The sequence below is a fragment of the Drosophila nasuta genome, chromosome 2L (assembly GCF_023558535.2).
Source record: "Drosophila nasuta strain 15112-1781.00 chromosome 2L, ASM2355853v1, whole genome shotgun sequence".
Lineage (NCBI taxonomy): Eukaryota > Metazoa > Arthropoda > Insecta > Diptera > Drosophilidae > Drosophila > Drosophila nasuta.
The window spans coordinates 801,479-1,028,597 of record NC_083455.1 but is presented as its reverse complement, the minus strand read 5'-3'; the positions used below and the strand labels follow the sequence as shown (position 1 = coordinate 1,028,597).

Here is a 227,119-nt window from a genome sequence, read left to right as displayed (position 1 = left end):
CATAGAGCACAACAGAGTTGCGTTAACTTTACAGCCTATATCTGGAGTCTTAAGAGTAAGTGTTTCTCATTATAATACTCCAAAATTTTTAATAGAGCGATTTGAAGTTTGATTGGATTATTCAAGGCTTTGCTGAGTGGTTGTTTGTTTTCTATTATTATATTCGTTGGCTGGTTTAGCAATAATCGCAATGAGATAACAATTTTTAAAGTTCAAGAAACAATTTGATATGACAAAAATCGACTGCAGCTATCAGGACTTAATTGCTTTGATCAACAATTTCGTATATTTTGTATACCAAAAAATAATTCACGATTAATAAGATGACCCTCTTATTTTTAAAATCACCCAATATCGCTCAATTGGGCGAAACTCTATTAATGATCAGTGTCAACAGCCAAGACGATCTAGCCATGTGCGTCTGTCGGTCTGTCCGTATGAAACACTGGATCTCAGAGACTATAAGAGATAGAGCTATAATTATTTTCCAACAGCATTTGTTATGTTTGCATGCAGATCACTTCCGCAACCGCAAATTGACAAACATCGAATAAAGATGTAGTCGAATTTTGGTATATACAATAATAACTTTAGTTATTGTGATTCCTGAAAATTTGGTTGCGGTCAGATAAAAATTGTTCAAGTTATTAAAGAAATACTTTTGTATGGGTAAAAACGCCTACTTACTGGGGGTCTAAGTTGCTTTGGCTGACAATCTGGTATAATGTGCCGTCTATGGTATATTTTGAATGTGAAACCACTAACCATACAATACATATGTACTTTTGAAACAGAAACGTATCATTCGTAATGTACCAAATTCACCTTTGAAATATTTCACTGAAATATATCACTGTCGAGCACACTTGACTCTAGATTTCTTACTTGTTACGCCTTAGATGTGTGGTAGTAAGAAACTGAATTTTTACTATACTCATATTCTTTTTTCTTTTGGGTAATAATTATCGTAACCACTAACGCTTGTTAGTCCTTTGAAAACTCTACCGAAAAGGGTTTTCGGTTAAATTAAATTAACCGGCCTTGATATTAAAATGCGTTCCGCTTTTTTTGTAGCGAACTGGTAGATTTGAGCATAAGCGTCATTTCCCATTCACGTCATTATTAGGTCTATTCATATACATATGTACATAGTTTATACATGGATCTCTGTTGTATCGGTACAGTATATGATCGTGGTATGTTCTCGAGCACGACCATGTTGTTTAAAGTTGGGATTGAGATAATTAAAAGGTGGATATATAGATAATATGTTAGGTTCTAATTTGGGTCTAGTAATTGGCAATTAATAGTTTGAAATTAAAATTGTATACAGTGAAAAAAATACTAATTTCTAAAATCAAGAACACTCATCTAAAAAATGTTGTTCTTAGAAAAGACCCCTTTAAGAACAAATTTTTAAAACGAAAATTAGTCTGAAAATGACAATTTTCCAGATTTATTTTACAAAAATGTGTAATCCGTCGAAATTCCAATAAAGTTTTCATCTAGCTTTGAGTGTTTTCGTTTTCTCTATTGCACTATGGGCAAAAAGTCCCGAATTGCGGCATTTTTACCATTTTTGAAGATAGAAACATGAAACTTTGTACAAATACCTAAAAAATAAAGATCGAATTTCGGATTTTTCTTTTTTCAATTGGAACACGCCTTCCTTCCCGCCCACCTTACCATGAGGTTATAATTTTCGATTTTTTCTAAAAATTTGTTTTAAAATATTTTAATGTAATATATTTAATAAAATTAACCTAAATTTATTAAATTAATAAATTTTTAGCAAATTCGCATTTTAAATTTAATTTGGATCATAGCAAAATTAAATCAAAAATTTATTAGAGCCCAATATTATGTTTTGTGACTCCATACCTTGGTGCCCAGTTAATAATTTATTTTTCACAAAGCTCTTCATCCAACTCCAGGTAACTCTGCCCGAAAATTTCGAGTTCATTATCTCCGCCTTCTTCTACCTACACATGCCCATGTTATTGGAAGCTCAATATCAGGAGATTCCAAAAGAGCTACAATAACATCTCTTGGTAGGCTTTTTTTATAGTTTAATCTTCGGCGTTCCTTTAGATTTATAGTTGAAAGCAGTGGGTCAGAGGAATCCAATGCTCTATTAAACACATCTGATATAGTATTCAGGCGGCTGTTTTCCTTGCATGAGAAAGCATATCGAGTTTGTACAATTTTTTGCGCTCTTCTGACGCATTTTCACGGAGAGCCCCTAGAAGAAGTACGGAGGTTTCCATAATTTGGTGCCAATGTACCAGTACTTTATGCAAAATTTGAGACATTGGATACCACTTATAAGTATTAACGTATAAGTACATCAAGTACCTACTTTAACTTTTGATGGGCATACCTCAAACTCACATTATGTAGCAATTAAAATTATGTAAACACTTTTCAAAACGTCATGCAACAATAGCATTGACTTTTCTGTTTCATAGACTAGTTTAAATGCTAATTTTCACTTTAACCTTGGTCCTGCCTCAGTAAACGTCAAGCGTTTACGACCAGGCTTTTCGGGTGGAACATCATCTTAAGAAACTCTGTTATGAACGAAGATGCAAGCCATTGCGCAGGCTTTTCTGTTGCATTTTCGTAAATTAGTGTTATTCCATCTGAAAAACTGAATAAGCTCATCTTTTATTAAGATTTGCTGAACATCACTTAATTCATTTTCATCGATATTTTGGCGGTTGTTGTTGCTCCAAAAATCAAGCAACGTTGAATAACAAGACGTAAATACAACATTAAGTTTTGCCGTAAATCGGGCAAAAACGGGCAAAAATGTTAACCACTATTTGATTGTTTACAGTTTGGTTAATAACATATTTAATATTGCCTCGACCGGCTTAGACGCACAAGTTACATTCCACAGAAACACAGATACATTTGTTACCAGGAACCTAAAAACATACCAACAACACCTAGCACGATTGGACAATATATCACATGTACTAAAAATTTAGTGCCAATAATTAAAATTACATACCTTGACAATTAAATTCCATATTCAAGCTTTTTTGTTTGATTTAATATTTGAATATAAAACAGACAGGAAAAATCACAAATTTTCCCGCCAATTTTTTTTTAGAGGGTCCAGACCATAGTCTTTAAATATGGGCGAACAACAAATTACCAACGTCTAAAATTTTTTAAAAATATGTTTCAGTATTCTTGAAGTATTCTAATTCAAAAAATAAAGTCAATTTAATAATACCGAACACTAAAGAAAATGTAAAAATGCCGCACTTTGCGACTTTTTGCCCATAGTGTATTGTAGTCGTCCGACTCATAACCAACTCTGTGTTAACTCATATACGTGTGTACGCAGACTTTTTCTGCTTAGTGTACATATGCATCGGACGTTCTTACAATGATAAAAGTTACTCTTTCTATTCGATTTTTTTCGATTTGCGAAGGTGAAAGTGGCCGCAAAATGTACAACAAACTTAATCTGTGTGCAAAAATAACAAGTGCCGCCGAATAAAGCTCTATCTCTTACGGCTGTTAACGCTGATCAAGAATTTATATAATTTATGGGGTCGGAGATGACTCCTGTCTGTTATATATTATATATTTCCTGCATACACGAAGTTGTAATACCTTATACATACATAGGTAGCGGCAATAAAAAATAATATAATCCATATACATACAATACTAAATTTCGTAAATCTAACTTCAAAACAGTCAAAAATCAGAATAATAGCTAAAAAGCTATGTATAATAACACCAAAATAAATTTAATTTATTTTTTTTTTCCAGAGAGGATGCCGCCATCTACTTCGCAGCTTGACAACTTCGCTACTTAACTTAATCTTCTAGCGACATTAAAACAAATCTGAAACAAACAAAATGTATATCCTATCAATTAAAGTCTCTGAAATCTATGAGTTAACATGACAGACGGTATAAATAAGAATGTACAAACTCTGTGGGGTTAAAAATGCCTCTATTTCCTATTTCTGTTGTCGAAGTGTTCAAAGAAAACTATTCAAGGGAGTCCTCAGATCAGTATTTTGCCAAGGTGCTCATTCAACATCTGTTCTATCCAAACAAAAATGTATTTCCACTAAATGTGTCATTATTTTCTCTATAATTATAAATTATAAATGGTAATAAGGGCAAAACACTTCCAATATGAAGATTGAGCTATATGTTGAAAACAGTGGTAAGTTTATAAAACGACTGCCATTGACCGAAACGAATTTCTGAAAGTAAATCACAAATCCATTAATTGCATTGATTCATCATAAATTTAACTAAAACAAAATATAGAGCATTTTAATAATCATACATGAATATATTTTAGTTTTAATAAAATCTAATGTATCGATAACTCTGTAACGATATTTCTGTCACTTATATTTTAGATTGCAAAATTCAAACCGCTCATCACTAATTCATATAATTACAATGCGATATTTGTCATATCAACGTCAGCGCAAATTCATTGTAAGTGCATTGTATCATCTTGGAACTGCAAGTAAACGTAAGTTATAGTTTTTTTGCACATTTAATTTAGTTTTCATAATTAATCTTTATTCATATATATCACAATACCTTTAGATACTTTAAGCGTAAATACCGGCATGTCGGAAAAGACTGAAAAGGTTGCTACCGAAACTTTTGTATATCCTCAAGCTCGTAAGGATATTACAATTGAAGATAACTTTCACGGCACGAAAGTAAAAGACGTCTATCGTTGGCTTGAGGATCCTGACGCAGTAGAGACTCAGGATTATGTTGATAGTCAAAATAAGATCAGTCAACCGTTTCTTGAAGATTGCGAGCAATGGAAAAAAGTAAATAGTAAACTTACCAAATTGTGGAACTATCCGAAATATGGATGTCCAATGCAATACGGAAAATATTATTATTATTTCATGAATACTGGCTTGCAAAACCAGAGGTAATTTAATTAAGAAAATAGCGTTAAGCCACATCATCCACTTCAATAATATTTTTTTTTTAAGTGTTATGTATCAACAAGACTCTATAGATGGAGAGAGCAAAGTATTCCTCGATCCCAACAACTTGTCTGAGGATGGCACAATTGCATTGTCTCAAAAATCTTTCTCTGATAATGGTGAATTTATGGCTTATGGGCTTAGTGAGAGTGGCTCCGACTGGATTAAAATACGTATTCGTAATGCTGAAACCGGAAAAGACTTTGACGAAATACTTGAAAAGGTTAAATTCTCTGAGATTTCGTGGACCAAGGACAACAAGGGTTTCTTTTACGGAGTAAGTCGATTTAATATCGAAAACTTAATTATATATTTAATGCAATTAACTACGATTCACAGAGGTATCCAGACCAAGACGGCAAAACGGATGGATCCGAAACGAAACAAAACCAAAACCAAAAACTTTATTATCATCGCATTGGAGAAAGTCAGGATAAAGATGTCTTGGTTGTTCAAATTCCCAATGAACCATCTTGGCGTTTGTATGACGATTGATTTGTAAAACTTGACAATTCTGTTCCGGTACCTATATTATAGACAATGCGATAAAGTATTGGCTGTATCTTTGAAGAATTTTCAGTTAATGCCGACTGATTTGCATAATGTCCCCTAATACTGGTACCGGGTAACACAAAGTTCATCAAACTTGATTAGGACTTCTATAAATTATTATAGCATGATCTATACACTTTTTTCTTCTTAGCCAATCTGTTGTATCTGATTGTGGAAAATATTTGATATTAGCGATTGTTAAAGATTGCCGGGACAATATTGTATACTACGCTGATTTAATACCCGGAGAAGATATCAATTCGGAGCTGGAAGTGAAAACCATTATAGATAAATTTGAATCAGATTACGACGTAAGTATATGCTTTAATTTTTTCAAATATCACAAAAATTTGCGTTTGAATTAATATACTAACAAACCGTAGTGCTAATAAAAATTGTTTTTTTCCCATAAACAGTACATAACAAATGAGGGCTCAAAGGTATATTTCCGTACAAACAAAAATGCTCCAAACTACCGCGTCATATGCATTGACTTTGACAATCCATCTGAAGAAAATTGGGAAACTTTAATACCAGTAAGTAATGTCTTCTGAAAAGTGAATATTACAAACCAGATGTTTATAAAATCGTATTTTAAAGGAACACGAAAAGGATGTATTGGACTGGGCTAAATGTGTCAACGAAGATAAAATTCTTCTCAGTTATATAAGAGATGTTAAGGTAAATCCTTTCATACTGAAGTAAAAATCTTGCACAGTACTAACATTATAATACAAATAGACAATTTTGCAAGCCAATTCGCTGCATACTGGAAAACTCATTCGCGAATTTGATTTGGATATTGGTACTATTGTTGGAACTACTGGAAAGAAGAAGTATTCGGAGATATTCTATAATTTTTCATCTTTCCTAAATCCTGGAACAATTTACCATTACGATTTTAAGTCGCCGGATGAGGCCCCAAAGGTGTTTCGAGAAATTAAACTTAACTTGGAAGGATTCAATCGCAATGATTACACAGTTGAGCAAATTTTTTTACTCCAGCACAGATGGTACCAAGGTACCAATGTTTATAATCCGGAAAAAGCGAGATACTATTGAACCACGACCATGTTTGCTTTATGGTTATGGGGGATTTAATATTAGCATGCTGCCATCATTTGGACTTACTGGGTAAATATTTATTTGTTCATCTTGAAATATTTCACATTGTTTTCATTCGCAAATCAGTCTTATGTTTGTGGACACATTCGATGGCGTATTGGCGTATCCCAATATCCGTGGGGGTGGCGAATACGGTGAAAAATGGCACAATGGCGGACGATTGCTTAATAAGCAAAATGTTTTTGATGACTTCCAGTCGGCTGCTGAATATTTGGTTAAAAACAATTATACGTCGAAAGACCGATTGGCAATTCAAGGAGGATCCAATGGTGGTCTTTTAGTCGGTGCTTGTATCAATCAGCGCCCAGATTTGTTTGGTGCAGCTGTTGCTCAAGTTGGGTTAGTATAACGAAAAATGTTATGTTTCCGAGTCATATAGAATTATTTAATTTGTTACAGTGTAATGGACATGTTACGTTTCCATAAGTTTACTATTGGTCATGCTTGGTGTTCAGACTATGGAAATCCCTCTGAAAAAAGAACACTTCGATAATCTATACAAGTTTTCGCCCTTGCACAATGTTCATACACCACAAATTAAAAGTAAAGAGTATCCAGCTACACTAATTTTAACAGCTGATCACGACGACCGGGTTAGTCCGCTGCACTCGTTGAAGTTTGCCGCAGCATTGCAAGAAGCTGTGCGCGATTCTGATATCCAAAAGAATCCTGTACTACTGCGCGTATACAAAAAAGCAGGTCACGGCGCTGGAAAGCCAACATCAAAGAGAATTGAGGAGGCCACCGACATTGTTACATTAATGATAAAGAGTCTTAATGTCGACGTGATTAACCTTTAATTTTTATATTCAAATATTTATATACTTATCCGAAAACTTGATTTGTGTCCATTTAAATCTAAATTATGTACAACTGATGGGCCAATAATAATAAAATGCATTTACATTGAAGAAAGTTCAAATTTTTCCGGAATACTAACATATGGGCATTTTTAGAAAAAGATCCACCGAACCAAAAAAGTTAATTATATTAAATTTAAATATACTTGTATGTATATAAACATACATTTAATTAAATGTTCAGCAGTAAGCGCTATACAAGGTGCGTTCCAAAGTAAACAGGACTTTTTGAATCTAGCGCCATCTAGAGGCACCATCTATATGTAGTGCCTAACGCACTACATCTGCTATCCTTTATCGACTTCCAGTAAAAATTTCATGACATTTCATCTATTGGAAGTGAAGTTATTGCGTTTTAAGTGCGAAAATGAGCTTCGAACAAAGAGCCAACATTAAATTTTGTTTTAAAACTTACCGAAACGTTTCAATTGATGAAAAAAGTTTATGGCGATGGTTGCCTATCCCGTAGCAGAGTGCACGAGTGGTTTCAACGTTTTCAAAGTGATCGTGAGGACATAAATGACGATGAACATGTGGGCCAACCAAAATCCGTGATCACCGAAAATTCCATCGAAACTGTGCGTGAATTCATAAAAAAATCAGCCGAAATCATCATTGAAATTCATGGAAATAGAATTGAAAATCTCCAAAACATCGATTTATCGCATTTTGACCGAACATTTGGGCTTTCAAAAGGTGGGTGCACGGTTTGTTCCGCACAAATTGACTGACGTCCAAAAATTGCTCAGAATTCAACATTCGAAGGACCGACTATTTGACCAAAAATCACATTTTAACCATCAACCACTCCCCGTATTCACCTGATATTGCACCGTGCGACTTCTACTTTTTCGGAAAAAAGCATTTGCCGATGAAAGGAAAGCGTTATGCAGACGTCGAGGCCATACAAAAGGCTTGCACCGGCATACTGGAGGCCATCCCGGGCAACGAGCTAAAACATTCGTTCGACATGCTTTTGGACCGTGCAAAAAGCTGTATTAAAGCAGAAGGAGACTATTTTGAATAATATAAATTGATTTGCCGAAAAAACTATTTGTTCTGTCTTTCTGTTAAAAGTCCTGTTTACTTTGGAACGCACCTTGTAGTACAAAATATAAAGAAAATTATTTGTTGGCAGAGAGCATGCTTTTTACAAGATTTTGGCTTCTTCATTTCTTTGTGGATATTTCATCTAGAATATAGTATTGTATCTAATCAAATTTTTAAAGAAATATGAAGTTAATCATGAAAAAAACATGAGGTACATAAAAATCAAAATAGTTGTAAGTTAGCGACCGATTCTTAATCTAAACAAAAGAAATGAATTTTTTTGTGTACATACTCGATACAAAGATACATCAACCCTCTCGAAAAATACATAAATTAAAATATTTTCGTACACTCACAGATGAAAACAAGTAGCGCAGAGCTAGTAAAATATACCGAAGGGCAAAAAAAATGCGACCCTAGGAAATCCCTATAAAAATAGAATTAGCTGTTTGGTAGAAATCTGCTTACTCCTTATGTTAATTATAGATTTAATTTCAAATTACTAAAATCGAAATTAACATCGTGGATTGTAGTGGGTGTTACTATATGTATCCTCCAGTTAAATTACTGGTCAACAAGAAAAGTTTAGTAAAAGTAGATATTTCCATAAGGTAGATACTTTTCCTAAAATTGGATTACAAAATATTTGAGTGTATGAAAACAGAAATTGGTTTTATGTTACCGATTCTGCATTGAGTCTTATTTATTAATATAGACTTCGCTATTGATGCTGATCAGGAATATGATTACTTTGCAGAGTCCGCTCCATTAATATTAAGAAATCAGGATTGTTATAATTATTTGAAGTTTATATCCAATAAGCAACAGAAGTAGAAATTTTAATATCTATAAAATCATTTCTAAATTTGTGAACCCTTTTCTCTTCATTTTTGGGAGGCAAGTAATTTGACGTAGATAAGGTTTAAAAATTTAATATTCAACCAACATTTACAACAAAATAAATATACACAAAATGTTAGTTATCAATGCATTTTATTGATTGAATGACACTGTTCTAATTGATGCCTCACTAAATGCGTCGTCCTATTACTTTTCTTCTGGTTTGCTGAACACAAAAGTCAAGTTGCATTTGCCGCAGTAATGACGATCCTCATGAGCAGCCATAAAGACTCCAGCACCACAATTCTCTCCGGGACATTCACGTCGCAGACGATGGATTTTGCCATTCTCATCAACCTATGAAAATCAAGGAAAAACCGTACAGAAAATATATATTAATAATTGTTACTTATATCCGAATGGCCAAACACTTCCAAACCTAACAGCAATTAAGTCAACAAGCACAAGACCAAGACTCAAGAATTCCAAGAACAGATCAAGTAACTAATCTCTGTTTAGGTGGTTTGTGGATGCATGGATCGATGATATACCTTGTAGTATTTCAAGACAGCTAGCTTGACCTTCTTCCTCTTGTGCTTGATTTTCTTGGGGGTGGAGTAATTCTTCTTCTTGCGTTTCTTGGCACCACCGCGAAGGCGGAGCACCAAGTGCAATGTAGACTCTTTTTGGATATTGTAATCGGAAAGAGTGCGCCCATCTTCCAATTGCTTGCCGGCAAAGATCAAACGCTGTTGATCTGGAGGAATTCCTTCTTTGTCCTGAATCTTGGCTTTGACATTTTCGATGGTATCCGACGGTTCGACCTCAAGAGTGATGGTCTTACCCGTGAGGGTTTTAACGAAGATTTGCATCGTCGTACACTACAGCCAACTGAAAAATAGAAAAAGGAAACATGAATTTTAACGAAATCAATAAAGACATAAAATTTGTGTTGTACAATTATAAAAAACACTTCATCTTCATTTATGGAATATGTATTTTTTATTTCTGATTTGAGTTGAATACAAGCCGTTTGTTGTTATTAGTCACGAAATTACTTATTATATAATTACACAAGTAGGACAGCATTAATAACCCCATCGTTCTCAGGATTATTAGTGACTTGTGCATATTTTCCCCAAACAACTTTACCGGTTTGTGTCACCAAACCAAGCTCGGAGATGTTTACTTCTATCACTGTACCCTTGGTGATAACACCCAAAGACGTGAACATGGGAGAACTCGGATTCTTCTTCACCCCAATGATAGGTAAATGGAAAGTTGCTTTTAATTCTGGATGCGTAACGTGTGCCTTTTTCATGCGAAGCGCCATCGGCCGAATGAAACGCTCAAATTTAGGTGGCTTGCGTGTGAAATTTTCACCAACGAATGTTACTTTGGTCACCATACGCTTCCAAGCCTTTCGTTTGGTTTTGCCTGTTTTGAGCACTTTGAAGACTTCTGCGTCCGATTGAGCGCGCACCTTCGGTATTGGCACATCCCACTTTCCGGCTTTCTCCTTTCGTTTCTGCTTGATCATATTTGAAAGGACCTTTGCACTTGACTGGATTCCTCTGTCCAGAAGATAATGTGGCAGTGCACCATCTTCAACCTTCTCTTCTTGTTTCTTCACCTTCTTCTCTTCATGTGCCTGGATCTTTTTCTTAATCTGAATCTTTTCATTTCGTCGCTCCTTATTGAACAACTTGGCTTTAATACCACGTAACTTGCGTGCTTTTCGTGCACGTTCTTTGGGAAGACGAGCTTCCTTTTTGCGTTTACGCTCCTCATAATCAAGTCGTCTACCGTACAATTTACGGTGACGCTCCATATACTCATTCTGCGGCATGGTGAATGTGTCTTGTCTTCTGCAGACCTGCAACATTCAATGTGTGAGGAGAAAGATATTTTAAATTGGAAGAATATGAGCACTATGTGAATTATCAAAAGTACATACATATATACGTACATAGCAATTGCATTCTGCACACTAAATTGTTTACTTTTGACGATCCACAAGTGACATATTGATCGTAACTCCATCACTCACCTTTACATCATAATAAACATTGCAAATGTACTACAGCTGCACAAATTGAATGTATGTACATATGTATATATTTAAAACCAAAAGTAACACAACCAATACGTGTACATACATGCTATTGCTTACTTACATAGCAAGTATGTACACCTAAAAATAAGCACATCAGATGCATGTAGTCATGTGAGCACAACCCGAAAATGCACAAATAGAGAACAAATTCTCAACAAAAATATGCATTTTTTTTTATATTACGCTTAATTACTTTACTTATTGATATTTTATCAAGTAACCATAAAGTTTTAAAAATATCATACATCAATTATCTAACAAAGAAAAATGAACCCACCTTAGTCCGGCAAAAGTACGATAGGAAAGAGTGTATTACACGCGGAGCAAACAGGAAATGGAACTATTCAAAATCAGGGTTGCTTAAAAGCACTCATCAATGAGAAAGTAAAATGAATGTCACGAAAGAAACGAGTCATAATATTGAGAACAGCTGAATGAAACATAAAAGTCATTTTCCAACACTCTTACAATAAATTCACTCTATTATAGAAAGCGAAAATCTACTTCATACAGTTCTCTTTTATTTAATTATGTTCCTTTGAAAATTTTAGTATTTCTACATACATATCAGAAAATTCAAAATGAAAAAAAAAAAATTGTTTTGTTTAGAGATTACATCCACGCTATAAATTGGTTTTGATTTGTGATCTCTTTTATGTTATAGAAGAGTTTTTTTTTTTTTAGCATTTTTCCACTGCACCAAAAACCTCGGTTTTTTCCCGTTCAGGTCGAATGTTACCTTCGCCCCATGTAATACCCATAAGAAAAAAAGTCGGATTTTCTACGTTCGCGAGCTACGTAGAAATGGCGAACGCACTTTTTGGGTAATCACGCGATATTTTATCGATATGACAACGAAAAAGAGCTCACCACTTAACAAGCAGCTGACATTTAAGTTGTTCGAGTTATGGGAGGAGAAATATAGTGTCTTTTTTTGGCCAATTCACAAAGGCGCTCCACAAGGACGCCAAACTTTTCCCTATTAATTTGAAAATTATTTTCAAAAATAGATTTGCTGTTTCCAGGAATATTGCGCTCCCAAAAACACCTATGCCGTTGTTAAAAAGTAAATGTATTTATGTAAATATTACATTACTACCAGCAATTCGACTTACATAGGCCCAACATTTTCCATTTTAAAAATGTGCGTGCTCTTTTTTGAATTGTTCGCCAACTCGTGTTTACATTTGAACAGCTGACATTTCCGAGCGGGCATATTGAGAAATTTACCGTTGTCCATACTTTTCGGTTCGTGCCAATGGAAACACCAAAACGGGACTTATACAAACGTAAAAAAATTGAGTGCAGTAGAAATAGGCTATTAAGAAAAACAAAATATGGAATTAGATAAAATAGTTATATTTGTACTCTTTTGTATTTTTTTATTAATCTTCGATCGCTAAATTAATGCGTTTAAGTAGACATAGGTCGAATTAACCAGTCCTCGTTCTATTATTTACATTAGGTGCTCTTCCCAGATGGGCTAAATTGTGCACTTGCAGAAAAGCAATTTATTTCGCAAGTTCCACAAATTTTAGAGTGGAACGGCAATCAGCTGTTTTCCACAAAAAGGGGGTGCCACCTTTTTAACCGATTTCATTCCGGTGATTTCCACAATTTTTTTTATGCAATTTTAGCATTCAATTAATTAAATTAAACAAATTAATTTTTTTAATTACCCAACTTCATCAAATATAATGCCATCCGTTTCATTATACAATTATTTTTAAATTGCTTTTTCCACTAAAAGTATGACAGCTTAGGAGATCACTCATGGTGACGGACTTATCGGTCGCTCACCAAAACGAAAATTGTCGACAGCAAAATTTTATTTCCAAATTTGAGGTGGGGTCAGAAATTAATTGTTTTACATGCTTAATTGATCATCTGGTGGTCCTAAAAGAACGTTAATAAACGAATGAGTCAACTATTTTTTCACCTTTTGCAAATAAGATCGGATTTAATGTAGAAAAGGGCATTTATTTTTCGGCAAGTCCAACTTTCTCGTTTTGCAAATCAAAAGAATCTTATGGAAGTCAAAACGGGAGCACCAACGAATAAAATCGTTTTCGTTTTGAAAAGTGAAAGAAGTGAATGCAAAAACCGGAGCCCCACTATTAGTCTTGCGACTCCACAATATTATTTATTATTATTTCTCTTCCCGATATAATATCTCAGGCGCTTTCTTTAATTTTATTTTTTTAAGTATCCATCTAGATGTTCCTTTTCACTTTGCCGTTATGGGTGAGGAAGAATAGGCTGTCAATTGTTCGCGTGTGGAAACTGCTGATTTAATATCCATTTACATGTGCGGAACCGCGAAACGAAATGTCATCGCAAAAATGTTGCACTTCCGTTTTTTATATGGAGTTGCGCGGAAAAAATACGATTTCGTGCATATGGAAACAGCGGTTTACATGAAATCGCACACAAAAATTGATTTTGCAACAAGGCTTTTTCTTATATTCCGCTTCGCTTTTAAGTTGAAGGACAAATCTAAAAGTAATGAACTGAATTGCGTACATTCTTATACATAATTTAAAAAATTTGATAATTTTTTTCGGTTTTACAGTTTCAATCTAGCTTATATAGTGCGTATTTACATAAGTGAAAACCGTTTTGTGTTGGAGTAAAGTTAAAATCTAACATTATTACTTTCCTCCCTCTTAGTTTTCAATGTTACGACAAAATCTAAAGCTCTAAAATGCGTAGATTCTCACATGAACTATACAAAGTTTGATATTTTTCGGTTTCAAAAAATACAAACTACCTCGTTTCATTTAATTGCAGTTAACTTCGTCTAAACCTATAGGATAGCTTTTTGCCGATCTCTTTTTGATATTTTTATCTTTCCACATCACTCTAAATGTTCATTTTCATTTTCAAGATTACATTTTATTAAAATAATTATTTTAAAAGTAGTTTCTTAATTTCGTCTTTTTCTGCTACTTCAACATAGCTTTGTCCGTCTGGAGTAGCTCCATCTTTATCCGCACCCTTTAAAAATAAAATGCATTAATTTATTAAAAAAAAAAAGGAAATTATAGATTTTTCTTTGCACATCAATACCTTTTCTAATAGATACTCAACGCAATTGGTGTGTCCTTCCCAGACGGCGGCCAAAAGTGGAGTAATTCCATGCTTGTCTTTTTTCTTTAAACAAAAATTGAGAAAAAGATACATAAGATTCGGAACATAAGCCAACATTTACAATAATATTACGTAGAACGTTAGAACGAAATTACATCTTAACACTTAACCAGGAGTACAAATAGATAATAAGTATTGTGATAAATATTCCGTTTTAGTAAGTTTATGTGCACATTATTTGGAATATTTTATATTTACTTACAAGTGTGCAAGTTAATGTATTCAATTGTAATTATGTATGCATGGATAACTTATTATTATTATTGTATGTATGTTAATTTCCTTTAAAGTGTAGATATGAGTAACATTAAATATCTGTGTATACCTTTCTACGCACATATGTACATATGTGCATATGTATTTAATGTTTCGATAAGGAATAAATCACATACTTACATTAACATCAGCTCCTAATTTAATCAGAAACTTAAGAACGCTTAATTGACCGAAATCAGCGGCATAATGTATTGGAAATCGTCCTTTGATCTCGTCGTTTACTTTCTGAGTCTATTAAGAAATATTTATTACTCAGCCATAAATACATATAGGTATGTTTCATATCAAGCTCACATCGTTGCTAAATGTTGTTTGTACTGCCTCCAGCTCTCCATTTTTTATGGTCCAAATAACTTTTTCATTGTTATCTTCGCTCATATTTTGATAATATTTAACAAAATTTCTTTATTCCTTCTCAAATAAGAAAATAAAAACTTCAATGATTGTTGATGTTATATCGATGTCGCCGATATATTTTTAATCGATTTGATAACTGAAAAAATTGTAATTTTACAAAGCAACCTTAATACTAACCTTACGACTTACGGCAAAATGTATTTACATGATGCTATGTGTTGTAGCAGAGTACAAAATAAACTATTATTTGATTTTTATCTATTTTGGGTTACTAGTTTACGAAGACTTATGCCCCGTTTCCACCGCACCAAAAAACACGGTTAGTTTGGGTTATTTTTCGTCTAGTTCGAGCGTTACGTTTACCCCATGTAAAAACCCATAAGAAAATACCCCAATTTTTCTATGTTCGCGAGCAACATTAACGTGTCGATAATGAAATCCCGCGATATTTTATCGGTGTGACAACAAAAAAGAGCTCAGCATTCAACAAATAGCTGACAATTAAGTGCGCCAAAGTATGAAAATAGAAATAAAAAAATGTATTTAACATTCACGAAGAAATGTTGTTTAAGTTGTGGGAGGAAAACTTGACGACATTGAGGTCTGCCTAAAAAACTCACATCAGGCATGCTCCGGAATTCACTTTTCGTTTTCGTTTTGGGACCAAAACCGAGATTTTCGTTTTTAGGTGCTCCGATCTTCACAAGTTTTTGATCATCGTTTTGCTATCGGAACGTTACATTTTTTTTTACTGTTGATACAGCTGACTAGTGTTTTGGTCAGAAGTTAACAACGCGAAAGAATGCCTTTCGCATGTCCAATTTCCTGCGGGGATAGAACTCTCATAAGGATAATTTTATCCTGCATAGTTTATTTATGCTTCCCCTGAATGAAATATATTTGCCTTTAGTCTTTTTTGCAAATAAAGATTTAAACCTTTCATTAAAAAAACAGTTGAACGGCAAACAGCTGTTTCCCACAAATAAAGGAGATGCCAACTTTTTAATGGATTTCATTCCGGTGATTTCAACAATTTTTTTCTTTTTATAAAATTTAGCACTTAAGTAATTAAATTAAATAAATTAATTTTTAAAACATATTTTATCCAACTCCAACAAAATTAATGCCATCCGTTTCATTATACAAGTATTTTTAACTTGCTTTTTGTTGTTGCCGACGGCAAAATTTTATTTTTAAATTTGAGGTGGTGTCAGAAATTAGTCGTTTTAAAAAAGAAAAATTTGAGGTGGGGTCAGAAATTAGTAGTTTTAAAAATAATTGCAAGAATTAAATTAAAAGAACGACAATAAACCAATGAGTCAACTATTTTTTTCCTTTTGCAAATAAGATCCGATTTAATGTAGAAAAAGGCATTTACTTCTCATTACGGCAAGAAAAAATTTCTCGTTTTGCAGTTCGAAGGAATCTTGTGAAAGTGAAAACGGGAGCACCAATTTTGAAATGAATACCGGAGCATACCTGCATATATCAATATGTGAGAAGTAAAAAGTATGTGTATTTATGTAAATATTATATAGCTGCCAGCAATTCTACTTAAAAATGACATTTTTTAAATAAAATCTTCCTCATTTTGTCCAAATATTTGTCAAGATATTGAAATTTAAAAAAGTTTTCCATTTTACAGTTTTTTAAATTGTTCGCCAACTCTTGTTTACATTTGAACAGCTGGCAATAAGAAATTTACCGTTGCCCATACTTTTCGGTTCATGGCGGTGGAAGCACCAGCACAAGACTTGGACGAACCGAAGAGAACTGAATGGCAGTGGAAACGGGAAATCAAGTGCATGTGTTTAATGATGTAAGTGTTTACAAAAAAACTGCATCACGCATAAAGCTATTTAGAGATGAAAAAGTAAACAAACTCAGGCAGGAAAAAAAAAAAAATATCATAAGAAATAGAAACTAATCAACAAAAATTACCAATTTTATAAATTATGCATCACTGAGGGCATTCAAAAAGTATAAATATATAAATTTTATTTTTTATTCATCAATTGACTTTACTTATTTCCGTTTTACATCATTATTGATTATTGAAGTACACATCAGACTTGCAGTTTTGCAGGAGTTAGTATTGCGCCAGCTCGCGTCCCACTGAAGTCTAGAGCGCACTTCAATCTCTCTGCCTAGAGCTCTCAGGGATATCGGAACATTGCACATGTTGCCGACATTGCCAATGGCAAAGACTTCCGCCTGGAAGATGCTGCAATAGTCAGCGAGTTTATAGGCGTGTTTGGAAACCGTGGATTATACGGCCGCACCGACTCCTTCGTCCATCTTCGACCCGTCGGTAAAGAGTTTGAGGGCTTCGGGAATGCATAACCCTTCCCGCCGGCAGCCCGGTTCCACGTATATAGTGTTTATGTGGTCATTGCAGGTAAGGGGGATAGTATAGTCCAAGTTTGTACTAGTCTCCCTAGCAGCAATCCTAAGGGTTGATTTTGCGGCTATGGCAAATTTCCTCCTATTTCCTATTTGGGTGGGGATCACGCAGGTATCTTATACCTTTTCGTGAAGAGGATAAGGACCGTTTTGTCCGCGTTAATGCTGAGCCCGGTTGCTATAGCCTATGCCTTAACTTCCCTCAAAGTAAATTCCTTTATGGAACTCAGGGTTCCCAGTTATCAGAATGCTTATGTCATCGGCATTGGGAGCCCGTCTGTTCAGGACTCTCCACTCTCCTGTCGCTAGAGATGGGACCTATATAACTAGATTCCTCACCTCTGTTGGCTGGACTCAGCTTATAGTTATGGATAAAATCAAGTAATGACTCACCCCTTTCATTGATCAGACTTCCGTGGGCGTTGGCGTCCGTGTCGATTATAAGTTGTTTGTTGGAGGAGCAGTCCATGTCCACCAATCTCCACAGCTCTTCTGGTGGAGCAGATTCGTCGCAGCTCTCCAGCACCACCACGGTTAGATCGTCTGTGCTAAAATTAGGTAGTAGATAAGCATTTAACCCCTTTCTTACCAATGTCGGGACGTATAAGTTGTAATTAGGCGACTTCAGCTACCGAGTCGCCCGACGCTATCGACGGTTCCTGGACCAAAGCCGCGTAGGCGGACCCTTCCTCTAGTGCGAGGAGGAGCTCCGCCGAAGCCGTTTTTGATTTATGGAGCTGCAGCACACCCATTAGAGGGTTGCAGACTCCCGGGGGCCCGTCTGCATGGATAGTTCCTCCCCCACCTCGTCCGTCAAGTTGGGAGTGTCGTCGGTCATGCTCTCTAGACCGAGATCTGCCTCTACCTCCCTTGACCTCAACATGTGAGTGTCCTTGTCCTTCGAATGGCGTTTTTTGAGGCGAAGGTACACGCTCCCTAAGCCCCACGCCATCTTCCCATTGAATGATCACGTGCTGCCCACTACTGGGTAAAGGTTCATAAACCTTCAGCACCGACCAATCACTCGTTGGAATGGCCGGGTTCTGCTTTTTAAGCAGCTGAAGCGCCCGCTCGCCCTGCACTGCTATAGGGAACAGGATCTTCGCCCTCAGCATGGACGGAATATTATTTCTGTCCTCCACGTTCACCTTGGCCCCCTCCCATAGTCCTTCCAGTTTGGGTACGGTCGCTTTCAACCAAAGCAATGTTGGGTCGTCCTTGCATGTCAGCATCTTGTCACCATTCATCCAGCCAGTACCTTCAAAAGTAGGCATTGGACAGTCTGGGGTATTCTCCATCCATGCTCGCAACCTCACTAGAGCCCCTTGCTTGGGACTCTCAGCGGACCGTTGGCGCTTGTTTGCCGTGAACTCCACCTTCTTGTTGGCTGGGCCAGTAGAACCGGTCTGCACCTTATTGCTTTTTGGGAGGGGACTAAATTGGTTTTCTCGCATCCACACATTAGCCCAGGCAAGCATTTCCTTCTCCTGGACAGACAAGTTTGCTACGCCACTGAGCTTAACGTGAATGCGGGTCACCGCCTTATTTTTGGCCTTCTCCTTCAGCCCCCAGTGCCCCGCTGCGCAACCTTGGAGGTGCTGACGATAGGCCGAGGTGACTGAAGAAGACGTTCCTCCTCCACCGTAGAGATTGACACAGCGCTCTCTTCGTCCGAGTCGGTTAGGAAAACGGCACCCGCCCGCATCAACCTTGTTGCTTGTGACAGTATTGTTGCAACTGATTTGACCTGCACCCGCATCAGAGGTGTGACCGCTGCCTACACGCAGAGAGGATCTCTCCACCACCGAACAGAACTGCCAAATTATTCGCAACTTTAAGGGACCCGTGCGTGAGGGCGACATTCTGAGGCTGCGGGAATCTGAACGTGAAGCCAGAAGATTACATTAGTAGCTAATAGTGCTACTCGCTTGGGATTTGTTTATGATAATATCAGGAGTGCGGAGGGAGTATATTACCGCTAAGTTGGAATAACAACACCATCAACATCATAAACGATAATTTAGAATAAATAAAATATATGGGCATCTCTCTGAAAAAAATCAAACACTACCAAAAAAAAAATTAATTTTTTATTTGTTTATACATTTATATCAATACATATACAAATACATAGTGTTGAAGTTTGAAACAACGCAATCATGGTATCAACGCATAAGAGTTTAAAATTAGTTGGATTAACATATGGATTACAACATGAATTTACTGGCGTTTAAATTGTTTGACCTCACAAGCGACATCTGTTTCATATCCCTTGATTATTATTGTTTGAGTTATAATTTGGTTTTTTAACCATTAATCATCATTAATCATTAACCAATAACGAATATTATTTAACACGCAGTGCACTGTGGGCAAAAAGTCCCGAATTTGCATTTATACCATTTTTGAAGATAGAAACCTGAAACTTTGTACATATACCTAAAAAATAAAGATAGAATTTCGGATTATTTCTTTTTTCAATGGGACCACGCCTTCCTTCCCGCCCACCTTACCATGAGGTTATAATTTTCGTTTTTTTTTTTAAATTTGTACTAAAATATTTTAATATAATATATTTAATAAAATTAAACTAAAATTATTAAATTAATATATTTTTAGCAAATTCGCATTTTAAATTTGATTTGGATCCATGCAAAATTAAATAAAAAATTAATTAGAGCCCAACATTATGTTTTGTGACTCCATACCTTGGTGCCCAGTTAATAATTTATTTTTCACAAAGCTCTTCATCCAACTCCAGGTAACTCTGCCCGAGTTCATTATCTCCGCCTTCTTCTCGTCTACACATGCCCATGTTATTGGAAGCTCAATATCAGGAGATTCCAAAAGAGCTACAATAACATCTCTTGGTAGGCTTTTTTTATAGTTTAATCTTCGGCGTTCCTTTAGATTTATAGTTGAAAGCAGCGGGTCAGAGGAATCCAATGCTCTATTAAACACATCTGATATAGTATTCAGGCGGCTGTTTTTCCTTGCATGAGAAAGCATATCGAGTTTGTACAATTTTTTGCGCTCTTCTGACGCATTTTCACAGAGAGCCCCTAGAAGAAGTACGGAAGTTTCCATAATTTGGTGCCAATGTACCAGTACTTTATGCAAAATTGAAGACATTGGATACCACTCATAAGTATTAATGTATAAGTATGTACATGAAGTACCTACTTTAAGTTTTGATGGGCATACCTCAAACTCACATTATGTAGCAATTCAAATTATATAAACACTTTTCAAAAGGCATGCAACAATAGCATTGACTTTTCTGTTTCATAGACTAGTTTAAATGCTAATTTTCACTTTAACCTTGGTCCTGCCTCAGTATACGTCAAGCGTTTACGACCAGGCTTTTCGGGTGGAACATCATCTTAAGAAACTCAGTTATGAACGAGGATGCAAGCCATTGCGCAGGCTTTTCTGTTGCATTTTCGTAAATTAGTGTTATTCAATCCGAAAAACTGAATAAGCTTATCTTTTATTAAGATTTGCTGAACATCACTTAATTCATTTTCATCGATATTTTGGCGGTTGTTGTTGCTCCAAAAATCAAGCAACGTTGAATAACAAGACGTAAATACAACATTAAGTTTTGCCGTAAATCGGGCAAAAACGGGCAAAAATTTTAACCACTATTTGATTGTTTACAGTTTGGTTAATAACATATTTAATATTGCCTCGACCGGCTTAGACGCACAAGTTACACTCCACAGAAACACAGATACATTTGTTACCAGGAACCTAAAAACATACCAACAACACCTAGCACGATTGGACAATATATCACATGTACTAAAAATTTAGTGCCAATAATTAATATTACATACCTTGACGATTTAATTCCATATTCAAGCATTTTTGTTTGATTTAATATTTGAATATAAAACTGACAGGAATAATCACAAATTTTCCCGCCAATTTTATTTTTAGAGGGTCCAGATCATAGTCTTTAAATATGGGCGAATAACAAATTATCAACGAAGTCTAAAATTTTTTAAAAATATGTTTCAGTATTCTTGAAGTATTCTAATTCAAAAAATAAAGTCAATTTAATGATACCGAACACAAAAAAAAAATGTAAAAATGCCGCACTTTGCGACTTATTGCCCATAGTGCAGTAGCAAGGAAAGAGACCCATTCATTTGGCAACTATCAAAATTAAACTAGTATTAATTAATACTAAAACCATGAAAATAAGTCAAATAAACAAAAGAATATTACATCTTTTTAAATTGATCTACTTTCTTATTTAGTTTTAGCCCACAATTTTTACTCCCTCGATTTTTCTCTAGTTACAAGCAAAACAATAATAGTCAAATATGTTTGTATCTACAAATGCATGTATATATGTACATATCTAGTTCTCTTTACTCTGAGAATAATACTAATGCGTTCAAAGATATTATCACTATATTATGTGACTGTTTTAGATTATGATTAAAAACAAATCTGAAATCCAAAGACACTCAGTTTTTCTTTTCTACTTTTATAATTTTAGTATTAATATAACAGCGCTTAACAACATTGCATTACGCATATTATTGAATCGAAAGAGCTGTATTTGTTATGACCAATAGTATCCGATAAGATTAGATAGCACAGTTGGAAGAAATAAGTTGGTTAAGACGAAAAAAGCAAAAAGGGAACAACTTTAGTTGTTAGTCAGTTATTATTCAGCGCACAGCATTGTTTTCAATTACTAGTGAATATATTATTTAATTGCATATTATCATGAAGACAGTATATATATATATGACATTTGTTATATCAATGATTGTATTTCTATTACCTTTGAATTCTGCAACCGAAAAATCAGAAAATGGAACAACAGTACCACCAGAGACAACTCTAAAAGTAAAAATTTGTAATATTTAGTTATTCTAATTATGTGAAGTATATAAATATATACATACGTATGAACTTATAAAAATACATTTATTCCTATCTACATAATGGTTCAGTTACTGACTCATAACTGTTCACACAAATACATATGTATGTACATACACACCATAGTTAAAGATATGATAAGATCATGACAATTTAATAAATTAATCGGTTATTTAGAATATCGCAATACCCTTCCGTCTTGTAAATTTTAATGAATTTTAATATACGAAAATTACAGTTTCGACTTCCTACATGATTTTATTAAAAATTTGTTATGTTATGAATATTTGTTCTGCAAGAAACATTATTAGGAAATATATTGATTTACGAAAAGACAAGTCTTTCCATATGTATATATAAATGTATGTATATATAAATATACGATAATTGAACGAACGAAAATATGTACATATAATATTTTTTCTTCAAATTATGAATACTAACTATATTAACTAACGAATTGTAAATTCTTTGCAGCCAAAAACAGACGTTTTGAAAAGTGATATATGCACAAAGTGTTCATGCGATGCCAAGAACAGTTTGATAGATTGTTCACGAAAATTGGCTAATTGGTTTTCCCCAGAAGAATGGGAGATTCTTCAAAATGGAGACATTACTTTCGAAACTATGAAATTGTCTCATAATAATCTAACCAATATTCCTGCACTGCCAACATATGGGGTCAAGAAATTGTTTTTGGATTACAATAGAATATCCTCGATTACGGTTGGAGCATTCCAAAATTTGACGGAACTTACGAAACTTGACTTATCTAACAATCAACTGACTTCAAAAGCCTTAATACCAGACGTTTTCAAGGGCCCTTATTCCGTTCAAGACTTTGAGCCATTGAAGAATTTAAAATCACTAAATTTAGGATATAACCGTCTACATTTATTAGATGATGATTTATTTGAGCACGTTCCATACCTTGAGGAACTTATTTTGTGCTCAAATAGCTTCCAAGTGATTGATAAACAAACGGAAACTGCGCTTTCAGGATGTTCATCCCTAAAGGTATAGTATATAACCAAAAGCAATTAAATGAATAAAAAATCTACATTTTTAATATTAGGTATTGGATATATCATATATGGAATTAAAAACGTTACCCGAAACCATTTTTCATGGACCACAAGATCTCGATACACTTATTGTTTCTGGAAATCTGTTTGATAAAATACCCAAAGCTTTTGATTATGCGGATAACTTAAAACGATTAGTTCTCGACGAAAATCCAATTGGTAACTTGGAAGGAGATAAGTATGTTTTTAAAACTCATTTTTTATGAGCATAGATTTTTTAAATAAACATTTATTTTAAGTATTTTTCCTGCGATGACAAGCTTACAATACCTTAGTTGCGCATTTATGCCCAACTTATTCAAAATTGGATCTGGTGCACTCAGTGAACTTCAAAGTAAATACATTACTTTTGATGTGTATATTTTATTTTTTATATTCCATATATCATGTTGTTCTTTTAGATCTAACCGAGTTAATTTTGAGTGACAACACCCAGTTAATTGAAATTGACAGCCATGCTATGTGTAAGAATGTAACTGGAGGAGACAATTTCGACTATCCTCCTCTTGAAAAGGTAAAGTAAATTAAAATTAAATTGCTAAACATTTTCTGTTAATCACAGTGTTTTTTTTTATAGTTGTATCTTAATAATTGTAACCTTACAGTGTTACCCAGAGACTTAATTGTTCGCTGGGACAAACTGCATGCACTAGACTTACGGTATAACCCTTGGTTATGCGATATCTCCAACGAATACATGGTAAACTATCTTATACAACATGTGAACAAATCAACGCCAATTTTAGCATCAAATGTTATTTGTGAGAATCCGACTGAACTGAAAGGATTAGAAGTTCTAAATGTCTCAAATAATAAATTACTTGGAGTTTTACCATCAGGAGCAAGTTGGGTCTGGATTGGCTTAATAATCGTATTATTGTCAATATTAGTCACCTTATCCGGGCTACTAGTCTATAGGCGGGGCTATTGCGGCATAGGGAAGAAAAAGGAATCAGCAAGAAGAGCTTTATATAGTCGAACCAGTTTTAACGAAGACTTTCATATATAATCTTGTTGTGAGAGCAATCTGAAGTATTTGGCATTGTGACATAAAATTTTGGAATAATTTTGATTGTTAGGTCATAAATAGTTCATAAAAGCCTCCCTTTTGTACATGTATACCAAGCCTTCATTTGAAATAAATACATATGTGTTTTGTAGCAGCAAATTTGTGTTAAGACAAAATCGGGATGACCATATTTGTAAGTATAAAAGAACGTGAGCACTATTAATGGCAATTCCCAAGGTAATACTGATCTTTAAAAATGGATCATTTCTTGGTAGGCAATTATGATGGCGGCTAAATACAGTAGACAGAGCGTATTTAACCAATGTACATCTTAGTATCTTTATTAATATCTCTCGTTAGTAAATAATTATATTTGTAATAAACTGTATATTTGGTTTTTTTTTTTATGTTGTATACTTTCAAAAAGTAATTACATAATTTGATCGTAAGGTAACAAGCTTTTACTATAACATAATACGAGCAGTTATGAGTTGAAAATATTAAATCGAGCGTTTACAAAATAAAATGTGTATGTATGTAGGTAAACAAAATATCCGACAAAACAAAGATTATTGGCTAAACTTAATGTGCAAAATAAATACATTTTGTAGGTAGGTAACAGCTTTGCAGGTCTTTTAAGTTTCATAGATTTTCAGTTTTTGTTTTTCGATTTCTTTATAATTTCACTACCAATAAAATTAACAACAATTCCAATGCACGTGATAAACATTGATAAATGTGCATTCTCTTATCTCCGATGCAATTAAAAATACTATTTTCTATATTTTCATAAATATATGAATTGCTAATTTGTAAGTTTGACATTGTATATGTATCAAATATGTATATGCAGTGCATATGTAAATTATATACATACATATGTAAAAATATGTATATCATGTTTTAAGTTAATCGATTATTGTATTACCAATCAGTACAAGTGTATTGTTCTTTCCTATGGATGATGCGCTTTTGTTAGTAATCTCTGCGAAAAACATTAAGTCAACGGAAATTCACATGAGACGCATACAAAACGAGTAAATAGTATGTAAAGTAAATTTGTATGTAATATTTATAACAATATCTTGCAACAGTAATGCCGAGTATATTGGTACAGATTTGACTTCGTTGTGCTCTTTTTTTCAATTTTTGTTTAGCTTTTTAGTATATTTTACGGTTTAAGGCATTCCTGATAGGCCAGTTAAGCCGCCACCAGTAAGGTGCTGCTGTTGTTGGTGAATTAAGTTGACGCGCACTCTTTGTTGCTCGAGTCGCTGCACGGTAGCTGTCAAGTGCGAGTTCTCCACATATAAGTCTTTTACAAGTATGTCAGCGTTTTGCAGGCGTTGTGTCTGATCGGTAAGCATAACAGTCTGCGCTTCTATCCGGCCATGTAAATCATTGAGATCCACTTGATGCTGTTGCCAAGATTCTATAATTATAATATTCGTAGAAACATGTTAGATATCTAAAAATATAGCCAATGTATATTTAAAACACTTACGCTGCATCAGGGACTCGGTATACTTTTGTTGCTGCTTGATCACATTTTGCAAATGACGATTACGCAACTCTAGTTGGTTTAGCCTTTGTTGCAGCGTCGGATGCGTGGTTCGCTGCATGACAAATAAAAAAGTTTATAAGTCACACATATCTACACCACAAAGATAAAATAATCTCACCGCATAAGCCTTTTCGAGAACTGGACGTGCCTCCTGCAACTGTTGCAGTTCCATTACTAAACCGTCACGTTGCAGGCTCAAGTCTTTAATCTGCTCTTTTAGAGACAACTCAAAAAACTTGAGGCGTTTTAGTTCTTCCTTTAATAGGCTTGGACTGTTACATTTGTCGTTGCTAAGGCAAGATGTTTTACTAGTTGATACTACACTGTGCGAATCGAAACTCTTGTTCGATGCCGTTGACGAAGTCTCACAGTCAGCAATTTCCCCCTCCGATTGCACTTGCTTGGGCTTACATATAGGGGCAGGCGGGCACACTGCGGACGAGGCATAGGTACTATCCAAGTGTGTGGGCGAGGGCCCCGACGACGAACTATCAAGAGGTGTAGTACTGAAGATGGAGGTCTCGGATGTGGTAAGATTGTTTCTATAAAATTAAAATTGATAAGTAAAGCACACAAAAATACTACGACTATAAGCCTTAATTAAATTTAAACGTAGATAATATGTAGTAAATATACTCAATATGATAAATCCAAAAATGCATATGCATATGAACTTTACAATTTACAGGAATAAAAAAAGATTCACCTGAGATTGTTTGGTAATAAAAATATGTTTTCTTTTATTTATATCGAAGTTAATTAACCGTATATGGAGGTGTATTCATTGATTATGGCTATGTCGACATGGTTGGCGGCCACAAAAACTAATCTGTTGTTTAAATGCTAATTTGGTCTAGGTTTTACTTTCATTATTTATATACTTGTCGATACAATTACAATTGACATTTTACATTTTAAATCGTTTTCATATTCTAAACTCGACTATATGTAACTTCTCTCTTATATGGATTATATGACTAATTGCGTTTAGGTAGGTAGGTTTAACCGGCTGTCCCTAGAAGGAGCGGAGCATAGACCAATAGAGATCCGTAGCCATACCGCTAAATGAAAATAACATATTACTATTCATTTAAATGTGATGCTTTTTTTAATAACCTATAACATGCGTCTATATATATAATTCTCTGATGGAATTTGTCGCGTGCGACCGTCTTTACAGTGAAAAAAAAAAACATAATCTAAAACAATTTTAAAAAATAAGTAAAGGTTATTCTTAAGGCTTTGGATTAGCCCTATATGTAGAGCTAAGGTTCATTTCAGAAACTTGTTCTGTCTTACGATAAAATATATAAATATGTTAATTTTTTGTTTTGCGTACGAATTTGTAAATTTTTGCAATTATCAGAACGAAAAACATAACAATAAAAAATTCCAAAACCATTCTTAGCTCTAATTTAAGTACTAATATAGAACTATAAGAATTATCTTTTCTTATTTTCAAAATCGTTTCAGTATATGTTTTTTCACTTTTTATATAGTATTTATAGTTTTTAATAGGTCAAAAATCTAGCAGTAAATGTAAAATAATCGCAAAAAAAAAATTAAGAAATAGATTTTATTCAATTTAATTTTTAATCTAAATTATTTATTTATTTAACATTGAACATCCACGAATCACGCATATAAATGTACTCACCGGCTAATTACTTTCCGTGAAGGTGATGCAGGAAGCAATGCCAATGTTTTAGTATTACTTTCCTCTGTAGCATCATCAAAGGATTTTAGAGGCTCTTGAATGGTACTTTGGTGCCATAAATAGCTAATGGGGGAACTGGCAGGGCTTTGCCCGACTTGTGCATTTATCTGATGCAGCGATTCCGGATTTATCTCGCTAGCACCAGTTAGAATTTCGACACTCTCACCGAGACGTGTGCGCAGATCTTCAATTTCGCACTGAAGCAAATTAATTTGCTGCGACTTTTCCTCCAGCATTCGGATGGAGTTATTACGCATGGCTGTAGCCTCCTCCTCGAGCTCAATATACTGCTGTTCAAGCGTATCGCGCTCATCAATCGGCGAAAGTCGACCATCCTTGCTAAACTGTTCTTCATACTCGCGAACCTTTTCCATCAACTCAGTAAATTTTTTTGTCACTTTCAATCTGTTCGTCCTCGTAGATCTGCCGTTCCTTGTCGAATAATTGCCTTTCCTCCGTGAGCTTCGATTGCCAATAATCCTCACAATCCTCGTAAGCGCGCTGCATTTGCTCTAGACTGCTTTCCAATTCTTTACAACGAATTTCTGGTGTTGTGGCACGGCTACCACTATCATTATTAACCATGTCAATTGATTTCATCGTCGATGTTTGTAATTCTTGCTGCAACTGAGCCACTTTTCGTCGTAAAGTAGCGAGCTCCTCTTCATGTTTTTTTACAGCATTTAAGTTCGGAGTTAAGCGCCAACCAATCGCCGCTGTTATCGCTTACCTCGCCATCTTCTGAACATTTACGTTGTTTCCCTAGCCTTGGACTTTCTTCAGTTATATGCGTTTTGCTCGGTGAGTCGCCTCTACGCTTGGTTGCCAAACCAACATTCACAGCTTCAAGCTCGTCGAAATCAGACGAGTCGACAGCAGATACTCCACAGGAAGCAGCAACCTGTTTCTTTTTTCTTGATTTTGTACGAGCTAAGTCGACGTACAAGTTCTCAATTTCTATTGTTAGCTCATCGGTTTTATCTCGCAACTGCGCGTTTTCCATTTGCAACGCTGTCATTTTTTCAATTACATGCAACATTTCATCGTCTTCTGAAATCTTATTCTTTTCAGAAGCTAGATCTTGCTTTACAACTGGTTCTAGAATTTCCGAGCTTGCCAGATCTTGGTTCAGTTTGATGTTTTTTTCAAGTAACTCGGTCAGTTGGAGTTGAGAGTTCTGCTGTTCGATCTGCAGTTCAGAGTTTTCATTACGCACCAACTCCAGATCGGTCTTCAACCTAATTTCCTCCTGTTCCAAACTCTTGATCTGTACCTCAAGTTTAGTTATCATGCCTGTCCAGTGATCCCGATCGTTGCTTATCCGCTGCGTAAATTCACGCACCATACTCGCATGTCTCTGTTCAAGTTGAAGCACTTGCTGCTTGCGATTTTCTTCCATTATTGCATGCCGCTCATCCACTTCGGCAGCCAACAATGACACACGCTGATTGGCAGCCTTGTTATCCGATCGAAGCTTTAGATTTTCACCGTGCTGCTGACGGAATGCCTGTCGCAGCGAACCCAGTTCCATCGCTTGTAGCGAAACCAAAGCGCGTAACATATTGGTTTGCGGATCATGATCTAGACTTCGCAATTCCTCTTCCAAAACTTTAGTCAGTTGACTAAGGTTCACCTCCACTTCATCAAAGCCCAAAGCATGCAGCAATCCACTGCTATTTGCGATACTCGACATTTCCCAGGTTTCAATAATACTGTGCGCACTTAAGGTCTCGAGTTGTTGTGGTGTCACAATATCTGTAAATATAAATTAAAAAACTACCAGTTAACTATAGAATTACTAAAATATTACACTGTACACTATGAATTATACTCCAAAATACCAGATGGGATATGTAAACGAAAGCTTATAGTAGAGCTCTAAAAAAGCGTCAATTTGATTGTTAAACATCTAAGTTAAGTTTTGGATCAAATTTAACTTTACTTTAAACCTAGATCACAAATATTTGATATCAACTCAAGATTGGAGATACTACAAGAAAATATCTCACAAAATGATAAAGACAACAAATATTTAACTAGAAATGTCCTCAAAACATACTATTATTATGTGTTTAAGTTTAGTTTTATATATTGATCATCATCCTGATTCTGATTCTAGAGTGCTAAAACTACTTTTAAAGCTTTTTTATTCTTTGTATTTTAGCACTGGAAGTTTTTTTTTTTTAAATTTGTTTTCAGAATAAATTATTTACGGCACAAAAATGCAAATAGCGCAAAGGTTTAAGTTTAATACTTTAAATGATTTAGGCGCAACTGCCGATAGGATAAAATGTTCTTAATGATCCAGAGCCATACATCAAAGTGAAATTTGGGCAACAGAAATGAGTTGGACTTAAGAGTGCAGGACAGAGTGCGGAAATGATTGAGTGGCTTTGGACAGTGAAATCAGTGGATTTGAAGCTAGTGTTGGTACTTTGTTCCCGATAACGGACAAACCTTTGCAACTTAAACGGTATCCGGCGCCGCAGTGCACTAACTGTGTTGTCTGATGATGGCCTGAAGTGTGTAGAACCAACAAGTGATTATTATATTTTTTTGCCACATGACTAATATCTAAATGTGTTGGATATTAAAGATATTTCGTTTACGTCGTTTTCACTTACCTAGTGACTCCACGCTACTACACTCCTGGTTTGGTTCTCTTAGATTACTTCTATTGCTACCACTGCCGACTTGAGTGGCGACCGTCGTGGATGTTGTCGTGGAAGTCAGCATTTTAAATTGAAGATTTTTGCGAGCTGGTAATGAAGCGCAACGCTTCAGCTTACTGCCATTAATGTGGATGGAACGCAGACGCCGGCTGCCTGGTATATCGCTTTGTGACGACGAGCGTTGCACCTGCAAAGTGAATAGAATACAATTTATACTAAAAGCTTTAACTTCAACAACAGATGCAAACATACTTGGGCTATCTGGTCAGTGCAGCCATTGACACTTTGATGCGGATCTTCATCTGTGTTGTCCGAGTCTGTGGCAGATTGCGCATTTATACCAATATCCTGATGCGGTTTTGAACGGCGCCCGTATTTCTTAGTGCCCACAACTAGTTTAGGAGAAACTTCACGATCCGAAGCTTCTCCCTCGGGAGGACTCTCAATATTTGTGTTAGTTGGCTCGTCACTTATCACCAGGGATCGTTCTGGAAAAATAATATATTTTTAGATGTAAAGAGAACTAAGTTGGAAATTGGTGTATATTTTGTTTTATTTCGAGATGAAATGTTTACCAAAGCGAACTGCCAATTTATCAATAATTGGGTCGGAACCCTTTTTCTTCTTATAGTATAGTCGTGTGCCCATCTTGTCACTATTAGCGTCAACTTGAAACTGAACTAATACTCACTTCGTGTCTAATATTTATATGTAAGTTACCGCACTCTACCTGACTATCAGGCCAATTATCAGTTACAGGTAGTCTGGCATTCCCACTCATCCCACCGTAATTAATAATTCAAATTTTATGATCAACAGCTGTCGCTACCTTAACTTTACCTTTTAATCCTGACGTTGTTCCTAATCCCGGTCGCGATGTTGAACCATCGAACTCTGTACCTAAAAAATGAAGCAGGGCCTCTTTAAACTGCTCAAACGAAACGCCAATCTTGGTGCTATTATTCGCGGTAAGACTAGAAATCAGTGCAGATCCTTGATCCCGAAGTTGCAAGAGTTGGCAAAGTCGAGTCAGTGAAGCTTCATCGAGCAAACCATTGTTTCGTTGCTGAGCTGTCTCACAGCTTTGGAACATTTGATATAGTTTTTGCTCATATGGATCGGCTGACACTTCCATTATCTAAACAGTCGCCAATTCAGTATATAGCCGTTGCTAAAACAAAATTCAAGATAGAGAAGTTAATAAAAAATAATGTTTACTAATACATGTAGCTGCAACCAAATCATATCCATTGCCTACAGATTTCAAACTGCACATTGATTGATTACCAAGAACATTGGGAAATTAATGTTTATGTGCTCCTTTCTAACTCATATAAATTTGAAAAGAATCTTGAATTGATCGATCTACCACACACAACTACTTTATATATAAAATAAAGAATTGGGTAACTGGATAGAAATTAAAATACTTATTTGAAATAAATACGTTTTCAGTTAATAGTACAAGTGCGTGCCCTTACCCATTTGCATTTACTATTATGGGTCCGTAAACACATTTGTGTTTCTATTGGCAGTATTTGTCTTGAAGCTGCACGTCTTAGTCTAATATTAATGATAAAGGTAAAAGAATGCATTAGAATCAAAGAAGAATGTTTCATTTATTTTAAGCATTCATAATAATTTTGGAATATTGCTTAACATAATTTAATAAATAGCATGCAATAAAAAACTATTTCTCAACGAATATGGAAATTCACATTTTCTAAATGCGCAAGCAAGACTCACTTAAAGTCCTTATACTATTTATTACAAAATTGATGTGTGTGGGTGTATGTATTGTACATACATATGTTTGTATGGATAGATGTGTACATGCTTAGGCGCATTCGAACATTCATATGTATGTATGTATGTACATGTCAATGCAATTCACTGCAATGTGAACAGCGTAAGAACAGATTAATCATTTTGTTGCGACTCTACAATTATGGATGTGTTGCTAAATTGAATAATTATATAAATAATTAATTGTTTATACTGTGTTTTGGTGAAATCGATAAAGCGACTACGATTGTGTAGTTTTTGTAAATATTCGACTTCAGCTCCTCGGTAGAGAATCAAAATTATTGTTAACAAGAACAGTTGGTAATTTGAAACAATTAGAACCACATAAGACTATAAAATAAACAAAAAAATTGCACAAATTATTTGATTTAACACTATATACGTCAATTTTTAAGGTTTGATAAAAAACATAATATAGTATAGCACTAGAGTGACCATAAGCTGCATTTATTAAAAATACTAATTTTATCGAAACATATAATTTACAAATTTTTCGATAAATATTTTGAAACATGTATGTTAATTTCTTGAAACTCGCCTTTTTCTCTTTGATGTGAGTTTAGGCATTGGAATAACCACTTTCTTCAATAATCAGTTGTCAATATTGTTTACCATAAATCTACTCATTTGCAATATTAATATTCGCAATTTAATACCCCAATTTGATTTGCTAATTTAGTGCGAGATTAGACTTTAATCAGATTAAATTATAAAATTAATCATTAGTAAACAATTCCGATTCAAATCTTTTTAAAGCTTTTAGAAATAACGCTTAATGCAGCTCAGTTTTGATGCTCAATTTTGAAATGAATATTTTGTATATTGTACTCCTCAGTTGTGCGACCAAGTTACAAAGCATTTGGGATAATATCAACGTTGCAATATAAATCGTTTTAAAACTTGCCCAACCCTATAAGTAAAACGGTAAAAGAAAATGACTAACGTGATTATATCACTTAATTGATTGTATCCAATTTAATTTATCTTAGCAGAAAAATATTGTTTTTATTTATGAACTATTTCATTGTAAAATTGTCGGCACCGATTACCGCATATGTGTTCTACAGGAATACCAATATTATTGTCAGTCACGATTAACCCATATTACAGCGTTGCTCTACGTGTAATCGTTAAGCCACCACTAAAACGTAGCGATAGTTTTGCAGCTCCACAGCGACATAAAAAACATAAAAATAAGTCAACATTTTTAAATTGTTAATAGTTATTAAGTGCAAAAGTGTACGGCTATATAATTCAAAAACGCGCATTATCTGATCAGAAGTAAAGTCTTAAATCGTATTTCTAATATTTGTTGTTAACATACATATTGCTCCCACGACTGCCACGGCCTCCTCGGTCAAAGAGCAAATTAAATAATTTTCATTTATTACGAAACTTAGAAATACGCATTCATATGCATTAAAATTCCAACTACGGTCCGGCGACTGCTTGCCAAGCAGCAATATAAAAATGGCCATGCATTCATATATGCGGGCTAACGCAAACCAAAACCAAAATCAAACAAACACAGTGAGCGTGAATTTAAGTCCAGATGAGATGCATAGTTTCCTAAAGGATAAACAGGCTTGGGAACATGCCATATCGCTGTATCAAGGACCAGATCCCCTTGATCATTGGTACAACTATATCTGCTGGTATGAGAATCATGCGCATAGCGATCCAGAGCAAAAGTTTCGAGAGACCCTGGAGCGCTGTCTCACTCTGTACGAGCATAACGATTACTATCGACAAGATGTGCGTCTAGTGCGTCTCTGGCTCAAATACATTGCCATGCAGACAGATCAGCTGCGATTCTACCAAGTGCTGTTTCAGCGTGGCACTGGCCGTCAAGTGGCCGCCTTTTATATAGGCTGGGCCAGCTACTACGAGGCGCGTGAACAGTTCAAGGATGCCGAAGCAGTATTTAATCTTGCCTTCCAAGAGAAGGCACAGGGCAATGCCGAGCTGCAGAATGCGCACACCAAGTTCACATACGTTCGTTCCTTGTTCTATCAACAACAGCAGCAACAGCACCAACAGCATCCGAACCAGCAGCATGTGCAGCATCAGCCGTCACAACTACACCAACCCCCACAGCCACATGAGACAATACCACAGATGACTCCTTATTCTCACGCGCATCATCACCAGCAAGAGCACCCACACCAACATCACCATCATCATCAACATCAACATTCACAGTTACAGCCGCAGTCACACCAGACTTACTCGCAACCCGCTACATCAACGCCTTCTAGGCCTCACCAGCTGCCGCAAGAGAATTTTCAATCATATCAACAGCATCCTGATGAGCTTGCTTACCATCCTCATGCTCATTCTCATCAACAGATCCCGCCGCAAGCACATTTTCAGCATCAAGAACAGGTAATATTTAGAAAGAGAATGCGAAATGCAAGTTTAAATGAGATTCAACAAATTTCAAATCCAACAATTTTTTAAATCTAAATTCTTCATTTACAGGAGCAGTTCCAACATGCAGCTGCTGCAGCTTCACACAATCAAGCGACGCTTGACCATCGTCACTACGCTCCAATAGTTCACCAAAATCATGAAGATCGGGTAAATAAATATTGCATTACAGCACCGTTACACACAGTGCTTACAAATGTCTAATTTTAGCCCGCCTCCCATCCACACTATGAGCCACACTTGCAACAAGTCATGGCCGCCGACGACGCAAATGTGAGTCAAGCGCAACAAGATCCTTTAACTGCCGAATCATCAACGCAAATTGAGGGCATTCGATTGCCGCGGAATTTTCACGCATATGGACGAAACAACCATGAAACCTGGAAACCAGCATTGACACTGGAGGAACCAGACGATCCCTCAAGGATTTGTCACTATGCCAAACAGCTGGTATATCCACCAGGTGCAGGAGTTGAGTACAGTCCTGAGGAGCTGTTAGCACGGAAGTACGCACACATGTTGGAGCAACGTAAACAGCAATCACAGGCACCGTCAGCTGTTCGAAGCAATGAGCCAAGCGAGACACAACATGAGCCACAATTAAAAAAAGAGACTATTTACTCAGTCGAACAGGAACAGCAGCAGCAACAAATTATGTTCGATTCCTATGAGTCACAGAATTCATATTACATGACCGCAATGAATGGTGAAATCTTTACACAAAACGATGACGAAGCTGAAGACGAACATTCAGAAGAGGAGGATGGTGATGTTGAAGATGAAGCCGACCAGGATCAGCAGTCAAATCAATCAGTCGAGGAAGATTCGGAGGAAGCGGACTCCGATCAGCAGGTCGATGACGACAACGAACCAGTCAAGTCATATAGTAATGCTGCTCCGGCGGACATGCTATTTCGAGCGCAGACAACGTTTGAGCATCAAAACCGCTCCATTAAGATGAAGTTCAAAAAAGAACGCACTCTTGAGAGCAGCACCTACAGTGCCTATACCATTGAGAGCATTTACCATCAGCAACAGGAATTGCCTTCGCCTGCACAAATGCCGCAAACGCCCCAAACAGCACAAACTACAATGACAACGCTGCCAGCGTCACCCAAAAATGTACAAGATTATAGTGGAGGGGCTGGGACTGGGACTGGGACTGGGACTGTTCAACGCCAACGAAATCTCGGACATCATTTTCATCCATACATGTTGTGCCAAACGTCGACGCCAAAGAGCATTGGCAATGACAATCGCAGAGCGCGGGTAAAGGCTAGAATTGGAAAGTTTCAAGTGGAGCCGCGTAGTAACAGTAATTCCTCATGTTCAGTTGCGGAACAAGCGATTAATGGCATCGATGCTGTTGCGCTTAGTGCTACTGGGGATGGAACTGATGCCACTGCTGCGATTGCACCAATAGACAATGCTACCTTCAATGACAATGCCAACTTTTCGTTCTCTAGTGCAGGCGGATTGGACAATTCGAATAGTTCATTGGCAATGGCCGTCGATAGACTTCATTTTCGCGATGCCACACATGTGGCAAGTATTAGCAGCAGCAACAACAACAAAACTTTACATCCGCACAATAATAATAACAACTTGACGACAACATCCGCAAGGGGAACTGCATTAAATGACTTTTCCACGTTCCAGGAGAACTCATATTTTGCCACACAGCATGATGCGGAGGCGCAAGAACGTCGTCTTGCAAAGGCCTTAGAGACAATCGCAAGGCATTTGGCTAAGGAGGCAATTGATCCTTTTAATAGCGAACTCTGTCGCGCATTCCTCACAAAAGTCAATTTCCCAGGCGATGATGATGCACACGCTAGCTACAAAGTTGTGCAAACGCCACTGCCAAAAATATCTAACACACGCACATTGAATGTCCTCGATAGCATACAGTTCAACATTGACAAAGAAGTGGGTCGCGGCTCTTATGGATCCGTATACAAAGCGACCGATATTCGCACCGGCCATGTTGTGGCTCTTAAGTACCAGAAGCCGCCAAATACATGGGAGATTTATATTTGTGATCAGGTAAGTGGTAGAAAAAGTACATTCGAGTGCTCATCTTATTTACTATTTCAATATGTGCAGTATTAGCTTATTTTGGTTAGTTATTAAAAATATGATTTTACTGTATATTTTTTTTTTGTACTTTTTGTTGGAAAAATATTTGTTTTTATCGCATCTTAAAACATGTGATAAAGAAAGTAAAAAAGATCCAGTAAAGTTTACTCGACTGTGAAATACCCGCCTTTTCACAAGTGAGAACAAGAAGGGAGAATGATTTGTATTTATATATAGCGAGACGATATAGACATGTCCGTCTGTTTATATGAACACTTAGATCTCAGAGACTACACTTGTTGGTTTAGATTTTTCCACGCTTATTTCCGACTCCGCAAATAAAAAGAAAATCGAATAGCAAATGTAGTTTTGATGCAAGAGTTTGATTTTTATTACGTGCGATATAAACAAAGTTTGTATTTATGATTTCCGAAAATTTTGTAGCAGTTTTTTTTCTCAACAAACGTCAGTGGTGCCAACGTTACACTATACTATGGTACTGTAAAATATTAAAATAATAGTCTTTGGTAAAATTAACTATTTTTGCGCTGTATTAATTTTGTATGTTTTAGGAATAATACCGCACTGTTTTACATTTATTGAAAATGAGTAGTGGGTATCTTACAGCCGAGAACACTTGACATTAGCTTTCTTACTTGTTTGTTACATACAAAAATAACTACAATATTTATGATTCCCGAAAATTTAGTTCCGATCAGACAAAAATTGTTGAAGTAATGAAAGAAATACTTTTGTATAGAAAAATTGGATCAATTACTACGGGTCTTAGTTGATTTCGCTGACAATTCTGTATATTTTGAATGTAGTACTATATCAAAAGGCGAATATACCATTCGGTATATTTTGATTGTTTTTGGGGTAAGAATTGTTTTGCTGTATTAATTTTATTTAAAAAGGGTAGAGTGTGTCTCACAGTCGAGCACACTCGGCTGAAGCTTTCTTACATGTTTTGTCGATCAGAGACATTCTTACAAAACATTTAAAGATATTTTTTCTCAAACACTACTTCATTTTGTTCAGAACGACATTATTTAAAAAATGATCTGCAGTTTGATTTAGTACAATAATCAATCAATTGATCTTTAACAACAGGTCTTGAAGCGTGTTCAGGAACGAGAAGTGCTGCCAGGATTGATGGATATATCGACTGCGGTTATAGCACCAAATGCAAGCTTGATAGCTACTGAATTCTCTCCGTTTGGTTCGTTGCTAGATATTAACAACAAAATTCGGCAGGCCACCACAAAAGTTATGCACGAATCGCTAGTGATGCACTTCTCAGCGCAAATTTGCAATATTGTGGATCATTTGCATCGACAGCACATCATCCATGCAGACATTAAACCGGACAACTTTCTGCTGATGCGCGTGCCAAGTGTCGACAGTGTTGAACCTTCTCTGCGTCTCATCGATTTTGGCTGCGCCATTGACATGTCACTCTTCCCTAACCCTGAGCATACAAAGTTCCGCAAGGTGGTTCAAACCGATGGTTTCACTTGCATCGAAATGCAGGAGGGTCGTCCTTGGTCATATGAAACGGATCTATTCTGTATTGCCAGCACGGTGCACGTCATGCTCTTTGGCGAATACATGCAGCCACAAAAGCGCCCCGCCGGATGGGATATACGTCAAAAACTGCCGCGCTATCTCAAGAAGCATGTCTGGTCTAAGTTCTTCAGTGATCTGCTTAACATGCGTGCTGACAAGTTGCCTCAGCTGCAGTCAATGCGGAAAATATTCGAAGAGGAATGCTATCGCATGGAATCGGAGTTGCAGAAACACATACGTACTTTATCCAACATATTGCATCGACGATAACAACAGCAACAACAAAAATGACATAATCATAGTGTCACTGTTCTTGTCCACCCTGTGCCCCGAATTGGGTATTTAACTAAACTACCAATGCGCTTGATGATCTGCTTAACAGACATACTTAATTCACTACTACATAGTCTGAGACTAAACTCTGCCCGTCTGCGTGAATTGAATAACTTTTAACACTACATTCATATTTACTCTTTCAAGCCCAAATACCCAAAAACATTTGTTCTAATTTCTCCCCTTTAATTAAATGTAACTGAAGTCATTGGAACACTACAGATCGCGATTGTGCTATCTTATGTAAATAATTTAACTAACACGTACAAAAACTTTCATCATCGGCATTATAACGCGAAACAGCAATGTCAAGAAAACAAACCATGTCAAATGAAATGTAATACTTTACTTTTACTTAAGTATATGAAATTCACATCATATTTTCAAAGTCAAAAGAAGAACAATAATATGTTCATATGCCAAAACATATGAACGAGTTAGAATGTCGATAATTACACCGCCATATTTAACACAAAAAAAAATATGGAATTATTTGCAATGTGCAAAAATACTAAATTAAAAATACTAAATTTATATGCAAGGTATTCAATCGTTTGGATTCAGAGCAAATAAACTGAATTTTGCGATTCAATTGTATAAAATGAATTGCAAGTGCAATTATCGCCGTTTCTATAAACTGTATCACATATGAGTTCTAAACTGCACATTTTCAATCCTTGCTTTTTTTTAATGACATTCTAAAGAACCAATTATGTGTATAAAAAAACTTTTGAATTAAACGCTTTTCTTAAGCTTTCGCCCTGAATCGCTAGTCTACTACGTACACTGCATTAAAATGATATATGTAAGTTTGGCATAATTTCACTAACTTCGCAGATATGTGGCAATTATGTTCTTCATTCAAATTTATTAAATTTATACTCATTTGAATGAGCTGATATGGAGTAAGAATTAAACATTTTCTTAACGTATGCATAAGTACGATATACGTAGGCATATTGACCACGATCGTCCCAGCGAAAAAGTGGGCGAAAAATAAGAGAACAAAATTGGTATTTTTCATGTACAGAAAGTCACCTGTGAAGAAACTGGAAAAAGCAAAAACAAAAAATAAGTTGCGATCGTTAAATGTAATGTAAAATACTATAGGTAATCTAAGATTTGCTGTACTATTGAGTAATATAACTTTAAATGATAGAGAATAAAAATTGAGGAAATGTTGAATGAAAAGTACAAAAACAAAAAAAGAGAAAATCATCGTGGTAACCTATTTTCGCGAAGATGAAATGTAAATGCTAGAAAAACGAAATTGCCGCTAGATAATTGTCAAGTAAGTGCTAAAAGCGCTGTGTGCAGCAGGCGGCATGACAGCGTGGCAGCATGCAACAAGTAACAAGAGCAGCAACATAACAACAGCGTATAACAATCATGGACAACAATGCTGCGCTTGACCCACTTTTCCTTTTTGCCAACAGGCAACGGTAAACAATTTCCACCAAGCAAGCGAGTGGAAAAAGTTGCAACTTTTCATGCAACACATCAAGAGACATAGACACACACGCTGCATAGCGCCGCAAAGTCAAAGTCAACGTTGCGGCGCTGCAAGCGTCGACTTCGCTGTCGCCGTCGCTGTCGCTGCTGCGCCGTCACTGTGGAAACGGCTATGCGCGCTTGCAGTTGCAATTGCATTCGCCTTCGACTTCGCTTTGGTTGTGACTCTCGCCAAGTGAAAGTAAAGTGGGGCAAATGTAATTATTGTTGCTTCTAGTAACCGTAACCGAGTTAGAAGCCTCGACTGCAGTTGGAAAGTTGGCAACAAATGACGACGTCGACGCCAACGTCGACTTTTACACAATATTTTATTTAATCAAATTGCAAAGAGAAAATGCTAGCAACATCGACAACAGGCAACAGACAACAACTGCGGCACCGCAATTGCAACAGGCAAATAATGCAACGCGAAACTTTCTATTTTTTGTGTGTCGGTTTTGACGTCAACACTGAATGCAACTGCAGCATTCACGCACACACTGCCATTAGATGTTTGCAGATTGTTGCATGCATGAATTAATGATTGTGGCCCATTTTGGTGTGTATGCAATTGGCCTTAAACGTACCCGTAAATAACCAACAGATTTTGTAGGATGTGTGTTATTAAACATTTTGGAAACATAACAATCTGCAGTATATATAAGAAAAAGGACAGCATGAAACTGATCCTCTTAGGATAATACATATATACACACCTTTTACAATAATTCATAATTTTGTATATATTATAGTATAATATTGTACAGTAATCATAATAATTATTTATGTTTTTAAAATTAATGATTATGATTTTTTAAAAATTTTCTCAAATTTAAAATCTATATTATACAAATTATAATAATCAATGACATAATAATTATTTATGTTTTTATCAAAAATTATGATTATGATTTTTTAAATATTTTCTCAAATTTAAATTCTATATTATAAAAATTATAATAATCAATGACATTTTAAAAACAACATCTTATCATCAATTTAGTAATTACTCATTACTCTATTAAATTGCGTTGTTTTTTAGCTACTAATCAACACTTAAAAATTTTGATTTTTTGTGCTTTTGTCATTTTGTAACTGGCGTCGTTTTTGTGTATAGGGTTTTATATATTCACGAATACATTAAGTTTTAGAACCAAAAGGACAAGAGCAAAATATTAAAATTATCAAATTCTATTTTTATTACAATCTAATTATCAAAATGTACACATGTCACTCAAACAGCCTATTTAACAGTTAGATTTGTAAAATTACAAAATTACTATGTTTATTTGTCAACCACTGAAAAATCAGTCGACTTTTTCTTTAATATTTAACTTATATTAGTTAAAATTGAATTGTAATTATACCAAAACTCTAGATTTAAAATTACGCTGCCTATTTGATTTTTTCGGATTTTCGGGGAAGGAGGAGAGAGAGGAGGCCTCGATCTAAAACAAACTTGTTCTGCGTGAAACATTAACAACTGCTTTCAAAAATTATTTCTCTATACTCTCTGAGATCTATGGTTCATAGGGACGGAAGGACAGACGAACAAACAGATTCCTGTAGATTTCCTGTAGGCTCAAACCTTTAATAACCTTTTACCCTGTGAGTAGCGTGTAAATCAGTTGTTCGCTAAAGGATTTATTAAGACACTTCCATTGTTAATTCTCCATCCGAACTAGATAAAACATCGTTGGTAACACATTCAGATTGGAAAAAGTCACGCACAAAATTCGGAATGTGATCGAATTTATATTTACTTTGCTTACACTTTTCTTATTAACTTCTATATTTCTTTATCACGATCATAGTTTGCTTCATACGATTGGCATTGTGAAAGGACGAAATAGTTGCTGCTCCTTGGAAATTATGGTCACTTGATGATCTTGATGATCAAATGGCAAAAGCTTTTGCTGTTTGTGTACACAAATTGCACGTCCCCAATGCGAAACAATGAAATTAGTTAAGTAATTTACAGTGAAATGCAGATTGCGGGTTGGTGAAATTTGTTTTTGTATTGACTGGAATTACACGTACTCTCATTCGCCTGAGCATTGTGGGAAAGACGTGAGGTTTGTTAAAGTCTAAGTCTACACAGCCTCAGTGCATTTTGGCAAAATGCGCTTCGCTACATGGAGCAGAGTTGTAAGGTAAGGGTATCTAATGCTAGTCAAGCAACACAACCGGTTCTTTTTTTGCTTTCGTTGCCATTGTTGGCTGCATTTGGCACACATAATGTGGCTGCTGCGATCCACATCCGTTAGCAGCCACAGCCGCAGCGGCAGTTGCAGTTGCAGTTGCCGCGCAGTCGCAGCGCAGTTGCAATTTTAGTTGCAGTATTGCATGTGGTACGTTGTGATGTTCGTTGATGCATTAGAAAGTTTCAGCAAAAGTGTGACAGCTTTTCTATTTCCCACCCGCGCATAAAGCCGGATTGAGGTACAACAATTTCAACATGCTGTTAACCTATTTAACATATTTATGTACTTACACATGCATTTATGTCGTTTTGTTTAGTTTTGACATTGAAACTGTTAGAATTTGTCAAGATTTCGCAATTTTAACAATTAATAGAAACCGAAATGTATATATGAATATGTATATATTAATATACATTGATTTTATTAAATAGAAAAAAAATATTATTTTATTGCGCGACATAACATACAAAAGCATCGTATTCGATTTAACGCCAACTACGGCAGACTGGTAGTTTGAATAATAATAAATTCAAATGTATTTACGATATTCCGACAATTTTATTTTATGCAAAATTATTTTTATTAAATAATGTGTTAACATTGCACTAAAATAGCATTTATCATCTTATAGTCTATTTTAAGTTAAAGCGTGCATATTGTTTCTGTTGATGTCCTAATTCGCCATCATTTGTAAATACATAATTCAACATACATACACATTCATTATAATTCCTCAGTCTAAGGCTCAGAACATAACACGGCACGCCACGTTAGACAGAGTCACTAGAGAGCATTGACTGTTGACCGTGCGAGGACCTTGCACTTGAGTGCGATTCTTGCTCCTTCGTGCTCAGCCAAGTCAATGGCCAAAGGAAAAGCCGCAAAGTATCCTACGCAATATACTCGTATTTTGCGATTTGACCGTAGTGTTGTTGCTTTCGTAATGTGGCAGAGAGTTCGACGTCTGCCAAAATTACAAAGCACTTGCGCCACACCAACAAGAGGACACCAGGCGAATCGCCTCGTCTGATGAACCCGCCCCCATTTTTGCCTGCTTCACGCAGCGACAGGGCGACGCTTCCGTCGACCCGCCAATCCCAAAAGTGAAAGGTTATTATAACAATATAAAGCAGATGTTGTGGACATCGATGTCTGGGCTAAGTCTAATAACCTTTCCCTGCTTTGTCCCTTTCTCTTTCGTTGGAGCAGACAACGCGCGCATCCACAAACAATAATAAGGACAACAGCCTCGGCAAGAATGTAAGAGGAAGAGATTGGGCGCCAGACGCTGTCTACGGTTCATCTTCCTGCCATCTTCCAGTCCATATCTATAGACGAGCGCACACACTTTCAGACGCACTCAAAAGATTTCCAGTAAACTAATAAAAAATTGTCAGTCTGCCCTTGCCAATGTGCTTGTGAAAATACACACACACAAGCATACAAGTATGTACGTATATACATTTATATTCTGCATATATGCTTATATGTATTTGTGCAACTACATATTTATGTATGTACATATGTATACTTATATACCTACACACACAAACACACCGTAATGGCGTGCATCCTGAGAATGTGAACGTGAGTAATAACAAGTAGACAGGCACAACCAAAGAGCGAGACAGCGAGATGGAGTTGAACAGTGGTTTAATAGGGCTAAAACACAAAAAACAATAATTTATATTACATTTGCTGACATTTAAGTGGGCTTATCGAACACCTGGTACACACATTCCAGAATATTCAGATATCATTGTTTATAACGAATTTTAGGTTTCGACAATTTTTAACCACAGTGCAATGGTTAAAGCTTCTGTGCCAGACAAATGTCATTGCTCGACGCCAGAAAGGTTAACCTTGAAAGTTTAGCTTCTAAAGAGGCAAAAAAGGACGAGCAACAGTAGACAAAGAGAGAGTGAGGCAGGAAAATAGGGAGATGTTCAATAGAGAATAATCGATGGTGGATGTATGTATGTATGTATGTACATATGTAAATATATACACACATATAGTGTGTGCATACATACATGTTAATTACAATAGAAATGGAAGAATTTAAAACTATTTAATATCGCAGTGGAGCTAGAAATTTGAACTTAATATGCGACCGAATAACCAAACGATAGAATTGGCTTCAAAACATAGCGCAGCATATCAATTGACTTGGCCAAAATAAAAAGAGAAAGCGGGTCTCCGTTAAAGAACACTGAGCACCAACACCAAACAAACACTCAGATGGAAACAACTGACAACGGCAACAACAACAAGACAACAGCAATATAAACTGGCAACATAAAATTACCGCCAGCAAAAAGCAACGGCAACAAATAATAAAACTGGGTCGGCACGCTGCTGCGTCAGTTGCAAACGAACAACGTTGTTGTTGTTCGAACTTGTTTGAGGTTGCGTCAGTCTGACAGTGCATTTTTCGTCCAATTGGATAACGTGCCCATGTCACACATGCATACATTCATATGGATGTATGCATTTACTGTGCATGGTGTATGCATGTATTTATGTGGGTATAGAATTGATCTCAAAAGAGTAGTTCGTCGAACAAAGTTTCAAGACAAGCTGCAGCAGGCTAGTCTAGGCTCTAAACCTTGTTGCCACAACTCTCTCAGAACGCAACCGCATTGTGATCGCAGGAAGCAGCAGTTTCCATTTCATTCCGTCCAAGTCAACGACAGTTCTTGATCGGAGGCTTTTGTATTTGTGTTGTGTAATTTGTGAGCCCCAAAAGAAGAAAAAACGAAAATTGTAAAATATGTAAGTGTGTATATACTTACATTTATGTACAAACATAAAATTTCCACCAAATTCTAAACAAATTCAACTTTAATCAGTATATGAATGTACATATGTACATATGTGTATCAAGTGCACGAATACAATCGACGTCTGCCACGCCTCTTAAATAAGCGGCGAAGGCTCGATCAAAACAAACAACTGAAAAAAAATAAAACAATCAGGTAAGAATATTACTCGTTTACTCAGAAATACAAATACAAATGATTCATATATTAACGTTAGTTAAATGCTTGAATACTTCAATTTCGCGCTCTCTCGCCACATCATTCTCTCTCACACTGAGTCATACTTCTGATGCGGTCACAATTGATGACGCTGTATTTGCTGTTGCTTTATGTGTACCCGGTATTCACAGAATAAACGGGTATAATATATCACTCGGGAATCCGAAGTCCTGTTTGTAAAACACATCTTAAAATGTAGCGTAAAAATCAAATATTTTCAGTGCGACCGTCAAAGCTTATTGAATCATATTTAATTAATTTACTTGGTCATACTCAGTTATTTTTTTGTTTGATAAGAACAAATAACGGGTATGGCACAGTGATACACACTCCATTTACTTATTTGTTCCTCTCCGAATTCGACTTTTGATTTAAATCTGCAACTGCTTTCGTTCATTCATAAACTTTAAAGTTCTTATGGTTCTCAAAATTTGTATTAAACACAAATGTGCCAGTCGACGCAACATCGTCATTTGTATTGCGATTACCCGCAACTCTCACACGCGGAAGTCATTGGACTTGACAACAACAACAACAACCGTATCATGAACGATACAATGTCGCGTTGGTGGCCATCATATTGTAACGGAAAAGTTGCTCCTTTGTTTCGAAACACACTTACATACTTACATATGTATGTACAAGCAAATATATTTACAATGTGGTATGTTAACGTATTTATCTAAATCTATATCCGATTATAGTTTTACATATAAACATTGTACATATAAATACATACACATATCTCGATAAATATCGATAAATTTTAATTCTTCGATTGTAAAATACACTTATGCATGTAGAACATACACATGCAATGTACAATGTACGTGTAATGTATGTATGCATATGTATGTATGTATCTATAAACAAGCGGAGGGAAGGTGGCGACAGAGAGACAGAGAGACAGAGAGAGAGATAAAGATACTTCCAAGGTCTCTTACGTCAGAACATGTGCAATGTTGTGTGGGGTCAGTCAAATTGGAATGTGAATATGAAGTATAAATATTTAAACTCATACACATAAAAGCATACACACTTACTTATGTATATGTGTTTACATATGTATGAATGTATTGTGGGTGTGCAAAAAGTGCAGCGAGCCCAGCACAGTTTAGGCTCCCGTCACAAAGAACAAAATTACCCGACCCTGTTATTGTTTTTAAACTCCCCAGTCAACGTGCGCCTATATATACATACACAGATAAATGCATGCATGTGTGTGTAGCTTTGTCACACAAGCACACACACAGTTACAGTCTCAGTCATTCGCGTCGCAGTGCCTGATCGGCAGTAGGTTCAAGGCCAACGCCTGAAAGGTTCAAAATGCTCACCATGCGATTATGTGAGCGTGCGCAGAGAGCAGTCATCAAGACGAGGAGCGATCAATGGTCAGTGTATGTGTATTTATGTATGTATGTATGTACATATACATACAAGTCCACGCCCACATATATACATGTGTTTGTATGTATGTATAGGCTTATTCATTTAGGATTATTACATATGCAAACATGGATGTATGTATACATAGAAGTTTCTACCGCTTATGTAATACAATCCTGATGGGGGCGCACATACATACATACATACATACATATGCAACTCTGGAACTTTAAAAATTAAAAAAGGAGGCATGCATATATGTATTTACATACATCTGTATGTATGTACACACATAGACACATATACAAATGTATGTATATCGTTTGTACATATGTATGTATGTATGTATAAATAAATTGTATAGGTGTAAAAAGAGCGAAACATTCTAGAATCTAGATTACATAAAGCAGCAAAACAGCCTACAACGAGATCAGACAGCACCACAGACAGACAATAATGCAGCCCGTACAAATATTCGTACTTAGTCGCCCTCTCTTCAACACACAGACACATACACACAGCTTTAGCGAAAAAATGTTGTTTCTTTTTTTTGCAAGCAAGAGCAGCGCAGCCGCCGTCATTGGCTCTGCTGTGTGCGTGTGCATTTGTATGTGTCTCGCACTGTGTGTATTTGTTCGGCCGCAGAGTTAATGCACTCCAGTGAGAAGTTCAAGGCTGAACAAATCAGTCGTTTGTTCAGTTTGCTCATGTTCACGGCGTCAAGCCATATGTATAGGTGTATGCATGTACATATGTATGTTATATATGTATGTTTGCGTACGTACTTGTGCAGGACCGAGCGAGAACATTTCTGTGTAGGATCTATGTATGTATGTACATATGCTTGTTAAATGTAAAAAAAGTATAAAATTATGGATATACATATGTATGTAGATTTAAATATGCAGTTATTACCATTCGTTTATGTATGTGTGTACATTCATGAAATTATTTAATATATGTATAAATGTACATAAATATATATATAGGATACATACATATATAATTGTATATACTATGTATGTAGTTAGGTTTCATAAATTTTATATTCATACATTTGCTTACCTCAAAAGTTAATGCTTATCTTTGCCTTGCTCAACGCAATAACAATCAGCGGTTAGTTGGTGGGTGGGAGAAGCAATAGCATTATGGGTCGTTGCACGATGGCGGCAGTTCATTTAATTTGCACACAAAGTTCATATTTTGGGCGCCACACAAATACACTCATTTATTTATCTTATTCTATTTGATTGTTTGTATTTATTCCCAATGCTCCCGCTGCAACTGCGCAAATTGTTAAACTGAGAGAGCAGAGAACAGAAGATCGTTTCTTATTGAGAGAACTGCCAATAGTGGAAGAGCGAGAGAGTTTTGTTTCTGGTTTATTGAATGACCAATCAACCTACTGCTTGGTGGGGGTTGCGACTGCTCGGCAGTGCAAGACAGATGGAACCGAGAGCTGGGCATTGCTGACCGCGGGCGGGAGGAACTGCCTCTCTGCCCCCTGCCAACCAACTGTTTTTGTTGTTGTTTCCAATTCTAAATTTAGCATTTCTGAAGAATTTGTGTTGAGTGCACGGTGCCTGCGCCGTTGGCATTTTCTTCTATAAAAGGGATAATACGTTGTTACGTCTACTCATTGCTGAATGCCGACATACAAACATGTATGTACATATATACATATGTATGTATATGTTTAATAAAAACATACATACATATGTATGTATGTATGCATATAAATACATTTATACATATGTATGTATACATGTACATGTGTAACTGTCGTTGAGTTCTCTTCTCGCTGCAGTTCGTCATGCTCGTTGTTGTTCTGCGCATTTAATTCTTATTCGTTTATTTCGTAATAATCGCAACATCCGTTGCCGTTCATCGTGTTGAAGGGGGTGGTGAAGAATTGATGGGGGCTTATATTCATTGTTCTTTGTGCATATGTATCTGTATTTGTTGCAAGAGGCATCGTAAGACGATTCTTTGTTGGCTAAATGATTGCATTGCCGATCTTGTTCTTGCGGTTTTTTTCTTCTGCTTATCGCGAGAAGCATTATATAATTATAATTATCACCCTTTCTGTTTATAAAAGTGTATGTACATACATATGTATATATGTGTGTATGTATGTATGTATGTATGTACTTATGTATTTCTACATACATTCATGTACATACATACATACATTAAAAAATGAAGGCACTGTGTAAGTCCAAAACGTTAGTTTTCTATTTGGCAACATTGACAACAGTAATTGCGCAAGCAACAACAATTAGCCAAAAAGCAAGGCATCAACAACAACGAAAACAATTTGGAAAGTTTTGTTGCCGAAATGCATAATTCATACATGTACATATGCACGTACATATGTACATATGTATGTATGTATGCATCTGTGTACAGTTGACACACTAGCGATAGACATACATACATACATACATAATTGCAAATGGCAGCCAAAAGAATGAAGTCGCTGCTGAGGGAAGTGAAAAGCTAAAGTCAAGCGCGAAAGCAACTAACGATCAGCTATAGAAGCGAAGAAGGAGAAGCAGACGAGCGACGAGATCTTGTCAAATGAACAACAAATGAAGCGCATTGTGCAAAACTTTTACTCTGGCCCCGGGTCTTGCTGTGGCTATTGACACCGCTACGGCAAATATACACACATCAATTCACATAAAATATGTTTGTATGTATTCAGGTACATATTTACGTATAGACAACAGTTGACTAGCTTCTACTCGTAAGCGAGTGTGGCAAGAAGAAAAATTAATTAAACAATCAATTGGCGTAACACTTTCTCTTCTTAAGCAATAAAACCGAAACAGAAGATCTTTATAGCGTTGCTATAATGAGCATTGGGCGTGAGTGAACGTTCTAAACCCGTGCCTCTTACTACGATCGACGTATTTTCACCAGGTGGAGAGCTTGAATGTAGAACACACTCACACGTTTACATGTGCATCACATGAACATACAAAACAAGCTCGAGCTTAAAACAACGCAGCATGTTTGAGCCTCAACCTGTATGAAAGCCAAAGCTAAACCGAGCCAATGCCGGGCACTAGGTGAGCGAGTGCAACTCAATCGACAACGAATGACTGGGACAGTGAAAAAAAAAAGAGAGAGAAAGAGAGGGAGAGACTGTTAGACCTCAACCGGTTTCGTGTGCTCTGAATTTGAAATTCGGTTTCTGTGTTGAGCACTGAGCGAAGACGGACAGCAGAAAAGAAGTGAGTGATGACGCAGCTTGAGCTTTGATAAGTTCTTGAATTGATCTTGCCACAGCAGAAGTTTCTTTCAAAGCGCATGTCTATGCCTGTGTGTGTGAGGCACGGCAAATACTCAAATCCGTTACTTGACCCAGTTCTGAACTGGATACGAGAAAGACGAAAAGCTTCAAGTCCAAAAGATTGCAGCGACAGAACGTTAACGTTAAGAGAGAACACTTACACCAGTCTAAAGATTTGACTGTGTGTGTGTAAGAGATGTCTTTATGAATTTGTGTGTGTGCTTGTGTCTTGCGTGAAAGTTTCGTAATTACTCGACGAGTGTGTGTGTGTCTGAGTGTGTTTGTTAATCGTGCTCTGGCGGCCTACTTTTGAGGAGAAAGTAAGAACGAAGCGCTCGCGCTGCTTGGGCTTCGTTTCGATGTTGCTGTAGTTGTAGCCGGACTTTCTTTATTATCATTCTTATTGTAATTGGTTACATAAGACGAAAATCTTGCGGGCTCTTTCTTTTCGTTGCGTTGCTTTGTTAACGTTGCGTTGCCTTGAGTTGCGTTTCATCGTGTTGTGCTGTTTATTGTCTAACCGAAGGCTGAAAGACTAACTGAGCGACCCATTGATCGTCGTTCTGACGATTCTTGTTCTTTCTAACGGTATAATGGACTCGAAATGTGGCTCTAATAATGCCGTTTACCTAATTCTGAAAACTTGTTTGGCATTGTCTTTCGTTGCGCTTATCGGTTATCGCTGTGTGTGTGTTTGTGTTACTGTCTGCTTTGTGTACCATTTTCACCGTTTACCATTTGGCCCAATTACTTATGTACGTATGTATGACAAAGATACAGATTTGGGTACTTTTTCTTAAGGCGTTACATAATTCCGTTAGACATCACAAAATTGAGTTTCTCTTTATCAGTTTTATTTAACTTACTATGTTTATCTTAAAATGTACAAACATATTATTAACTAACAAGTACTAACCTAAGCTTTCGATTCGAATATATATTTTTATCTCTTAACATTGTACTTTTTCTTTACTATCGATTGAGTCAGTAATACCCATTGGGCATGCCTTAATAACACAATCGTGTACCTTTATTATTACCTAGACTTTCTGGTTTACTCAGGCGGACTTCTATAAGTAACACTTCTTTTTTTGGTTTTAATTTCATTACTTCATACCCTTACAAAAGAATCACTAAACAATTTAGTAGGCTTTTATATTATAGAAATGTTGTTGTATTTGTGCAATCACTTAAGCACTTTTTTTTATTATATTGTATAGTATTTTTTTTTTTATTTATTTTTTGTGAGTTACACAGAAAAAAACCATTGATGATCAGAATTTTTGTTTTATTTTTTGATTTTCGCAAATTCTATTGAATTAATTAGAATAAATTATTATTGTTTACAAAATTCATAATAAATTAAAATATAATTATTACCATGTAATTATTATAATATAAAAGTAATGAAGATCTCTGGACCCAGATAAATGCTTGCCATCATGAAAAGATAATAAAATAAACTATGTGAATTTAATTGTGAGTTTTTAGTTAATTTTCTATTCATGTCAGATTTAATCCTATTATAATATCAAGATAACAGCCGGATATTAAATATCTAAGTATCTGTAAATACCTAAAGTATATATATATGAATGAATTAAAATTCTGTTCTCAAAGTATGTCGAAATTGAGCATTCTTTAACAGGGGTTCTTATATAACAGCATAGTTCTTTATAACAAAACAAATGAAACTTAAAATTATGAACTATAAATGTGTAATTCAAGACATAAAGTTAAGCTCGGTTTATATTCTTCAGTATGTGGAAGGAACACTGATTTATTGGTAATTATTTTTATTTGTGTTTTGGAATACTTAATTTATACTTATTGCTGCACACTGTGATTTTAGAGTGCTAAAATATCTGAAGTAAAAAAAAAGAAAGAGAATAAAGAGTAAGCAAAGCTATTTTGTCAATTATAATTAGCAGCTTAGACTTGATTTGCCACAATGGCAGCAAGCAAACACACATTATGTGAAATTCTAATAATAATTTCATTACGAAAAAGAAAGCAACACAATAAACATGTCACGCTCTTTCTGTGGCCATAGCTGTTGTTGATTTGTAGCTTTTGTTGTTGCGGCTCTTGCTGCTGCTGCTGCTGTTATTGTTATTGCTTAAATTGCTGCTGCTTTGCTGAAGTTCGCGTCGCTGCCGCTGCGTGCATTGACTTTCCATTCTTGTGTGCGTGTGAGAGAGTGTGGGGGCGGGAGGGGAGATGTCGATGCAGAAACTTGACTGCGCCATCTCTCTCTCTCTCTCTCTCTCTCTCTCTCTCTCTCTCTATGTATGTGTGTTTGCTTTCGTTATTCTAATTTTTTCCTTTCCGAAATCAAATAACAAAAAACAGCTAAACGAATACATACATACATAGATATACTACATACATATGTGCACACACACATACATACATTTGTATTATCAACATGCAACGACTCAGTATTAAAGAAATATACAAAGTGATAAATGAAATCAAATTGAATAAGCAATATGTATTACACATACAATTATTGTACATTTCACATTCATATGTATGTACATATGTATGTGACAAATTTCTTTTATATGTATGTACAAACATACTTGTTGCTAACAATGCAAGCGCAATAACAACGAAACGCAAAAGTTGCACGATGAAAAGAAAGCAGAAAGCGATGACCGTCCATCCCCCAATTTCATTCTGTCCCTTTGTCGGTCCGATCGTTCGTATGTTTGCTTGTATGCGTGTAGACGTTTCTACGTGTGACGCGTGAGTTCTGCACAACGCAACAGAGCAAGCAGCTCCCATTAGCATTACACTGTCACTCTCTCCGTCTCCGTCTGTGTCTCTGCTTCTGGCTCCCTCTCGCCTGCTCTTCTCTCCTACACGCATGAGCTTTTTTGGCTTTGCAATCGATCATTGAACTTTGGTTGTGAAAAGTAGAGCAAGACCCAAATTTCTTCACTGCTTAGACTCTTTGACAGCGGCTGCTCGCTGCGTATATGATACATATATATACATATGTATGTGTATGCAGTCAGTTTTTTTGTATGTAAATATATAGGTGCTGTGCTTTGGTGTTATCGCTTCCTCTCTCACTCTCTTTATGGTGCTTCTCACTCACTCTCAATATGTAGTTGAGGCAAAAGCGGCTGCTTTCTTTCTTTGTTGTTGCGTCGCGTCGCGTCGCTTCGCTGCGATTGCGATTGCTGCTTATGTCAAATGGTTTCTCAAGTACCCTCCAATTGCGACCGATAAACAGTAAATAAAACGGACAATGTTATTGTTTATGAAACAAAATGCAAAAATGTTTTAATGTAATGATCATATTTATGTATTTAATAATTGCTTAGAATACAAACTAACATCAGTCCACTTAGCGGGGGGCGTGCTCCACCTTCTACCTTCCACCTTTCACATGTGCTGCAAGCGCCAGTTTTCGACTTCTGCGTGAAAGTAACAAGCGAACAGTTTATGTACAAATATGCTTGTGTGTGTGTGTGCCAGTCGAGATATTTGGTTCGGCTCGGTTTGGAAGAGAGTGAGAATGAGCGAGCATGAGAGTATTTGTGTGAATCGCTGGGCTTTTCGTGCGTGTTTGCGGCAAGTTCATTCACATTTGCACTCATTACGCGGCCAACAACGGCAGCCAGTGCTGCTCTTGAAAATTAAACTTCTGTAGTGGGATGCCAAAAACTAAACTGCAATATACATATGTACACACATACATATGTACATACGTAAATGCAGAAACTTGAAAACACAAAGTATGCACTAACTGTTATTAAGAAGCCTTTACATCCTATACGATAAACAAGACCAATCAAAATTTGCATATTGTCAAGAGATAAAACCTTCAAATTCCTATTTCTTTGCAGTTCTGTAGCATTACCATTTAGTAAAATATTCATCAGTCATAAAACAGAAAGTTTTTTACTAGAATATTTGGGTATTCTTTTTTAACAAATTATGATTAGCTATCATCACGTGTACCCCGGTAGGTGCTGGATAGGTGGCAAATAACAATTGCTGCATATTTTTTTCCTTTGTCATGTAACACTTATGAATGTATCATCTCGAACCAAATCCCTACAATCGAACAGTTATAATGTACTATCTGTATATTGCCCACTCCCCCTCATCCGCTTTTTCAGTCTCCTCATCCATTTCCTTTCCATTCCTCTCACCGTTTGTTTGACAACGTGCCAGCGCCATACAATGTAAATTGCTCAATCTATGCATTCATTGCCTTGCGCACCCCCCGAGTGCCATCACCTGTTCAGTAGGCCAGTCCGATATCACATCGAACTTGCCGTCACGTTTGCCGTCTTGGCCTACTCACGTTTTTCCAGCAGCAGCGCAGTCAACAATGCAACGTGTCGGACTTCGAACATGTTGCGAGTGCTAACGTAACGACGCAACGCGACGCGACGCGACGCGACGCGACGCTGAAGTCCAAGAATGTGAAGTTAGGTAAATGGTGGGTGAGGGGAGTTTATATATCTCTACATTGTCGTCGCTCCCCAAACCATTTATTCTCACGTTGCACAGGCGCGCTTTGTGGAAGACTAACAATGACTAACTCTCCCGAAACATCGTTGACTCGTTTTGCAGCACTTTCGAGGTCACATTTGGGGGCGGAGACTTGGTTTGGTTTGTTGACTTTGGGTTAGGAAAGTTTTGAGTTTCCAGTTTATTGTAACTTAGATCAGTCAATTGACACAGACTTTCTAATTCTAAAATTCGGATTCGTTGTCACATCAAGACTTATATTTTTCACTAATATTCCATTTTTAAAAATATAAGAACTTGTAAAGATTACATAATTTGCAGTACCTTGTAGAGGTACAACAAAATAAATACATTGTAAATAAAATTGTTTGCAAGGGGAATATTCTAAAATATTCAAATACTCTGCGTAAAGTAAAGTCTTCTACTTGTACAAGCTCAACAACTATAGCATTCGTAGTGCAGGCTATTTCCGTCATAAAATAATGCAATATCCAGAATAAATGAATATTTATTTGTATATTGCATCACCAAGATATGCCGCGTAATAAACTTGCAATTAGGTATATTCGTTGTATTGAATGTTTATGTTTTTTTTAATACAAAGTGTAATTATTGAAGAACACTTTTACAATTTCCATGTAATATTTTTAAGATAAATATAGCTAATAAAAATGAAGAAAATATTTGATTAGCACTCTTTCAAAGAGTATCTGCGATACGACTCAGTTTGATTTAACCGAACACTGTCGTTATCAGTTACAGAAGCAATCACGTTGCAAGCCGCAACAAAATAATAATAACAAGCTAAACCTATAGCTGAATTACTGTAAGTCTAATACACACCTTATTTCCAAATCTCCCTCATAGTAAAACGAAATGTCGTATTATTTAAGGCAGATAAGAACAACAATAACTAAACCATAACGAATAGTAGTCAGGAGTGGTCGTCAAGATACTCTGGGCTTTTGTTTCAAAATATATATATTGCATATTTGTATATTTTGAACCTTGGCTTTTCCTGTAGAGCTCAACTCTTCAGTAAATTATAAATATGTCGATTTCGCTCTGGTCTCTCATACCCTTCTTTCCACACTCGTCACAGGGTACAAGCAAGCGCAATATGTGAGCAAATCGCTCATTTCCATAACGGACTCAAGTCGCGAACATGTGAGCCCAGCAGCGTTGGAACTTGTCGAGACGCGTCGCGACGCGGGAGCGTTGCACTGCCAGCCGGCTGCACATTTTGCGACACGTGACCAGCGCCAGCGCCCGGCGAGTATCAAGTATAAATAGCTCTCGTTGGGCGTTGCTATAACTTGACATTCGACGGTGTGCTTGAGGAAGGGGGGGCCATAGCGAGAGGGGATATTGCAGTGCGCTAGCTGCGGCCATAGCTTGTATTACGTTGTTGTTGCTTTTTCGCTGCTTCGCTGCTGACTTTGATGCCGACGACGAATACGTTGAAGCTGTTTCGTAACAGTTTGACGTCTTGCTTAGTGTGCGTGTGTGTATGTGTAGGTGTGCACTGAGAGTGTGTGCGTAGAACGTACGTAGTCAGCAAGACTGTTACAGCCGTTTGTTCGTTCCTTTTCGTTCCATTCCCCATTCCCCATTCCCTACTCCCCCACCACAACGTGAATGCTACTCTGGTGCCACGCAAACATCGCCTGCGGTGTATCCAATGAGCGAACCAGCAACTGATTACCTGAGCCATACACCATACTCGCACATTCACATTGGTATACGTGTTTGTGTTCGTGTTCGTGTTCGTATTCGTGTTCGTCTTCATTGCAAAATATTAGTTGAGCTTCGGCATTTGAATGATGCTTATGACGATGATCAGATCGGAACGACAGGGTGCAGCGGAAGTAACGAAACAGCGATTGGCCGGACCACGTGAGTGCTTGGCTCACGTGTAACGGTAGCTGGCTGGACCAGCAGAGTTGACGGCTCGATGGCTCGTCGTAATGATTTTGCAATCATGCGAATTAGTTATCCCACTACAATTAAGTATCAAGTGAGGGGAGCAGCAGCATTCAAGAAATCTTGAATGCTTATTAAGCTATAGCATATGATAATTTCCCCCCTCAGTAATATTCATTCTATATGTTACTTGTAATCTTATATTAATCAAATGAATTTACCCATATTTCTCAAATATTTAAATTGAACATTTATAAATATCAGACTCAGATTCCATTCCTATGGAAATTCATTTAGGCGAAGCAATATTTTTTAATGTGTAACACTTTATTAACATAACACGGTTCATTTGGTGCTTAGGTAAATTTACAAAATAATCAAAGTATTATATAATTCAACTTGTTTGAGGAAGCAATGAAGATATTATTTAATTGTCTAATATGATTTTCTTTCCAATAACGTTTTAAGTACTGTACATTTTTTTGCTACGACAACCGAGATTCCGAAATTTCCCGAGATAACAAATCTTCCTCTCTATTGGTTTTATACTTCCTCTGGTATTTTATATTAGTACTTATCAAGTATATTTTAATTCAGATTCTTACGAATTTCCAAGTAAGCGACTCAGTAAATCCATTTGCCAGTCGTTCGTTCGTTCGTTCCGTCCGTCTTCGGGTCGTTGAGTTAGTCACACTCGGCCATATCAGACATAGTGGAACTTACGTAATATCTCCCGACCTAACTTTAGCTCGTCTGCACATGTACCTGCCCTTGTCTCGGTTTCTACCCTATTCCCATGGCTTTAGGGTATAAGCTCTGTTACTAGCTCTTCATAAAGTGTTATTAGCAAACTTTTGGCTTCTCCTTTATTATTTATCCAAAGGATCAATTTATCTATATCGAATATTGCATATTATGACAAATCACTCGACCTCAGATGCAATACTTGAGTGGTCCAGTGGTCTAGGGTATCTTACGGCCGATCTCTGCGAAAATTACTTTTTATTGTTTTTGTATCTAATCTGCAACGATGTTGTTATTGCCAGTCACAACTGCATCGCTTAGTTGATAAGATAGTCTCCTTTTTTAGGAGAGGAAGTGGTTGTCTGAAAATGTATAAAAATCATACTTGTTTGGGGCGGAATAATTAAGAATTCTCGAATAAGTTCTAATGTACCAAGTACTCATAATATCAACAAAATTCAAATAATAGTAAAATAATAATTAATTAAACAATTATAAAGACTTTATTTCTTGAAATATTATTAAAAATATTAAATATTTATCGTAAATTATTGGTAGAACACATTTATCTTTATCGTATCTCCGTTCACAAGCATGCTGAGTGTATGGTGGAGTTAATTCGCATTGAGCTTTTGCAAATAAACCGAACTAACATATGTTGTATTTTTATTAAATCTCTTGAAAAAGGCTGCATTGAAAGCATAATATAGTTTATAGCTTGAGCAATTTGTATGAGACTTTTGCGTCATCAAGAAGACAACTGAAACTCGAATATACATATACATACATATACATACATATACATACATATATATATATATATATATATATATATGTATGCATGTCTGTCCATACATGTTGGCTGCATTCACATCTATGTACATACTCACATGCAAATAGACTCACGGGGCCAGCAGCGAAGCGCAATGCAACGCAATATTTCAATAAATACAATTTTCCCGTCTTCCCGCATTTGTCAATCGCCCTCGTGCTGTCGTCGCACTGCCTAGCCCTCCCACCCCACTTCATCCACTGGGTGGCGAGCAAGCACACGGCGCAATCACGTTCTACTTTTCAAATATGCAGCTCAAAACGATTTGAGATTGACACTGATTACTCAACAGGCCAGCTGAACAGAACAGAAATGTGATCGGTTGGAGCTCGCAGCGCAACAAGTCCGCAACCTTCTCCAACCAGACAAATTTCACTTTTACCCATGCCACGGCAAGCAAGCTGCTGCTTCAAACATGTTGACCGGTGTTCGATGTTCGATGTGAGTCGCGTGTCGCTACTGCGTGCAGCGGCAACGTGACCAGGCTCCGATTGGACTGTGGCTGTCGAGTGAAATGCTTTTACAAAATTCAATTGCGATTCAGCATTCGGTCGAAACGGTTGTGAATGCGCTCGCGAGCCGCGTAATATATTTTATATTGTGAGTGAATTACAGTCCTCCTCTCAAGTGCTGCTAGTGGGGAGATTGAACACAAATAGTAAAAGCAACATAAACAGACAAAGTATCAGCCAAAACATAGAAAACGCTGATATTTAATTGTGGCATAAAAAACATAAAGCTAGTAAGAACAATTACTTAGTACACATACTAAGTATAGATCGTGACAAAGATCTTCAAAAACAAAAAATAAATATATAAACGTGAGTGTTTGTGTGAGTGTTTTCTGATCATTCGTATCGAAATGCAAATTACAAAATCATATTAACAAATTGCATTTGAAAATTTGTGTTAATACAACAAACGGTGCTCGCGAATGGGATTGAATGCTTAAAACATTATGTCGATTGTGTGCATCTTAGAACAGAAGGTGAATTTTATCAAAGAGGCTGCAACAAGCAAACATATTCTAACACTCAAAAACAGCAATAAGACCAATAGCAACAACTGTGCGGATAACAACAACAGTCGATGTGCAATATCATCATTCGCAGCCAATGACAACAAAGCACAATGTAAGTGCAACAATGAAATAAAACAACAACAACAAGAGGAGTGTATAAATTTGTTTATTAGTTAACAACGCAAAATAAACTCATGCGAAATAGGGAGAATAGATATGAAGAGAGCGACAGCAAAAGAGAGAGAGAAAAGAGAGAGAGCGCAGTAGCAGCGCGCTTAGTCATTTTGTTTTTGTGAATTTCGACTCAGCCAGCAGCGACTGCAGCAGAACAGCACAGCGCGACGTCGTCGTCTGTTGCTTTTACTTGTTGTTCCTTGAGAATGGGGCTGCTGTGCTGCGGCTTTTGGATGTGTAGGAGTCGTAGGGGTTGCCGGCGGCAGCAACGCTGGCAGCGTCTGGCCGCTGACGTGAGTAAGCCAGTTTATGGGAACGAGAATAAGTGTTTGTGCGTGTTGTCTGTATGCGTTTATAATACATACTGTGTGTGTGTGCTATAGCACATTGAACTGCAAATGCCAATTCGATGGTCACGGTGAGGGTGAGACGACAACGGCAGCGACAGAGACGACAACAATAATGAACACAAAGACAGACACTTACACTTGCACACTAGCAAATCTCGTCGTGTGATTTCTTGTTTACGTTGTCGTCGTTGTCATTGCCATGCATGCATGTATATACGAAGGTATACTTGTGTTGGTGCTGTCGTCTAATTCGCTGATTCTTGCATCATTTGCCGTAATCATTGTGTAAATGGCCGCGCTAAAAATGAAAGCAAATGTGCTGCACTCGGGTTTGGGTGAATACATGCATTTGTGTTGGTGTATTTGCTTGTTTGTAAAGGTGTCAGCATGTATTTATATACTTCTACTTTTTTCGGCTAGTATGGCGCATGGGAGGAGGGCAAGGTCAAGGACCAGACAAAGAAACACCGGCCGGACGCCTTTGTACATATGTATCTCTAAGTGTATGTGTGTGAATAGCCCGAAAATATCGCATTAGACAGTGTGGCGTTGTGGACATTGGATGTATTTATTGTTTATTGTGTTAATTGTTATCACATTGCATATTTTCTGATTGCACTCTAATTTAAATTAGAGGAATCGGCTGATACCGATACTTTTTAGACATACATACATCGGAACTTTAGACTACTGCAGCTACTTTAAGCGAGAAAAACGAAACTTTATTAATGGATTTTATTTTTATTTAATTTAACGTCAGGTGTAAATTTTATAAATGGATTTTATTTTTATTTAATTTAGCGTCAGGTGTAAAAATTAGATAAATTATAAACAGTATAAAACGTTCTTGAATATACAATTATATATTGATAATTAATTTAAAATATCTTGAATATATAATTTATTCATATATACTAAAAACAATGGTATTTTTCTTATCGACTAATCTAAGCAATTTTTCCCAATCGTTGCAGTTGAGCTTGCGAACATTAATCTGAAACTGCTGCAGTATAATCGCCAGTATCAGGATCAGAAACAGGAGTACAGCGAGTTCGCTTCTCGTCCACTGTCCCACTCAGTGGTGCTTAAACGGGAGCGGCAGGGAGAAGAGACAGAAGAAGAAGAAGACGACGACGAGCTGCAGGCGACGGCAATACCCGAGGTGCTCACTGCCACGCCCACCCAGAGTCATAACAAAGCTCCCGTCTCTGCCTCCATGATGAGCAGCGTACGCATGACGACTATCTCACCCACGTTGTCCATGAATGGAAGTTCCAACGAAGCCACCAATCGTAAGTACATCAATATAGTCGTTGTCACAATAAATTCCTCTATATCCATATCGTTCTCTTTGCTGCAGTTCATCCATTGTCCATGTATGGCGGTTCAATCAGTCCACAGTCCAATGACAGCGGAATGTCGGAGAGCCACAGCATGGGGAAGTTTGTGCCCGCCGGCGGCTACGGGGATGGTCACAGTCACAGTCACGGTCACGGCCACAATCACGGACACAGTCTCGGCCATGGACATGGTCACAGTCTGATGGGCAAGCCTGCGAGTGGAGGTAGCTCGCCATCCACAATGACGGCCGCACAGAAGGAGCTGTTCTCGCAGCGCAAGCAGCGCGAGTTTACGCCGGACAACAAGAAGGATGAGAGCTACTGGGATCGGCGACGACGCAACAATGAGGCTGCCAAAAGGAGTCGCGAGAAGCGACGCTACAACGACATGGTGCTGGAGCAGCGCGTCATTGAGCTGACAAAGGAGAATCATGTGTTGAAGGCGCAGTTGGATGCCATTCGCGACAAGTTCAACATATCTGGCGAGAATCTGGTGAGCGTGGAGAAGATCCTCGCCTCTCTGCCCACCAGCGAGCAGGTGCTCAGCAATACAAAGCGCGCCAAGATAAGCAGTGGCACCTCCTCCTCCTCGTCCAATGGCTCCTCTCTCGCCTCTTCGGTCTCCTCGCCTGAAGCCAACGCCGGCGACAACTCGCCCCCACCACATGGCCATGGCTATGGTAGTGGCTCCATTGCTCCGCCTCTTTCGCCCATCATCTATGGACCCAACAGCAACAACAACAGCAGCAGCAACAGCAGCCAGCGTGTCAACGATGCGACAGTCAACAAGAATGGCCATCTTGTGGTGCAGCATGCTGGGCCGCCAGCGCCGACGGCATTGCCATTGCCACTGACTGCGCCCCATCCTCAAACGCATGCGCATGCGCATCCACAACCGCATCCTCATCATGCCTATCAACAGCTGCAGCAGCATCAACAACAGCAACAGCAGCAGACACAAGAGGCCGTTGCTCCGCCCTCGCCAAATGATGCACACAACCGCCCGCTGCCGCCCAGCAATGCCATCGCCAATCTGGTGCAACAGGCGCTCCATCGCAACGTCAGGCCCGAGGATTTGGACAGTCTGCGCAAGGTTGTGGCCGTGGGAGCTCTCTACAACGCAGCTGCTGTGGGCGCCACGCCAGCGGCTTACGTCTCCCCAGCTGTGTCAGCGACGACGCCGACTTCTGCTTCCGCCTCCGCTTCCGCCTCAATGTACATGTCCTCGATCAGCAAGGAACAGCTGGAGGCAGCCAACTACCTGCACAGTCACAACCTTAGCCACAACCACAACCACAATCAGAGTCAGAGTCAGAGCCTCGGCCAGAGCGTCGAGGGAGCTGTCAGCAGTAGCGCTGTGGACGCTGTGAGCAGTTCGTGCTCTGGTTCCTCATCGGTGGTCAGTTCAGCGGAAGCCAGCGTTTTGAATCTGTCGCGGCGCGCCTGCTCGCCCAGCTACGAGCACATGCTCTCCTCGACCACCTCGTCGACGCACCATCATCATCTCTCCTCCGCCTCTTCAGCATTATCGTCGTCATCGTCTGCTTCGTCGTCGGGCGCCGTCTCCGGTGACGATGAGCAGGAGCATGACATCGCCGAGGAGCATTTGCATCCGCTTTCGCATACGCATCAGCATGCACTTCAGCATCCCCATCAGCCGCAACACACACTGTCGCTGGGAGCGCACAGCAATGCTGGCAACAACAGCAGTGATGCCAACAACTGTTTGCCTCTCAAGCTGCGGCACAAATCGCATCTAGGCGACAAGGATGCGGCGGCGACGGCGCTGCTTTCGCTGCAGCACATCAAACAGGAGCCCAGCTGCAATCGTGCATCGCCTCCAGCGTGGAACGACGGTGGCGATAACTCCAGCGATGAGCGCGACTCGGGCATCTCAATTGCCAGCAGCGAGTGGACAACGCAATTCCAACGCAAGCTCCTCGCTCCCAAAGAGGCCGCGAACGCCGCCGCCGCTGCCGCCGCGGTCTCTGTGGCCGTTGGCGTAGTGTCCAACGTGGAGCGAGACCAGATGCTAAAGAGTCAGCTGGAGAGGCTGGAATCGGAGGTGGCAAGCATTAAGAGTATGATGATTCTCGCCGAGTAGGAGATGAGAGAGCGAGAGCGAGGAGAGAGAGCGAATAGACAGATTGAAATTGGTTCGAGATACTTTTGAATGCAAATGCAGAATGTGATTGCAACTATATGCGAATTGGATGGGATATGGAGTGGATTGAGAATGGATGTCGATACACACACACACACACACATACACACACACACACTATACGTACTATATATATATATTTTATTGTTGATGCAATTGACTATTTCTGTATTTCTGTGTAGAGTTTGTTCTATAATCATATCTAACAAATATTTATATATGCGATAAACTATATAGATCTCGTCTTAATCGGATTTACGTTCTAGAGTCCGTTCCAATTAATTAACAGAATTTGCACACATACACACATGCAATACATGTACATTAAGTAATCATTTATTGTTATACTGTTATTATCTGATTTTCCTTATTCGCAGAATCATTAACATGTTCGCATACATATTATATATTCACATACATACAGGTACTTTTCTAGTTTTAGATGTTGCTAAGTATTTCCTATTGTTATCACCTTTAAGTTTAAGCTTTAAAGACAACTTTTTCGCGCTAGTAACTATTGCTATTTCCGTCTCATCTGAGTCAGGCGACAAAATCTTATATTATATTTTCACTGTACATACACATACATAAAGTTGTAAGCTTAGTTACGTTTAAGCTCTATACATATACAAAATATATAGACACATGAAGCAACTATAACAATTACATAATGTACGAGATTAAACTATAAAGATTATATTTAATATATACATCGCATACATATTTACATGTAGAACACTTTTTGCAAAGGGTTGGCAATTTACTTTTCGTTAACTCATGATCAACTATAATTAATGATCTTTGTGACACAGGCGACAGACAAGCGCAGATGTCAAATGAAATCCCATTATCTTCTTCCCCTCGATTCCATTGCGATGGATCACTCGTATTTTGTATATCGTGTTGTACTTGTAGAGATCAGTGTGAAAGCTTAAGAAGCGCTGCCTAGGGCAGCACTTAACGTAGTAATTGTGTAAGCTATAAGACGTTTTACTGTTAACTATAATTCGAAATTTTCGATAGGCATCTATAGGCGCCACCATAAAGCTTATACTTACTGTTTTATTTATGACTTGTATTTTAGTTAGCATTAGTTTTGCGAAGATGAAGTGCATATATGTACATAGTACATGTCTGCACATAGTATGTATATACATACACTTATAGATGCATACTATGATATCCATGCCTATATATTTAATGATGTGACACTCTAAATGCATACAGACGCATAACAACTATACACAAATATATAAAACGTTTGTCCTGAATATTAAAATAAAAACTTTAATTTGAATTATCCTAGTGTGTCTTTGTAATTAGGTAAATAATGTTTTCGTTCATAGCTCAGTAATCCGATTTGTCGCAAATTATTCTTCATTGCACAATCTAAGAGAGGAGGTCCTGGATTCTCAAATGCTGCGCGAATCGATGATAAGGATTTCATAAGTAAAGCGACTAACATGCTACTAAAGGCGCTAGTAAACAAACACTGTTATGTTTGAATTAGTTGTCAAAATCAAGAATTATGGCAGCCGAAATAATTAGAATCTGTTTACCGTATATTTTTGTTTTATCCACGACGTTGCTTGTGCACTCTAAATTGTTAGTGAATGGATCAAATATATTACTTGAGCCGAAAAGTGTTGCTGAGGGTATTGAAAAGGGAAATGTCCTCAGTGAGTTCTATGTCTCTGGCAGCATCAGTCATAGGCGTCTTTATGGAATGTTAAGCGGTTTAAAGACCATTATCGAAGAGCATAGCGTCGACAATGATCTTAGATTTGCATCGATTGATTGCAACAAACATAAAAGGTTCTGTGTCGAAAGGAATATCTCAAGTTATCCATCTTTAGGGTTCTTCAGTAAAAGTGATATAATATACAAAGAATTTAACAGCTCTGTTGATCTCTACACATTGCTGAGATTCGTTAAATTGCCCTACAGCGCTATCACAACAATGTGTAGATCGGGACAAGTTCTTCAGTTATCAGCTGAAAGTTTTAGTTCAACGATATTCAAGGGCATGTTCTTTATTAAATTTTACCTAACTAACTGTCAACACTGCATTGCACTGAAACCCGTGTGGAATCAATTAGCAAATGAGTTGAAGAATGAAAACATGTTGTGCATCGCCAAATACAATTGTGACGAGGACAGGTCGATTTGCAAGGATTTCAATATCAAAGTTGTGCCAACATTCTTGTGGTTCGAGGAAGGAAAGAAAGTTCGACAGTACAGGGGAGACTCAAGTGTGGAATCTTTAAAAGAATTTGCTGAAGAAATGATCGCATATAATGGCACTTATAAGTCGGGAAGTTCTTTCTCAGCGAATATGGATAGTGAACTTATTCTACTCGTATGTGGTTTTGCAATTATCAGTCCTTATACACAATTTTAATATAGTTTGAAGATTTAGATCTTGAACTATGAAAAAAGCGAATAACAACAACGTGACTTGCGGATAAGAGTGTAATGTAAATAATGCAAGCGAAAAAATAAAGTATACCACATATTTTAATATTTTCTGTACTGATGTGATAGAAATTTCGGAATATATTTTAAATTTTCCATATATAGTAATCAGTTTTAACTAGATTATAACAAGTAAAAAGCTACAGTCGAATGTGCTCGACTCGGTACGCATTTTGGATGAAAGCAAAGCAGTGCGATATTATTCAAATATTTATAATACCCTTTATGGGTTCCTATGGGTTCATATGGGTATGGTATGGGTATAAAAATCTGAGTAAATGGTCCATCTTAATAGCTGGGACCCTCCTTATGTGCGTTGGATGATGAAGTTATGTTAAGTGATTTCAATTGATTTAGTTTTACATTCGGATTTTAGTGACTAAAAACAAACCCCAAATGCTAATAATACTAAACTTTTAAAAGCCCTAATCAGTTTTTAAAAATAGAGAGCCGAAGTCGAGTGTTGTCTTGGCTCCTCTATTGACAGTCATTTAAGAGTTGTATTAGAGATGTATTTATTATTTTATTTATTAGGTTCACAACGAAAAAGTTAAAAATACTTATATAATTAGAATACTTAATACCATGTATCCCTATTTTAAATTTTGAAATACAATCCAAAATGAGTATATTAGTTTAGTATAATATTTATATTTATATCTCAAACATCACATGAAAAGTTTCTAGTTTTTTAACTTGCGAATTTGTGATCGTTATCCATGTAATATAATTCACAAAAATCCTTTGTTTTTTTTTATATTTTTATCGGTATTAGAGGCCTTGGAAAAAACATCCAGTCCTCAAAAGTTAAAGACGTAGATGAAGACCTGTTTATTAACGTAAGTGCAAATATCTATGTAATAGGTATTTTGTTTCTGAATGTATATATTTATAAAAGGATCACGTAGATCTTGTCGGAAGGAGGGAGGGGGGAATAGGCAATGTGACTAATGAGATCTTCATACATATCTGTGGGTACATAAAGATTCACAAATGTAGTTATATGTATGTGTAGGTTTGTTGGGTCCTTTGCGATCCTTGCGATATTTGTCTAGAGGTTGGTGAGTGCGTTTGTATGTACGCACAATGTAAATATATACACATATATATGTATACATCAATGCTCTTATGTTAATAGCTTGTAAATAAATTATTTAAGTAAAAGTTGTAAGGTGTGACTGTAAATTGTAAGTTCTTAGCACTAACTAATGCCGCATTCCGCAAGTTGCAAGTCGCAATGGCACCTAAAAAGATGCTTGGCATTTGGGCTGTAAATATACTTCGGTTTTTTTTCGATTTTAATGAAAAAAATTCATCAAAATGCATCATTCTAACTACATATACATCTTGTTCTTGTTCCATTTTGGCGTTATCTAAGGGAGGTCGAAAATTGTACGTTTTTGGAAAACGCTAATTTTGGCATTTTTTTAGTAAACGGTAAATTTGGTTGCTTCGGTTGGGTTTCTGTTACAGTTTCGGTTACGATTACGATTCATTTGTGTTCGTTTAAAAGGTACATGAATTAGATTGTTAATCGCATCTTGACGCGATCTTGAGCAAAAACATTTAGTCTGCTTCAGTAGCAGTTGCCAGAGATGTGGAAACAGGCGTTGTAACGAATGTTGCAGTACCTGTTCCGATTCCAGTTCCAGTTCCAGTTGCACTACCACTACCAGTTCCAGTTCCGGTTCGAGCTGTTTGTGTACTTTGTTCGAGGGACCAGGGATGCACCATGTCGTAATACTTGAGGAAGTCGTAATCGAACAGCTCGAAATCGATGCGATATATCTTGAGTAATTGGTCCAATGTTGTGCGATCGAGATCGGCAAAATAGCGTTCCACCAGTGCTTCAGACTTGATGCCACTGCGAGCTAAATTTCCAATTTTGCGCAACTTGCGCCTGGGCAGCTTTCCCAGTAGAAGCGATTCAAGACCCGCCTGCCGTATGATAAACTCGGAGTCCCGTTGAAATGTTTCGGTTTTGCCAATGATGCTGAAATTCACACTACACGGCGTACAGAAGCTGTAAACTGGCGCCCAGTGCTCATCGAAGCGACGTCCGGCCTTGTGCTCCTGGATTAAAAAGCGCACAAATTCTTCAAATGTGGGGCCACAGCGTGGCCAGGGACCTCCCATGCTCCGGCGTCTAAAGCGATGGACAATTTTGGTGCCTAGCGCCTTATAGAAGCTATTTCGATTGCCCTCCAGCTTATTGCGATAAGCGCTAAGGATACGCTCAAAGGGATCGCGTACAAACAAAAAGGATAAAGCACTGGGCAAAAGTTCCAGCAGTTCGGCTAACTCCGGACGAGGGAAACGTTGTCTTGCCAATTCCAGAGGCTGCACCTCAGTTCGTTGTAAATATTTCAGATCGTAACCAGCTGTTGGTAATAGAAAGGTTTTATTAGAACTTAAATTCACTTAGCGATATGATAAAAAAATAGTTATCTACAGCCATACGTGAACGCTCAGATTTGCGCTACCTTTTTTTTACAGAATATAAAATACTCATTCATAGAATGAATGCGACTATACTATACACTTCCTTGGATAATATGGAGTGTATTGACTTTAACGTGTGTACTATATATCTGCATAACCATAGGAAAAATGTGCGTAACAAGCTGAAGAAAGCATCTCCAACCCCATTATGGATCAACGTATTTGCTGAGCCTATATAGCAATGTTCCTCTGTCTGGCTACCATATGAACAACTATAGTTGACCTCAGAGACTGCGAGAAATATTTCGATTTTTTTCTGTTACACACAGATAAACTTCATCTGCTTTGCTTACGAAAATGGAAAAACTTATAGCAAGCGTTATTTTATAGCTAGGGTACATGCAAAAACAACTGTTGTCTTTCCGATTACTAAAAATTTGCTTACGATCAAATTAAAACTAGAATTTATTGTAGGTACGCGTATCTGAAATGATGTCTTATTAGTTTAAATTAATAATTGTGCGCTGTCATCATACTGATGGGTTATGAATATGTTCTTTTAACAGCATTTTAAATGCAATAAGTCCTGCACTGCGTTATGGGGCCAAAGATGTCTCCTTCTGCGTGCTTGAACTTATACATAATATATGTATGTGAGCTACGAGTTATACTTACCCAGTATGTTAAAGTAATACATCCATGTGCTGCTTGCAGCCTTGAAAACATTGCACCACACAAGATTATTGTGGCCGGGCGAGATGAAAAATTCCCATGGATTCGGTGGATACTTTTCCTGCAACTTATATCGCTCGCACACGGTCGCCAAGTGGTCGCGACGTAACTTTAAATCTCGTTCAGTGCGACTGTGAAGCTCCTCAGAGTACTCGTAGACTGGATTAAGCGTGCTCGCTGGAGCTACGGTTGTTTTTCTGGCCATTGATGAGGTGCCGTTAGCACGACTTAAATCCAAGCGTTTCTGATCAAGTAGACGTTGGCGTTGCGATTGTTGTCGCTTCAGCTTGAGCTGTTGCTTTGATGGCTCCGAGTACTCCGCCGCCTCCAATGCCACGGCGGCTGTTGCTCGCTCACGATGCTCGAAAGCATTGAGCGATTCGCGAAAAAAGAAATGCAAAGTAGCAGATGCCGACCAAAACACAGGTGCCTATTTTCAGGTACGCATGTAGGCGCCGTCCTGATCGCAAGCGAATCTGCATTTTGAGGACTCAGATCCTTCTTTTTCAACATCCACTACATGTTCCAGATCTGCAGTTGAAAAAAAATAATAAAAATATATCATCGGGCGTTTAATGGCAAACCCTTTGCAATCACATTCCTAGCAAGCAAAGACCCACAATAACGTGACCTGTAACACACTCCCGTTGCGAACCGACACTTGTTGGTGTGTGTACATACATACGCACATACACGAAAACATACATATGCACGGATACCTCTATACATTAGAGCACAAACACATACACAGCTGGGTGGTTGGCAACGTACGTCACTCTTGAAGTACGCACAGATATATTAAAATATATATGCGCATACATACATACACATTTATTTACTCAGCACTCGAAAAATAGGACACCATCCTTAAGTGTCAACATTTGCTTTTGTTTCTATGAGATTTCTTGTTGTCACTCTCAGTTTGACTAACCACGTCTCCTTCTGTCCACATTTCCACTATTGCTTTATTTATAAAAGTTATATCGCAAATTTTGTTGAGTGTTTAGCAGATACACTTAAGGTTTACGTATCTTTAATTTTCACATTAAAAAATACCTATAGTAATGCGCAGTGTCCGGTTACTGCGAAGCGTTGTATCTGTAAGTCTATACTTAAAATTACCACCTGGGAGTATTGGTATCCTTATTCACGTATGTACATACTGCAAGAGACTGGCAGCTCAGCCGTGCTGCTCCCATCGACTACTCGCACTCAACTGCCGCGTGCCTCTTTGTGGGCCGCTTGTGATACTTTAATCCAAAGTCCAAGTCGCCTCTAGTTTCTGTGCGCAGGCGCATAGAGAGTAATTACTGCGTCTGAGTAAGGGTAAAGAATATATTCTCGCTATTGTCTAGTCGCATCACACCATGTCTTATCGCCCAACATTTTACGTTGGTTGATCTACATATTAATCCTTGAATATTTTCTCTCTCATATAATTTACTTATTATCTTTAGATAGAAAGATTGTAAATAAATAAAGACTAGAAAAAAAATATTTTCTAAGTCATTGTTTGAAAATACCAAACATTTGTAAAGTTGTTTATTCCTACCTTTGGTGAATATTTCAATTCGCGGTCGAGACGATTCAACTGGAAGATCTCTGACATTGCAACATGAAATTAAATTGTTCCCCAGAATGTATACATGCACCACAATAGTTATCAATTCCGAAAGTTTAGTAAAAATCAAAGTATAATTTTTGCATTTTTGTGTATATTAAATCTTTGTATTTTCTTTTTTCTTTCTATAAATAATTGTTTACTTTAAAGTACAAACAAATAATTAATAATAAACTTCTAATACTACGTTTTAAGACACTTTCGTTTTTTTTGTTGTTCATCATCTTGTGTTGTTGTTTAATGCAATTTGTTTTAAAATATATTATTTTTTTGTTGTTTTTATTTATGTGTGGGTGTATGTCTTTGTTGCATGGATTTGTGTGTGTGTATCTTTTTTATTTTTGTATTGTTATATAAAAATTAAATATTCTTTATACAACTGCCTTTAAAGTTCTTGCAATTATTTGTTGTGATAAATTTAAGTTTTTTGTTGCTGTTAATTATTGTTATTGCGCTTGTGTGGAAAATATGTGAAAACGGCAAAATATGCTTCAAGTATGTTGCATTTATTAGTTTTATTGTTTTTTGGGGGGCCTTAGTATGCATAAACGAATTCGCTTTTTATATGTAATCGTGTATACATAAAATTAATATATACATATATCGGTACTATATATGCACGTTATTCTAAGGGGTATGTACGTTTTTTTGTGTTTTCTTTTTCTTTTTTAAAATAAACATGTACAAAGTATCAAAAGACTTATTGAATATAGCAATCATACAATACACATAAGATAATAATGTTGAACAATATATATATATATGTGTGTGAAGAAATTTGTATACACGTACACACGATATATGTACATGTATGTAAATAAATATAATACAAGTATAAATATTTATTTATTCATAGACATACATATATAAATATGTATGTATATATTTAAATGTGTTTGTTTAGCGCTTTTCTTTTGCTGTGCATCTTTGTTTTCCCCTTATTTGTTCAAATAACATTTAGCAAAAATAGAGCCTGCCTTATTTACAATACAATTTTTGCTTTTGTAATTTATTTTCTTCTTTTTGTTTTGTTTAAGCAAAATATATAACTTTATATACGATTTGTGTTTCATCTAATTGTATATAAGTATATACAGATTGTGTTCAATCACTTCACGAAATGACAAACACTTTTCTTAATTTTCTCTCTGGATATCAAGTTTTATATCCCATCTTTTTTCTTGACTAACTTATTACAGAGGTTTTTATGTGCATATATTGATAGTTTATAATATGTATGACTTACAATTTAGCTTTTAGAACTAAAAAACAAATTTTTTCCAAACAACTCAAACTTATATGAGATATATATATGTATATATATGGAATTATATATAAATAAATATATATAATTATATATATACACACATATATAAATATATAAAACTATAGACTATCTGTATCGTGTGCATATATATTATTTATGTATGAAATTATTGAATACAAAAATATTGTAAATATATGGTCTGCTTTTATCTATGTTGGACTTGAATTACCATGCTTAAGATAATATTTTATATATGTTGCATTTATCAGAAATAGGTCTAAAATATATACAAGAGTTGAGATGTGAAAATAAACTACGCATGCGTGCCAGAACAGAACAGGATGATTCGTCTGGATTTATATTATATTTCTGCATATATCTGATTTTCAACTAATTTGTTCAATGTTTTTCCTTTTTTTTTTTTTTGAGCTATACACAAATTGTCTGTTCCACTTGACTAGCAAATTTATTTACCAAGGGAGAATTGATGAAAAGTAGAGCTAAATAAGCAGTGAGTAGTGTCAAATCTAAAATTAAAGGTAAAGGTAAAGGTAAAGAATCCATAATCATCATGCGCGATTAACTAGATGGGCGTATGAGTGTGATGTTGCTCGCTTTAAGATGCAACATTATTGCAACCTTTGGGTATAACTAACTATACAAAATATTCAAAATGTTTATCTCTCTTTTTAACTACAAACGAAAGCGAAAATTCAAGCTTTTGCATGTATATATATAGATGTGTGTAATTACTATTTACAAAGCCTTAGAAAGCAACATTATAAACAATTGTAGATTTAAACGCCACTAGGCCAATTGCGACGAGCTGCTGTTGACGGCACGGTCATCAGTGGTCACACTTGACTCAGTAGTAAACTCCTGGAAGCTTAGCCCAAGACTGTTGTTTAATGGCACTATGCTGGTAATAACATCGCTTACATCTCGCCATTGCTGGTGCTGGTTCTGGTGCGGCTGATGCTTACCAGAATTTGCAATTGGGTCCGTAATGCCGCCATTGACATCGAGCTCAGCGTTGTTATTATCGCTCAGTATGTTGTTCAGGCACATATTAAACTCATCATAGTCCACATAGTTGCCTCCGCATTCTGAAGATGAGGCAACATTGCCCAGTTCTGGCATTAGCAAGCTAACCGCATCGATATTCACATCAGCTTCCGTGTAGCTACTACTTTTAATGTTGTGATAAGTCAGCAACCGCATCTGATCGGGATCGGGATCATCCATTTCCTCGTAACCAAGACCACTTTTATCTGTAGTCTCAATAAGACTCAGGGCTGAAGACAGATCAATGAGATCTTCCTCTAAATCACCAGAGTCGTCATCACCGTTGCTGTTCACCTCCAATTCGCCGTTAAAGTTTTGCGCCTGGACCAAAGGAAAACCAGTACTGATATCAAACCGTTCTGCAACAACGTCCAGGTCAATCAGCTCAATCAAGTCATCCTCGTTAGCATCATTCGAATGGTTCAAACTCTTAGCCAAGGCGCAAAGCTCTGGTCACTTGTAGTCACGCGATGTTCTTCTCCGTCGTCCCTCGGTCAGCATGGATTCTCCAATTACTACAACAAAAGGAATACAATTTAGACAAACGCGTTTCTTGAGTATTAGTATATAAGTCGATAATTAAATTTCTCTTAAGCTATTTTTTTAGTCAATTTGTTACGTAACTCTTTTTTGCATGCAAAAAATATATTATAATTATATATATATATAATATTGCTTGAAGTGAACAGTCCACTGCCGATACATTTACAGATTTTTTCCAATCGACATACTCAACTGGTAGACGGTCACATGACTTCTTATCCCTATAACTAACTTGTCTAATTTTATTGCGAAGCCTACAATTACAATAAACTTTTTATTAGTTTAAAACTGTATTGAAGCTTTTATTTAATTTTACAAAAATTGTATGTACCTGTTAAATTTTAATCTTTCCCTGTTATGTGGAAAAACAATTTGCAATCTTCTCGATTGGGTGTTTCCAAATTGTCCGTTACTCTATAGATTATTACATCTCAACTGAACATCATTATTAGATATATTATCTCATACTCTTAATCTGGATTTGAGAAAACTGAGAGCTTCCACCACCGACCTTTTAGAATTCTCTTCTCTAGTGATCAAAGGTTTTCAAAACAAATTTTAGGCTGACCTCATATACATACATATTAGAGGTGGAGAACTATCGATGGCACTATCGGGACTATCGATGGTTGGCAACTATCGACACGCTCTCGATAGCGGCGCGCACTTTCGATAGTGATTAATCGCTATCGGCGATAGTGGTCGATATTTTTGCAAATATCTTTGTATACCAGCAACCTCCGTAGAGTCGGAGAGGGTCTTCAGCAAAGCGGGACAAATCATTGAAAAAAGGAGTACAAAATTAGTGGTTGAAATAAATATATAAATAGCAGTTAAGGTACACCTACAAAATAAAAAATCATTCTATTCAAATAATTATTATTCAATATTTTCAGATAAAGATTGGAAAACCAATTTTATACTCTCATATTTTAAATAAATATGGATTACTTCAAAAACTAATAAAAATTATTTTCTTTTACTGCAATATCGACAATTATCGACGATAGATTGTCCTTGCTATCGTCGATAGTCGATAGTTTATGGAAATTATCAAGCACTATCGATGGCGCAGACAATCGATAGTTCTCCACCTCTAACTTGACATGCTTCATTTGTCGCATAAGCAACATGCAAAGCCATAAAAAAAAATTAAAGTGTTTCCGCTTAACTTCCTTTTATGGGTATCTTTTGACTATCAATAAAATAACTCAAAAAGTTATTTTATCTAAGTCCGTCTGGTGTTCCTCAGGGTTACCATCTCGGTCCTTTTAATGTTATTGTTATTGTTATTGTATTTGTTATTGTATGTTATTCTAACATGTTAATGCTGATGTGTCAAGATCAACCTGATCTTGATCTCTTCCATAATTTCTAATCATGCTTTTAATTTGTTTCCTCTCATTAGAGTAGACGATAAGATTTATTTATGAATTCTCTTTGCTCTTAGGCTAACATTTGATTAACATATTTCACATATTTTCATTAGGGTTACTCAAGGCCTTGAATTCATCAAACGATGAACAAGATAATTCATAACGAAAAAGCTGTTTTACTGCTGCTTCCCTGTTAAATTTTGGAGTATAATCCTTGCTTTTGGTTACCTCAATACTTGAATCATAAAAATAGATCGTACAAATAATATTTCTTACGTTTGTGCTGAGAGGCTTCAACTGGGTTCCATGAATTGAGTTACTCTCGTAAAATATTTCTTTGCTAATAATTATCGTATTATGGTTAGGTTATGTTTATATTAAAATTATTAAAAGGCAATACTGATTCGTACCAACTTAGTCACATTAAATTGTCTTTCCCAGTGAGTCACACTTATAGTTGTACACCCTCGATTATCGCTTACTCTCTATTCATTCAAATACTGTTTACATGAACCTTTTCTCTCGCTTATCTCCTAACCTCTGTATAACCAACTACTCTAAGCATTTGCATTTTCTAGTCTTCTGTGCTAATTACAACTACTACTGTACTTTTGACGTAGAGGTATCATATTTTAATATACAAAGCTCTGTTGTATCATATTTCACAAAGAATCTATAATTAACATGGTGTGGAAACTGGAACAAGTAACTATCCTTTCATGTAATATTATTGCTTTTTTCTGAGTATCACTTAACTCATGCAGTGAGATTAGATTCCTTTTGTTTAAATACTCCAAGAATTCTTAATTCATAAATTACTGAATTTATACGTTGCAATTGATGATAATTTATTTTAACTATAAGATTCTTAAAGGTTTTTTTTATACCCGCTACCCATAGGATAGAAGGGTATTATAACTTTGTGCCCGCAGGAAATGTATGTAACAGGAGAAGGCTATAAACTATTTATATTCTTGATCAGCATTAATAGCCGAGATGATCTAGCCATGTCCGTATGTCCGTCTGTGTGTCTGTCCGTATGAAACACTGGATCTGAGACTATAGGAGATAGGGCCATAATTTTTTTCGACAGCATTTGTCAAGTTTGTTTCAAAATTTTGCCACGCCTACTTCCGCCCGCGCAAATCAAAAAATCAAATAACAAGCGTAATTTTAAAGCTAGAGCTGTCAATTTTGGTGTATATAATAATAACAATAGTATTTATGATTCCCGAAAATGTGGTGTGCGATCAGATACAAATTGTCGAAGTTATTAAAGAAATACTTTTTTTTATGGGCAAAAACGCCAACTTACTAGGGCCGACAATCTGGTATATTATGCCGTCTATGGTATATTTTGAATGTGACACTATATCGATATACCGAATATAGCACTTAGTATATTTTTAGTATTTTCGGCATACTTTGAAAATAATACCGCAATATTTTGCTTTTATTCAAATTGGGTAGCGGGTATCTCACAGTCGAGCACACTCCACTGTAGCTTTCGGGCTTGTTTTTTTTATATCTACAGCTCATTGTCGACTTTAAATAAATAAATAAAAATAAAAATAAAAAAAATTAACTCACCTGCACTACGTGTTTTACGGCGCGCTTCAGCTACACTTTCGATGATTGCATTTGCTGCATTTGTCGAATTATTCACACCAACCACTCCAGAACCGCTCCCTGCAGTTTTAGCCGGTGTGCCTTTGGGTTCGGCAGCGGCAGCTGCAGCCGCAGCAGCAGCAGCTGCATTGCTGCGACTAAAGATGATCTTGTTGGCAGCCGCACTTGCTCGCACACTCCTTCTCGTTCCAATCTTCTCATCTGTTGGCGAACTGGCATTCACAACATTATTATTGTTTGCTAAATTGTGGCTGCTGTTGTTACTGGTCGCAGCTGCTGCTGTTGCCCCACGTGTTGCATGCACTATACTTGTATTATTATTGGTGCTGCTATGGTTATTGGTGGTAGATGTTACTGCTGTCGACGTAGAATTGTTAACCGTTTGCAATCCACTATTGATTGTGTGAGTTGTAACCTGTGCTTTTACTGTCTTCTGCATCTGAGTGGGGGTAGCATTCAAGTGGATTGCTTCTGAAAAATAAATGCGACTTATGTACTTAAGAATACGAAATCTTATTTATAGTCTAAACTCTGTTTAAGCTTACTTTGCTGTTGTTGTGGTGGATGCACTACATTTCTTCGTGTTACGGTTGTGGTTTTATCCTCTACTTGTGTCTTTGAATTACGCACTTTGCCCGCCACTTCAATGAGCGGTTCGTCTGAGTCGGAAGACTCAATCTCAATCTTCTTCGTTATCATATGATTGACAGCGGTCTCAGTTGTCTCGGTATTGTTATTGTTATTGCTGATTCGTGTACGTTTACTATTGCTGCTAATCGAATCAACGAAGAGTGTAGCATCGTTGACGGCACCATCATTGCTACTGCCGCACTCGGACTCCTGACGCCGCCGCTTGTTATTGTTGTGAATAGGCGTTGGTGTGCCACTCAAGCGGGGACTTGGAATCGATGATAGCCGCGATGTGCTTCTCACCAAAATGGTGGACGACGTTGTTGTGGCCGAAGTTGATGTTGCCGTTGTTGCTGCTATTGTCGTTGGCTGCTGAGTTTCTGGGCTGGTTTTAAGTGCATCTAATGGACTTTCTAAGCGACTGCTCGCGCGTGTTCTTATACGTGATGTCTCCGAATCTGACTGCGCAGGTATTTCAATTGATATAGGCTGTAGTGACTCAGTCTGGGGTTTCTCTTTCTCCTCCTTTTCGAACTCGTTCTCCTTTTTTTTATGTGCAATTGTAGACTTCTCTTCGGTTTTAGATTCTGATTGAGTTGAAACACAAACTTTTGGTTTATTTTCTTCTTCCACTGCAGTTGGCTCTTTCTTAATGGAAAGCAGTGTTGTCGATAGTTCCTCCTGCTTGATCTTCTCTACTTTCGATTTCATTGCAGCTTCACTTTTCGGTTCCGTGTCAGAAGTAACAGGAATTTTCCTGTCCAAAACATCAATATTGTCCGTCAATTTCTTGATGAGATCATCGTCTTCGAGCATATCAATATTCTCGCCATTTAATTTTTCATTCTGAGATGTTATTGTTGTCGACAAGTTATAACCACCACTACCCATGATTGCCGCCGCCGTTTCTTTGAGTACGCTGGCCACAATATTCTCCAAATCATCAGGAAAGTCTCCCTCCATTTTGGCCAGTGCTTTTTCAATCTCATCATCAGCATGTTGCTGTTGCTGTTGAAGTTTACTACTATGGCAGCTGCTTGTTGTTGTTGTATCCATAGCAGCACAAACAGTTGTCGATTGTATTATCGTTGCAGCCGCTGCCCCTCCCGTCGTCACTTTACTGGAAATTTGTTGCTGTTGAAGCTGTATAGGGCTGCTTGAGGTTTGTTGGTGCGGGCTTTTTTCCGAGAGCGCATCCATTGACTCTATTCCACTATCTTCACCACCGCCGCCATTGTTGCCATGACCAGGAGTGCCATTGCTGGCCGGCGAATTTCGTAATGTGTTGACTAAAACAGACGAGGGTGTCGGAGACGCAGTGCTGCTTGGTCCACTAATAGTCACCGCTTGCTGTTGACTCACATGGTTATGTTGCTTGGATTGTGTTGCTGACACTATTGCTGCTACATTGCCCAGCTCATGGCCATTGTTAATCAGGTTGGTGGAGTTCATGGAAAGAGCAACTGCTCCTGGTAGCTTTCTGTCGCCAAGCATGGGCGGTAATGTTGTTGTTGTAGCTGTCGTGGTCGCTGATGTAGAGGATGTGCTAACAGTTATCATAGTTGCTGCATCGACGCTGCTGTTTGACGTCTGTTGTTTAGTTATTTCGACACGCTTCAGCGTCGTCGCACTGGGCAACATTGTTACGGCCGCCGCCAGTTGTTGTTGCTGCTGTTGCTGCTGTTTCTGTAGCTGCAGCTGTTGCACGGCGGTTATGTATGGCGGCGGCTTATGGTTTTTTGTCATCGGCTTGCCACCCAAAATGGGTGTAATCGTCGCTGCTGTCTTGATGGGGTTCTTTAGACTTAAGTTGTTAAGCAAGCGACTGTTGTTACTGGCAATGGCATTGTTGTTACTCGTGCTGTTGTTGCTGTTGCTGTTATTGGTGGTGGCTGGGTTGCTGCTTATTGCGCTAAGTGTAATGCTGCTTGGCAAAGAGGTGGCGATCTTGCTGAGCTGCTGTTGTTGCTGCAATTGTAATGTCGTCGTCGTCGTAGTACCAGAATTTGTAGATCCCACGGTCAACAATTGTCCATCCTGGCCGACCTGCGCCTGTGTTTTGTGCGCCTCAACAATAGCGCTGATAGTTAGACCGTTCTTGCCAGCCACAATTGTTGTAGTCTTCGCATTTGTTGTTGATTGCAGAGGCGGTGGCGGAGGTGGAGGCGCCTGAGTAGTCTTCTGAATTAGAACTCCTGCAGTGCTAGGCAAACCATTGACATGCGTTGCAGGTGTTAGCTTAGTCTGCTTGTTGTCTGAAGCTCCATCCATTAGCAGTATTTGGTGTTGCTGCTGTGCCCCGCCTTGATCACTAAATGTACGTTTCAGCTGTCGCATTTTCTGATCTTCATCGACAACTGTGGTTGTGGCTTTCTTTCTGTCTTTTCGTGTATTTTTCACTACAACTGAATTTTTGCCACGCAGACGAATTTGAAGCGGCGGCACACGAGGCTCATTCATTCCGACAGTAACCGCCTGTTGTTGTCCAGTTTGCTGATGTTGTTGTTGTTGAACATTGATGTAGACTGGATGATGTTGTTGAGGCTGATGTTGTTGCTGTTGTACATTTTGGTGATGCGTCTGAGAAGTTGGCAACGTTAGCAAATGTGTTTGCAATGGCATTGGCTGCTGTTGTTGTTGCACATGATTACCATCCACTATGGCATTCAGTTGAATATGCTGCTGCTGTTGTTGTTGTTGCTGCTCAAAAGCTGCTTGCGTCATTTCGACTTTATCGAGCTTGAGACGCAACTTTATCTTCTCATCGGCAATCGCTGTAGCTGCAGCGGTTGCCACTGTTTTAGATTTTCCATTGCCCTTCGCACGTTCACGCTTTGGTTTTGGAGTTGTCGTTGCTGTTGCGTCCTTTGTTTTGCGTTCCTTAACACCCTGTTGTAGTTTCTCACGCAATAGATTTTGTTTCGTCGTCTTCTTGTTGTTATTACCACCAGGTACGAGAGAATTTGTTGCACCACTTCCAACTATCGGAGAACTGTTTCCAGAACGCTGCGAGTCTGAGGTGATGCCGGTCAAGTGAACCTGTTGTTGTGGAATTTGTTGTGTTTGCACTTGCATGGGATGACATGAGTTGGCGATTTGATGCTTCTGGTTTTGATTCTGCTGACTTTGTACATTGGTATGATTCAGTTTTAGTTGCTGCGGTGCTTTCCTTGAACGGCTAGACGCAGATTTATTAGATGCAAGGGAGTCACGAGAGCGCTCCTGATCGCTGGTAACAGCTGCCGGCAACTGCTGACCACCAGACATTGCTGAGTTTGAATCTTCTTCGGAGAAGAGATTGCTCGGCAGGAGCATGTCATTAGCAGGATTAAACCCAGCGTAGCTGCTGCTGCTCGACATACTCCGAAAATGTAACTGCGTTGTCTCTTGTTCGGCCTCCGTATCGCTATCATCGCTGACCATTGGCTCCATATCGCCGGTGTGCGGATTAATAATGAATTGCTTTTGTTGCACATTTCCGCCAACACGTTGTGGTTGTTGTTGCCCCAATTTCTTTTGAACTACCACTTGTGCATTAGTATGATGTACTTGTTGCTGTTGCACTTGAATTGTTTGCTGTTGTACTCGATGAGAGAGGTGCTGCTGCTGCTGCATCTGAATCTGGCGCTGTAACTGATGTCTTTGCTGTTGTTGTTGTTGCAGTTGGAGTTGTTGCAATTGTGTTAGTTGAGTTCTCTGTTGTTGCTGTTGATGCAAGATTTGCTGTTGTTGATTATAGGGCTGCATTTCGAGTATGTGTGATTGTTGATGCGTCTGCTGATGCTGTTGTTGTTGGAGGGATTGTTGTTGTTCCACCATGCAGCCAGGCGTTTCTTGCAACGTACTAAGTGCATCACCCACATCCATTCCAACTGCCGACAAATTGTCTTCAATCAAATCCAAGTCTAAGTCCTTAGCATCCTGCAGTAACGATTCAAGCTCATTTTTATCCTCGAGGCTAAGCGTTGAGTCGAGATCACAGTTTAGAGTCGGTAGTAAAGCATCCAAATCATTGGTAGTTAAGGCGTCAAGGTCGGACAATGAAATCAAAGGATCATTCAAACTATGGCCAACGTTTGAAGTGTTCGAAACATTTGTTTGAGGTTGTGCTTGCTGTGTCCCCAATTGTTGTTGGGCTGCCATTGACAGTATTTGTTGCTGTTGGTGCTGTTGTTGTTGCTGCCGTTGCCCTCCCGGCACAGATATAATCTCAGCTGCATTCGTTGCCGATTGGGTTGTTGAGCCGTTGGCTGAATGAATTTGCTGCTGCTGCAAGTTGTATTGCAACTGATAACGTGTAAACTCCTGGAAACTGCTCTTAGTAACCGAGTCCATCGGTTTACTAAGTGCAGGCCATCTTGAACTACCCGCCGCCGCAGCCTGGTTGTAATCTGGAGGCGGAGGTAGAGGGATCTGAGCATTGCCCGCGCCCGTTACAGGTACAAGGTGTGGATTTTGCAAATTAGAGATTGAAGACAGCTCTTTTTGCTGCTGTTGCTGTTGTTGATGATGAAGCTGCGCAAGTTGCTGCGGGTGTGGGCTATTGGGTGCTGTCGAAGGCGACAGCAGATTTGCTGGCTGCGTAGGCTGATGATTAGCCATTAACGGACTGTGCATCGAGTGGTGGCTAGAGGCAGGTGAGTGGGCAATCGGCGACGCTCGACCATGAGGCATAAACTGTTGCGGCGTCTGTGGGGAGGATAATGGCATGCTCATAAGGCGCTGTTGCTGCTGTTGCTGATGCGTCGGAGGGGGCAGACCTCCTCGAATTTGCTGTTGTCTCAACTGTTGCTGTGGCTGCTGTAGGCTTAGATTACTGAAGCAATCTATGAAAATATAGAATACTATTAAATTCAACTTTCTGTTTCATGTCTGCTCAATATCTTACCATTTGGCTGTTGTGTAAGAAACTGCTGCTGTTGATGTTGTTGTTGAGGAGGCATAAATCGCGGCTGCATACCCTGCAGCTGATGTTGCCGTTGTTGATGAACCTGCTGCTGTTGTTGGTGACGCAAGGTAGCCACTTGTTGAAAGCGATGTGTTGGCCCACCTGGATACATATTCGCAGTGTTGTTGGGACTGAGGAGGAGCGGTTGCTGCTGATGCTGAATGTTACGCATAACCAAGGGGCCTCCTCCTGTAGGGGATGATGGCACAACGGCATTACTCGGTGCATTCCCGTTGTCAATCGTTGCTGCTGGTGTCATAGCGAAATCGTTTGGAGTCGCCGAGGAGCACCGCATTGGCGAGTTTGAATTTATCATTTGAGCGCTAGGACTCATACTGACAATGGGTGATTGTGGTGTTGTTGGCGCTGACATTTGGGGCGATTTCAATTGATTACTAGTCATCACATTCCCGTCGTTTTGCAACAGATTAACTAACAATGGTGATGATATTGCAATGTTGTTACTGCCTGTTGACGTGGTTGTTGGCGAAGCAGTGGCTGATGATGATGTTGGCATATGATGATAGCTTAGAGTTGCCTTTGTACCCGCACTTGCTGCGACAGCTGTAGCACTACTATTGCTTGATGCTTGATTTAGGCTCGAATTTGAATTCGGTCCCAGACCAGGATATGGCGGTGGCGGATGTATGAACTGAGATTTATTCGAGACTACTGCAGCACCGATTCCCGTCGCCGCCGCAGTCGCCTCGCTGTTCGGCGAAGTTTCATTACCTAACAGCTTGAGAGTAACATTCGGAGGAGGAATCGGTGGTGGACCTAGGCCGCCAATGACAGATGTGCCTGTGGCCGCCGTACCCGTCGTTTCTCTGCCCTGCAAGACACGTGCTTGCCGCATACTTTCGAATGGAAAATCCGTTGGCACATTAAGCGTACCTACAGGCGAAGGCAACAGCGGTACCTTGCCCTCCATGGGACACACTGTGTTCGGCGACTTAAAGATGGGGGGCGTCGTGGCGGCACTGTTATTATTGTACTGCGATGGGAGCGTCTGCGGCGGCGGCAACGGCAGTGTTGGCTGTGCCATTATTTTCTGCTGCTGTTGCTGCGACAATGCATCTCGCCGCTGCTGCTGTTGTTGTTGGCCTAAGATTGCATCGTTTTGCATCGACAGTTGCGTGAGTCGCTGTTGCTGAACATAAGCTGCCTTGCTGGTACTGGGGCCATCAAATGTGGGTACTGCCGATAGTTGCGCCGACCCACTGGCACTAGTAACGCCAACGGTGAGAGCGGCTTTGTTGGAAGACGTGCCAGCCGCCTCAATTGCACCGCCTGCGACATCGCTTAAATTATCTGTCAAGAATTGAGACAAATTCATTTTACAATATAACTATTTGAAAAAAGAAATATCGATATTCTTACCCTTTACTTTAATATCTTGTCCTCCAACTTTTAAAGTTATCACAGAATCGCCTTCAGGCTGCACGGACAGAATACCCAGGGCTCGCAGAGTGGGATTGCCCTCGGCAGCCAGTTGACGCAGTCGAAGTACTGCATCCCATGGGAGAGACACCGATATCCGCACTGACGGTTCAATCTGCTGCAAGTCGTCATCGAATCGAGGGGTTAAAATATACATTTAATTAAGTGAATCAACTAAATAAAAACAAAAATATATTTTCATCGAAAACTCGGCTTTCTTCAAGCATAATAAGGAGGGAAGAAGCAAAATTAGGAGTAAAATTACTAGCAATCTATCGACTTATCGATTACATATCGTCTTGTCTATAGATGATTGCATTTCTTTTTATGCAGCCCTGGGAAACGAAACCAAGTGTAATAATCGTATTTTCCAACTGTTTACAACTAAAATGTATAATCATAAAAACAAAATAATATTATTCACATGTATTCTTTTTCATTTTACAACGATTCACAAACTTTTTTCTGGCATGTTGGACTAAACAAGACAGCGAAAATAAAAACCAATTAAACATTTTGACATTTCTGTTTTGTGCTGCAGCTTCGCTCACCGTGCGAGCGAGATGGTTATATGAACTTCTTGGAAATTCCAACAACAATTAATTTTAACAACAGAAATATAATATGCATTTCAATGCACAATTCATCTAGTCAATGCATTTAAAAAGTAGAAGCTTAGGATTTAAAACTTATTTCTAAGCTGGCCTAATTAAAAAACATCACGCTGTTTATTCGAGGCCACAGGTTGCTCACGTTCTCATTTTGGCCTCTTGTTGTTATCGATACCTCGTCGTCGCCATTTTTCTTCCGACTTGGAAGGGTGTGTGGTGTGTGTGCAAGAGGGAAACGGTAACCAAAATACTGCTCTGTGGCTGTTGGCCACCGTCTTCGTTCGTAAACGGCAAGCAGCGGATCGTGCCTCAATAAAATCCCAAAAAATAGACACACACACATGTATAAATACGTTGAACGCATGACACGTCCAAAAAGATTTTTTTCGTTTTGTTCTGTAAACGAACACTACATGGGTGACGCAAGTGATTAATAAGCAACAGCGACCATTCTCACCACCCGTAACTTCTTTGCAGCAAATGCAATAGCAGATCAGCTGTTATTGCAAACTTGATGGCGGCAAAAAAGAAAGAAAGCTCAGCACTTAACAGGGTGAAAGGCACATATAGGCGACTTTGATTGGACTTATAACTCACCTGTTTAAGTGGCATATCATCACACGGCAATCGCACCCGTCGTAGCAAATTTAATTGGCAATATGATGCACAAATGTTGCATTTAACACAAATCACTCACAATTCTGCTTGCTATTTAGATTTGAATAACGAATGCCTAAGGAAATCATCGTGGCCATCAAATGATTTCCAAATTAGAACTCGTTCACTGTGTTTTTCTCGTCCTTTGTTGCACTTAAGCAATAGCATGTTTGCACTACGCGCATTTTCTACTAAATCTTCAACTCTTCAATAATAATAATGGTACACAAAGCAAATCCAAACTGTTTCTTCATAAATTGCCTAAAATTTTTGTTGTTGCTTCTGTTGTTGTTGTCTTGTGCACGCACACATGCATAAATACAAATATATATATTTATATCCAATTGTTATTTTACTCGACTTAACTTTAACCTCTACAACATCTTTGTTGTTCCCGACGCGTATTTCGGATTAACACAACGTGTGGCAAGGGAGAGGGCGCGGGCGGGCAAAAGCACTGGGCGCTCCTCTGCTGCTTTTTTCTGCTGCGGCCGATTGCGATTTTCGTCAGTTTTTCAACGTTATTAAATGCTGCTAACTGCATACAAACGCGAACGTTGCTATTTACAAATAATAGAATGCACTTTTCACAGCTTTTTAGTACATTTTTGTGGTCATACAATTATCTACTTTATGCATAGAGAATAATAATATTGCTTTTCACTGGCACAGAATCTTTTTTTGTCACGATTTGCGATTCGTATAAAAATTTGTATCGTAAATTAAAACGTTATACGAGCTCTTTTAAAGTTTATAACCACATAAGCATGTAACTGATCATTTAAATCTGATTTTAAGCTTATTGCTATTGGTATAGCGTATTGTTTTTGTTGTTTATTTTGTACAAAAATCTTGTTAATTATTGAAATTCCACGAACAATAACAACCGCCATTTGCATTCGCCTTCTGTGACAGCCATTTTTATTTTCCAGCCAATGTTAACCTACTAAATTTGTACATAATATACTAAATATTACTTAAGTGTTGATTTTCAGGGCTACCATATCAAACAAATAAAAATAAGATGGGTGCGACATGTTTATTATTGAATTTCCTTAACGAAAGAAATGTTAATCATTAAAGAATACGAAAATTGATAAACTATTTTTTTCTCACATTTTCCGTAAAAAAGTATCGATAAATCATATATAAATATAGAAAACATAATATTTCCAAGTTAGGGGCAACAATTAATTAATAGAAATATTAAATTCTTATTCTTATTATTTTTAAAAATACAGTGGTCTAAGTTGATAAATTGTTTTGAATATCCCACTGAACGATGTATTAAAATATAATTTAATATTCTCAGCGTGTGGCAACAGTCTGGCAACATTAATTTAGCATTTATAAAGTCTGGTAACGTCAAAAATTATATATTCTTTGCGAATGTAAGTAATGTGTGATTGAAATTAATTTTATTTGAAAAAAATTGGGTCCAAGTAATAAAATAATTCATTCAAAAAAAGCAAAATTCATTATATACGGCCAAGTTGTTGTACACCGATTGTTGTTTCCATAATTAAACAGCGTCCTATGGCGACTCTTACACAAAAGGTTACATAACAGCTGACTACTGAAAATTTTATTTTCAGCCTCCTTAGTAAGTTGAACATGGCCAACACTCCAGCAGCATCGAGCAGCGCCGGACCTGTTCTGCGTGGTCTACACAATGCCACCATCAAGCGTAACTTGGCTGTGGCACTCGGTCTGACCGCCGTCATTACGGTTGCTTTTAAAATTCTGGTCAATGATCCAAAGAAAGCCGCCTATGCAGAATTCTACCAGTGAGTATTGAATATACAAAAATACATAGCTTTCAACCTACAGTGTTGTCTAAAATATTTTATATGGCTTACAGAAAATATGATGCAAACAAATCCTTTGAGCGCATGAAGGCCGCAGGCCGTTTCCAATCGTGCTAAACGAGCTATGGATTAGTATAAGACATAAAGTGTGTAACTTTGTTGTATTGAAAACTAAATAAGAGTTCAATTCTCAAATTTTCTCTTGTGCGTCTTTGTTAGAATTGTAAAGGAGGAAGAGGACAAGATGTTTTTACCTTTTTACTCAGTCAAGGACGTTGCTGTGTCGGTTTTTAAACCATTTATTTACTGGTCTTTACAATCTTATCAAAATAGTGCACATAACAAACACAAAAACTAGAAATAGAAATATGTATATTTGCCCGCGGACTTAAAATCTAATGGCGAAATCCTTGTAATCTAGTCGATTCAAATTGCTTTGATTTCGCAGCTCGCATCGTTCGATTTGACAGCCCGGCGAACCTTCACTGGATAGCCATTCGATCCTACATTAATATCGGTTGTTATCAGTACTTCAAAAGCTGTGCCAATAAGAGTAAGTTCGGTTTGTTACATACATTTTATCCACCTCCACCTTGGGCCCCTGCATTTTTCCTACTATTGTGCCACGCTTACTGTTTTTCACCCATCCAGTGATTCCTGCCTTGGTGCAACGGTCTCGCGTGTCTTTTGTAAGATTCAAGCCTGTCAATTACACATAAATTTAAGAATTAATTATTGATTTTATAGATGTTGCTTACTAGATAGTACAACAAAGCAAAACCAAGGACATCAATGTAGCTTATTTTTAGCACTGGGAGCGATCAATGTCTGCTCTGGTCACGTAGCTAGCAATGGGTACATCTGATGAGTTTTGTACATTTTGCAAACTACAACTAGCAATTTGCTACTTTTACCTTGAACATGGCCATACACCTCGAACTCCAGAGTGATCAATTGACGAATATCCGGAATGCCCATTGTATCTGGCGTGCAAGAGATTGTGATTATATAAAACGCAGTGTGAATGAAATCACAGGGAACTTTGTAATCCTCTATGTTACGATTGGACTTCTTTTTAATTCGATAAAAGCACGAATCTTTAGACGAGTAGTTATTGAAATTTGTTAACTGTATATTCTGAAAATTATTTTTTAATCGAGAGTCTGCAATTTGGTGGGTATGATTTTTAGCAATGCGACGTTGAATTCAAACTAAAATGCCAATTTTCTTTGTTTCACGCTTTGCTAGCAATATCAATTGCTTTCTATTTTGCGCTTTCGATTTGTATTTACGTATTTATTTTAGCTGCGCATTTTTTCGCCCAGTTTCCTTTTACTTTTTATTTTAAGCAAATTGGCCTTACGGTTCGTGAATGTTTATCACTGGGTACCCTACGACCAGTCTATATACGTAGCACTCTAATGCGAATACGTTGCTCAGTCATTCATTCACTAGCATCGTGAGTGTAATTTTTATATGACCGATTTGGTCGAGAGTCGGGTAGACGACCTTGACCTCCACATTTTATTGTTTTTAATAGTAAATTTCTTAAGTATTAAACATTTTAAGGTCTACAGCTGACCTTTTATAAGGTGTCAGACAAGAAAATAGACCACATATTGCATATTTGTTTTGTATTTACAATTATTTCGATGAATGCACTACATGTGTGTTGAAAGCGAAATCTTAATTTCAATTTACGATATAGTACTTACATATATATAAAATGAAATCGAAACATAAAACAAATTAGAACAAAGGCACATTTCTTTGAACATACATTCACATATCTAACATTATATAGTACGCACTACGGTCTATTCCGAGTATACACGTAGTAATTATTTTGTACAGTACTACTATATATACAAGTTGGAGCTGGTTATGACCCTTGTCTAAATGCTCATAACCCAGGCAAAGGCCAAGCCAGGCCAGACCAGACCTTTAAGTATGCTTGCTCCAGCAAACATTGTTATCGATTCTTGTGTAACAATTAAGTTGATCCTTATAAAATTAGTTTAACAGTTAGTCTCTATTTAGTATAAAGTTTAAACGAGCGTAATTAGTTAAATATGAAGCAATATCATTAGTCATTGACTGAAATTCAGCCTTTAAATGATCTGTGTCGCATTTTGCGGTTTCTCTATAAGATTGTGTTGTGCCTCCTTGTCCTTTTCCAAATGTTTTGCCAGTGTTGCGTGTTCTGACTTCAGGTAATAATCTGGTGGCTCGAAATGGCCAGCGTGACTACTATGGCGATACTGCGCAGACTCTACCTTCTTGCGACGTTCCCGTAGAAAATGCAAGCGAACGTAGTTAATCGGTATAAGGACACAGTCAGCGCCGGATCCCTCAGCATCAATGAACACTCCTCGCACCAGAATGGAGTTGGAACACTTCAGAGCGGCGAGCAGTAAAAATGGAATGACGTGTGTAATCCAGAAGCTCAAAATACGATCGTCTGTATGAAGAAGCGGAATAAGATTAGTATAGAAATGTGAAAGGTGATGCCAATAGTCTCTAATAAAATACCGGGATACAGGTAAACATCAAGCAGATTCCAAATTCCGCGCCAGGCATTAACCGCTCCAAAAAAGATCATTAAATAGTAAATATCGCAAATAATTAACTTGAGAATGCCATTAATACGACGGCAAACGTAGCGCATTAATGGTTGAATAATAAAGGTGATAAAAACAGTTAGGTAACCTATCAGCTACATATAGTGAAAAGAGTGAAATCAAAATTAGTCAGAAGACGAAGATGTGGATATACTTACCAGTGAACCCCAGGCAGACTTCGCTTTGTCCTGCGGAAACAAGGTTAGGTCAAAGATTCCCCAGAGACCTCGCCACGCAATTACTACTAAGGTACCAATTACAAAGACAGAGAATAAGGTGTCTAACAGATAAAGTCCAGGTTGATTGAAACCCTTAACATATAAATAATAATTTGGTTATTCATTTATATTTGCAAATGACTCGCATTATTCATTGTTTCCAAGATAAAAGATTAATTGGTGACTAAATAATTTAATTTACTGAGAGATTGTTTATCTCACCGATATTTTGAACATTGTGTCCACCTCGAAATAGTCGCTTTTGTGATCCATGGTTACTGTGTAGGGAGCTGCGCCTAGATTTCGGAGCGTTCGAGTGCCGACCAAAAAGAGCAGTGCGATTAACGTTACCACTGATATGATGACCAAGGAATCTATGCTTGTCAGCCAGTCGCAGAGCATCCATGACCCGCGCCACATGTTGACACAAATAATACCAAAGACGGCGGTGTAAATCCGCGAGATGGCGTAGTATGTAAGTCGTCGCTTATCCGGATGTATGTGATCCTTGAAAAAGTCCTGAGTGACGATAAATATAAAGTGTCCCAGGCCTCCAATTAGAAAAGAAGCTAGTGCCGATAATGGCAAGCTACTGGGGATGAGAAGGACTCCCATGAGTTCCCAGGTACCCCGCCAGTAGGCGATCACGCAGGGTGCAACGACAAGGCAGGAGAGCAGTACATCCAATATCTCCAGAAGTAGCTCATGTAGATCTCGGCGTGGCGCATCCGCTGAATATTTCCTGATAATTGGAATTGGATGCTTATGGGTCTGATGTACTGAATGAGAATGTGGATGCGAGTGAGCATGTGAATGAGGATGCTGAAGGGGTTGGGAATGACAATGAGAATGTTGTGGTCCTGTGTGCTGTTGCGATAGGTGTATATTATGCTCGGATGCCGTTGTTATAGCATGACATTGAGATTTCGTTGCCCTTGTGCAGCTGCTCACTATGATCGGCATTGGGGAACCTGATGAGCACTTGTCCGTGTTCAACATTTTGTGTCTTCCGTGAATGACAAAATTAATTATTTTCTATGTTGCTGTTTTTGCAAATTACTAATTGTTGTCGCTTGCCGCTGTGTGTGTCGTAATATTCACTAGTCACAACTTGCTCCTGAAATTGTGCGCACCTCAAAGAGAACAGCATTCAACTGTTCGTCTGCGTTGTAATACTGTTTTTGCAGTAATGGCGTTGGATTTGGCGAATCTCAAATGATGACATTGTGGTGTACTCTCCATCTGCCTTCTGCTGCTCCTCTTTGTCTTCCCCTTCGTCACTTCTCCCCCTGCTTCCGCCCTTTAAGTCGGCGTCGTCAATGATCGCTGCACCGTTGCACTGATAATACTTTGGCCTGATAATTATTATAGTAGTTAACTAATAGTCAGATTATGTGCTCTCTCTCAATTCCCAGCCAGACAGCTGTCAGTCGTCTATCTCGGTTGTATAACTCACATCCACATTAACGTCCACCAACATTCACAAATGCTGCCCAGGCCCTGACTGCTGTTGCTGCGCCTGAAAATCCAAAGAACAATCATTAAATGACATTATAGTACTAGGCGTTTACATAGTTTATGACAAACTGTCGAATAGAATGAGCTAACATACAATGCCGAAGTTAAAGGATTGCCTTGTGTTCACTTGTAAAAAAACATAGCAACAGCCAGAATTGCCTCTTACATTTGGCTGTTTAGTGCAGCATTTTATTATGTTACTGATTTTCTGGTAATCAGTTTACTTAAGGCTTAACTTAAAAGTAGAAGTATAGAAGCGTACACTAAATATCACACCCCATATAGCTATACTATCTTATAACAGTGGGACAACCTCATTTAATCTAAATCAGTAGTATAATGATTACTCTGCGGACTGGAGTTTTCATTTTCCCCTAAATATAAATTTATATAATTAAATAAATTTAAATTTAGAGATTTTTATACACTTTTGATCTCAGAAATTTATTAGTGTTAATTCTAAAAATGCGATTTGAGTGATTCGTATGAATTGATTTTATAATCGCTAAAATAATTATATTTTGGGAAATTGCATATTATTTGGAAACATACAGCGCTTTCGAATATTTTCAGTCTATAATTGGTATTTTATTGATATATCTTAGGGATTATATACACATGCCACACGTATGCAGCTTTCATTTAAATTTTCAATCTAATGTTGACATTTTGCATATTACTCACTAAATTAAAAATGTAGTGTGGTAGAGCCCTCAATTTTCAATATACAGAAGTGCCGTATTATTCTTAAAACCAAAGCAACCGAACAGCAGTAGCCGTTTTATAAAAACTTATAAGCTAATCCAACCACATTAAAACTATAATAATACTATAATATACATTAATATGTGAACATAATTAAAAACGATGTTATACAAAATTATTTTTTTAGGAATAATACAGACTATAGCTATTATTTTATGTATTTATGTAAATGAACTGTGGCTTCAAAGTTAAATCGACTTTTTCCGATTTTCAGAGGCTGAATTGAGGGTAGCAAAAAACGAAAGCAAACTTGATCTTCGTAATATTTGGGAGTTCATACGGACAAAAAGTCAGACGGACTCGCTGTTAACGATTATCAAGGATATATAGCATATATTTTATATGGTCGGAGATGCCTCATTAATATAATAATAAGCTATAATTCTCTTCAGCTAGGGCTACCTATAGGAGGTAGCTGGTATATGTTAATTATTGATGTCAGAAGCTCGACAAGCATCTGTTTTTTTAAGATTTTATATTTTTCTGGTGCATGAATAAATTATAATTATTTATTATTTACTATTATATTATTTTCGAATTTTAATTTTTAGTGTTCAACACAATTTGTTGACTAATGTTAAGCATGTCGAACAGCTATTACTTAGATACAATTAAAATAAACTTGTGAGCTTACAGCCTATGCCTTGATAGGATATAATCAATGCGATCACACTTGTCAGTGGGCATAAAAGTGTAGTGTGATGTGTTCACTTAAATATAGCTTCAGTCAAGTACTTAATAGATTCAATTTAAGATGCCATCTAGCAAAAATATAAGTAAAACTGTTCCGTGAAAAAAACGAAAGTATTCCCAGCTCGACAAGGCATTGACAGAGACTCAGATTTGAACTTGTGATTGTACATAGGAGTATATTTGTACATATATACATTTACATATATATATGTACGTATCTTTTTATCTACTTAAGTTCATGTTTTCATATTAGTACCATCATTTGGGGCTTTTGGATGGGGAGGTGCCTATTAGGGCTGGATAATACGAGTACTTGAAATACATATGCTCGAGCAGGTGAATGCGAAAAGATAACCTTTATATGTACATAAATTTACTCATATGGATCATACATTTCCATGACGACGCCAAAGAAGAAAAGCTTAATTTTAATTAGTGGATAATAAAATCCTGACATTTCTTTTTATTAACAACATTTAAAACTGGTGAAAATTATAAAAAGAAGTTGAAGTACATATTCTTTTGAGCGGCCAATTATTCCAAACGAACCAAGAGTATTTTCAATACGTATGCGAGTATACATTAGTATAGGAAATTATGTGTTGTGTGCTAATTAGACAAACCCAAAACACATGGAAAAATTTAAGTGATTTAAGCGGCACAGGATGTTTGTGATTTGCTACTGCGGCAGCGTATGCGCAATAATTAAACATGCTGCCGCAGTCTCCATCTCTGCCTCGCATGGGACCGACTCGAGCTCTTGTCTCTGGCGTTAGCAATGACTAGTTGAAGGTCCAGCTGGATAGATTGGCCGTTGTTGCGAAAGCAACAAAAATAACAGCAATAACAACGTTGCTGCTGAGTTTGGGTCAAGCGCATTCGCATTTAAATCAAAGTGGTGAATTTGCTTTATAAATGGAATGGAAGTCCCGCGGAGAATATCATTAAGGTAGCGGCTGCTCAGCAAGACTTCCTCGAAATATTAGGGGTCGTTTGCCATTGATGCTTATAATGATGCTCGTGATGATGATGATGATGATGATCTGATAAATCCAGCGAACCTCACGCATTTCAAGATCACCAGAGATATTTATTGAGCGGATCCGAAGAGGAAGAGAGACGGAAAACGAAGCGACCTAGCGGGACACCGAGTGGGAGGCACACAGCAAACATTATTCAAGTTCAAATCTAAAAGTAGAACAGACAACACGACTCATCCCAATCATATTGTACTCCAATTACCCCAGCTAATTGACAAGGAACGGGTGACAATACGAATTCCAATTGGACAATGGCAACGTCGATGTCGTCGTGCATAGTGCTTGAAAATTTTGCGAGGCTTATCAGAACAACCCCCAGATCTGCTTAGCTCTAAGCTAATTACATTTGTCAACAGCGATCTGCTGCTGCTGCACTCTTAAATGATATTCCAGTTTAAATTTATGCGAATACCTCGTATGTACATATCTCGCGTAAGTCTCTAATCGAATGTTTACCTTAGTACCTGTATAATACTAGTATAACTGCCTCTATTGCTGAACACTTGTGAATTTTATTACTTTTTACAGCTTTCCCGCGAACTGGAGGCTTTTGTGCAAACAGGTGGAGATTTGCATAAGGCAAGCACAATCACACACTACCTTAGATATACAATTGTTACCATTCCTCTCGCTCTACTTTACTTTCATGATTTGCTTTACCCATTAGCATTGACAGCTTTACATAATTGGTTCTTCCAAAGGCTTTTTATATATGCAAATACATATTATATTATTTTTTTTAAAGTAGTTGAATGCAAGGCAAGTAGTTCTGGGAATATTTTACTCAAAAATATTCCCAGAACTACTTGCCTTGCATTCAAATGACAAAAGAGATTAAGAGAACGATTCTCTTGTAATGCTTATTTCAAAATATCAAATGCAATTGTAAGTGTCTTTCTTAAAATTAAAAGCCTTACGATAATTTCAAATCATCCGTTTAATTGGACATAATATAATATTATATATATATTATGAGGGACATCATCTGAGTAAGTTTTAAAATAATATTTGTACCTATTGGACCATCAAACCATATACAATACCAAGGTTCCACGTTGTACGATTAAGTATCTTTTGGATCTAAATCAAATATTGAACTGGACTAAATAAATTTGATTTGGATGGTGCTGCAGCATCTTCCATTAAGGAATAAAAATTGAAAACTAAGTTTTATATGTTCCTAATCATATATCCAATCTTTTGGTAAACTATGAATCAATTGAATAATAATTTAGATAAAACATATGTGCCGAACAAAGAATTCTCTATTTAATAAAAATCAAAAATTCTTCTACATCGGTGGTAATTGTTTACCGTTGAAATTAAGCAGCGGTTACGAATCTGGTGTGGCGGCGTCTCCGGCGATTGCAATTGGTGAGTGCGTGTGCGGCAAGTGCGAGTGCGAGAGAGCACGACTACGAAAAAGTAATCCCCTATCGCGTGTGTGTCGTATTTATGTACATATGTATACGTAAATATATATTAACGTACTTTTGTATGCACATACATATGTTATGTTGATACTACAAGTAAGTTCATGAGTATGTATGTTCGTATTTTATCTATTGTTATTTGCACTGTTTGTAAGACGCGTGTAAATTTGGAAGCACGCAAATGAGTCCGGTTTCACTACGAATCATACGTTGGTGCCATCATCCTGCACTTCGAAAAAAACTGTGTACCGGAAGTGTAATTACACTGTTTGGAGCAAATGGCGGTCTCGATTGATTTTCGATTTATGATCTTCCGTTAGAATTTGACGTTTATCGAAGAAGTTTGATGTTCGAATGAACATATGCAACTTTTTGGCGCTGCTATATATACTTATAGTCGTACTCATAGAAATGGACATACAAAAACACACACACAGATTTACACCAAGAGTCACACACTCCCACATAAACATTAATGGGCGCACGGCAGAGGAACAGACACGTTCACAAACGCACTCATATATGAACACACACACACGCACACAGTAGTAAATGCAATCTAGTTTATTCGTACGGTTATTTGAACTCGGAGATTTTTGCGCGGCGAGCTTACGATGTTGGATTGGAGGCTGCAACATCCAATGAGCTGATCACTTTACTCGCAGTCTGTCGTCAATGGCAGCGAAAACTGAACTGCGTTTGATGTGAGTTTTGGATTTGAACTGAGTTAGGGTCGTCAGCCATGAATCGGTCCCCAGATTTCGCACTCGTACAAATACTGTCATACTGTCATAAACCCGGTGAGTGAGCTTATCAAAATAGTTCACATCGTTTCGGTCGAATCGGTTGTTTTGGATACGACACACACCCCATCGTCCCATCTCTGAACTATAGCTGCGGCTTAAGCTTCGCAAAAGCTTGTTCATGTTTGACGAATTCGGATTCGAAGTGTAAATGATTAATTTTGTACCCTTGTTCTAGATGGAGCTTATAACGCGTTGCTTAAACTTTCGTTTGGACTATGCGATAACTTCAGATTTGTCGACATTTAAATCTTTGATAAAAAAGTGTGTCTGGTGAAGTGTTTTTTTATTGCATCGTATGTAAGATTGTATCGCTTTTAGCATACAATCTTTGTTATATTACATTTATTTCTTATAATAAAAAGCATAGTTAGAAGTGATAAAATGTAGGCACAAATGAATAAAAGCGATTGAGTTAATATCTGATTATTTGGTAAAAAGCTACAATGTGTTTAATAGAAGAGGGTAGAATTATAAACAGATCGATTGCGCACTGAGACCTAAAGGGCCAATACAACTTTGAAATCATTTGCACTTAATAAACTTATTAGAATACATTATCTACTATTAGTTAATAAATATTCAATTGCATTCTCATGGGAACGTGCAAGTGATATAACTACCTTCTGGTGACCAACTTTCGCATTTACCTCATAGCGTAAATGTATGCGAGAATAGAATGCAATTAAGATAACAAAAAAAAATTCTAAATTTCTAATTAAGTTATAAAACCGCCATTGATACATCGATGATTTATTATTCTACCAAATCTTTGCTAACTGTGATACAGTCATATTTCTCGGATCAATCGCCGAATGCGTTTGTATATTTAATGTTCAAAGCGAATTCGCAGCCTGTTGCATGTTGGAACCTTGAATCATTTATTTCCCACCGGGGGATGCATTCATTTGCTTAAATGTAAAGTAGATATTCATATATATGTATATATTTCGAGTGTAATTTTTGTAAAATTTTAGTGAATTCAGTACAATAAATGTAGTATAATTTAATGGCGATCTAAACCCGTGTAGAATACACACTTTTATTAATTATAATAGTTTTATGACACATGTGATTATGCCTACATCTATGCCTACATCTCTGAGATCGATCCACTGTTACGGATGGACTCGAAACCTACGAGCACAGAAAAACCATTGTAGCAAGAATATGGATATGTATAATATATAAATGTACCCGTTCTATATTGATATTAATATTCTAATTTACTTACTCACTTAAATTCAATGTATTGAGCAAATAACATTTTTCAATTTGAAAGTAATCAGTAAAGATGGGAAATTTCGATCTAGTCACTTTAAAAAAAGTGTTAAGAGAAATTTTTCATAATAATTTCATTGAACCAATTAGAACGTGCTTTATTCTGACGATCTAACTTTGGCGAATTGCATGTGACGACAACAATATGAAGTGATTAATTAACCTATTACATTTGTTAGATTTCCTTGTACTTTTAGTATATTTCATATGTGGTTTAGTGGTCGTATAAGAACGTATTTATTCATTTAAACATGTTCAATAACCGGAGATCGTATTTGGAAATCCATTTTAAAAAAGCCAGACTCCCTATTGTACGCACTTTACAAATTTCGCCCGCTATGACTTTAGGAGGGAGAATCGCTGATTTTAGCAACACTGCTATGACGACTGATTCTTATTGTTCTTACAATTAATTACATTCACGTCTACTAATACTAATAATTTGAAAAGCAAACACAATCGATAGGTACGACATAAACGAAACTATTGATGCTTGTTGCTACCGATATTTATATTTTCTTTTACTATTATTTCCAAAGTGAATAAATGCAGATAAAAAAACAAATAATTTGCATTTGTAAAATATTCGAGACAACATAATACCGGTATAACTGACCTAACGTACTAGTGACTAGTCATATTCAAATTTCATATGACCATCTGACACACATTTTCACTTCGATCGCATTACTGTTTGTTATGTCAAAGTTATTTATTTTTTTAGCAATTACTTATGCAAATAAATTGTTTTCGGTGATAAAATCGATTTTGTATTAAGCTGCTAATTATTAGCTTATTTGTATTAATTAATCTTGGCCACCACAACTTCTATTTACATACTACAAGCAAGTCATTTAAGTCGGACGCGTGTTTTTTCGTAAACTGAAAAGTTGACAAATTTTTGGGCAAAAATGTATTTCCAAATTCAATTCAACCCAAGCCAGACGCTGGCTGTGCTTATCAGCACTGATAAGAATAATTGAGAGGATTGCGCACTCACACCTATTAGAATGTGTTTACGTGAATACGAGTATGGGTGTCATTGTGCTCCTTTTCTACTCTGATTACAATCCGAATCATATATATATTGTATTCTACATATTTTGGGGTCATCACCAAAGAATTGTTAAAAACAAAAATTTAAGTTCCCTGTCATGATAACTATTCAACCCGACTTAAATGAACCCTGAATTGATGGAAGCCGTATTAAAGAATTAAAGCATACTTTTAGGGATTCTTAGTTCTAAAAATCAATAAACCTTACTATACTTTCGATTATATTCTGGATATTTTAATTCACACTGAACTATACACAATATTGATATGTGTATAGAGTATATGAATGGTCTGCAATTAAAAAAACCAAGCAATAAAGCCTGGGCAACGTCTGCTTATCAATTGCTTATCAACAGCCAGTCCACAAACCAGAATAAGAGTCTGTTCAGCTGATTTTAATGTTTTCTATTATGTTTATACTCCGTAATACAGTTATATATGATTTTTTAAAGGTTTTCTTTAATTCAGATTTGCTTACGTAAATCAAGTCGACTAGCTATAAATGATAGCATATGTTGCTAATGCTAGTTCACAAAAAAAAGGGAAAGCTAAAAGTCGACTCCACTTCGAGATACAAATTATTTTTATTGATTTATGAGTCCCTGTTATCAAAATTTTCGGGTAGCACTGGAAATAAACCAAACATTCTAAGAACTTTAAAATGTTGTATGAAATTTGTTTATTTTTTTGCGAATTGTAAAATAAATAATATGCACAGTCAGATATGGCTATTTCTATTGCATGATTTTACTATCTAAGAACCAAACCGATACGTATGCTGAATGTTTATTTTCTATCCGGTACGCTATATATAAAACCGTATAAGTCTTTCAACTCTACAAAGTGAGAAAGGTACAGTCAAATGAGCTCGACTACGGAATATCGTTTAACTTTCTCGAAAATACCAAATTTGTAGATCACTAACGGCTATCAAAAAAGTATATTGTAGTGTATAGTGTGTATATATAATATATACTTTCATATGCATCTGATTTTTACCCTATATAATGCTGAAACTTTTTTATTTAATCGTAATAAAATTTATGGAGATAACTTAGATTACGTAACTATTATCCGTGCCCTATAGCTTAGACATGCCCTTAGCCGGACAATAATTGCGTGACGGTGTGAAGGGAAAATCTAAAAGTCACGTTAACGTCCACAAATGTGCTTATGGCTGAATAAAAAACTTGGAAGGTTTTCAAGTTCTCAGTTTTTTGGTTTACCTTTTATTGTATGTATGATGGTTAGAGTATAAAAAGAAAAAAACAATTTATTTATTAGTGTATATGCATTTTATTTATATCCAATAATTATGAGTGATATTTTATACATCAAAATAATAAAGAGGTTTTGGCTTTTGTTAATTGTATGGATTAAGAAATGAAATTCATTCTTTGCCACACTGCAAAATTCTGTTAACTTATTTTAATTAAAATTAAAGAATGCGATCGATGTGCACATATTTAAAGCATATACGTAAATATACATATTTATATATATAGATATATTTGGTAAGTTGGGACGTCTAGCGCGTAGCTATAGCTCTTAAGGAATGTATAATGAAGTTTGGTATACTAAAAGAACTGCCAGGAATCACAGAGCAAGTAGGCATACATTTTGGACCTTGGCCCACTAGCCCTGCAAGACGGCAGTTCTAATTGGTGATTTATGATGATGATGTATATATGTGGATTTAGCATTACATTCATTGTAGCTCGTTAATATAAATTCATTTACTAAATGTGCTAGCTAGAGTTGTTTTTAAGATCAAGCTGTGCATTTTCCCCTATAATAAAGGGTAGAGAGCGAAAATTCGCGGTGTAACTTCCATTGGAACATAGGTTAGATAGAACATGAGTATTCTTTATGTTAATGTGCGTGTGCTTTATGAAACTATGCAGCTAAGGTAACTAGTTGAATAATCGCTCCAGTATACTCTGAATTGTTACTAGCGATTGATCCTCTAAAAGGAATGTGCGATGGTTGCCCTCGACTGTGTGCACTTCAACGGGTCTTGTGCAAACCTTAAAAAAAAAGAAACAAATGATTAAAACTAAGAAAATTTTATATTTTTAAAAAAGTACCTCTTTTAAGCGATAGTCCTCGTCCAGTTTGGCTGAGTTATCTGTTGGTTTGACCAATGTAACCTTTGACTTCAGCTTCAACTTTGGCTTGTAGTTATCAGCCAACTCCAACTTCCTGTAAAAGACTTTGGCAGCCATGCGAATCTAAACAGAAGACGAAATGAGTTGATAAATTAGTTTCTAATTTTTGTATAAGCCGTCGAGTGTCTCTTACAGTTTCTACGGGTTGTGTAATTTCTACACTAATTATCTCGGCAAACTTTTCTAATTTCTCCTCCCATGTAGGTATCACCAGTAGCAAGCGAACCAGCTGAAAAAGAACAGTATATGTTAATTATGAGTTTCAAAAATATCGAGAAATATAATTATTTAGTAACTTACCGCCTTGTAATCAATGTTGGCAAGCACAATTCCAAAGTAAGCCAGGCCATAGCTCTGCTTACTGTTATCATCATCGACGGTGTATCGTTGCTTAAAGCTGCTCGTAAACCAATTGACATAGGTGGGGGCTCCATCCAACATGATGATGCTGGCGATTTCATTTGTTTCCTCGAGCAGGCCCGCCATCACATAGGTAAGTAGGCATCCAAAGGAGTAGCCGGCCAATTTGTAGGGACCCTTTGGTTGCACGGTGCGCAATTGTTTAATGTAAAATTTCGCAGCAGCTTCGATGGATTCAAGAGGAACATTTTGTGTAAATTGCAGGCCATATGCAGGTACTTCTAGTCTCTTAGCAAGTGGTTGAAGCGCTGTTGTAAAGCCCTCAATGGGTGATATGAAGAAGATGGGAATCTGCTTGCTGCTTTTTGCAGCGAGAGTCTCAAGACGCACTATTTCTTCGGTCGGTATAAGAGCTGTGGTAAACACAACTTGGGTGCCATCACCCAATGGACTGGCAGTTCTTGATGAATGTACTGATGTTTTGGCAACTGCAGGCTCAGCCGCAATAGCTGGAGCAGCAACACTTGTTGCATTGGTTGCAGGCTTAACTTCGGCGCCACCATCCATTTGCTTGAGAGCTCCGAAAGTTAGCTGTCGAATTTCCTGTGTAGACAACACAATGTCAAAGTTACGTTCTAAGGTTTGTTTGATCTCGGCGCCCATCAGCGAATCCATGCCCAGATCGGCAAGTGAAGAGGCGTCCTGAATATTCTTGGTGTCACGCAGTCCCAAAATATTCGATATAGTGGCAATCAGACTGACACCAGCCGAAGAATCAGATTTGCGCTTCTCAGCAACAACCATTGAGGCGAGCACGGGATGAGGCTGTTGCAAGAACAAATCGATTGTCTGCAGGCATGAGGGCATACGTTGGGGCAATGTGCCTCCAATGACCGTATCATTGTCACCGAGATTTTCCAGCACCAAGCCAGTGTCACCAATGGCACCCCATTGAATTGCTGTTCCAGGAAAGCCGCTGCTCTGGCGCTGCTCACAAATACGTTCCATGGCTGAGTTGGCTAGACCATAATTGGATTGTCCAATATTACCACGGCCGCAGGAGACACTCGAGAAGCAGATGAAGTAATCCAACTCAGTGCAAATAGTGCGCGAGTACTGGTCCAAAAATTTGGTAGCTGTCACCTTGGGGTCAGCAACCGTCTTAAAATCCTTGGCCGTTTGATCTTCGATCAAAGCATCGCGTAGCACTGCAGCTAGGTTAAAGATGCCACCAACTAAGGCCAGTTTGTTGCTGCTTTCCAGCAACTTCTTCGCTCCAGCTGCTGTTGTCACATCATTGGTATCAATCACAACTTTCACACCACGTTCTTGCCAACGGCGTATCATGAGTCCCTGGTATCCAGTCTTCACACCCGACCTTGAGGTAAGCACAATGTATCGAGCACCACGCGACACCATCCAGTTGGTTAGCTCCAATCCAAAACCACCAAGGCCTCCAACAAGTATGTAACTTTTTTCAGGATGCATATAGGTGCGAGGGATTGCATTGATTAGACGAGATTTAGGTAACAAGGTCTTCTTTCCATCCTCTTCGTCACGCACTTTAATGACCACCTTACCAATGTGTTTGCCTGATGCCATGAAACGGAAGGCCTGCTCCACTTGCCTATCATTGAACACCGATGTTGGTAATGGGACAACAGCACCACTCTTGATTCCTTCGGCCACGAGCGACACTACTTGATTTTGCATTTCTTCCTCACCTTCCATAACACTGTCAAGAAGAATGCCATGGAAGGAGGTATTCTTCAAGAAAACGGACATACCCAATGGACTATTATTGCTTAAATCGAATTTTCCGATCTCCAGGAAGCGACCGTTGAGTCCCAAGCAACGGATGGATGCCTGCAGTTTTTCCTCCGACAATGAGTTAAGCACAAGGTCAACGCCTTTACCATTGGTTTCGACCATTATCAGCTGTTCGAAGGATGTGTCTCGCGAATTGCCAATGTTTCGGGCCTGCAACTTGGGGAAGCGCTTCAGCAGGAATTCCCGTTTTTCTTTACTACCGACTGTGGTGAAGACCGTCAGGCCATGATGTAATGCCACAGAGATGGCAGCCTGACCCACACCACCAGAGCCGGCATGAATAAGAATGCGTTCGCCTTTCTTCATTTGTCCGCGCACAACCAAGGCATAGTAGACGGTAGCATAGACACAAGGAACCGTGGAGGCTTCTTCCATAGTCCACTTATCAGGGATTTGCCACATCATGCGCTTGCTGGCCAGACAGGTGGTGGCGAGCGACTTAGCTGGCACCATGGCCATCACACGGCGACCGGTACTGTCACGTCCAGCAAACTCCAGACCAAGAACGCAATCTTGCTCTGCCAAATCGCCGGGCAGCGCATCAGCAGCCAGTTTGCCTGAAGATAACATCACGTCACGGAAATTAACAGGCGCATAGTAAACCGTACAGGTTTCCAGATCCTTCTTGGTTGTAGAATCGTCGACCTTGGCACCCTCAATCCATTTGAGCGAAGCCAAGTCACCCTTGACGAGGGCGTTCACGTAGGCATGTTCTACTTGTAGGGTCGCCTGCTGCGTCTCCAGTTTCAGATGACGGAAAGTGCCCCAATTGCCGTTCTTAAGTACATTCGAAATTAGATCTTTTTCCAGCTGCTTCTGATAAATAGGCGCTGTCAGTGAGAATTTCTCAGAAATTTTATCTTGAACAAAGACGAGGCGCACCAGCTTGCCACCGTTCTCATTCTTGACGCAAGTCATCAAGCCAACAGCACCGAAAAGCTCTTCATTCTGGCAAACAATATAAACATACTGCTCCTCTGTGGCCGCCACGCTGAGTGATTTCTTTAGTTCATCTACCCAGGTGAAGTTTTGTTCTGTCAACTGAACAATGGCAAACTTGCGAGTCTTCAAGTCAACCTTGCGACGAGACAGGACCAGAACACGGGTTCCTCCTAGGGTTTGCTCTTGCACAGGAACAAAATCAAACTTTTCCAAAAGGGCACGTCCTGTTTTGGTATAAGTGGCGACACTCTCTTCCAGAATGAGAAAGCCGGTGTCGCGTATACTGGCTATGCTATTCTCAAGGGTTTTTGTATCCGGCCGGGAGAGGACATCAATGCCGAAGACAAAGTGACAGTTCTGTTCTACGGGTTCTTTCAATACATCCTTGGACACAACGCGTACACCAGAGTCACCCAAAGAGGCGGCAATCGTTTCTTCATTGTTATTCGATGTGACCACTGCTACATCGCCAGTAAGCACAGGTTCACCCTCAATGATCTGCAGTAGATGATTGGCCACAAGCACGTCAGGATTGCGACCATTGGCCAGCTCAACACCCTTTAGTTTGACGGCACCGCTCGAGTTCTCAATTATCAGCTGAATGGCCACATCTAATGCATGCAAACGAGCTTTTTCTGTATTCTCATTCAACTCCGTTGTATTGTTATTCGCAACGAAAGTGTACCGCTCCAAAGTTGGAGGATTCTGTGTGCCGGGGCGACGCTGAGCCAGCGAGGCTTTCAGTCCACGCAACTCTACTCCACCGCTTTTGATTACATTGATTCTGTCGTACCAAGAGACAGGGAGGCCAACATCCGATTGGGACTCTTTGCTTAGTCCGTTTATCAGTTCCAAATGCTTCAGAGGATTGATGACAGCCTTTTCAATGCGTGTGGGCAAATACAGTTCACGCAAGTTCTTGCTGAGAATACTGAACTGTAACATCGTATCCATGAAACTAACCCAGTTATCCACCCATTGCAGATGTCCGGCTGAAGCAAATGTGTCCGAGTTGATGATGCCACGGAAAATGCCAGAATAATCGTATCCACGAAGACGCAGCTCCTTGTAGACATCATTGGTAACCAGCTGCTTGGCGACGGTACTAGGCGTTTGGGGCTCCAAAGGCAGTTCCTCGTTGCTAATGCTTTCTGGAATGCTAATCTTGCCGGAGACTGCCAAACTACCACTTTCGCATATCTCAAAGTTACCAGTACCATCGAAGAAATTAATTCCGAACTTGACGACAGCGTTCTTATTCAGAATAGTGGCTCGATGGAACACAAGATTCTCCATCACGACCGGCGTCTTGTGAAATTCACCACCACGCATTTTAGCAAAAGTCATCCAAGCGAGAGTCATATAGCCGGTGGCAGGGAACAGAATTCGACCATCAATGGTATGGCCAGCCAAGAAGGCATCCTCCTCCTTCGATAGATCCACTTCGACAATGGTTTCCCCCGACGTCGTTTCCTTGCCAAATTTGGCCACCAACCACTTCTGCGTGTGATCCCAACCAACCATAGAATTCAACATTGGTGTGCCCCTTCCAACTGGATAGGTAATGGGGCGCACCAAGCTAAGCACCTGCGGTTGCGCTCCGGCGGCAAAGAGTTTTCCTACGTTGCTGAGGAAGAACTCCACGTTATTTTCATGGCCGCGCTTTACTAAGCTCAAGTTGGTAGCATCTGGTCCTAAGGCACGCTTCAGAATGGCCTGTAACAGACCATGAGGTGCTATCTCAATGGAAATTGCGTTTTTGGGCACATGCTGGAGTGCCTCATGGAAGAGAACCGGAGAAAGCAGATTGTTCACGTGATAGGCAGCTGATGATTGCATGGCAATGGGAGTGCCCCAAGCGGATTCCGGAATGCTTGTGCTCACCCAACGTGCAGTGCGATTTTTGGCATTGGGAATAATCTTTTCGAGACTCTTGCGCAGTTTGGGTCCAGCATCTGCAATATATTTGCTGTGGAACGCGTAGCCGCTACTGTTTACTGCCTTGGCGAATATTTCTTGACCATTCAATTTAGCTACGAGTGCTTCGATGGAGGCATCTGGACCAGAGATCGTGCAGTTGTCCTCACTATTATGACATACGGGGAAGCAGTCACTGGGCACGCGCTTGTGAGCTTCATCCCAGCTTAGACCAACAGCTGCCATCTTGCCCTTCGGCAACTGAGTATCCAGAATGCTCTTGCCACGCCAATACGCAGCCAGCACCGTCTGCTCGGGAGTGAAGCAGCCATCGGCATAGGCACAACCCAGTTCGCCAACCGAATGGCCAACAATGCCATCGGGATGAATGTTCAGGGAACTCAACAGATCGGTCAAAGCCACTTGCATGGCAGCAATAGAGATGAATGAGTTGAGAATGTTCTCAAAGCTCTTATCTGTAGAACGGGTGAGTACATCAATCAAATCGATACCTTCCGGTTTTAGAACGTCGGCGCAACGCTGTATCGTCTTGGAAAATACATCAATCTGCATCAGATCTTTGGCCATGCTAGCCCACTGACTGCCCATACCGGAGTAGATGTACCACACTGGACGCTTCTCATCGCTAAAGTCCAGCACTTCACGTTGCAGTGATCCTTTGTTGCTCACCACGCTGTAGCCGCGGAAATAGTGTAATGGAATAGGTTTGGAGTGGATGTCATTGATCAGCTGCAAGTACTCATCGTCATTGGAGTGATTGGCTGTTGATTCCAGTAGGGTTTGTACCGCCTCAAAAGTGCGGCCAGAGGCGACAACTAACTTAGGCGAACTGTTGAGAGGTGTAACGGTCTTTGGTTTGGGATTCGATTTAAGGATCACGTGAGCATTGGCACCTCCAAAACCAAAGGAATTGAGGCCGATGATGCCTCCGTTCCAGGGCAAATTTTTGTCAACCACCTTCAGACGACCATCCAGAAGACCATATAAATCAGGATTAGGTTTGTTGTAGTGCAGATTGGCGGGAATGATGCCCTCTTCCATAGCTATTAAAATTTTCGCCACCGAGCAAACACCAGAAGCGGGTTCCGAGTGACCCATGTTCGATTTAACGGAGCCAATCAACAGTGGTGTAGTACGATTCTTGCAGAAGAAATCAGTAATGGAATTAACTTCTTGAGGATCGCCAACCTTGGTGCCTGTGCCGTGAGCTTCCACATAAACTACTTCATTGGGATTAAGACCAATTTCCTCATAGGTTTCGCGTATCAAACGGTTCTGCATACTTCCAATGGGATACGTGATGCCCTGTTCCTTGTAGCCATCTGTATTAGTGCGAACGTTGAGAATAGACGCATATACACGCTTGGCAGCCGAAGTTCTTTGAAGCAGCAAGACCACACAGCCATCGGAGCGAACATAACCGTTGCCAGACTCATCGAAAGCTTTGCAGCTACCATCCGGACTTAACATGTTCAGTCTCTTGAACTGTAACGACATGGTCGGCTTGAGAATAAGACCAGCACCGGCGACCAATGCATTATCGATCTTGCCCTCCTTCATGTCAGAAAAAGCCTGCTCCAGAGCATATAGCGAGCTGGAGCATGCGGTATCAATGCTGTAACTGGGTCCTTTAAAATCGAATGTGAATGAGATGCGATTGGCGAACATGGCACGAGCACAGCCGGTTAACCCATAGCCATTCACACGATCTGGATCACAGCACCAATGCTGCTCCGTTTCGGAAGTCGATACGCCAATGTACACACCAGTGCGAGATCCGCGCAAGTCCGTTGGATTTAGGCCGGCATCAATGATTGCTTCATGCGTCAATTCAAGCATCATGCGAAGCAAGGGATCCATGCACTCGGCCTGCTTCTGGTGCACGCCAAAGAATTGTTGATCAAAGTTCTCCAGATCAGTCTGCTTGATCTTTCCCATTCTGTCCGGCAGTCCATATAGACCTGTTGCAATGAAGTCAGACCTTTAGATTGTGCTAATGGCAATGGCAATAGATAGTAAGTGCTACACTTACCACGCTCCCAGCGTCTGGGATCATCGTTAACCATATCAACGCCCTCGAATAGATTCTTTTTAAATTCATCAATGGTGGAGCTCTCGGGCAATCGGCCAGAGAAGCCAGTAATAGCAATTTCATCATTTAACAGCTGCTGCTGCTGACGAGGAGCCGCATAGTGACCGCCGCCCAGGTCCAATTGAGCGGCAGTACGCGTCGCTGGCTCAGCTGTGATGACGTCATCGACAAAACGGGCCGGCATTTTGATATTGTCTATCGGTTCGTGAAAATTGGAGGTACTTGCTGTTATCTGGCTTTGTGGCTCCGCAACGGAGTCAGGTTGGTGCGAATTTTGTTGGTTTTTATTTCGACGCCGTCGCCGACGCAGTGCCCTTGCACTTTTAACTTTACTTTCTGCAGTCTGCGTGCTATTGTTACCACTGCGCTTGACAGAATCAGCTTGCTGGTCCACGACTTTCAACAGTTTTCAGCGACTGCAAAAACAAAACAAAAATCACCTATAGACGAAAGTTTTTGATAAAGTATCTTTTGTAACTTTAAATGTTATTAAATTTCTAGTCTGGATGCAAATATTAAAAATAACCTGTAGTATCTCAATCATCAGTTGGTTCTATGTCTTGCTATATTGGGCACTTTAAGCTGACAAAATTAAAAAAAAAAGAAAATTAAATTCTCAAAATTGATTTATGGTAAGTCAATTTTTTAGATCGGTGTATTTTTCCGGAAATGCCCATCGGAAATTTTTTGTTAAGTGTTCTTGTTGTTGACAAACAACAAGTGCTACAAGAGTATATAGTTACATAAAATTGCTAAGCAGTTCTATTTTAATGGGTAACAGCACTGTAAAATTTTCAAAAAATCCATTTTCTTCTGTTTTTGTTTAAAAGATAGTTTAACTAATCTAGAATACAGTTAAACAATAAATTTGGGGGAAAAACTTTTTTTGATCCTAAATTTGAGTTTTTTTCAAAGGAACCGTCACATGTAATGTAATGGCATATCAAAACTTTGAACGCATTTTACTCAAAACATGGTTTTTGAAATTGACACGCGGTATAACTCGAATAATTTTCAACATTTTTGCGTAACTTATTGACCATGTGTTTAGGTCGCGAATACACAGGAAATATCGTACCGATTTTTTAAAATTGACTGAACAATTTTTAGTTGGCGAAAAACTACCGAAATTATAAATGGAGTTTAGACTTTTTTGTAATAACGTTTACCATAATCACAAAATCAATATTATCAAAAATCCTTACGGTATTCTTTAGATAAATCGATTTAAATTAAGTTATTTTTTCCCCGACCGGTAGGTTCAAATTTACACCACTTGTGCTGCGTGTCGTGGAGGTCTTCCAGCGAAACACGTCTCAGTGCGTGGGCAATATCGCCGCCATTTTGTCTCTTTTGTTATATGAAAATAATTTTTTTGTACTTTTAAATATATGTTTCACAACATACCCAAATTTTCCCTCTAGTCAAAAAAACTTAAAAAAAAACGCTCGAAAGACAAGGGTTGCTGTGGTATTAATACTATTTTATAGTTTGTTAATTTTATTTAAAATTAACCAAAACCTAAATTTTATTACTTTTTACGTTTATGCATTAATTTTTTATTTTAAACAAAATTGATTTGGGTAACTAATATCTACACTGGTGGCAATATTAATAGGCGCGTCACTTTTCTGTTAATATACAGTTCTGCTGTTAATTTGATTGCCTCTCACAAAAAGCTTTTTAACGTATTGCTCTCTAAAGCTTAGCACCAGCCCGGCCGGTCATTGTGGAAAGTTAGTAGTGATTGAAAATCAGGTGATTTCTGGAGAAGCTGGACGGGCGTGCAACGACGGCTGCTTGTGGCGTGATTAGTGAATGCGCAACACTACCGGTATACGTATGTATATACATATATAGAAAACATACTGCCCTTAGAAAGCATAACAGTGTAACGTAAAACATGTTAGCATTGGGAAGTACCTAGGGTTTTGCATCAGGCTGCTACCAGCAGCAGCTGGTAGCTCACTCACACTTATACATCGAGTGCGCTGCTTTCTTATTCGCCGACAAAACTCGTACGATGTGCAGAATGAGAACGGCACAACAAAAAGAAAAAGAGAATTAGGCAGTTAAAGTTGAACCGGTGGTTGGCAAGTAGTATAGCGAATGAGGCAAACATTGAACAGTTCTATCTTACTTGTGTGAATATGTACATATGTACATTAGTTTGCACACATACATATGTACATACATAAGTTGTAGCTGGATAAGTGTTTGGCAACAGTTAAACGATAACAGAAAGCTTTCTCTATATGTACGCTAAACTTATAAAGAAAACAAAACAATAATTGTGTTGCGTAGGTTATGTACATATTGGTTTTTATAAGCATGATTATTTTAAGCATAAATTTAGTTAGTTGCTTTTAATCTTTTTATCTCTAACCAAACAAATCACATACACATTTATCAAGCGTGTTTGTGTATGCCGGCTAAACATATTTACGTACATACAATAGTGTTTATGTTTACAATACAGTGAGAATGAGACAACCGAGACAGAGAGAGAGGGTATCAACGAGAAAACATTGCGATAGCAACAAAAGAGAGACTGGACTCGGCATCACTTTGCAAGCCAGCCGGCAACACATACATATGTACATTTCAACGCACACAGGCATACGCACGCATTGACATGAGCATGACGCCTGTTCATGAGCAATTTGTAGAGTGAGATAAGGTGGCGTGATTTCCCCAAGTTCATTGAAGTAGTATTTATACATTTTTGTTAGTTTTGAGTCGCATCATCATCTCATTTGCTTTGCGTTCGATTTTTGTTCTTGATTTTCATGGCTTGTAGTGCATTTGAATACAATCAGACAGTCCAATATCCTTTTAGATTAATTGCTTACGTACTGTACAAGATAAATATCTATACGGATTGTGGGAGAATTCTAAAATTGCGTCATCCGATACCCAAATGTGTAAACAAAAGAGTCTACACCAGTATTGGCTCTTAGCCTTACAACCCCAAACACCCATCACAACCCATTTACTCATTATATATTTATGCACTTAGTTCTTTTTCCACAATTATCGATTATAGGGGCATTTGCACCTGGTGCTAGAATTCCGAGTCCCAGCTACGCATCCAGACCACTGTGGTATGAGGCGTGCGCCTCAAGTTCATTGTCAATGACAAGCGGAAAATTAAATGGGGCGATTACTTAAATAAATATACATATACGTACATATATACTAAGTAAAGTGATACTGCGATCTCAAGTTATGTTCTATATGTATATACATATATACATAGACGGTTTTCTCTGGTGCTCTTAGGCAATTAAAGTTGAAATAATTAATGATTGATTTGGTGGCTGTTGCTTGGCTCGTTCCTTGGGTCTAATAGAAATCGTATAAATGGAGATACTTTCAATTAGCAGATGAAACCCTATTAAGTCAAGATAACACTGACAGTGAAGCCCATAAATGTACATTCTAGTTTAGGTTCTCTAACTTTGGGGAATTTGGACCCTAGGTATTAACAAATATATTTGTTATGCAAATTATTAAGATATGGGAGTCTTTTCACGCTTTGCTATTTGTAATAATATTAAATATAAGCACAGGCTTCGGTATGTCAAAGATTGCGCAGCTGTTGTAAAATGAGATAAAGTTAAAATTTGAACCTCTATTCAGTCTGCTAATTTGCTGATCACTTTTAGTAACAAAATATTCGATTTCAGACTTGTTTCAAATACAGTACACCTTAATTGTTATTAAATGTCCATTTTGTTGTTAAATTTAGGATGTCAATGTGTTTAATAAACTCGCATCGTTTCAATAGTATTTTCACTTATAATTTTTTTTTCACTATTTCTTCTCTTTTTTTAGATTCATTCACTCCACTGTTTTCAGAAACAGAAATCCATATACATGCAGACGTAAATTTCCATTTGTGTGTGTGCCAACCGAATACATACCTAAAAATCAGGCGATTCCTCGACAGCTGTTTTTGTGAGTCAAAAGCAACTTGCACGGGTTCTTTTGACTGGTGATGGGAGCGCTAAAAGTCGATGAGCAGTTTTTGGGCAGTCGGTCCTTACTGTTTTCCAAAAACGTACGACAGAAAGCTATAAGTTGCAATATAAATTATGCAGTTTTAACCAAAACTATTACTTCGTTTTTCGTCGAACACTTTAAAGAACTTTGCGGTTTCGAAATATTTATGTTTTGTTTTTATAGCTCTAGCCAGAACAAACTTTTGCGATAGACTTGAATGTAATTGATGCGAAACACTTGTAAAAGGGGTAACGGCTAATGGCAAACCTACCGGGTTATTTTGCGCGATCTAACGACAAAATATGAATTACGAATAGTCGAGGCATCAGGTGAGCGCTGGGCTTATATACGACAGCAGTGACTTCAGCGACGCTTGTGAAAGCTTCTCTTTTGCTGTGCGCAGTGAGAGCAAGAGAGTCGACATTTGCAGAAACGCCAACGGAGGCAAGCGAGATAAGCATAAAAAGCTCATATTTTGCTGTTAACATTTTCCATTATAGGGCTGCTCATTTACAGCCGCTGTTATTTATGCCCTTCGTAACATATTATGTTGAGTAATATTATCAGAATTTAACAGCAATAATAGTTAACAGCCGTTACTTGCGTTTGATGCGTGATACTTTGGAAATCGCAGACATCAGAATCAGACCACATTTTTTAAATTTATAAATACAATCACATACACACATTTAAATACAAACATGTGCAAACACAGTAAGTGTGTACATATATATGTATGTATGTACTGAAAAATTTTATATGAAGTGATAGACAAAACCATAAACATTAGTGGGCTGATTAATAGTCGTCCCATAGATGAATGGTGCTGATAAAAAGTACTTGTACTATGAATGTGTTTAAAAAGTGTGTTTTTTTTTAAAGTTTTGCTTATCAGAAATATTCTTATGAATTTTCCTAATGAATCATCGGTAGAACAATAACATGCAAGGTCATAACAGAAAAAAAAAACAATTTTTACTTTAATTAAATTTAATAAGAAACTTAACAATCTAATGTATTGTGGCTTTTTTTTGGGGCATACGTGCTAAGCTAAAACTATTATGTCAATAAAAGTAAACGCAATTAATGGCACTATTTGTGTAAAACCCTCTCGACGATCTGGAATGTTTTGACCGCCTTTAGGAAGGTTCGGTGTGTTCCTTCTACCACATGCATATCAATTTGGGCACTGCAAATCTATGGAAATAAATTAGTTTTTATATTTTCAATTGTTTGTAGTTGCATCGCTTACCTCTTTAAGACCATAGTCATCTTGCGACATTATAGCATTATTTTCCGCCGATTTAATAAGTACCACATCGCTGTTAAATTGCTGCACTCCTTGGTAGCTCTCAGATAACAGAAGTTTCTGCTTGAACATACAAGCAGCTTTTTTGATCTATGAAAATAGTTGACATAAGAAATTAGGTTAACATTAATTAATAGAAAAATACTAAGTATTCAAGTGTTCTTTAAATACAAACTATGTTTAGGTTTCTTCCATACAATTGTAATTGTGTATGGACCAAATGCAATGCACTTACCACATCTTTTGATTGTTGAGTGTATGTTGCTAAGGTATCCGCTAGTTTATCTAACTTCAAGGTCCACGTCTTGTGTCCGTCAAGGATCTGAAGAAGCTGTAATAGATTTATATTTTCGAAATATTTCAATGTAGTTAAAAACTTGATGTTTATTAGAAAACAAGTCATTAAAAAAAAAGAAAAATGTTTGTAATTTAATTTTACGAAAGACTTAGCTCTATGTAATAATTACTAAAAACGGTTTTATAAAAAGCTCAAACCCAACTTAAATTTTTCGCCAATCACACAGACCTTATTGTTTGATTGTAACATTTAAACTGATCTGTAAATGTGCATTACATTCCGGGAATATATATTACAAAATAATTAGAAGCATTTTAATTTATTTATTATTATTATTTTTTTTTATAATTTAACGTATAAACATAATATTACTCTATTTTGAAAAATCCCATGAGTAAACTAATATTCCAAACAGAATTAGAATTTTAATAAAAGTGAGACGGCATTATTTGGATGGGCATTATATGGACTTATAATACATATAATTGGTATCTGCTAAGAATGAAATCAACTTACCTGATTGTAGTCGACATCGGCAAGTAGTGCTCCAAAGTAAGCTAGTGTCATGGATTGCTGCCTATTTAAATCATCAGTCTGCTTCTTGGCCTCCTGAACATATCCACTCGCCATAGTGGGGGCACCGTCTAGCATAATGACTTTCACGTTAAATCTTAGCTGTTCCAAAGCCACACCAATTGCATGGGCCAGGAGACAACCATAAGAGTAGCCCACAATGTTATAAGGGCCTCTTGGTTGTATTTTCTGGATTTGTTGCAAGTAATACGCGGCACAAGCTTCTATCGAGTCCAAAGGCACCTGTTCTGTGCACTGGAGTCCATAGGCTGGACAGCTAAGCGAAACAGCAAGTGCCTCAACCGCTATTGTGAAGCCCTCGATTGGTGCAAGGAAAAATACGGCTGGTTTACTAGACTCTTTCGTCGCCATGGAATGCAGTCGCACAAGTACGTTTTGGGGTAATACTTCCTTGGCGAATACGTTGCGGGTTTCATCACTTTGGTCGTCAATGGTCGTCGCATTTGAATGATTAGTAGCAATCACATCTGCAATTGTCGATGTGGCTGTAAGTTGTTCTTGTGCCGCAGATGAATCAATGTGTCTCAAGGCACTGAATGTCAACTGACGGATTTCCTGAGCTGACAGAACCAAATCGAAGTTTCGCTCAAGTGTTTGCTTTATCTCTGTGCTCATTAACGAATCCATGCCCAAGTCAAAGAGTGTCGTCTTGTCCTGAATACTATTCACATCGCGCAAACCCATTATTTTGGCGATTGTTGCGATGAGACTTTGACGGCTTGATCCTTCCGCTTTACGTTTTTCGGCTAGCACCATGGATGCCAGCACAGGATGTGGTTGTTGCATAAAGATATCTAAGGTGTGGAGGCAGCTGCTCATTCGTTGGGGTAAGGTTCCCCCAATGACAGTATCGTTATTGCCCATGTGCTCAATAATAAGCCCTGTATCACCAATCGCTCCCCATTGTATGGCTGTACCTGGATACCCCTCCACCTGACGCTTCTCACAAATACGCTCCATAGCTGAATTCGCCATGCCATAGTTTGTTTGACCCGGATTTCCACGCCCAGCTGCCAAACTTGAGAAACAAATAAAGTGCTCGAGAGCCGGACACATGCTGCGTGAGTAATGATCAAGGTGTTTGGTTATGGATATTTTGGGTGCTGCAACTACCTCAAAGTTTTTCATGGTTTGATCATCAAACATTGAGTCTCTAAGAATTGCAGCCAAATTGAAAATACCCCCCACCATCGCGATTTTGTTGCTGCTCTCGAGCAGTTTCCTACATCCCGCATCTGTGCAGACATCATTTGTATCTATAACCACTTTAACACCGCGTTCATGCCAGCGTTTAATCATGAGGGCTTGATATCCGGTTTTCAAACCAGAATGAGAGTTCAAAATAATAAAACGCGCCCCTCGATTTACCAACCAGTTGGATAACTCCAAGCCGAAGCCGCCTAATCCTCCGACTAGTATGTAGCTTTTTTCGGGATGCATATAGGTACGAGGAATAGCGTTGATTAGTCGCGGCTTAGGGAGTGAAAGTTGCTGCTCCTCGTTGCGAACCTTAACGACAACTTTGCCAATATGTTTGCCCGATGCCATGAAGCGGAATGCCTTCTCAATCTCCTGATCGGTGAATAGCGTAATGGGTAAAGGTAAAACAGCTCCGTTCTGAATTCCATTTTGCACAAGCGAGACAATATGCTTCTGAATTTCTTCATCACCGTCCATGACACTGTCTAGCAAAATGCCATGGAACGACGTATTCTTTAAGAACACAGACATACCCAATGGACTATTATTACTCAGATCAAATTTTCCAATCTCCAAGAAACGACCATTTAAACCTAAGCAGCGAACCGATGCTTGTAGTTTATCGTCAGACAGTGAGTTTAGGACCAACTCTACACCTTCACCTGAAGTTTCGTTCATTATCAACTGTTCAAAGGATGTGTCTCGCGAGTTTCCAATATTCCGTGCCTGCAGCTTGGGGAATCGTTTCAGCAGAAATTCTCGCTTCTCTTTGCTGCCGACTGTGGTAAAGACCGTCAGTCCATGATGTAAGGCCACGGAGATGGCAGCCTGACCCACACCACCAGATCCAGCATGAATAAGGATGCGTTCGCCCTTCTTCATTTGTCCACGCACTACCAAAGCATAATAGACGGTAGCATAGACACAGGGCACTGTAGAAGCTTCTTCCATTGTCCAATTGTCCGGTATGTTCCAAAGAAGATTTTTGTTGGCCATGCAATTCGTAGCTAAGGACTTGGCGGTAACCATGGCCATGATCCGTTGGCCATGCGAGTCACGACCTGCAAATTCCAGGCCCAACACACAATCCTGATGAGCCAAGTCTCCTGGCAGTGCATCGACTCCTAACTTTCCAGATGCCAACATTATGTCTCGAAAGTTAAGAGGAGCGTAATATACTGTACAAGGTTCCCATTTACTTTGATTTTGGATTTGATTTATAGTACGGGGACTTTCGATCCAATTAAGTGAGGAAAGGTCACCTTTAATTAATGTGTTGACATAGGCTTGCTCTACAGTTAGCAGTGGTTGATGAGCCTCCATAGGAAGATGACGGTAGCTACCCCAATTTCCGTTTTGGTGAATGTTTATCGATAAATCCTTATCTAACTGATCCTGATAAAAAGGATCTGTAAGTGCAAACGGCGGTAATCCAGAATCTGGGAGCATGTACAATCGTATCTTTTTTCCAGGATGCTCACGTTTCAGACAGTTTACAAATCCTAGAGCTCCTGTACTAGGTTCTCCATGAGCAACTAAGTAGATACGTTGATCTGCTTGGGTTTTCGTCAACAAGCTCTTGAGATCGGCCATCCACTTAAAATGATCATTTGTAAAATGGACAACTGTGCATTGAGAGTGATCTTTAGCGATAAATCTTTTAGCAAGGACCACGACACGATCGTTGTCATATGCGTGCTCTAGGACAGGCAACATCTGCAAGCGTTGTAACCGTTCCCGTCCAGAGATTTTATAAATACTTGCATTTTCCTCTAGCAGAATGAAGCCATTTTCCAGCTTAATGCTTTCCATTAAATGTTGTAAATGGATATCCCCCATTGAAGTTGTAGACAACAAATTGAGAACATAGACAAAATCACATTGTCGCTCCACTGTCGACACAGCGAGATCCGCCGTAATGACGCGAACTCCAGATTCCTGCAATACTGTACGCAGTTCTGATTCATTATTACTGTCTGGTGTTGCCACAATTATTTCGGCAACCATTATTGGTTCACGCTCTATAATATCCAAAAGCTTGGGACCAATGAGTGTCTCTGGATTACTCCGTGCGTTGACAATTTCGACGCCCTTTATTTTGGAGGCACCTCCGCTGTTCTCAATTATCATCTGCATCGCTACAGTCAACGCTATAAGCTTGGCACGTTGTTGATCCCCTCGAGGAGCTGTTGCCTGATTGTATGGTGTAAAGGTGTATCTCTCTAAGCTCGCTAGACTTTGATTGCCGGAGCGACGTTGTGTTTGTGCCGTCTTTACGTTGTGTATCTCAACTCCGCCACTCTTGATCACGGATATGTTGCGATACCACGAGACGGGCGGCTTTTGCTGATGGTGTTTCATTATCTCGAAATGTTTGAGCGGATCGATTAGAATGCGCTCAATTGACGTGGGTACGTGTAGTTCTCTTAAATCGTTGCTGAGTATACGGAATTGCAGCATGGTGTCCATGAAGCTAATCCAGTTATCCATCCACAAAAGGTGACCGGACACCGCCTGAACGTCAGTGTCTATGATGCCTTGGAAGAGTCCACTGTAATCGTATCCACGAAGGCGTAGCTCCTTATAGATATCCTTTGTGCAGAGCTTAATCACACTGGCACTACCAGGTAAGTCTGGCAGATTGAGCTGTTGTTGCAGTGGGCTAACTATCAGCTGAATTTTTCCTGATGCAACAAGAGTTGTACCCTCACTGACCTCAAAGTCACCTTTCCCGTGGAAGATGTTGATGGTTAACTTTACTGCTGAAGCGGCACTCAGTCCCAGAATGGTAGCACGATGGAAGACTACATCACTAAAAACAACCGGGGTGCGTTGATAATCTCTATCCTGCTGCTGAGCCAGCATCATCCAGGCGAGCGTTATGTAACCAGTTGCCGGAAATAAAATGCGTCCATCGATCGTATGACCTGCCAGAAATGTATTTTCTTCCTTACTTAGATCAAGTTCGATACTCTGTTGGGTGCCCTGTCGGCCACCCTTGAACTTTGGATAGCTCCACTTCTGCCGGTGATCCCATCCAATTAATGAACTCAGCATGGGCGTGCCTCGTGAGACGGGATAATTCGTTGCTGATGATAGCGACATATGCAATAGTTGTGGCTGCCCACCAACCGCATATAACTGACCAATTTGACTTAGTAAGAACTCCATATTGTTGGCGTGACCGCGCTGCATGAGACTGACGTAACTTATCCTCGATCCAAGTGACCGCAGAATAGCCCGAAATAGTCCATGGGGAGCAACCTCAATAATAATGGCATTTTTCGGAATATGCCGTATGGCTTCATTAAAGAGCACCGGTGATATTAGATTGTTGATAAAATATGCTGCAGATGCCGTGCGACATGCCGGAGTTTGCCAGTCTTGCTCTGGAACACTGGTACTTAGCCAACGTTGAGATCGCTGTTTAGGTTCTGTAATTAGGCGCTCTAGATTTTTTCGTAGCATTGGCGCCGCATCAGCGATATATCTGCTGTGAAAAGCGTAGCCCCCAGAACCGACAGTTCGAACAAAAACGCCTGATTCCTGTAACCTCTTGATGGTTGCATCCATAGCTGTAACTGGCCCAGACACAGTACAGTTATCATCACTATTGTGGCAGACAGCATAGCATTCCGGTGGTAATTGTTGTTTAATTTCATCCCAACTTAGCCCAACGGCTGCCATCTTTCCCTGCGGTAGTCCTGGTGTGTCAAGGACGCTTTTTTCCTCGCCAATAAGCTGCAAGTACAGTTTGTTCGGCTGTTAGACATCCGTCCATGTATGCTGCTCCCAGCTCACCGGCGGAATGTCCAATTATTCCAGCCGGCTCAATGTGCAATGCCTTTAATAGATCCGTCAATGCAACCTGGACGGCAGCAATCGATACGAAAGAGTAAAGCATATTATCAAAAGTGGATTCTGTTGACCCAGTGAGTACTGCAATCAAGTCAAAGTCCATTGGAGCGAGTACTTCAGCACAATGTTGAATGGACTTTTGAAACAAATCCAACTGCATGAGATCCTTGGCCATACTAGCCCACTGGCTCCCCATGCCAGCATATACAAACCAAATCGGGCGCTGTTCCTCCTCATACGGAATAATCTCCATTTTGGAAGCGACTGAGCTACTAACGATGGCAAAACCACGATAAGGATGTAATGGAATGGGCTGGGAATGAATGTCATTGATTAGAGTCAAGAACTCGTCATCGCTCCGATATTTGACAGCCGATTCCAATAGCTGCTGGACTGCTGGCTCCGTACGGCCGGAGCAGATGACCAGTTTTAATGTCTTGTTTCTTGTGATAGGGATTTTGTTTTTTGGCATGCGACTTGAGAATAACGTGTGCATTGGCACCACCAAATCCAAAGGAATTTAGTCCAATAATGCCACCCTGCCATGGTAGATTACGATCTACTACCTTGAGTCGACCCTCAACAAGAGCTGGTACGGCAGGATTTGGTATGCGGTAGTGCAAATTCTTCGGAATAACACCCTCTTCCATGGCTATGATCATCTTAGCCAGTGCACTCACGCCAGACGCTGGTTCTGCATGACCCATATTTGATTTTACGGATCCAATCAGTAGTGGAGCCGTACGCGAGGGACGGCAGAAGAAGTTGCTCAACATATTCGCTTCTTGATCATCACCTACGGGTGTGCCACTACCATGAGCCTCAACATAGACTACCTGATCAGGGCTAAGGCCAATTTCACCGTATGTTTCGCGCAGTAACTCCTGCTGCATGCGACCATCGGGAAAAGTGACGCCTTGTTCCTTGAACCCATCCGTGTTTGTGCGTACGTTAAGAATTGAGGCGTATATACGTTTTGCGTGTGTAGCGCTTTGCAAGAAGACTACGGCACAGGTGTCGGCACGGGCGTATCCATTCGCCGCGGAATCAAATGTCTTGCATGCACCGTCTTGGCTGACAATACCCAAGCGCAGAAATTGTAGAGCGAATATGGGCTTTAAAATAAGATTAACACCGGCGACCAAAGCGTAATCGCATCGGCCAGCTCGCATATCTGTATAAGCATGTGAGAGAGCCACAAGTGAGCTGGAACAAGCGGTGTCAACTATGAAGCTGGGGCCCTTGAAATCAAAGGTGTAGGAAATGCGATTGGCGAACATGGCACGGGCACAGCCTGTTAAGCAATAGCCATTTATGCTGCTCGGCTCCATGTTGGGAATTTCATGTTCAGTCTCTACAAATGACAGTCCGATGTAGACACCGGTCCGACTGCCTCGTAACTCAGAGGGATTGATGCCTGCATCTATAATAGCTTCATGTGTCAACTCCAACAGCATGCGCATGCAAGGATCCATAAGTTCCGCCTGCTTTTGGTGGACACTAAAAAATGTGTCATCGAATTTCTCAAGATCCTCGTCCCGCATCTTAGCCATACGCTCTGGTAGACCATAAATGCCTATTGCACACACAATCACATTAAAAAAATTTACTTTGAAGTAAATGTGTCATTATATTTTAACTTTTACGTCAATTTACCTGCTTCCCAACGCCGCGGATCGCCTGTGACCATGTCGATGCCATTTATCAGATTCTGCTTGAATTCTTCTATATTACTGCTTTCCGGAAATTTACCGGAAAGTCCCGAAATAACAATGTCACCGTCCATTACAGTTGCGTCCTCATTTGTTGCTTTTTGATTTTGGATTTTCTTCTTGTTTGGCATTGTAAGCTTTAATTCAAATATGGTTCAGAGTCCTATTCCTTGTTAATGCTATAAGACCGTTTTATTTTCAAGAAAACAGCTGTATAAATACTGTGTTCATTACAATCACAAAAGTTTCATTGACTGCAGTTTGCTTTCGTAGGATATTCACGTCATAAGATGTGAATATATAAAATACATAACTCTACAGAATTATATAAAATTCTCGAACCTAATCGTAAGAAGAAGCCTAAGACAAAATTTCAATGCGACTAATTTTAAGGATTTGTGCACGAATGAAGTTTACATATACATTTATTTGCACCCAAAAAAATATATACGAGTATATTTAAAAAAAAAATATTTATTTATACGTCGATTTGTATATGATTTGATAAGGCAAATGGCAAATTAACAAAAAAAAAAAACAAAATGAACATACCATCACTAAATTGAGTAGTTTTAACATTAAACATGCTAGAAAAATGTTTGTGTGAAACTATATTAGTTTTTTATTTTTCACTTTAGAGTTAACTCGTATTTATTGCAATTCGTATATATCGTATTTATCTTTTTTAATTCACTCATTCCAACTTAATGATTGATTAAAATTAATATTCGTTATGTTTGAGAAAACAATATGTTAAATTACTAAGAATTTTTTTTATTTTGATTATATCTAAATTTTAAAAGCTCAATATTTGTTGAAGTAGTATTTATATTCGTATTCAGTTTTACAATTTAGACACTATATCTCTTGTTTAGAATTTCCATAAGTACGTATGTTCCATATGCTGTAAACATGATTTGTATCGAAAATGTCTTTTGGAACTTTGGATATGCAATGGTCAAGAATCACAGAATTGAAAACACCCCACATTCTAATCGAATTGTAAAGCAAATGTCTTGAACTTTGCTAAAACACAACTTGAAACAAACAGTTTTTATGAAAAGTACACGACAGTCAATTGTATATACGATGGTTGATTGCATATATTAATTTCACTCACGAAGCAGGCACGCTTTGAATATATCCTTTTAATTTGAAGAGCCGTTTATAGTGTAAGCGAAAAGGATATTATCGTACGCGGATTATTGAATTGATTCTATTATCTACGATATTATTGATCCGACTTGATCCGACGGCACACTGAACGGGACGCGTACTTTTCACATTCATTTTATGCTCTTGGTCGGCTTAACTGCATAAATAATTGCCTATATCCATACTAAATACTAAGCTCGCCACGCTCACGAACTCATAACAACTGCGCCACAAAACATTGAATAATTCATTTTCATGCTAAAATATGCATCACAATTCGAATCGAATCAAATCAAATCGAAGACAAACGCAAACTGCGACGCGCTGCAGGAACCAGGACAGGTTACATTACACAAATGCCCCAAGTTAAGTAATTATTTTTGATCGTGCGACGCCATATTGACCCAATTGCTATTTGCCAGTTCAATAACTTCAAAATTTAAATTGTTCAAAATTAACAAAACATACATAACTTTATTGTCTACGGGCACGAACACTTCGTTGTTTTACCGAAGTCACGCCAAGTTTTTTGACCCGTCCACCTGCGGGACCGCGCAGTTCTGGGTGGACAAGGAGGCTTGTCGCATTGCGCACTTTTTTGGCTTTCCCTGGGACACTGGCAATCCTTCTAACCCGAGCTGCCTTAATCTATAAATGAATGTTCATAACAAGTGCTGAGATATTAGATATTTTCGTCCCTACCGTTCTTGGTAAACCCTTCATAACTTTGCGAGAGTTTTCTGGCGACAATGTTGATCCCCCTTGGACCGAAGCACTCGCTGTCGGTCGGAATGGTAGCCGCACTCTATTATCTTCTAACGAGAGAAGTCCTATATTCATTCCCAGTTCGATAGAGAATTCCACTGCACGCTGTACTGATCCAAAAGGTCTTATCACGTCTTCCATGACCGCATCCTTGACACGGTCACATAGATCCTCTGTAGTAGAGCCTGATTAAAACAAATAAGATAATTTTAAAATTAAAGATAATTCTAGATTCTAAAGAAAGAGTACTTATTTAGTCGAACTCACGCAAGTCAGGATTGCGACCAAGCAGATCTAAAACATATGGCAGCAACGATGTTGTGTTAATTTCCATTTTATAATAAAACGTTAATCTTTACCAAAGTCACAGTTATTAGTAATATTTAAATTTGTTATGACTATTTGAAATTGTTTGAAATTTCAGTTCGTGTTTCTTGATTTACGTACGATTTGTTTGTGAATATTTATTGAGAAGCTCCGTCATCATTTACAGAAAATGACTTCTTTTTCATGAGCACTATGACTCAAAATACTTATCATTTTTTAATTGTTATTGCACAATCTCGAACTTTTAAGCGCAAAAAATGTAGAAAAGCATGCATTAAACGAAAATCGGAATCAAATATACGGTGGAATCTAATATTGCATATTGTAAATTTCAAGTTTTATGCTGACAAATATACATATTTACTGTTGGAAATAGCAGTAAACATTAAGTGTTAGAAATTGCATTTTAGAAATGATCGATTAATGATATATCGGAACTGATGACGAGTTTGAAGTTAAGAGAGTCGATTTCACGCGCATCCCATGGAAGTTAATTAGTATTGAGATCATAAAGTGAGTGACAGCAATAAAGAAAAGGCTTAAAACTAAAGTACAAAATTGTATTTGCTTGTGCGGTATAATACCATATATTATAATCATATATTAAAACTATCTATTTAAATAATTACTAATACAATTGACAGTATAAATGAAAAGAGGAAACACAATCTGAGCTCCCTAAAGTTAAATTTAAAATTTAGGAGATTGTGGAAGATTTAACAAAACCGTTTTACTATGGTAAAATACGAAAAGCAGAAATTAAAAATAGTTTTTACTCTAGTCGAGGTTGAACTTAAATACTTTGTAAAATCTACTATAACTGGATTCTAAACCAACAATATATTAAACTAGACACCGTCTACTACACACGGTGATCTTTTGATTTAAAGTGTATTTATTTAAAAATATGGGTAACCTTTTCTTTTCTCTTTTATTTTTTTGTACAGACAAAAAAACTCAGATTTAATGGGGAATGAAGACCATTAAAAAACAGAGGTTTGATAGTAGTGAAAATAATTTCCCTAATTAGAAGTAAAGTTTTCCAATGTGCGCTGTGGTGCCTCTAAAAAACAGCACAGATCGATGACATAGATTCTATTTGGCTTGAAGGTAGACAAGCCCCAAAATTTTCCTATCGACTTCGACTAGACGTCTGCAAGGCCACAGCAACAACGGCTAGTTGGGAACAAGTTTGTAGAATCCCGGGAATAAAGCATAACAAAACGAAAACAAAACAAAAAATAAAGAATATAAAACGCGTGCTTGAAGTGAGTTCACCTGATCAGCGGGCGTTGCTGATAAAGTTGGCAACAGCAGACGGCAGAATACTAATTTTGGTAAGCCTTGACCTTGATAAGGCGATAGACCGTACATTGGGGAAATGTCTCATTAAACATAGCTACGGAACGTTGCTAACACATGCGAGAGAGATGTGATTAGCGGTAGAGCGCCGCGTGCCGCGTGCCAAGTGGCCCGACAGTCAGCGGCTATTACTGATAAGTGATAACTCAGTGAATGGCCAGTCAGCCAGACGCTGACACGAAATTAGACCCGCGGAAATTTACACCACATACAAAAAAGGCCACAAAAAGCGTGTGCCGGCTCGAATTTGTTTTGATTGTTATTCGAACTAGCATTACTTTAGTTTCATTCTTGATGATAATGAGCATTGTTGTTTGTTCTCATCGCTGGTGCTCGGGAGTGCTCATATTTATTAATGTATTTTTATGCTTTTATGATCTGAATAATTTTGTGATTTTGTATCCCGAATACGTCCAATTGCCCTTGGGCATTTGATGCAGTTGATAGCTGGACTGACGAACAGACAGTCAGATGGACAGAAAAGTCGCTGATAACGGTGCCCAACACAGTATAGCTTTAACGCTTTTCACGGTTACTTAAAGGTGAGCCAAAGTAGGATTTGTGATTACCTGACCACTACACAATTGCAGCACACTAAACCGCATACGTCAGAAGCTTTAAAACTTAGTCGATGAACCTCAGGCTTGTTGCTGTGCTGTTTACGGCATTACATTCTAGCACTCATATATTCGAAACACAAAAACACTTGCGTCACTCTGTCCCTACAATTTTTTGAGACGTAAACCAAAATACGGATAAGTTTGGCTTTTGTAACCAATGTCTCATTTCTAATCACCATGTTATTTTTTAAAACAAGTAAGAAAACTACCGTCTAGTGTGTTCGGTTGTGAGTTACCCATTTTGAATAGCAATTCTACCAAAAAAAAATTATATCGCTCAATCTTATAGTCTCTGAGATCTAGGACTGGCGGACAGACAGATGGACAGAGCCTGATCAAGAATATATATACTTTATGGGATCAGAGATGCCTGTGACATAAATTTCCTGCAGAATATAATTATTAAACTTATTTTAAAATTTTGAACTTATTTACAAATTTTCTTTTCCCCAATGAATTTGCTCTGACCCCTTACTTGTTTATGTTTATATATTTCCTCGTATTGCATTTGTGAACAATTGATACGATTTACGCCAAAAAATATACAAGACTGGATTCCATTTTACAAAACCAGCAGTTGTAGTACTTACCAGCAGTCCTAGTTTTGTTAATGTCATTTAATGAACAATAGATGTAACGTTCACGAATTTCAAAAATTCATAAAAAATTAAGGACTGAAAAAAAGAAGTCGATTGGATAAATGTGCTGCTAAAGATACTTGAAATGTGCGATTATGATTCAAATTTCAGAAAACATTCTCCGTGTTTTTATATTGCATATAGGCCAAATTCTACATAATGTCTGATGTGACTAAGGGTATAAGAGTGTTGGATATTTAAACTATAAAGAGACCCTATGAATAGTGCGTAAGACACCATTACAAAAATGCAATGTTATTTGAAAAGCCATCGACCTTATAAACTATGTTTAATTGAATATTCATGTGCACAATTGTACTTAGAATTAAATTTACTGGAATCGCATGTTGTGAGTTTATGATTGATTTCAAATCAAGTCTAGCTCCATGCTAAGGAAACATTTGAATTAATCATACTCATAATCTAAAGATTCTAATGGTTTATTATTTGCTTCTATAATTTGCTAAAAGCCTATTAATTTAAAATATATAAATATAATCGTATGCATGTGTCTATTTTATGTATTTTATAGTACTAGCACTAACCAAATAGTATAAGTGTTATACGCTAAAGCAAAATTGAGTTATTCCGTTACATATAGTACATTTTTCTGCATAAAAAAAGATCGGCCTAGCAAAATTTTTGTGGCGACATTTCGTTCCGCAGATTCCATCACAATCAAATTTTAAAGCGCATTGATACTCCGATACGGGAATGTACATATATGGATGGAAATAGTCAACCTATTATTCCGCACTCATATCGGCAAAGTGAAGAGTAGCATAAAAATAAATAATTAAAAAAAAATTAAAAAGAAAGCCTTCGAGGCAGAGAAATAGCATTAATTTATATTGCAGATTCAAAAGACTATATATGAAATTTAAAATATAAAAAATATTGAAATGAAGTTACAATAATATGTGCTTGGGATATTGTCGGCATACAAAATACATTTCATCTGTTTTTTTTAATAATTGCATTTGTTTAATAGAAAAATAAGTGAAGTGCCCATAAATTTTCATTTTTTTTTGTATATCCGTGCCAAATTTAGTGTCATAGGGTTACCAAATTGATCACTCTAAAATTTGTGGAACTTGTGAAATATATTACTTTTCCGCACTTCAAAATTTTACTCATCTGGGAACAGTGTTTAATGTATAATATGTGTATTATATGTTTAGTTGTATTAGCTTAGGCATTCGATTCTATAAAAAATTATTACATACTTTTGGGCGGTTACTGTTAATCATTAACGATTACAAATTAATTTTTAAGTTAAGAAAAAAAAAAAAACAATTATATCACTCGATATATATAGATATACTTCTCGGAATTTGAGATTCACAAATGTAACTATTAAAATCAAGGCAGGAAGCTAGTTTTAAACAGGGGTTTGGGAAATTAATATTGTCAATATTCACGCAGTTTCCAGATGTTACGTTTGCACTTGTTTCATGTTGACACCAATCTAAGAAACTGGCTTCCTCGCCACTCGATATGGAAACGAACTTGCCGTGCTCGCCAAAATCATTGAGATCTATCCAGAAATTGATATTTTTGCTTGCTTTTCTTATTTCGGCCAGAGTCACACTATCAGTCAGACTTATCAATTGACCACCTTTTGCGTGGCACCTATGAACAGCGGTGTACCAAGTCTTTGGGTCATCAATTATGGAATAATACTTTGATCCAATTTTTTTAAATATCTGTTTCTGACTGTGTCCTTTTGGTATTCCAACACTAAGCTCGACCTTTTCACATTTATGATCGCACTCTAAGGGGATAGGATACGACATAGACAATAAGTACACTATTAAAAATATTGGTAACATGATAAACGCACTCTTTGATTCGGTCCATGACGTTGATAATCCCAGAGTAATAAGAATTATTAATAGATAAGTAGCCATGACTTTCCGTATTACAAACCTCCGCGTACCACCTCCGTTGAAGCCGTCGTTCACAATAAACTTGGGTTTCTTTTATACCCGCGTGCCTATGCAGTCACAATGAGTAAGAGTGAATAATAGCAATTGATAAATATAGTAAAATTGAAACATTTGCTTCTACTGCGGTTTTATCGGATATGTATAAATACATATGTATATATCCAATAGAAGCAAATATTTCAATTTTACTCTCAGCTTGATTAATATTTAGAAACTCCGTCAGGAATTTTATGACGCCATACGCACGGTAGTCAGAATTTTATTAGAACACAAGAAAGAATGCTAGCTATTACCGTAAAAGCAAAAAAACATATTTTTAAGGTGACGAAAATAATCCAAATTGTACAAGCCACAATTCTATTATGGCTATTAAAAATAATGTCAACTATAATGCTTTAGAATTACGCATTGTATTGTTATTATTTTTGCATTATTTTAATAATAATATATATTATATGCATGTATATAAATCATATTTTAAAATATATTTGAAAATTTAAGCAGAATTCTATAATAAACTTGCTTAAAATTCATAAAATACAAAATTCAATAATGTAGTGGCAAAAATCACTTTATTAGAATGATATAACAGTGGTATCAGAGTTGCAACCAATAGTGCAATGAAGGCATAAAATTATCATTTAACTATAAACAGTAATACAATGATAATACCAATAATGTTTACAATACATACAACATTTAAGGTTAAACAAACATACGAGTATACGAGTGTACTTTTTTCATTCAATATTATACATTCCCTTTAACATTTGTTAAAAAAATAGATTTAGTAAATGTACTTTTGTCGTTGTGTGAAACAGTTAATGTGGTACAATGCCTAATCGACTTGTCTGCTTTCGTCCCGATTGCGCTTGAAGGAGACTGAATGGATAAGAAGTGGTGGCAAGTTGCCACGCAACATCTGCAGACGCTTGCTCTTTACCTGCTCGGGACGACGCAATTCGTCCTTGGATGAAGAGGTAGAGGCAACTGAAGCTGATGTGGATAAGGATGCGAGCGAAGTGGAGCCGGGCAGAATTTCAGTGCTTTGTGTCGTCAAGAGAATGTTAGATCTGCGGAAGTAGCGCGGCATGGAATAATCATCCTGCGAAGCCCGAGCTGCATTCGCATTCTGAATGGAGAAGAGACTCTGCGAGACGCGATACTTTTCAATTGTCGGCGTGTCTTCGTAGTTCTTCGGCAGATTGCTAAACGATATTGATGGTACCTCGGGCGTCATACTGATCTGGCTGCCAGTTCCAGTGATCGCGAATATATCAGTTTCGCTGACCGCATCCCTAACGTTCATGTGGGGCACGCTCTTCGCAGATCGAAGAATGCGCTTCGATGTTGCTGACATTCCGCCAACGCTTGGCATCAAGTGTGGATGGCGATCAATAAGGCGAGGTCGCAATATCACCTCATCATCCTTCTCCTCTTCCTTATCTACCTCGGCAATCGGTTCGAACTTTTCCGGGGTCAACGTCTGACTTCCCTCTGGTGACGAGTCCGAGGGGGCTAATGTGAATGTGATTCGTTTTTCCGTTGTAGCAGAAGGCACAATAGCCTCAAGTTCAGGCTTCGTAGAGTCGGTGGCATCCCTCTGAAGACCAGCTGTAAATACGAAAAAGTTGAGTTAATGAATTTAATTTACTTAGTTTTAGCTCTTAGCACATTGTTTTCCATCTAATTAGTTCAATCTATCAACACAAATGACTAAGGTAGCAACACATCGTCAGAATGGGCAAGACGTAAGATATCCTATATGAGTTCGACCAACATCATTTGTATTTGGAGTTATTAAGAAGAGTTGGTTATTTATTATTGCTTGCGTATTGAATATAAATAAAATTTATAGCTATAGCGCTATTGATCTCTGACACAGACAAACATCTCTCAGATATTTCTTCAATTTAATATGATCAATTAATTTTAATTGTATTTCATGTTCATGACTCTACTACTTTGCTTTGTTACATTCGACTACTTATAAGTTATTATAACTCTCTACATCTTGGGTACAGGGTACAAATACTTATTTCCTTGGAGTGCAAAACAACATTCGAAGAAGAGGAGAAACAGCACGAATTCACTTTATCTGTATACACATTATATTGGCTTTACTTATCATCGAAGTAAACAAAAATAAAAATAAATGATTTACGTTCTATACTTGTCCAACGATTGGAGCATACACGATTACGCTACGGTTGGCATTATCTATTGTGGTGCAACTTTCCTGAACCCATGGAAGAATCGATGTGCATAGTCTTGAGGGAAAAGACTATATACATATGTATGTTTTAGTCATAATAAAATTTGTATATTATTCATTATCACCAGTTAGCCATCCCAAAACTTATTATCACTTTTTTTGGCTCCTTACTTCTAGTGGTCGATAAATATTTAAATATTTAATAATTATTTAATCACGTCCAACCACATTATTGCCAATAATGAATGAAATAAATAATCATGGTATCCTGATATTTATTATGATACCAACAACAGTTTTAAAAATAACCAAATAATTTGCAAATCTTCATTTGTAGTCTCTTATGGTCAAAAGTTTCCCATCCGCGAAAACCTTCCCTAACAGCACAGTGTCACCTGGTGTTTGTTTTATGCGTAATGGTGTTGTGGCTAACCCAGCAAATGAGCAATCTTTATAACACCTTAATAGTGCTACCTTTTCATTGTAATAAACAAATAGCAGTGTGTATTAACAGACACACGATCGAAGTCGATTTATGCAAAGAGCGGGCGTGAAAGGGTCCCAGACTAAAGAGCGAATCGAGTGGTAACCGGTATCTTTACTGGTTGTAGCTGCTTTAGGGGCAATATTCGACAAATGAATACCTCCAGCAATTTCATTTCCTTATACAAACATTACACATCAAGACTGTTTTATCAGGGCTTTTCGATTTTCGTACTCTTCCTCTCAACTTTCGAGTCAACTTCAATAAGTATAAACAAATTATAAAAATATAAGTACAAAATTGTTTATAAAATACATGCGGTAGGTTTTCGGTTAATTGTTATTTTGTTTTACCATTTTCATTTTCATTTCATTAGAACTACATTACAAGGTCTAACAATGTCCATACATAAAACTTAAATGTAGCTAAGTACTTACAATAACATAATAATAGTAATAATAAAATCTAAGTGTTTTTTTTTTGTTGTTTCTCACTCTTTGCCATCTAAGTTGGCTAACTAATTATTAATATTTATAATATTAAGTCATTTCTCACTAATGTCTTAATGAAATTAGTATCTCCCATATTTACGCTGGGGAAAATAAGTATCTTTGGCACAAATACTGCTGCAGGAAGTTACCAAGATTTGTCAACGAAATCGACTTTGAGCTAGATTTTCAGAATTCGCCGATTGAACGCCATTTAGCTTAGATAGAACTTAACCTTGGGAACGCCGGCAGAGACAATACTGCTACTGCGCGTGCTCTTGCCACTAGTCTTGCCACTGCCCCCAATTGGAACGATGTGAGCATGACAATGGCCATCATTACCTTCCAAACGGCGCAGCAAGCGATCCTGCTCGCTGAGGCGTGGTGTTGTGGGCATCTCCTTGTTGGGCGAGTGGACGCCAGCTAAGTAAGTCTTTGTGCTGATACGGTTTAGCTTTGTCGGTTGGTGATCCTGGAAGATTTGCGAGTTGGCGAACACCGCCAGTATCTCTGGTCCGAGCATCGGTACATTCGTTTGCGTCACCCTTCGATAATCCTCCTCATGTATCTTGGCGCTATTCAGGTTGAGATCGAAATCCAATACAACAAAACAACATTAAATTTGCATACTAATTTTAAAACTGCAAATTGATATTGAATGAAATTACCGCGAGATGCAAATGCCAAAGGCAAATAATTCGCGTTCGCATTTGCACGTCGCTTGTTGTCGTCAACTCAATTGATCAATGGCCAGCAATTCAAATCAGATACACAAGTAATTTAATAAAAGATGTGTGAAAGCATTCGCCATTGACTAACTGAGAGCTTGGACAATTTACTACCATTCGACGATATATTTTCCCCGTTAATTAGTACCTCATCAGGCCAGAGTTTCCACCCCTCCCCACGGGCTGGTCGCAAATCGGCTGCGGCACAGTTAACAGATTGTTGTTGTCGGTAGTCGTAGGTTGGATTCGGTTAATGATGACGCCGTTCTTCTGTGAAGCCAGATATTCCTCATCATCGTCTGCATTGTAGTTAGCTGTAAAGGGCAAGATATAAATAACATTGTAGACAATCTTAAAACTTCAACGATCTGTCTTGATTTGCAATTGATCCACTCTTTTTACATATAGAACTATCTCTTAATCTTTATCTTATTTTTCTCCCAAATATTGATAGCTTCAAATCTGTTGTCATCAATTCAGCTATTACTTAGTTTTAGTTTCTATGTATGTATAAAATTAAGTTTATTTTTCGCTCCCTCTTTCATGTTAATCACGTTCACCTCAAGGCGCACGTGCTTAAGTGTGTGCGTGTGTGTATGTTGAAGATCTACATTGAAAACGACTGTCGCATAATTTAACGGCTTCAAAAACACACAGACACACACACACATTCTATATATGTATGTATGAACAAAGCACCGCGTAAGGTAAACATGCACCGGCTAACCATCAACTGCCTAACAACAGCAACATCAACAACAAGACAGGCGGACAGCGCAAAATAAAGAAAGAGAGTACAATGATTGTGAGCAAAAAGCTAAATAAATATACATATATATATATGAGTATGTACATGTACATATATATGTAAATTGAGACTTACCGATCGATTCATCATAGCAAAAGCGTTCCTCAAAGCAGTTCCAGTATAAATCTTCTAAGCAGCTGAAAGGTGTATAAGTATATGTGTGTATGGAGGAGAAAAGTAAGTTGGGAGGGCATTCAAATATTAGCAGTAAGTCAAGTTGGATAACATTTTAAGTTTTGCTTACTTCTGACAACAGCGGCACATGTTGATGGCCCCCGAACAGTGGAGAGAAGCGGGTATCTAAAATTTTACCGTACTCGATGTACCCGTGTGGCCCGTGCTGTCGTGTTTGGCTTGAAGTGTTTTCGCCTTGTTGAAATTTATTTACTTCTCTGTTGCTGATTATGTGCGACATGGAAGAAGCGAAACAAATTACATTTATGTATTACGAGTATTGTGGAATGTATTGTCGTGTGACTCGTTCGAAAATAATTATTTTCGTGACGCAGAGCGTGGAGCGTGGAATCAGTTTGACGTTTTATCGGCAACTGAAGTAGTAAGGCCCAAGAGTATCTCTCAGATAGCGCAATGCTACCTCGCTCTTGAAATCTCTCTCCCTCTCCCTGTATCTCTTGCTCATTCATACCTCCCTCTCTCGCTCGGTCTATCTCGCTCTTTCGTTAGTTAACAGGCAAAAAAGAGCGCGGAGTTTCCAAATCTCACACCTGTGCCTATGTATTTGTAATAATATCAACCCATACACCTATAAGTTTAAATATGTAAACATACATTTTATTTACGATTGCATGTGTGAGTGTCTTGCCTAATACAGTTTTGCGAGCAAACGAAGCTTTTGTCAACTACGTATGCCGCTCCAGCTCCAATTCATTCGACATGCACAGTCTTTATAACAAACCAATTTTGACTCGTTAACGTAAGCTCATAGAGAGCATCGTACGATTGATCGACGACAAAAGCCAGAGCGAGCCTACGCTTGCGCTGAACGTATTCACTCTCTTGGTAATGCGCTCTCCCTCAATCTCGCTTAGTCACTCGCAAAAGCATGAATAAAGTTACTCTCTCACATTATTATTTCGCTTTGCACAGTGCAACTAAGGTGACAATATTTAAAAATAATATTAAAATATTATATCGGCATGTACTTTAATTGCTTAATTGAGCTAATTACATTTCATACATTGTTATTACAGTCGAATAACGAGCTTATAACCAAAAGTGCAAATTCATAGCATCTCAATTTTGAAGTGCGTATCAATCGTAGGTAGACAGTGTATTTGAATATTTCAATCACTCTTGCACATACTTGCGCCTATACTGCGATAGCGTTTGGTTTACTTAGCACTTTTAGCGATAAGCAAGCCGAACAGCGTCTGCGATTTGAGCCAGATTTCGAACACAGGTTGCACGATCACGGACTCCAGTGTCTATCTTGGACGAAGGGAGGACGGAAATTTTGAAAAACATAGAATATACTTTTAGGGTTTAATGCGAAAAGTACATTAAGCTGCGTATATGTTATTTCGTAAGTTATTGTTTCTTTATAGTCCGGATAACCATGTGATAACTGATTATGATCTTCACATTAAATGCTTCTTTAAAAAAGTCAGTATCTTATTGACAAGATAAATGAAAGGAAAAAAAAACAAAATTCGGTTTGTACGAACAATACACACTACATTATTTATCAATAATGTGTGATATAAACTATATTGAATTATTATGAGTATATCTGAAATTAGATAAGGGAAGATATAATCTTTGAGCATAAGAGATGTAAGATCATATGTGCACACTGCATACAATATCCAAAGGGCAATCACAAAGATTGAAACACAAGTATTGAATCACAATATATTTTCATTTACTACACTTCATACTTAATGATCAATAAAACGAGTTTTTGGTTTTTTTTTTATTTTTATCTTACATACAAGGTGTAGTTCAAAGCTCAGTCGTCATTTGAGAATGCGGTTCCAGTGCATGAAAAATCCCCAGCAGTTCATTAACAAGTTCATGAATAACGAAAAGCATTTACAGATGAAATCTGCTCGATATGTAACCGTATGCCGTATACTCTTTAACTGTTCGAGCACTATGTTTCTGACCCTGGAGAATAGACATGCATTCAATGCTCATTTGGAATTGGTTACAAAATTCGCAATATTGTTACGTAAGTCTGTTCTCGTCATTTATATTCATTTTTTCTCACATTTGAGATTCAAATAAATGTCAATATTATAAAGTGTTAAGGGAAAATCTTGATTATAAAGTTGAATGGTCAGTGACATTATAAATGACAATTATAATTAAATCGATATTATTTTGCCCTTTCTATCACCATACAAATAAAATAATAACTATATATTATAATCAAATTATAGAGCAACAAAATACCTACCCCAATATGAATCCAAATCTACAACAAGGATAATTAATAAAAGGCATTATATATAATATATGAAATTATAAATGCTTTAAACTGGATTTAACAATCAAAATGTTCATCTTTCCAGTTTCATTGAGATAACAACAACACAAACGAAAGCGAATTTTTGAAAATAACTTCCGCTCGCTTAAAACAATACGAAAAAAAATGAAACATTAGCAAAAGTCACATAAATATAAAATACCGCAATAGCTTTAAACATACAACCACTCAACCGAATCACGCGATGATGTCGATTACACGAATGTTTACTCGATCCTGTACATACGTACTATATATACATTTGCATGCAATTGAAAATTTACTTACATAATTATATTAAAAATAATAATACAAATTTAAAGCAAGTAAAAAAGCTACTGTCGAGTGTGCTCGACTGTGAGATGTCCACTACCCATTTTGAATTAAAACAAATCAGTGAGGTATTATTCTTAAAATATAAAATAAAAGAAAGGTTAGATTTGGTATATCGATATTCAAATTTTGTTTGTTTTAAATTTTCCCAGCCCCCCTTCCACCGCGAAAATTAACAAAACTCGAATAACAAGCCTAATTTTAAAGCTACAGATCGGAATTTTGGTTCAGACAGTAATAACTGTATTATGACTCCTCAGAATTTTGTTGTGGCCGGATAAAATCTGAAGTAATCTGGTATATTTCGACCGCTATGGTATATTTCGGATATAAAACTTCGTAAATATACCGAATATGACCGGTAGATTTTTGTGTATTTGCGGTATTTAATTTGGTATAATTTAAGAAGAACAGATGTATGTATGTACATGGCCATATTATCTCGGCTGCTAACGATGCATAAAAATATATACTATATAGTATAGTTAATGAGGTCAGATGATGACCCTTATAGTTAATAGCCAAACCTTCATTTCCAATTTCCACAACGTTTTATTACCCAACAGCTATAAAATAAAAATTTCATTCTTTGTCACTGGTAAAAACAAATTTTGCTTTCATATATAACATATGTATATTATACGATTAGCTTATTAGTTACTCAGTTAATGCCATCAAGTTTTCTAATAATAAAATGCAAATGAATGTGCATAAAACTAATATAAAATTTCTGACTGGAATAATGCAAAGTTGTTGTTTCCAACAAAACATTTGCATATTTGATATTAACCTTAGTTCAAAAGACTATTTTGTAATGCTCTTTTTTTAATAGTAACAAAGAGTCGTCAACAATGATATTATATTATATTTCAACGACAAACAAAAAAAAATTATTTTATTCTAGGCTTAATGCTTGCAAACCTGAAGATATGATAGAATGTGAGAACTAAAATGTCATTAAATTTAAATACAATACTTTTGATCCAAATTGGAATTTATAGAATCCAAAAGGCTTACGTATCAACATTCCATAAAATAATGTATTGTGGGTATGTAACAGTCAAGCTTAATCGACTACTAACTATATACTGGTTTTTAAATAGGCATTCGGGAACTCAATATGAATAAATTCAGCTTGAACATGTAATCACTTCAAAACAAAAATGAGAGAGTATGCTTGAGTACGAGATGCCCTATGAGTATTCCTTAATAATCGTAATAAACATGAGCGAAGAGATATGTTATCAGAGTTCTGGCAAAAGCTTTTCTCAATTTCGACGCAAAACATTTTGTGATTTATGTATGATTGTTTGTACTTTAATTATATTTGTAATCTGGGTATTGAATAATATATGTAACTAAGGATATTTGTATAAAGACAGGGTATGAACAAAACAATTCAAAACAGTTACAGTATATTATATTATATAAAAAAACGAAAAGAAACTTAAATGTCTGCACAAACATTCTTAAAATATAACTTTGTAAATGACAAGCAAACAATAACAAAGTATGAGTCATCATATAAGCAATCGCTCCAATAAACGCAAAGATGCATAAATTAAAATAAGCTATAGCTATATATATATATATATACCTATGGGTATCTACATATATACTCAACCAATTGGATAAACGCTAACAAGTTGAACAATGGCTAAACGCAAGCATCAAGTCATGACTGAAAAATATTTGAGTGCTCCATTACAGCCAACTTACTAATTGATAATTTCAATATAGATTGTTGCGCGTGTTTTGTGAAGTTGGCAGTGGTAAACTAAAAAAATACCTAGTAATTTATTTAAGAATATCTTCTTAGATTGTTATCTTATTTTTTCGATCATATCGTCTTTAATTACAATAAATCTGCGTATAATTCTGCATTAACTTTTTGGATTGCAAATACTGACTATATAATAATTAGCACTCTCTCACATATCTCTCACATACATTTTCTCATACATCTCATACATGTACTTATTTAAAGTATTCAATTTAAACTAACTAACTCGAATAATGCACTTGCATATTCGAAAATATATTAGTTTAATTCGAGTTCTTTCAAATTGAATCCCCTCTAATTAATCTCATGTGTTCGAATGAATATACACTTTATATACATACATGTATGTATGAATAATGTTTATGTATGCGTTAGAGCTGCATCAAAAATAAATAAACAAAAATGAAGTCAGACCAGCGAAACTCGACTGGAATTGGAACACGACCGGTTGATCGTTGCATCGATCGATCGATTGCATGCGCAAAATACAACCACTTGATTTTTAACTGTCAAAGCCAAAAAAAAAAGGGGACAGACAGTGCTCGCTGGTCTGGTTTAAATTGTAGATACGATAGGCCATGAACATCGAACGTGCAAACGGTTATTGACACTTTCGAAGTGGCCTGAATGTTTCAATGAACATTTACGGCGTAGTAATCGTATACGATTTATACACACATATGTATATATTTATCTGTATTGTCTCTTGATATTCACGCACATACATGTGTATGCAACATGGAGTCAAATACTGAAATTAAGATTAAAGTTGGAATGCAACTCGAGTAAAGTTTTGGTTTATATACGGATTTAAAAAAAAAAAACTAAAAGTTAACAACGTTTCAATAAATACACACACCATGCATTGTTATACAGTTTTTTAATTTTACATGTCTCAAGGTCTTTAAAAGCTTTTTGTCTAGTATTTTGTTTAATGGCTAATTGAAGAAATCAATTCCAAATATTAGGAACAAATAAAATGTAACCAAATTTTGAATAAAACATTTTATAATTTTTTTTACAAAACGATTCCAGCAACAAATAAGCTTTCTGTTTTCTGTAAAAAATGGGAAGCCAGATTGCTATTGTAATTTGTATTTAAATGTATTGTTAGTTATTAATTCTTCTTACGTACATAATACAAATTGTGTTCATATGTATTTGTACATACAAATGCAAAGACACAGCCACTCTCCACGAGATAGTTGTTTATAAGCAATTTACAACGAAACGGCATGCGTATTTACCAGATATAAGCGCGGACAGGTTTTGAATCATTCAACCCTAATAGATAAGTTAAAATGCTTTTAACATTCACTCCGCATTCTGATACACATCAACGTATATCCTCGTTCCCGCGAGTGAGTATTATATAATGTTTCTATTGTGTCTCAAAGTGTATTCTACGCACTTAAGTCGATAATTCTCAGTAATTTTAATAATTGCTTTTCTTAATCTGAGTTCCGCTTGCTTGAATACAAAGTCAATCAGTCACGAGAGATGTTGGAAGACGGAAGATAATGAATCATACATCAACTAAAAATTGAATCTATGAAATAGCTTTGAAAATGCATTTTTAGGTTAACCTCTCTAAATACAATAAAGTCGTTTTGTGTGTTGAAAACATTGTGTTTAAGATTTCAAGCCAAATATCATATTCATGATTAGAGTGAACATTTTATCAGTAGGCTAATTGCCCTTTTGCTTATAAATGACAAACGTATACAGTAAATGTGTGTACATGTGTTTGTAAGCTTTATACAGTGTTCATAGTTAAGATAGCAAGTGCCTTTTGAGGCTAACTCGTCAGACATTGAGCGATTGACACAAACCTTATCATTATTGAATGCCTTTGTGGCTAATTTCGATTATTTGTGATGTTGACAATCATATTGATATTTGCCATAAGTCGTGTCTTACAAGCTTCATTAATTGGACTCTCGACAAAAATATAAATAAGTTTCCCTTGCTCTATAAACAATGGACATTTACTTACATGCATATGTACTTCAACAAACAAAAGTTTGAAAATAAGTAATTGTCAAGCAATAACAATTTGTTTCAAAGATGTGATTGCACTTCACGCATTAAAATACACTCGAGAATACAAATTAGTGAATATTGTTGTTATTAGCGACTTTTTATTGCAAAGGCACATGACTGCTCACGCGCACATTTTCACAGACAGCACACCACATTTTGCACAAATCGAAGAAATTGAATTCGCATTTGATTTGTAATTGCAGGCACATAATCACACACTCACTCACGTTTATATGTATGTATGTTGATATAAATATACCAGTACATATATGTATCTTTAGTTCATTTCAGGTTTCAGTAATTCGAAGAACTCGGGAAAAGCTCAGAAATGACCTTAACGAGAAACAGAGAATCTCGTCTCCAGATCTGCATCTGGCGAATCCGACATTACAACGGTATTCTTTTCTCTCTTTGTGCGCATACGCATGCGCCCAAGAGTTGAGACAAGTGATTACAACCGCAACATTAACAGCTCAAAAGAGACAGACGGTTCGTTAGTAGTCGCGAATTTTCGTGCACAACACTTTGTGCCTCAGGGTCAGCATAAATATGTACAACACTCGTACACATACACGTACATGTATACACACATTCGCAAAAACAGTTTTGTTGCGTTTTCAATTACAGGTTTCTGATCAAAATTTTCTGAATTATTTTCATTTGAAGCTAATCACATCACATTTAAAATGTTAGCAAACATATACCCAAGGTACGAGGAACCCCAAATCTATTTTATACTTTCTCTCATATCATAAATGTTTGTTTTGTATTTATTTCACAGTTTCCTTGAAGCTTAAAAAAGCTTTCATCAACTCCTTATTTCACTCTCAAGAACTAAAATATTCAAATTGAGTTTCCAGCACTTTTAACACTTAATTATTTACCACATTCGACGTCTTTAATCAAAGAATGAAATGACTTTTAGCACGTACTTTTTCACAGATGGAATAAACCAAAACAAACCGTGGTTTGAACGACAAAAGCTCGACGCGCACGTTTATCAAGTTCAACATTCGTCGGTTTACTGAATGCGTCAACAACGACACAGCACGACGACACGAACTTCTCGTCAACGATCTGAATACAACACAGTTTAAAAGAGTTTGTAAGGCATGATGGTAAATTGAGCGTTGGGATATATTTGTCTCCAGGAAATGTTATGAAACTCGGTTTTATATGCATAATACAGAATATTCAAATAAGTACAATGAGTCACAAAGTAATGTTAAAAACAAGTGCATACTTACAAATTATACTTTGCAAAAACCGCACTTTTTAAATTTGTTTACTTTTTTTTAAATAATTATCTATAATGTTTTTTCCTTTGAAGTATTTAAAAATGTTTTCCGTACGTTTAATTTATTTATTTCTTGGAAAATAAATTAAACGTAAGTAAGTAAGTAAACGTACTTCAAAGGAAAAAACATTATAGATAAAATTTGAAACTGAAATTTACAATTAAATAAATTATTTCTACAATAGCTGGAGGTGGAAGTAAAAAATCGGTGATATTATTGATGCATTCAACATTTTTAAATATATTTTATGATCGCATCGCTGTATTTTGCACTCAAGTAACATAATTATTATTAAATATTTTCAATTAAATAAATTATACTGTTCCCTGTTGCTTATTTTAAAGATTTACTGTTTACCAACATTCAAGTGGCACATTTTAAATAAATTCAAAGTGCTTGCTTATTCTGTTAAGATGTCTATACAATGGATATGAAATGAAGATTAGAAAAAGCAGTAATCTGATGAACATCAATGAACTCAAAAAAGTTCAGATTGATACCTTGTTTAATTACAATTTTTAGTATTTTGTTAACGGCAAGAAATAAATGGTCATACTTCGATTCGATCTGCGCAATCGATTACATTTATGTATGAATCAAATCGAAACACACAACATCCCTAAATCTACTAACAGTCTCATTTGGAGCATAACAGATGTTAATATTAACATTTCCCAACGAGTACAACAAGAAAACCACGGCAAAAACGAGAGAAAAGAGGAAAACACATCGCTGCGCTCGACCTATTTTCTCAGGTAGTAGGCGAAAAAGCAATATTTTTGCGAAAACGAACGAAAAAAATAGCTGCCTGACTGAGTATATCGCTTATAGTACATTTGAATGAGCATTATCAACATATTCGATAGCAAATGTGCGCAAAATGAAAGTAACAATCAAGTCATGGACGGGAGTTGCATCTTGGCGTTGGATAGCAAATGATGAGAACTGTGGCATTTGTCGCATGTCCTTCGAGAGCACTTGCCCCGAGTGTGCGCTGCCCGGTGACGATTGCCCCCTGGTGTGGGGTGTCTGCTCCCATTGCTTTCACATGCATTGCATTGTCAAGTGGCTAAACTTGCAACCGTTGAACAAACAGTGTCCAATGTGCCGCCAAAGTTGGAAATTCAATATACATTAAAAGCAAAAATTAATTTGAGAAGTATACACACACATAAACGAGAAGCAAGAAATATAAGTAAATCGAAAAGCAACCACAAGGAACTCAACAAAGAAGAACAATAAGCGAATCGGTTGAGCTTGAAACTCAAAATTGTATTTAAAATGATGGATAACCCTGAGCAACAACAACGTCAACAGCAGCTGCAGCTGCAACAACAAAACTCTTTAGCTGGTCTGCCACCACTGCCAAAAAGTCTCAGCGCTGCTGCAACCACAATCGGTCCTGCTGTTCCAGGACATGGACATGGACATGGGCTTGGACAGAGTCAGACTCAAGTACGTTCCCACACTTCGTCGCCGTCGTTGCAGCTGCAGGCAGTGGCGCCAGTGGTAGCCCTAACCGTGGCCGCTGGAGATCTCTATCTGGGACCATCCACCTCGACGGCGGCAGCATCGCGGAATCGCAACTACAATGGCCACGGGCGCCACGGCAGCCTAAGCTCCACGCAAGAGTCGTTGAGTGATCGCGAGAGCGTTCACAGTCGCGCCTCGTCCACCTACAGCGCTAGCGGAGGCAACGGTGCAGCTCAGCAGCACACACCAACGAACAACGCGTCCAGCACCATTGACAACCAGCTGGCCATATTGCGACGTGAAATGTATGGATTGCGTCAATTGGATTTGTCACTGTTATCGCAGCTCTGGGCGCTCAACGAGTCGATTCAGGGTTTTCGCGTATTTCTACAAGAGCAGGACGCCATCTCGCCCCCGTCGCGATCCCGCACGCCCTCCGATGCCAATTCGCTGTCGTCAGACGAGGACGATGGGTCCTATGCGCCAGTTGCGGTGCCCAAGCTTAATGCGGCGCCAGCCGTGATTGCGGCTGCTCTGGGATCGCCAGCGGCTAGCGGCGGTTTGCCGACCAAACTCGCGACGGGCTCAACGACATCGCACGCCTCGACAAGTTCAACATCGGGAGCATCCGGCTCTTCATCAGCAGCCTCTTCCATGGGCAAACACCATCAGCAACAGTTACAGCAGCAGCAGCTGCCCCATTATCATCATCATCATCATCAGCGATCAGCAGCGCCACCAGCACCGCCAGCTCAACACAAGGCACATCCTCAGCTGCCGCGAATCTTACAGCAACGCATGCGCCATGCGCCGCCTCCACCGCCTCCCACACGGCCCAAGGGTAGTGGTGGTGGAGCGAGCAGCAGCAGCAGCAACCACAGCATAAGCAGCGTGACACAACAACAACAACAGCAGCAACAACAATTGCATCAACATCAGCATGCAGTGGGACATCATCAAAGGCCTGTATGACAAAACCCGTTCTTGGACTAAGTCTGCCATGGTCCAAGAACGTAGTGCAACTAGAGACAACAAGCACAGCAACATCAACAGCATCAGATACTACCACACCCAAACAACAAATAAGAAAAACAAACAAAACATTTCACAAATGTCAATTGCACATTCATCAAGGAGTCAATTTAAATCTGTTGATTACAGTTGAATCATCCAACTCATCCATGCTTGCCATTTTTGAACGTTTCCTTGCAAGCTTTTGTAACGAATCTTTTGGTGTGCATTCGACAACCACAAAAAAGTCTAGTGTATTATTGCGAAAATGGCAAGGAAATTGTATTCAATAATATTCTTTAAATAGTAAAGGATAAGATCCTTCAATAAGCTACATACATAAATACATTTATCGCTTATACCATATATGTCGCATATATATGTATATATATATATATATATATATATATATGTATATTACTTGCTACTTGGAAATACAAATCTTGCATCGAAATAAATAATAGTAGGGAATCTTTTGTTGCAGAAAGTTCTTGAATGGATAAGAAATATTTGATGATGATGTTGAAATGATAGAGCAAACACATATATAATTAGTTAAATTACTTATTGTACTACTTGAAGCTATTCTAAATAATTAAAATCTAACACACATTACCTACCATTAACCAAAACTAAACTCTTGGCCTAAACACATTAAAGCTAGCCATTATATCGATAAATATCCATACATTTTTCGTTGCACTTTAAAAAGAAACCTTAAAATCTAGGTTCGATCGCGTTTCTACTAAAAAGAAAAGTTACTATGCGTAATTACCAATATGGAGAAGCACTTAGGAATCACGAAGTCCTATTGTTTTTCTCTCTTTCGTGTCAGATTTGATCAATTCAATAGTGAACTCAAGAAATAACCACTATTATCGGTAATTTAATTATCCTCTGTAGACTCGGAAAGTAAATACCCGCTTCATAGGTGCTTGAGGATATAGATGGGATCTTAGAATATTCATATACATATATGAAAAGTAACATCGGTGCAGAGAATAGAAATTATCTACACCAACAAATCGATATTACACATAATAATAATATATGTAATTGAAATTGGATAAATTGACACGTTTGCTGATGCTGATGATATTCTGTACCCTATATAAACATATTCTTTATATTATCGGAGATGCCTCCCTCCGATCGTTACAATACATTTACATTTACACAAATTTATTACACCCACTCCATTTAATGGGTACTCAAAGGAGATTTACATTAAATTAGTATTGTATCTTCGGCTACTGTCAAGGATTAATCTCAAGAAAACTCCTATATCAACATTACATGATTCGTGTTTATTCGAAAAGAAAAAACAAACAATATGCTAGCTTAGTTCGCGCATATCAAAATGTATGTTCGTAACGTATGTGTAACTAACTAATCGTAAGGAAGTTCAAGTTTTCTTCTATATTAGCATTATTTATGCAAGAAACCAACAACGATTTTTGGCCTAACCTTTTTCCTTCTTCATAGAGAATTCAATCAAAATGTGAAAACCATGAGTCAAATAAATGGATTTTTATATGAAGTGAAAGTAATTGCATTTATTGTACTAGACACTTACAATGTGCAGGATAGTTTTCTAGTTCGAGGAAAACATTCGAGAGCAAAATCTGAATCACTTTTTAGTGTGCGATGTACGAACTATTTGGTAAGCAATTTGTTGATATTTATAACTGGACGGTTGGTTTTTGTAATGTAGTCATAAAAAAAAATCAAACAATATCGCCGATATGTAACGTGTACTGCAAATAATTTAAAAGAATGAAATGAAAGATCTGAACAATAAATATCACCTTAAATATTATACTTTTTCTGGTTTATGTGGGATTTGCTACAATCAATTTAACGTTAGTTTCGATGGATATACTGAATTTTTGGTAATATGTATTTAATATTCAATTAATAACAATTTCGGTTTATTAAAAATAACAATCTTTATCCTTCAGTCAATATCTACAAAATACGCAGAGTCTTTTACATGTCAATCTGACAAATATCGGCAAATTTTACCGAAAAGTAACTGCAATACAACACAATCAAGTCTGGCAAAATAAAAGTGAATCATAAATAATTGTAACCTCTTTGTACATAATTTACGGGCATTGCAATAGTGGATCAAGAAAAATACACGCAGGTTCCATTCTTTAAATTTATTATTTGTATAATTGCAGTATCATAGCCTTAACTTTTTTGGATACGCGGGGATAGTTCAAATATAATTTTAATTATGATGTATTTATATGGCAATGGCCTTGATTTACTTATATATTACTAGATTGCTAATATTTTTAGAAAAATATATATTATTTATTTTTTAATATTACTTAAGCTATGTATAGGAAATTAAGTCTATAGCTAGTCAAATTGAAAATAAATGGGTGTCCTTTTATTAAGTACTGAACGGCCCACAGCAATTCGAAGAGATCTCTGCAAGAAATCAAAAAAAAATATATATATTAGATGTGAAAACATAAGTTCCTTGCCACTTACTGTTGGTATCACCCCAGCCCAGAGGAACACCAAGACGTCTGTTTTCCTGCTTCAGCCATTGGTAGAGCGGATCAAAATATTCCAGCAACGCAGCAGAATTCATCTCGGTTTCGCCCGTGAACTCCTCCAATATTTGCTTCCAATGCCTTGAATTGCCGGCTGACAAAAACTTCTTGAATGCTTCTCCAGCCTTCTTGCTGCCAAATATGTCGCAGTTATCCAAAGTGAGGCGACTGTCGCCGGGCACATACTGATCGGCTAGACGGCACAAAGCCTTGTGAAATTGGAATTGGAATATGTGGGCTGCAAAGTAGCGCAAGTATTCGACATCGGCATCAATATGGTATTTGGCCGGTGGATCAAAGTCGGTCTCGTTGCGTGCAAATGGCGGATCGACGCCACCGAACTCCGAGCGCATTTGCCAAAATCCACAGTTCCATTGTGATTCATCGAGTTCATTGCGGAAAACAGAATAACGATACTTATCCATGGTATAGCCAAAGGGCAGGAAAACAATCTTTGAAAGCGCCTGCTTGAACAGCTCATTGATGCGACTCTTTTCATCCCAATGCCCATTGGTGATGAGACCAATGCTTTTCAGATGTTTGGCGGACATCACAGACAATGCTATGACATCCCCGACAGCTTCGTGGAAGCCAGGATTTGGGGCTCCACGAAACACAGCGGGCTGCTGCTCATACTGCAAGTAGTATTGAATATGACCAAGCTCATGGTGGACAACATACAAATAGTGAGTGTTGATCTCGGTACACATCTTGATACGCACATCACTATCCTGATAAAAGTCCCAGGCTGAGGCGTGACAAACGACCTCGCGATCATTGGGACGAGTGAGCACACTTAGGTTCCAAAAACTTGGGGGCAATGCTCGCATGCCGAGCGATTGAAAGAACTGATCGCCCAACTGGAATAATTTCTGCACACTGTACTGCTGCCTGTTCATTTCCGCGGTGACATCGACAAATGATTTCTCGGGGAATGGTGTAAATAAGTCGATGACATCGTTCCACGACTGTGCCCACATGTTGCCAAGCAGATGCATCGGAATGTTACCCTCGGCAGGCACTACATCAGAACCATAATGCTGACGCAAACGATAGCGAACATAACCATGGATTTGTCTGTAGAATGGCAGCAATGCTTTGTAGGTGTCATCCAGCTGACGCTCAAAATCGGCATCTTCGTAAAAGTGCACCCAGTAATCGGCATACGAACGGAAGCCTATAAAGATAGAGTATATTTATATTTATAGTACAACTAGAGAGCTCATTATAGTAAAGGTTGATGGGGTTATCAGACAGTCGATCGATCACTCACCATTAAGTTGCGCTGCCTTGCGTGTTAGACGCACATACTTGCCAAAGTTCTGGCGCATGGGCGTACCCGCCTTGTCGTACCATTCACGCCAATACCAGGCCAGCTCAGCAGGATCACGACTTTTGGATAGGCGTTCTTGTATGTGTGGCTCCAGGGTTAGAGAGCAATCACTGCGATTGGCAAAGGAGCAGACGCTGGTAGTGGCATAGTTCGACTGCATTGCGCTAATGGCATTCTTCAGCTCTAGATAATCGCTGGCCTCGAGCACATCCGCACCCAGATTCTGCAGCATCCTTGCCTGCCTACGTATGCTCGCATCACTTGACTTCACATAATCGCCCGACTTCACAGCCTGGGCCAGCAGCTTGTTGTCCCTGGCACTGTCTGCATACACTTGAATCATGGCCTGTCTGTTCTCCTCGGTCACATTCGTGTTGTAGGCGTACGCAGCTGAGTACTCCGCATGGTATCGTTCCCGTAGCTTAGAGTTCTCCTGATCGAAGAAGCGGCGCACCTGGAGTTCAAATGCTGAGCAGCTGTTGCTACCATCGCTCTGGCCAAAGGGCAGCTAAATACAAAGGGATCAGACAGCTTTCAAAATTAATAAAAGCGTTACACTTACCCACAATAAAATGGCAAATACGAGTATTAATGACACCAGGTGTCCGTCCATTTTGTGATCTTAGTCTAAGATATTTTAGACTAGGAAATTCTTCTTCTTACATCGGCCGCCTTTTAATACCTTAAATTTAGTCTGTCAATGCCTGCTATTACTTGATTGGTCTCGAATTTCAGGCAAAAAAATATAGTCCTTGTAGACGATACTCCTTAGCTTCCAGGCAATCTGCTCAGATAGTTTCAATCTATTCTAATGCTAGTCCGCTTCTGAGCCGAAGTTGAGAAGCAGAACTGCTTATATGCCTATTTGGCGCCCATTGACACAGATATGTGTACTCGCAAATACAAATACACAGACTCGCACGCCGATACCGATAACAAGCAAAGCGCAAGTTTCACACTTGCTGCAAATAAAATATGTTAGCAATTGATTTTTTCTTTCATGTTTTTTATTTAAACAATGAACACCCGTCCAATTCTGAAACCAGCACCTGCCTTTTAATCTACACTTGCAGCCACTGTCAGTGTGAAGCACTTCTGTGCATTGCATTTGCACTGCAAGTGATCAGCGCACACGAACACATGCATCGAAGCTTATCAGCTGTTGTTGAGTTTTCTATTTTAATGGAAACGGAATATTAGCATTACTTCCAAATATTTAAATGAACTAATTGTTATTACAATATTAAGATGAGAGACTATGATCTACATAGATTCAAGCATTATTCAATATTTGCATTTCTATAATAGTATAAAATGTATTATGTCAAAGCAACTTTAAAAATATATCTTATATTTTGCATTATATTATACAAATTCTGATTCCATTAATTTTTAATGAGCCTGAGGATTAAATTTTAAGTTTTATAGCAAATTTGCTAATATCGTTAAATATCGAGTTGCTAAATTCGATAATTGCTGACACTTGGCATTGGTATCAAATATTTACAACCTGATAAATTCGACTTTGTGATGGAAATTGAACCAAACTGAATTTATTCAAAGATTGTTTAGATTTGCAAAAGTATATAAAAATTTAAAATAAGCAATTTAATTAATAATGTGGGCTGCAAAAATTCGCATATGCAATAATCAGTTGGTTGCCATTTATGGGGCTTTTTCCGATACATACATATACCGAAATATTAGAAGGAAAAAAAGGGCCACACTTTCCAAATCATTGTAGATGCGACTTCTAGCCTGTTTTCGCAATCACTCCTTATTTTCTACAATGCAGCCAGTACAGGGTATTACACACAGATGCTTCTGGATATACATATGCGGCGAAAGATTCGACTTTCGCTGTATTAGCCTAATTTATTATAGCTGACAATTAATTATATTAATAATTATATTATAATATGATAATAAGTTTTACGTTGTACAAGCGAAAAAATCGGCAAAAAATGGTTTGATAAGATTATTTTTATTTCAAAGCGAAAATTAAGAAAGTTACAAAAATGAGAATAATTAATTAAAAGTTAAATATTTATTAATATTTTAAAATTAAATTAATAGATTTTCAATAAAGTAGATCGATTTCATAGAGTAGAAGCTAAATGGAATTTGGTATATTTTTCGACCTTAAATAAAGTATTTTATAAATGACAGTCACCTGTTCTCTGAGTTGCTTTTCGATTACATTATGTGGGTCAAAGTAGTAGAACTTTAATCAGTATCATTAACAATTAAACTTTAAAGAAGAGAAATGTGGTCAGACACCTTTTTAATCGTTTTTATATCAATATGCACAGCATTTTTGGGTGAAGGTATGGAAAAAATACAGACATTAAGCAAAAGTTAATTCATTTTCAATTGGATTTATTTAGGCCTTACCTGGGTGCTCGTATATCGCACAGAAAAATACCAAAGACTAAAGACTGAGGTGGACAAGCAGAGCAAGAAGCGTAAGTGATGAATGAAAAATTAAAAATACTAAATGAACATGCCGCGCAATTCTATTTGTTGCAGTGGAACGGCGAAAGGAGACGCATGGCGATTCCTTGGACAAGTCGGTGAAGAAGAAAATTGAACGTTATGAGGAGAAACTGAAGAACAACAATCGCGACTTGTCGCTGGTCAAGATGAAATCAATGTTTGCCACTGGATTCGCGTTCACCGCCTTGCTTAGCATGTTCAACAGCATTTTCGATGGGCGCGTCGTGGCCCAATTGCCGTTTACACCCATCTCCTGGATCCAAGGTCTTAGCCATCGTAATTTGTCTGGTGATGATTACACCGACTGTTCTTTCATCTTCCTTTATATCCTGTGCACTATGTCGATTCGTCAGAATATCCAAAAACTCTTGGGCTTCGCTCCATCGCGTGCAGCAAGTAAACAAGGCGGTGGACTCTTTGGTCCCACACCCGGTCAATTTAAATAGAAATTTTAGTGAAAATTTGGATTTTGTTTTTTTTTTTTTCTTAAAAAGTACAATAAATTAAATTGAATTTAAAGAATTGAACTCATACATCGGCTTGTCCACAATTAATCTATCGAAACTGAGTCGCGACAAGTCCAGAGTGCGAAATTGTCCATCCATGATAAGCTCGGAGACGGCGCGTCCCACAGCTGGCGACTGCTGCATACCTTGGCCGCTGAATCCCGTCGCAATATACAGATTGTGGTAATATGGATGTGCGCCTAAAATGCCGTTCTCGTCGTATACATTGTAAGCGTAACTGCCGCTTGAGCAATGTTCAATTGTGGCACCCTCAAATGCTGGAATTCGCTTTGTGAGCGACGGTCTGATCATCAAATCAAAGTAGGAGGAATCTGCTGCTGACGCGGAATTGATGCCATAGACATAGTAACCTCCCAATCCTTGACGACGAATGAACGAACCCGAGGTGTCGACAATCATTGGCATTGACATTGCCATTGAATGTGTTTTCTCCTCCTGCGTGCTGATGACATAAGTGTGACGCTGTCGTGCGTCAATTGGTAGTGGAACCTGCAGTATTCCAGCTCCTTGACCAATGTGCGCTAGCCGCGCAACTTGGCCGGAGTCGCTGCCAGCCGCAATGACGCAGAGAGCAAACTTAATTGTGCGTTCAGTACCATCTGGCATTTGAACAAGAACTTTGTCCAAACTTTGGTAGTTGCTCTCGGCAGTGCCGCTGGTGTCGCCGGTCACAATAATGTCAGACTGACTCTGGTACTGGAATCCTGTCACCTGGCCATGAACAATGTGGGCACCATAACCGCATGCTGCGCGCCGCAGATTGGTGAGCAGCGCCCACGAATCGAACCAACCTTCGCCCTCCAAGCTGAGGCAGCCGAGTGCAACGTTTTGGGTGTTGAGCCAGGGAAATCTTGTTTGTAGACGATCAGGAGTCAGCAGTTGATTGCGAGCACCCAACTCATTCTGTAGCTGCGAGGATTGCTGTAGTGCAACCGCATCGGACTCCTGGGCGAGCACCAGCTGACCATGTGGAGTGTAGTGTAGTGGAATATCTGAGCCAAAGTGTTCGTTGGCCTTGCGCATGAATTCGGCACCGAAGAGCGACATCTGTATGTTCTCCGGCAGAGAGAAATTGTTGACACAATGATCCCGTGGACACGTGAACGCCAGACTTGGCATACTGGAAATAAACATAAGGTGTAAATTAATTAAAAATCCAACAATTACCAATTATTAATATAAGATATAGTGGAAATTTCAACAAAATAAGTAGCATTTTTGAAGCTTTTTAGTTTATTTGGGCCGTTTTCAAAATGGTTTTTATGGTCTAGTGTTTGCTTTGAAATCCTGATAACATTGTTCAACATACCGTCTCGTCTTTTTCAACAACAACCACATTGAGACCATCGCGCGCCTTTTGCTTGAGCCAAAAGGCAATGGAGCTTCCGATGGCGCCACCTCCGATGATCAGGACATCACAATGCGTTTGAAATTCATCGAGATTTCCTTTGTCGCCGCCAAATTTACCCAGTTTTTTCACTGGGCCTTTTTTTGTACTCTAATTGGCTGTCAATCTCTTGTTCCTGTGGCACAAAGAACTCTTTAATCTTTCGCATATCATTGCCCAGCAATCGAAAAGTTCGCCTTATGGGGTGAGAATCCTCCTTTCCCTCCGATTCGTTGACGCCTCCATTGGACTTGTCGCTAGTTGCATAGGCACGATGAAATGGCACCTGTAGCCGACTCATTAGATGTCGACAGCGCAGCATATTTACATATGTCGACCATTCAATATTCACTCACAAATTAGTTTAAAACACGTCAAAAATAAATTTAGGCCTTATGCCATAACGAACATGCATTCGAACTGCAATAGGTAGCGCTCCGACAAAGAGCGTGACTGACGTCACAAATTTAATGCCAGCTGACCGCTATTTACATCGCAACTGAATCGATAAGTGTAAAAATACTTGCGGTATCACGTGAATGGTCTGTCAAAATGAGTATCGAGCCAACTTTAGTATGTTGTCATAACATAATTCTTTGGCCACACTGGTTGGCTTTGCATTACTCGGCAAATTTAATGCAAAGGAGAGAATCGTACATAAAATATAAATAAAATCAGAAATTAAAAGTACTTGAAATGACAAAAACGCAAGAGACACATGACCTCGACATGGAGGTGGATCCCACAGCCGAGACTTTAGCAGATGAAAAAAAAAATCAAGATCTTGCCACGGTCCAGGAAATCCGCGAGCAAATTCGTCAGATAGAAAAGTCAGTCGCTTCGAAGGAGTCGCGGTAAGTTTTTCACGTTGTTGATTATTCAGCAAAAATCTATATGCAAAGTATATCTTCGCAGTTTTATTTTGCGTGTGCTGCGTAATTTGCCCAACACACGACGCAAACTAAACAGCGTCGTGTTCCGCAACCTGGCACAAAGTATTTATCCAGTTGGTGCCGATCGTGAGGCTGTTTTGGCGCTGACACCCGAGCTTGAAAAGGACGCCAGCGAATTGCCCGATGTGGTCAAGAAGCAAGTAGCAACTAAGGCACCAATTGCCGAGGTGGATGCCTACTTTTATTTGTTATTGCTGGTCAAACTAATCGATGCCAGTGATTTAAAGCGTGCTGGAACTTGCGCCGACGCATTGATGTCCAAAATATCCGTACAGAATCGTCGCACTCTGGATCTGATAGGGGCCAAGTCGTATTTCTACTATTCACGTGTAGCAGAGCTCAACAACGCTCTGGAAGGCATCCGCGCCTTTCTCCACGCTCGTTTACGCACCGCAACTCTACGCAATGACTTCGAAGGTCAGGCTGTGCTATTGAACTGTCTGCTTCGCAATTACTTGCACTATGCCCTCTACGATCAAGCGGATAAGTTGGTAAAAAAGTCAGTGTACCCGGAGTCAGCCAGTAACAATGAATGGGCGCGTTTCCTATACTATTTAGGTCGCATAAAGGCGGCCAAGCTGGAGTACAGTGATGCACATAAGCATCTGGTGCAGGCCCTGCGCAAGTCGCCGCAACATGCAGCTATTGGTTTTCGCCAGACAGTGCAGAAGTTAATCATTGTTGTGGAACTGTTGCTGGGCAACATTCCGGAACGTGTTGTATTCCGGCAGTCTGGACTTCGTCAATCCTTGGCACCATACTTCCAACTAACACAGGCTGTGCGCTTGGGTAACTTGAAGCGATTCGGTGATGTTGTGTCGCAGTTTGGACCCAAGTTCCAAATGGATCACACCTTCACCTTGATCATACGTTTGCGTCACAATGTTATTAAGACCGCCATACGCTCGATTGGACTGTCGTATTCGCGTATTTCGCCAAAGGACATTGCGAAGCGTTTAATGCTCGACTCGGCAGAGGATGCAGAGTTTATTGTATCAAAGGCCATTCGTGATGGTGTGATTGAGGCGACTCTGGATCCGGCTCAGAACTATATGCGCAGCAAAGAGAGCACCGATATTTATAGTACTCGCGAACCTCAGTTGGCTTTTCATGAACGCATCTCATTTTGCCTGAATCTGCATAATCAGAGCGTTAAGGCTATGCGCTATCCTCCCAAGTCGTACGGAAAAGATTTAGAAAGTGCAGAGGAACGACGCGAGCGAGAGCAACAGGACTTGGAGCTAGCCAAGGAAATGGCCGAGGATGACGAGGATGGTTTCTAAAAGTATTGTGTATTCTGGAATTGCAAATTATACATTACTAATTCATAAATGTGTCGCTGATTTAATAATAAAATTAATTTTCATTACTAAAGAGTTCTATATTTAGTATTTTACAGTTGATGTATCCTAAACACATTGGGGGAATAAAATAATTCAATAAATTAACTGAGCTTCATTCGAATCCATAACCCATTTGCGTTGGGCAATTGATAATGGAATATCTCATAATGGAATCTCCTAAAACCTTCAGGGCGAGTGGGAAAAATACATACATTAATTCTTTAACATTAACACTTTAGTATTTACAAAAAAAATGTATTTAATACAAAAGTGGTTAATCGATTAAACAAATGACTAAAGTGGCTAAGATCCTTTAGTCACCTCCGTTTTTTGTCACTTTATTTGTTTATAACTGTTGATAACTTCGCTCTCATTTTGATTGATTAAACAATTTCGTTGGTTTCTATTATTTCCCTCATCATCGTTTTGCAGAAGAGTAAACTATTTTATTCTTAGCCAAAGCAACTAAGACCCGTTTGCAGAAGGCGTTATATGTCATATAAAAGTATTTCTTAAATAACTTGGACAACATTTTTCCGATCGTAACAAATGTTGAGAAATCATAAACGCTATAGTTATTATCGATTTGTGGGGGCGGAAGTGGGCGTAGCAAGAATTTGAAGCAGACTTGATCTGTGTGCAAAAATAATAAGTGTTGTCGACATATTAACGTATTCTTATCGAAAAAAGTGCGGAAGTCGAAAAAATTAAAGAAAATAGACAGAGCCATAAGAAAATGTTTAAAGATAATCGCCAATATGATGAATTGAACAACAATCATATTGAAATATGATCGTTGTAAGGCGAGTTGCTTATTATGATGTAAAATCAATTGGTGAATAAAAAATATCGTTTATATAAACATATAATTTTTGAATGTCCTCAGCATCGCATAATTTATAAAATAGCTTATTTTCGGATGATTTTGTATTGCCTTTTATATTATTTTTCTTCCTGCCTCGGGTTTTTACTTTTTCACCCTTAAATAGCAGTTCGCGTGATGCAGTTTTGGTGTAAACACTTGCATCATAGAACTGCATCATTGAAGCAGATGCACAAGGTCTGAATAGAGTATATGATGCAATTATTTACACCAACGTCGCATCGTTCGTACAGCTGTTTAGTCTGTAAAAGTAAACAAATTCAGTCTGGAAAAAGAAAATTTTCAAAGGAAGTAGAAACAAATTAAATTTATTATTCAATTATTGTATTTACTTATTGCCGTTTTGTATAATATTAAATAAATAATAAACTCGATTTTTTGTCTCTGTCTATTTCCTTTTTTCAAAATATATAATTTTTAACGAGTTGGTGAGCAATTCCAAATAATATTAAACCGCCAGAATTGGTAAGTAGAATAATCATCAGATTTCCTTCGATATTAAACTTTTTCGATAAATGTACTAAAATATTATGCACAATACGGCCGCACTTTTAGAATCAATCACATCATTGAAGATGCGGCTTCATCAGCCGTTTTAGGGAAAAGTGCACCAGAAGGTTTAATTTTTCAAAAATTTTAAGTGATAATGCTAGTATTAACAGGGTAAAATGTTTTGTTTGGGATCTATCGCGGAATCGCTTTCTTTTGAGAGTAGAATTGCTCGTTGGTATATAATTATTTTTATAAAATACTAAAAGTGTTTTGTGGTATTTTTTTGGGAACTTGAATATGCTGACATTTTCTCATCTTTGCTTTAAGTCTATTTGAATGGAAAAAAGCTGCTACTTCTTCTTTGATCTCTAATTTTCCATTGAGATCTGTTTATTACCGGGGATCTGAAAAGCTGAAGGACGATTATCGAATATTCTCCGGTATTTGCTGTTTAAAAAGTGGAGCTGCTTTAAGCAGTGTTAAAACTGTGTTCTAAACAAGAAAAATTAGCAATATAGAAAATAACGAAATTAATTTGAAATATTATTTAAAGGTATAAGCATTGATATTTTCAATGAAAATCGATATTTTGATAAAATTAAAAAAAAACATCGGCTTATCGATTTTTCCATCGATGTTTCGCCACCATCTCTACTTTGTCTGTCATCAACCCTATCAGTTGGTTGCATTATTTTTGCTTGGAGCAGCGAAGAAAATTTTGTGAATACTCAGGCGGAATTGAAATGATGTAAAGTGCGCAAATGTAATTACAAAAGAATGAGTTCAATTATGTGCTCAGAGCCAAATAATTAAAAAGTGTTCGTGCGTTATTTATAGTCGGAAAAAATACATGCAAAAGAAATAGCAGCAGTCGCAGCATTCTGTGGCAGCGACGAGTAGCGAGTAGATTGTATTTGGAGTCTCTCTGGCCACATTGGTGCAGCAGCAGCGCCCGCAAATGTATGCGACAAGCAACAACAAGAACAATAAAAACAACAACAACTAGTTGTGGGCAGCAGCAGTCTTTGTGAAGCATACGAAGAAGAAGAAGCAGAAGCGAAAAGAAGAGAAACAACACACACAAAAAGTTAGAACAAAATAAAACGTGCGTAAAAGTTAATTAGCTGCCGCTTGCTTAGCGACGAGCTTAAAGGAGTGAGTGATTGAGAGGGCAAGTTGAATATCAGCAGCTGCTGCTCTAAAGAATTCGACATATTAGCTATATTTTTCTTTATTATTGTTGTTGTTGCGGTTTTTGCACCCACCAGACGTAACTAGAGCAGCAGCCACTCTACAAACACATACGCATACACAAACACAAATAAACAAACACACATACATAGAAATCCTTTGGGTAGACTTAGCAGTAGATGCGTGCAAGCCGCAACAAGATTGGAAATGATTTGTCCAAAAGACGTGCTGCAGTGGTTTAAGACTCTGGAGAGCTACAAACGCATCGATACCATGTGTTCACTGCTCGAAGCGTGCCTGCCCTTTGAGCTACGCTTTCTGGGCACCTGCCTGGAGGAGCTCGGGCGCCGAGATTCGCCCGAGTTTCGCAGCATGGAGTTACGTGCGAACAACCCACAGGATCTGGCCACCGATATGCACAACTGTCAGAAGGGTGAGCCAACTGACATCAAGATTCGACGAAAGATGGCTTTGTATTTAGCCATGATACGCGCCTGTAATCGCAGCTGTGTTACCGAAATATTTCGCACCCTCGAGTGCTGGGGCGAAAGAGATTTTGCGAGCATGAGCGATCAGGATACGTTGCTGGAGCTATTGCTCGTCTACACAATGGCCGCCAGACATCCGGTATTCTCGTACCATCAGCATACCAAATGTGGTGAGATTTTGGCTAAGATCAAGGAGGTGAAACGTGTCACGGACGAAACAACGCAAACTGAGAGTCCGCCTCAGCAGCAACAGCAGCAGCCACCGCAACTCCAACAGCAGCAGCATCCGCAACTTGTGCTGCATCAGCAGCAACAGCAACCGGGACAATCGCAACCACAGCCGTCGTATCATCCACAGATGGTGCAAATGTTGCAGACGCCGCAAGGAACAACTCCAATGATATTTTCACAACATTGGCCCAAGGTAAGCGCTACTTGGGTATTTCCCCAACTACTATCAAGGTCACCAACAATTCAATTCCCTTACGCATATTGTATTATTTTTCTTCAGCTTATGCCTAGCAATGAAGTCGATGGCATGTCACATTTGATGCCATCCAACATCACCATTCCAGCGGACTCAAATGCCATAGCTGCGGCAGCGGGCGCTTGGTCTATGCGCAGCATGTATGCGGCGCCGCCGCCACCGCAGCATGGACAACAGAGCAGCATGGACCATCAGGTGCCGCCGCCTCCACAAGCCAGCTCGCCCATGTTGAGTAGTCAGCAGTCATCTCCATCGAGCAGTCGCACCACAAGTCCACAGCGTGAGCGTGTCGGCAGTGCGCCATTACAGCAACAACAGCAGCAGCAACTGCGAAGTTTGTCGCAGCGCATAACAGGCGGTGTTAAAAATGTACGTCGACCGTCGGTGGAAACAACGCCACCACCTCCATCATCATCCTCATCCATTGGCAGTGGAGACCCAAACATGTCTGCACAGCATGGCAAGCACATGGATGAGGTAAAATTGGATTGATTTCGTGTCCCTCTGTATTTTATATTGTTTTTGTTCTCTTTGTAAACTTGCAGAGTATCAGCGAAAGTGGCAGCACCTCTACAGGAGCAAGCCTGCCCAGTATTATACGCAACAGTTTTCCGAGAGCGGTGCATCAGCGTATTAATGCTAATGCTTATATGTCACCTCACCAGCAACAGTCGCCGGTCAGTCAACAGTCGCAGCAGCAACAGCAGCAGCACTATCAGATGAATAACTACATTAAACCCAGCACGATTGTCTACACCATGCATAACATGCATATTAATGATGATGGCAGCGGCTCAATGAGGAGCATAAATTCTAGTAAAAGCGCTGCAACAACTGGTAGTGAATCGGGCAGCTCGAATGGATCGTGTGGTGAGATATCGCCACCGGAAACGCCAACGCCGCTCGCGATGCATTGTACGGTAGGTACAGGCATGCCCCTTGTGCCTGGTTATCAGCAGCCTCAGCCGCAGCAGCAGCAACAACACCAACAACAACAGAAACAACACCATCTGAGCTATAAGCAACAACAGCAGATGAATCTACAGCAGCGTTTAAATGGACGCAATGGAGTGGAAAAGAGCTACCAGCAAATCTACACGACGAGCAATCCCAGCGATGCTCAGAGTTTACAACAACAACAACAACAGCAGCAGCAGCAACAAGCACTGCTCATAAGTCCATCAGCAGTGAGTACACCAACAACAACGGTGATACTACAGCCCCAACAACAACCACAGCCAACAGCCACAGCGTACAATACAGCCACATATCCATATCATACGGCAAGCCCACGTGGTCCACCACAGACTTTAATTCAGGCACATAATGCGCCTCCCCCGCAAGCGTTACACCATCCATTTCGTTTTCCACTGGCGCCACCGCATAATGGTGAACTGCTCTATCCGGCGTACCATACCGGATTGGCCTTTTCGCCAGTACCCGTAACAGCTGCGACCGCTGGTGCGCCTACCGCCTTGGCGGGTGGACAAATGCGCAACTCAGCTGCCACAGTTGCAGTTGTGAGTACGAATGCCGTTACAGTGCAAACACAAACACCCACGTCCCAACATCAACAACAGCAGCAACAATTGTTGGCCGCAACTGTGCCAACGACACCGTATACAACAATGAATGTTTGTCCTATAACTGGTGTTAGCAGCGGCATCACCCAGAAGGTCATTTCTTGCTATAATTGTGGCTCGCAGACACATAGTGGACGTGATTGCCAGGAGGCCTCCATGGAAGATGTGACACGCAGTGCCACTTACAAACTGGACTACAGCACGTCAACGAATCCCAGCGGTGGCGGCATCCCTGACACTTCCATAGAACACAAGGAAGCGCCCGGCAACATTCTGAAAAGCGTCACAGGGACAACGCCAACGCCGTCGTCGGCAACGGTGGTATCAGGTATTGGCAAATAGACGGTGCATATGCATATAACAACAGAATATATATACATACATGTGGATGTATATATAAATACATATACACATTTCGATTTATAATTAATACTTATTGTAATTCTTAACTATTAACACAATTTCAACATTTATTATGAATGTAAAAAACGCGGAAATCAAATTTCACGCCTTAGCCACTTCTCTTTATTGTTTAAGCCATTTTTAAATTGCGATCGCCACAGTATGTCGCCCATAAAATAGAAACTTACAACCTTGCATACCACAGGGGAAATTATATATGTATATATAAATATATATACAAAATGCATCTCCCCTTCCCTAAATATGAATACTTACCATTAAGTGGACATGCAAAAAATGAGCAATAGAATGCTTAGTATTGAAGCGATTGATTTAGAATTCACGAAGAATACTTAGTAGGCTAGAGGAGGAAAATATACGAAGTGTAGCAACTATCAAAAAGATTAATAATGACATTTGTATAGCAACTAATGCAGAGGACTCCACGCAATTCAAATAGCTATCAAATCTATTCAAATTGCGTGCATAATGTACTAAAACTATAATTTTAAGAAAAAGGAAAAAACTAAATTTAACAAAAAAGGAAAAAAGAAAAAAATATATAAAGTAGATTACATTAAAATGTTAGCAAATACCTTTCAAAAACTGTATAAACAAATGTGCGCACAGCACACCAACACAAATACATAAACACACACACACATAAAGTGTTAGATTGTGTGTGATTAGTTAACGTTATCTATTAATATAATTATACATTAATTTTTTCTTGCTAGTAATTATTTATTTTCTGCGCCTTGTTTGATCGAAAAAGAATTTAGCATCGGTTTTTACATTGTATTATAGTATCTATCTATTTGAATATGGCAGGCATTATTTTCCCCTATTTTTTTTATATTATCTCAACTATTTGACCATAAATTTAATGCATAAATCATACGTATACATAACGATAATCGATATTGTCCAGGTTGAGATTTATGGCAAATATCACGCCCACAATTATAATCTAATTGCTTGTTTCGGTTACTTGTGTAAAAACGTTGTTACCTTTTTTATGAAAGTGAAACAAGAACAGATAAACAAAAAAAAAAAACGGAAATAAAAAAATATAAAAGCAAGTAATCTGATAAATAATATTGATTGTGAAAATGAAATAAAAACATAATTCAAGAGTTGCTACTACTTCGTTAGTGCATAACAAAACGATTATTATATTTCAGTGAAAATAAAAACAAATTGTTTCTTAAATTCGTGTACAAAAAAACACAAAGCTACAATTTAACATGTTTTTCTTATTATTGCAAGAAAAAAAAAGTACCACAATGTTGGCATATGATATGTGTGCAGTATTGGTCACGAGCTCATGAGAGACCATTTAAGTTGGTTGTGGAACGGATGGTGAGCTGAACGAAACCATCAACTTCAATTACTTTTCAGATACAGTAAAGCCTGTCAGTAGTTTAACTTGTTTTATAATCGTTTTATAATCTCAATAATGCACAAGGATCTATTGTGTACAATGTATGTAAATTTCAATTGTGATCTTAAGTAAGCAGTACATATGTATAGTAGATACATATACTTATGTATCGTATCTTTCTTTACTGTAGCACTGTAGCTTTTATCCAAGAGGCAAAGAAATAATGGTTGCGCCAGAGATCTCGATATGTTGTATGTGTGGCATATAGTTTACTTATGTACATATATATGTGTACAAATCGGAGACTACTTCAGACCTATTGCAACGAGCACAGCCACAACTGTATAGAGGGAGCAACCGTGGCGTTCTCTCAAGCGTGGCAACTGCTGCTTGTCGTAACGGCAAACGCTCTTCAGTTGAGCGTAGACCTGGATCCGGTATTGTTGTCGTTAAAGAAGAAGCTCTAAGAGATAGTACAACACACATTTTTTTAATTATCACAAAACTCTATAAGGTTAAAATCCGATGTTTATAAGCATCGTATATATCAAATCGGATAATAGTTGTAGTGTCGTGGATTCTTAAAGATAGTTTCAACGTTTCAAAAGTATATTGTTTGCTTCTTCAACATTCATTTTTTCATAATTTTTCTTTCTGTATGCAGTAAGTTAAACGTGCTTGTTCATGCATGCAGTGTGGTAAGTTGTTGCCGTTTGGACATCAACCTCTCCACCTACGCCGTTCGTCGTGAGTTAGAGAAAAAGGAAAACGTGTGTAAACAATGCTTAAGGCCGTAAAGAAATCGACCGAGGTAAACAAAGCCAAGTTAAAACTCAGTGCCAGCAATGGTAACGAGAACAACATCACCACCAACAACAACAATAACAAAACCAAAAACAGCAGCAGCAGTGGCATTAATAGTAACAAAGACGGCGACAACAACTCCGAAGTGTCTAGTGCACTGGATCTCAAAAGGGAGACCATCATTGGTCAAATATCGGAGGGTTCTTCAAATGACTGTCTTCCACTGAAGAAGCTCAGCCTGAAGGGCAATCAACTCTGTGGCAGTATTTTGATTGGCAATTACAATGTGAGTTAACGAGGATTATTATGTGGCATTATAAACTGAAAATAATCAATGCATTCTATATTTGATATTTTAGTATTTGACCCAGTTGGAGGTATGCGAGAACGAAATGGAAGTCTTGGATTTGAGTTCTCTTGCCCAGCTGGAGACATTAAAATGCAGTTACAACAAGTTAATTGAACTCATTTTCAATGGAAGCAACTTACAAACTCTCATTGCGGATCATAACTGTACGTAATCGAAAGTTATCAAGCTCAATCTACTGGAGATAATGTGGTGAATGTATCCCTTTAGTGCACTAAGTCTATTTTTGAAACCATCCTAAAAGTATACATTTCTTATTATATATACAATGAGTTGGATCGCTTATATAATATAGTGCTTATGTCCTCTATGTGACGCTACTTAGTGTATACAATTGACTTTGTATTGACTTTCTTTCACTCTGTGTGTTTGCCAAAATTGTATTAACTAGTTTTCTAGAATTACAATTTATATTTAAATGCTAGTGACTTGGTTTCGCTATTTATTTTTAAAATGTGCTCAAACTAGGAATAAATCATGTGAAAACAAGTTAGAAAGCTACAATAGAGTTTGCTCAACTGAGAGAAATCAGCTACGAATTTTGGATAAGAGCATTACTATTCTCAAAATATACCAAACTAAAATACCACAAAATACTAAAAAATAACGAAGGGTATTTTTGATATATTGATATAGTACCACATAATAAATATACTATACAGTACTAAGCATTAGCAAATTGTCAGCCAAAGCATCTAAGACCCGATCATAGTATACAAAAGTATTTCTTAAATAACTCCTACAAATCATTAGTTATGATTGTATGTACCACGACTCTTTGACGCTTTTGACTCTGATCAAGAATATATGTATATACTTTATAGGATCGGAGATGACTTCATCTGTCTGTTACATATATTTCCTGCAGGCAGGGTATAATTATTATAAGTAATCCCACAATCAATTCCCAAAGAAATTTAACGTTAATCTACTTATTGCTCATTTGCAACTCGTTTATTTGTCATTTTCAATAAAAACATATTAAAAAATAAATTATGCGTGCCCTTGTCGCTTGTGTGTAACTCGATTAAATTAAGTATAGATTTCTATGTTTAGTATATTAAGATCTCATATTGGGATATTTGTGCAACTTATAATTGAATTGAATCTGAGTTGTTTTTTTTTTGTGCATAACTGATCGATTTTAATCTTATTTTCGGGTTCTTTTTTTAGGTCTGCAGAGCGTTCCCATATCGAAGAGTGTGCCCCTGAAGCTTCTGCACATAGACTTATCGCACAATTACTTAAGTGAGTTGCCAAAATGGATTGGAGAGTGCGTATCATTGGTGACACTCTCCGCGTCGCACAATCTTTTGAACAACGTCACGGAACTGCTAAGCAATTGTCGAATCAAATGCCTACAGACATTGGATTTGGCTTACAATAGATTACAGGAACTTAACTATCTACCGGATTCATTTTGCAGCGTGAGGCAGCTACAGCTACAAAGCAATGAACTGCAGTGCTTGCCAGCGAACTTCTTTGCCGTAACTCACTCGCACTTAAGTTCGCTGAATGCCTCATGCAATAGACTGACGTCGCTTCCGCGTTACGAGCAGAACAACAATGCAGCACTTGAAGAACTCTGTCTGACGTCAAATCATCTGAACGACAATATATTTGATGTCCTCTTGCATGCTGGCAGGCTCAAGACTCTTCGCTTAGCCCATAATCGAATTGCAGTTTTGCCAGCAGATTGTGTGCACAACTGGCCTGACTTGGAGGTGTTGGTATTGTCAGGTAACATGCTGCAGCAACTGCCAGAGCAATTGTCAGCTCTAAGCCAATTGCGGGTGCTGCGATGCTGCAACAATCTATTGCTGAGCACTCCGAAGCTGGCCAAGCTGAAGAAGCTAAAGATTTTGGATTTGGCACACAACCATTTGGATCGCATCAATTTGTTGTCCTTGGTACCGGTGCGAATTCTCAAGTACCTCGATTTATCAGGCAATTTGCAGCTGCAGGTAGATGAGCAGCAGTTGAAGGCCTGTCAGACGCAGAGCCAACGCATCTGGAGTCTGATTGATGTGTCTGGTAATAATCGTGCCGCCTTACCCACCAGCATCAACACCCAGGTATTTCCCTCGGAGTCAAACGAGAAGCGCACGTCTAAAGTCAACACGCAGTCCTGGTCCTTGGGATTTGCCGAAACGCCAGGTGATCTGCGGCGTCTACTGGTTTCGCAGCTTCGCGCTAGTCCCATGAATGGATTCGATCAGGCGCTGTTCGGTATGTTCGAGTCAGAGTCTGAGGCAGACGCCCGAATAGCCCAGCAAATGGCGCAGCTGGTGCCAGAGCTGTTGAAGCAGGAACAAACCCTAAATGAGACATCCCACAACGACTATATGAAATACACTTTGTTGGCAGCGCAACGCCAATGCAGTGGCAATCTACGCAGCGCCACGCTCTTCCACTTGGTACGGCTGCCGACCAAGGTGCACGCTCTGAAGACGAAGCGCTTTGTCCTTCGAATGGCCAATATGGGATACCTTGATGCATATCTCGTTCGTCGTACAACGCACCTGCGACTAACCCAACCCGAAATCCAACTTGGCGTTAACACTCGTAAACAAGCCGTCGGACATTCTCTGCCCGATCCAGAAATATTAGAGGTGTGTTTATTGTATATTTTTTTGTGATTGTGTTTTTGGGTTTATTTCATTTGCATTTGAAACAACAGTCAATAGTATGGATATAGATTTTTTAGATAAACAATCTATGAAGACTTTTCGTTTTGACTATGCAAAACATGATTCGTTAATTAACTTTTATGCGGCTGAGTAGCGGTTCATTTTCAGCTCAGTTCTAAGAGATTTAAAGTCAAGTCATCGAGGGGCACATACAAATGTATGTATGTATGCATTCGAAAAACTAGAAACTATAGAATTCTAAGAACTTGTGAACTAACAAACATACGAGTAACAGGGTGCGAGCTATGTATGTATGTATGTATGTGTGTTCGAATGTCTGTAAACATCATACCCGGAAATTTATGGAACCAAATGACTCTTTCGTATGTTGAAGATTAAATACCCTATAATATAGTCTCTAACGATAATTTTTTCCGTCCAGCACAATAATTTTTTAGCAGTCACGAAATTAATAAAGCCTACGCGAATGAGTTGAAAAATCGCACAAACATACGTATGTACATACATACGTATGTTTGTACATATGTATGTGTGTGCGTAAAATAAAGCAAAACAGTTATATTTTTGAAGATCTTACGTTATATAGCTATATTTGTATTGTTCTTTATTGATCGCTTCTTGCAGGTAACTTTGAGCAACGATGACCAGTACCTGGTGCTGGCTAATGACCAGTTATGGTCGGTTATGGATATTGGCAGGGCCGCAAGGGAGATACGCAAGGAAGAGAATGCCTTGCTTGCGGCTAAACGGTTGCTGGAGATAGCGCAGAGCTTTGGAGCGACAAAGAATCTCAGCTTGATTGTTGTTCGCTTCTGTCACCTGAGTACCGATGTGGATCATCTCATACGCGAGCTCAAACAGAGTGTGCGGAAAAAACCAGCGATTATTGCTTCGCAGTCTCAGAACTTGTCTGTGAGTAAGCGCACCTGTTGTGATCGAAGTAATGCGTGTCGCCATCGCACATTGGATCAGGAACTGCTGGCAGGTCGCTACTCGCCCAGTGGTCAAAGCAATCCCGATATTTTGGCCAAAGACATTGGCGGCAGTTCGGGTCACGTTGTGGCCAAAGATGAGTTTATATTGGCGCATGCCCGTGTGATGCAGGAGGAGCAACAATTGGAAATGCTAGACGAAACAGAATCTGTGTTGTCGGAGGAGCAGTTTAAGTGCTGGGAGTATATGCTTGAGCAGAACACTCAACTGCTCTTTGACAAGGAGTTGAATACTATCTCGAAATCATTCTCCAAACAACGAATGCCCACAACAGCTAAGCTCACAGCTGCCGATTGCAATGATCTGAAGTCAAATCTCATTCGGAATGTGACCAACAAATTCATATCGAGCAGCACGCCCCATCTGCCTCAGTCGGCGGCGACAATAGCCGCATACCAGCACCCGGCAAAACAACCGTTGACCACTGAACACTTTGGCAGTATGCGATCATTTCAACAATCTCATAATTATGGATACAATCTCATTGATGGCAAGGCTCGTGATGCCTTTGTCAAGTTGGGCGGAGGACCCCATGCGGCCTACTTTGGTTCCCTTCAGCGCCGCATGCCTTATAATTTTGAGTACGATTTTCCCGTCCCCCAGGAGAGGAATCATGACGTGTTGGATGAGGAAGATGTCGATGAGGATGTCTACACAGAACACGAAAGTCGTATGCGAAAGTATTGGGGTGTGGCAACCACTGAGCTATAAGCTGAGAAACAAACATCTTGGCATTGTTATTTACTACTGTACTTCATTTTCAAGATTGTTTTGAATCGAATAAAACTCTGTGTAAGATTACATACCTAAGTAGAACAGCACCCAATGTTATCTCTTTCTCAAATATTATTTTATGTGCTTCACGGGTGCACAGCATAAAGAGCATAAACCTCGGACTCGAAACTAAATGGAAACTTTTCTGAACTATCTGCGTATTTAAATTTGACCCTTTTTTTGTCAATACATATTTTCAATCACGCAGTAGGCGACTGATCGAAAATCGGAAAGAACCATAGAAAACCGGTCAGACTTATCTGGCCTCATAATTATTCAGTTTTTGGGTTCGGGGATGCCCAGATGTCTGTCAAGTGTCTAGGCCAGAATCGAACCAGTTTGCACCGAGAAATTGATAACGATCCCAAAAATCGTATAAATAGACGGCTCTCTGTGAGAAGCAGCACAGTTGGAAAGACGATTCTGTGTTTGACACAACTTAAATATTAAAAACTAAACATGAAATTCCTGGTATGTTAAAATTGTAGGATCTGTTATTATGTTATTAACTTTTGTACTTTCTTTAATTTGTAGTCGGTTATCTTAATCGCAATTGCCATGTTCGCTGTGGCATCGGCTCAGTGGGGAGGTGGATTTGGTGGTGAACAACAACAACAACAGCAGGGTGGCTTTGGCGGTGGATTTGGAGGTGGCTTTGAACAGCAACAGCAGCAACAAGAAGGTGGATTTGGAGGTGGCTTTGAACAGCAACAGCAACAACAAGAAGGCTTTGGAGGTGGCTTTGGAGGTGGCTTTGATCAGCAACAGCAACAACAGGGAGGCTTTGGAGGATGGTAATTTCATGTTGAATCCCAAGCCTAAGTAAACTGGACGAATGCTGAGACTGACATAATTGTACATTCGATTTTAATGAATGCTGTTATAATGCTACGTTTTTATAAAATTGCTTATCAAAGCGCCAAAAGAGTAATGAATTAATTTTTCCATTATCAATTGGCAACTCAATTTTTTTTTTTGCAGTGAAAATAGACGGTGTCTCTATATGATAAAGATGTAGATAGAATTGCCCGTAAGGGAAAATATTGTTAGATAGAAAGAATGCAGCAAATAATTTCGAAGTCTGTAATTATCAAATTTACCAAATAGAAACATATTTTCGAGCTTATCACAAGCTCAAACATTTTAGCACTCAGCATAGCACTCAATTGTTACTGCGTAACAAAATTAAAGATTCTGGGTATCAACTAGTAATCAATTGATATATCGAAAATAATGTGTGTTGTTGGTTAGCACTTGTAAAATATGTCGTTTCTAATACGTTACTCATGAAGTTAAGAAACTTCAAAATAATTATAAATGATATTTGAATTTTAACTTCTTGAAATCAGAAAATAGAAAATAGCGAATTGTGTATTGGTGCACAGTATAGGTCATCTACTACTGGGGGCCAAAAAAAATCGGGAGCGTCTCCCTTTTTTATATCATCGAGGTTAAAAATGGTTTTATCCATCCTTTTGGAAACATCCGACATTGGGTTTTTCATTTTTGTGCTTTGTCTGAAACTAATCTGCAACGCGTTGCACTGCATTTTATTAATCTTTGAACATTTTTTAAAGAGTGGCTATCTAAAATAACAGGTTAATTTCAAAAAGAATTCACAATGTATGAAATTCGTAAAATAGCCAGCATAAAAAGAAGATTGCAAATGTCAAGTTAGGAACTTTAAGATCTCAAAAATCTTGAAACAAGAATTCCACACTGACACATTCTTAAAGCCAGATATCGTTCTGCAATCATTGTTTTGAGATTACAAATCTCAATCTCAGACTTTCAATTAGTTTTGGTTTTTTTGTTTTTTGAAAAAAAGTATTCCAAATATTAGCAGAGCGAATGGTGTTGAACGCTTTTGTGAATCGTTTGCTGTTGATTTAAGATTTTGCCTTCTGGGTTAAATTTTGCAGTTTTAAATAAAGATTTTATTATTGTATTTCAAGAATCTAGATTATTTGTTAAATTTTGATTTGAGAATTAAGAACTCATCATGATGGGCTTTAACGATTTAAAACCACACAATGTTAGAATATCTTAAATTAGAGCCACATATTGATAAAATCTCGATTGGATTTCATTAAAAAATAGCTTTCACATTACCCTCTACTATTCTTAAATAGCCTTTACAATTTTTATTTGAACGTAACTGAATATTCAGGAATCATAAAGACTACAATTATTGTTTTTACCAAACATCCTTCTGTCTATTTCATACATATTCCGGGGTCACAAAGTTATAATATATAATACCCATGGGTATTGGAAATTTTTTAGATATATGTAGACGAAGTTTTTTTTAACCGCTGTAGGAAACCATAATTATCTATCGGGTACTTCGAATATTCTTACATACTAATTGTACATCAATATTATTTTTTTTGAATTACCGCTGCACTGCTTAAATAGTCATTACAAAAACGGAAACCGGTATTTTACAACTGCTTGGCTTTGACAGTGGAAACTGCTTTATACAAGCAGTACATAGACCAAAATTAAGTTTTACGATTATCCGATAGATGGCTATCAAAAGTATAAGACGTGTATCGTAGCACCCGAAATGAATACCCAAATTATATTTTAATTATTTGTATAAAGAGTGGGCAGTTCAACACAAATAATTGGTTAGCAAGAATAAGCATTCTTCTACGGTTAGCAAGGAAAGGCAGGTTAACTAAAACCAATCTATGTTACGATGGCAGTATTACATCAACATTCCAATTTAAATCGCGTAGAGCAAAATGTAACAAATTTAGTTCAACGGATTCAATACGTTCCTGGTGCACAAACAATAGAAGAATAAAGTGTTTTAGTTATACAAGGGTAACTAAATTCTTTTGACCACCCCCTAATAAAATCTAGAACACATAGCTTTATACATATGGGTAAATGTCGCGTGTGTCCACCATTACGGTTAAAAGAAAAACATAAACTAAAACAATTTTAAAACTAAGTGAAGGTTATTCTTAAATCTTTGGATCAGCACTATTTTAAGAGCTAAGATTGATTTTAGGAACTTGTTCTGTTTTACGATAAAATATATAAATTCGTTATTTTTTTGGTTTTGCGTACAAATTTGTTAATTTTTGCAATTATCAGAACAGAAAACAAAACAGAAAGAAAATTCCAAAACATTTCTTAGCTCTAATTAAAGTACTTTTCTAGAGCTATAAAAAAAACCTTTTCTTATTTTTTAAATTGTTTCAGGTTATATTTTTTTTTGTTCACTGAAAAGATGGTCGCACGCGACATCCGTCAGAGAATTACCTATATATAGATAATTTTTAAAATTTAGTTTTATGATTTAAGAGAATACCTAGATAAAGAACGGAAATATTTTGTCCAAATCATTAACGTTCAGTATGTATGGAATCAAGAATGGATTGACACTATTTATATATATGTATATGTATAATATTATATATAATGCTTGTTGTGCTTGTTTCATGGGGATGCGTAAAAATTTGTATAACCTATAGGATATCAAAATTTATAAAAATTCTGTTTTCCACATTATTTTGGTCTGTAATTATCATGGCCATAATTATATAGTAACAATTATTTTATGATTATTGCCAAATGCTAACAAAACTGTAGTATCTGGATAAAGAGCGTTAAATATTGTGAAATTATTGAATTTGATCTGATTATTTGTTGATGCATCAAACAAGTGTCGACAGCGACACAAAAGTGCCCATTAAAATTGAGAACTTCATTTAACAAGCGCACAAATACATACACAAGCATGTATGCGTATGCCTATGTTCGAGTGTCTATGTATGTGAATGTGTATGTCTGTGCTAATGCTGCCGGAGAAACTAACGCCCCGTATTTTTGGCGTCACTGATGCGCATAATTCATGTCAATATCAGAACTCATTTACTTGCGGTTGTTTTAGCGCCTCGTTGCGAAAAGAAAATCATCTAAATGGCAGCTACATCAGTGGACTGGTGGGTGTCTGAAAGAGAGAAAGAGTGAGAGAAAGAAAGAGATGCGAAGGAGATACTTGCGAGATACACATTTGCGTTTGATTTTCTAATCACTTTGAGCAGTTCAACTGTAGAACCGATGTGCAATGGGATAATATGAATATTTGTAACACAGAAATTAAATTCGTGTTTGAGGTATTATTATAAAAAAATATATTTGCAATGATCCATTTTAGCTAGAAGTATTTTATGAGCAAAGTTTATTAGAGCATGAGATGAGTGTAAATTTTTTTGTCACTTTAAATAGATTTTCCAACAATATTTAGAAGCCACATCTTATTTCTCTAATCTTTCAATTTGGTTAATAATATTATGGGAAAAAATAGTGACTCAGAAATCTATTTCGCCCATTGTATGACAAAAAAGTCAAATGATGGAGTATATGAGATGCAGCATCCGTTATCCGACGTCAAGCGGTGTAGTGGCAATTTTAATTATTTAGGACATTTGTATTTTACTTGTTGGCCATCAGTTAGAAATAAGCTTGAAACTGGCAAATATAATTCTCTTTTCATTTTCCTTTTCGCGTATTTTACACTTGAAAGGCTCTCATTGATGTCTATCAATGGACGGCTACTTTTAATACAGTAAATTAACTTTTGAACAATTTCGACAGCCGGACGACTCCCAAAGAAAACCTCAATGACGATTTGTTACCCTTTAACAGACATCACGAAAACACTCTATTGTCTCTTTATCTTGATAAGTAGCATTGTGCTAATTAATTTTAAATAAATTAAGTTGAACAAGAACTAATTCTCGTAGAAAACAACTTACTTTGAATGCTCAAATCAATATTTATATTAATAATTTATTCATGTATTATTACTGATTTGACATATTGTGGATAGTTTAAGAGAGAAGTTTTATTAAAGTTTTCCAAAATAAATAAAATTTACTCTCAATTATGGAGAGACATATATACACACATATATGTATAATAGTTTTGTGCGCGCAATTACATAGTTTCTAGTTTGAGAAGATCTGAATATGCTATGTCTACCTTTAAATGTGTTAATTTAAACAAAATTATGATCAATACTTAAGTATATTTGAAAACCGACCTCAAGTTTCACTCTAATAAACGACGTTAAAATACGAATATTTAAAAAGATTTAAGTAAACTGCACTGTTTTGCTTTTATTGAAGGTGGGTAACTTTCTAATTTGCTTATTTTTTATTTTTAACATCGTGATCTTGTGGAAATTCCTACAAATAACGTTGGCTTTTGAACTCTTAATTACATAAGCGATACCCCATTGTTATTAGAACTAGATAATTTTTACGACATCAAGTTGTGGTTCCTGATATTTAATAATATAATCCATAAATATATTTATGTTATGTCTTTACTAATTTATCCCTTTAATTATCATTTTACAACATCATTTAAATTGAGAAGTCTCTAGTTGAAGCTATTTCAAGTTTGCCTTTCTATAATCTCGATATTGACTGATTTATGATTTACGGAAATGGTAGCACCTTGCAAACTATTCAGCACAATATTAGCTCACAGACACCTTAAACTTTTCTCATTATATATCTCAACGCACAGGTTGCCAGGTGCTAACTTCCTGCCAGTTTCATCCTCCTACAACTCATGTACTTCCTGCAGCGCCTTATAAGGCCTTTCAACGCATCGGTTCCTTCAATGACTTCCGTCATCGCCGACACACTCGACGTGTCAATTTACATTTGCTTGTAATTACGGGAACAACACTGCGGATGATGTTGATGCAGAGAATGGGTAATGGTTAGGCCTAGGACCTGATGGAGGTGGCGCATAACTTTTATCACCCGCATCTGGTGACGCAACCACATCTACCTCTTGTGGCAAGTGCAATTTAGAAATTCAATTATATTTATATATTTTTATGCGGATTGCCTGGCCTCCCCTTGGAGCCAACTCTCCGACTCCCCGACTTCCCGTCTCCCTCCACCACCACCTCAGATGTCACTCGGAAACACTACAAATCAAGTGCCACGCACGCAAATTTCCTTTAATTAAAACTAAACTTTTAAGAGTTTGCCTTCGGCAACTGCATTGCACCTGCAGCTGCAGACAGACAAATACACTCACGCTGATCCCACATAAACACACACTCATTTACTCCAAACATGCCAGCTTCATTTGTATCTGTATCTGAGTCTGCATCAGCTTTTGCGCTCCTACTGCCAAGTACCACAAACTTGCATAAGACACTCAGGGTGGTATGAAGTTGGCATCTTACAGTTGTTCGTTGCAGGCAACCTAATGTTGGTTAAGTACATAACTTGCCAACAAGTGTACCTAAAATACGAGAAATTAGTGTGTAAATCCCCTAAAATAATGATGGTTGAGCTCGTAGCTGAAGTAGAGTTTTTACTGAGAAAACTCGCATTTTGTCTCTTTTGAGATTCTAAGATTATTAAGTAGTGGGGTTTTGTTTGTCTTGATTTTGATGAATTTCATAGGACTGACAAGTGATGCTAACTCAAAATGTAGCACAAAAAACAATCGACGTAATGAAGTATCATATACATACATATATTGTATGTTCGAACATCATTGTCCGTTTAAAAACAAATACGGAGAACTGATGCTTTAAATTTAAAGCATACATACACATATTTCTATAATATGAATTTAATAGTTGTCATCTCGAAGACAATAAACTATTTTAAGGCAACACAAAAGACATCATTTGTTCTGCTCTCGTCTCGATCTCAGTCATTAGCGGCAACGCAGAGCGCATCCTTTTATTTCTTCAAACATTATTTAGATCCTTTGCTCCATGTTTGTAGACTTTCTAACCATATCTCATACTCCTCGTTTCTTACATAACCATATAACCATATATTTAAATAATATTATTTTATCATTTATACTATCTAGCATATATAGTATATTATATGTTATGTACCATATATGTATATAGTGGCTAATTAATTTTATTGTGGTTGCTTGCGAACAAGTAATTAAGCTACAGTCATGTGTGTGCTTGGCTGAGATACCAGCTACCTATTTTCAATAAAACCGAAACTGTTTTTGAAATATACCAAATTAGTATACCGAAAATTATCCTTTTTTATATTGTTATAGAGTACAAAATATTCCAGATTGTCTACCAAAGCAACTAAGACCCGACTGCAGCATCTGTTTTTTGCCATATGGGCATTTCCAGGAAAAGGTCCACTACGATCTAAATAAAAAATGTAATTCATTTTTATTTGTTTGAATGTATTTATCGTTTGTTATTTGTAAAATAAATAAAACTTTAGAAATACTAGAAAACGACCCCATATCTTAGAAAGTACTAGCCACATGTCCCGGACTTAAGAATTTTACAGAATTAAATTACGTGTGCGATGCAGTGTTTTTTTTTACCCGCTACCCATAGGGTAGAAGGGTATTATAACTTTGTGCCGGCAGGAAATGTATGTAACAGGTAGAAGGAGGCATCTCCGACCCTATAAAGTATATATATTCTTGATCAGCAGCAACAGCCGAGACGATCTAGCCATGTCCGTCTGTCCGTATGAACACCTAGATCTCAGAGACTATAAGAGATATACCTACAGCATTATACGACAGCATTTGTTATGTTTGCACGCAGATCAAGTTTGTTTCAAATTTTTGCCCCGCCCACTTCCGCCCCCGCAAATCAATAAAATCGAATAACAAGCGTAATTTTGAAGCTACAGCTGCGAATTTTGGTGTATACAATAACATCCATAGTAGCTATGATTTCTGAAAATTTGGTTGCGATCAGATAAAAAGTTATTAAAGAAATAGTATGGGCAAAAACGCCTACTTACTAGTGGTCTTCGTTGCTTTGGCAGACAAACTGGTATATTGTGGCGTATATTTTGGTATATTTTGAATGTGGTACTATATCGATATAACAAACACACAGTTTGGTATATTTTTAGTATATTTGTATTTTTTGGTATATTTTGAAAAATTACCGCAATATTTTGCTTTCATTCAAAATGGGTAGCGGGTATCTCACAGTCGAGCAAACTCGACTGTAACTTTCTTACTTGTTGGTACATGCAATTATACATAATTATAGTTTGTATGATTCTTGAAACTTTGCTTGCCGTCCAATAAAAATTGTAGAAGTTATCTAACAAATAAATTTATTTACGACTTCTGGAGATGAATCTTTACTTTATATATTATTATATTTTGTACTCTATATTATATTATGTACTCTATAGTATATTTGAAATGTTGTGTTAATGTTAATATGTGTATTTATATATTAATTATTTTGTTTTTACTTTAGTACTGTAGGTTACTTACTTGTCTAATATTAATGTTATGCAACATATAATATCCTCGAGTTCATTTTTAAGTACCTAAAATTACCAAGCCAAATAATTTTACATTTAGTTGAAAAAGTTGAAATTTTCGCCTCTAGATTTTTCAGTAGTATCTCTCTTTGAATATAACATTCTATCATTGAATTAACTGACAATCGAATATTTATTGAAAACACAAGAGCATTTCATTACACTCGGATAACAGACTTAACCAGCAAATCTCTCAAAGCATACCAAAATTTGGTATAGACACATCCGAGGCACGTTGTCTTACTTTTGGCATCATTATTTAACCCAGCGAGATAAATATAAGTTGTCTACGCAGAGGCAAGCGATTTGCTGCTTTATGGAATTGTTAAAGATTGGCGAAAAGATTAACATAAGGCGGTCTGACGGATGCATACAATCCGTAATAGTTGGCTTAAAGAGTATCGATCGTCAAGTGGTTACCGTTGAATGGACTGAAGGTTCCAAGATTAAAGGCAAGGAGGTAGCCTGGAGTGCTGTACTAGAATTGAATCCGTCTGTGGGAAAAAGGAAGGTTAAGATTGTGGAGAAGATACCCTCAAAAGTCGAGACAAAAGCGCAGAGCTCTCCAAACTATTATATGTATCGTAAGAAAATCGCAAACAGCCCTTATAAGAAACGTCTTCGTGGTGTTAGTAAATCCGATATGGTCATGACTCCAACATCCATTGTAAAGCAATCAAACCCACCTGGGGACAACTCGATTTTGAATCAGTCGAGTTCCTCGAGCCTCGTGCCCCGTTCAAGTGTTGTCCGTGAGATCGAACGGTTGAAGGAGCAACGGGAACTTCGCCGTGCTCTTCAGGATGAACAGCGGCGAGAACGCAGTGCATTGAAGAGCAAAGATCCAAATAATCCCAACTGGGAAGTGGCCCTAATGGTGCGCACTTATCGTGAGCAGTTACAATTGAATCCGTTGCGCTATTTTAATCCGCACTTAGCTCGAGTTCAACAGATTACCGTGTGCGTTCGAAAGCGGCCAATGAGTCGACGCGAACTGCAGGGCAAGGCTGTGGATATTATCTCAGTGCCAAATCGTGATTCACTGATCGTTCACGAACTACGCCACAAAGTGGACTTGACCAAGTTTCTGGAGCATCACAAGTTTCGCTTCGACTACACTTTCGATGAGGAATGCAGCAATATGCTGGTCTACGAGCACACTGCTCGTCCGTTGATTCTCACTATGTTTGAGGGCGGTAATGCCACTTGCTTTGCCTATGGCCAGACGGGAAGTGGCAAAACCCACACTATGGGTGGCGAGTTTCGTGGCAAGACCCAAGACTGTACTACAGGCATTTACGCCCTTGCCGCTAAAGATGTCTTCTCGGAGCTGGCCAAGCCCAAGTACCGCGATCAAGGCGCTACTATCACTTGCAGTTACTTCGAAATCTATGGCAGCAAAGTAAGTTTATTACAACATCATTTATATTGAATACATTATTTCAATAATTCAATTCGAACAGGTCTTCGATTTGCTGTTGCCAGATAAGCCAATGCTTCGTGTACTGGAAGATGGCCGTCAGCAAGTAGTGATTTGTGACTTGACCCAAAGACCAGTTACCAAAGTCGAGGAAGTGCTTAGCATCATTGAACAGGGAAATCGGGAGCGCACATCCGGCCAAACTTCTGTGAATATTAAGTCATCGCGATCACATGCAGTCTTCCAAATGTCGCTTTTTGTGCCTGGTCAGGCTGAAGCCTGCGGCAAGTGCTCCTTTGTCGATTTGGCCGGCAATGAACGTGGTGCGGACACACAGTCTGCCAGTCTTCAGACACGCCGCGAGGGAGCCGAGATTAATAAGTCCCTGTTAGCTCTCAAGGAGTGTATTCGAGCATTGAGTCGACATTCAAGTCATTTGCCTTTTCGTGGCTCAAAGTTGACCCAAGTGCTGCGTGATTCATTCATTGGGGGCCAACAGAATAGGACCTGCATGATAGCTATGATATCACCTAGTTTGAGTTCCGTGGAGAACTCTTTAAATACGCTGCGGTATGCGGATCGTGTTAAGGAATTGATAGCTAAGGAGGATGATCCAGGAGAGGTTAGTTGCAGTCAACCATGTTCAGATGGAGGTGGAAAGAGTTCTGAAATGGATGATGACCTGCAGCCACATATGGAGCAAAGCTCTTCTGAATTCAAATACAATACAGATACGGAATCGGATGATTCTGAGTCCGACATCATGAATAAGTCCAACGGATTTATGGACTTTTCTTCTAGCCAAATTGCAGAGTTTAACATTTCATTCAATGAAAGTGACAGTCACCCGGACATTAGTGAGATCGATAGTGAAAGAAAAACTGATCAACATTACATTGAAATGGAAGATGTGTTGAGGCAACACGATGTGCTCTTTGAGTTCTTCCTTAGTTTCAAACAGAAGTATGACAAGGTCTCTTCTGAGACTTCATCATTAAAGAAAGGTATGCTTGTCTCAAAGTTTTTGATGGATGCAGAGACGACATTACGTGAACTGGAGAGTGCCGTAAAGCATACTCAGCATATGGTCACCAGCTTCAATTCACAGCAATACTTTGATGATGGGGATGAGGATCAGGGCGCAGAGAACATCGAGATGTAATAGAAGGTATTCATATTTTATTTATTTTGTATGACACATCATTGTATTGCTTTTTAGCTGAGCTCGTCTAAATATATGTAAATATAGTTACATAAATGTAAATGATAAGCTCAGAACAAAGGCAGCTTTTGCCGAAAACTGCAATCGTTATTTCGTCAAACACTGAAACGATCAAAATTGAATATATATTTTTTTGTATCTGCCGGAAGTGCACTTGAAAAGAACTTTCTATTCTGTCCTGGAATGGGCATAGTCTCCAAAAAGTTTTGCTTTACATTGAAGCAAATATTTCATGAAATATGAATGTGAGCTGGAGCTGGATATTAGAGTGGGTGGCAGAAACGCAAACATCTATGAGATTGCAGTCAATTGCTCATTGACTTGGCACAAGATGCCTCGACTTTTTAGCTACCCGACTTTCTGAGTTATCCCAGTTCCGGGTGCAGAGTGCTCAGTCTTAAGCCCTGCTAACATGCCAAGGACCAAATGCAGCTGGGACGACGACGACGACGACGATGAAGATGGCTAAGATGGACGCCGAAAGATGAGAACGTTAGAAACAAAGTTCTAGGCGTGGAATGAGATTTGAGTTTGGGGGAAGTGGGGACTTTTGGGTTAGTTGGGAGTTTAGTTTACGTGTGCGAGGATTTCAAGCTGTGCGCGCACATAAGTTTACGGCTTAAGCATGTGAAATTCATAAGAGCAGCAGCTGGATTGCAGACCCTAACACAACTGTTGTAAGTTCTAACCCTTGCCACCTACTCCTACTCTCATACATATCCACGTTTTCACCTGTACTCTCATAAGCCACCGCCGTCGCGGCACTCTAATGCATAGTCAACCTCCTAAATAACCCCAAACGAACCACAACGAGCCAAAAACGCATGCACAGCAACTCAAAAAGTTGCCGTATGAAAAGTTTTAAATTAAACGAACTTGGATTTAGCTTCTTCAATTTTTTTTCTGTGAATCCACGTACGATATGAGTATATTTAAACAAGATATATATTTTATTTTTGATGCAAATGTGTAAAATGTAAATACAACCTCGTCATCCTCAACCCCAGACTCGAGCATCACAAATGTTCAGGATTTAAAGCAGATGGATATACAATGTTACGAAGATGGCTTTTGAACAAATATATATATAATTTTATAATTGATATTTTATTTTACTTCAAACTATCCAGCTTGGAATTGACCTCTTTTGCACACTGAGAACTTGATAAAACTACTAACATTTTAAAAAATTAAAAATCGTAAAGTTTGTACCTCTTCCGTAAGGTTTCATTTTGTTGTGATCATTGAAAATTGTATACATTAAATAAAACAAAATACAGTCTCTAAAATAAAATATTCTTAAAATCAAATTATTAAAACTAAAAACATTAAAAATAGCAATTGAAATATCCAAAAAATCTATCTAGACGTCAGTTTTTTCGCTCATAGCCCAATTAGTTGAGCTATTGCAATGCGTTCACTATTGTGGACTGATGAGGAGGTTTTGGGTTTCTATGATCAGTTTTTTAAATAAATACATACAAATACTTCTTACCTGTTGTACTGTAAGTAACTGCTGAAATCTAATAAATTAGTGCAAGCAACATAATGTTATATTTTGTAATCTTATAATAAAGTTTTTAAAGGTCTTAAAATTATACGATTTTTAATTTATTAAATAAAACTTGGAACTTTATTAAATATTCTTGAAAGATCCATTTGCGTATCTTACAATTTTGTTCTTATGTATGCATATATGCATTTAATTCAGAGTAACTTTTTACTTGATTTTGTACTTTCCTGGGCTTTCTAAGAAATAAAATGCACAAAATTTTATTTTTTATTTTACTATTATTTTGTCATGCAACGCAAATCATGCTGATTTGCTTAAAACTTTGAATCGGTTTGGTTGATATTTAATTTTTTATTATTCTTGTAGATCTACTACCCATATGAGCAAGATATTTCACAAGTTCCGCAAATTTTAGAGTCACGATTTTTGGTAACCTTTATGACAACAAATTTGTCACGGAAATAAAAAAAAACAAGTAAGAAAGCTACAGTCGAGTGTACTCGACTGTGAGATACCCGCTACCCATTTGGAATAAAAGAAATATATTTTGCGGTATTTTCTCAAAATATACCGAAAATACTGCAAAAATACTAAAAATATACCGAATGGTATATTTGGTATATCGACATAGTACCGCATTCAAAATATACCATAGACGGCACAATATACCAGATTGTCAGCCAAAGCAACTCAGACCCCTAGTAAGTAGGCGCTTTTGCCCATACAAAAGTATTTCTTTAATAACTTCGACAATTTTTATCTGATTGCAACCAAATTCAGGAATCATAACTACTATAGTTATTATTGTATATACCAAAATTCGGAACTCTAGCTTTAAAATTACGCTTGTTATTCGATTTTTTTGATTTGCGGGGGCGGAAGTGGGCATGGCAAAAATTTGAAACAAACTTGATCTGCGTGCAAACATAACAAATGCTGTCGAAAAAAAATTATAGCTCTATCTCTTATAGTCTCTGAGATCCAGTGTTTCATACGGACAGACACACAGACGGACAGACGGACATGGCTATATCGTCTCGGCTGTTGACGCTGATCAAGAATATATATACTTTATAGGGTCGGAGATGTCTCCTTCTACCTGTTACATACATTTCCTGCCGGCACAAAGTTATAATACCCTTCTACCCTATGGGTAGCGGGTATAAAAAACAAATTAATGGCCATCCCACTCAAATATTTGAGTATTAGATAAATTAAACTATTAAAAAAAATCGAAACATTCATTGCCTATTTGCCTATATTGCTTAACTTTTCCGATATGAGTGCGGAATAAAAGGTTGTCTATTTTTTGGAATATGGAACTGCAGATTTAGTATTGACATGCTTAATTTATTTGTGCTGGGAACTGCGGAAGGAAATGACGCCGAAAGGTTTTAAATCTTTTTTTGGCTATAATTAAGGATGAGAAGTTCATTTCTCATTGCCAACCTTGAACATGGGAAAATTTGCTATATAAATGCTCCTATGATTAAGAAACTCTTTTTTGTTGAAAAAAAAAAACTGCAGAGCTCTAAAAGTAAAAAGTACTGCGTGCTTAAGATAATTGTGTTTTGGGCTAGAAACTCTAATAGAATATAATTTGGGCAAAATTATTGAAAATTGACGGTAATTGAAATGAATTTGAACAAATTTGAATGTATAGCCATGTGTCGTGATGGGCAACCATCAAAACATCGAAAAGTGTTGAGGCCAGACTTTGGGTTTAGCAACACGCGACAGAGAAACGTGCTCTTCAATGGTAGCTAGCTAAAAGGACTTTGCAATTTGAATGGTAAGTCAAAAAGCGTCTATTAGGCATTTTACTCAAGCTGTGGAAATTACCGGCACGTTCTCTATGATTATAGACAGGGATGTGGATTTTTGGTGTTGCAAGATTTAAGGATTTACTTGGATGAACATTACACGCAAACGTTACTTAAGACACGTCGATCAATTGATTTAAAATATTTAAATTATTCTATGATGTGGATAACTATTTATTTGTATAGAGGTGCGAAATATTAATTATTATCGCGAAAAACGATTTGCAAATAAATTAGTTTTTTAAACAAGTGCCAACCGCGTTTAGTTTATGAGTTTTAACCCAAATGCTAAATCGTACATAGAGCTAATTTATATATTGTTGGAATTTACTCTTTTAAATTGATAAACATGTTTTTTCTGGATAAAAAAGGCAGTTTAAATATATTAAATGAAGGATAAAATGTAACTATTTTAAAATGAAAAAGAGCATAAAAAACGACACAAGCGCGTGTCTGCTGCTCTTGATGCTCAACTGTTGCGTGGGTTGCTAAACAAACTCAATATATATAATAAAAAATTAACTGCAAGTAAATGAGCCAAATAAATTCATTTACCGCTTACTCGCGTCTTTGGTGCTGCAATCCCCAGCGAGTCCTGGGTGTCTCAACTGCACCTTCTATCCTGACACGTATCCAGTAAACTCAATTGTCGGCGGGGTGGCCAGAGGGAAAAGCTAAATGCAGACTGAACTTGTACTTGTTACTTGCGCAGCCAAGTTGCCAAGAGGGCAAGAATAAACCAAACAAACTAAATAAGCTGAACGACTAAAAGTCGACGGTCGAGGGTTTGTCTGACTCGCACTTTATCCCCTGCTTACAATTGCAGGTGGTGTCTGCTCTTGACAATATCAGCGCTCACACTATAGCTGACTGGCTTCGGTTTACTTGGCTCATGTCTTGCTACTATCAAAAATATATATTGTATTTATATTGCAAGCAAGTAAACGTAAATTTCAACTTTAGCACTCATATGTGAGCAACTAAGGATAGTGCATAAGTAGTTGGTGGTTTGAACGAAAAATTAATAAAACGTGTATATGGTTTTCTTTCTTTGTATGGTTTTAAAACATAGGTTCTTAAAACTTTTCTTTGTATGCTATTAGGACATAGGTTTTTAAAACTGTTTATTTTCTTCAAAATTATAAAGTAAAGTTCGTGGAAAGAGTAAATATTACATATCGACAGATCCATCGAAAGTGTCTAGTTGGTATGGATAACCATTATAAAAATCTGCTTCCAGCTGTGGTTGGTTTATTAAATTGATTTCGGAAATTGATGGTGGTTGGGGTTCTATTCGATCACCGAATGCTTGCTCATGCTCTTCCAAGTCATATCCGAATTCAGGAGGAAGCGGTTGCTCAAAAATATTGCCGAAGTCGTTGCCAAAATATCCTTGCTGCTCTCCTCCAAAACCAGGCCAAGCCCATTGAGCGTGAGTTAATGTGAACATTGTTGTCAAAAGCAAAATATAATGCTAAACAATTGTTGATTATTCAAATTTATAAAATATCAGATTATAATTGAATACTTGAGATGTCTTACACAATTTTTCATGTTTGCTCGAAGTTTGTAGCTTAACGTAGATTTCACGACTGTGGTTAGTCACAATTTTAGTTCTATTTATACGCACAAAAGAAAGAAGGAAATGATATTTAGAGTCATAGAAACTGGTTAGAAATTAGGCTACTCTCTACCTGTCCATTTGTATTTTTCAGCATACTGGTTTTTCTTAAGACGTTTAAGCCGCAGGGATGATACAAAAGTTAGAATGATCAATAAAAAGTGTAGAGTTTCAAGATATGATTTTCAAGAAACCCATTTAAAAAAAGTTTTGTTTTCAAAAAATTCATTTTATGATCGAAATTATCGATATCATTTACATTCTCTGAAACATTTTCATCAGAGTTGCAGAGTTGCACCTGACTAAGGTTCAGTGACCGAGAGACCAGTTTTGGGGTTCAATGAATGAAATTATAATAAGCTAGCAGCTTGACTCCTTAAATCATTGGATCTGTATAGACATTGAATTGAGTATGCCACATAGTTTCGTATCATAGTGGTAATGTTGGACCAATTTTTTTGGCCAATTGCGTTCATGGCTAACTGTTATTGTCAAAAGTTTCGCTGGGAATATGACTCAGTTAAGAGTAAAAATGACCCAAAACTTTAATGAGTCGGTTGTTGAAGAGTTTGGCATGGTGTTTGGTCGGGAATTAGCAAAGAATTGGCTCTTAGCTGTTTTCCCATCGAAACCGTTAAACGTTAAACCTTTGGCGCTATCCTCTGTTCCCAGCTTGCAGGATCTGCTTAAAATGACTTTCTCTTTGTGGCGCTTTCGGGCACTTTGACACTTTGGGCTCGTTGGCAGAGAGTGTTCTTATGGTTGTATTCGCACAGAGCTATTGCCCTGGTGTGGTGTTTAGGCAACAACAACAACAATTGCAATAACAACAACAGTAATAATAATAACAACAACAACAAGAATACGAACAAGAACAAGAACAAGAACAATACAAACGCAACATTCGCAACTAAACAACTTTTTAATTGCAATTAAATACGTAACAAGTTTTTAGTTGAAAGAGCGTTGAGCTGCGCTGAGCGAATCCACAAAACTTGGCTCGGGTCCTTTTTGTCTCTTCACAGTTTTCACAGTGGCCATTGTTGCCATTCTCGTTGTTGTGTCTGTTGTTTTTCTTGTTATTCTTGTCTTGTTCTTTTGTCATTCTTGCTGTTGCGGTTTGCTATCGAAGTCAGTTATCTGGAAATACTATATGAAATTGCCTTTGTCTATGCGCTATATATGTATAAGAGTACCGTACTATACGAATATGTGCATGTACATATGTTTGTGCGTGTGTGTGTGTATGTGTTGCACGAAATTGAGTTGCGCGCTTTGGGGTTTTAATTGGTAATTGTTGGCTGGGGTAACGTTTGACGCTGATGACAACTTCTCCCCAAAGAGCATGAGATTATATTGGAGTGCTTAATGGCTGAAGAGGATAAGAAGGGTTACGGAATGGTTTACATTTGAATCCTTTTAGCCGGTAAGCCGCATACTTGCCATGCTTTTGCAATTTAACATTTTAAATTCTTCGATTTAGTGTCCGACTTATCTCATTAATTTAAGGAGTTCCATTTTATTTGAGGCATACATTCAATCTTTAAAAACATCCATTATTAAAGGGAATATTTATATATATATATTATATATAGTGGATATTATTATTTGATGATAAAACAATAATATTTTGGGTGCTGCTCATAATTAAGTAAACGATTGTTTAAACTCCATGAAAATGGATTTCTCAGATTTCATAAAAGTATTTTTTAAGAATTTTAAAATTACACAATCCAATGCAAGTATTGTCAAGATAAACTGCTAGTTTGAAAAAAGTAACAAAGCTAAAATCGAGTGTGCTCGACTGTGAGATACCTCCTACTCATTTAAGATAAAAGTAAAACAGTGTGATACTATTCTTAAAATATAGCAAATTAATGTACCACAAAAATTTTAATATATGGCAAATGCTATAGTATAGTACTACATTCAAAATATACCATAGAGTGCAAAATACACCAGATTGTCAGCCAAAGTAAACAAGAAACTTTTGTATGGGCAAAAACGCCTACTTACTAGGGGTCTTAGTTGCTTTGGCTGACAATCTGGTATATTGTGCCTTCTATGGTATATTTTAAATGCGGTACCATATGGATATACCAAATGGTATATTTTTAGTATTTTTACAGAATATTCGGTATATTTTGAGAATAATACTGCAAAATATATTTCTTTTATTCAAAATGGGTAGCGGGTATCTCACAGTCGAGTACATTCGACTGTAGCTTTCTTACTTGTTTTTTAATACAAAAGTTTTTCTTAAAAAACTTATATTTTTTTTATCTGCTCGCATCCAAATTTTTGGGAAACATAAAGACTATATCTATTATTGTAAGTAACAAGATTCTAGCGTAGAAAAAAAACTATTATTAAATTTGTGTCGATTTGCGGGGGCGGAAGTGGGCGTTGCAAAAATTTGAAACAAACTTGATCTATCTCTAATAGTTTCAAAAAAATAGGTGCTAGGACGGACAGACGAGTATGGCTATATCGTCTTGGCTAATGATGCTGATTAAGAATATATGTAAATATGTACATTATGGGATCTGCCGTTCTACCCTATGGGTAGTGGGTATAAAAAGTTTTCGCATAATACATATCCAAGCCAGTATAGACTCGCACTCATTTTTTCTTTCTCGCCGGCTGCATAGGAATTCAGATTAACTCATAGGTGTACCATATGGACAGACAGACAGACATACAAACGGACAGACAGATAGACGGGCGGCTGTTGATGATGGTCAGGAATATGTATACTTTATGAGATGCCTCCTTATACATAATACCCATCTACCCTTATGGGTATAGGGTATATAAAGTCTATTCATATGATGATTATTGTAGAATACCCCCTCTCCCCATATAACCCAATTTCTGACGGGCTTGTTTTTACTCAAAGTGAATACCGAGAATCTCTTACCTGTTGTTGTTCAATTTGCAAACCACTCATATGATATTTATGCCTGCAACTTGTGTATTATTTCTAGAGGCAAAATGAAATTTGATTATAAATTCAACTGCAATAACTAAGCTTTGCATCACTTTCAGAGAGTTTTGAGTAGTTGAACGGCTTTTATCTAAACACCGCTGCCCCACATGTCAGTCTGTCTTCTCTTGACATATGTTATGTGAGTGGAAGAGAACAATTGTCAGATTCACGATTCAGACGAAACGTTATTCTGGATCTGGAGTATTGGAACGGAGACATCATCAGTTTTATGTTACATTTATATTATTCCATTTGACTATATCTATCCCTCTTCAATCGCTACCTCTTTCTTTTGCTTTGTTTTGCTGTCAGTTAAGGCCAGTTTGTCCATTGTTGGTAATTATTCAGATTTTGGCTGCATTTCATGCATAAATAATTTTTGAAATTACTACACAAAACTATAAATGCAAAGGCATACAGCTGTCATCTCTCGGATGGGCACTAAAATGCAGATGGCTGTCATTAGGGCAGATGTCTGACCACTCTCCACTCCCCACTACCCTCTCTCCACTTCCTCTATCTCAACTTTTCGACCGACCACTGACTTCATGTGTAATTTAATCAAGTTATGTGAGAAGGAAATGCCCGAAGGCTTCCTAACATTGCTTTCGTTCGCTGCCTTTTTTTTGGTACCTTCTCCAAATATATGCAAAAATTACGTTGACTCACAACTTTTGCGACGCGGTCTTTATGCAAATAGCCAGGCAAATTAGTAAAAACCGCGGTCAGGTAAGAAAAGAAAGAACAGAGCACATCAACTTAAAGGTGCGGTTCAAGTCGATGCCCTCCCCAATGACCTTAGCCTCGAGGTAAGTACTCGTCATAAAGTTTCATTAGAGTATAAGTAAAGCGGCGATAGCTACAACAACGCTTACATCGTCACCGGAGGCAACAAGAAACTCAATGTTTCCATCTTTTAATTTGTATTTAAATGAAACGGTAGATCAAGAGACAATTGCATTGACAAGGAGAACGACAACCGAAGTCAAAATGAGAACCTACCGCGGCAAAGACACGGACATGTCGTGGAAGTGCTCACCGTTTTATTATTCTTTTACCAGGGAAAAGATACTTTCAACAACAAAAATTCTAACTAAATATACATCGATATCTTGATGAAAATATTAATAAGCCTTTTCGATTGGGTATTAGACATTGAAACAACTAAAAAATCAAGTTTGTAACCCGCTACTAATAAGGTAAAAAGTTATTACTACTTTGTCACAGCTAGAAACTATAAGTAAATATATTTTGATTTTCTCAAAAAAAAATTGTTGTCATTTTATTATGAAGATTTAATTTAGTTTTACATTCGCGCGCACATGTAAATAGAGGGGGGACTGAACTTCAATATATTTTAAGTGTTCTTAAGTTAAATAACTGATGAAATTACGGATAGAGATGCAATGCAAGTCAAAACTTTGTCCGATTATCAATAAATCTTACAATAAGCTTAACAGAGCCAAACAAGTTCCCATGTTTGTGAGACAACAAACTTTGGACTAGTTCACACCCATCTATCCGGAATTCCGGCTTGGCCTTTTGGTCACCCCATGTCCCGTTGCCTTTGCCTTTCCCGTGGCCGTTGCCGTTGACGTTGCCATCGCCTTTTGCCTTTGGCAATGCTATTTTCTACTGCAGCAGTAAAAATGACTGCACACAGCTGTGTTTCATGGCTCTGCGACGTTGCGGCAGTAAGATTTTATTAGCGGTGGTATTAGCAGCGACAGCGCGACCACCATCTCCACTAACAAAGCAGCGAAAGTAGAAGCAGAAGCAGAAGCAGTAGGGCCAGCGGCCCAGCACAGTGGTGGTCGTTGCATATTAATGCAGGCATAAAAATATTTACAACTTTTTTATGCTGCAGAATTTTTGGCAAATTTAATATAATTTTTGGTCATTTAATGAGACCATTCAAAAATGTTTTCCGTCAACTCATCAGAAATACTTGGCTTCAAGGGTGGATGAGGGTGGATACCTTGCAGGCACAACAAGTGTTTCAACCATAATGGGCTCAAACTCTCGTTGCTGTTGGCCAACTCATAAAAATTGGCACAACAAAACATTATGCTCACACAAAGTCAAACAAATAGCTATTAAATGGGATGCCTAGTCGGCATTTCCATAGGTCGACCAACCGACCACTGTGCCAAGCCCAGTTTTACATTTTATCCGGGAACTGAGAACTTGGGATGCTTTTTGTCTTTCGTCTAATCCAACTGGCGGCTCGCACATTCCAATTCTGGTTTCTGTCATGTGCAAAAGATGGTGGGCGGGCTATAAGCGAAAGGATTATACAAATAAAAATAAAGGCCAGACCAGGGCTAGGGCGGGCCGACTAGGCAAGAAGTGTTATAAATTTGGGACAGCAGGTGAAAACAATTTCGTCCATAAACTTTTCGCTTAGCAGTGCCCACCCTCTCGATCCACCAAGGAAGTTTTTCTGGCCTCGCTTTTCGGCAAATGCGGTTGGACACAAAACATATTAAGAAGCTCACCGTGGGCCTTCTGAGCAAAGCAAAAAATATTGAGAGAATAATACTCGGGAGAACTTATACCCGTTTATAATAAAGTAAAAAGGTATTATTACTTTGTAATCGAAACTATAAGTATATATAGTATACATTCTTGATCAGCATTAACCGCTTAGGCGATATAGCCATCTTTATTGTGGATAATAGGAAAGTTAGCAAAATTTCAAACTTAAACTCTTGATATTCAGTACATATAATAATACCTGCTTTCTTTATGATTCTTGAAAACTTGATTGGTATCAGATAAAAACTAAGACGTTTAAGTAAACATTTTATATTGCCAAAAAATAGGTTCAGCTGTCGCTGTTAATTGCTTGATTTGACAATCTGGTATATTTTGTTATCTATTATATTTTTAAGTAATACATCAATATTTAAAATATACCGAAATTTTCATATTTTTGGAATATAAATTTGGCATCTTTTATCAATAGCGCTTTCGCACTGTTTTGCTTTTAGTGAAAATTGGATATCTCACAGTCGAGCACATTTAACTTTTATTTTTTCGTGTTTTGGATTGAGAAGAGAAAGTCAGTTAAACGAAACCAGCTAAAAGATTTACGCAAATGTTTGTGCTGGGTTAATAAAATTATTGTGTGGTTTCAAGAGACATCTGGAAATAAATACAATTATTGAGTAATTGCTTGTTATTGAGTTTTTTGAATAGAATAAATTTCAGCTGGCTCTTATGTTTAAAATAATAATATGTATGTCATGAATTATAAATACTGTTTCTAGGCAACAACTACCCAAATCCGGCTAAATATAATAATTGTATGGTTAAAGAAACTAAAAGCCAACAATAAAGCTGGCGGAAAGTGCTGCAATGACAGCCATTTCTCATGTTGGAAGTGTTTTTTATGGGCACGGAAATTAAAGTAATCATTTTTTTATTGCGCGAACAAACAAAGGCATTATATTTTACAACATTGCTGAACGAATAAAAAGAGGTGGAGACAAAAAGTAAGAAAGAGAGAGAGAGAGGGAGAAAGAGAGGGGGCGAGAGAGATAGAAATATAAAATGCAAACACAAACATATCAAGAGAATGGGAAAGAGCAAGGTAGGAAGTAGAAGCCGTGGCAAACCACAAAATGTGCTGAAGGACAATTGAGTGCAGAAATATGGCGCGCTTGAGAAACTTGCAAGCGGATACGACGTCCAAACAAGTAAGCAAACCGATCCCAATCTAACTGAACCGAACCGAACCAAACCGAACCCAGTCCGCGCTAACGAGAGCGAACCGTACCAAACTCAACAAAATCAGCGAAGCGGCCAGCGGTCGTTCGGAATCGGACCTAGACAAGAACAAAGACATTGGCAGCTGCCACAACGACAACAGCGAAATAAAAACATATAAAATCCCTAGAAAATTGCATTAAAATCTATGGAGTGTGCATAGAAACCCGCAAAACCCTATTCAACCCCACAATCGCACTAGATGGAGGCAGGGACACAACAGGAGTGGAGGCGGAGACCCATTATGAACTAGACAAGGGAGCACAAGAAGTAGAAGAAGGAAAATGCAGTGAGCTGTGGGCGGAGAATCCCCCTATTTTTCCATGACTCTTTTTCTCCATCTCTTCGATACTCCCTCTCCCTATCCCTCTCCCTCTCTGTCTTTCTGCCTCTGGTTTTGGTTTTCGGAACTACGAAACGGTAAATTCGAGAAAAATTAAGGGAAAAAGGATATGACGCCACATTGCAGCATGAACGCAAAATTGCGATTTTATTATATTTTAACAATGCACTTCGTTACGTGATTCCCACTAGAAATAGTTCTCATCGTTTTTGTCCTAGTCCATGTCTTTTACCCCAACTCCGTCGTCATTTTCACTCTCGTCCCAGTCCTGGTCCAGAGTCGAGTTGATTTCGTTACTCTCCAGCGAATCCCATAACCGAGTCAAGTGCTTAGAATAAACCAAAGCTGACCATGATGGTGATCCCTCCATAACTCTGTTATTTCTCTTCAAATTAATTTACTATTTATTATATCATTTCGGATTTTAATATGCCTATAAGCGTGCTGTACGCAGTATTAATTTACACATAACTTAAGGTCATCGTTAAGTTCAATTCGATTTAGTTTCACTGTAGCGTACGATAGAGTTAGGGAAGCATTGCAAGTTATTCTTTTAATAATAAATAATATATTAATATTCATCGCGAAGTGCAACAGTTTATTTTCTTCATTTCCAATTTGGATTTTATGTTAATGTTCTGTGAGGCGGAGACAACATAGAGAATCAACAACGCAAGTGTGAGAGACCTCTTGTCAGGTTTAATCTATCTCACAGTTGATCTCACTTTCAGTTAAAGCGAAACTGTACAACAGCGAGGTATCGTTAAGCTATACGAAATAAATTTTCTAAAAAAGACAAATATATCCGAGAAAGTATATTCGATATAACGACATACATTAAAAATTAATCTGATTAAAAGTGTAAAGGTTATTATTTGAGAAATAATCTTATTAGTCAAAAAACAGATGCTGCTGTCGTGACGTAGTTTGTATATATTTTGGATTTACTGGTATATCGACATACCAAATAAAGTGTTTGCAGCAGAAACGGCTACAACAACTTATTATAATCACTTGATAGCAATAGCAATTGTTACAAACTTATGACAACTCTAGCCTACCTTTTTAATGTGTTGAAATTCAGATATAACAGGTTACTTAGCTTTTAAAACACTTAATAATTGGATTTAAATGTTTCTTCAAGCATGATAAGTTTTAAAATTATTATTCTAATGGAGATGGAGATCAATAAGCAATTAAAAACTTAGAATTAATGATGACATAAGTGATTGACATAATTCAATGATATATTTAGAAAAATATATATGTATATATTTATTAAATTAGACTGCAATATCTTATAGCAATGAAATTATTTGTATCGATATATTGTAATTGAAGCACTACTTTGTTCGAAACTATGTCAAAAGAACATTTATTTATGCTGATTAATTGACAAATTGAGCCAACAAACGGGAATAAATCAAAATGTAATACGAGAGTTGGAGGCACAAATCTACTCGTTATCGTATGTTAAAATGGCTGCAATTTATTTACAATATTTATACAAGAATTAATTGTTTGGCAAATGCCTTAAAATGATTGCCAGCTGTCATCCGGCATTTCACTTTAAGTGCCAAACATTGCTGGCCATAAATAATGACCAGAATTTCAGACAGAGGCCTACAGCTTAATACAAACTCACAGACCCACCGAGCACTCATATTATTGCTTGCCTTTCATTTGCGCTTGAGTAATTTTATTTACACTTTATGACTTCTTTATTTAACTCTAATTGCTGCCTTTTACATTTTAGGAGTACTTCCCAAACTAGAAATTTGAAAACAAAATCAAAAAAACAAACAGAAAGACTGTTGGGAATAAAATAATGCATTTTAATATCCATATCAATCTACATATATTTGTAAGCATAGTATGTAACGATAAATCATAAATGTTCTATTGAAATATTTCGTAAAAAATATAATGTTTTATATTATTATTTTATTCTTTATTCATGGTTAAAAATTCCAGGAGATTATATCTTGAATATAACTTATTTACATAGATTGCTCTATAATTCTTAAATTTCCTTGAAACAATCAGTCATTATGAAGCGGCTAACTGTAGCGCATTCAGTCGACTTCGTCCAGGCTTCCAACATATGAAATACATAGCTTTTCGAACTCTCTGCAACTTATCAACGACAGCAGCAATAGCAACAACAGTAGAGCCAACAGCAGCCTCGGCCTCAGCCACATTTACAAGAAATATAAACACATATTACACACACACACACACACACACGAGCATTATCTGCATACTCTTATAGCAAAAGTTCTTCCGTCGTTGCTTTATTTTTATGCTTTTTCCTTAGCATATGCTTCTTATGCATGTTGTTTCTCGCCCTGTCTCTCAAACTCTCGTTCTCTTTCTGGATGTGTGTAAAATTTATTTGTCTTACTTATTATTATTATTTTGGCGCTTTTCTTCTTCTTGTTGTTCTTTCGTCTTTATGTGTGCGTGTGTCTGTATGTGCTGTGTGTGTTTATGTATTCGTAATTAATTTCGTGCTTCGAAACATCTGCAGCTGGATTTTTACTGCAGCTTCCAGCAAATTACACATACGCCTCGTATACCGTGAGACTGGTAGACTTGCAAACTTGATGACTTGGCTTTTCCATTTTCTTGTACACTTTAAGTTTCTGCGAAACGCGAACCACCAAAAGATTAATGCCAATTTGTCCGCACAACTTAAAGTTGAAAATAAATACATATGTATTAATCTTCAAGACACAAATACGAAACCGAATTTCTATATACGTCGCATGGTCGAGGAATGTGACGAAGACAAGACTGCAATGTGATAGAATAAGATTAGTATTACGTTGCAAAGCTGCAATGAATTATATGCGAATACAATCCGAAGTAGATATTGTTTTATAATTCTATATATTCTTAGCCATATGACGATGATAAACACATCAATTATTCAACAGAAATTTCGATGCGTTGAGGATATTATTCGCCCCTGTCTCGGCAGAATCCTTTATATGTCTAAAAATGAACAGTTAGAGTTATATATCGCGATGCAATGGAAAGAGTGGACAAACTGTATTCCGCTGTTCATGCAGTTATTGTAAGGAGCTGCGGCATTTTCTATTCTTTAAAGGAAGAAGCGTTCTTTTTTACTTCGGGGACTTGTATAATTTGACGCTTGCGTGACGATCAAAGAGTCAAAATCAGACGCATTTCTCTACATCTATGGATAGTAGAGTTTGACTAATCTAGCAGTCGGGGATTTTCGCTGATTTCACACTTCAATTTACTTGCGGTTGAAAGGTAAGAAAATGTTTGTTGCTAACTCAAGTTATTTCTTCTCGCAGTCCCTGTCCCAGTCCCAGTCAAGCTACTGTTGCTGCACAAATATGTGTCGTGTTACTTGTCGTTTTCCATTTCGATTGTGTCACTTACATGTTGCTGTTGCACACTCAACAAACCAGGCAGGCTAACGGGAAGGCGGCAAAAACGGTCAATGATTGAACGCGCCCAGGCAATTGCACATTGGGCACGTATGCAAACAGATGGGTTGAAATCATAGGAGTCGTCTGGCTTGGGGCAGAAGATGACAGACGAGAGGTGCAATGGAACAGGATTAGGATTGTGAGACAATTTTGTTGGATTGTGAGATGGGTGATTTCTAGTAGAAGCGAGGCATAAACAATAAGTAAGAAAGCTGCATCTCATTGTCCTCGACTGGGGGATACTTACTACCCATATTCAATAAAAGCAAATCATTGTTTTTTTATTCTTTAAATAAAGTAAAAAAGATGCAGGATAATAAATTTCTAAAATTTTTATCTGATCACAGATAAATTTAAAAATCATAAAGACTGTAGATTGTACCAAAATTCTGTAGTTTAACATTACGCTTGCTTGAAAGAAACTTTATCTGTATGCAACAAAAACAAATTCTGTTGAAAAACTATGGTCTCTGAGATTTAAATGGACAGACGAACATGACTATATCTCGGTTGCCAAGAATATATGTATATACTTTATAGAGTCGGAGATGACTCTATTTGATTGTTTAATCAATTTCCTGTACGCACAAAGTTATAATACCTTTTTGCTCTTTTTGGTAACGGGTATAAAAACGATGCCAACCGACAAACTGAAAATGACAAATTCAGCTGTTCGTTACCCGTCTCGCCTCGGTTCGTCTCGTCTCGTTTTGTCTCGTTTCCCGTTTCTGGTTCGAATTTTTGGTTTACTGTGGCACCTCCCGAACAATTTCCGTTGCATTTCAGCTCAAAAATTGCATTGCCATGCCTACACGCAGAGTAAGCTGAAATCGGAACAGCCCGAAGGAAGAACACGGCATTCTAAAGCCTTTTCAGATTGAGCTGTTTACTTATATTGTCCCCACATCCTTTGCCATCCCAAGCAGATGCCACATTCAACACACACAACTGGAAGCAGCATCTCAGTTTGACAATCAGACTCGACTCTGATTTCAATAAACTGAGGCAGAGCAATGTGCAAGTCATGATTATAGACCAATTGTAACTATAACTAGAACTATTTTGTTACATCTTGGTACCAAATATGCCCATGCAAACAATGGTACGAAGCATTAAAGTAGGGATATATGTTATATATACAGTGGGGAGCAAAAGTGAGTACATGGTTGCATACAGCGCATTTGGATGCAAGTAGTATCGCTTATTCTACATTTAATATACTACAAAATAACATAAAACAATGAACAGTTAGAATAGCAGAAAAAAAGAAAAATTAAAAAAACAAAAATAAGTCGCATGTACTCACTTATGCATCTTTGGCTCTTAAATATTCTTATCAACCAAAACAAATTATATTATTTGTAAATATTGTAACATTAAGAATTAATCGATTAAATATCTATCGAGTTAGAAGCCCGATCGATAGGTGTATCGGTCGAGCACGAGACGAAAGTGCGATCACTATGTAAAGAACGATGAGAAAAAGAACAAGTTGTGAAATAAAACTGAGATAAAAAATATAAAAACCTGACAATTACATATCAGGTGTGGGGTAAAGGCCCGAAAAACGAGATGTGATGCGATATAAAGATATATTGAGAAAATCAAGACCTGACCTAGTTGCGATTTTGGAGAGAAAACACGTGCGTTTCGAGGAAGACGCTACCATTTATCAATTGCGGGCGGCTGCGAGAGTTGTTATGGCAAATATGGAGGAAGGAAAAGTGGAGAAGCTGCATCTGGAGGAGCGGGAGCTGAGCAACGGCTCGCCTGTAGAAGCGGCATTCTCAAGTCCGGATAATAACGTTGGCGTCGGTGGTGGTGAAATTGCCCCTATTGGACATGAGAGTGAGAGAGACAGCGATAGTGTTCTGAGAAATGGCGGCAGTGTGGCGGCGTCTGGCGAGGTTTTGGAAGTTTCGAACATTGCGGTCGTGAACATGCAGCATCGTGATCAAGTGGCGGCGAACGTAGAGGCAGAAATTCAACATTTGCAACAAGTCGAGGTGGCAACGGAGGATATAATTCGATTCGTCGTTGAAGGCTTAGGAGACAATTCGGGAGCTGCGTCTGCAATGGCTTATTGCGAATCGTTGGATGAGCTGCGCACAAAAATTACGATTTATGACAAAATAAAGAAGGTGCCCGTCCAGCCGTCGAAAGGAGAGGAGCAGCCTAAGACGATGACTTGTTAGAAAACTTTGAGGAAGAACGCATAGAGAACCGTAGAGAGAACCATAGAGAAAACTTAGTTAAGAACCGTAGAGACAACCTTGTGGGAATCAGTAGTGACAACCTTATAGAAAGCCTTTTAGAAATCCGTAGAGACACACCAGGGGATAGTGCGTTGTTAGATAGCTTTTGTGAAGATCCTTTAGAGAGACTACGAGTTATAATGGAAGAGAACCTTAGTGAAGATTCTTTAAATAACGGTGGAGTTAATTGCGAGGATGTGAATAGGGATTACATGGATGGTGGTAAAAGGGCCTGGGGAGATGACAAGGTTGATAAATATGAGTTTCGTGAGGACGCGTTTTTGAAATCAATACCTTTAGTTGGAGTAGTGGGGCAACACCTGAGGATGTAGACTTGATTTTACAAACGGAACAAATGAGGGATAAGGAAATAGTTCGATTGAGACAGAAACTAGAGAATGGAACCTTGCGTAGCTTTGAGTTGAGAGATGGACTAGTATGCAGAAAGAATAGAAATGATTCTTATTGTTTGTATGTACCCGTTTGCATGGAAGAGCAGATTATTAGGAAATCGCACGAAATATTAGGACACCTAGCAGCGGACAAGTGCGTTAATGATTTGAGACGGACTTATTAGTTCCCAGACATGAAGTAGTTGATATTGATGACTGTCAGTTAACTCAATTGCCCTTTAGAGGCATTTTAGAGCCTGCTCGCCTTAAGCCTTGGATCACTGATGTTAATGATACAATTGCCCTTTGTATGTAGATCGTGGTCGATCTGTAGTCAGGTCGGCCGAATGTAAATATTGTAACATTAAGAATTAATCGATTAAATATCTATCGAGTTAGAAGCCCGATCGATAGGTGTATCGGTCGAGCACGAGACGAAAGTGCGATCACTATGTAAAGAACGATGAGAAAAAGAACAAGTTGTGAAATAAAACTGAGATAAAAAATATAAAAACCTGACAATTACATATCAGGTGTGGGGTAAAGGCCCGAAAAACGAGATGTGATGCGATATAAAGATATATTGAGAAAATCAAGACCTGACCTAGTTGCGATTTTGGAGAGAAAACACGTGCGTTTCGAGGAAGACGCTACCATTTATCAATTGCGGGCGGCTGCGAGAGTTGTTATGGCAAATATGGAGGAAGGAAAAGTGGAGAAGCTGCATCTGGAGGAGCGGGAGCTGAGCAACGGCTCGCCTGTAGAAGCGGCATTCTCAAGTCCGGATAATAACGTTGGCGTCGGTGGTGGTGAAATTGCCCCTATTGGACATGAGAGTGAGAGAGACAGCGATAGTGTTCTGAGAAATGGCGGCAGTGTGGCGGCGTCTGGCGAGGTTTTGGAAGTTTCGAACATTGCGGTCGTGAACATGCAGCATCGTGATCAAGTGGCGGCGAACGTAGAGGCAGAAATTCAACATTTGCAACAAGTCGAGGTGGCAACGGAGGATATAATTCGATTCGTCGTTGAAGGCTTAGGAGACAATTCGGGAGCTGCGTCTGCAATGGCTTATTGCGAATCGTTGGATGAGCTGCGCACAAAAATTACGATTTATGACAAAATAAAGAAGGTGCCCGTCCAGCCGTCGAAAGGAGAGGAGCAGCCTAAGACGATGACTTGTTAGAAAACTTTGAGGAAGAACGCATAGAGAACCGTAGAGAGAACCATAGAGAAAACTTAGTTAAGAACCGTAGAGACAACCTTGTGGGAATCAGTAGTGACAACCTTATAGAAAGCCTTTTAGAAATCCGTAGAGACACACCAGGGGATAGTGCGTTGTTAGATAGCTTTTGTGAAGATCCTTTAGAGAGACTACGAGTTATAATGGAAGAGAACCTTAGTGAAGATTCTTTAAATAACGGTGGAGTTAATTGCGAGGATGTGAATAGGGATTACATGGATGGTGGTAAAAGGGCCTGGGGAGATGACAAGGTTGATAAATATGAGTTTCGTGAGGACGCGTTTTGAAATCAATACCTTTAGTTGGAGTAGTGGGGCAACACCTGAGGATGTAGACTTGATTTTACAAACGGAACAAATGAGGGATAAGGAAATAGTTCGATTGAGACAGAAACTAGAGAATGGAACCTTGCGTAGCTTTGAGTTGAGAGATGGACTAGTATGCAGAAAGAATAGAAATGATTCTTATTGTTTGTATGTACCCGTTTGCATGGAAGAGCAGATTATTAGGAAATCGCACGAAATATTAGGACACCTAGCAGCGGACAAGTGCGTTAATGATTTGAGACGGACTTATTAGTTCCCAGACATGAAGTAGTTGATATTGATGACTGTCAGTTAACTCAATTGCCCTTTAGAGGCATTTTAGAGCCTGCTCGCCTTAAGCCTTGGATCACTGATGTTAATGATACAATTGCCCTTTGTATGTAGATCGTGGTCGATCTGTAGTCAGGTCGGCCGAATGTAAATATTGTAACATTAAGAATTAATCGATTAAATATCTATCGAGTTAGAAGCCCGATCGATAGGTGTATCGGTCGAGCACGAGACGAAAGTGCGATCACTATGTAAAGAACGATGAGAAAAAGAACAAGTTGTGAAATAAAACTGAGATAAAAAATATAAAAAACCTGACAATTACATATTTAAAATTTACAACATTAAGATGTAGTCCATATTTTTTATGCCATTTTTCATTCATTTTGGCATAATTTCAACCAAATTTTTTTAAATTTGATTGGGTATGACGCTCAATTCATTTGTACCCTTTGTGCTAAATATTCCATTTTCGATTGAGTCGTCTCTTCACAATTGACCTTTTTCAACTGGATTGAGGTTCGGGCTTTGAGCTGGCCTGTTCATTAAGTGAAAACCTTCTAGCACGGTTTTGGAGATGTGCATTTGATCTCCAACCTGGTGAAATACTATTTCAGCTTCGTTGTAAGCAAAAAATTAGGAAGATGGGCTTACAAACTATCCAAATACTGGTGCTTATCCATTATTCCACTTATCCTGTGTAGTAAGTGTGCTCAGTCTTCCACCAGGTGAAGCAGCTCCAAGCTCTATTGAACTTGGATTCGTCTGACCAAATAACTTGTTTCCAGTCTTCTATTGCTGGCGACGACCAGAATATGATATGCATATCGAGAGTAGTTTCACCAATTAAACGGAAAATATCTCAGGAGTGATTCTTTGTTTTTGCTTCTCGAGTAATTTCATTTTTGTAGTCAGGCTATCCTAAGTATGCTTTTCAAAGCGTAGAGCAGTCATATGACTCGGTTTTTAGGGAACTCGGGGCAAAAGCGTTGGGGGCTATAAAATACGACACAAGGTGCAAGCATTTCGCGTCGCATTTGTGTGGCATTTAATTAAATGCATTTTTTTTTGGCCCATGACGTCACTTAAAATATGCGCGGCGAAGAGCAGAGAACAAGAAGAATGAAAAACGAATGGAAACAAGAATATAAGAGTCAACCGGCGAGCCGAGCAGCGACGAGGAGAAGAGAGGCGAGGAGAGGCGAGGTGACAGCACAAAAAGGTGTTAATGGTGACTATGAAATTCCATTTGCATTTTACACACACCTTAGCTCCGGCATGCAAAAAAAATTATAAAATTAACAAAAAAATGCATAGGAAAAAATTTGGATATATTTAATGTAATTTTGAGTGTTGTTGCTGAACCCGTTGTCTCGCTAAGTGATGGTAATTAGGCGTGGAAAAATCCATTAGCAGTGTAGCGTACCTGCTGCACCTGATGGAGGGAAGTCCTCGAATGGCTCGAATAAGCTCAAATACAAATGTAAGTGCTAGCTGTTATGCCTATGTTATGTTGAATATTTAAATTGTAATTATTTGCAATATATTATGAGTTTTAGCTTTTCTTAGCATATAGATATTTCCAAGCAATTTATTTGTGGCATAATTATAGATTTTGCACTCCTGTTGAATTTTTTGTTTGTTTTAATTTTTTTTTGTGTAAACCGAGTAAAGCAAGGAGCAATGATTAACTCTGTTGGCCGGTAGTTTAAATCCTTCCGTGAAAATGCGTTTCCATAATTGCATAACACTCCAACAGAAAATGTGCGGTTGACAGGCGACATGTCATTTCACCGCAAAGAGTTTTTTTTTGTTTTTTGTTCGATGTATGAATCTGTTCTTTTTGCACGGTGCCAACATAATTGTTTTAAATTAATTGCGAATTGTGCATGCAAAAAGCATAAAGTGCACTTCAAATATGTAAAGGAACAATGCAAAACGCCTCCACGCAGCGGGTAATTTATTGACCGCACCAACAACAAGCCAACACAACAAGAATAACAACAACAACAACAACAACAACAACTCCCGTTCTCATCGTCATAAAACAACAAGGCTTAACTTTGGCTTCAGTTCTGAAATCGCATAAATCAAATGAAATTAACTCAAAGCATACAGCAAGCAAATAGAGTACTGCATTTTTTAAAACTATGTAGAAAGGATGATCAAATATATCCACACATACATATACACAAACAATCAGACTTCATTTACTGATTAATGCTTGAGTCCTCAAATCAAACCGGGGCTTAATAATAATAATTTGTTAAATTGCTTGATCAATTGAGAAGGAATCAATCAACGCAATTAAAATCCAACTACAGCAGCCCTTTTTATACACTCACTTACAGGATAGAAGAATATTATAACTTTGTGCCGACAGCAATTATGCAACAAACAGAAGGAGTCATCTTTGTCTATATAAATATATATTTTTGTATATTGTTGATCAGCGTCAACAGTCTAGACAACAATATTTGCTTTATGAACAATGGATATCCTTCTATCCTATGAATATAGTGTATAAAAAGACAATAAAGAATGTGCATTTTAAAAACGATCACAAGCTGATCAAATAGAAACAAATTATTGACGAATATGAAATAACCGTGATAAACAATATTGCCAATATTATAAAAACCAAAGCATTAGCTAAATTTGAATTTTCAAAAATACACACTAAAATTTGTTAAATTGAAAACAATATTACCTATTTATCATATGCCTACAAAATACTAACATGTGTATGCACTAATGAAAATGTACTAAGTGTAGATCATTTGTTTAACACTTCGTGTCCCTGGCGGATGTCACCCCATCACATACTATCTAGCAACGCAGAACGAGAATAAAGACAAATGCGCTTTGTAAACATTTTACGATTTGACGTTGGTTGGAATGTGAGGGATAAGGGGCCAAGGGCCAAGCTCAGTTCTTTGGGCAGTCAAGTGCTTTTCATTTTCAGAGCACGTCGCCGCGTCATAAAACAAAAAAACGAACGAAAGCGCAACGGGGCGGGCACGTTTAGCATATATATTTTCACACTTGCAATCATACTTTAAGCAGATGAACACTTACACATAGACAGACTGAGACACACACACTAATACTTCACCATTAGAGAGGAGATGAAAAAAATACGATATTTTTTATTTTATTTTACATCAACTCCAAACCGAATATCAATATTCAGATAAACCATTTGAGTTAGTCGGCTTTTTTGTCTTTGAATATGTTTAAGGTTATCGGACTGTAAGAATTATTATACAAAATAATATAATAAGTTAAAGAAGGGAGTACTAGCAACTAAGGCCATTGACTAAGTAAGAGTTTTAATATTAGTGATAACTCATTTTGGCATATTGTAAATATTACAGACAATTGGACGACCTTACTGGTAATGTGAATATAATACTTATAATTTATAAAAAAAGTTTTTTCCAAATTTAGAATAACAGTTTGCTCATCTCTAAGAGCCACACGATAAAATTGTTATCTCCATTTTCACTCCTCAGTCAGGCCATAAAAGTGCGACGGGATTGCTGCCAAAACTTTTGCTTTCATTATTTTGTCTTCTTGACTGATAAAGTATATATGTATATGTGCATATACATATATGTAATCTGTTCGGTATATACAAAAATATCTCCAACCTGTGTCTGAGTTCAACGTCACATCTCTCATCTTAAATCGTGTTTTTGCGTTCCTTTATATGGCAATTCACTTAATCTGGACGGTAAAGGTTTAATTAAAAAGTCATAGACCGACGCGCATTAATTAATAAAAGCGAAACATTTTCTAAGTAATTGATAACAAAAAATTGATATTAATGGTGTCGTCTCGCAGATTCTTATGAAAAATGCCTCTTTCGTTGTTCAATAATAGACGTCAAGCGTTAGTTAGCAGAGTGTCAACTCGCGACCCAAATGCTCGCTTTCATTATGACTGGCATTGTGAACTCTGAACTAAATCGACTTTGGAGATGACGTTAAAAGGATTTGACATTGGATTTTGGCATCATTTTTGACACTAATGACAGATAATGTTTTATGGAAAACTGTAAATCTATAACTCCCCACGTTAAATGCTCGTCAAATGCGATGTAACTACGCCATCGGCTCAAAAGTTGAAAGTCGTCTTCTAATGCTGATGGATATGGTCGACGCGACGGGGGTTTGATAAGCCACAAATAGCTAATAAAGTGCCCTTAGTTCCTTGCCCCTTATCCTTCTCCCTTTCGTATACTCACTATTGTCGTTAAACTCAGCAAAAACTTAAACTCTCTTATGCTGCTTCATTTGAAACATTCAGGGTTGTTTCGTGGTTTCAACTGTTTTGGCTACGTTGGCAACTTTGCGTGCGGTTTGTCTTTGGTTTATGCTGCCGACCCCCACCTCGACATCTCCTCCCTCCTCTCTGACCTACAACCGGTATTCTCCTTGCTCATATTTAGCAGCTCGATTCATGCCACAAATGAATTGCAGACCAGTTGCAATTGCTGCACTTGATTTGCGGTGCAACTTGATGACTAACAATTATCCGATAACAACTTTGGTTCAATTGCGGAAACTTCAACTCAGTTGACATTTGCATAGGAGCAATTAAATAACTATAAGTTCAGAAAGCTGTAGATTATAACATATATATTCCTTACATCATACATTATTACTACATATTGGGCAACGATGAACCACCAAATGGGATAACTTCAACAGTTTTACTGTTAGTCAAGTGCAATTAGAATTGTATTTCATTTATTTTTGGATACTTACTTTTGCCCCTTTTATTTTGGGCTAATTAAGACCAGCTTACAATCAGCCTAATCTCGGGAATCTCTATGGGTTTGCTTCAGCTAATTGCTTATGGCTTTTCCCCATTTTTCCTCATTTACGCTGCTGTCAATTGAAAGTTTCCTTTTTTTTTTTAGTATTTATTATTTATGTTAATTCAATTTTATTTTCTTCCTTTTGTGGCGAATTTAAAAATAAGGTTGCGCTCAATTGCTTTTGTAATCAATCAAAGTCAGCGCGAGCAGTCAACCATATTGCGATAGAAACGAGAGTGGCAAAGTGAGAGTGAGGCTGAAAGTGAGGAGGATGTGAAGGGTGTGGATGAGTATGAGAGAGATATGTGTATTTAAGCTGCGCTTCTAAATGCATCCAACTCATCTCCATCTTCCATCCAACCTTTCGGCATATCTTATTCAATCCTTCCCATCGGAAAATAGTTGATTCGCTTGGGACAAAAACGATGATTGTCATGTGAATTCCGTGCTCCAATGGCGTCTGTGGTGTTGACGTGACACGTGAGCGACACTTGACGCCCGATAATTGATATTGTAGCAAAAGGAATGACTCATTGGGGATGGGGCAGTAGTGGAGGCGTGACGCGACCAAAGTGTCGGGGTTGACAAGATGCTTGTAATTATCGTTGACACATCGCGGTTGCCTGACAGCTGTGAGTGCCAGTTCCCTCAATGAATCAGTTTGTTCGACCATATTCCAATCGAAACTACAATCGAGTGTGATCGACAATATAGTGTAAACCAATCAAATTCTTCAAAAATATTATTCATAAGTATTGAAACTCTATGGTCGCTCTCAATATCACATGTCTCCTAAGAATATCGGATTTTTAATACCCTATAATAATCTTCGCTTATTAGAATATATACGAGTATTCAAGGGTATGTTTTTGCAGCTCAATTGCCATTTTGCCATTTACGAAATCACCGATGAAAGACAATATACTGCACACTGTTTCAATGCTGTCATCCAAATAAAGTTATCTCAGGAAAATGCTGAAAAAAGAATAATTATAAAGACAAAAGCACAGTACGATAGGTTACAAAACTTGTACGATAGTACGATAGGTACGATAAAAACTTGGTATTAGCTTATTAAAGACTGAATATTTTACACTAAGATATATTTTTGTTTCTCTGATATAGTTGCCACAGGACTGCCTTTTGCTTGTCGAATGTAGTAAGATGTATTTTGAGAACTTGGGAACTAGTTTCTATTGTAGGTTATAGCTTAGCTTCGATCGCTTAATAGATGCGTTAAGAACTAATTTAAAGAATATGGTAGACATAAAAAAAAGCAATATTGAAGTTAAGTAATTTGCAAAGAGCTATGCAGGTGGATACGTACGAATATCTTCAATAGGCCTATGTCAGATCTTTATGTGAACGTTTCTGGGGCAGTCGCACCTTTTGATGATGATGGTATATGATTGGAATAAAACACACTTATGTATGTACATATATATGCACATGATTGTTGGAAGTGTATGCGTGTGTGTAAAGCCCGGTCATTTAATGCACAGCTTGTAGTTCTACTTGCTTTTTGCTTTACTTTTAATTACCAACTCAAATTACACGACCAGACTGCCGCACACTCATGCACACACATATACACTCACAAGTTCATTTGCCCGCTATTTTGAAAAAGGGAACACAAAAACGGAAGAACAGCTGTTTGGCTTGTACTTGGTAACGGCTGCTGCACAGACGAAACGACAGAAGGAAAGACAGAGATAGACCGAGATAGAGAGAGAGAAAGAGGATAGAGATATGGGTTGGAGATGAAGACAAGGATAGGGATGACTATGGCAGTCCAGACGACCGTAGCGAAGCCAAGAGGCAGAACCGCAGAACTAAACTTCACAGTCGCCATCGTTTGCTGCACATTTCATTACAATGCCATTGTATTCAAATCCTATTATAAAACGCAGAGCACTGCAGTGGGATTGAGGGACTGGCAGTAGCAACGGCAACAGCAACGGCAACAGCAACGGCAACAAGACACGGACTGGGCAGGGATCAGGTGCATTGAGAGGGAAGCAGGAGTGGTAATGGTGTAACTCGAGAAGTTCGTGTTTGCAGCACGTTTCCACTTTCGCACTTGGTAAACATAAGTTGCCCACGCACAGACACATAACGCTGCTTAGGAAGAGTAAATGGAGCAGGAGGAGGAGTCATGTCGTCTGCAACACTCTATAAAATAATTACCAGCACTAGCCTCGTAGTTGTAATAGAAGGAGTTGCGAATCAAAGTAGAAACGGTAGAACTGAAGTTCTAAAGCCATTCGCTCGATTTCTGGTCAGCAAGAAAATTAGATGAGTTTTACTCATCAAAAACGTAGAAATATCTGTCAAAAAAATTAAATGTAAAAAGAAAAGCTGAAATATTCTTAAGATATAATAAAAATTAATAATCTTTGATATAATAAAAGAGCAAGAAAGAAATCAACAATCGTGTCTGCTTGAAAATAATATGAAGGTGGTATTATCGATAAAATATTCAAAATTTTTAGAAATCGTTAAAGTTGTTATTGTTAAGGGCCAAAAGTTGTAGGTTTGTTATAAGTTGCTTTTTTATTTTTTTATTAAACTTTACTTGTGTGCAACAATAACAAGTGAATAGCTTAATCATCTCGGCTCTTGATGCTGATCAAGAATGATGCAATGTTATAATGCCCAGTGTTATCCCGACTCCGGTTGAAATACCTTAATTCGCCGTGCCACAACGATCTTCGGGACGTTTCACGGCTACCTCCTAGGATGCTGCTGGCTTTTGCCAAAAATGCATCCATACTGCGCGATTTCTGAGACGTAGATAAGCTACCGGTACAGCTACGGACCTCCACTGGTCTATGCTTTGCCCCGTACAGGGGGAGCCGGTCCTACATAAACCTAAACCTATAATGCCCTTCTTCGTATATGTAGCGAATTTACAATTCTTGTGTTCAAATAACGATTTCTTACATGTTTTAATAGCTGCAAATCTTGGCCTTGTTTTTTTTAAATAATAATGATAATTAAAAAACAATGATTGAATTTATTTTGTAAGGCTTCAGATTTAAAACTTATAGAAAATGTTTCGCATTATATCAGAGTTGAGCGGAGAAGTCTGTAGTTTTTCTAAATATAATTTTTTTGTGATGCTTATCTTTCAGAAAATAATATGAAAGTTAATAGTTTAATACTGAAGTTAATTGAAAACATGTTATTAGTAAAACGATCGATAAATCCCCTTGATAAATTTTCACAACTAAATTTGTATATACATTTCGATAAAATATGTGTACAACGGATAACAATTCGTGCAACACAATATTCACAAGGACTTGCCTTTAGATACTGAACAATTAATCAATATCCTGATGTTCAGCAGCTCCAATCAGAGAGCTTTCGTCTATAGTGACCCCTTGCAGTTCAATGTAACGTAGGTTACTCTGGGATGACCAAGGCCTGATCCAAGGCAGTGACATCAGCATCATAATTTGAGATGGCACATATTTGCACGTAGACTGTAGGGAGATGGCGTCGTCATTATTAAGATCATCATGGGGTATCTCAATATGTTCTGTATGTTCCTGTGACGACAAGTGCTGTTCACATTCTTCTGGCAGCTCCAGCTGTTCCTCGCAAAGCATAGAGAGCAGAATATGTTCAGCAAAGAGCGCACGTTGTTGCTGTCCGTGTTCATCCCGCAACGCTGTTTCCAATTGCTGCTCTGACATCCAATGCGGTAAGAGATAACGATCGGTATCCAAATGCTCCGACATCCCGGTTGTGGTTGCAGAATTGCCTGCTTCATGGCATATGGGAGTATCCGAATTAGCAATTGCCAGTGTGACCGTCCGCGAGCGAGTCTCACCTTCAAGGTAATTGGCATCGGTTTGGCTAAGCCTTAGGCCTGGACGCAGTCGACGTAATTCGGACAACTGGTACAGTATATTAACGCCGGACTCCGAGTTCATTGGCGAGTGATTGGCACTCGTATTTGAGCGCACAGTATTGCGACTACTGGTGCCATTCTGGCTGCCATGACCCTGTGCTTGCTGACGCCGGCGACGTCGAGAGGCGCGGGCTAGAGCTTGGCGTAAGGGAGGGGTATTTGGATCGAGAAGATTGGCGTGTTCAATGTGATTAAGAAGTAGATGACGGGCGAGATTGCGTATAGCAACTAGTTCAATGCCTGGCAAATCGGCGCACATAGGACACACAACATGGCTGTCGTTCTGGCGGTGTAGGGTGACAACATGGTCGATAAGTTCCTTTGCTGTGTGCCCAAAAATTCCGCAGTAGGGGCAAGTATAGCAATTGGGGAAATGCATAAGATCGAGCATCTCGCCATTGAGCATAAGATCGGGAGGATGTTGATGATTTTCTGGATGTAGCATCACTTGCATTGGATGTTCTACCCTATGCTCTTGACTCTCCACATTTTGGTCATAGCAGTCCTTGCACAGATCGTAGTTTACGCACCGCAGACAGTGAAAGCGACGGCCATTAAAGTCGCGAGTTTGACAGCCGTCGCAGCAAAAATTTCGATGGTCCATTTGGAGTTTACAAATACGAATCGTATAGATTATGTACAATGTACTCTATGTATGGTAAGTATAACTACGTTCGACACTTCTTACTCATAGGACTTGGCCTCAATTCCCAATAGCTCGGCAGTGTTTAGTTTTATTTGGCACGAATCTTAGAAAATGTGGTCGAAAAAACTATAAAACTTTTTGAATTTCTGATTTATAAATCCTAGGGACAAATTTGACAATAAACATATTTCAATATGATTTTCATTGTTACACGCAGCAGGAAATACTGCTTTATCATTGTATTCCCGCTACCAGAAGAGTTGACAGGCGAACTAAATTTCTTAGAGAGGTTCTGCAAGCGCATTTTCTTCTGTATGCTTATAATCGGAGATTTCCTCTTATGGATGCTAAAAGAACGAATTGAAGTAAAAATATAAAACATGAAATTTGTAAAATTAATCGAAACAAAATAAAGATTTTAGCTGACCCATTACACCAAGGCACGGATCCGGTGCCAACACAAAGGGTACCAATATTAAATATATTTTGATTCAAGTTCAATTCGGAGACACTAAAGATTGTCTGCCCTAGATCTGAAATCGAAAAGGAAACAAAGTAATAATAATTTTGACAACAATTGTTGTTGCTGCACGAAGATTTAGTTTGGTTTTGTGAGTTATGTTTTGAGCACTATGCGAATATTGTGAATGCCAAACATTTCCTTCACTTAAAAGGTAACTCAAAAAGTGAAGTAGACGTTTAAACTAACCAACCAACGTTTTAAGCCACACAAATTTCTGGAAATCTTTCCTTGGGTTATATTGTCTTGTCTTGATGGAGAAACCAGGTAATGATACGAACATCTGCATGCAAAATAAACAAATTCAACAAACAAATATTTATGGATAATAATAACTTTCAAGATAAATCGCTGGTAATTTGAATACAGATTATTTAGCTATGCCATAAAAATCTGTAATTCTGGTAGCCCTGTTAAATAAATCAGAAAGTTGTAGTCAAGTGCGCTCAATGCTTCGATATTATCGTTAACAAGTAAGAAAGTTATAGTCGAGTGTGCTCGACTGTGAGATACCCGCAACCCATTTTGAATAAAAGCTAAATATTGCGGTATTTTTTAAATTTACCAATAATACAATTATACTAAAAATATAACAAACGGTATATTTGTTATATCGTTATAGTACCACATTCAAAATATACCATAGACGGCACAATATACCAGATTGTCGGCCAAAGCACCTAAGACCCCTAGTAAGTAGGCGTTTTTGCCCATACAAAAGTATTTCTTTAATAACTTCCACAATTTTTATCTGATCGCAATCATTCGAATTTATTCATTTACGGGGGCGGATGTGGGCGTGGCAAAAAGTTGAAACAAACTTGATCTGCGTGCACACACAACAAATGCTGTCGAAAAAAGATTATAGCTCTATCTATTATAGTCTCTGATATCTAGGTGTTCATACGGACAGACGGACAGACAGACAGACACACAGACGGACAGACGAACATGACTAGATCGTCTCGGCTGATGATGCTGATCAAGAATATATATACTTTATAGGGTCGGAAATGCCTCCTTCTACCTGTATGTATGTAACATTTCCTGCCGGCACAAAGTTATAATACCCTATGGGTAGCGGGAATAAAAATAAATATTAAATAGCACATATGTATGTATATCAAATGAATGAAAATCTATGAGGAACTTGATTGCTGGATTCGGTTGTGTAAGGGGACTATTTATTCATGTACTATTTTTGATTAGTCGTGTATTTTTTTTATATTATTATAGTATTCACATGGATTTCAAAAGTAAACTTTTTTTATGATGAACTTACTGCTAAATATTTAAAAATATAATAATAAAAAATATAAATGGTATGTTACGAATTATTAAAGAGCCCAATTCGAGAGGACACTCTTGGCAGAAATTGCCTTTCATACTAAAATCCATTGATCGTTATCTAGCGATCATCGTCATCATTTTTATCTCCAAACTAAACGTACTTAAAATATTTAGCTCCACTCAAGTTATTATTAATTGATAGTAGCAATGTCAAATTTGTATTTCCATTAATGTCACAGTCTATTTAACATTCTAAGTTGTTAAGAATTTTATAACAAGTAAATATTAATCATAAGCTAATCATCTTTTAAAAGCAGCTCTATTTGAACTACATATATTTAAAAGAATGGGTTAAAGTTCGTGAAGTACTCTTTTGTCGAGCACGTTTTCTTTTTATTTTTATTAAAATCACTTTTAAATACTTTATCTTTGAGGAACACTCGAGACGTAAATAAGGTTGTTAAAGCTTCTCTGCATATCGGATGAGAGCTCCTACGCTCCGTCTTCAAGTGGCTTTATTTAGCTAGGAGTATGTGTATGTGTATCTCAGTCTGGCGTTTAACTTTGTTTGACTTTGTTGCTGCATTAAAATATTTTAATTACTTCATTGCCGTTGGCATTAAAAAAGTTTATTGTTGCATCATTACATCCAGCAACTGGCGACTGCCATTGTCAGCACTCAATATAGAAAAATAATAGCATCAATGCAAAATAAATATTTGCAATCACTTTAATGTCTATGTCATAAGCAGCAATGTGGAATTATTAACCAAGCAAGAATTTAATGTTTTGAAGCTGAAATGTAAATATTTAAAGCGCTCCTAAATACAAATTGAACTTTCGCCGATATACATTAATTTCAATATTTAATGAATTCGTTTGAATTCTCAGAGCAAATCAGTGCACGACAAGAAAACAAATTGTTAACATTAAAAACACAATGCTGTCGCTACAGCAGACGCTTCTCTGGCGAACGTGGATGGGAATGCGAGCGGATGTGGATTTTTGTTTCTCGAATGCCAAATGTGTAGCAAAGCTTTGAAACATTTTCTTACAATTTAAGTGCCGACGATTTTAATTGGCTCACCCAGCTTGGCATGTTTCTGACTCCATCTCACTCCAAATGCCTTAAAAGGATTTATGCAATCGCATCATCTGTCTGTGAAATTATTTAAGATTTCTTGTGTCTTAGTTCTTGTTTGCCACTAATCATGGCCAAAATGGCTATGCATTTCCATCGTCAAAATAATGAAATTCTGTAAAGCTGGTTCATTAATCCAACAACTTTACGAGCTGCTTCATTTTAAATTTTTAAGAAAATGTTTGGGATGATCAAACTTTTTGGTTGCTGATAGTGCAAGCATTTCAACTATCAAAAGACAAATTATTTATAATGTTTTAAATGAAGCAATCGTATTTTTGTTAATGGAATTGAACATGTTTTTAAAGCCAAGTTACCGTTGCAAATATTAATGCTGTTCTCTGCTTATATTCAGACGAAATAATACAGTTGGAGTCTCAGAGTTCAGTTTACTTATATACTATATTTTCTATTTAAGGTATAGACAAAAAATCAATATCTATATAGCATTTTAAAAGAACCAGCTCTAAAACAACACAAGCATCCCATCTATAATAATAATAATAATAGATTGGTATAGATATATATTTACATAAATGTAAAAAACAATTATTTTGTGCTCATGATTTTCAAGCTCATGCCGATTAGGAAACAAACAAATCCAGTAAGTGAACTTGAACAAAGAATTTGAATGTCAAGACCATTGTATTTCGGTCAGCATTGTTATTGTTAGCAATTCGAACAAAATGTGAAGCATTCAACACATTTTGAAATTGAATTTGAAATAGTACATAAGCATTCACATATGTATATGTGTGCATGTACTGATGATTGAGTATATAATTCTTTTCACTTGTTTGCTGGCAAGAATAACATATTTATATATGTATGTATGTATAATTGACTCGATTAATAATTTGAGATCTTAGCGAGCTAAATACCTATAAAATCGTCTTTGGGCTCATCTAAAAGCTAATCAAAGCAAAATTGTTGATTCATATAAACAAATTAGGCGCCTTCTATGACGAGCACTTATGTATGTACATATGTATGTCATATGTACCATAGTTCATGATAAGAACGAAAAACAAACTCAATAACAGCATCGCGTTTCCTTTAGAATGCTGAATGCGTAATACTCTTAAATGTTGATAATATTATTGGATTTTACCATTTACTCATTATAATAATGTAAATAGAACATATGCAAAAATATGTTACTAGAAATTTGATTTATTTCTGTAATATTTTAATATTAATATTTAAGTTGAAACATATTAATTCAACAGCTAATCCAGTAGGAAAAATGATATTTTTACTAAATTTCATCATACAGTTATAATACTCTTCAAATTCAGTTCAAATGTAAAGTCTAGCTGCTGATAATTATATTCTAAATAAATGCTGAGACATTCAATTATGAAATAAATCTGTGGTTTCCGTTGTTTGTTTTGATGTTTTGTTTTTCTCATTGTTTTGAAATATTAGTGGCAATTGTGTGCATAGAAATGTGTGCATTTTTTTACTATAAAAGGGCCTGTCTCTTGATTCTCAACAGTTAGAAATCATCTAAAATACAACAAGTCAATATGAAATTCTTTGTAAGTATCGAATTAAAAACATATTGAAACGCTTAGCAAATAAGTCCGATTTCTCTTATTTATTTAAATATTTAAAAACGTCCCCTTAGATTGTATTCTTCGCATTGATCGCCGTTGCTTTGGCCGCTGGATATGGTCAGCAAGGACACGGTCAGGGTGGACATGGTCAGCAAGGATTCGGCCAGGGTGGTCATGGACAGCAAGGATTCGGCCAGGGTGGACATGGTCAGCAAGGATTCGGCCAGGGTGGACATGGTCAGCAAGGATTCGGCCAGGGTGGACATGGTCAGCAAGGATTCGGCCAGGGTGGTCATGGACAGCAAGGATTCGGCCAGGGTGGTCAGGGTGGCCACGGTGGTCATGGTGGACGCTATTAATCTATGAATTATGAAAATGAAGCAGCTAATTAAATAATAAAACGATTTAAAATCTGAACTATGTTTAAAATAAACGACTCAAATAAGTGACAAAGTCTTAACCGCAATTGGCGTCTTCATATTTATCATCATAATAAGAAAAATTAAATTTTTTTTTCAATTTATCTCATATTTTACACCAATAGTGTCGGCCAAAGTGTCGGCAAAAATACATAGAAGAGCCAATGATAACAGAGAGAAAGAGAGTTTAAACAAATGTCGACTGAATCAACTAAGAAAGAACAGTCAAGTGTTTTTAATACTGATATACTCGTTATTCATTTCAAACATAAGCAAAAAACAAATAAGAATACTTCAGCCGAGTGTGCTTGGATGTGAGATACCCGCTATCCATTTTCAATATAGGCATATTCTAAAAAATATCAATATATTTGAAAAAATACGAAAATATACTATCGATAATAACCAAAGAAATTATCTCCTAAATAGCCTTCACCATTTTTATATGATCGCAACTAAATTTTCAGAACATAAAAACTGTATAGTACTTATGATTGTACGTAAGTAATTTGTATGTACTATGCTCCATATTCTATTTTTTCTTATTTGCGGGGGGCGGAAGTGGGTGTGGCAACAAACAAACTTGATCAGTGTACAAAAATATAATGTGCTGTCTCTGAGATGTATATATGTGTTCATACGAATGGACAGACAGCCAGACGCTGATCAAGAATATATATACTTTATGGGGTCGGAGACGACTCTTTCCGCATGTTACATACATTTTTTATACATATTTCCTGTTGATACACATTTACAATACTCTTCTGGCCTATGGGTGTAGATTATTAGCACCAATTTCTAAACAACCCAATAATACATTGACGTTGCACAATTTTAGTGTGCACTAAGCCAACAAGGTCGATACTGCCTTGTTCGTCAATATGATATTAAGCATCCTAGTATGATTTTGCACAAATTAAAGTCTCTATCATATGTATGAATATTCTATTTCTTGTTCGTATTGTCAGCTACATGATTTTTGTAAGCTGTTAATATTAGGAAAACTGAAACTTATATTATTGCGAAAACTGCTGCCTCACAATGGTATTTTATATATACTCGTAATACTAATTTTGAAAAAATAAATTATTCTATCTCAGCACAGAGTCAATTATATGTATAAACCTTATATACTTCTTCAACTTTAGGTCACATGTAAAGTCCAGCTACTGATAATTAATTCTTAGTCAATGCTGAGACATTGAATTATGTTTCCGTTGTTTGTTTTTTGTTTTGTTTTGAAATTTTAGTGGTGATTGTGTACATAGAATTGTGTGAATTTTTCTTGCTATAAAAAGGCCCATCTGCAGATGTTAAACAGTTAGAAATCATCTCAAATTCAACAAGTAAAAATGAAATTCTTTGTAAGTAATGAGTACTAAGAATTTTTAAAATAATTTATATATTGTTAAAAAACAATCTATTATTTACAAATTTAACGTTAGATCGTTTTTTTCGCACTGATCGCCGTTGCTTTGGCTCGTGCACACCATGGCCATCATGAACATGGCCACCATGGTGAGCAAGGATACGGCCAGGGTGGATATGGTGACCAAGGATTCGGACGAGGTGGACATGGTCAGCAAGGATTCGGCCAGGGTGGACATGGTCAGCAAGGATTCGGTCACGGTGGACATGGTCAGCAAGGATTCGGCCAGGGTGGATACGGTCAGCAAGGATTCGGTCAGGGTGGACATGGTCAGCAAGGATTCGGCCAGGGTGGATACGGTCAGCAAGGATTCGGTCAGGGTGGCCATGGGCGCTTTTAATCTAAGAATTAGTAAATGAAGCAACTGATTAAATAAATATATAAACCTAAACTCTGTTTCACCAACAAATAATGTATAAAATCTTTTCTCCATTCAGCATCTACCATGAGAAAGCTGCAGTCGAGTGTGCACGTCTGTTAAATACCGGCTAGCCAATGTGAATAAAAGCAAATCGGTGCGGTTATTTTAAAATATGTCAAATTAATATACCGTAAAAATACTAAAAATGCAACAATGTATGGTATAACGATATAGTACTAGATTCAAAATATACCATAGAGTATCAGATATACCAGAATGGCAGCCAAAGACACTATTACAATACAAAGGAATTTCTTAAATAGATAAATAGATAAATAGATAAATTTTTATCTGATCGCAACCAAATTATTAGGTATCATAAAAAACTTAGTTATTATTGTGGTTATCAAAAAACTTCAAAATTTCACATGTTATTCGATTTTTGTCTATATGCAGGAGAGGAAGTTGGCGTGGCAAAAATTTAAAATAAACTTAATTTGTGTGCAAGCATTACAAATGCTCTTGAAACAAAATTAAAGATATATTTCTCATAGTCTCTGATATCCAGTGTTTTATACTGACGGACAGACGGACATGACTATTTCGTCTCGGCTGTTGACAGGCACAAAGATATAATACCCTCTTGCCCTATGGGTAGCGGGTATAACTACAATACCGAAAATTAATAATTAAAAGTTCTTAAATAAAAAATTACGTTATCCACAAAACATTGACGACACCACCGACGGATCCTAAAACCACCGTCTCATACATCAGTATGACAATATATGTATATTGATAAGTTGTTGTTGTTTTAAGAACTCATTGAATCACCATATGTACGCAAGCTCCTGATTAGAGTATAGTAATGGACCTACGATTTCATACCCTATGTTTGTAAACAAGTCTCAGAATCTTTTAGTTTTTGCGTTAGATATTTCTGGGGAACTTATTACGAACCTCATCTTAGGTGCTCTGAGACTTCGACGATAACAATTCCTAAGAAAATCCACATGAACTACCTTCTTCGAAAGTGAAAAACAAAATATTCAAACCTATGATATATGGTAGGTAACGACATATGTAAGTATTTATGAGTAAAGTTTCAGGGAAATATCAAAATAATTTTCAAGTATGGGTCTTATGAGCGTGGGTTTTTGTATAATGCATATTTCAGGTAAGTGTCTAATGGATTCTACCTGGAAAAATGAACATTTCTCTATAAAAGCAGACAACTTTTCGAACTCGAGTCACAGTTTATCGAGGAGTCGAGATGAAATTACTTGTGAGCTCTCTGGGTTACATATGGTGTCACGTATTAATTTTTAATAATAATATCTCACATTATTTGACAGATTATATTGTTTGCTCTGTTTGCCGTCGCCTTAGCGCTTCCCCAGTGGGGCTATGGCCGTGCCCACGGATCTCGTCCTAGCGGAGGTGGGAATTATAATAACGGGAATCGCGGTGGTAATCACCATCACAACCCCCATCATGCTCCTCATTATCATCATCAACCACATCATCATCACCACTAGAGGATTTCAACTTCACATTCAAAAATGAATCTGTTTTATTAAACAGTATTAATAAATGCATTTCATTCACATAAAATAAACTTTATTAATCATGGGAATATCATCTATAGCTGGAAATCACTTTTCGATTAAGATTTTTTCCATGTATATATTTTGTGCATTTATATCTATAATTTTGAAACGGATAAGGGAATTCCTGCTTCGCTTTCTTTTGGTTACTGAACATCTTACACAATTGTGTTCAAATTTAAGTATTCAAGTATGCAGCTAATGTTACTCCTAAGAAGATCTGTAAACTCGCAGCTTTATTCCAAATTTCAGGCAATCAAATTCTGCACTCCGTACTTTATGGAAGGCAAAGACATAAGATGCTATACTAATTACTGAAGGTTCCCACCAGTGTAAAACTTGTTTGTATACTTTATGGGAGTTTAATTGTTTTAGCAAATGACATGAAATAATTACGGAAAGTAAACGACTACGCAGTTCGACTAAACTCGTGGCATTCTCGTAGGATGCGGTCAATGAAGGAGTCGGATATGAGGTTGCAACTGAGCTCAAGAAGATGTTGTTGGTGTTGATTGTTCGAGTCTAAAGTCTTCAATTGTTCAGTTGACGGCACCGGGTGGTGGTGGCGGTTGGCCAGCGCACCAGGGGGTGCAGGGCGGCAGCGTAGACGTTGGCAGGGAATTCTGGGTAGGACGACCCAATGCCCCAGTGAGTAGCAGGGATAGCAACAGCAGCTGCAGGAGAACGTAGTATTTTATTAGAATATACACAAACAAATAAGTATATGTATGTATATGTACGAAGTGCGAAATATTTCACTCTTTCACTTACGCAGTACTTCAACTTCATTATGGCTACTGGGAGATTCTAAACAATTTGAGTAAAACTTGCTGTCTTTTTATACGATTGTGAAGATGCACTGATCAGAGGCTAATCTGTATATACTACCATACATAATGTTTAAGTATGTGTTATGTTTGGCAATCGAAGGCAATCTCACATAGGAAAATAGGGCAGACTCGACTTCGTTTCAAAATCAATTTAAAGTAAATCAATTTAAAACACTTAAGAAAGCTACAGTAGATTGTGCTAGACAGTGAGATACCCAATACTCATTGTAAATGTGACCAAGCAAAGCGTTATTATCAATGTACTGAAATATACCGAATATTATTTTTGGTATATCAATATAGTGCTACTATTTGATGTTTTATTTATGGCAATGGAATGGAATTGGCATAGTAAGAATCTAAAAAAAAGTTGATTTACGTACAACCATTACAAGTGCTGTCAAAACAAATGCAGTTCTATCCCTTATAGACTCTTACATCCAGTGTTTCATACGGACGGAAGTACAGGCAATCAATAATATACAGACTTTACGGGGACGGAGATGTCTCTTTCTACCTGTTACATACGTTTCGGTCAGGCACAAAGTTATAATAGTCTTCTTCTCTATGGGTAGTGGGTATAAAAACATTTTTTTGTAAGAGTATAAGTACCTAATATATGATAAGAGCATTGACACTACAAATGGAATGCGCTACGAAAGATGCATTCTTCAATAGAGTACATTAAAGTCGTCTAGACCAGTTTCAATATATTTCAAATGTTTATTTTCGGTGTGCTCAGATTGTGCATTGGGCAAGGTCAATTTTCAGCTGATAGGAGTCACTTTAATAGGTCATGTGCGTCGTATATTATCATCTACTATGTACTTTCGTAAGTGTGTTTCACTTGTACATACGAGTTTATTACGAGTTTGTAGTACATTTCCAGTTCACTTCTACGGCATTGTGAAGGCCCTTATTTTTCGTTTACTGCGCAATTCTTAAATGTCGCTGCAATCTGACCCAATAATCGGACAACTTAATTGTAATTGCATTTGTGAAATATTTCTGCAGACTTTGCCAGTCGGATATTTCCCCATTTGTTTGCCTTACTGCTCTGGTCGTGGTACAGAAAACACATCAAGTTTCTTTCGAAAGGGTTGCCTGGAGTCGAGTCCCATGCAAACGAACAGTGCATTTCAGCTTGGGTTAGATACATATACATATGTGTCTGTATTGGAATATTTTAGGAAAAGAGAGGCGTAGAAATTTGGCACACACCTATGAAGTGAAATGTAATTTTAAGATTTATGTTATTCAATAAGTGAATTTCATAATTATGCATGCAACTTTAGATTATAAAGTAAGAACAAAAGTTTCCCAAAAGGTATAACTGAGACGCAACTAGTTGATGAAATCGATTTAACATTTTATTATTATTAGTATTGACCCCACATGTGACGAGTCTGCTTTCGAGTGTGCTGTGTGAATAAAGTCCAACCGGAAATTTATTTGTGCAGGCATTGCAAGTGGTAAATAAAAAAAACTGCAATTGCTTAAGTAGCAGTTTCGAAAATTCTTGGCTTGAATTCTCTCCGGACCCCTTGTCCACCACTCCTCTTATTGACCATTTGCCAATCTCTTCTGGGTTTTCTTCTTATTTCAGTCAGTTGGCTACAAGGCAGCCAAGTGCAAAGGCCACCTGGCAGCATTTCTTCTCCAAATTGTTGTTGCTGATGCTAGTGTTGTTATTATTGTTTTACTGGCATATCTGAGAGCTTCCGGTTCGTCACGCACACACACACATACACACAACGTCACATTTTCGATGTGGGTGAGAACAATGTGCAGCCATTGAGCGCAAATGTGCCAAATAATGACTTGCAGGCGAGTGCAATTTATATGATAAGCAACAAAAATAAATTGCAGGCAATTCATTTTACTTAAATGCAGCAAACCAGCAGAAGCACAACCAGCAGCAACAGCAACATCAGCAGAAAGAACAAAAACACTCGACAATGAGTGTCTGCAAAGTTGTGCACACTCCACATACGGTAATTCAGGTAGACAACACACCTGTATGTATAGATATAAGTGTAATTTCGAATATTTCACTAGACCTAACATACAACTCTTTTGACTTTCTATGAGCTGCGACTTAATTAACTTGCCCAATAATAAATGGCTCAAATGAATTTAAAATTATTGAAAGGAAATCGGTCGCAAAGCATAGTTTTGAAAGCTTCCCCATCTTAAACAACAAATTTGTATCCTGACCAAAGTGAATATAACCAACATACCGCTGTATCCGCTACTCATAGTTTATTATAGGATTCATTTATAGTGAAATTTATATAAAAGACAAAGGCCTCACCACTATAAAGTAACGATACACAAAGGTTGTCAAAAAGTATTTATATACCGAGCATTTCTCCGCATGTTGTTGTTGAAGAAGGTGTAGTGGAATAAATTTTAATTTTCCATAGCAATGAAAAAAATATTAATAAATTTGAAGTTTTGTGCAACAGACAATACTAATCATTCCTGAAAATTTGATTGAGATCAGATGAAAATTGTTGAAGTTAATTAATTATCTAATTAATTTTAAATACTTACAAGTAAGAAAATATCAGTCGATTGTGCTCGACGGTGAGATACTCGCTACCCATTTTGAATAAAAGCAAAACAGCACGCAATACCAATATACCTACAAAATACTAAAATATACCAAATATACAGTATTACATTCAAAATATACCATAGATTGCAAAATATACCTGATTGTCAGCCGATTCAACTAAAACCCCATTGTAGTAGGCGTAAAAGTGGTTCTTTAACATCTTCGACATTTTCTATCCGACCGCAACCAAACCATCGAGAATCATAAGGACTATATACCATATATTATTAAATCTAGTTCGCAACACTACCTTAAAAATTATACTTGTTATATGATTTATGTTGATTTGTGGGGGTGGAAGTGGCCGTGACAAAAATTTAAAACAATCTTGATCTGCCTGCAAACATAACAAGAACTGTCGAAGAAAATGATATCCATAGCTCTCATAGTCTCTGAGAACTAGGTGTGGATACAAACAGACGGAAATGCGTTGACCCTGATCAAGAATATATGTACATACTTTATAGGTTCGGAGCTGCCTTCTTCTGCCTGTCTTTGCTGCTTTGGTTGACAATCTGCCATATCTTGTATTCTACGGTATCACTTCCATCACTTGCTATTGTGTCATGCAGATCAGGTTTTTTTTTGAAGCAAGAATAGTGCATACAATAGCAATTTAGTTGCGTTCATATGAAGAAGATATTCGAAATTTAACTGCTTTAGCGGATAAACTGGTTTATTTTCAATGCAATTTTATACACCAAGTAAAATTGTTGACATATTTGTTTTGTATTACATTTTCATATATTTGAGACTATCTAGATGGGATGAATCTCGGTGAGGAAATGCAAGGTAATAAAGTTGGGTGGCGGAGAAGTTTATACAGCGCAACAAGTTGCCTAATTATTTTAGAGCATCACCTGCCTGTCTCAGTCTGGTCGAATTACGATGTTCTACTGGTCCTAGTCACGGTTCACGTTGCTAATGAGCCGACTGAGTTGGCTAATTGAGCATGGCTGTAGCTTCAAAGAACTAAATGTGAAAAATGATGCCCAAACTAGACGATTGTCTCTTGCCACGTTTTGCTGCCTCATCAGTAATTTGCCTTAGGCCTGGATGGAGTCCAATGCAAAAAGTGCCCATGGTTGCCATTCGAGATAAGTTGGACCATTAGGGCACAATTTTTGTTGTACGCTTTAAGAAATGTCGTCTGGGACGCAGCCTCTGTCAATGCAGAAATCTAGTTGCTCGTCTCGTATTCACATGCAAAATTAATGCTCACCTCCCGGGACTCTTGAAAAGGACAAGTCCAATCTGCATCTCGATGAAGATTCGCAAATCTGCACCTGAAGTTTTGCTGCGATGGCATGTTGTGTTGCATGGACACAAAAATAAACACAAGTTAAGATTTAGAGAAAGTCGAAAGCTTTTTACACTTTAAAGTAATATAAAGTAGATATAAAGGAAAATGTTTCTTTGTAAAATTTGAATTCAGGCATAAGTATTCTTTCCAAATATTGAAATGAATGGTTGATCCAACAGATCTAACGGCAAATGTATATTTCGGGGAATCGCAACACCAGACAAACTCTCTGTTTAAAGATGCACCTCCTAAGAGTGTATACTACTGTCAAAACCTGAATCTTGGGAGCAATCAGTATATTATAACACATGGGCTGAAAAATCCCGGGCCTAACACATATGTAGGTGGCGCTAGTTTTATTGCAGTCACCTTTTTTTCAGTTAATACAATCCTTCAGAAGACAGCTGCTAAAATTTCATGATATTCTATTCATTAGTTTGTTTTGCTGCTTTACGATGGGTAGCTGGTATAAAAATATATTATTACCTTTCGTATTTTTCAGAGTTCTAAAATAATTAAAGGAGAAACAGAAATATCACTTCGTTAAAATTAAAATGCGAGATTTGAATTCACTTCAGACAAAAAGTTGGCTATACATTTAATTTTCTTCATATGCGTTGGCTATGTTTTTACAACAGGAAAGTGTTGCATACCTTTCATAAACTCACATATATTAAAATTTATTATTATACAAGTCTACCATAGGGCAGGAGGGTGTTATAACTTTGTGCCTGTAGGAAATGCATGTAACAAGCGGAAGGACTCATATCCGACCCCATAAACTATATACATATATTCTTGATCAGCGTCAATAGCCGATTCGTAAACCTTCGTTCGTCTGTCGGTTTGTCCGTATGAAACTCTGGATCTCAGAGTCTACAAGAGATAGAGCTATATAGTATATTTTCGACAACCCTTGTTATGTATGCACGCAAATCAAGTTTGCTTAAATATTTTACCTTCCCCGAAAATGGACACAATACATTAATATTTAACACAAGATGCAATACAATAATAACTTTAATATTTATTTACTACAATCGGGTCTTAGTTGCTTTGGTATATTTAAAATGTAGTACTATATCGATATACCACTTACTCACTTTGGTACATTTTATATACTCTATGATATAATTAAAGTGTAACGTTGTAACAAATAGCTTAGCGATTGGTATGTTTTAGTATTTGTGGTGTATATTATATATAACAGAGTGTACTCGACTACACTCGACTGTAGCTTTCTTACATGTTTTTCTCTGTGTAAGAGATACCTTTGGTAACTGTTAGTGGAACCCTGGCGTCTACTTATTTTGTTCATTCATTGTTTGATGAGAGTTATGCGTAGATGTCTCCATGGCAGAGGTCGTGATAGTATGTGTTTGTTGGGTTAAACCATAAATTCAACTGCAAGCGCATGGATGTATGACAAGGCCACAGGAATTCAAAACAAAAGTTGCAACAAATACCAAACACACCATAAAGACAACAGCAACAAAAACAAAAACAACAACTTCAAAAACCTTAACAACAATAACATCCAACAATGTTCTCTACCATCATACAGACATAAACTACAGGCCTTCCCCTGCTCGCTTTTTGCGTGGCAAAAAGAATGACAGGAAACCGGATGTGAGTGCCTTTTGTGCATCCAACGAATTATTCAGTTGACATACAGGATGTGTGCTTTGTTGTTGTTGTTGTTTTTGTTTTTGTTGCTGCTGCTGTTGTTTATGACTGCCTGCGTAGGGGTCAACCTTTCCGACTATTCTATTCTTTGTATTGCTTCAGTTGTAGTTCACTCAGCCTCTCTGAGCGTAGCTTGATCAATTGAAAGAAATTAAGCCTCTGGTGAATGTTCCATAGATGTCTATATTAGAAACCGTTAAGGATACAATACATTTTGGGATTTGCTAGGATGTGAGATCTTAAGATTCCTGAAGCTTCTGGAACTATAAAAAGAAAATAAAACAGCAATGAGCAGATAATTTCATATATACCAAAAAAAGAAGTGATATTAAAGACAATAAATATTATAGAAACATAAATAGTCCCAATCTATTAATTTTATTTCATTTTTAATGTATGTTTCGCCATTTAATTGTATTTACCATAAGTATCTAGCATCGAATAGCGAAAAATTCCAAAATACTAAAACAATATTAGATGGACAACCAAAGCAACAAACTTCTACAAATTTACCTTCCTTCTTCTGCCTTTTGCACTCATTTGCTATCGGCACAAAGTTATAATACCCTGCTTTCCTACCGTAGCCAGGGTATTTTTTATCAAGTGGTAACCTAGTTGAACTAAGTATATATTTTTAAAGTACTAAATAATTATAAAATTTAAATTTAATCCTAAAATCTTACAGTTTTTACTTTAATGACGCTATTGAAATAGCGTTTAGTTTTTTCCTTTTTTTTTTTGATTATTATGATTTTACGTCCTAACCATTTCTACGACCTATTATTCTTTACTTTACGATTATTGTTATTACAAATACGTATGAAAGCATTTCCTTAGAGCACAAGCTCTCACATAAGAACATTTGTTGGAATTTATTTATGTATATAATATATATACAAACACTCTCACGCTCACAAGAACATTTTGAAGCAATTTTTCAATTTTATGTAGCCAACTCATAAATAAAACCTGAGTTTTTTTTTGGTGTAATCAAAAAGTGCGTGCTAACTAAATTGTTATTGCTTTCAAATGTCACGTATCATTATCATAATTTTTTCGCTTGACATTTTTAAGTAGCTGCCATAAATGTTTATAACTTTTACATACATACTGGCACACCGAGCTTCTATTAACCATGCACTTGCCTTAGCCTGGTGATGGCTTTTTGCGTTATTAGACCCTAGGGAAGTACCTAAGGTACCAATACACACTGAAACACCTTCGTTTCTGGCTTTTACATACATAATTCATGGCTATATTTGCGGAATGCTTCTTTATTATTGCTGTTGACGGGCGAAAGATGATGGAGAGAAAAGAAAACAAATTGAAAGTGGAAAGACTCGCTTTTTCTTAACTTGCAATTATCCTGCATAACATTTCGAAAGTAGAATGTACAAATGTAAAATATTAATAAGTTGGTTTTTAGAAATAGCTTCAGCTCTTTGCAAGAATTAAATACATTTGGAGTATAGCAATTAAATGTTGGCTGACGAAGAAACTTCAAAATCAATTAAATCTCTGAATTTTGCATTGGCTTCATTTTAACTATTGACTTAAGTAATAATAAACAGAAAATTTAACAGCTCATATGGTCACTGGAGACGTCATTGAAGTAAAGCCTTGAGTGACAGTGTAATCAGATACCATATGTTTCTACGACAAGGTCAAAGATTCATATTTTTGTTGTAACTTCATTGTTTATTTTAAGAAAATTGTAAAACGGAAGAATCTCTAAAAAATGACGTTTCAATGCAACCACCCAGGATGTACTCTAACGTATACAGTAGAATCCGCTTATAGTGTCCGTCCGGTTATTGCGACGAAAAGTCGATGGCCTGGTTGGTCCCCATACAACCTTATATGAAAGGGCCTCCGCTTACTTAGTACGTCTCCGCTTTTAGCAACAAACCGCTTATACCGACGAAATTTTTCACAATTCAACCGGATATTGCGACGAAAAAAAAATACAGCGAAATAATGCCAACAAATTTAAGTATCAAACGACGCTGTATGTAAACGTATGCATTTACCTGTGATTGGCACTCTTGCTTGTGTACGTAGGAGCGACACGAAGGTTCTTAGTTAGAACTTCTTATATTCTCACTACGTTCTGTTAGTTTTAGCTGACGTCTTAGCTTATGGTAAGAAACATTCAGGTATGCAATTTATTATGGAAAAACCATGCTATTAAATTAAATTTATAAATTTTTTGTTTTGTTTAAAAATTAATTTGCTTTATCTTAAAAACCTATTACGAACATGACAACCATAAAAAAAAAAAACAAAAATTAATTTAGCTCCTTTCGGTTAGTGCGTCTTCCGGGTATAACGACGTAAAATCGTCGGTCCCTTGAAAGTCGCTATAACGGGAATCTACTGTATTTTTAATGTAATTATTAATTATTAAAGACTACTTCTCACTAAGTACTTTATTGTTTCTTAAATATTTTGGAAATGTGATTTCAGTTCTTCTGCACTGATATTTCCTTTTCGGAATTGGATTGCTTTGATTGGAATTGACTAAATCGTTATTACCATGTTGTGGGATGTGTCAAACAGTTCCGAGACTGAGTTGCCCTGCAATATTGTGTTAAAATTAAAATAGCCATAAATGTGTTTTTCGATGCAAATGTCGCAACTTGGCGAAACTGATAATGTGGCAGTAGGTTGTTGGTAGCGGGCGTTTGGAAACCAAAACAAAACGAAATAAAAAGCGGCAACACATTGTTGCTGCTATTGTTTATGTTAATGTTTTTGTTGTTGTTGTTGTTGTTGTTGTTGATGTTCTGTTGTGGATGTAGAATTTGCATAATTTTATTGCATATATTTTCGGTGGCATAATGAGTCTAGACATTTTGTTTCAATTTATGAAATTGTTATTTTATGCAATATGTTTGTGATTAGTTGACTTTTGCATAAATATGTTAACATGCTATATAGTATATATTATTGTTGTTGTTGTGTTGTTGTGAGCATAAGTTCGTTTGGTTGTAAGACCCGAAATTGTGTTTTCGATGCGGACATAAAGTTGTGCTCAGAATCAAGTTGAATGCAAACTTTATAAAAATTACAGAGTTTTACAGAGAACTAGGCATGAGAGGGTGAGTGCAGAGGGAAAACAGAGAGCTTGCTTCACAAACATTAAAAACTAATCAAACTTTTAAATACATTTCAACCGCAACAGCAGCCGTCTTAAGGTGTCTACGCAGCTAAAGTGGGCGTGTCCATGCCGCCCAGACCAATTCGACAGTCGTCTTATAAAGCGGCTTTGACTTTGATTTGTTGGCCCCCCCATTTACGTGGCTCCCCGACCGACAGCCACGGCGAAGAGCCTTGTCTTTTGGCCTTAACTTTTGCCGGACTCTTGCTTTGTTGTCAACGTCAACAGAAATTGATTGCGCACCAAGCGCGTTTCTCTCTCAATATATCTCTATCCATCTCTTACATTCACGGTATGTCTTTCTGTCTCTTCCCCCTTGCTATTGGCTCATTGGGGCTTTTGGTTGCCTCTGTGGCATTTTCATTTCATTCACTTGAGTTTACTTTGCGCAAAAGTTTTGAGCTTGTCTCTCAGGCGGTTGCCGGCAGTGAATTATCCCTAGCCACCGGACCAAGAAGTCTTGCCCCACTGCCGTTCTTCACATCTCCGCTTTGCCAGTGCTCAACTTTGACACAGTTTAGAAGCCAAAAGTTTAATGGAATTTGTCTATGGCGTCGCCTCGCCGGTTGCCGGAAATATAAATAAAACAGCATTCAACTTGTTTTTGAAGCAATTAAAAATTCTTTAAGACGCCTCCTTACCGATTGCAAGTTGAGTCGCCGCCGATCGACAGCTCCCTCCATTCTCCTTGCCTTGTCCACTGCAAATGTAATGTAAACACAAGTCAAAGTAATAACTAAACTTTATAATTTTAAAGCGATTTATGTTTGTGAACAGATTTCTAAGCGTACTTATTCTATCGGATGAGGATATTTCTCACATTCGGAAGTGATTTTCAAAATAATTATTGGCGTCATCATGGAAATGAGGTTTTTTTTTATTGCTGACTCGCTTATATTTTATTTATGATAGGATGCTTGCTTTATCATCATAATTATAGAAATTTCACTGACCTTCAGATATTTATATATTTTATTTAACATTCGGATTTTGAGAAATAAAATTCAATTCTTTTAGAGTTTTTATCCGTTGTATTTCGAATAGTTGAGCACAAAGTAATACTCGTATTTTCATCCTTTTCGTTGGGGCTAGTATGATGAATAAATTTTAATTGCGTGATTCTGACAGAGAACAAATTAATAAACTTTTAATATCTATTTCATTGCTACCTCGAGCTTTTTATACCTGCTACCTATAGAGTAGAAGGAAAAAGGTATGTAACAGGCAGAAGGAAACATCTCTGTAAATTATATACTTGTACATTCTTGATCAACGTCAACATCCGAGACGATATAGCCATGTCCGTCTGGAGTTTTTTTGGTACATATGTACAATAATAAGTAAAGTTTTTATGATTCCTGAAGTTGTTAAAGAAATACTTTTGTATGGAAAAAAACGACTACTTTACTTAGGGCCTTAGTTGCTTTGGCTGACAATCTGATATATTTTGTACTCAAGATATATCTACAATGTACTATATTGATAAATCAAAATTTGCTTTCTTTATATTTTAGTATTTTTGGTATATTAATTTGGTATATTGTTTTGTTTTTATTCCAAATGGGTGACGTGTATCTCACAGTCGTGCATATTCGACTGCAGCTTTCTTACTTGTTTTTTTTTAATAGAAAGAAACTAAATTTAGTATATGTTAAGTGGTTACATAAATGGTTACATGCTTAGAGAAAGTATTTAATGATTTTAATTAGTAAGCAATATACATATGTTGAGGCATTTAAAACGACTGGTGTAGCAATTAAAATCAAGCAAACAAATTTTACTCGTTATCGGTTCTATGGAGCGCGTGGCTAACATGGCGTATAAGCAATGCGGCTTGTTTATTGCTTACGCTCTTCACACAGCGAGTGGGGCATTGTTCATTGTTTGAACACTCACACATACACACTCACATACACAAACACACACACTCACACCCATACACACAGTACATACGGCAAGCAGCAGCATCATTATCAGCACTTACCCAGAAAAAGGGAAGCGATGAAAGTCGTAGGAAAAACTGTTCTTAACTACTTTCTGCACGTCTGCAGATAAAATCGATAAATTCCTTTTCGCAAAACGAATTAGGAAACTAATTGACTTGGATTTCGCTTAAAGAATCTCACATAAATCGTAAGCTTAAGCGTGATTCTGGCAGTCGCCGCAGTTGGTATTCGCATAGCGTTGATGGGCTGAAGGGGAGGGATTTCTTCGCCTCACGAAGGATTCGAAATAGTAGTTTGAAAACAAATTTTTGCTCTGGTAAATGTTTGCCGTGTTTTATTATAATTATTTGGGATTTTAATTGTGCCCGCCGCCTGTGAAATGTCATTAAATGAAATGTATCAACGCAAAACTCTTCACATCCCATCGTCTATTCCTCGTCAACGTCCTCTTTAGTTTAGTTCTCATCATTGAGAGTCAGCGATGCGTTGACAAACTAACAAGGCGCAAATATTATGCTCACATTTCCTGCAATGCCTTTCAATTTACCATACACATTACATTACATTTTAGGCCTGCCAACATTTATCCTTTCCTCTCCAGATTTGTCTCTCCACAGGTTCATGAATGCGGGCATTTTATGCTTGGCTTATTTGTGGCCTGACTGTGCTTCAGAGTGTTACAATCGCATTTACGCGAGGAGTCACAAATTTAATGGTCATTACAGAGCTTAAGCTGTAAACTAATTTGAAAACGTATTCGTGGAGGGCATTTAATAATCGACTTTTCATGAAAACAAATAATTTGATTCAATTAAGAATTGACACAATTTAATTGAAAAAAATGTAACTGGTGGCATATTTGCTTTGTAAGCCACAGATAAATTCTAGCAGATAAAGTTGAATTTGGAAGTTTTTCAAAACAGGCGATTAATAAAATGTAGCGTTGTTAACCTTATTTATTATTTATTGGTTTGCATACGAAACTAAGTAATTTTCTCAAATGGTGTTAAAACAATGTCCGCTTTTCATCAATAAGAAAAGTATTCTATCTGCATATTTTTACGTAAACAAAAAAAACTTTGACAGTCAGTAGGAAATTTGCAATGGCATGTTGTGAACGGCATGATTCGAGTTGAAAGTTGCAAGATGCAAGTAGCAAGTTGCAAGATGACAAAATTGCGTTTCATATTTATAAATTCATATGCAATTGCCTTTTTTGCAGTCAACGTTTGCTGACTTCGTGCCACACTCAAATTGCAACAAACATGCAAATATATAATTTTAATAAAGTCCTAGAGTTGCTCAAGCTACCTGAGCAGTTAGCTGACGAGGATTGCAGGAACGTGGGGCGGTAGCTGAAAAGAAGAGAGTGAGAAGGGGAGAAGAAGAGGGGGACAGTTGTGTAGTGGCAAGCGAGAGTGAGTGCGAGAGCTACGTGCAGCTGGCTCATCAAAAATGCCAA

At 37.5% G+C, this 227,119-nt stretch overlaps 32 protein-coding genes and 3 long non-coding RNA genes across 45 annotated transcripts; 15 read left to right on the top strand and 20 right to left on the bottom strand.

Annotated features, from left to right (window-relative positions):
• The first annotated feature begins 4,393 nt into the window (after window positions 1-4,393).
• Window positions 4,394-7,589, top strand: LOC132793060 (prolyl endopeptidase). Its single transcript, XM_060802679.1, is given in 12 exon segments — window positions 4,394-4,519; window positions 4,597-4,939; window positions 5,004-5,274; window positions 5,337-5,479; window positions 5,701-5,860; window positions 5,966-6,085; window positions 6,150-6,230; window positions 6,291-6,542; window positions 6,544-6,683; window positions 6,741-7,013; window positions 7,074-7,149; window positions 7,151-7,589. Coding segments are annotated over 12 exon segments (2,259 nt in total). The 5' UTR covers window positions 4,394-4,443; the 3' UTR covers window positions 7,475-7,589.
• Window positions 7,590-9,560: 1,971 nt separating this feature from the next.
• On the bottom strand, window positions 9,561-11,908 carry LOC132792430 (ubiquitin-ribosomal protein eS31 fusion protein). Its single transcript, XM_060801811.1, has 3 exons — window positions 11,818-11,908; window positions 9,976-10,315; window positions 9,561-9,781 (listed from the first exon to the last, which is right to left on the bottom strand). The coding sequence occupies exons 2-3, from the start codon at window positions 10,294-10,296 to the stop codon at window positions 9,632-9,634; spliced, it is 471 nt and encodes a 156-aa protein (XP_060657794.1). The 5' UTR covers window positions 10,297-10,315; window positions 11,818-11,908; the 3' UTR covers window positions 9,561-9,631.
• On the bottom strand, window positions 10,404-11,907 carry LOC132792415 (ribosome biogenesis protein NSA2 homolog). 2 transcript variants are annotated; one of them, XM_060801791.1, is made up of 2 exons: window positions 11,818-11,907; window positions 10,404-11,300 (listed from the first exon to the last, which is right to left on the bottom strand). In XM_060801791.1, exon 2 carries the CDS (start codon window positions 11,271-11,273, stop codon window positions 10,494-10,496), a length of 780 nt encoding a protein of 259 aa, XP_060657774.1. In that variant the 5' UTR covers window positions 11,274-11,300; window positions 11,818-11,907; the 3' UTR covers window positions 10,404-10,493. The 2 variants fall into 2 exon arrangements, with proteins under 2 accessions (XP_060657774.1, XP_060657783.1); XM_060801800.1 differs by lacking the exon at window positions 11,818-11,907 and adding an exon at window positions 11,475-11,600.
• Window positions 11,909-14,413: 2,505 nt separating the features above from the next.
• On the bottom strand, window positions 14,414-15,437 carry LOC132798653 (myotrophin). The gene is made up of 4 exons (XM_060810592.1): window positions 15,261-15,437; window positions 15,087-15,197; window positions 14,610-14,693; window positions 14,414-14,537 (listed from the first exon to the last, which is right to left on the bottom strand). The coding sequence occupies exons 1-4, from the start codon at window positions 15,342-15,344 to the stop codon at window positions 14,448-14,450; spliced, it is 369 nt and encodes a 122-aa protein (XP_060666575.1). The 5' UTR covers window positions 15,345-15,437; the 3' UTR covers window positions 14,414-14,447.
• A 4,436-nt stretch (window positions 15,438-19,873) lies between these two features.
• LOC132798851 (uncharacterized) lies at window positions 19,874-21,615 on the bottom strand. 2 transcript variants are annotated; one of them, XM_060810843.1, is made up of 3 exons: window positions 21,566-21,615; window positions 20,435-20,788; window positions 19,874-20,165 (listed from the first exon to the last, which is right to left on the bottom strand). In XM_060810843.1, the coding sequence occupies exons 1-3, from the start codon at window positions 21,582-21,584 to the stop codon at window positions 20,074-20,076; spliced, it is 465 nt and encodes a 154-aa protein (XP_060666826.1). In that variant the 5' UTR covers window positions 21,585-21,615; the 3' UTR covers window positions 19,874-20,073. The 2 variants fall into 2 exon arrangements, with proteins under 2 accessions (XP_060666826.1, XP_060666825.1); XM_060810842.1 differs by lacking the exon at window positions 21,566-21,615 and having other exon boundaries at window positions 20,435-20,924.
• Window positions 21,616-22,382: 767 nt separating this feature from the next.
• On the top strand, window positions 22,383-24,907 carry LOC132790039 (leucine-rich repeat transmembrane neuronal protein 3). The gene is made up of 6 exons (XM_060798463.1): window positions 22,383-22,592; window positions 23,106-23,645; window positions 23,704-23,891; window positions 23,953-24,047; window positions 24,115-24,227; window positions 24,291-24,907. The coding sequence occupies exons 1-6, from the start codon at window positions 22,470-22,472 to the stop codon at window positions 24,720-24,722; spliced, it is 1,491 nt and encodes a 496-aa protein (XP_060654446.1). The 5' UTR covers window positions 22,383-22,469; the 3' UTR covers window positions 24,723-24,907.
• Window positions 24,908-25,045: 138 nt separating this feature from the next.
• LOC132790021 (blastoderm-specific protein 25D) lies at window positions 25,046-32,894 on the bottom strand. Its single transcript, XM_060798440.1, is given in 10 exon segments — window positions 25,046-26,154; window positions 26,227-26,338; window positions 26,405-26,828; window positions 27,944-28,395; window positions 28,397-28,684; window positions 28,686-29,758; window positions 30,628-30,862; window positions 30,928-31,163; window positions 31,516-31,846; window positions 32,675-32,894. Coding segments are annotated over 9 exon segments (3,369 nt in total). The 5' UTR covers window positions 31,811-31,846; window positions 32,675-32,894; the 3' UTR covers window positions 25,046-25,900.
• A 734-nt stretch (window positions 32,895-33,628) lies between these two features.
• LOC132790495 (uncharacterized) lies at window positions 33,629-41,087 on the top strand. Its single transcript, XM_060799041.1, has 4 exons — window positions 33,629-34,866; window positions 34,963-35,061; window positions 35,122-36,957; window positions 38,104-41,087. Exons 1-4 carry the CDS (start codon window positions 33,952-33,954, stop codon window positions 38,827-38,829), a joined length of 3,576 nt encoding a protein of 1,191 aa, XP_060655024.1. The 5' UTR covers window positions 33,629-33,951; the 3' UTR covers window positions 38,830-41,087.
• A 17,744-nt stretch (window positions 41,088-58,831) lies between these two features.
• On the top strand, window positions 58,832-64,651 carry LOC132790031 (myb-like protein AA). Its single transcript, XM_060798453.1, has 3 exons — window positions 58,832-59,438; window positions 60,825-61,142; window positions 61,211-64,651. The coding sequence occupies exons 1-3, from the start codon at window positions 59,264-59,266 to the stop codon at window positions 63,292-63,294; spliced, it is 2,577 nt and encodes an 858-aa protein (XP_060654436.1). The 5' UTR covers window positions 58,832-59,263; the 3' UTR covers window positions 63,295-64,651.
• A 1,754-nt stretch (window positions 64,652-66,405) lies between these two features.
• LOC132790049 (carbohydrate sulfotransferase 11) lies at window positions 66,406-70,207 on the bottom strand. Its single transcript, XM_060798474.1, is given in 4 exon segments — window positions 66,406-68,210; window positions 68,947-69,391; window positions 69,393-69,534; window positions 70,167-70,207. Coding segments are annotated over 3 exon segments (1,353 nt in total). The 5' UTR covers window positions 69,486-69,534; window positions 70,167-70,207; the 3' UTR covers window positions 66,406-67,395.
• Window positions 70,208-72,296: 2,089 nt separating this feature from the next.
• LOC132790016 (serine-rich adhesin for platelets) lies at window positions 72,297-85,704 on the bottom strand. Its single transcript, XM_060798427.1, has 6 exons — window positions 84,731-85,704; window positions 83,463-83,640; window positions 82,023-83,393; window positions 77,050-81,960; window positions 76,466-76,975; window positions 72,297-73,471 (listed from the first exon to the last, which is right to left on the bottom strand). The coding sequence occupies exons 1-6, from the start codon at window positions 84,743-84,745 to the stop codon at window positions 73,410-73,412; spliced, it is 7,047 nt and encodes a 2,348-aa protein (XP_060654410.1). The 5' UTR covers window positions 84,746-85,704; the 3' UTR covers window positions 72,297-73,409.
• A 346-nt stretch (window positions 85,705-86,050) lies between these two features.
• LOC132787741 (cytochrome c oxidase subunit 6C-1) lies at window positions 86,051-86,793 on the top strand. Its single transcript, XM_060795028.1, has 3 exons — window positions 86,051-86,181; window positions 86,386-86,577; window positions 86,652-86,793. The coding sequence occupies exons 2-3, from the start codon at window positions 86,405-86,407 to the stop codon at window positions 86,713-86,715; spliced, it is 237 nt and encodes a 78-aa protein (XP_060651011.1). The 5' UTR covers window positions 86,051-86,181; window positions 86,386-86,404; the 3' UTR covers window positions 86,716-86,793.
• An 88-nt stretch (window positions 86,794-86,881) lies between these two features.
• Window positions 86,882-87,817, bottom strand: LOC132787731 (acylphosphatase-2). The gene is made up of 3 exons (XM_060795017.1): window positions 87,513-87,817; window positions 87,174-87,300; window positions 86,882-87,101 (listed from the first exon to the last, which is right to left on the bottom strand). Exons 1-3 carry the CDS (start codon window positions 87,574-87,576, stop codon window positions 86,987-86,989), a joined length of 306 nt encoding a protein of 101 aa, XP_060651000.1. The 5' UTR covers window positions 87,577-87,817; the 3' UTR covers window positions 86,882-86,986.
• A 247-nt stretch (window positions 87,818-88,064) lies between these two features.
• On the bottom strand, window positions 88,065-97,775 carry LOC132787689 (uncharacterized). 5 transcript variants are annotated; one of them, XM_060794966.1, is made up of 6 exons: window positions 97,587-97,775; window positions 90,894-90,956; window positions 89,660-90,792; window positions 89,378-89,530; window positions 89,131-89,314; window positions 88,065-89,059 (listed from the first exon to the last, which is right to left on the bottom strand). In XM_060794966.1, the coding sequence occupies exons 3-6, from the start codon at window positions 90,434-90,436 to the stop codon at window positions 88,710-88,712; spliced, it is 1,464 nt and encodes a 487-aa protein (XP_060650949.1). In that variant the 5' UTR covers window positions 90,437-90,792; window positions 90,894-90,956; window positions 97,587-97,775; the 3' UTR covers window positions 88,065-88,709. The 5 variants fall into 5 exon arrangements, with proteins under 5 accessions (XP_060650949.1, XP_060650942.1, XP_060650932.1 ...); XM_060794959.1 differs by lacking the exon at window positions 97,587-97,775 and adding an exon at window positions 94,768-95,567; XM_060794949.1 differs by having other exon boundaries at window positions 89,660-90,956.
• Window positions 97,776-99,299: 1,524 nt separating this feature from the next.
• Window positions 99,300-111,667, bottom strand: LOC132787672 (fatty acid synthase). 2 transcript variants are annotated; one of them, XM_060794914.1, is made up of 6 exons: window positions 111,283-111,667; window positions 107,297-107,796; window positions 100,495-107,225; window positions 100,328-100,423; window positions 100,114-100,257; window positions 99,300-100,053 (listed from the first exon to the last, which is right to left on the bottom strand). In XM_060794914.1, the coding sequence occupies exons 2-6, from the start codon at window positions 107,538-107,540 to the stop codon at window positions 99,940-99,942; spliced, it is 7,329 nt and encodes a 2,442-aa protein (XP_060650897.1). In that variant the 5' UTR covers window positions 107,541-107,796; window positions 111,283-111,667; the 3' UTR covers window positions 99,300-99,939. The 2 variants fall into 2 exon arrangements, with proteins under 2 accessions (XP_060650897.1, XP_060650891.1); XM_060794908.1 differs by having other exon boundaries at window positions 107,297-107,772.
• Window positions 109,087-111,404, top strand: LOC132787751 (uncharacterized). The gene is made up of 2 exons (XR_009632579.1): window positions 109,087-109,196; window positions 111,194-111,404. It is a non-coding gene; the product is annotated as an uncharacterized LOC132787751 (long non-coding RNA).
• Window positions 111,668-112,304: 637 nt separating the features above from the next.
• On the bottom strand, window positions 112,305-121,600 carry LOC132787682 (fatty acid synthase). The gene is given in 8 exon segments (XM_060794926.1): window positions 112,305-112,558; window positions 112,614-112,760; window positions 112,906-113,001; window positions 113,485-118,488; window positions 118,490-119,069; window positions 119,071-120,196; window positions 120,277-120,511; window positions 121,453-121,600. Coding segments are annotated over 7 exon segments (7,245 nt in total). The 5' UTR covers window positions 120,464-120,511; window positions 121,453-121,600; the 3' UTR covers window positions 112,305-112,453.
• A 325-nt stretch (window positions 121,601-121,925) lies between these two features.
• Window positions 121,926-122,716, bottom strand: LOC132787724 (uncharacterized). The gene is made up of 3 exons (XM_060795007.1): window positions 122,520-122,716; window positions 122,190-122,437; window positions 121,926-122,135 (listed from the first exon to the last, which is right to left on the bottom strand). Exons 1-3 carry the CDS (start codon window positions 122,584-122,586, stop codon window positions 121,962-121,964), a joined length of 489 nt encoding a protein of 162 aa, XP_060650990.1. The 5' UTR covers window positions 122,587-122,716; the 3' UTR covers window positions 121,926-121,961.
• A 3,444-nt stretch (window positions 122,717-126,160) lies between these two features.
• Window positions 126,161-127,273, bottom strand: LOC132797646 (C-type lectin 37Db-like). The gene is made up of 2 exons (XM_060809405.1): window positions 127,043-127,273; window positions 126,161-126,973 (listed from the first exon to the last, which is right to left on the bottom strand). The coding sequence occupies exons 1-2, from the start codon at window positions 127,107-127,109 to the stop codon at window positions 126,501-126,503; spliced, it is 540 nt and encodes a 179-aa protein (XP_060665388.1). The 5' UTR covers window positions 127,110-127,273; the 3' UTR covers window positions 126,161-126,500.
• A 651-nt stretch (window positions 127,274-127,924) lies between these two features.
• On the bottom strand, window positions 127,925-139,552 carry LOC132787711 (uncharacterized). 2 transcript variants are annotated; one of them, XM_060794986.1, is made up of 6 exons: window positions 139,451-139,552; window positions 132,116-132,269; window positions 131,947-132,008; window positions 131,212-131,377; window positions 130,678-130,910; window positions 127,925-128,762 (listed from the first exon to the last, which is right to left on the bottom strand). In XM_060794986.1, exons 2-6 carry the CDS (start codon window positions 132,133-132,135, stop codon window positions 127,987-127,989), a joined length of 1,257 nt encoding a protein of 418 aa, XP_060650969.1. In that variant the 5' UTR covers window positions 132,136-132,269; window positions 139,451-139,552; the 3' UTR covers window positions 127,925-127,986. The 2 variants fall into 2 exon arrangements, with proteins under 2 accessions (XP_060650969.1, XP_060650979.1); XM_060794996.1 differs by having other exon boundaries at window positions 139,403-139,504.
• A 937-nt stretch (window positions 139,553-140,489) lies between these two features.
• On the top strand, window positions 140,490-140,967 carry LOC132786160 (anaphase-promoting complex subunit 11). Its single transcript, XM_060792606.1, has one exon. It carries the CDS (start codon window positions 140,697-140,699, stop codon window positions 140,952-140,954), a length of 258 nt encoding a protein of 85 aa, XP_060648589.1. The 5' UTR covers window positions 140,490-140,696; the 3' UTR covers window positions 140,955-140,967.
• A 123-nt stretch (window positions 140,968-141,090) lies between these two features.
• Window positions 141,091-144,119, top strand: LOC132786149 (MPN domain-containing protein CG4751). Its single transcript, XM_060792596.1, has one exon. It carries the CDS (start codon window positions 141,098-141,100, stop codon window positions 142,259-142,261), a length of 1,164 nt encoding a protein of 387 aa, XP_060648579.1. The 5' UTR covers window positions 141,091-141,097; the 3' UTR covers window positions 142,262-144,119.
• A 337-nt stretch (window positions 144,120-144,456) lies between these two features.
• On the bottom strand, window positions 144,457-147,181 carry LOC132786141 (angiotensin-converting enzyme-related protein). Its single transcript, XM_060792583.1, has 4 exons — window positions 146,766-147,181; window positions 146,144-146,711; window positions 144,806-146,047; window positions 144,457-144,742 (listed from the first exon to the last, which is right to left on the bottom strand). Exons 1-4 carry the CDS (start codon window positions 146,814-146,816, stop codon window positions 144,705-144,707), a joined length of 1,899 nt encoding a protein of 632 aa, XP_060648566.1. The 5' UTR covers window positions 146,817-147,181; the 3' UTR covers window positions 144,457-144,704.
• A 1,203-nt stretch (window positions 147,182-148,384) lies between these two features.
• Window positions 148,385-149,232, top strand: LOC132783449 (calcium load-activated calcium channel). The gene is made up of 3 exons (XM_060788604.1): window positions 148,385-148,530; window positions 148,591-148,668; window positions 148,733-149,232. Exons 1-3 carry the CDS (start codon window positions 148,470-148,472, stop codon window positions 149,143-149,145), a joined length of 552 nt encoding a protein of 183 aa, XP_060644587.1. The 5' UTR covers window positions 148,385-148,469; the 3' UTR covers window positions 149,146-149,232.
• On the bottom strand, window positions 149,203-151,097 carry LOC132783447 (FAD-dependent oxidoreductase domain-containing protein 1). Its single transcript, XM_060788602.1, is given in 4 exon segments — window positions 149,203-150,297; window positions 150,299-150,346; window positions 150,536-150,739; window positions 150,741-151,097. Coding segments are annotated over 4 exon segments (1,542 nt in total). The 5' UTR covers window positions 150,936-151,097.
• A 106-nt stretch (window positions 151,098-151,203) lies between these two features.
• Window positions 151,204-152,940, top strand: LOC132783448 (probable 26S proteasome non-ATPase regulatory subunit 3). The gene is made up of 2 exons (XM_060788603.1): window positions 151,204-151,467; window positions 151,529-152,940. The coding sequence occupies exons 1-2, from the start codon at window positions 151,310-151,312 to the stop codon at window positions 152,847-152,849; spliced, it is 1,479 nt and encodes a 492-aa protein (XP_060644586.1). The 5' UTR covers window positions 151,204-151,309; the 3' UTR covers window positions 152,850-152,940.
• Window positions 152,941-154,940: 2,000 nt separating this feature from the next.
• On the top strand, window positions 154,941-159,664 carry LOC132783446 (probable serine/threonine-protein kinase yakA). The gene is made up of 3 exons (XM_060788601.1): window positions 154,941-156,387; window positions 156,475-156,927; window positions 156,996-159,664. Exons 1-3 carry the CDS (start codon window positions 155,683-155,685, stop codon window positions 158,373-158,375), a joined length of 2,538 nt encoding a protein of 845 aa, XP_060644584.1. The 5' UTR covers window positions 154,941-155,682; the 3' UTR covers window positions 158,376-159,664.
• Window positions 159,665-159,786: 122 nt separating this feature from the next.
• LOC132783445 (protein phosphatase PHLPP-like protein) lies at window positions 159,787-165,450 on the top strand. 2 transcript variants are annotated; one of them, XM_060788600.1, is made up of 5 exons: window positions 159,787-160,333; window positions 160,484-160,909; window positions 160,983-161,136; window positions 162,164-163,602; window positions 164,266-165,450. In XM_060788600.1, the coding sequence occupies exons 2-5, from the start codon at window positions 160,601-160,603 to the stop codon at window positions 165,343-165,345; spliced, it is 2,982 nt and encodes a 993-aa protein (XP_060644583.1). In that variant the 5' UTR covers window positions 159,787-160,333; window positions 160,484-160,600; the 3' UTR covers window positions 165,346-165,450. The 2 variants fall into 2 exon arrangements, with proteins under 2 accessions (XP_060644583.1, XP_060644582.1); XM_060788599.1 differs by having other exon boundaries at window positions 159,787-160,909.
• A 269-nt stretch (window positions 165,451-165,719) lies between these two features.
• LOC132783450 (heterogeneous nuclear ribonucleoprotein A1-like) lies at window positions 165,720-166,339 on the top strand. Its single transcript, XM_060788605.1, has 2 exons — window positions 165,720-165,879; window positions 165,943-166,339. Exons 1-2 carry the CDS (start codon window positions 165,868-165,870, stop codon window positions 166,204-166,206), a joined length of 276 nt encoding a protein of 91 aa, XP_060644588.1. The 5' UTR covers window positions 165,720-165,867; the 3' UTR covers window positions 166,207-166,339.
• Window positions 166,340-173,861: 7,522 nt separating this feature from the next.
• LOC132798250 (kinesin-like protein Klp59C) lies at window positions 173,862-177,532 on the top strand. Its single transcript, XM_060810036.1, has 2 exons — window positions 173,862-175,146; window positions 175,208-177,532. The coding sequence occupies exons 1-2, from the start codon at window positions 174,061-174,063 to the stop codon at window positions 176,324-176,326; spliced, it is 2,205 nt and encodes a 734-aa protein (XP_060666019.1). The 5' UTR covers window positions 173,862-174,060; the 3' UTR covers window positions 176,327-177,532.
• A 3,294-nt stretch (window positions 177,533-180,826) lies between these two features.
• LOC132798365 (uncharacterized) lies at window positions 180,827-181,338 on the bottom strand. Its single transcript, XM_060810186.1, has 2 exons — window positions 181,265-181,338; window positions 180,827-181,196 (listed from the first exon to the last, which is right to left on the bottom strand). The coding sequence occupies exons 1-2, from the start codon at window positions 181,274-181,276 to the stop codon at window positions 180,894-180,896; spliced, it is 315 nt and encodes a 104-aa protein (XP_060666169.1). The 5' UTR covers window positions 181,277-181,338; the 3' UTR covers window positions 180,827-180,893.
• A 921-nt stretch (window positions 181,339-182,259) lies between these two features.
• LOC132798366 (uncharacterized) lies at window positions 182,260-184,375 on the bottom strand. 2 transcript variants are annotated; one of them, XR_009633941.1, is made up of 4 exons: window positions 184,264-184,375; window positions 182,783-182,884; window positions 182,540-182,715; window positions 182,260-182,483 (listed from the first exon to the last, which is right to left on the bottom strand). It is a non-coding gene; the product is annotated as an uncharacterized LOC132798366 (long non-coding RNA). The 2 variants fall into 2 exon arrangements; XR_009633940.1 differs by having other exon boundaries at window positions 182,260-182,715.
• A 19,839-nt stretch (window positions 184,376-204,214) lies between these two features.
• Window positions 204,215-205,968, bottom strand: LOC132798639 (E3 ubiquitin-protein ligase KCMF1-like). The gene has a single exon (XM_060810574.1). The coding sequence runs from the start codon at window positions 205,739-205,741 to the stop codon at window positions 204,545-204,547; it is 1,197 nt and encodes a 398-aa protein (XP_060666557.1). The 5' UTR covers window positions 205,742-205,968; the 3' UTR covers window positions 204,215-204,544.
• A 7,754-nt stretch (window positions 205,969-213,722) lies between these two features.
• On the top strand, window positions 213,723-214,098 carry LOC132795599 (transcription factor MafA). The gene is made up of 2 exons (XM_060806398.1): window positions 213,723-213,790; window positions 213,861-214,098. The coding sequence occupies exons 1-2, from the start codon at window positions 213,779-213,781 to the stop codon at window positions 214,041-214,043; spliced, it is 195 nt and encodes a 64-aa protein (XP_060662381.1). The 5' UTR covers window positions 213,723-213,778; the 3' UTR covers window positions 214,044-214,098.
• Window positions 214,099-214,455: 357 nt separating this feature from the next.
• LOC132795610 (uncharacterized) lies at window positions 214,456-215,067 on the bottom strand. Its single transcript, XR_009633450.1, has 2 exons — window positions 214,884-215,067; window positions 214,456-214,786 (listed from the first exon to the last, which is right to left on the bottom strand). It is a non-coding gene; the product is annotated as an uncharacterized LOC132795610 (long non-coding RNA).
• Window positions 215,068-227,119: the final 12,052 nt, after the last annotated feature.

Bases quoted from the DNA above. Each gene is read 5' to 3' on its own strand.
- LOC132790016 (XM_060798427.1), bottom strand. The intron at 81,961-82,022 runs GTAAGATATTGA...ATATTTTCATAG, and splicing joins TCTTACACAACAGCCAAATG to ATTGCTTCAGTAATCTAAGC. The intron at 76,976-77,049 runs GTAAGCTTAAAC...TTTATTTTTCAG, and splicing joins TCCACCACAACAACAGCAAA to AAGCAATCCACTTGAATGCT.
- LOC132792430 (XM_060801811.1), bottom strand. From the start codon at position 10,296: ATGCAAATCTTCGTTAAAACCCTCACGGGTAAGACCATCACTCTTGAG. The intron at 9,782-9,975 runs GTATATCATCGA...TGATTTTCATAG, and splicing joins CTGTCTTGAAATACTACAAG to GTTGATGAGAATGGCAAAAT.
- LOC132790495 (XM_060799041.1), top strand. From the start codon at position 33,952: ATGGCCATGCATTCATATATGCGGGCTAACGCAAACCAAAACCAAAAT. The intron at 34,867-34,962 runs GTAATATTTAGA...CTTCATTTACAG, and splicing joins ATTTTCAGCATCAAGAACAG to GAGCAGTTCCAACATGCAGC. The intron at 36,958-38,103 runs GTAAGTGGTAGA...CTTTAACAACAG, and splicing joins AGATTTATATTTGTGATCAG to GTCTTGAAGCGTGTTCAGGA.
- LOC132792415 (XM_060801791.1), bottom strand. From the start codon at position 11,273: ATGCCGCAGAATGAGTATATGGAGCGTCACCGTAAATTGTACGGTAGA.
- LOC132787741 (XM_060795028.1), top strand. From the start codon at position 86,405: ATGGCCAACACTCCAGCAGCATCGAGCAGCGCCGGACCTGTTCTGCGT. The intron at 86,578-86,651 runs GTGAGTATTGAA...TATGGCTTACAG, and splicing joins GCCTATGCAGAATTCTACCA to AAAATATGATGCAAACAAAT.
- LOC132798851 (XM_060810842.1), bottom strand. From the start codon at position 20,858: ATGTCTTCAATTTTGCATAAAGTACTGGTACATTGGCACCAAATTATG. The intron at 20,166-20,434 runs GTATGGAGTCAC...TTTATTTTTTAG, and splicing joins ATTATTAACTGGGCACCAAG to GTATATGTACAAAGTTTCAG.
- LOC132787711 (XM_060794986.1), bottom strand. From the start codon at position 132,135: ATGTGCCGCTGTTGTCAGAA. The intron at 132,009-132,115 runs GTAAGCAAAACT...TACACCTTTCAG, and splicing joins ATGTGCCGCTGTTGTCAGAA to CTGCTTAGAAGATTTATACT. The intron at 131,378-131,946 runs GTAAGTCTCAAT...TGCCCTTTACAG, and splicing joins TTGCTATGATGAATCGATCG to CTAACTACAATGCAGACGAT.
- LOC132783449 (XM_060788604.1), top strand. From the start codon at position 148,470: ATGTGGTCAGACACCTTTTTAATCGTTTTTATATCAATATGCACAGCA. The intron at 148,531-148,590 runs GTATGGAAAAAA...GGATTTATTTAG, and splicing joins CACAGCATTTTTGGGTGAAG to GCCTTACCTGGGTGCTCGTA. The intron at 148,669-148,732 runs GTAAGTGATGAA...TATTTGTTGCAG, and splicing joins GGACAAGCAGAGCAAGAAGC to TGGAACGGCGAAAGGAGACG.
- LOC132786149 (XM_060792596.1), top strand. From the start codon at position 141,098: ATGATGGATAACCCTGAGCAACAACAACGTCAACAGCAGCTGCAGCTG.
- LOC132798250 (XM_060810036.1), top strand. From the start codon at position 174,061: ATGGAATTGTTAAAGATTGGCGAAAAGATTAACATAAGGCGGTCTGAC. The intron at 175,147-175,207 runs GTAAGTTTATTA...CAATTCGAACAG, and splicing joins TCGAAATCTATGGCAGCAAA to GTCTTCGATTTGCTGTTGCC.
- LOC132790031 (XM_060798453.1), top strand. From the start codon at position 59,264: ATGTCGATTGTGTGCATCTTAGAACAGAAGGTGAATTTTATCAAAGAG. The intron at 59,439-60,824 runs GTAAGTGCAACA...CAATCGTTGCAG, and splicing joins CAATGACAACAAAGCACAAT to TTGAGCTTGCGAACATTAAT. The intron at 61,143-61,210 runs GTAAGTACATCA...TCTTTGCTGCAG, and splicing joins TTCCAACGAAGCCACCAATC to TTCATCCATTGTCCATGTAT.
- LOC132787731 (XM_060795017.1), bottom strand. From the start codon at position 87,576: ATGGGCATTCCGGATATTCGTCAATTGATCACTCTGGAGTTCGAGGTG. The intron at 87,301-87,512 runs GTAAAAGTAGCA...TGTAATTGACAG, and splicing joins GGTGTATGGCCATGTTCAAG to GCTTGAATCTTACAAAAGAC. The intron at 87,102-87,173 runs GTATGTAACAAA...ATATTAATGTAG, and splicing joins AAGGTGGAGGTGGATAAAAT to GATCGAATGGCTATCCAGTG.
- LOC132786141 (XM_060792583.1), bottom strand. From the start codon at position 146,816: ATGGACGGACACCTGGTGTCATTAATACTCGTATTTGCCATTTTATTG. The intron at 146,712-146,765 runs GTAAGTGTAACG...CTTTGTATTTAG, and splicing joins TATTTGCCATTTTATTGTGG to CTGCCCTTTGGCCAGAGCGA. The intron at 146,048-146,143 runs GTGAGTGATCGA...CTATCTTTATAG, and splicing joins CAAGGCAGCGCAACTTAATG to GCTTCCGTTCGTATGCCGAT.
- LOC132783446 (XM_060788601.1), top strand. From the start codon at position 155,683: ATGATTTGTCCAAAAGACGTGCTGCAGTGGTTTAAGACTCTGGAGAGC. The intron at 156,388-156,474 runs GTAAGCGCTACT...ATTTTTCTTCAG, and splicing joins TTTCACAACATTGGCCCAAG to CTTATGCCTAGCAATGAAGT. The intron at 156,928-156,995 runs GTAAAATTGGAT...GTAAACTTGCAG, and splicing joins ATGGCAAGCACATGGATGAG to AGTATCAGCGAAAGTGGCAG.
- LOC132786160 (XM_060792606.1), top strand. From the start codon at position 140,697: ATGAAAGTAACAATCAAGTCATGGACGGGAGTTGCATCTTGGCGTTGG.
- LOC132787689 (XM_060794949.1), bottom strand. From the start codon at position 90,436: ATGTTGAACACGGACAAGTGCTCATCAGGTTCCCCAATGCCGATCATA. The intron at 89,531-89,659 runs GTGAGATAAACA...TTATATGTTAAG, and splicing joins ACACAATGTTCAAAATATCG to GGTTTCAATCAACCTGGACT. The intron at 89,060-89,130 runs GTATTTTATTAG...TTCTTCATACAG, and splicing joins TGATGTTTACCTGTATCCCG to ACGATCGTATTTTGAGCTTC.
- LOC132783448 (XM_060788603.1), top strand. From the start codon at position 151,310: ATGACAAAAACGCAAGAGACACATGACCTCGACATGGAGGTGGATCCC. The intron at 151,468-151,528 runs GTAAGTTTTTCA...ATATCTTCGCAG, and splicing joins GTCGCTTCGAAGGAGTCGCG to TTTTATTTTGCGTGTGCTGC.
- LOC132787724 (XM_060795007.1), bottom strand. From the start codon at position 122,586: ATGGAAATTAACACAACATCGTTGCTGCCATATGTTTTAGATCTGCTT. The intron at 122,438-122,519 runs GTGAGTTCGACT...TGTTTTAATCAG, and splicing joins TGGTCGCAATCCTGACTTGC to GCTCTACTACAGAGGATCTA. The intron at 122,136-122,189 runs GTAGGGACGAAA...ATTCATTTATAG, and splicing joins TGAAGGGTTTACCAAGAACG to ATTAAGGCAGCTCGGGTTAG.
- LOC132798653 (XM_060810592.1), bottom strand. From the start codon at position 15,344: ATGAGCGAAGATAACAATGAAAAAGTTATTTGGACCATAAAAAATGGA. The intron at 15,198-15,260 runs GTGAGCTTGATA...ATTTCTTAATAG, and splicing joins AAACAACATTTAGCAACGAT to ACTCAGAAAGTAAACGACGA. The intron at 14,694-15,086 runs GTAAGTATGTGA...TTTTGTTTAAAG, and splicing joins AATTAGGAGCTGATGTTAAT to AAAAAAGACAAGCATGGAAT.
- LOC132783445 (XM_060788600.1), top strand. From the start codon at position 160,601: ATGCTTAAGGCCGTAAAGAAATCGACCGAGGTAAACAAAGCCAAGTTA. The intron at 161,137-162,163 runs GTACGTAATCGA...TTCTTTTTTTAG, and splicing joins TCTCATTGCGGATCATAACT to GTCTGCAGAGCGTTCCCATA. The intron at 163,603-164,265 runs GTGTGTTTATTG...CGCTTCTTGCAG, and splicing joins CCGATCCAGAAATATTAGAG to GTAACTTTGAGCAACGATGA.
- LOC132787672 (XM_060794914.1), bottom strand. From the start codon at position 107,540: ATGCCGGCCCGTTTTGTCGATGACGTCATCACAGCTGAGCCAGCGACG. The intron at 107,226-107,296 runs GTAAGTGTAGCA...TCATTGCAACAG, and splicing joins TCCCAGACGCTGGGAGCGTG to GTCTATATGGACTGCCGGAC. The intron at 100,054-100,113 runs GTACTTTTTTAA...TTTTTTTTTAAG, and splicing joins AGGACTATCGCTTAAAAGAG to GTTTGCACAAGACCCGTTGA.
- LOC132797646 (XM_060809405.1), bottom strand. From the start codon at position 127,109: ATGGCTACTTATCTATTAATAATTCTTATTACTCTGGGATTATCAACG. The intron at 126,974-127,042 runs GTGCGTTTATCA...CTATCCCCTTAG, and splicing joins GTCATGGACCGAATCAAAGA to AGTGCGATCATAAATGTGAA.
- LOC132798639 (XM_060810574.1), bottom strand. From the start codon at position 205,741: ATGGACCATCGAAATTTTTGCTGCGACGGCTGTCAAACTCGCGACTTT.
- LOC132790039 (XM_060798463.1), top strand. From the start codon at position 22,470: ATGAAGACAGTATATATATATATGACATTTGTTATATCAATGATTGTA. The intron at 23,646-23,703 runs GTATAGTATATA...TTTTAATATTAG, and splicing joins CAGGATGTTCATCCCTAAAG to GTATTGGATATATCATATAT. The intron at 24,228-24,290 runs GTAAAGTAAATT...TTTTTTTTATAG, and splicing joins ACTATCCTCCTCTTGAAAAG to TTGTATCTTAATAATTGTAA.